This window comes from Helicoverpa zea, chromosome 19, assembly GCF_022581195.2.
Source record: "Helicoverpa zea isolate HzStark_Cry1AcR chromosome 19, ilHelZeax1.1, whole genome shotgun sequence".
NCBI classification, from domain to species: domain Eukaryota; kingdom Metazoa; phylum Arthropoda; class Insecta; order Lepidoptera; family Noctuidae; genus Helicoverpa; species Helicoverpa zea.
In genome coordinates, this window is record NC_061470.1 from 6876480 (window position 1) to 7088809 (window position 212330).

General features: G+C 36.4%; 10 protein-coding genes across 16 annotated transcripts; 5 read left to right on the plus strand and 5 right to left on the minus strand.

Annotated features, from left to right (window-relative positions):
- The first annotated feature begins 7863 nt into the window (after nt 1–7863).
- LOC124639631 (small G protein signaling modulator 2-like) lies at nt 7864–42861 on the plus strand. Its single transcript, XM_047177071.1, has 20 exons — nt 7864–8410; nt 14237–14414; nt 25881–26100; nt 27255–27372; nt 27527–27633; nt 29096–29220; nt 30907–31043; nt 31986–32083; nt 32416–32554; nt 32887–33068; nt 33553–33697; nt 33932–34091; nt 34460–34655; nt 34989–35496; nt 35930–36087; nt 36406–36530; nt 36996–37175; nt 37648–37774; nt 38169–38319; nt 38650–42861. Exons 1-20 carry the CDS (start codon nt 7864–7866, stop codon nt 38736–38738), a joined length of 3690 nt encoding a protein of 1229 aa, XP_047033027.1. The 3' UTR covers nt 38739–42861.
- A 4120-nt stretch (nt 42862–46981) lies between these two features.
- On the minus strand, nt 46982–54832 carry LOC124639588 (peptidoglycan-recognition protein LB-like). Of its 4 annotated transcripts, none has more exons than XM_047177024.1 (5): nt 54640–54832; nt 49936–50041; nt 49370–49634; nt 48322–48440; nt 46982–47991 (listed from the first exon to the last, which is right to left on the minus strand). In XM_047177024.1, exons 2-5 carry the CDS (start codon nt 50009–50011, stop codon nt 47723–47725), a joined length of 729 nt encoding a protein of 242 aa, XP_047032980.1. In that variant the 5' UTR covers nt 50012–50041; nt 54640–54832; the 3' UTR covers nt 46982–47722. The 4 variants fall into 4 exon arrangements, with proteins under 4 accessions (XP_047032980.1, XP_047032979.1, XP_047032983.1 ...); XM_047177023.1 differs by having other exon boundaries at nt 49936–50046; XM_047177027.1 differs by having other exon boundaries at nt 49370–49604; nt 54640–54831.
- A 2678-nt stretch (nt 54833–57510) lies between these two features.
- Nucleotides 57511–60468, plus strand: LOC124639426 (protein ALP1-like). 2 transcript variants are annotated; one of them, XM_047176783.1, is made up of 2 exons: nt 57511–57903; nt 59574–60468. In XM_047176783.1, exons 1-2 carry the CDS (start codon nt 57611–57613, stop codon nt 60451–60453), a joined length of 1173 nt encoding a protein of 390 aa, XP_047032739.1. In that variant the 5' UTR covers nt 57511–57610; the 3' UTR covers nt 60454–60468. The 2 variants fall into 2 exon arrangements, 1 of the variants encoding a protein (XP_047032739.1); XR_006985466.1 differs by lacking the exon at nt 57511–57903 and adding an exon at nt 58470–59136.
- A 4459-nt stretch (nt 60469–64927) lies between these two features.
- LOC124639424 (peptidoglycan-recognition protein LB-like) lies at nt 64928–71194 on the minus strand. Its single transcript, XM_047176781.1, has 4 exons — nt 71033–71194; nt 70356–70566; nt 66022–66140; nt 64928–65656 (listed from the first exon to the last, which is right to left on the minus strand). The coding sequence occupies exons 1-4, from the start codon at nt 71106–71108 to the stop codon at nt 65424–65426; spliced, it is 639 nt and encodes a 212-aa protein (XP_047032737.1). The 5' UTR covers nt 71109–71194; the 3' UTR covers nt 64928–65423.
- Nucleotides 71195–75415: 4221 nt separating this feature from the next.
- Nucleotides 75416–84471, minus strand: LOC124639425 (peptidoglycan-recognition protein LB-like). The gene is made up of 5 exons (XM_047176782.1): nt 84316–84471; nt 81445–81534; nt 79668–79875; nt 75817–75935; nt 75416–75700 (listed from the first exon to the last, which is right to left on the minus strand). The coding sequence occupies exons 2-5, from the start codon at nt 81527–81529 to the stop codon at nt 75516–75518; spliced, it is 597 nt and encodes a 198-aa protein (XP_047032738.1). The 5' UTR covers nt 81530–81534; nt 84316–84471; the 3' UTR covers nt 75416–75515.
- LOC124639423 lies at nt 77299–78672 on the plus strand. Its single transcript, XM_047176780.1, has one exon. It carries the CDS (start codon nt 77400–77402, stop codon nt 78552–78554), a length of 1155 nt encoding a protein of 384 aa, XP_047032736.1. The 5' UTR covers nt 77299–77399; the 3' UTR covers nt 78555–78672.
- A 3579-nt stretch (nt 84472–88050) lies between the features above and the next one.
- Nucleotides 88051–109061, plus strand: LOC124639573 (DNA ligase 1-like). 3 transcript variants are annotated; one of them, XM_047177006.1, is made up of 12 exons: nt 88051–88177; nt 94400–94598; nt 100531–101138; nt 101222–101387; nt 103067–103277; nt 103500–103788; nt 104249–104358; nt 104838–105150; nt 105982–106092; nt 106361–106512; nt 106784–106991; nt 107258–107925. In XM_047177006.1, the coding sequence occupies exons 2-12, from the start codon at nt 94406–94408 to the stop codon at nt 107453–107455; spliced, it is 2559 nt and encodes an 852-aa protein (XP_047032962.1). In that variant the 5' UTR covers nt 88051–88177; nt 94400–94405; the 3' UTR covers nt 107456–107925. The 3 variants fall into 3 exon arrangements, 2 of the variants coding, with proteins under 2 accessions (XP_047032962.1, XP_047032961.1); XM_047177005.1 differs by having other exon boundaries at nt 88071–88235; XR_006985472.1 differs by lacking the exons at nt 88051–88177; nt 94400–94598 and adding exons at nt 99059–99239; nt 108748–109061 and having other exon boundaries at nt 107258–108017.
- A 5485-nt stretch (nt 109062–114546) lies between these two features.
- On the plus strand, nt 114547–130830 carry LOC124639554 (condensin complex subunit 3). The gene is made up of 28 exons (XM_047176980.1): nt 114547–114838; nt 115244–115414; nt 115785–115910; nt 116280–116428; nt 116863–117022; nt 117488–117669; nt 119041–119235; nt 119623–119783; nt 120158–120345; nt 120686–120784; nt 120965–121036; nt 121198–121326; nt 121634–121747; nt 122184–122361; nt 124314–124396; nt 124722–124839; nt 125005–125090; nt 125472–125591; nt 125835–126002; nt 126800–126896; nt 127007–127078; nt 127662–127772; nt 128314–128448; nt 128845–129006; nt 129446–129682; nt 130019–130149; nt 130448–130545; nt 130728–130830. The coding sequence occupies exons 1-28, from the start codon at nt 114683–114685 to the stop codon at nt 130783–130785; spliced, it is 3756 nt and encodes a 1251-aa protein (XP_047032936.1). The 5' UTR covers nt 114547–114682; the 3' UTR covers nt 130786–130830.
- Nucleotides 130821–146631, minus strand: LOC124639555 (glucose dehydrogenase [FAD, quinone]-like). Its single transcript, XM_047176981.1, has 14 exons — nt 146517–146631; nt 144322–144358; nt 139369–139608; nt 134914–135085; nt 134464–134663; nt 134188–134312; nt 133720–133900; nt 133277–133537; nt 132846–132997; nt 132436–132601; nt 131895–132105; nt 131668–131712; nt 131359–131548; nt 130821–131062 (listed from the first exon to the last, which is right to left on the minus strand). Exons 2-14 carry the CDS (start codon nt 144337–144339, stop codon nt 130861–130863), a joined length of 2163 nt encoding a protein of 720 aa, XP_047032937.1. The 5' UTR covers nt 144340–144358; nt 146517–146631; the 3' UTR covers nt 130821–130860.
- A 16333-nt stretch (nt 146632–162964) lies between these two features.
- Nucleotides 162965–172418, minus strand: LOC124639856 (pupal cuticle protein-like). Its single transcript, XM_047177363.1, has 4 exons — nt 172276–172418; nt 164202–164445; nt 163683–163918; nt 162965–163299 (listed from the first exon to the last, which is right to left on the minus strand). The coding sequence occupies exons 1-4, from the start codon at nt 172285–172287 to the stop codon at nt 163144–163146; spliced, it is 648 nt and encodes a 215-aa protein (XP_047033319.1). The 5' UTR covers nt 172288–172418; the 3' UTR covers nt 162965–163143.
- Nucleotides 172419–212330: the final 39912 nt, after the last annotated feature.

Here is a 212330-nt window from a genome sequence, read left to right on the forward strand (position 1 = left end):
ATTTCTGTAACAAAGTCAGTGCAGATCTTATTTTAGAGCTTTTAGTTTAGTATTTTCTGTATGAAAATTTTTCGAAATATTACTATTTTGTTGCTGTATTTTGCTCTTCTCTATTTAATGCTGCAATGCACTTAGCGCACCTGGTTAATGTCTAACTACGAAAGGTCACATTCTCTGAAAATAGCATGAATTTTTCATCATTTCTAAATGAAACAAACAATCTTATAATTTGAGGCAGAAAATATATGATGTGGGCTTCTGGGACCTCATTTTAAGTAGTAGGTACTTTAGTCTAGTCACGTTTTTAATACATTTATGAACTTATATTAAACGTGTGTATTACATTTATCCATTATAAATAAAAGATCTTTTTGCGAAATGAAACGATTTATTTTGTAACTGGGGAATATAAATCACTTTAGCACGCCAATATTTTTGTTTTGGATAGCTTGAAAGGCTGCTAATGTTGGCACGTTTTAGAGATTGTAACATACTAGGAGTTTGACGCGATACCGCTCATCGTATAAATAAAATACTTGATGCGATGAATCCAAGCATGCCAAATATTTTCATCTGATGGGCACATTCAGACACACGTATGTATATACTTATTTCCTTTCACATTTTAGTTTTTAGTGAGACACCTACATAAAATTAAAGTTGTTGCTTGCTTAGGTATATAAAATGGGTAACCAAGGACTAATTTTCATTTCGTTTTGCATTTTAAGTCCGAGTGTACTCCACAGCTAGGTAAAAGTAGAATTTGAGCGGGGGACGAATTCGTTTTCATATGAAAATGAAGCTTTTTAATTAAACATTCAATGGAAGTGGAAATTCATGAAGTACTCGTGTTTTGATGATTATTTTGTTTTATTCGAATAGGTCTGTGTATGTTAATTTTGAATAGATTGAATATTTCTCTTTAATTATTTATGAGGTTTAAATTACTTATAAATACATAATAGACACATTTAAATGGTAACTAAATTTTTCTGACGTTTCTTTAAAGGTAATTTCGTATTATACTAATGAATGAGGCTCTGGAGATAATTCTGACCAATTGATGTAAAACATGTTTTGAAGTTTTCTGACGTACCTATATTATATGTCACGTACAAGACATAAATCTACCTTTTGGCAGTATTATTACGTCAGAAAATGAAATAGGTACTGCTTTTATACATTAGCGAGTATATTAGAGTAAGGTACCTACATAAATCATCAACAAACGATATATTACACAAATGAAATTTCTTCGCGTTACGGAGATAACTAATGTTTTATGAGCTTACATTATGGTGATTAATATTAGACATGGAAAATACATTTGTGGAGATTGTTGTCCTTATGACGGCATAATACTTACCAGGCAAATAGATGAAGATGTTATAGATCATTTAACATCTTAATTTTTGAAACGAGTCTTGTTTAATGGAAACTCCTTTGTTAAAATTGCTATTGGCCATAGATTTGAAGAGACCGAATAGAACCGCGTAAATAAACTCCTTCCAACGAATAAAAAAGTATAAAATCGCAGAACTTCCATCGACTACGTAGTTCAATTTTCTTTTTCCTCAAAAGAAAAAAGTAAGAACAGGATTAGTTTAGAAAAAATATATCGAACCATTTTCCTTCAGCGTTATTTATTCGGTAGGTACAGTGCGGCTTCAAAAGGCCGGCTCCGGTTTTGTGGATCGCTTCTAAAGCCGGTCCGGTCCGGACGGTCCGGTAATGCGAAACTTCGATTTTAACTTACGTTAACACTGTTCGATATTTACCATACATTTATACGTTTATTCTGGCTTGTGGTGGCTTTTGATGTTCTGTAAGTGACGTGGGGTCAGTTATCGAGTAAATTGGGTAAAAGAGCTTATTATGTGAAGGCTACTTAGATTGTTTACGAGTATAATCCATATCAAATTCTCGTTGAAATGTTACTACACATAGGAATCCGATAGTGTATAAAGTTATTTCAAAGTTTCGAAAACGAATTGTTCTAGAAAAATAAATATAAGAGCTTGGGTTTAAATCAATAAGAACGTTCTTGTATAAACAGCATTTTGCAAAAGCTTTGACCGAGCCGTGACGCCTCGGGCTCTCAATTCGAACGCTTAAACAAACAGGGCGGCCTATCTCAGAATGCTTTTAGAACCTTTTTAAAACTCAAGATAACTTTAGCCCGAATATTTTATATACAATGTCGCAGAAAATAATATTGCAGACGAGGACGAAATATATTTTCGTAACATAATTTTGGAGGGACATCCATCCATTACTTTTTGTAATATGTTGATGTATGCTTAGGACGTTTGCAGTTTAATATGAATTTCATAGATTTATAGTATTTCTGAGCTGTGTATAAATATTTGAGATACTTTTTCTACCTATAGATTTATAAAATAATACGATTTTTAGATCCAACTTTATTTCAAAAACTTGGATTATTTTTGTGATACATTACGTAGGTACCTATTTGAATGATACAAACAGGAACCCAATAAGAAGTAAGTAAAACTTGACTTACATTATTCAATTAATTTATTTTAAAAGTTAATTATTCTTTTAAAAGTGAGTGATTAATGTTACCTTAATATTCCAAGGCAGCACTGTAGAACTTAGGCATCTGGTGTGGTATTTATCGATTAAACTGTTATGTAAAACTGAGAACATTGCCTAAAGCCGCTATGTTGGATTACTAATATTAATATTCAAATTGTGTATATTTGTTCGATACGCGTAGTTATCCAAAGTTCGATAAGCATGTTTGTACTATCTCCAGCATGACGTAGGTTAAACAAATGTTTCGAAATACCTACTCCAAATCGATTTAGGTCTGTATCGAATACACCCGCTTTCATTGTGATTGTACCACTACACAGCACTTTTTTTTGTGACCATTCGTTTACCAAAGGTTCCTTTCAGTCCGTTGATAAATTATTGGCAAAACTTTTTTGTAGGCCGTTTCTTCGCTTTATTGAGAATAACTATTAATTAAGCTATCTTTCCGAAGGCCGTTTATATCCCAATGGCCAAGTTTTTATGGACTAAGCCTTTAGAGTGCTTCTTTCAAGTTCAAAATCTCTTAGGCTGTTTTGAGTCTTAAGTAAATAAAAGGTTTTGCACTGATTTATTACATTTTGCGGGAGTTTAATTGAATATGTTTTGGAGAAAAAAGGAAATGAGGGAAACCTTTTTCTTTTGTGGTTGGCTTTCAGGCAGTAAAATTATGCATATTTTAGGTACAGAGAGAATAAATACATGATATCTTGATAGCGTTGGTGTTAATTAGTAGTTAATTTATTAAAATGTTTGTTCAAGTAAATATAATGTAAATATGTAGTAACACATTGTTTCCTCTATCTGGGTAAGTCCCAAATTAAGTCTCAAAAATCCTAGATAGCTTTGCCAGGGAAGTTTAATCCTGCATATCTTATCCAAGAAATACGTAAAAGGATAGGATACTAACATAAATTCAGGGGGAAACTGACGGAGCGTAATAAGTATATTAAAAGATTAAATTATCTGCGTCGAACGGCGCGAAAATTGCTATTGAACCTCGTACTAGTTTCCCAGTGTACTGTGATTTCATTTGAAGAGATGAGACCGGATTAATTACTTGATACGCGAATATTAATCGAGTATTTCGAGGTATTTTGACACGCTTCGTTTTATATCGTTTTCGAGAAGCTAATTTTCATATTCAATCTGTTTATGCTAAATTGTTTGTAAGCAGGATTTAAGAGGAAAATATAAGATATTTTAGTATAATTTTACGTTGGTTCTAACAACACAAGTCTGTCGTAATCCTTAAAAATATTTTAGCGATTTAGTCTGATTACACCAGATTTGTTATTATACTACAGCTGATATAAGAACATCAATAATACCTAATATTAAAAGCTCTCGTCTCATGAGTAGTGTGGTAACAAAAACACGGGTGGTTTTTCTTCAAATCTCTGCCATATTTTCTTGAATATAAGCGTGATACTAAGTCGGATAATAAATCAAATTGTATGTTACAAGTGGCATGAGTGGTAGTTAGCATTCTCTTAGTACAGTTCGAGCTAAACGAGTTTGCATACATCTTAAAGATCTACATATTTACGAGACTGGAGGACATTTTCAATTTGTGATGCGATTGAATTATGTTTGCGTCGTGTGCAGATGTTAAGAACGGGAGCTAATCTTTGCGAATAGCAGTTACAAGATGAGTTTATAAAAATAGATGCCTATCTTAAATCTATAAATACAATTTTAAATCAAAATACACCAAGAAAACCATTTTACTTATTAATCTCATCAAAGAACTTTAAAACTTAGAAGCGCCTTCAATATCCGAAGTTTCACCAAAGTTTATTAATCCGTCTGACCTTTCCGCAGACCAACAAGTATGTTGACTCTGTAATCCCACAAAGAGGGATTCCTTGCTCCTGTCACGTGGCGATGTATTTCTAACGTTCACATCCAGACAAGTTCACTTTATCTCCAGGGATTTACCTGGCCACGCTAGCCTCTCATAAAGAGGATTTGCCTTTGTCGTATGTTATTCTGCCAAGGGACCACGATTGCAGTTTACAACTCACTACAACGTATTTTAAACCCTAAAGTAATTCTCCTAAGGCTTATTTCAAATCATACTCAGTCTAGAGGGTATGTGTAACATTTTTGTTCGAAACAAAGATAAATTTTCATAATATGTTTTATGAAGTTTAATGGTCAGTTGAAATGAGTTGGGTTGATGCTGATAAAAAAGGGTTCAGAACATATTTATGCCTGAGGGCGCTTTTTCCATTGTAATGTGTTTTAGTAAGCTCAGTAAATATTGGGATACATATTTTACTTTCGGCTTTCGGCTTGGGTTTTGTGGTTTTATAATAAATGCTTCTCCAAAAATATTACAATTCTGTACACCCAGTTTGGAATTTTCTCTGAGAAAACGTGTTAGAAAAGTTCTTATTCTGAGTTGTCATTTTAAGTAATGTAGCACCTAGCGATTATTAGAAGTTTGACATTAATGAGTTAATTTAAAAATAAACCTAACGTAGCTTTTGATGGTTTTTTCTATTTAAAACATCCGAAATTATAACTTGAAAAAAACGGACACTAATTTAATATTCATCCTCCATGCATAATATAATTGGCAATCTACTTCAGAATTGGACACTGCATGCAGTTAATTAAGTCGTAGCTGTCACACCTAGCCGGGAAATAAATATTTATATACCCAGTAACATGACAATAAATTTAATTTCAACAAGTGGCCCAGGACGTGCTTTGCTTCGTATAAAGAAAGAAACATTCGACCGATTTCCTGCAAACTTTACATAGGTAAAGCATCTATTAAATAGTCCGAACAAAGCCTTTGGTTTGGATAGGTGACCCCGTTCTTGAGTTATTAAATCATAACGAAAAGTGACATTAATTTATATATTATACCCATGTAAATAAAAGTTAGATAGGAGGGAAAACAAAAGAATACATCGTGTTCTTCATTAAACTTTTTAATAGCATTGACATTTATGCATTGGTACTTAATTTTACAGGCCTTTGTAACGAATCATTTGTAATGAATGGAGTGTTGACTCAAACAATTGAGTGGAATGGATACTTGGCGGAGGGTACTTGAATTGGAGTGTTACGGTTTTGTAGTATTTTGGGCATTGATTTAAGTTATAGGTACGTAATATTATACTTTTTAAATTATTGTGAAGAGCTGTCATTCTTTTCTAAAGAATAAATTTGTTTTATTCAAGCTATGTAAGAAATGTTTTAAGTATAAGATATATAGCATAATTCCATCTTTAAAGTCATTATGGCACAATCTCATTATCAACAAGTACCTACCTACGTACAACAAAATCTAAACAGCACCGTCACCAGATAAAAAACTTTCATCCTACTCCATTACGTGAGACAAGTTCATACAATAGTCCATAGAGAGAACTTCCCCTCCTATTTCTCATTTGTCCGCCTTTTTACCAACTACAAAAGAACTGCCGACCGTAGAGGGGATTTGGTTGGTACTACAGAGTAAGGAAAGATGAGTGGAGATGCCATAACGCATGTAGGTCATTCCTAGGCTTGTAGATCAAATTCATACTGCGGGCTGACCAAAACGATCAATTTCAATTAACTAACATGTGAGGCATTCGGGTTCTTTGAGACACCTTCAACGATTTTTGGTATTACCAAAAATTATCAGGTCCAAAGGAGACGTATAAGGACGAAGACAGTAACGTTAATAGACACCCACATTTTGGCGCGCTACTTTCTTAGGAGATTTTGCGTTATGGCACCTCCGCTAGTCATTTTGTTCTCCATGGTTGGTACTCATATTGTCACAAAGCGGTGAGCCCTCTAGAAAATGGCGTACCTACGATAAATTACACGGAATTCTGTTCTGATTCTTTGAAGGGCAAGGTCAATGGTAAGGGCTGATACTGAAGTTTTATTGATGTTTTATTATTTGTATGTTGCGATGGTTTTTCTTGATGGTGGAAGATAGACGTTTGTTTGATGACTGATGATCAATATGGCTTAGGCAAACAAGGTATACTAGTGGACTAATAATGATTAAAATGGGTATAGGTGTATATTTTTAGTCACGGTTCAAATGTGAAAATACTTATAACCATCAGTAGTAGTGCAGTCATTGAAGCGAAAAATACGGTCTAACCTCCGAATTTTTTTACTGTGAACCGATTTGCATGAAATTTTGGTATTAGGTTCATCTTACCCTTAACTTCAAAAGTGAATATGATTTGAACTCCGCCACCCCCCCTGGGGGCGGTTGACACCCCTTCTTTGGGGTGAATATTTTTTTTGCAAAATAATCTCGGATATCGATAGAAGACCTAATTTTAAGCTAAAGTTGTCTTTAAAGTTTTAAAAAAAATCCAATACTTTTCAAGTTATTGGCAATTGAAAATTCCCAATTTTTCACGTTTTTCATCGGTTTTTTGCAAATATCTCCAAAAATATAGGTTTTATCGAAAATTTATAAAGAACAAAATTGTAGCAGGTAAAACAACGAACAATTTGTTTTTTTATAAAAGGTCCTAAGTGCAATATTGGAAGTACCTCGTTCGCCGTTGAATCGAACAGACGTGTATTTAATCCTTGCGAAATTCAAAAAACTAGTGCTTCTCTATTAAAATACCTAAAGTGATACGTATAAGTAACAATTTGGTGTGAACTGTTCTTGTGATCTACGACTTTTAATAAATTGTGTCGTAGCCTAGCGAATATTACTATCTCGCTCGCACAGTGACTCTGCGTTCAGCGAGGCGACGCGCTTCACCTCCGCGGGAAGAGAGCGGTGGCTATTTTAGTCTCGCTCGCACACTGACTCTGTGTTCGCTGTTATGATATCGGGCGAGAATTAGCGATTTTTCGGATCGAAATTGGTGCGTGCATTCGCCGTCCGTGTCGACTAGTGACTGGCGCCTGCGACCGAGCGAAAGCGGATTGCGCGCTGCAGACTGCGCGCGCGCGGGTGGCTCGTCCGTTTGGGTCAAAACATTGTGTAAACAAAAGCGCAGTACCCTATAAAACATAAAGATGAGTGTAATACGATCACCACCTGGATCTGCCACAACGTCAGAACATCTAACTCAATCCTCTAGCACTACAAAAAATATTACCTGGACTGGCTCGCAACCTGATTTATCGAAATTAAACAAAGAACAACCCGAGTTGCAGGTCACCTACCGTAATAAACGCAAATATGAGCACGAATGTTCGTGCTCGGAAGAAATAAAGCAAATGAGTGACGATTTATCGCGCGTCTCTTCTTTATTAGAAAAATACATAGCTTCAAATACTGAAATGATAACCCAAATAAATGCGAGTATCAACAGCCAGATGGCTGATATAAGGGCTTCAAATGAAGAAACGAGAAATTTGATTACCACAAATGTTGCTAATATTAGTCAACAAATACAGGATATTAAATCCTCCGTATCAAACATTGCTTCAGAACATGGAAACCTAGAAGGACGCCTGAGCCAGTTAGAAATACAAATGTCAAACAGCGAAAACAATATAAACAAGCTGGATAAAAATTTCAATGACTTAAAAAAAGGTTCACTATCCACCCTAACCCCAACAAAACAGTTGTATGAAAACGAACAAATAATCCGTGAAGTCCAAGAACGAAAAAGAAGGGAAAACAATATTATAATTGTTGGTATATCAGAGCAGACGGCCGTAAGCACCCAAGAGCGAATTCTCAAAGAAAAATCTGATGTTTTCGATATAATATCGAAAATAAGTAACACTATACCAAAGCCGACTAAAATCCATCGAATTGGCAAGTACAACCCTGGTAAAACACGCAGAATTAAAGTCTGCTTCGATGATCCGGAGCCAGCATTGTTATTACTCCGTAATAAGGAAAAATTACCGGAAAGTATCAAAATCTTCTCCGACCAAACACCAGCCCAACAAAAATATTTCTTGGCGGTAAAGGATGAACTGGCACAACGAACAAAATCAGGAGAAAACGACTTAACAATAAAATACATTGATGGAGTACCAACTGTTATAAAAACTACATCAAAAAACTAATAATAAGCAATGCCCAAACTGATACTATATCCTATCAAGTAGTTGGCGATTACCAGCAGCTAATTACCAAAAAACCGCGCCTGTCATTTCTTTATTTAAATGCACGAAGCATAAGGAAGAAAGGTAAACTTGATGAACTAAAATGTATTTTAAAATCCATACCAACAACAGTACACATAATTTTACTGACAGAAACTTGGATACAAAATGAAAATCAAGCTTTACAACTAAATATACCAAACTACGCACATTACTACAATTACAGAACGGATAGTAGAGGGGGAGGGGTTTCGGCTTACATACATAATGACTTAACACACAACCTGATTGAAGCAATATATCACGATGGAAATAATTATCTCTGGGTGCATATTGAGAAATTCGCTCTGGATGTTGGCGTCGTTTATCATCCTGGAGACAGAAACTTTGAAAGCTTTCTAGACACCTATGACACACAGTTACAACAACGCAGGAGAGCAATGGTATTCGGCGATTTCAACATAGATCTTCTAACCAAAGATAAAATTCAAAAAAAGTATAAACAAAGAATATATGAATCTGGCCACAAAATACTCAACAAGATAGATAAAATTCACTGTACAAGAGACTCAACAACAAAGAAATCTATCCTAGACCACGTCAGTACTAATTTAAAAAGAGAACATTATACCTTTGCTATTATCAACTCATCGATGTCGGATCATAAGCAGATTTATTTACAGCTAAACAACTGGAAACCACCACCAAAATTACGAATCAACTATGAAGTAATAAATTATGAAAAACTATACACAATGACACAATCACACGCACTAGAAGATGGGTCAGATAACTACACAGAATTAGAGTCAAAAATAAAGCAGTATGTAAAAGATAGCAAAGTACAGAAAACAAAAATGTTGAACCTACCCCAAGAAGATTGGGTCAACAGTGACATAATAAGAGGAATAAGCCAAAGAAATTTTTTATGGATAGAACACAAGAGGGATCTGGAAAATGAGAGACTAGAAAGAAAGTTTAAAGAATTCAGAAATAAAATAGCTAAGCTAATTGAAAATACTAAAAATTCCTACTACTATACTCTGTTTACAAGCTGTATTACTAAACCCAAAAAAATGTGGTCGCTTATAAATACTTTAGCCAATAATAAAAAGTCACAAAGTGTTTTTCCTTCAAAGCTTCTAGCTAATGATACTTTTATAACCGATAAAATAGAAATTTGTGACGCCTTTAATAAATATTTCTCAACAATAGGATCGATACTTGCGGAAAGCATACCTAGTAAATATCATGTAAGTACAGCTCATTCTGCTTTTAAGACAAACAAAAAATCTAATAATGAACTTACAACTTTAACTCCGTGCAATGCAAATGAAATTATACGCATTATTAAAAATCTTGATCAGAACACAAGTAGTGGCATAGATAAGATTAGCACGAAAGCTTTAAAAAATATTCAGTTTCTGATATCCGATAGTATGGCTAGATGTTTTAACAAACTGATGATCGAAGGCGAGTTTCCCGATTCTCTGAAAGTCGCAAAGGTAACACCGATTCATAAGTCGGGATCTAAAAGTGACCCGGGAAATTATCGTCCAATCTCTGTGCTTCCAATTATATCAAAAATTATGGAAAAACTATTACATAATCGTTTACTTCAATACTTGGATTCTTTTGATTTCATAACAGATCGACAATATGGATTTCGAGCCAAAAATAATACAACTGCAGCCACTATTGACTTAACAACTAAAATAAAAGAAAACATTGATAATAAAAGATATGTTCTGGGACTTTATATTGATTTAAAAAAAGCCTTTGATACCGTAAGTCACAAATTACTACTACATAAGCTGGAAAACGACTGCGGTATCAAGGGTAATGCACTTAAAATGCTACAGTCTTACCTAACAAATAGATACCAAAAAGTTGGGATAGATAACCTTGAAAGTAGTGCTTTAGCGATCACATACGGAGTTCCGCAAGGGTCCATACTTGGACCTCTGTTGTTCTTGATCTATATAAATAGCATATCAGACTTGAATCTACATGGCCATCTTACACTATACGCGGACGATACGTGCTTATTTTATTTCGGTGCCAATATTCACGATATTATAAGACAGGCTCAAGAAGATCTAAACGTCCTATTTGAATGGTTTCAATATAATTTGCTCACAATAAACATTTCTAAAACCTGTTACGTAATTTTCAAAGCAAAAAATAAAGTTGTCCCCGTACATGATGCACTAACCATTAATGACATCCAAATAGAACAAAAATCTTGTGAAAAATATCTTGGGCTTAGAATGCACAGTCAATTAACATGGCACAGTCAGATTGATCATGTTAAAAATAAACTATCTTCTCTTATAGGCTCACTCTATAATATTACCCATTGTATACCCAAAAATATACGTTATACAATTTATAATTCTCTTGTAAAATCACATCTCTTATATCTTATCGAAATCTGGGGAAGTGCCGGCAAAACGAAATTACAGGAATTGCAAAGAATACAAAATAGGATCATAAAGGTACTCTTTCGTTATCCATACTTAACACCGACTCGAACCATTTTTAAAGAAACCAAATTGATGAATATTAAACAGCTTTATATATATAACACTTGCGTTCTGATTAGGAAAATAATAGATAAAGCCATTCATACCGAGATATCGTTTGTCAAAAAATCACAAATATCTAAACGCAGCCTCCGTCGACCTAGCCTACTTGTCTTACCAAGAATACGAACTAATTATGCTAAAAAGAGCGTCACATATGAAGGAGCACAGCTATTTAATAATTTACCGTCTCGTATAAAAAATATAAATTCATTCCGCAGTTTTAAATCCCAGCTGTCCAAACACATACTGGAGAACTACTATGAGTAGATGTCCAGTGTGTGATTGGAAGGACTGGGAGGCGAAATAGTATCTGAAACTACACGTGTAATTATGTATTAATATTTTATCTTTGTTGTTGTCTGGTGATGGGTACTTATAATATAACTATAGTAATGCTAAGTGTTGAATTGTATTCTCATGTAAGTGACAGTGTCTTTTTGAGAATAAATGATTTAAACCTTAATATTAAGCTAGATATTAAAGATCAAAGCCGTTTTTTATTTTGTCTGAAATTTAATCGACGTAGTTTATGCCATCTATTATTTTAGTAAGTTGATCAATTTACCAGTTTTATTATTTTCCGGTGACATATATACACATCACAATAGTTGTGACTCTTTATTATACTGCCTACTTTCACATTGCCCCAAATATTGACACTCCGAAGTTTTCAGTTACTAAGTAGAAAAAAATATGACAAGTTTTTGGACCGTAACTCCTTCAATTTTCATGCTATCACAATTTATAAAAAACCACTGTAAAAGTAATTAAGAGAGCTACAACATCCATCATTGCAATATATAGTAAAGAACTTTTTTTTAAAACGGTGAAGGGTTAAAGTGCTTAAGAGAGGCTGTGATTGCGCTGCCACGCGCTCTTTAAACAATCATATCTCCGTCAATTTTTATTCGACAGAAAAAACAAACAAACCAAATTGTTTGTCTGAAAAATACCTAATTTTTTTATCGTACACTTTTATACGTATCTGTCGTAATTTTTGAGATATTATGAAAAACAAGTGGGTTTTTCTTTAATTTGAAATTTTGTTCTTTTCGTTAATCGTGACTTTTTTTTTTAAATATCTGTCCTGAAGCAGCCAAACTGATACTATCTATCAAACTCTTCATAATAAAGTTAATCCTAGGCGGAATACGATTAATTTTAATTTTGGTGGAAATGGCACTTATGAAACCCATTGATTTAAAAGAAAAAATATAAGATGCTCCCCTTATTTGCAATACAGCTCACTTATTTTACGTGCAAAAGACTTTTAATAGTACTCATCTTAAAGCTTATTTCAAGCACTACAAAACCCATTTGTATTCGAATGCATAAAATGCATCTACTCGCCGCTACATGGCATTGACCACAACGATTAAATTTCAAACAAAATAAAAAACGGCTTTGATCTTTAATATCTAGCTTAATATTGCACTTAGGACCTTTTATAAAAAAACAAATTGTTCGTTGTTTTACCTGCTACAATTTTGTTCTTTATAAATTTTCGATAAAACCTATATTTTTGGAGATATTTGCAAAAAACCGATGAAAAACGTGAAAAAATTGCGAATTTTCAATTGCCAATAACTTGAAAAGTATTGGATTTTTTTTTAAACTTTAAAGACAACTTTAGCTTAAAATTAGGTCTTCTATCGATATCCGAGGTTATTTTGCAAAAAAAATATTCACCCCAAAGAAGGGGTGTCAACCACCCCCAGGGGGGGTGGCGGAGTTCAAATCATATTCACTTTTGAAGTTAAGGGTAAGATGAACCTAATTCCAAAATTTCATGCAAATCGGTTCACAGTAAAAAAAATCGTAGCAATAATGCTTCAATGACTGCACTATAGAACTCATATCCAACTCCGGTATAACACTGAACATTTCCACGTAAAATCCTAATAGCACTTTTCCCGATCCAATAATCGATAACGTCTTTCTAAGGACGCCGTCCGTAGCAATACCGGTATGATCCCTTTATCTTAAGCCCCGCGTCATAAGGATTCAACCAAGTACAGGAATCCATTCGGAAACTTCAACATTTCGCTCAATTTAATAAAATGGCCACTCAGTCGGTGAATGATTAGTGCTTTCCCTTCTTAAAATTGATTGTTCCTACAAGATAAACGGTTTTGCGTAATGTTTCGCGAACGCCTCGTTAAAATGTATCGATCGAGTTTTCGGCAAAAAACTGACGCAACACAGAAGAAAAAGTTTTAATTGCTAACTTGTCAATAGCAACGAAATTAGTTGACTTTCAAATTAAACATATAAAAGTTTTCCAATTGTATTATTTTTGTAACAATAAGCCGAGCTGAAGAAAGGTATTCGTTCACGCGATCATTAAAATTACATAAAAAGTTTAGAAAGAAATGCTTTTATCTGATCTTGGTCGGCAAGTCGGCACCGAATCGTGAACAATTCCTGAAGTTTGTGAAAGAAAATGCGAATAAATAAGCGAGCCTTTCTCTCGCGTTCAGACGGAATTACAGTTTGATAAATAGCATTTGTTGTTGAATTGATTTACATATTTTGAGGTTATTGTTGGGCCCCTGAGTGTGTTCAGCATCGTAATGGTAATCTTACTTAAGGTTTGTTAGATTGCAAGCCTGACTTTTGGATTATAGGATTATGGATCTGTTCTGTTCTGTTACAGCCTTTTTATCGTCCCACTGCTGGGCACAGGCCTCCTCTCACACGGAGAAGGATTATGGATAAATATATAAATTATAAATTTGGTTTTCACCATATTTTAATTAATTTGTCTATATATTGAAGGTACGAAAATCTGTCCAGCCTATAGCGACCTATTTACCCAATTAGATATCAGTCTATCTTGATGTATGGTACCTACTTCTTTTTTTATTTTGATGGGAATTCATCGAATGATTCCTCGTGAGAGAATATCAGTCTCTTATTATACTAAAACCCATCATGTTCCTTCTTGAGCCCTTTTTGTATCAGGACCGCGGCAACTCTTTCGAAAAATCTCGCAGCCCCGCGATATATAGTACTCGGTTAAAATCCTTGTACTAACATAGAATCTTGTCTACAGCATTGCCCTGAAGCGGCACTGGTGTCAGCGAGAGTGCTGGCCGCAGAAGGTGCTCCGGCCACGCGCTCAGCATCAGGAGTGGAGCGCCGTCCCTCGGCACCCAGGCCTCCGCTTTGCAAGAGGGGATCTGGATCACTGCTGTCTGGGTCTCCACCTACGTCCAGGTATTTCTTTCTTTTCTACAAAAGAACATGAGAAAAAAAAAATGGAAATTCCGCGATAAAAGTACCTTAAATGTCACACGCATAAGACGCTAATTTAAGTAGTTTTTAGTTTTTTTAATGTAATATGTTTTTTATGTGGCAGTACTCTTTAAATATATAAGCGAAGTTTTTTGGCAACATCACAAAATGTCACCACTGTAATAAGAGACATGTTATACATGACACTGTCATTAGAATCTCCAGTTTCTAGAAACACTAACTAGTAGGAGCTTGTAAACTGTACCTACGTGCATACGTCACAAGATTCGTAGCCTCGTAGCGTACACTAACGAGACTACGCCGTAGCATTTCTTAGGCAAAACCACAGGTACACTAACAACTAGACAACTAGAGTGTACATTTCTGTGTGTGTGTTTACTCACACTGGCATCTCTATTGGAATATCTATATTACCTGGACCAGGCGTGAAGTTCTAACACGGTTAGTTTTCTAGTCTAGATTGAAAAGTTTGTTTTACTAACATTTTAAACACGGTGTTGCTAACTACAGTTCTCTCAACACTTCGTCTAGATTGCTTCACGCTGGGCGACTGTAAAAGGAAAATGGCGTGCTAGTGAGTTTAATTATGAACTTTCCAGACTAAGTCAAACATGTGGTGTAACGAGTTAGCGTAGTAAATACTTTTTAATGCGACCTTTTCCGTAGCATGTTGTGATGAAGCGGATTGAGTGTTTTTGCAAACATAGTATTTCTTCTAAAATACGAGGAGTGACAACCATAATGTAATGAAAAAATTGTGATTTGAAAATAATTACACATCTGAACTTCTTTCTTCTAACAAAAAAGTTTAAACATTATATCAGATTAATCTGAAGTAAAATATGAAGGAAAGTACCTATGTGTATATTCTGTATGTTATAACACGTCATCATTAATTGCAGTCAAGATGAATATGGTTTGTAACTGTTGTCATTTTCGTTCTTTGCACATACCGCAAACATCTAATACGAAAACTTAACGCTTTAAGCTCTTATACGTGATTCGCTTTAAATTAAGTTGCGTTGAACAGTTCAAACTTTGCGCATTCCGTGGTACGTTATAATCGCATTCGTGCACAATGAGATGGAGTTTTATAGAGAACGCTTAGTTTGGCACTCGTTAGGTAATTACTTTAAAACAGCTGAGTTCGCTTTCTGAATGGTTTAAGAGTAATTGTGTTACACGTGTTTCATTGTTGATTCTACATTTCATATTTATTTATGTGCAAAATTGGTGTAAAGGTTATGCAATGTTTCAAACTTGTTGACGTAACCACTTGGCCAATTAGAACTCAACGGCAAAAAACAGTCGATAGTAAAAGTGGTTGCAGTAAATCCAGACAAAAATTGGTTCGTATCCTACTTAAGTATAAAAATTGTACAAACATTATAACATTAACGTATTATAATGCATTTTTAAGTGCTGTTTATTCCCCGCTCTCATAATCCAATCCGTCGGAAATCCCTCACGCCCGAAAAAAATATAATACTTAAACAAAAAACAATCACTGCAGCTTTCAGATAACAAAAAAGGTTGATTGATGGCTTTTATAAAACAAACAACAATTCTATGTTTAATATTATAATATGTTTACATCGATCGGGAGGAATTAGGGAGAATTAAATCGTCGGAGAGCCTAGCCGCTCGGAAAAATCTGTTACAATTATATTTCCTGGCTTCGTGTAGGGCTGCTAGGATCGTAATTTTATTGGGAACGAGGGTTCTCATGTGTGACAGTGAAGGTAAGCGAATAAAGATATAAATGTATTTGTTTAGTTGACCTAGGTATCTTTTCAGATAATTCATGTTTATAAAAAAGAGGTGTTTGTTTCTCTAAAGATTACTATGATTTACGAAGCGCTATTTGTAGTTACTTATTTCTCATTTATCAATAATTTTCCTGTATGAACATGTCGCACTGAGCTATGTTTATAGGCACTGGTCTATATTAATAACTGTTTTGGTATCAACCCTGAGATACCGTGTTATCCGCCCGCCGCGCCGCGCCGCAACGCAACGCTTAATAAATGGCATTAATTTGAATGAACGATTGTCCCCCATTTATTCATTCGATGGCAATATTTTGCAACTAGGACTCCGGTCCGCAAAAGTAATGAATTAGATCTACTTTTGTTATTAATCAAATATTATGAAGAACGCTTTCATGGAGAATTTGGGATTTCGATAAGTTACCGTCGTTAGATTGCGCAGAGAAGAAAATTTTTCGGTCCTTTCTATTTGGAATTACAATTGGTTCTTGAAGTCCGGATCTCTTCTATTTAGTGACCTTAATTTCTTTTGTTGTTTTGTTGATTTCTAGGTACATCCCATTATTATTAATTAAATATTTAGTTCTTGAATGAATATAAAGGTATATGATTATTAATGTAATCGAAATGTATATGTAATAGTGGGATATTACTTACAGTACACGGTGATACAAATTAATTCGATGTAATCATAACTGTAGCTTTGGGATTAAACGATCAATCTGGCTTACTAATCAATTAGTTGCTTGATTAAACTAGCATGATTAACTCGCGAATGTTGTTTGTGATGTAAAAATCAAAAACACTAACTACTGTACTTAAATAAAAAAAAATATAACAGTAAATAAGTAACCTCAATGCGTTGACTGAAAATTTCATATCATTTTGTTCCGAGCTTTTGTTAAAGTTGTACTTGACTGAAGTTCAGTTCATAAATAATAGGATAGATACAGCATTTTGTGTAGATTTTTAGAACAAGTCTTAAACAAAACTTAGAAAATTTTCTAAAACAAATATCAACAACAAAACATTCACCGCACGAAGTACCAAGACCGTACAAACGTCTAAGAGTTTGCAAGACCAACATGTGCGTTCATTCTTTATTTATTTCCCGACTAATGTGCTGCCTCCACGGTACGCTTGTTCCTTCATAGCGTTACTTCACTACGTCCGGGACTAAAGTGAGACCATTAACTGTACTGTGGGTATCTGGCGAGCTTATTTATTTAATGTTACATTTGTTGATTAGGAGAAATTGTAGCCGTAACCGTGGTAATGTTTGTGTAGGAATGAACGTCTGGTAGAAATGTTTTTATAGGACATTCAGTGTACGTACTTAATGAGAGGTAAATGTTGTCTTAGTTCAATTAGTTGGATGACTTATGACGGTCTGGTACTTCTTCATTTGTTTCTGACGTGGACATCAAATTGTATCTTATTTCACTACGGGTTTTGTCTTCTACCCGTCTACACGTACGCATACGTAAGTCTACACATTCATAAATGCCCGGAAACCGTTAGTTTTGTACCTATTTCTTCCTACCTACATTCATAAGTCCTTTAAGTCGGAAGTAACCACAAAATCACCTTCGATCAAGCTTGCAAAGTCCACGAAAATGTGATAACAAACCTCTGTGAACGTGCCGCCAAATATAACTGGCATGAGGCCGGTGGTCGTCGGGCTTAACCGCAGTTAATCAGTTTACCGCCACTACTGATCTGTCAATTTGTGGAACTCACTTGCACCGGTTATGGCTGACGCAGGGCGAGGAGTTTGACATTTAAGGATTTGAAATTTGAATTTGGATGTTATTCGTTCTAGAATTAATTTATACTGCAAATGTTTTTTAAAGACAACTCAATAATAGTTTGATTGTTCCAAGAATAACCTGTGTTTTTTTGTTGTAATGATGAGTTTAGAATGTAGTGAATAAAATTATAAGGAAATTACAAATATTACCTTATTTTGGGGCGTCATTTGGATAGCATAAAGTAATACCTATTATTGTAAACAGAAATATCGAATACAAAGATAACATGTTGTTATTATTGCTTTACCTCCAGGGCCTAGAGGTAAAGCAGGGTGCTGGAAAATTTCCACCGCTTCAAACTCCATCAAAGACAAACATACTTTCTTTAAAAGCAACTTAATACCTCAACTTACACGTGGACGTGCATTGAAAGTAGACTTTCAAAGGGGACAGATAGGATCACAATACATCTAAGCACAAAAGATGACTCATGTCTAAACAAAAGAACTCCTATACCTACATATACACTATGTTTGCTTGTCTGTCTGACCGTGAATAGAACCTAGCTTCTACCAATTTATGCATGAAACCCCCGCGGACTGAACGTGACAATTTTAAAGTCGATGAAACCGGTTGAAACTGGAAAAACATGGCCGATTTTTGTGGTTTTTTGTAAACGTTTGTTAGATTTGTAGCTGCTGAAATGTTATGTTAGACCGTAAGCCAGTTTACTAAAAAATACAGTACCTGCACCTACATTATAGAACTCTTTCGCGACTATAACATCGATTAACTTTATTTACAAATGCCTCCTCATTGCAGTAGTACCTATCTAGAGGTATAAAAGACAGGAAGGCAGTTGAAGGGGCGATGGCGAAAAGTCGAGAGAATACTTAATTATCTAATGTGAATACACAGATTTTCCAAGCCTCCGAATATCGAATTAAGAAGGTAAGTGACCTTTGCTAGCATTTCTTTACTAATTAGCTAATTAGTGAGAGCCATTCGTACTAATTACAGAACTTAAGTATTTACTTGCCGTTGGATAAATCGCTACCAATAGACGTTTCACTAATTCTCTCATTGTGAAAATACACGGTAGAATTACTAACATTAGGTAAATGTAGTGTTCGCATAAATTCAATCCTCTTTTACCAAGAACTTTTTGTTTTAAAAAAAAAGTGATCTTCGGTTTCATTTTTTCCTTCAGAGTTACCGATCCCTCAAAGAAGTTTATATAAATTTTCTTCTTTGCGCTCGCAAAAAAACTGCATATTATTTCACGACAGTGATTTATAACTTCTAAAGAAAAAGTTGTAAGTTGTTCATCCCTAGGTAATCCGCTACTTCCAACGTAATTTACTTTGAAGGACTTAGCCGAGAGGAAAAACTTCGCTCCTCATGTAAGCCGTTCACGAGATATTAGATTTAAAAGTAATTCGCGGAACCCTTCCTGCAAGATATTCCCTGATATATAGGCATGTGTGAATACTACGTATATATCATCATCATCATCATCAGCCTATCGCAGTCCACTGCTGGACATAGGCCTCTCCAAGTGCACGCCACTGAGATCTATTTTCGGCTTCTCGCATCCAGCTCCTGCCAGCCGTCTTGCGCAAGTCATCACTCCACCGTGCCTGAGGACGTCCTACACTACGTTTGCCGAGGCGTGGTCTCCACTCTAGAACTCGTAGCTAACTACGTATATATAAACGTATAGGATTACTTTGAAACACGTGTCAGGTACTTAATCTTGAATAAGCTTGCGAAAGCCACACTTGACTTCTGTTATACATAGTGACGCCGGAATTGCCTTCTTAGATACTATTAGGTTATACGCATATAATTTTAATTTTTTGCACAATTTTTGAGAAAGTTGTATTAAAGTTGTTTTCATTTCATTTAAGGTGCTAACAAGGTAACAACTTTTGTTTCTTTATAGAAGAAAATTGTAGTTTAATTGGCTGCCATCAATTCTAAGAACTTATTGGTTTTAGATTGTTCTACGAGTTATAGTATTATCAACATTCTGAGAATCACGTTGAAACTTTCGTAAGAGCTTCAATATTTGAAGTGGAAACTTTAAAATGATTCAATTGCTTGATATGAAAACGTTTATCGATAAATTAGTTTTTGCTCGCGGCTTTGTTTCCATCGCGTTGTAGGGATACCGAATCATTTGTCCACTTGATGGCTGTCAATTTTCAAGGAAAAACAGCATTTTATTAAGTGACTAACTGGACTGTCTGCACTAAAAACGGTCATACCATAGTTGTTATGACATAGCTTTCAATCACTGACAGGTTTGTTGTTAATATCAAGAGTTTCTAAAGAGCTTCAAAATGTATATTATATTACAGCTTTCATTTAAAGTTTTATTTTGCTATACTTAACAACCCTAGAATATAAAAATAAAAACAATTCCCGAAGAAGAAATAACATTACTTTAAAAAAAAAACTCTCCGAGGTGCCTTAATTGGTAAGAACCGTAGTGTCCTAAAATAAATTAGTAAAATGGCCCATAACGGTGAATACAGATTTTTAAATTTCCTCTTATCTTTTCTGATAACGCAAATGTCCGGCCTTGAGGAAAATATAAAATACTGCTAAATTGCTTTAAAAACCAAAGAAATGTTGTATGACAATTATGATAAAGGTGCCAACCTGGAACAAAAAAAGGTTTCATATATTGTTTATGATATTATATACTTAATCATCGAAATTGAATATCTCGACATGCATAAAAAACTGTGTTGGTATTACCCGAAATCTTACACGTCCAAAACACGTTCTTACCAAAAAACGTTCTTCGTAATAAGATTATGGATTTTACGTCGCAAATTCGTTCTCTCTCGATTATTCCGCATAATACATTATGATTAAACGTCCCGATTAATTCCTATTGTGAGCGGAATCAGTTGGGACTCGACAGATTTTTGCTATTATGAATTTATTATGGCTTCGGATTTCATTCTGAAGCCGTATTCAATGTCCTTGGAGGCTACAATATTAATTATTCGATATAATGTTCGCATTACGCGGTTATCATCGAGCGTCTTTTGTCATTGTCGTATATTTTATTTCATTTACCATTTGGGAAGTGGTGAACATCCTTTATTCGGAGTCTTTTATATCTTTTGTCCTGGTTCAAGTATGGCTTGAGTTGGCTTATAGACTCTTGCATCTAATAATCCCTTCAAGACTTTTCAACTAGTTATCCTTTACGATTCATGGAACAGGGCAGTCGGCAATCAGGTTTACTGCCAAAATATCCGTAAAGATAGTTACAAAATACATAATATTAGTATTTTCCATATATTTATTCATCAAGCAAATTGGTCACAAAGTGAAATTTCAGGATAGGTCAGGCGACTAAATCGATTGATTACGAGTATCGCGTTATAATTGGCAACCCTTACACGAGGTAACTGAATTAAAGGAAGCCGACCTTTACTTTAGTGAACCCAATTATTACTACAAGGTAACTAACACACCTATTTGCGAACGAGATGAACTAAATACCTATTAACAGGACTGCCTACACACTCAATATCCGTTCTGAGATTGTGTCAGATAGTTAATTTTATTTTAGTGTCATAGTGAACTATGAGATTATGTCTACTGAATACTGAAATATTCAGACGTTGCCAAACTGGTGAGCGCAGGTAATGAGGTCTACTGGGATTCTATTAGCCCATAATGTGTTTCTTTCCATTCTTGATACTTTCATAACAGGTCACAGAATGATTTGATCCTATGGGAAGTTTCCTTTAAAGACATTTGAAAGCGTCTGTTAAAAGGGTTATAAGTCACATTGTTTAAACTCGTTAATAGAGACGAATCAATGAGCTCTCAAAACGAAGCCACTTATGATGCAAGATCATTCAAGTGAGAGAGCGTTCAATTGAATTTATCGTATTTCATGTTTCCCTTTAAGACTGTTTAACTTCCAAACACTCAGCTGCCACTTTATCATGCGGAATATTCGGATACGTGCCTGGAATTTGTTTCTAGGCACAATTTTGTTGACCCTTCTTAATGTTGGGTGGTAGGGTTGCCAAAATTCACGATATTTTCGCTAAAGCTTGGGTTTCCTAGGAAAGCGGTGCCGTCATATAGCGACCGTCATATTACGGACGCAAATAGACGGTCGTCTTTACGGTGATGACATGTGGAAATTTCCACGGCCGTTTTAACACACCGTCATAAACTTTTTGTTAGTTGTATCATACTTACTAACCTGTTTTATTTAATATTTCTCAAATTTCACGACACCAATTCTGTTTTAGTTGACTTTTTCTATAATCTTTACTTTTTATATTATATATTGCTTCGTGGTTACGAACGAAATCTATTAAAATTTCGTCGTCCTCGCTGCTCCAAGAGTTGTAACAAATTTTTGACGTTGTTCCGAAAAAAAAAAACACAAATACGTATTAAAAAAGTTTCACCGCTTTCAATAAAACGTTCACCAAACTATCTGACACCGTCAAGACGGCCGTCATGCAAATGGCGGCACCGCTTTTTGAAGTTACGGCGTCAGTTACCGCTCTCTAGGAAACCGCCCCATTTTGTTTACATAGACAACGTTCTGGTGACGTCATTCACCGCTGTATTACGGCCGCTATATGACGGCACCGCTTTCCTAGGAAACCAAAGCTTAATAGAGAACAAATATTGAAATGATCGGTAGTTTTGAAAGCTTTGAAGATCATAGTTTTGTTCTAGTTCGATTTATTTTATCAAACATTCACATTTCCAGTACCAACCGGAGATTTAGCGTAAGCACATTTGCCCAACTATTGCTGCCAAGGCTCTCTTGCGTGCTAAACATTGATGGCCTTACTACAAAAACTTAAACGTCTGTTTTACACTTGTCTAAAAAAAATGTGGCTGCAAAATGAACCATATGTCAACGTCATAATTTGACATTTTTTTAGACAAGTCTTAAACTGACGTTTAAAAGTTTTTGTGGTAAGACGGTGATTGTTCACCCTACATGAATAGATTTTGTATGTTGTATTGTAGGTACTTACGCTTATTTTTAACGAATGCTCGTGCCTCCTACAAAATAGATTGTAAGTACACACATAAATCTCTCGTACGAACTAGGTAAATGCAAATGGCAGACTCTTGTATCCATGTTAGCTGGATGAAATACCAATCTAGGCCCCAGCAATATATTTGTTGGAACGGTAAAAATATATTCGACGTACCGCTTAACGTTCTGAGTTATGAAAGCGGGTTTTTCCAAATGGAAAAGCTTATTTACGATATCGAAAGGTTTTGCCGTAGTTTGTTTTGTTTATCTATACATTTACGTATTTGTTTTATGGATACAATATGAATTGTTAATATTAGGGGTTAAAGTATGAAATTGCCGTTTTATTCTAGTAGGTTTTTGAATTGTCATAGAGTCTTCATGGTTTGAGGTTTTCGAATGAAACTTTTTTCACATGGTTTCTGTGATGTTCTTCTTTCAAAAAATGTGAAACATTTGATTATCGATGTTCAATTGTTTTTGTTATTCAACTTAAACAAGAAAGCTGGATACTAAGAAAATTTGAGTAATTTTTGAATATGAGTTCCGACGCGGAAGTAAACGGCAGAAACAGGCCGCAATATCAATGCTGCATTTGAAGAGGTGTCTGCTAATGAACGCACCGTGCGATTTTGGATTAAACGCTTTCGTGGTGGAAACTTCGACTTGAAGAACGAGCCACGAAGAAGACCGCCTGACAGGTGATTAACGAGGAATTAAGAGAGACGGTGAAAGCCGATCCTAGTCAAACTACCCAGATACCCAGCCGAACACTGAATAATGTTGAAAAAATAAGCAGTAAAACAGCCACGACTCATGAATCGACCTTCACCATATTGCTCCATGACAACGCGAGACCTTATACAGCAAGAGAAACCGTTTTAACTCTTCAGGAACTGCAGTTGGAAACTATTCGTCTTCCTCCATATTCGCCAGACCTTGCTCTAACGGACGACCATTTTTTTTTGTGATTTGGACAATTATCTGCGTGACAAGAAGTTTTCTTCCCTGGAGGCAGAACAAAATTCTTTCACACAGCTTGTGCAGTCTAGATCCTCAGAGTTCTATCGTAAAGGCATAAATGAGCTTCCTATTAGATGGCAGCAAGGTATAGATAATAATGGCAACTATTTTGATTAAATAAGTTTGTTAAAAATTAAAAAAAAAATACAATTTCGATTTTCTATTATTTCACGTGCTGGATGTGTGGGGACGTGAATTTTAAAAGTACGTAGTGGAGAAAAATTAAGCTTATCAATTTGACTCAAAATTATAATGTGGTACTCAAGATAAACTTTGGCAGTAAAGAGACCTTAATAGATTTTTTTTTATATAACCTAAACATTAATTTATTTTACACATTAAGATAAAGTAGGACCAGACAGTAAAGCTGCTAAATTAGTCCAGTTATTTTTGTTTTGCATATTAAAAGTTGTCCGTCGGATAACACAAAAATAAAATTAGATCCTTTTGGTCCAAATAAGCACCTGTGTAACCTTCTGTAGGGCAAAATTTATTTGAAAAGTTATAAAAACGTTGTGCCTACCTTCATAATGTCCGTACTTTACGAGATTGTTTCTGGTTTATGACGTCATTTTGTGTATAGATGTATATCATTACTTCGTTGTAACTTTCATTCCTATCTCCTGGTGATAAAGTAGCTTTTTCAATGTCATAAAAGTTAGGTTTTCCTAGACCGCTCGAGGATCTTTATAGGCGGTTTATGTGGCATCGTAACTGAAGATAATAATGGACATTTTTATTGGATTTTTGAGCACTATCGTTTGATTAGAAATTGTGTTTGTAGGAATTGAAGTATATGGCAATCCGTCTACGTCTAAGGAGATAATCTTCATAAATGAACGTAGAGAAAAAATGGCCTATCTACTATTTTTTATGTCCCTTATTGAATATTCTAAAATCTCCCAACCTGCCTCCCTACCTACAGGGCTTTCAATTCGGTACTTATTCTCTTTCCAAAAGCAATTTATATGCGGCAGAGGTGCTCGCTCAATGAATGCGGGTACTCTGAAAATGTTTAAAAAAAGAATCGTGACTACCCCAAGTTGAGAATAGCTGATAAATGTGGGATCGGTTTGCCCTCTATTCGACGTTTGTGGGCGTTGATACATTGCTAGTATATTGCTTCAGTTTGCTGGATGAATACAGTTGCCATCAATTCTCTCCTGCACGGTCAAGATCAAGGGCGAATAGCATGGTATAAAAAATATGTCAATTAATTAAAATACATTTTGTCGGTAGCCGGTAAAACCAAATATTATTTATTTCAATGTGAATGGTTTGGACTTATTTTTAATATTTTTTTACAATACCTTTATCATCAAAGGTAACGTTATCCTATATCAAAACAATAGAACCGAAATAGTTTAGAACGATCTTTTTTAAGGCCGGGCTTGGGACGGGTACTAAAAGTATCCACTATTCTCTCATATTTCTTTGTTTTTTTGTCCTCTGCGAGCTTTTACACTTAGGAAAATGTGACTAGATTTATGTAGGCTACCCTTGTTCGTCTACCTGATACTTATTTATAATATTTATTTAGAAGGGTTTTGTGTTTTTAAATCCAATTAATTTATCGTTTTTTTAAAGGATTGGAGTTTTGTATTTTATTCATCGGATATTTGCAGTAATATTCAGAATATAGATTTGCGGGTGGTAGATGGATTGAATCCTTTTAAAATCGATATACAAAGAAGTTCTCTCGAACTTTGCAGTTCGCAGAAACATCATATATGTAGGTATATTAAAAGGTATAGGTCATATTAAGGTAAGGGACATGTATATTGAAAGAGCCCTGAAATAAATAAGAAATCTAACTAACTTATCCTTCCTTTGTTCACAGATACCTCTGGATCCGCATAGCTCTATTCGAGCGTCAACTAGCCAAGATCATTGAGCACCTCGTGAACAACGCAAACCGCTACTACGAGCGTGACGCGCTGGTGGCAGACCCTGACTACGGGAGCATCCTCAGCTCCTTGCTGGTCGGCCCCTGTGCCCTAGAGTATTCGAAGGCCAAGCCACCAGCTTGCTTCTGGACCGATCCTCCTGCTGACGAACTTGTAAGTCAACGATGTGGTGTTCGAAATCTGAATTTAGTTTTTTTATTGACTTTGTTGGCGTTTGATGTCTTATGGCCAGTTTCAAAGCACTTTTTTAGGGCTTCTCTATTATCTGTTATAAAGGAGATGGCCAAATTTTCATAGTAAAAAAACCCAGAATCGACAGCAACGAAATGGGTACCAATGTGTTCATTATGATAGACCTTTGATGGTGCCAAAAAGTCCAGCGTGAAATCTATGGGGTATAGAAGCTATATCATATTTTCACAAAAATAGGTTATGTTGATTTTAAAGATTAGGTATTTACTTAAAGGACCATAAAAAAACAAGGTATATACTAACATTATACATGCGAATAGTAATATCACCATAGTTAAAGAGTTTGCCTGGTAATTAAAAGGTCTTGAGTTTGACCCCCTCCCATTGCACTATTGACGTGAACCACACCGGATACAATTAAGTACCGACCTTACCTACTTCAAGAGGTTTCCCTGCTACGTGTAAACTTCTGAACTGAAAAACAAAAGTTAAAAAAATACTTTATATTTCTTTTTAGCTTTTTAGTCATTATTCGCGTTAGTGCGAATAAAAGTAAAAAAAAGTTCTCGTCAATGCGAATAATATAAGCCCAAACACGAGTTAGTTAATATTTACCATTGCCGAGTTCCCTTGACCTTCTCTGTTCTCCATCATCAGGTCAGCTCTAAACCTTCACTCGTGTAGAGTGCTAACAGACATACACCTGAGTGTAAAGTTTTTACCCTATGCACAACTTCTAATGAACAGCAAACGGAAAAGTTAAGCTTTTTTATGTACTAAAATCTTCATCGAAAAAACCTTGTAAAAAGAGAACCCCGTGGATTTTAGATGATATAAAATACTTTTTGTAATCTACACATTATACTGAATCCAACCATACATACGAAGTTTCTGTCGACTCTGGGTTTTTTTTTGGCCATCTCCTTTTCTCTTAAAAAAGGTAAACGATCATCATAAGATAGTAAATAGATTTACCACCGATAAAGATATTCAAGAACTGGCCACTACTCACGAAGATTATATGTAGCTTATTAAATGTTTGATCCACGTTTGATCCGAAGAATTCATCAGATAAATATTAACCCTTATCTTTATCCCTTTACTTGGGATAACAGGTACAAAGACACAGAATGTCTGCGGGTACCACAACACCGCCGTCCGTTCGGAGGCCGATCCTCAACTTCAAGAGAAGTTTGAACGCTTCATCCGATGATGGAGGCACTGCTAATACAGGTAAAGTTATTATACTGGAAAAAAGTTACTGTGAAGTTTGTTTTTTATTATGTTGCATTAATGTTCAGCGAAGTTTTCACGGAAAAGCACGTCGCTACACTTTTAATCTACTTTGCTTTTAAGAAAAACGTACAAAGTGAAACTTTTGCTGTAGGTACAGGCAAAGCGGTGGGGTCGAGTGCCAAAGACTACGTTGAAAGCTTACACCAGAACTCCACAGCCACGCTTTTGTACGGAAAAAATAACGTCAGAGTCCAGCCGGTGAGAATCAAACCTTTTTCTGATTTATTTGCTCTTGTTCATGATGTATATCGAGTTTTATTAAATTTAGGTAACGCTCCGATCCTTTCTGGTCCTTCGGGAAAGGACCAATCATGGGACCAAGCGCTTGGATTGAATTTCGGTGGTTTATTTAATTTGTGTAAATATTGGGTTCCGTTGTTCCTTCGTAAGCAATCGTAGAACGTAACAAAATTAAGCTCCATGGTAATCTATAAAGTTAGTAGGTACTTTGGTATATTTCCAAGGACATTTGGAAATTTAAAATGTCTAGTCTAATCCCATTATTTGTCATCTCCCTCCCTGCGATTCTATAAAATTCGATCAACAACTCGCATTTCACTTCGATTCGAAGCGACGCCGACGCACGCTTCTCAACATGGTCTAGCGCTTAATAACATCTATAGAATTTTAGTAAAACCAGAATTAAATTGTTGACAATGCCGCGAGCAGCTTACGAAATTCGTCGGCCGCGCGCGACTGTCACGGGCCTCGGCAACGGTGCCATACATTTTCATAGGTTGACTATTGTCGCGTCCACGGAATTCTACCTTAATGGTAGAATTCCGTGGATAGCGGCTACGACAGCCGCGCGCGGCTTACGACAGTCGTCGGCCGCGCGCGACAATAGTCAACCTATGAAAATGTATGGCGCCGCTGCCGAGGTCCGCGACAGTCGCGCGCGGCCGACGAATTTCGTAAGCCGCGCGCGGCCGTATGCATCTCAACATGGTCTAGCGCTTAGTAACATCTATATAATTTTAGTAAAACCAGAATTGAATCGTTTTTTATTTAGTCGGCAAAACTTCCTTTTGTTTTCATTACAATACAAATGCTTTTGAATCAGTATTGGGTAGTATCCTTCATCATTTCTACTTTTTAAAAATAGGGTCGATTGGTAATCTATTTTCATAATACAGCCACAGCAATACGTCATCCTCTTCTTCTTCAAGGATATCAATTAGCACTTCGACTAGAGGGAACGGACGAATAAAATCTACTAATTTCAACACAATGCCGCGCGCGGCTTACGAATTTCGTCGGCCGCGCGCGACTGTCGCGAGCCTCGGCAGCGGCGCCATACATTTTCATAGGTTGACTATTGTCGCGCGCGGCCGACGACTGTCGTAAGCCGCGCGCGGCTGCGTAAGCCGCGACCCACGGAATTCTACCTTTAGAACGAATGCGAAGTGAGAGTGATGTCGAAGTGAGTTGTGAGATTTTATAGAATCGACGTACCTAATTCGGTATAATTTTATACCAGAGAGCTACCTCTGATAAATGTCCCAAACTTTAAATTAATTTAGTCAGACCTAATTGAAATTGAAATATTGATAAAATTTACTGTATTTAAGTAGAATTTGAAATTATTACTTTAGTAGACAGCTGGGAATAATTTATGCTTAAGAATTTTGGATGTAGTTTTGTGTAATTGTTATTGTAGAAGGATGTGGAAGAGCCGATGCCAGGGTATCTGAGCCTTCACCAGACCGCTGCTGGGCTGATTATTAAATGGACCCCCAACCAACTGATGAATGGCTACGCAGAAAGCGAAGGAATTGACAAAAGGTAAAAAGCTTTGCAAACATTCAAGCGTAAGTATCGCCAGTAATTAGCATGATTATCTTGTTGTTGATTGCTTTGTATCGTGTTTTATTTGAAAAGGTCACCTTATTGCATCATCTAATTTAAATTCATGTAGAGCAGCAATAATATGAATGGAAAACAAAGTCATTTGAATAAGCACGTACATTTTCTGAAAGCATGTTACTAATCATCATTACCGAAGTGGCGTAACCTTTCAAAATAAGCTTTCTCAGGAAAATTTCGGAGTTATGCGTACGTGCAAAGTTTACGGTACCTGTTTTTATCGCTGTTTCATTCTGAAGTGTAACTTTGCCAACTTTATTTATATAAGCATTGTTACATACAAGCGTTTGTTTTAAAGTAGCAAAGAATTTCCTGTTGCCGTTATTAACGCCTACAGTTTTTGCTCTGATTTTTTTACGCTCAGCAACACGGCTTGTTTCATTATTAAACTTGGGAACTTTGTTTGAGGTTTGTTTTTAGAAAAATGTTTCAGACTTGTTACGTGAAGTGTCTGTCTGTCAAACCTTTTCCTGCAATTTATTTTCCTATTTGTCAAAATAACTGCCTAGCGCTCTAGAATCTAGGTTCTTGAGTTTTTGACTGCTTTTGTAGTATCTTTGAAGTGAGGTAAGCACGAATATTTTTTTACGGTAGTAGTTAGATTTGGAAATCTGTTTCAAAAATTTTTGTTGAACTGTTTAACGAAATTTGGTTTTTGAAAATCTTACAACGTGAATAAATTTCGTGCTTATTTCTCCAGCTACACATCGTTTTGTTTTAACTATTATGTAGCTGTAGATAATGTTGTCTTAGCAGTGCTTATGTGTAGTGTTCGCTGTCACCTAGTGCATGCCTCCGCGTGCCAACACACGTGTGTTCTGTGCAGTGTCGCGCCGTGCACTGTATTCAGGCGCCGCTGTGCCGGCCCGCTGTGCATCGATTGGTGGGTATTTTGTTAATTTTTGTGTTTTTTTTTTGTTGGCTTGTTCTATTTGTAAGTTGTTAATTTTACTTTCGCCTTGTGTGCCTTAGAATGTGTGTAGAAAAGCACGTTTAGTACCTAATTAGATGGTACCTTTCAGACAAATGTTAAATGGCAAGGAGCGATTAAAATGCTTTGTTAGTACCATAGTTGCCAGATGATTAACAAAAGAAAGTCAATATAACAATACTGTGTGATGCCCTCGAATATTTAAACGCTGGACTTAAACGAATAATAATGAGTGACAATTTACCTTCATAAACTTCATCATCAGGCTTAATTTAATGTCAAAAAGTATTAATCTCACTTTTATTGCTTAAAAGCAATCCTTTTAACAGTAATTAATCGAGAGATGAGGCACGACCTTCATTTTAGTAGCCAATCAGTTCAGCGATGTCGTAAAATGTTTTATTGATTACTAGTCCGTTCTCTTGACGGACAAGGTCACGAAAATTTCTGCTTCGTTAAGAAAAAGTACAATGGCAAAATTTTGAGGACCCAATCAAAATTGTTACATGACCCAAAAATTGTCCTCATTACTCGGAGACAGAAAATTGCTCTTTCAGATTCTACGAAGTTATTGAAGGTTATATTTAATGAACCAATTTTCAAATTACGAAAATTATACTTGAGCTAAGCTTATATTGTATTGTGATATAAATATACAATTTTTGTAATTTTAGTGTGTACTGGGCGATGTCCCTTCAAGTGTGTGTGTGGGAGGTGGTGTATGTGCACGTACATCGGTCACAGGCCAGTGATGCACTGATACTGGTCGGCCAAGATGGCGTACAGAGACCGCCCATACATTTTCCTAAAGGTAAGTGTAAGTTAATCAAATCAAATCAAATCTCTTTATTTTTAGCCTGCATAGGCCCATAGATATATACCTTAAAGACAAAACATACATATATTATACAAACATTGTTAGTATATAAAAAACTTAAATCTATGTTAGTAACACTTCACTACGCACTTTGTCACTCCATGCGGTTCTGTGGCACTTGTCCTCAAGCAAGTTAAGCAAGCAGTTCTTGCGGTATGAGACTTAAACATACATTTAGTGTTTTCTGTTTTGTTTATAACTTAATAAAACAACTAATTTGTAGGTATAGATATTATTGGCAAGAATTGTTCTGAATTCGTGAAATTGTCATTCGTGCCAAAAATGCCACACATTACTTTCTTGTATATGTTTTACCTAAGCCTAAATTTATACATAGGTAAGTAATACAAATGAAAATTCTCAGGTAACTTATCAAAGGAACATGCCGAAATAGAAACTTATGTCCTATCAATGCGGTACATTACTTCAAACTTATCCAATATTCAAAGTTCCTCCATATTCGAGTACCTACTTAGATACCTTTATCTTTCTTCTGATCTATATTTTATATTTGCTTTGTCTTTTATTCAAATTCACCTGAAAAGGCTTTGATATAAAATTCACTTAGTATGCACGCCCCAAGTTTAAGCACATTATAATAAAACTTTGAGAATTAAGTTAGGAATTATTCGCTCTTTTGTTCTAAGAAATAATAAATGGCCAATGTCGAGGAGTTGAGAGTTCTTCATAACTTGAAAGTCGAAGTAATTTTAGTTGATTTAATGTAGGCTCGTTTTTCGAATCAGTTCTTTCAATCGATTTAGGTGCACAATACATTTTCGTGACCTGCGGTTTATGATAGAATATTTATTTAGATTTAATGTAACTCAAAGAAATAATTAAACGACAGTTATTATATACTTTGTTTTCTCTTAGGAGGACATTTACTGTCATTTCTGAGCAACTTGGAAACTGGACTTTTACCACATGGTCAACTAGATCCACCGCTCTGGTCACAACGAGGCACTGGCAAGGTATGAAATGAATAAATCCTCAATAACTTTTGAACAATGCTTTAGTTGGTTTTTAAAACATAAAGCTTTTATACCATTGTTTTTCACAACACTGATATATCCTATTTTCTACCAATTTAGATTATACGTCGAAAACTTGGTTGATGAACCTGGAAAGTTTTTTGACCAAAGCATTTTGGTAGCAACTTTGATAAGCTCAGCGTGATAAAATGCTAAGCTTAGAACAAAAATTATAAGAGCCAGATTTCTTTTTACTCTTTAGCCATTCATTCTTCTACATAAGATCAAATATTGAAGAGATAAACTTCAGAAGCTTGGTTGTTTGTGTGCAGGTGTTCGGTCGTGGTAGGGCGAGGCGGCGGCCACTGCCGAGCCTGTGCGAGAGCGGGGAGACAGAGGAGCCCGAGTGGGAGGAGGCTGCCGGAGACTACGTGTTCCGGATTGTCAATAATGCTATCGCTGATAGAGAAGGTATGAAGAAGGTTGTTTGAAGTCGGTAGTAGATTCACTGCTTTGGAAAACCAAGTAGTGTCAGGCACTGGGGGTAAGGTAGTAGGTGCTAGGTTGGGGTTAACTGCCCAAATAATGTGAAATTTTCTGTTCTGTTACTTCATAGTATTTTTATATACTGACTGCTTAGAAATATAGTGCAGAAGTGATACAATAATTTTATAGGTATAGTTAAATTGAAAAAACTTATATTTATGAGTCCAGTAGCAATATTGAGCGCAGAGTAAATTAAATAGATTCAGTCAAAGATGTGTAAAACGGGTGAAAATTATCTACTTTCCATATACTTCCAGCAATGCGTCACTCCCTACTAGAGCGAGCAGTACAATCACCGCCGCGCACTCCACGTCGTCCGCTAGCCTCCACATCAACGACATCATCAGATTCCTCCACCATGTCCGTCGACTGTCCTCCGTCAGCTGGCTTCAATGGCCACCCGCCTCTGACACCGATCCCGCACCAACCAGTGGAACAGGTAATGCAACTGTACTGTAACGATTATATCTGGAACCTATAAATATTTAACAGTCTGTAACACCGTTTTTAACACGCTTATATTAGTTTCACTTGTAAATATGTATGTAAGAAAATCTTGGAACCCTAACCCCTTTTTTTAAGGATGAAATTTTTCATACGCTCCGAGTTCTGATGACAATACATGACTTGCGTGTTTTTAGTTAAAAAAAACCATCACTTTTTGTCATACTCACATATATCCATGCTGAAAATGGCCAATTACGATGAAATCATTTTTGGCGCTCAACATGGGACTGAAACTTTGCCAGCGTTGGTGTCAATAAATGACAAAAGTTCTATGTTAACATAGTTAAAACTTTATTTTGATGGTAAATATGTACATTAATCTTCGTTATCTACCCTAAAAGTTTAAGTGTTATCATAAAATAATATTTTTGGCGCCCAAACTGGGACTTAATAACATTTAACTTTCTATATTCCAGGCTGCTTCAATCGAGCTAGTATGCAGTACGATGCGTCGTCAGATAATATCTCGAGCGTTCTACGGCTGGCTTGCATACTGTCGTCACTTGTCTACAGTGAGGACACATCTCAGCGGATTGGTTCATCCTAATATTATTCCCAGAGGTGAGCAAAGATGATGAAGTTAGTACAAACGAGGATCTATTTCAAACTCAAACTATTTTTTTTTATTCCAAATAGGCCTATGAAAGCTCTTTCGAAATGTCAAAGTTAGGTGCACGGTTCCAAAGAGTTGGTCTCATGAAGAAGAACCGGCAAGAAACTCCACTACTACTCAACATAAGAAAAAAAAACTAAATATGTTAACAAAACCTGTTAATTATGTTTTGAACGTTGTAGAAAATGCAGAAGGAGGTCTGACAGAAGAACGATGGCTAGCAATGACAGATGAAAATGGCGCGATTCACGATAAAGATGAAGTGTACCGACTTGTGTACTACGGAGGAGTACAACATGACATTAGGCGACATGTGTGGCCTTACCTACTGGGATACTATGAGTAAGTCATACACATTGATAGAAGAGAAAAGAGACTATTGAGTAACTTCTCATAAATGTGTCGGAGATCCACTTATACACTGAAATTAAACTTAAAAACATAAATTAATTAGAAAATAAGTTAAAATTGATGAAGAAATGGGCGGCCGCAATTATTATCCAATCTTAAGTGTTTTTTCTTCATGAAAAAGATTTAATGAAGCTCACATAACATAAACAGAAATATTGTTAATAAATACCTAAAAGTAATTTGAATCACTTTTTTTTAAAGGAGATACAATAGAATTTCGCCGTCTTTTATAAAATCTAAGACATACGACGAATTAAATACCAAGTACAGAATATATATCTTGCTATATTTCTTCCCAGATTCGGTTCAACAGCCGCCGAGCGTTTAGAACAGGACGCGGCGTGCCGGCGTCAGTATGAGACCACCATGTCCGAGTGGCTCTGTGTAGAAGCCATCGTGAGGCAGCGTGACAGGGAGGCCACGGCTGCTTCTATCGCGAGGCTCACTGAGGCCTCGGGCAAGCTGAAGCCGACGGATAATAATGATACTAGTGAGGTTGGTGTAATTTAAACTTTTGGTCACATAATAAGTAACTACATAAGTAAATATAAAGACTTTCCAGTAAAATCTTTCTACTCTCTCTACTTTCTATGCTAACCCGGGCTAAAAAGCAATATAATATAAGTATGATAGATATCCCAAACATAGTCTATGTTTTTAGTCTTATCAAAAGAGCAAATATAGTGTTTTTGTTTTTCGCCGTTCAAATTAACTGTAATTAATTTCCAATCAAGATTGCATTTGGAGATTCTTTCATAATTAGCGAAACATACCAATAATTCAGATAAATATTTTGTTGTATGTGATGGGAATTAATATGTTCTACAGGTATTCGAAGACGATTGCAGCGTAATCTCGGACAACCCGCCAATCGTTTCACCAGAGCCAAGCGAGAACGAACAGAAGCGGCCGGACAAGCCGATCCTCTCGCGAGCTCCCAGCATAGACGAGGTCGACAACATCGAAATGGACTCCGAAAGAGAAAAGGAAACCAAACAGAATGGAGAGACTGAGAACAGTGATACTAGAGACGTAGATGTAGACAGTCTGAAAGACTTAGATGACGACGTGCATTTGAAGAGCGTGGTTGAAAACCCTGATATGCGGAGGGAAAGTATAGCAGAAATCAAAAGGCTTGCTGAGGAAATTGTTCAGAAAGGAGAAGGTCGTGGTCTCCTTTGCAGTGTGGATAGTGCTCATGTGAATGGAAGTGACTTCAGGTCGTCGCTTGAAGAGAATCAGCCGAGTCCTCATCAGCAGCATACGAGTGTTATTATAACTAATCCTTCTGTTGATCTGGTGGCTGGAGGGTCACCCGTTTCTGGAGGGACAACTGGTAAATACAATTTGTTTACAAAAAAATCTCACATTCAAAAAAAGAGTAAAAAAGTAATAAAACAAAGATTTGGAATAATTATTTTTTCATTTAGGTGCGATAAAGTTAGAACTAGTTTTCGGTCTTTAAATACGTTTTTCATAACCTTTATTACCCTTAGAGCGAGAGCCCGGATTAAAATTGCTTCCAAGTATGTGATCCTATGGCAAAACCCAATGGATGGATCGTTGTGAGTTCGGTCCTCACACATTGCACTATTGACGCGAACCTAAACCCGAAGCCGAAGCCTTGCCTAACTTACTTGGGGGATTCAATAAGACAAATCACACTGCTAGAAAAAGACTCAAGGCCAGTTTCTCCGGGACATATCGCATATTATTTTATGATTGTACCCTTTTAACAGTAGGTAATATTGACCTATTTATATCTTTAGCGACAGTGAGTCCAGCCCGCAGTCCTCTAGGCGTGGTGCGCGAGGAGTCGCAGTCGGCGGGCGCCAGCTTCGACACGCTGGAGCCGGCTGACAGGAACGCAGGGGATACGCGGTCTAACTGCGTGTCACCTGCTAGCTCTAATGGTGGAGTTTATTCTGTAAGTATTGTGTGCTTGAAGGTTAGACGTCTTTTATGTTATGAACTTAACGTTTTTGTCAAGTTAAACAGTTCAGTACGAACCACTACAGTAGTTCGATTGAAATAAGCTTATGTATGCACACTTTTCTGGCCGTCAACCATCAACTCATTAGTTGTTCCCGTGATCTATGTGATGATATAATAAGCTTGCATTTGTTTAAAATTGACAGATAAGTTTACTTGATCTAAGTACATATTTATTCTAAGGAAGAAAAAAATAACGGAGGAGAAAGTGCGCGGTGTTATAAAAAGTGAAAAACACTCATTTATTTTTCAGAATGAATTAGTGGAATCGTTTGCACTAAATCTACATCGCATTGAAAAGGACGTTCAGAGATGTGACAGAAACTATCCCTTCTTCACGGACGAAAATCTGGATAAATTGAGAAATATTATGTGCACGTGAGTATTTTGAGTATTTACATTTTCAAATTATATCATTGACTGCACATTTTGCTCAAGCGAGAGTGGGAAAATCTAATAAAACTTTTAGTGTTTTTGAATGTAACGAAATCAGGTCTATCGATGACATTATATTTTTTGCGGACGTAAAATAATCTTTAGTGTCCCCGCGCGTTAGGTGACCAGGCAGGACAGCCACCTCGCAGCGGTTAAATAATTTTTCAATGACATAAAGAAATGCACGCATTATTATACGTGAGCAGAACGTGACCGCAGGTCGCGCGGTCAATGAAGAACATCGCAATCGCAACATAGGTACCCTCGGTATGTTGCGATTGCGATGTTCTTTATTGTATTGTATATGGTACTTTCCATAGCATTTCACTCAGCTGGCTGCATCAAAAACTAAACCAAATATTTGGTTTCCGATTTAAGAAATTCTGAAATAAGTATTCTATCATTCAGCTATGTATGGGAGCACCTGGAGACGGGCTACATGCAGGGCATGTGCGACCTGGCGGCGCCGCTGCTGGTGACGATGCGCGAGGAGGCGGGCGCGCACGCGCTGTTCGCGGCGCTCATGGCGCGCGCCACCGACAACTTCCCCTCCGGACAGGCCATGGACGCGCACTTCGCTGATATGAGGTATTGTTGTGGTGATGATGATCCTAGCCGATTATCGGTTACGGCGACTGTCCTCATGTAAGGAGATAAGCGAACTGCGCAGGACATATTATAGTGCAAGCATTTGAGCAGACATATTTCCTTCACTCTCATAGCCCCATGGGACGGCAATCCGACTTGACCGGAAAGAGATCAGGCGCACGACCTACATTTACGTGCTCTCCGAGGCACGGGTGTATCAATCACTAACTTCCAGGCTCCGGGCTTCTTCGTGAAAGTTTCTACAACCCACAAAGCGATTTCGGCCCGACCCGGGAATCGAACCCGAGACCTCGTACTCAATAAATGTTATTAAAGCTAACCATAAAACTTTTCAACTTTATTTTTACGATTGTTCTCAAGGCAAACTCTTACTTGTATCCATTGATTACTCTTCTTAAGACCACCTCGATCTCATTACTTACTTACATCAACATTATATTCCATCCTACAGGTCGCTGATCCAGATCCTGGACTGCGAGCTTTACGAGCTGATGCACGCGCACGGCGACTACACGCACTTCTACTTCTGCTACCGCTGGTTCCTGCTCGACTTCAAGAGGGAACTGCTTTATCAAGATGTGAGTGGTTTAGACTTATTTATTTTCGTCAATATGAGCTGACAGTTGAATTCAAAATTACGTTGAAAATTAGACGCTAACCAAATCGCCTTTCCCACTTTCTGCACCAAATGGGGAAAAAAGATTTTGAACAAAACTCTCCAGAATGGACCCTTATCGAAAACCTCTCAATATTTACCTTCTGACATAAGTTTAGTGTAACTTTAAAATCACCTAAATGTTTTTGAATGACATATACTTTTTTACATTTAATTTTTTTTAGCTAGGCAGCTAAAAATGGTTCCGTTACGCACTGTTAAAGTTTTTATTGAGTACACTAACGAATTTTGTATTTTAGGACTCACCTCAGATCCAAATCCAGTTCAACCTCCTATAAAATACTTCTGTTTTCCAGGTATTCGCTGCCTGGGAACTGATCTGGGCAGCTCGTCACGTGGCGTCCGAGCACATGGTGCTGTTCATAGCGCTGGCGCTACTAGAGACATACCGTGATGTCATACTGGCGAATACCATGGATTTTACTGATATCATCAAGTTTTTCAATGGTAAGTCTGGATTCCGGCATTATGAAAGAATGTGGATATAAAATGATTTCTAGGTTGTCTTTGCTGTGGACTATAAATATATTAATACCTATGCTCCTAGCACATTGTTCACAGAAGAGATTTTCCTTTTAGTTAACTTTTGGTACGCTTACACACTGGCGGATTTTCCGCTAGGTTTTTTCTCGCACTATAATTACTTGACAAGTACCGTTTAGATCGATGACATCAGGAACTGAGCATTTACGTGCTGCCAAATTCGTTAGTGTAGAGTTTTCTCCATAAACTATTTCTTCTGTTTTATTTTGTATTCAAATTATTTTCCGCTTACAGAAATGGCAGAACGACATGATGCATCTGCAGTGTTATCGCTGGCGAGAGACCTCGTCTTACAAGTTCAGACTCTAATAGAGAACAAATAAGTATCACTTTTCATTATATCTGTAGAATAAAATCATGATGACTGTCCACTGGTAGAATGCACAGGACTACAATATAGCAACATAGAACAAATAAAAAATGTGTGTTTTACTTATTGAATAAAAAAATAGAGCTTTTGGTGGAAAATCAAGAGGATTCCGATATTTCAAATTTAGAGGCATTTAAGTTCAAAATATAAGATTCTCATGATGGATAATATGTAATATCTAAACACATTTAATAAAGTACTTACATATTATTTTTTTAAGTCTTGTGTATTCTACAAGTGATCCGTCAATACCACTTGGAAGCGTCTATCAGAAATGTAGACATAAGTAGTGTAATAGAAAAAAATATTTTTAAATTTATAAAGTAGACAAAATATTAAAAATATTGGCTTTATGTATATTAGATTAAAGAATATAGACATTGTCTAAATAGACCTGAAAGAATTTAAATAAAATTGAAATTATAATTATTTACGTGAATCAAAATTTTATTATATTATATTAGATCTGTTTCGTATTATAAATCATAAAAAAATGATGAATATCAAAAATGTAATCATGTAATCGTCAAGGCTTTAAATGAAGAAAAAACACTAACCTTACAAAATATTGTCGATGTTCGTAAACGCTTACCTGAATAGGTTTCCTGTTTGCCTAGAAAGATACAATGACATCGAGACGTGTAAAACAAAATTATGTAAGTATAGAAAACATAATATTTACGCACAAATCTCGTGCATTAGGAAAATTCTTCCTACCAGTAAAAAATCTTGACAAAATCAAAATCTATATGACATGTTTTATAACACAACGTGAACAACACAAAATTTACACTCCGTCTGCTAGGAAAGAAAAATTTCCTTTCTTATGCTTGAAGCACTAAATCTTTTTTATTTCCTGTTATATCACACTTTGAATAAATGGCGTTTTTAAGGGCTTATTACCCTCCAAACTTCAACTACTAAGTACTTAATCACTCTTGATAAGATCATTATAACAAGGTGACAATTACCTATCCAAATTATACGGATATCTTACTTATTTCTTAAAAAATCACTTGAAAGGATGAATGATTTATGACCATTTTCACATAATATAATATAACAGAGTTTTATATTTACATTATTAAAAAATCTATGTAAACTGTGAAATGTTACCTGTATTGGTATTTATTTTAATGTTATTTCAATCCTCCTTCCTAACTATATTTACTAAACACTTCCCCTTGTGCCTTTTTCATATCAATATATAAAGATTTCAAAGATATTATTAACCCCTCTATATATTTTTATCTAAACTTACTTGATAATATATACCTACTAATAAACCGTAATTCAATTTATCTTGCATCCTGTGATCCTGCTACAATTATTTAGTATTTTCTTTCCACAAACCTACATTTTTGAGTACCCATTTTATATTAAAAAAAACCCTTTACGTAGATTACCTAAATCTGACAATTATAGCCTATCTAACCGCTCTTTGGACTGTGGACTTTGGTTCGCGGATTTAATTACAAAAAGGGACTTACCATAGTGATCCTCGAATGGATAATAATCATTAAATCGATAGAGGTAGTCGATTGTCAACATCTTGATAGGCTAGGCCGGATATGACAAGTCAGTAGGTTCCTGCCGCTGAAGAATACATACCTACATGGTAGGTATCTCAGATCAAAGAAATAAGGTACATTATAAAGTAGTACCTAGTAGAGCAATTGCTTTGAAACTTTCTCTGTGCGATGAGATCGCAACTTAATTATTACAGATATTACAGATTATTACATATTATAAAGAAAATGTAACTATGTCAAAGTAATTGTTTATCAAAAAATACCTAATCCAGTTCATAAAACCAATCACTGGTTGCTTGATGAATGAACCTACACATTTTCTAGAAAATCTATTAAAATGATAATATTCGAAGCAAAAGATTTTACGTCATATTTTATTGAATCAAAGTATGAAAGATTAAAGTATACCTACATAAGATTATAAGTACATCGGTACCTATATCCGCTGCGTAGATCAGATATCACAATTCTAAAGATTGTGCAGCAATTTAAAGATATGAAATTGGGACCGGAATTGATTATGAAAAATCGAGACAAAAGCTATTAAGATAAAGTTATAAGGAGCCTAATTTAAAACCCATTAAAGCTGTCAGTCGATCGAGTGACGTCACAATTGGGGAAGTCCCGTATCTCGAGATACGGAGATGAGTACCCAAATATTTTGGGTTCATAATCTGAGATGCGTGACAGATATTGGTTTTAAAGCTTGTTTAGATAGAAAACAGGCTTGACAAATTAGATTATGTATTGACATCATTTTAAGTTGTTTACTATCTAATGACAGGATTATTCGATTCGGAGAATCATAATTACGTCAAAATAAGATAAAGTCAAAACTTTCAAAGATCTGCAAACGGATCAAATGTCAAAAAATAAAGTTAAGACAACCAAAAACATAAGTAATGGTAAAATACCTGAATTCGACTTTTGAACTATCTTTTAAAGAATGTCTACGCTTTTTAAAACAACAAAATAAATACGCGGAATCTAACAACATTAGAGACCTGGGTAGGTGAACTCCAAAAAATTTAGAACAAAACACACCAATGTAGACAAAAAAATAACATTCTAGATGGTCACAGACTATATTATAGATAACGATTTATTTATGAATAGTTAAGCTACGTTTATTGTGTCGCCGCTTATTGTATTTCGTCCGTTTCTTGAAAATCAAGCTCACAGCATTCTCTTTATTAATCTTATTCAAATATTATTTTAAGTATATGGTAATATTAGCGCTTCCAAAGTTTTTTTATCGTTATATAAGTACACAAACAAACAATGGAACACTCGACTTAAATATAGTCACAAGTGCGTTCTCTATTCCCGTCGAGTGCTCCATTAAATTATTTGTTAAGAATCCTAAGAATATTTTTTAAATTATAAACCCTAAATGTAAGCGAGAACAAAGCGTATTTATTTAAAAGTTCTATTGAGTAGGTCCTATATTCTGATATTGTCTTTATAAATAAATTTCTATGTATACTGTAATTTTATCGTTAAGGCTTCTTAGATGTTTTGTGCTGTTATTAATGTCGATGTCTATCAAATCAAATTATTGTGATTATCATACGCTTAACCTAAACGTTCACACCAGAGACAATACATACATTTACAAACTTCTTTATGAAAAAAAGTAAATCAAACCTAATTTTTCACCTTCGTATTTCGAATACGCATTTTGCCAGTTTTTTTTCTTTACAGCGATTAGCTATAAATAGCTTTTTTATTATAAACACTTTGGTGTGAACGTACACAAATCCTAGGTACTATATAACAGGCCTAAGTCCAAACTAAGCCAAGCTTTACATTCAGATCTGTGTTAAGAACACGTTTAGTGTCAAATGTAGAAGAATATTAAATTATGTCTACACCTTTATTGAACAGGGAACGAATAGGAACATTTTAAAACCTCTAATATCAAAATACATATTTGATAATAATTCAGTTAGTACTGTTAACACTTCTGTAGAAAAAAACAACTGTTTGATTTTATATTTTAAATGATCTGAAAAATGTTCCTATCGTTCTAAAATTAAGTCTAAAAACAAATGAATGTTTGTATGAATCTATGTAATGACCATTTTTAATACTTTGTAACTAAGGAGTTTTATTTACCAAATGTTATAGGTATGTGTACAGTCGTGTAGCATTTAGTAAGATGCGGTTTTATCTTAATGTAACCATTTTCATCACCATTGTACAATTGCAAAGAAAACTCGATGGTTTTAAGTGAATATTTTCAATCTTTAATAATTTATTTAGGTGTCTATTATACATAAAATACCATAACAGATTTTTAAACTAACATTCCTATTCAATTAATAGAAAATCAAATAATAAAAGTAACTTCTAGTTTTTGTTGTCATTGTAAAAACCCACGATCTATTTAAATATGTCCTAAATCATTGTATTTTATCAATAAATAAATAAATAAATAAAATAAAATTAATAATGTTTAAAACGTAGTTAAGTACGTTTTATTTATAGTGAACAATTATTTTTGTGAAAGTCATCTATGTCATTAAACTGTGTTTACATTTGGCTGTGTTTTTCTTGATCGTCTTACGGTTAAGTCCCTGCGACACGCAAATGATCGTAAATTGAAGTAAATTACGTGTTCAAACAAAATTATTGTACCGTGTACAAATTATACTTCCAATTAAAAATACCTTATACATGTAGGCAAAGTGAAGAGATTGACGGCATACCTACCTGTTAATATACCTAATCATTTCGACGAACTGAACTGATTAAAATAATATCTACATCTCTAATCATCATCTATAAATTAAAGTAGTACCTACAATAAAAAAAATGTAGAATTTGTAACCAGATTTCATAATCTGTTATAACGTTTTAGGTATAGTCTTAACCTATAGAGTTTCGTTTGTTCGAAAGAGTTACCGCGGCCCCGGTACATGAAAGGCCTAAGAGGGAACACGACGGTTTTTAGTCAGTTAGTCTAACACTCCCTCATCGCTGCTAACCCACAGCGGGAAGGGTCGTTAAAAAAAAGCCCCATACAAGTACCTAATGTCAAATTCTTATCTCTGGTACCTAAGCAACACTACAGAAAGATAGAAGATTGTACAAAATAATCCTATTAACACACCACCAGCTGCGCATGACTCATTTATCAGTCAATATCGACCAGAAACTTGTCATAATCAAATATACATAACATAATGTAAACACACGGATCGGTTCAGATGTCAGATTAGGGAATTCACATTAGATAAATATGTATTGAGTAACGGTACTTAGTCAGACTGTTGGTGACGCTGATCATGCATCATTGTAAGATCATCGACGATAGGAATCTTACTGATAATATTGTCGCACCATTTATTGCACTGTACTTACTGATAAACCAATAAAGTTTTGTATAAGCTGGTCACAGTCTGATATTGATTTAATGATGTCCCATCTAAAAGAAACAACATCTCATCCGATTCTCCTAATTTTACTTAAGCGACATATGATTCACATTCGACTGAGATTCAATCACGACTCAATTACGATTGAAGCGTATGTGGCATTCCGCTATTTTTCTTTGAAATAAACGTTTTTATCCTTTTCTGTCATTTAATAATGAATCATTTTGTCTGCAAATGATTTACAATTGCAATATGATTGTAGAGCAAACTATCGTATAATAGACCAAAATCACCAAAATGGCAGACCAATCGCAAACCAATCGAATGTCGTTGGAATACGATTGGTCTTATATGTATTAGTAGCTGAATGCGCGATATGGTTAAAACTGCAATTGCGATTCAATTTTGACATTATTAACTTAGGAGAATCGGGCCCCTGATCACCGACACAATTTGTGCAATGTTTCATAGAGAAATATATAAATAGAAAACCTTTTCATAAATGAAATATGTAGATGAAGTAGATGGACCAACATTGTCGGACTGGGTAGGCCCCGTAAGAGATGGCGGGACGTCCTGGACGCCTACAACCCTGATTGGTGGCAAAACTCGTGAGATGTGTGGAAACAAAATGGGGAGGCCTTTGCCCAGCAGTGGGACAATAAACAGTAAAAAAGAAAAACGATTTACACTTGAACTTATTAGATCACACTGACACGTAGGGAATAGGTAAAAATCGCACAAGCACACTCACGTGCCTAAACGTGATAATTTTAGTTTATCTAGCTAGTAGGTCATTTAATCCGATAATCATTTAAGTAAATAAGCACTTATTTACATTTACTAATCGGTTTTATCGTAGTGATATAATTTTAATAGATCAGACCGTAGCTGAACCTAGACAGAAATGAAAATTTTGCTTTCAGTAGGACTGTAGGTCGGGGCTGCGGGATTGTTCGAAAGAGTTACCGCGGCCCTGGTACATAAAAGGCCGACGACGGAACACGACGGTTTTTAGTCAGTAAGAGTGTGACACTCCCTCACCGCTGCTAACCCAACGCGGGAAAAAAATGTAGGACTGTAGGTATAGATTTTAGTAGACTGGCATTGAGTCTAGCACGATATGTCACTTATTTCAGGTACATAAGCTTAAATTGGTAGAATCTACAATCATAAAGTATATGTATGTTCTATTACAAATCTATATATTTACTAGGTTGGCACGTGCATTTTTTATTGTTCTTCCCCTCATGCAGGAAAATAAAAACAATGTTATCAAATAGCTCGGCAATTGGATCTATGTATTCTTGTATTCGTAGCTATTAATTGGACGACACGCACGTAATATGTGCCATTTATTACCTAGATTTGTTGTTTATTTAATAGTATATGTACACAGTTACACACACAGAACACACACAAGAAAAAATGGGACAAATAGTATAAAGGCAGTCTAACCAAGTGGGTCAGATAGGCAGTCGCTCCTTGTAAAACACGGGTACTCAGCCTCATTCGGTTAGATTGGAAGTCGACCCCAACATAGTTGGGAAAAGGCTCGTGAGATGTTGAGTATAAAGGCACAACTCATTTCATAAGAAATCAAGATATAATCAATATATGATACCTTACAGACTTCAGTAACAATCATTTTCAGTTTCTGGAAGCAATGATTCAATGGCAGCGGCTTAAAATAACTGGGGGGGTATTACAAAAACTGCACTATTTTAAAGTGGGTGGCTTGCTGTACTTACGTAAGTACTTGCCAGTTCCAAAAAATATTTTTAGCAGATTTTTAGGACCTAAACCTATATGGTTGAAACGTTATTTATTATAAATCTTATAATTATCTAATCTAAACAAAACTTCCATGAGATATTTACAGAAATGTAATTCGCGCCTTTCAGTTTTTCACCTTCACTTATGTATCTTTTCTATGTTACCGGTTAAACCCGATTTCAGGACAATCTGTTTTGGCCTAGGCTATACTAGTTTACCCTAAGGTAGATATTTAGGATAAACTACTTTAGCTTGGGGCAAACTAATATGTAGTTCCTGAAATCGGGTTTGGCCATCTACATAGCTTTCATAAGTTTTTGGAAAATTCTATGATGAAACGAGACTTGTGAACTTTCATTCAAGTAAGAACTACATAGATATTATATCAAGGCAGGTCAGTAAAAAATTGTTGTCGTTCATTTATCGAGTTATCTGGGCACAACCGTCGGAATGTTAGCCTATTCTATGTTTGATATAGATTAAAATATGAGGACGTTGACTTTTAATCTATTTACCAGCTTATTTAAATAAGATATCGTGAATGAATTTTATTTATTTGGACTGTCAGTTCCTCCTTTCTTTGGTTTAACTAGTTCATGTTGTGGTAGGTACAACAAGATCAATCTTAAAAAGATAGCTATGGCGTATAGCAACAGCGAAGATAGCATAGGGAGCGGCGAAAATGTCGGCATTTCTAATCGTCACGTTGAAAGGCTATCTTGATCAAGTCTTAATTTCAGGGTGAATAAACGATTAAATGAAACCGGAAACAACTAGTAATATAATTATTAATTTGTTAGCCTTACTAAAGATTATCCACTAAAAACTAACTACGCTAAGTTACGCAATTTTTGTAATAATTGGTAAGATAACTATTAACTAAAAAGTTTAGGTACATAAAAAGGAAGAAAATATAGCACTTAAATAAATGTTGATGAATGAGTGTGACTTAGTATTCGGTACTAGAGTAAACAAAGTTTTGCTTATTGATACTAATTTAATAGTAAGTAGCTATAAATTAATAGTAGGGAGAGACCCAACAGTATTGTTTGTACTTGTAAACTTGAATGACGTACATTGCATGTATTGTTTATAATTTATAGGTTAATGCCCTTCACCTATTAGATAAAGGGACTATACACTACTAAGAACGTCATAGCGGATAAACTAGAAGTACCCAGACGTCTTTTTTTTAAGGAAAATTATCAAATGACCTCTCCAACTGGGCGCAGCGTGAGAAAGTGTCAGGTTCTTGCTGACTAAACCTACCATGTGCCTTCTTGAGCCTTTTATGTACCAGGACCTGGATAACCTATCGAATAATCCCACAGCCCCTGCAGGATACGGCCTAACCCTTGCTAAAAAATAGCTCTCATAAATATTTTTATCAGGTTTCTGAATGAAATGTGTAAAATCCCAGTTCTGAGGAACTTTCGCATATGAATGGAAATTACGTCAAGATAAGAGCCAAGTGGTCCCAAGAATAGATAACGAAAATAAAACATTTGTTTACCTAATTAATAAAGATTTATTTACAATCGTTTTGTTTTTTATTTACATTATACCTACTTTTAACATGCCTATGTAACTGAGTTACAGGAACTGATATAGGACGAATAAGCAATTATATATGATATTGAACTAAATAATTATGAATGCACACTTATACAATAATAAACATACTATTAATTAATACGCAGACTTACGTATCTACATACATAGGTATCGTATGTATAAAATATTTTATAGGAAGAGGTGATCTTCTTACTTAAACATATATTTACAACTTTAAAGAAAAGCAGAATAAAGTTTAAGAAAATTATAGTGCAGTACGCGCTACCTAAATAAGTATACGACAGAGGTGACATGAATTCCTCAGTACAGTTCTCTTCACACAATGAGGTAGAATAGGTTAGAACAAAAAAGACACGCATTGTAAATCTGTAAATCATCTGTAAAATAACTTACATCATAACAATACAATACCCTGAACAATACAGTGTGGTGCAGCATTTAAAACTATTATCCCACCATATTACTGTGGCATTTATCATTATGGCGTGGGTAAACGTGTACATTATTATACAGAGAGAGTATTAAATACTATTCCTAGACTGGGTATAGAAATATCGCTAACATTTATTGAATCTAAAATTTTTGAAAAACTAAATTATGTTTTTTCTTAATAAGAAATGGAAAGGTACTTAGGTATCCTAACAATATAATTGACCTAAAACTACAATCTTACATTAAACCGGCAAAGTACCGTTATTTCTAATAGCCTCTTTCACAAAGTCTGGTATCTCTTCAACGCTAAGTAGATCCAAATGCGAGTTAGGGAAGGGAGAGTAGTGGTCCCACGTTTTGATCTCGTTGAAGAGTGCGTCTCCAGGACACTCGGTGGCACGAACTTGGCGGTGACCAACGAGCTTGTAGTCAGGCTTGATGAAGCCAAGTTCTACCCCGGCAGCTATTAAGGCCATGGCTGTCTTCCTTTGCTCAGCTGGAGGGACTTCAACTGAAACAGAATGGGTTTTCCTTGAACATGTGTTTCAATGGTGGGTATAAACTGTTCAACTTCAGGCAAGAGATGGTATTTACTCGAAATATGGAGTGATGTGTTCATAAACTCTTTTGCTCAGTTTTAAAGACTTTTGTATGCTTCTGACTAGAATATGTTCCTACTTTTACTAGCAACAAAAGGGTACGCCAAGCATGCGTAAGAGTGTATTCGAAATTTGAATTTCAAAATAATGCAACAACGGGCAGGACTTCAAAATTAAAATGTTGCTCTCACTCCTGCGACAAATTTGTGAACACAAGTTCTCAACGATGTTAATAGACTTACATCTCCAATCTCCGATGAGACAGATGCCAATGCTGACGGTGTTGAAGTGCAGCGCGTGGGCTCCCAGCGTCTCCCACCCTCGGCCCTCGTATGCTGCACCATCACTCCCTACCGCGAAACTGGAGAGAAAATCAAATATGATGATATAGAATAGATCAACCGAACATTTTACATAACTGTCTCCCTATACATCCCCATGTGTAATTCCCCCGTAATATATAACATAAGGGAGTATTCCCTTATGTACTACTCCTATGTACTCCCTTATACTATAACTTCCCTAATATAATAATAACTTCTATTCTATTCCTAATGCACTTATATATTATACTTATATTCCTTATTTATATGTATACTATCCCTACGTATTTTCTTTTGTACTTCCTCTATGAACTGGCTTATGTGGTACCATAATTTGTTTTCCGTGTTTACTCCATTATCCAAAAAAGTCGTGGTGGCCTAGTGGACAAAGAACCAACCTCTCGAGTATGAGGGCGCGGGTTCGATTCCAGGTCAGGCAAGTACCAATGCAACTTTTCTAAGTTTGTATGTACTTTCTACGTATATCTTAGACACCAATGACTGTGTTTCGGATGGCACGTTAAACTGTAGTTCCCGGCTGTCATTAAACATCCTTGGCAGTCGTTACGGGTAGTCAGAAGCCAGAAAGTCTGACACCAGTCTAACCAAGGGGTATCGGGTTGCCCGGGTAACTGGGTTGAGGAGGTCAGATAGGCAGTCGCTTCTTGTAAAGCATTGGTACTCAGCTGAATCCGGTTAGACTGGAAGCCGACCCCAACATAGTTTAGGAAATGGCTCGGAGGAGGAGGACTCCATTATCCACTCTCATTATATAAGTACTATCCCTATGTACGCCCAAATATACTGTCCTTGTAAACTCCCTTACGTACCTACTCTTGTTATATGCTACCTTTGTTAGGAATTCCCTTTAGGGAGCCCCTCATGCACTCTAAAAAATAATGGGAACAAATTTTACTAACTAACAAACTCTCATCTATAAATACTGCAACTATAGAAAATCCCTCACCTGTATCCTATATCCCACCATCCCCGATCGTCGATATGGAAGTTCTGCATACTCCTCATAGCTGCACAGCACTGTTCCTTATCATAGCAGGCTGCTGGTATGTACGAGTGGTGGATCACCACGAAAGGTACCGGTGTCTGTAGGGGCGTCTTCTTCACTGGGGGCCTAGCTTGCCATTGCTCGCGGGTCACGAAGGGAAAATTGTATGAGTGGACTTCGTTTTCTAGCGATTGATCTGGAAGTTGAAGATGGAAGTTGTATTTGACTATGAAATTAAAGGATTTTGGTAATGACAAAAAGATGTAGGTACGCAGCTGTAAACAGATTTCAGCACTGATTGTACAATCGCCGGGGAAACAATTGTGATTTATGAAAGATTTAAAGTGAATTACTTATCACACAAAATCAATATAAAAATTCAGAACATATCCAAAAAGATATTACAACACAATAATGGTCACTAACATATGTTCAGGTCCACGATGGTATTGTGAAAGTTGCACTCTGTGTTTTTTGCCATAATACAATATTTTATAAAGAAAAAATAAACAAAAATGTCCTCTCACCTTTACTAAAAGCACTCGGCATGGCTAACACACTAGCGCACGCGCAAATCAGCAGAAACACACGGAGCATCATCATTCACTGGTCACTGCAGCCATGAGGCACGGTCTATACTGAAACGAAATAAACTCTCAGCTCTAAAGATTACACTATCATATGTTATTATGTTTATATGCCTATGTAGGTACGTTTTTTGTTTATATTTTGCGCAAATCGATATAATGTTTGTGTTCGTATCTATCGCTGGGATTATTCGATATGATAATATGAAAAAGGATCGAAAGTTTGTGAATGAAATTAAGTACCTGCCTGTAATGTTACCTCATTTCTGATGATGAAATAAACTTAATTGAAGAAGCAATATTAAATATTAATAGACAAATTTTGTCTCATTGTTTCCTAGTTCTTAAGAGTTTGTCATCTACACACATCATCATAAGTAGGTAATCTGTAGGTACTTCTATAGAAAGTTCTATGCTCTTTCGATTAAGAATTACATAACAATCAGCTAAGATATTTGAACTAATTTTATTTTACTGTTAAATAAATCTAAAGTTTAATAAGTGTCGCAGATATTATCTAGAATTTTGGAATTTCAATTCGACCGGCCTAGTTGTTTTGAAAAAAAAAAAACAATTCCGCTAATCGTATCATTATTCTAAATTGTTCACAGAACAATAATACATAATATTTCCTCACATATGAAACACGTGGACCTTGTAATTAAAATTAATGAGTACCGCGCATGCGTTGTGACTTCTTGTCACATACTACGTCAGTGTGACGTTGGAACAATTATCTATAGACACGTAATTATCTCTCGTCAAGTTTAACCCGTATCTTCCCAAGTCCTCAAAACTCATCTGATTGAAGCGAAACTTTCAGAATCATTTGTTAGTAGCCTAATTATCGATAATATGCAACAAAAAAAAAATTTCGATTTCCGGTATTTCAGTTACAGTACCGATCCAAAAATGGAACAGTAGGAGAATATGCCACTGTATTTTATTGTTGGTATTGTGTGCTTTTTAGGAAGATTGCTGTAAATAATGAAAGATATTTATGAATAATCTTATTTATTTTTAGTATATAATTTTAGTATTTTTAGTATTTTATATAACATTTAGTATAACATTTAGTATTACAATTTTATTTCGTATGAAACGCAGGAGAACACTTTTGGTGTAGGGCGACGTTGCATTTGCCACATTTCATTGTCGTGTTTTTATGACATAAACCACAACGGTTTTGTTTATCACTTTTGATAATATGGTGTGCCTTTCCATCTAACCTAATATCAACTGGAACTCGTTTTATGATTGCTAGAGATGATCTTGGAATAGGCTTCTTTACTGAAGAAGAATTTTCAGGAAAAGTCTGAAGATATGTTGTTACAACATGTCTTGTAAATGACAAATAGTCATGCTGATTGTTTTGTGAAGCTGGCGATAATTTATATAACTGAAAAGCATTATTCATACATACATTTATAGGAAACATAAGTAGCTGCCAGTACCACCTCTTCAGGCGTATAGAAATACGATAGCATCCCACATTTTGATCCAAACGGTCGACACCGCCCATATATTTGTTATAGTTGACGATGCAGCGAGGTTGGTCGACGTCTTTCTTCTGCTTGTCACAGTAACGTTTTACCTTAGCTAAAGGCTCCACACCACATTCGGTTGAGGCAACGGTAACAATATTGTTGTCATTGTAACGTACGAGGGTGATGTTCGTCAGAGTATCTGTACACTGGTCAAAAGACCCTCTGCTCATTTTCTTCATATCTTTCGCTTCTTTCAAGGGTGCCTTTTCTACCCTATTTGCCCTAACCGTTCCCGTCGCATCGTGTCCTAATGTTTTTATTTCATCCAACAAGGGTAAAGATGTAAAATAGTTGTCCATATAAAAGCTGTAAGTACCGGGCGGCAATTTGGATATGAGGTCTAAAACAACAGAAGCACCTACACCAAGTTCTGGGTGGGTATTTCCTGTGCTTGCCCCTTGATAAAGCTCTCCATATATCAAATATCCAAGACGAGTACATATAGACCAATTCTTATAACCGAACCGAATGGGTTTACCATGAATATGTTGCTTCGTCCCATGTTTCCCGAAATATGGAATCATGGATTCATCAATGCTTAGATTCCTGTCACCGGGATAATATTTTACCCATCTCTTATTGAGTAGATTCCAGAGAGGACGAACCTTCGCGAACTTGTCCTGTGGAGCTAAGTTATTATTATCGGCGACGTGAAAGAATCGTAATAGTTCTTCAAATCTGTTCCTAGGCATAGCAGCTGCCACACCTTGAAAATTACAATCAACACTTTGCTCCCAGTACATACGATATCTAGCAACACTGTTGTAACCAGACAGCAAGAGAATCCCTATAAATCGTTTTATTTCCTCAGTTGTAACTTTGAAATTGTGGTAACCTTTTTGAATAGCATTTTTTTCGGTTTCAGAGCGAATCAATTCAAAAACGTCTTCGTCAAAAAAAAGTTCAAAAAAGTGAACAGGAGTATCTAGGTGTTCTAAGAAATGTGGTGGCTCTGATGTTTTCTCTGTCTTCACTGGAATATCTACTTTCCTCCACTTTCGGGTAGCTGGACATTTTTTTTTCTTTGCCGGTGGTTGTACTGATAAGTCGCCGTGTGTATTATTATCTATAGAAACTTCATTTGATACGCTTTCTATAATATCTAAATTAGACTGTGAAGATACAGTAGCCCTAAACTCAGCCTGTGCTAAGAGCTGCTGCCTGGACAGGTGATTTATGTTCGAAGACTCCTCATCTCCACTGTCTTCATCACTTTTGTCGTAATTATCTGGGGGTGTTATGTAAATATCTGCTGACAATACGTCATCGTTGTCTTCAAGATGCGATATTATGTCATTTACCGACAATCTAAAACAAAATAAACGCAAAATTCAAAAATAACAATTATGTCACTACATAAAATGTTCCATATCCATATTATCCTACTGATCCATTATTGGATCGGTACGTATAAAAGTAAAAAATAAATGTAAATAAGCTAAATGTGCATTTCACTGTCTTGCAATATGATAACTCAACTCCTAGCCGATATAAATACGATACAATAATTATAAATTATCTAAAAAAAAAACAAGAAATACTTACATTCGGCGATGAGACATTTTTTCACAATTTCCAAAAAATTCAGTGCGTAACAAAACACAAATTTCGCGGCCCACCGAGGATCTGACAAGTGAATATGGCGGCAAGAACTGTCAGTGCTGCCACCATAGACAAAAAAAATGGCTGCGTTCACGAAATTTTAGTAAAAAAAATATTAAACTAACCGATCCAATAATGGATCACTGGGATGATACGGGTGTGATTACAGTAGAGGTCAATATCACCGGTGATTTATTTTAATTGTTAGCTATAAGTTATTTCCAATATTTTTACATAATAATAATTAGCAGCCTTACTAATGATCGTTTGGTTAGGCTACTCTCTCTCTGAAAGGCAAAAGACCTTTGCCCACATCTAACTACCCCGTTGGTCTAATTCGATACCTGGGTTCGGACGTAATTGCTTTGTGAATTGTCCAATACGTTGACGATACAGTCTGGAATTTCTAAGTTCATTCTTACATCCTCTTTGAGAAGACTTTCCATACACCAATAGACCCAAAAATAAATATGTAGGAAATGTTTTCAGTTGCTGTTTTTAGGTGAAACATTTTATGCCTGCAAGGTGCCTCTAATGAAATTAGTTAAAAAGACGAATGCCTAGTTTTAAATCAAGTACCTACTTTAATAAATGAGTTTGAATTTTCAAAAACATAATATATAACGGGTGAAAGGACATTATAGGTACTCTACAGGATACCAAAAGGTACTATGTTCAATTGAACCTTCGTGTAAGGAATCAATGGCGGTTATTTATATAGGTACCTATGTGGTGACGAGGATATGCTTAGTCCATAGGAATTTGTTTATGTAACATTTAAAACTATAGGTACTGACAGTTGTCAACGTACATGATTCAATGTAATTTCAATTACAGAATTGCGATGAATTGATTTATTCATGTTGTATGAGATTTTTATGTTTATTTCAGTTTCCAAGAAAAGCGTTATGAATAGATTTCCTCATCCACGAAACACGGAAAAGGTAAATTATATTATGTATAGCAAGAGTCAATCGCAGCCTCAAATAGAGCACTGCATGTATGAGGATAACCCTTTAGTCGGAATGGATCGATTTGCATGAAATTGGTATAACCTACCTGCCTGTGCATAGTGTGCGTATGTGTCTATTGTGTGATAATCAACTGACTTCTACCCATCGAATATTTATGGGCATGGTACAGAGTCAGCCCGCCAGGGCTGCGGGATTGTTCGAAAGAGTAATAAAAGGCCTACGGTGCAACATGATGTATTTTCAGTCAGTAAAAGCCTGACACTCCCTCTTCGCTGCTAACCCACAGCGGGATCATTTGATGATTTTTGCCATCAATAAAAAAAGTACAGAGTCCGACCTATAGTCAGAAATCATTTTGTTTTCCCAGTATTTAAAAAAAAAACCATGAGTAGATTTAAAAGAATCATATTCCTAAAAACTACAATTTGTTTCATATCACTCCTAACCTCCCAATCTTGATGTAAACTTGTCAATAATCATCACCGAATGTCAATTAAAAATAATAAACAACATTGACTCACCTGTTCATCTAATTAATACGTAACACAAACACCAGATTCAGGCAAGATATACCTACAACTTAATCGTTGACCACAAATTATCCTACAAACGTAGTTTTTCCTATAACAACACTAGTTTCCCATAATAAGGTTCACGTTTTAGTACGTCTGTATCACAATGTTGGTTCGTATAAATGTATAATTCACCCTACAACGTGTTTTATATAGACTTCCTCGGCAAGGTGATTCCCCTCGCTTGAGAAATAGCGGTCAAGAGCACCGCGGGTTCCGCGCTTTTTGGAACTAACTATTCTAGTTTAGGAATTTGAATAGTAGAAATGGTAGCGTTTTTATGTGAATTATGCGAAGAATTGTGATTTGTGATATGGTTTTATGAGCTGTTGTTAAAAAATGTGTGAAATATGTGAATGACAGTACCTAACATTAGTATTTCTGTATGCTAAAGTGGTAATTTGTATGTTTTTACGTATGTTGTGGTGTTATTAATGTAACTTATTATACACAAATGATTACATTATGTTTTTAAAAGTTATAAGGTAAGGATATTGATCGATTTTTGGATTCATCATTATGACATAGGTATTTGCACGCGCAAAATCGGGTCAGTAGATCTAGAGTTTACAGCGTCACAAACATTCACACTTTGCCTAACTCTTTATAAGTCTTGAATACCTATTTAAATTACATGTTGACTGAGACTGAGAAAAACCTTAGAAAACATGCATTTCTATTCAACAAATATCATCAGGAGGTTTCTCTCTATGGAGCCCTGACTGCCGATATCTTGGACCATGTGCCCAATACCGGCAGGACACGATGTTTATATTAAAAAAATGACATTATATGATTTAATCATATGATTTAATAAATCAGTAGGTACGCAAATAAACAGCGAATATACTAATTACATTAAGTCCTACTTAATGACGGATTTCTAAATCAAAACAAATTAACGATAACATCAGTAGGTAGACACTTGCAGCAAAAACTGATCCTAAAACGTAAATAAATATAAGTTAACGTTGATACTGTACCTGCAAATTAAAATTTAATAACTTTGCCTGTATACAAAGATTGGTAGGTAGACGTACACTAAGCAGAGATTTTTGGAGTATATATATCAAATTAGACTTAAGATGGCATTACCTAGAACTAGATTAGAAGTCGTATCTTGCGTTTGAGGTTAGGTTTCAAAGAGAAGCCAGCACAATTGGAAACCATGAACGGTCTAGAAGTCAGCACAGCAGTCGTAGTTACAATTCCATGGGAGAGGCCGACCGATAGGTTCTTAAACCTGCTAACTCTACTTATAACAAAAGAAGATCGCGGAAAACTTATATCTACGAATTTATTTCTCATCATCAACAGCCCTTTTATCGTCCTACTGCTGGGCATAGGCCTCCTCCCACATCCCACACATCGGAAGATTAGGGTTTGATTAATTGTTAATCACCACGCTGACTCAATGGAGGTTGATGATTAGGTACAGATGATTAGGTTCAGGTATCCTTGGAATGTTTTTATTTAACCAGTCATTGGTGATCAAGATATACCTCTACTTAGGGTCCGTTCAGACAGACCGGCTCGGAGAGGAGAGCAAATTCTTAACACGCTGAATATCGAGTAATTTGTATTTGTGGTAAGGTTTATTTTTGCATGTGCACTGCTTTTGACATTAAGAATGCTCGAAGGTACTTGATGTGAAATAATAAGAGCCAACCGGCTCCGATCGCGCACTTTTTCTTGGTCACGCAGCCGATCGGAGCCGACTTCAGTCTGTGTGAAAAGAAAAAAGCGCGCCGATGCTCTCTGAGCCGGTCTGTCTGAACGAACCCTTAGATAGACCTGGAATCGAACCCACACTCTTAAGACATTGGAGATGTAGGTACCCACTAGGCTCCAAAAAAAGTACATAGGTAGAAGAAAAACATTTTGTTTTGTGAATGTTATGTGACCTTGTATTGTTAACTCAAATGCAGACTTATCAAAACATAATCAAAAAACAGGGAAAAACAAATGAATGTTGACATTCCGGATTTCGGGGGTATTTCTTGGAAAATGTTTTTTTACTGTGATTTATACCATACGTCATTAATTATGATTCGCTAAATGATTGTTGTAGTAGGTAATGACCGACTTGATAAGACTTTTATAAGTGGCCGGGAAAGTAAAAACCTTTCGAGGGAGTCACTCAACACATATTTCCCACGTGTGTCATGTCAAAAATATGTTGGTTACTCATAAGTTAAGTCAAAACTATTATTTTGTAAGTGTTTTGTATAGGTAATGTTAGTGTGGTTTGATAAGTATTTTATACATTCAGTTTCATGTAAAGCTTGCATAGGTAGGTATGATGGTGATTTCCTTTCTCCAAGTTTCCTTTGCTGAGAAGAATAATACTTACTACTACTTCACAGCTAGGCCGGTAGACTCCAAAACGATTTTATTACAATGTCAAATGGACTACGGATCCCCAAAATGGGTTAGAGCTATAATATCTATACACTATATAGTCATCTAATTTTATTCTCGTCCTTTACAAAAAATGTCTGAAAGGTTCGATGTCCTGAATCATCCATCAAATAGTTTTCTTCAACACTTGGACTTGAGTTGCCCTTGATACGTTACTACAGGACATTACACAACATTCAAGTGGTATTATTTAATGAATGACTCACGTCCGTCTATTAATTAATTATTATTATCAAATTGTGATAAGAAAGGGTAATGTAATTAATATATGCGAATGTTTGTAGATCTAAAAGATTAGGGTATTCCCTGAACGCCTTGAACGTTGAGCTTGACCGGTTAAGGTCTCTGCACACAGCGGGCGCGGCGGGACGGGACGGGACGGGACGGGACGGCGACGCGGCGCTGGCGCGGCGGCATCGGTCACACTGCGGGCGCGATCACGTCCCGTCCCGCCGCGCTCACGCCGACCGTATCGCGACGCTATTCATTTATCAAAAAGATGTTGAGCGATTCAGACGTGGAAACGCTCTTGCTTTTATTTGCGCTAGCTAAGAAAAAACAACGGAAACGGAAATGGGTGCATGAAATAAATCAAAACCGTCGTAATTATGGGGAGTATCACAGACTATGCCGCGAAATTTTATCCCACGAAGATAAGTTTTACGCCTACTTCAAAATGACGCAAGAGTGTTTTGAAGAATTGCATAGTATTTTATGTGATAAGATTAGTAAACTAGACACAAATTGGAGGAGATCAATCAGTTCAAGAGAAAGGCTGGCCATTTGTTTGAGGTAGGTAACCCTTTTTATTTATATTATCAACACTTGTTAACATTTTTGAGCATAAAACCAATTTAAATATATCCAGGGTAATAAAAATTATCAACATTTTTTATAATCACAATTATAGCTTAATGAAAGTAACCTAACTAAATTTTTCAATTTTCATTATTGATTCATATTTTGAAAATTATAATTTATAGAATTATTTTTTTAACCAGAAAACTAAATATTGCAAATCTATATACCTACTTCAGATCACAAACAGCTTATATAAAGTATATAACTAAATCACTTACTACTTAACACCAGTCTTCATTATTTATTTCTTTATGACTTTTAACATAAAATATGAATTTTAATTAACAACAGTCTCCAAATCACAGTCTTTTCAATTTCTAAGTTTAATTAACTTTTATATAATTTAATAATACTTTTATATAATTTAATTGTATAGTATAATATAAATACATCATTATTTATTATATTATATATTTATAATGAACAGTATAAATAATCAATAACAAAAAGCTATTTTTTTTAAATAATGATGTATTTATATTATACTATACCTACTAAATTACTCACAGCTTTTAATCACAGAGAGCATATAGTGGCAATGTACCTAAGCTAATTTTTGATATAATATCCATACTTTGATAAATTCTAATAATGAATTTGACTTATTAAATTCCAAATGATGACTAACTTTTCAATATCTCCTTATCAAATCAACATCACTCACTCATAAAAATTCGAATATAAAATTTTCTTCTCCCACATTGGCATTATTGTCTCCAGATAAATTAATTGGTTGAGGAGCTGGCGATTCCTGGTTTGTGTTGTTAACAGAACTTGTATTAGAGTAAGCTGGTGATGCTATTGATATACTCGTGTGGAGTGGATCATATGATGTAGAATCGAGCAGTCGGAGTTCGATATTTGAAAACAATTTGGCCATTTCCAGTTTAACAATGGCTTGTTCTCTGGGCGGAAATTTCTTGAATGTATCGGCATAGCTAAGGAATAAATTGTCAGTTACGTCGAGTTCCTTCTTATTTTTATTAGAATTTAGAAATTGTATCACTCTCCCTACATCATCATCACTTCCTGGATGTCCTCTTGATCGTTTAGCTTTTCCAGATGAAATGCTTGATGGTGGCGGGGGTGCCTGTGATGATGACGCGGTGGCTTGCGATGTTGATGAGGTAGCTTGCTGGCTGGGCTGGGAAATCTGCGATGGAGGTGAGGGGACCGGTGATTGGAAAGTTATACTATCGTATCCAGCATTATGACCAGGTGGTTGACTTTGAGGCGAAGATGGTGATGTTGGTGCTATTTCAGCAGGAACGTTTGAATGGGATTCTCGAGGCGCATTGAAATGGTCCAAGAATGCCAGTTGTGATGCCCATGTGTAATATACGTTTCTACGACTAGAACCAGTTGTTCCTTTGAGCTGTTTTTTATATTTAGTATAGCCGTCTCTGATCGTCTTCCATTTGTGTTTTACTGCTTCACCTGCGGTAATGATAAAATTTACAAGAATATAATAAAATCAAACTTTAAAATAAATAATTCAAAATAAAGAATTGTACTATTTTATTTAATGAATATATTTGTATTGCATTGTATTATTACATAACAAATTATTCCTCATAAATAACCTTATTTCTTTGTTTAAGGTACTTAACAACCGGTGATTCTTATCAAACAATTGCATTTTCTTTTCGGGTTGGACATAGTACAGTCAGCAATATTGTGAAGAATGTCTGCGTAGAAATATGGATTTTATTGCAACCAACGTATATGCCAGCACCTTCAGAGGAAACATGGAGGCAATCAGAATTTGGATACAGAGAATTATGGAATTTTCCCAACTGCGTGGGCAGTATAGATGGGAAGCACATTGCTATTAAATGTCCTCCAAATAGTGGAACACATTACTACTGCTACAAAAATTACTTCTCTATCGTTTTGTTAGCAATCGTAGATCCATTTTATAAATTTATCATTGTGGATATTGGTAGCTATGGTCGACTGAGTGATAGCGGAATATTCGAAAACTCAAATTTCTATCAAGCGTACTTAAACGGAAAATTACTACTACCGCCAAAACCTCTTCCAGGAGGTGAAGATCCCACACCACATGTTTTGATAGGAGATGAGGGGTTTGCTTTGAAAGAATATCTTATGCGACCTTTTCCTAGAGCAGCCGTTGTACATGACAACAGAAAAAAAACTTTTAACTATAGACTTTGTCGAGCTAGACGAGTCGTTGAGAACAGTTTTGGAATTTTGGCACAGAAGTTCAGAATTTTCAATAGACCCATAGAAACCAATGTTGAAACCGCAATACATATCGTAAAAGCCGCCTGTTGCTTACATAATTTCATCAGAGTGAAAGGAGAAACATTTTTTATTGATCTAAAGGAAATACAGAGTGATCCAAGGGCATTCACTCCAGTAAGACCCACAAATCAAAGATCTCCAAACGCAGCTTTCGATGTGAGGGAAAAGTTTGTCACCTATTTTAATAATAATAGAATAAATGTAATAGAATAAATATAAAAACTGTCACTTACCGCTTTGATTCATCTCTCTTCCTATAGATTCCCAAAGTTCATTTTTAAGAACAGTGTTTTTATACTGCCTATGGCCCAAATCATACAAACATACGTGAGCACGAACACATTCGACTAATTTTTCGACATTCATTTTTGTAAAATGATACCGTACCGTGTGCTCACGCCCCCCCCGGCAGTGTGACTACTACTGAATAGGACTGTGTATTAAATTTAATAAAAATGCTTCGTGAAAATGATATAAGTGTTATAGGGTAAAACCGGGATAGTTGCCCCACTTTTTGAAAAGGCTCTCTAATTTTCAAACTGTACGTGATCCATGAAGAATTTCCATAAATATTAAAAGTTTGATCTTTTTACCAAAAATACGACTTGTTTTTGTTGATTTAACAATAACAGATTCTGCAATTGAGTTTTTGCAAACCCATTTTTTTGAGGATAAATGCCTACCTATATGGATAGATGCCTCACTTTGAAAATGCTGGGGAGGATAGATGCCTGTGATGTTGGATAGGCGCCCTTTAGATTGAAATAAGTAAAGTAGATAGTTTTGTTATGTCTTTTATTTGTACTATTTAGGTAATTGTTATAATGGTATCCTTAATCATTTGTTTATGAAACAAAATAAAACAAAATTTTAATATGCACAAGCAGATAAGCAAGGTTACATTACATTAAATAATAATTTTAAGCATATGCTATCATAATACGTATAGGTTATGGGGATAGATGCCCCTAAGGGCGGGCACCTATACCGCGAAAAATTGGGGTGACTATCCTTTTTGCTATGGATAGATGCCCTTTTATTTTTTGACTTAACTAAATACAAAAGGCCCATTATTGATAAGTAGATATAAAGTTAATCAACCAATATATACATATAAAAAAATAGAAGATAATTAATTACTATGTAAAAAAGATCATCATCATCATCTCAGCCATAGGACGTCCACTGCTGAACATAGGCCTCCCCCTTAGATCTCCACAGATACCTGTTGGAGGCGACCTGCATCCAGCGTCTTCCGGCAACCTTTATAACCACCTTTTTACACCTTGTTGGTGGACAGACGACCTTATACGACCGAAAAAAGATACGTATCAGTAAATACTTGGTTTACGTTTGAAACTTTGAAGCACTCGTCGTGTCGGAGATAATCGCACGCACGAGCGAAACACGTCAATCCCGCGGGATGGTCTGTGGGGCACTCAGAGCAGGAGGCAACGCGTTCTATTTTTAGACTATTATCACTGTGTTGCGATTTTGCAATGTAATTTTTCAGAAAATGGGGCATCTATCCTGCTGCGGCATCTATCCCGGTTTTACCCTATTCCGCAAGCTTATTTGACAGACAGAGAAAAATTAATAAAAAAAAACAAAACACTGACACAACAAGGTTCCCACTTGAAAGGTTTTAATGTTTGTGCCGGAAAAAAGGTTTAACGTTCTGAGTATCGCGAACAACTACATACGTAAACCAAAACGCGTCCAGAGGGCGCTGCGCTCGCGTCCCGCCGCGCCAGTCCCCGCCGCTTCTGACACACTGTGGGCGCGATCACGTCGCATTCCCGCTGTGTGCAGAGACCTTAAGGTCTCTGCACACAGCGGGCGCGGCGCGACGGGACGCGGCGTGGCGGGGCGGCGACGCGGCGCTGGCGCGACGGGATCGGTCACACTGCGGGCGCGATCACGTCCCGCCCCGCCTGTATTCGTGTGCGTTGTATACGTGACTTGTATTCCCGCTCGGCGCGACGGCGGCGTGGCGCGACAGTTACCGTCGCGCCGAGCGGGACGGCTCTGTGTGACGTCGTCCGTAATATCTAGTACATTACAACTGCTCAGCGTCGCGTCGCCGTCCCGTCCCGTCGCGCCCCGCCCGCTGTGTGCAGCGACCATTACTAGATTTTAGTTTTTTTCTGTATCTATTGATGTGTATCTGGTCAGAGATTGGTGTTCCAGAAGAAAGATTTAATCAATAAAGACAGGATGTTTTTTAGAACGGTACGTATTTGTGAGTACCTATTTTGACCGTAAGTATATGTAGTTTGGCATTCGGCCAGTATAAAACAGTTATTTCTCAAAAAGTTGAGGCGATTGTTTTTCTACTTGTCTCTATTTCAGGTTTTATCATTTTTTACAATAAGATAGAACCTATATTCAATACTGCTTTGTTTGTTTGTTTCAATTCAGTCCGATTTAAAAAGTTATTTCAGTGTCAGATAGCCCATTTATCGAGGAAAGCTATAGGCATTTTTTATGCGGGTTCATGTAGAGAAGCTATAGTAAATAGGTAATGTGCTGGGTAGTTCTTTTTAACTCCTAAATAGTGGGATTTGGTTGTTTGTAAAGGTACCTATATGTTACAAAATGCAATGGATTCGTGTATGGTGGCCTGTGGACAGGTTCATGTATTTCACATAGGTTCATATAGTTCATTATTCTATTGGTTGATCCACAAACTCTCTAAGCAAACCTGTATTATAAAACAAATACTAAATACTGTATATTAAAAAATACACAAAGCTTTCACTCCATGAAAAAAATATTCAATTGCATACAATTAGCTTGATATTTGACATCATTTTACTGAAAAGATTAGCCTAACAATAACTTGTACTGAATTTATATAAATAGAACTGAAATACTCACATCAGTCATTGCAATAAATTGCAGGAAACGTTTTAGACTATTACATATTATGGTTAATGATGATAATGTTCGTGTGATGCGTTTCTGTGTCATTTTAATACGTCAGTGCAGTGTGCAAGTGCGGACAGCCCCGAGGACACGGTGGACCACACAGTCCAGGAGTGCCCTGCGTGGCAGGGGCACCGCCGGGTCCTCGTCGAGGCTTTGGGCGGTGGCGACCTCTCGCGTCCGGCCCTGGTTCAGGCCATGGAATGGGATGCCGTCGCCTCCTTTTGCGAAGCGGTCATGCTCGAGAAGGAGGAGGCGGAACGCCAGAGAGTACGCACCTCTCATCCCGGCCGCCGCGCTGGACAAGGTAGACACCATGGGCGCCGGGCGTCGCGTGATGACTCCCGGCCACTCGTCCCTCTGTCTGCTTAGACGACAGAACCGTATCGACGGCGCGCGTTGTTTCACGCGCTCCTCAAAGAGATGTCAGCAACCCCAGCGGGGCCCAGCAGGGCCAAGGCCTGCCGGGGCTGCGGGTTGTTCGAAAGAGATACCGCGGCCCTGGTACATAAACAGCCTATGACGGAACCAACGGTTTTTAGTCAGTAAGAGTCTGACACTCCCTCACTGCTGCTAACCCACAGCGGGAGGGGTCATTTGATGATTTTTGACTTCGGAAAAAAAAAGTGCAGTGTGCAAGCCCATAGTTACTACTTATCGAATAATCTACTGACATGGCTTAAGTTTTCCATAGGATAGAACGTCGGAACAGTAATAGACTTATGGACGAAAAAATGTATTAATGTAGGTACCTTTTTTTTATTGGAAAGCATCAAATGACCCGCTGTGGGTGCAGCGTGAGGTAGTGTCACTCTTACTGTCTAATACCGATCATGTTCTTTCTTTAGCCCTTTATACACCAGGGCCGCGGTAACTCTTTCGAACAATCCCGGAGCCCCGGGCCTTGGCCCTGATGGGCCCCGATAGGTAATGTAGGTACCTATGCTTAAGAACTACTGCTCACCTGCGGGTTGTGCGAAAAAGATACCGCGGCCCTGGTACATAAAAGGCCTATGACGGAACACGACGGTTTTTAGTCAGTAAGAGTCTGACACTCCCTCACCGCTGCTAACCCACAGCGGGAGGGGCTATTTGATGATTTATGACGTCGTTTAAAAAAAAAAAGAGCTACTGCTCACTACAGACTTACTTATATTTCGGGCGATAGTTTGCGCACATAAATTGGTATGGAAATGAATGGTAGTGCGCTCATTTACAACAATCAGGATTACACTAAAAGATTGTCAATAAACCATCGGACCAACTATTGGCCGGCAGTTAAGTTTGCAGGGTGCAAGAGATCTTGGACATAGATTAGGTAAGATTAGGTAATTATTACGTAGATTGGGTAATCTGCTAAAAGAAAACTGTTTCAGTATAAACATATCCTCCATTATTGTTCTATTGATATGATACAAAGTAAAAAACAACGTAAAATAAGCTTTAAAATTAATCAACTTGCTTGACAGTTTTAAAGTCAACTTTCCTATCGAACCAGCCAGTTTTCAGGATTCAGTTCATATTGCACACTGATTCAGTATTTATTATTCTTTTACATAAGTTAAAGAAGAATCCTGCATTTAGTTCTGTTTCTATGGTAAAGCTAATTGTGTGAGAAATACTTTTTACTACGACGTATTTATATAGTCAAGTATTTTGCGGTTGACCACATTATTCCAGTAGGTGCACCAATCAATCATTTATCTGAACTATTATTTAATAATCGCTTTGAGAAACAGGATACCAATAAAACCACATATTTAAAATATGAAACAGGCATTTAATTGTTTATTTATAAATAATGGCAAGCATGTGATAATAAATAAAAATGCAAAAACAAAACAACAAGGATTTCAGTCGATAAGCCTCAGTCATAGAAGTATATGGCTAAGTTTACAATGGCAACAAAATATTATCCACTTTTGCTATTTTCGATCAAAAATAGTGCAAAAGTCAGAAAAATATAATGCTATATTAGATAAGTTATTAATAATTTTGACCTGCATCCAATCAAAATGTCGATTTTCCGAAAAAGCATGATAAATATATTTTTTTTTAATATTCCCTATTTTGAAATTTAATTTCGATGAAAGCCCCTATAGTACAATAAATATAATAGTTATTCCTTTTACATAATTAGTAATAACATTATTTGTCGCTACATTCAAACGTAGGCGGAGTCAAAGTCCCTGATACGATTGTCATATTTTTTTCAAATGATTGCTAAGTTTAATAGGTACAGAGATAAGAGAGCTTTATGCCGAAGTAGTCGCTGCAGGCGTGGTCGTCAAAACACTGAAGTCAGGACGTCCAGGGGTATAATGTGGCCAGGTAGAGAATTCTGCGACGAGGGCGTCACCAGGACACTCAGTCGCGCTGACCTGGTTGTGAGCTATCAGTTTGTAGTCGGGGCTGATCTTGCCTCGTATTACTCCTTCTTCGATTAAAGCTTTGGTCGTTTCTAGCTGCTCAACTGGAGGTAGTTCCACTGGAAATATAGAAAACATTAGTACTGGTTCATAAGGAAGATTATCACGACTTGTTTACCATTTATTAAATGTCACTACTAATGTAATGTAATGTTGTATACTAATATTGTGTTACCTTTACACACAAGTTAGTGAATAAATGGAATAAAATAAAACTAAATGAACATTTGTTATAAGGCAAGAAATGTCATAAATTATGTAGAGGCAAAAAAAGGGTACGAGGAATCGGCGAATGTCCATACGTAATTTTGCAGTTATAGGGAATGAGAGAAACAGAAGCGGGTAACATTTTATACGGACCAAATAACTTGGGCACAGGAGGAAGAAGATATTGTTAATCATAAAGCATTGTAATAGTAAATACCTCTCCAGTCTCCAATAAGACAGATGCCGATGCTGTGGCTGTTGGCGACGGTCGCGTGGATGCCCACCGTGTCCCAGCCGCGGCCCTCGTATGCTGCTCCATCACCACCCACGCAGAAACTAGGGAAGAACAGGTTGAAATTAAATAAAATATGAATTAACGTTACTGTCTACTGTAAGAGATTACTGAGATAAGCCTCCTAAAAGCCTCCCCGTTCTTAAGTGATTGTAAAGGCCAAAATGAAATAAAATGTTTTGATTTTGATTTTGAGAAGGTGTGACTACTTATGGTTGTGACTACTTGTGACTTAGGATTGGAAGTCAGTGCCGGTAGTCAATTGTCTCAAGTTTCTATCCCCTATATAGGTAGAGGCCACCAAAAAACTAGATGGCGGGACGTAGTGGCGAATGACATGGAGGATTGCTAGGTGTACGAGAGAGATGATGAAAAATTAGGAAAACTGACTCCACCACGATGTGGCATACAAAGTACTTAGGAAAGACAGAGTGCCGTTTTTCTTTTGCTTAACTACTTCTACTTTCTTTTACTTAAAATAAATATATTTAAGTAGGTATAGCTTAGGTATCTTGACTATCTGGTGACTGAGTTGAGGCTCTACAATATCTGATGATTCTCCAAAATCATATATTACTCATAGCGCTATTATCCACTAATGGGCTTATAGGCTTAAACGACTGTCACAATGAGCGTGCAAAATGTTTGTAGATATTTACATGATTTATAATAATTGTTAAATTCTGCCAACTCACGAGCGAAAAAACGTGATCAAATACTACAAAAGATATTAGCTAAAAAACCTGCATTCATATAATATAATCTGCCTCTTTTGGTGCCAAAAATAGAAATACAGTCACTGGCTAAAACCTAAACCGGTTTAGTCGAAACCAGATTTAGAAATAATGGTATTTCTTTAATAAACATTTGATTTTCTCGCTTCAGCGGAGTCGGTAGTTCCCCTCGATATTTTTTATTACTTCGCAAGTACTCACATAACAAAAGTAGTTGAGAAAAAATTAAAAACCATTTTACTGAATGCGGTAACGGATGTAAATAATCCAAAAGAGGTGATTACTTTAGTCAACAATTATGTTAACCACTAATTGAGTATATTTTATCTTAGTACATGAATACGGACATATTTTGCATACATTAATCAGTTATTTAAATATCTACAGGACTCTGTGGGCGTGGTTTTCCCTCTGTGACGTCATAATACGAGCGTTTTGTGAGCACCAATCAGCATTGCTGATTTTATTACCAATGAGCTTATTGGGTCTAGAAATATTAAGTGTAGGCTATAGGTATAGGTACTTACTTTTGCCTACTTCTTTTTCGGGCAATAGGTACCTATTCGTATATTATTCGCATACTTATTCATTCTGTTATTCGATTGTTCGTTGCACTAGATTTCGCTCGCGACTCCGTCCGCATCCCCAAGGAAGTACCTACCGCCTAACTGACTACCTACTCGTAGTGGCAACGTCTATACGTAGTTTTAAGAAAAAATATGAGAAAACATTATCATCGGAGTCACATCAGGCAAGACTTCAAGACAAACACAAAGACGTAGTTATAAGTTTAACATAAAGGTAAATTATCTAACGTCAGTATTCGAGGTAAGTCTTTTCATTTTGACACTGATCCACTTATTGCATTTCCTTGACCAAATTATCTAAAAAACTATCTAATTAGCCACAATAAAACTGTCAAATTCGATAAATAATAAAAAACCCCAATGCAATACTACTGTTTACTTAATCTCCGATCAATCTGCGCGGGAGTTTTGTTCGAAGGTGACTCATGCCGTGTTTATTGCTGTAACGGTGGTTCCCTGGCGTTAACCCCGTATTGAGAGATAACTCTTGTATATACAACCGATGCTAAAAACATTTAAATCAATAAGAACTGATTGTAAGGTCATTGGTGATGTGATCTCTACGAGAACGTAAGATATTTTGTATTCTGCTATGTTCGTTTTAACTATCTTGTGAAATATACCGTTTTCCCGCGGTTCCACCGCATTAAATTGCCTATGTTACTCGCAGATAATGTAGTTTTGCACAGGGTTCCTTGTAAGTAGAGCGCATCCTTTCATAAGGTGATAGTATAGGTCAATACGGACACACAAGAATCCGCAAAAACGAGACTTTTATCTAATAATAAAATTTTTTACGTGTACCTAGACGACTTGTTAAGAAAAGATCTTGAAATTCGATTATCTTGAAACGGATTAACTTTTGCCCAGTGTATCCCATGGTCAAATTTGTCCGTATTGACCTATACTATCACCTCATGAAAGGATGCGGTTTACTTAAAAGTAACCCTGTATAATGGACAAAGGAGTTTTAAATCGGTCCAGTAGTTTTTGAGTTAATGATTAACTCATCCATTACAAGCAAACAAACAGACAATTCATTTTTTTTTCATCTATATAATATCAGTAGGTATAGATAAACATTAAATCCCACAATTTTTTTTATATTATAAGTACCTAGTATGTACTCATAAAAACAGATATCAGCCGGGAAGCACGTTATCTATCTATTTGTCTGAATGAGGGAGGACAACTACAATAATTTAGCCTCGTTAACAGGGAAAAGTCATAATTTTTCCTTTATTTTTAGCTTGAAATCATTGACAACACGGAAATGTTAAAAACATTTTCCGCCAAGGTAGATAAGTTTTTAAGGTTTCGTAATCAACTAGAATCCCTTATATTTTCTCCATATTTGTCCGTCCGTCCGCCTAGAGAGCAGAATTGTGCTACCAATATATCCATTCTGGAGAGCTGGAATTTGTTACCACTATATGCATTCAGGCTGACAAACCAGTTATAGGCGACAAACAGGGAACAGGACTAATTAACTACCTCCTGTCCATCACCCGGACTAAAAAGACTGTCCTACGTTTTGTCCAGTAGGTAAATTACCTACCTCTAGGTAATCTTTCTCAATCGGATCAGCCAATAAAGTTAGAAAGCGAAAAAGAGACAGAGAGACTTTGTAATATTAGTATGGATTGTCCGGATTGACACATTCTTACTAAGAAGATAACCAGTGGCTAAAAGGATGGTAAGTAGGTACTAAATACTCTATCACTAAAACACCTGTCTTTAGAAACCAGAACTATGCAGTTGATGAATCGACTATTAATAAGACATGGCAATATGCCCATTCTAGTACACATAAACATATACAAGGTGTTGATTTGCATTTGTGCCATACTTCAGGAGGAAGACATAAAATACGTAAATAATCGATTGGAATTACAGTAGACGGGAAATAGCTAACATCCACTGCTTTTTTGTCATTGTAATGTCGTAGTATTTCAGAAGTAATCCAATTTTATGAATGAAATTAATGAATAATCGTTGCGTATGCTTTGTGTTTGCGTTTGTGTGAGGGAGCAGCACGGTTTTGAGGCCAGTAACATACGCGCCGAGTTTGAAAACGGGTAGGTGACATTGACGAATTTCCGAAAAAAAATTAAAATAAAAAAAAATTGCACCAATTTTTTTGTTGATTTGGGTTGAGAATTAGTATAATTACATTACATTAGTATAATTACGTCCTTGACTATGGCACGCATGCAAATCAACAGCTTGTATAATTTATCATATTGTTTACATACGGTTCACTGTGGATGCTATACACAGGTTTACCTATTTTATAAGCATCGCTACATCACCTATTCCAAAAAAAATAAAGCTGAGTTACAAATTATTTTCTTTCGTTTTCAACTAAAACTTTCCTCAATTTGATCGACAGGTGACAGAGTTAAAATGCACGATGATTTATGAGAATTACCAAAATGTTTGAGGAAAAGCAGTTTTTGTGTGATCCATCATTATTAATTTCTTTGTTCACTGTGTTATAAGGGCAATCTGAGGCAAAATCATTTTGACCGCACGGTAAGTCTTGTGGTTTTATACATCAGCTGCTGCCACGATAATTAAGTCATCAGGATAAGTGGTCTTTTTCACATAACATTATGTTAAACAGTTCACCACCCCCAACTGTTTGTTGTCAGATAGGGCAGTCGCTCCTTGTAAAGCACTGGTACTCAGCTACATCTGTTAGAATAGAAGCCGACCCCAACGTAGTTGGGAAAAGTGCTCGGAGGATGATGAGTTCAGCACCCCCCAAAATCGTCTTTTCACGGCTCCATTAAGGAAGAAAGAAAGGGATTTATTCGTTTAAGATGGATAAAAATACATACATCTTTGAAGAATTGATAACCTCTTCCTTTTTGGAAGGCCCGTTACAAACAATAAATGTATAATTATAAAGAAATAAAGTTTCAAAATCACTTACTGGTAACCAATATCGCCCCACCCCAAGCTGTTATGGTATCTCTGCATGGAGCGCATCTTGGCTGAGCAATCCTCCACGGAGTCGCAAGCCGAGGGTATGTAAGTGTGATGGATGACCACGTAGGGTGCCGGGTGGTGCAGGGGCCTCACGTCTGTGGGTACCTCAGCTCCCCATTCCTCTTTGCTGTAGAATGGGAAACTGCGTTCAATGCCTGGAACAATGGAAAACAATTTTAAGGTTTTTTGAATTTGTCAACTTACTTACAAGGCTTCCTTCTGGAGCCCTTTGGGTACGAGGCAAACCTTTCGTACAATTCCGGGATAATACTAGTTTTGGATGTTATGGTATCACTTATCAAATTGTTAATTTATTATTTGAAAACCACTCCAAAAGCCTTACAATAATCGCTCAAAGCGAGTCTTAAGCTCTTTAAAATTGAAAATTAGGTTGCATTTTTTTACATAGTGTCGTTAATATAGGTACTGTATTCACATATTCCTTCCCATAGTTTAATTAAAACGTTTAAAAGGAAAAAACATATTTAAAAATAATGGGGATGCTAAATCTTATTATATTTCATACACCTTTTATACAACAATTATTTTTGTTTTTTTATTTAAAAATTTATTTCTTTAATTGAATTAACCAAACTTGAAAGCAAAAACAAAATAACTCACTTTTCAAAGCAAGCGGTGACGCGTGCGCAGACAACAAAGTCGCAAAAACAGCAGACACTAGCAATTTAAACGCCATGTTGTGCAAATTAATTCGATTTTAAATCAATATTACTATGTTTAGGATTTGTTTGTGTTATTAGCTCGGCTCGTGGACCAATGAGGACTGAATGTTGCATCCATTCTTTATAAGATATAAACGTTCCCGCGGTACTTTCCCCCCAAGTTACAGAGATAAGAGTTGGCTTATTAAAGAACTCATGTTAGTGGTCAAACGTACTTGACGCTTTTAGGAATTAGGGGCTCCAAATGTATATTTGTCAACAGCATGAGTAGGTTAAGAAAACATTCGAAGAATGTTTGAATCAGGTAAAATTATTGGTTTTATGAGGAAAATAGTGAATGACACTTACATATATTAGTGGTCGTATGAGAAATCAATTTTAGGGGACTTTACTTTAATTCGCCTTGACTTACTAGTAGTTAATCCATTATTTCCTTACGTGACATAAAATAATCTTTGTTCGCATGTTTCACCTGTAAAGTACCTGAATCACCAATTTTCCGTAATAGTTCTATGTATGGTGAGATGCAAAATGTGAATCACAGAAATGTCCATATATCACTCGTTTGACTAATTTAGCTACATTTATTAGTAAATCGATATAAAATACAGTTATTAGGAACTGCTTTACGATGTTCCTAGTAATTAAAACTACCAGACCATCTCGCTTTTGTAATAGTTTTCCTGTATTTTACCGCACGGTATTTGTAGTAATAGGTGCTAATTAAACACGTGTACCTATTAAAATTTCATCATCATCATCATCATCTCAGCCATAGGACGTCCACTGCTGAACATAGGCCTCCCCCTTTGATCTCCACAGATACCTGTTGGAAGCGACCTGCATCCAGCGTCTTCCGGCGACCTTTATAAGGTCGTCTGTCCACCTCGTTGGTGGACGTCCTACGCTGCGCTTGCTAGTCCGTGGTCTCCACTCCAGCACTTTTCGGCCCCATCTGCCATCTGCTCTGCGAGCAATATGGCCTGCCCATTGCCACTTCAACTTGCTAATCCGCCGGGCTATATCGGTCACTTTGGTTCGTCTACGGATCTCCTCGTTTCGGATTCGATCACGTAGAGAAACACCGAGCATAGCCCTCTCCATAGCTCGTTGAGCGACTTTGAGCTTTGAGATGAGGCCGATAGTGAGAGACCTCGTTTCGGTGCCGTAAGTCATCAATTAAAATTTACCTTTATTTAAATATATATTGTTTAGTGAATTACTGTAGCTCCGAGCAGTACCAACAAGGCAGTTACTCAACAGATAGAATAGATACCTACGTATCGTTAGTTCTTACGTTGGTCTAGTTGTCACATGGGACATTAGTAAAAATGGGCATGCCGCAGGGCTCAATTTTAGGTCCCTTTTTATTCTTAGCTTATACAACATGTAACTTAATTAACGCACATCCTGAAATTAGTTTGTTCAGAATCGTTTACTGAATCGATTTATATCATTTTTAATATAGGTAATTTTTTATCCCAAAAATAATTAAAACTACGGAAATTATTGTCATATTAACCCTGTACAGTCAAAACAAATTCAAATAGACCGTAACTCAAAGTAATAAGACTTCATGTATTGTCGGCTTTTTCCGTAGTTTCGTTATGTTGTGTCGAGTCGAGCGGCGCGCGGCGCGATATTTGCGTGCGTAGTAGTATGACCAAAAAGTTCTCCAAGAATTGGTATAACTTATTTAGTAAATAACAATGCATATACATGTTAAATTAAAAATTCAGTGTATGTATTATGATTATAACATAATATTCTAATTAGGGTGTTTGAGGGTGTGCGTTAATTACGTTACATGTTGTATAAATGATCTGGCGTATATGATGTCTGAGATCTCTTATATTATTTTATTTGCTGATGACACTTACCTTGTCTTCAAAATTAACAGAAAGGAATCTAGTCCCATAAACGTATACGATAGCTTGGTTACTCTGAGCAAGTGGTTTGTCGCGAATAAATTGCTTCTTAATTCTTCCACAACGAAATGTATTAAATTCTCTTTACATAAGGTTAATACATTTCGTTTTGTAACACCAGTAGGGCTCAATATTGTTCTGGACGATATAAGTTAGACGTTATTAGTCAAACCGTTTTCCTGGGCATAACCATTGACTCTAAATTGCAATGGGGTACCCACATCTCAGCACTGTCAAAAAGGCTGAGTTAGGCAGCTTATGCAGTCAGAAAAATAAGACTGATTAGGTACTGACGTTGCTACTGCTAGGCTCGTGTATTTTGCTTACTTCCATAGTATTATGTCCTATGGTATTTTACTGTGGGGGGCAGCGGCTGACGTAAATTCAATCTTCGTACTCCAGAAAAGGGCAGTTCGTGCAATTTATGGCCTCGGCCCTCGCGAGTCACTAGGAGAATTATTTTTAGAAATTGAAATACTTACACTTCCTTCTCTTTATATTCTAGAAAATATAATGTACGTACGCAAAAACTTAAATCAATTTATTGTTAAAAGTGATATACATTCCATTTATACAAGAAACAAACACAAACTAGTAAATGAATCGATTTTAGGGAACTGTGTCCGATTTTACAACATACTGCCTAAGTGTGTAACCGATCTCACTGATAAAATTTAAGAACACTGTAAAATCCTCCCTAATTAAATAAGCTTATTATAAAATTCAAGATTTCGTTGACGATAAATATATATGGCGATAACTCATCTCTCCATATGTGGCAATTGGATTGTATTGATTTACTGTTTACCTTTCAGTTGCATTGTATAATTTTATCAGCTTACTATTGTTATGTGTAATAGAATGTTTGTGAAAATATTACTTTTTAAAAGAGTGTCCATGGAGTTTCTTGCCGGCTCTTCTCCATGAGACCACCTTTTTGGAACCGTGCAAATAATGTGACGTTTCATAAGAGCAAAGGCCTATTTGAAATTAAAAAAATATATATTTTGATTTTGGACTGCTGTGCATGAGGTTTCAGGTTCGATTCTTTTGTGAGGCAGAAATGGACTTGTGGTTTTTAAAACTGGGTGGGAAACTATCACAAAGTAACCCAGAGTCTTCAAGATAGTGATTGATACACATCGGAGAACACGTTTATGTCGGTCCTGCGCCGATCGTGTCGGAGTAACGGAATAGTGAGTGCACTTGTAAGTATCTGCTCAAATGCTTGCGTACTATAAGATATCCTGCGCAGCTGGCTGATCTTCTTACATGAGAACAGCCGCCGTGGGGGATATTCAGCTAGAACGCCAATATTTGGTGAGTCCCCATTTGTAAATTATAAAAATGAATATTAAGAAATTATTACGTAATGTTCGGAAATAATGAAAAAAACTCAATGCAAATGTACATGGTACGTGCTGCAAAAGTTACGTCACCAAGCTGTTATCGAAAAAAAGGGACACATCGATAAACAAAATATCGATAATTTGTTGGAAAAAAATTACAAATGCTTTGAGGTTGTATTTTATTTATTTAATCAATTTGAATCTGATACAGGGTCGAGCGGATCTTCAAAATCTGAGTCTGAACTGCAGCTATCCGTGACGTTTATTATTAACGGTTGGTCAATAATATTGTCGAATTGTACATCTCGGTTTTAATATTTTAATAAAAATCAATGTATAGTAAAATAAAATATAATAAGGCCGTTGAATGCAATGAAGGCAATGAAATGCACCTGGCTGAATGACATGACCTTTGCAAAAAGTATTTTATCGCAGTTTCGCATCACTATTACAACTGTCAGTTGAAACGTCATAAGGATCATCATTCGCCGCGATAGGTATAATTAAGTATGTGCTGATTTCCTCAACTTCGATATCGATATTAATAGTCGGTATTTGTGGTTAACATTGCACTTGATACATACAGTGCCACTACTTACAGGCCCCGATTGGCGGTGAAATCCCAAATAATTGATAAGTATGTATTTAGTGATTTAGCCCATTCATGCAATCATGGAACATCGTCAACTTTCTTTGCTAGTGTTTGCCTAGAGGTCGGAAAGCGCACCCGTTTTAAGCTACGAAATCACTGTCAGAGATATATCTAAGCCTAAGCTACTGCATCAATAACCCCACTTAGTAAAATTATAATTGAACGTCGGTATGAATGGATGTATGTCCCTCTTTCACGAAAAAACTACTGAGTCTCGCTTAAGTACACACAAAAATGATAAGTAGACTTCTTTTTAATGGATTGCGGGAAGTCCGTGGGCGGAAGCTAGTAACACATAAGAACTGACCAGGGCAAGTGCATTTCTTATGCACGGCCGAACATTTTGACATTGTAATAATCAAGGAAAAAGGGGATTTACGATAAAAACACAGTTTAACAGATAACAGTCGTTTTACTTATTCAAATAAAATCACAGTATTTGTACGTGTAGGTTCGAAAACATAACTCTTTTGTTGCAGTCCAGAATTATAATTACAAAGCCGGTGTGAAATGGTCCCAGGTGGAGATTTCGTTGAAGAGTGCCTGGCCTGGGCATTCTGTGGCAGAGACCTGACGATGGCCAATGAGCTTGTAGTCAGGACTGATGTAGCCTAGCTGCACTCCAGCTTCTATCAGTTCTCTGAGAGACTGAATTTGAGCCGCTGGGGGCAGATTTTCTGAAACAAAACAAAGGGACAATTTAGAATTTCGAAGTTCTGAAGATAGGTTAAAATATTGAACTGTAGGTACTTGTATTATATTCCAAAATTAAAAACAAATGAATGCTACCAACCGACAAAGTCACCAATCATGCAGATGCCGATACTCTTGACGTTGTAAGAGACTGCGTGTGCACCGACCACGTCCCATCCACGGCCCTCGTATACTGAGCCCTCACCTCCTACGGCAAAACTGGAAAAGAAAACATGTTGTTAGTTAACATATCAACAACTAGGAATATAATGAGTAATAGGCAATGTAGATGAGCTTGGATATGAAGACCCTGTTACAGCCTTTTTATCGTCCCACTCCTGGGCCCAGGCCACCTCTCACACGGGGAAGGATGAAGACCCTACTCGATATTTTTACTGTTATTATTCGCGAGTAGAATTTGAATGAGGAATGTTTTTTTTCGCAATGAGGAAATACCCGAAATGTTTATGGGCTGTGATGTGAAACAGAATCGATCCTTAAAAGCCTTTCACTAATTAATCACAACTTTTAAAATACCTATACTTGTCGAAGCGTAGGCAGGTTTCTATACAATGTACTGTAAAAAACGTCTACTACAATAGGTTCTTTGAACAAAAAGAGGGATTTCCAATGCGGGCCATATACGGGCAAAACCAAGTCACTGTACCCCGAACTATTACAAGTTTATTTCACTACCGGGATGTTCCGATACTAATCTCAAGTGCATTCAAGAGCCTCTTACCGAATAGACTCACGCGCTTGACGCATGCGGTGAAAAACATGCCACTCATCACTATCGTATATATCAGTAAAGTGTATCGGTCTACTCATTGTTACTACTACTACTTATACAAGCTGTTGATTTGCATCCGTGCCATATTCAAGGAGGTAATTATGCTAATGATTCTCGACCCAAATCAATAAAAAAATTGGTACGTAATTTTTTTTCTTTAATTTTTTTTCGGAATTCCGTAAATGTCATCTAGCCTTATTTAAACTTGGCGCGTATGTTACTGGCATTAAAACCGTGCTGCACCCTCACACAAACGCAAACACAAAGCATACGCAACGATCACTCATAAATTTCATTCATAAAATTGGATTACTTTGGAAATACCACGACATTACAATGACAAAAAAAGTAGTGCATATTAGTTATTTCCCATCTACTGTAATTCCAATCGATTATTTACGTATTGTATGTCCTCCTCCTGAACTATGGCACAAATGCAAATCAACACCTTGTATAAACGCAGTTGGTTAAAACAATAGAAGTAAATAAGTTGTTTGCAATACTGTCATTTAAAGTAATACATGGATAAAACTGAAAAAATATGTTTTCCTGATGTGTCGACGCATTTATATTTAAAGAAGATGAATAAAGAAGACAAGGAAATATTTTTGTGATACCTAAGTTCTTATATGATGGGCATATAAAACCTAAATGGATGGTTACAAAATTATATGAAACCATAATGCACGTGTTTTACAATAATAGTGTTTTTTGTGAATTCTTTCAGGAACCTTTTCTAATGATACGATTTCTGTTACCTATTTTCAATACTCAATACTACAATACAGTGTATCGCGTTCATTCGTTGACATCGGACGCGTTTGCACTGTTCGCAGAAATTATTTTAATTTCGTGCCGAGCGCGGCGTCAGCCGCCGCTAAGTCGATACCATGCGTTCGGAAGAACTCGTGGCGAACGAGGTCCTGGCGTTCCTGCAGTACCAGCTGGACGTCATGGATGAGGTCAGTGTGACCCAGATTTGCACCTCGAACTTCACCGAGGAGGAGATACGCAGCGCAAAGAAGCTGTTGTACGAGTCACTGCAAATGGCAGACCGAATGCCGACCCGCAGGCGAGATGAAAAGGGAGAGAGGAGTCTCCAAGACACTATAAGGCTGTTAAAGGAGACCGACCCGGACGACGTGCCAACGTTCGTGGCAAAGGAGTTGCGGAAGCTGCCCTCGGTCACTTTCGATCACGTCGACGTCACCAGGCTGTTAAAGGACATCACGAGTATGAGGTCTAGCCTGGTCGAGCTGCAATTGAAGCTGGAGGCATCACAATCCACCATCTGTGATCTACGTAGCGAGGTAGCTGAATTGCGAAACTCTGTATGTAGGTCACACGCGCATGCCAACAGCGACAACACATGCCACGGACAGGTCAACGCATCGCCGCAGCGCGCCGAGTCAGCAAAATTGCACTCGTCGCCTGCCGTCGCCACTACTAGTGATGCGTCACCGTGCCCCGCACTCCCCGCGTCCCCTGCCCTCGGGACACCGACAAATGTAAGCACGTCTAGGCTTGGACGTGTTTACTCGGATGCCGTAAAGCGAGATCCCGTCCAACGGCCACCCAAAGCTACTGTGGCGATACAAAAACAGCCCGAAGGAACCCGAGGTACGGTACAATCTGTACCATGTAAAGGGAAAGCTGATGCAGATGGTTTCGTCAAGGTGGAGAGAAGGAAGAAGAAGCCATCTAGCCGAAATCAATGCGGAACTGCGTTGACTGGTCCGAACATGCTGCTGCGCCCCGCAATACCGACGACGCAGCTGTATGTTTCGCGTTTACATCACTCCACGAAGGTCGAGGAGATCGTGGAGTATATACGAGTCAAGATGAACTGGACCTTAAGAGTCGAGAAGTTGGAGCCGAGACACAATACAAATTTCAAATCGTTTGTGGTACGTGTGCCGACTCAGCATCTCGACATGTTCCAAGAACAGTTTTGGCCGAAAGGTGTCGTTTTCCGGCGATTCCGCGGGAGGCTACGCGACACCACGCAGTGCAACACGACACCGCCTATTCGTGTCAACAAATAGACTTGACGATTGTTTTTATTTTTGTATATATTAGTTTATAATTATTTTAATGTTAATTGTTATTTGTGTATTATATTTTCTATGGGCCCTAGTTGCCTGAATTAAAGGAATAAATAAATAAATAAATACTCAATTTGTGCAATCTACCTACTTACCGAAGCCAACACCTCACCTATGCGTATGTGTCTGTATGAGTACCTACATACAATTCGTTGTAGAAAAGTTGTATAGACTTTCAGAGCTTGTTGGAAAATTCCTCAATGTCAGAAGAAAGATTTGATGGAGACTTTTCTTAGGTATTATTTCGATACACACATTAATATACTACAAAACATTAGGCATATGCATAACAAAGCCAAATCAAATAGGTATCCATAGTTCCTAGTTCCTACGTTAGTAATTTTGGCAACACCTGTGACTGAACACGATATTATTAGCACACAGGTAGGCGACTGCACTGATTTGTTGTGTAGAATGTGCAACATATGTGGTCTAAAACAATCTGTTTTGTTCCTATTAGGAATATTTTTGCAACATGCTCGCTAGAGCGCAGAACGAAGGAAATCTCCGCTCTCTAGAAAGAACGATGAAGGAATGCTCTGCGTCTGTTTACACATGAAAATATTTTAATACGTAAAGAATGCTATACATATAAAGTGATCTTGTTTTAACTCTGGTTCTCTGTGTATTTAGTCTAAGCGTTATTTAATGAAGATGTGCACTGTATTATGTGGACTGATATATGTATGTAAGTCATTATTTCTGTCGCTTAAGGAAAAGGCTTTCTCATCTTTCTTTTAAACTTACTAATGACAGGTGAACCGGACTCGGGGTAAAGTCCCCGAATAATTGGGTACAGTGCGTGACACTTTTATGGACGCAATTAATCATACATAACTTGCGAAGAATATCATGAATTGTACGGTTACAAAATATTGCACAAATAATTAAACTTAAACTTATTAACAAACCTATTTCTGTTTGTTTGTAAGCATTATAAAACAAATGTGGCAACAACGAATTGAGATTCTTGCTGGTAAGTTCCGCTCTTGAGCTTATGATGATGTAAATATGAGTATAATTTATGAATGTTACAATTTTCTATGAACTCACTTGTATCCAATATCCTGCCATCCATTAACAAGCTGGTGGGCGTCCTGCATGGCTCTCATGTCACGTTTGCACTCGTCTTCCGTGTGGCAAAGAGGTGGGATGTAGCTGTGATGTACCACCACGTATGGTACCGGCAAGTTTAGAGGAGTCACGCCGTTCGGCGGCCGAGCACCCCATGTATCACGGGAGACGTAGTTGAATGGGTATGCTGTGAACAATAGTGTGTAAGTACTGTGATGTAATAAAATATATATCAACAGCCTAGAAGTCTAGGAGCTATTAATAGCGTAGCATAGCTTCAGTGAAAGCTTAAGCATAATGGAAAGAGTTAGCTTGGCATTTTAAATGTTAGTAGATATGGCTTAGTACACCTACCTACTTTGAATTGATTGTAGCACATGGATTGATGTTAACACAAAGTTTACATGCACAATAGTTCTTTTTTTAGTTTTGTTGATAATAAGTAATTACATAAAATGTTAGTTGAATATACAGGGTTACTTGTACGTAGACCGCATCCTTTCATGAGGTGATAGTATAGGTCAATACGGACAAATTTGACCATGGCATACACTGGGCAAAAGTTAACCCGTTTCAAGATAATCGAATTTCAAGATCAGTCGTCTAGGTACACGTATAAATTTTTATTATTAGTCAAAAGTCTCGTTTTTGTGGATTTTTGTGTGTTTATGGATAGAAGATGAATCACTTCATACTAACAAACCATAAAACTGTACAAATCACAGAGGAAATTATAGCGAACAGCAATTACTTTTTTAGTAGCTATTTTCTCAAAAATATTACTCTTCATTTTTTGTGCAGAATACTTAAAAAACATCTACATTTATCTAGCTATCCAAAACGCACAAAACACACACAAATCCGCAAAAACGAGACTTTTAACTAATTATAAAAATTTATACGTGTACCTAGACGACTTGTTAAGAAAAGATCTTGAAATTCGATTATCTTGAAACGGGTTAACTTTTGCCCAGTGTATCCCATGGTCAAATTTGTCCGTATTGACCTATACTATCACCTCATGAAACGATGCGGTCTACTTACCAGTAACCCTGTATAAATAAGGGTCAGTGGCTTAGTACACGGAACGAGATTATTCGGTCAACACAGATGATACGCTTGCCGCGGTCAATCATATGACTGGTCATATTAACGAAACGAAATCTCATTTGGAGATCTTTGACAATCGACATTCAACATTTCATTATTGAAAGTTTTATGTAGGTATCAAATTATTAGGTAGGTTTTAAAAGAAACACTTCAGTCTTCATAAAGCTTGGCATGAAAAATTAAAATTGTCGCCATTTCTATTATTTAGATTTTGCAAGTCAAACACGTTTATCTTTTGTTTAATCGTAAGTGAAATGATTTGATTGGCTGCTGTCATTTCCGTTGTCCAATCACAGCACGCTAGATAAGATTAATCTTAATATCTAGATATTGTTTTAACGCCACCAAAGATTAGATTCTATCACTTAGTTATGTGAGTTGCTTCGTGTTGAGTTTTTAACAATAATGACGTCTTGTCTTGAGCGGGCTATTTTCTCTAGATATTAAATAAGAAATTCGCTGGTAATAGAGGTTTTCTTACAGTAAAATTAAAACACGCAAGAATTATCCAGAAATATAGTTTTAAATCCATGACCGTTGTTTGAACTTTTTGGTTATCAAAGTCATTGAACTCGCCCCATAAATAGGTTACATATGAAGGTTTAAATGTAGAATAAAAAAAAGGTTTGTTCCAAATAAAACTTACAGTAATAACTCTTGCCAGTTGGAGAAGGATGAGCCGCTATACTAGCCAGCACACAGGCAAAGACAATGTACAGGAAACTAGCCATGGTTTCTGAAAAAAAATGAAAACCGTTTTTGAGTCAAATAAAAACATTTACAAATTAGAATCCTTGAACTTAACTTACAGGCAAAAAATAATATTTAACCTTTAATTTTAAAATTAATTTAAGTTCCTATTTAAATGTACTAATGCATAAAAAATAAAGATGCGGTCTGAACCCAAAAAGTTGCGGTCAGTCAATGAGCCGCTTTAGACACAAATAATTTATCCTTACAAATTAAAAACAAATCGACTTGACAGTTCTGTAATCGGGTTTTAAATTTTAAAATAAGAACAAGTGAAGATTGTAAACTTGTAAACACATTCGCGCCAAAATGTGTAATGATGGCGGGAATCGTAAGAGTTCAGTGAACCGCTACTAATAAAGTTCAAGCTTATATAGGCAGAAGTCACCACTTATTCCCCGAAATGAAATCGCGAATGACTAATAACTTAATTATGTAAAGACATTTTAAACACGGTATAAAACCTTATTAATTAGATGCGATATCGTAACTTTATGCGTAAGAACTGTTTATTATATATTTTTTTGTTTTAATGACATACTTATGGATTTTTATTTAATATTTTGGCAAAACTTGATCTGGTTTCATCTGTTTTAAAAAAAGTTTTTAACATCGAATAAGGCTGTCTGCGAAAACTAGTTTCACACGTGAAGCGTACATTCGCACGTGCTAAATTATTATTAGGTATCAAGTAGTAATATCACATTGTATGTAACGTTGGCTCATTGAATTTGAAGGGCCATCAAAACGCGAATTCATAGGTAAGTGTTTCATTTTCCGGGACTGTGAATCCGTGGATTCTTGGTTATCTGTTTATAATATCATACGATGTTGTACCAAAGATTACTTAACAGTTATTAGTTGTATGTAGGGCCTATAATTTTATTTGAAGCCACTTTTGGCAGCAGTTTCACGGATGGCAATACAGTTGATGGGGATCAAGGTTCTGCCATTCTTGAGTTATAAGTAGTATAACTAATACGACTTTCTGTTATATTATATCGATAATTAAATATACGATATTAAAAAACCAAACTTTTTTCGGCTATTTTATTTTGGTTCCACAATAAATTGACAAGTCCTTGATACGCAATAATTATTTTCACACGAGGTGTTATGATTCAATTGTTTTGCATTTATTATCAGGCACACTTATGCCCACGTGTCATTGTCAAAGTATTTTGAAGTTTTGAACGCAATCAAGGATAGATAAACTACGCTGTGGACATAAAATAAGTAGAAAGGGCGTAACTGCTATTTAATTTGGTTAAAGTTATGCCTTTCTTAGAACTTGTAATAACTAGGAAGACAACATTAGAAGTATTTTAGTGTTTAATATAATATGTATTTGTATTGTATTGTTTAAGTGTTTCTCTTTCTTATCTTGTAGTAGAAAATGTGTAAAATTGAAAAGGGTAAGTAGCGGAAAGTCTCATTTGGATAGCATGACTCAAGAGCATGACTACTTATTGGAAGACTCGACGTTCCCCCAGGTTGGGGGATTCGGGTATTTTTCCCGTGATGAAGCTATTATTACCTTTTGTCATTTTTGGATTGTTTACCTTATTTTTACGTTAAAATATTATTCAGTTTATTTATATAAGTATGGCAGCCAAATACGTTATTAAGTGCTTATTCAACATTTACAAAGCATAGCAAGCATGACATTCTTTCAGGATTTTGTATCTAGTTAATGTATCAACTGTTAAATCACTACATATTACAAAAAATATTATGAGTCACCGTATCTTCATAAGCAATAAGCGTAAAATCCGCTTTGATTAAATCTCAATAACTTTTGTAAATCATATTTCTATGATATAAGTATTTTTTTTTAATAAAACTGGAATCTATGTTATTATTAGAATGTTACTAGTTATCTATACATCTCCTAAAATGTATTTACTAGAATAACGGACGAAAGAAAATGTTTTTACACGCCAATTAAATTAATTATTACGTTTTTTGTCTAAGTATTCTTAAAAGCCATTCATTATTAATATCAATTAAATACCTATCTCGTATACCGGTAGGTGTGTCTTAACAACTTATTTTTTTTTTACGATAGAAATTTATCGCGGTATTTGCGTCATAATACTTAAAAATACATCTATTCTATGGTGAATTTAAATCATTATAATTACAATATTATTTTTAACAAATACAAAAAAGGTCAGTTTTTTGGTGTATCTTTATTTTTATAGTATTTTATGCCATTGGGCCGTATGGCCTAAACTACAACCTAATCTAATTTAGTTTATTCCACTTTTTTGCACCATATTAAATTCTTATGTTATCGAAGACGTAAACGAAAAAAGACTCACTAAATTCAAAACACACACACACTCTCACCACACACACACACACTCACCACACACACACACACACACACTCACCGACACACCCAAAATTTACCTATTTGTAATATCTTTCATTTTTCTTTATTTTCCGCATGCTTCTTTATTTTCTGCATGCAAGTTATTGTTACTGGGATAGTATACCTAATTATAAACTGTACCACGTCATTTGCCATATAAGACCTCCATATGTATATTGTATAATCGGGATCGGTCCTGTTTCTCCTAAGCTCAGGTTACTCAGTAGCCTATTTAGGAGTACAGCGCTTCACCCGCTTACTGGATTTTGTTTTTACTCTTATGTGCCAATTGTATTCACTCTATGTATAATCCGGTCCTTGTAAACAATAAATAAATTATTATTTATTATTTTATTTAAAATTAACCTACCACAAACAGAACCAACTTACCTTACAAAAAAACACTACCACAACGAAATCCAAAAAAAAAGAAGCAAGTAATTTAGTAGAAAACAAACACAATACGACTGTGTGTTCGTCAATGAACTTCTAGTATTTATATAAACACTTGTCGGTACATGTACAATATGTTAATGTACTGTTGATAATTACCTCTTTCAGATAATTCGGTGATACACACTGATAGCGACTGTGATTTATCAAACAAGATATTATTACGTTACTGATTGCATGCATGAAGTGTAATCTCTGTAATTGATATTAGGGATTTTCTCAGAGTACTTTTTTGTGCTCTAGAAGTAACGTTGACGTGATATCCCGTAGATATTGAAATCTTTGGCCACATGTAAATCATAGGAGGTCATATATTGTCAGTAACCAAGGAATGCCTATCTTGCCCGTTCTTCTCCACTGAAAGCTACTTTTGGAATAGGCAACTATAATCAAACTTATTTATATTTTTGACGTTCATAAGGCTAATTGAAATAAAATGATTTGGCTTCGACTTTGACTTTAACAAATGTTACTTCCCTTTACATAAAATCTCTGTACCACAGCTTAGGTATGACTTATCTAGGTGTAGGTACGCTTTACAAGTCTGCATGGAAAACCTGTAGGTATCACGATGTACCTACTTATAAGGAAATATTTTTCAAAGATTCGGATCATTCACTTTATCAGTTTTAATGTACTTAGTTATACGTTACCTATTCGAAGTATGTAAGTAGTAGATATAAAATAAAATCTGTAATTTCTTTGCGAGTTTACAATCATATGACAGGCCTTATACTTTTTGGAGACGTACAAAGAACATTGTATGTAATTTTCACAAAAAGCTTTTACAGAGCTTATTTCACTGTCTTGCCAAATACCTTTTATTTGTATTTCTGATTTATTGATTTACTATGTTTTATTAAAAGTTTAAAAGAGGATCTTAAACAAGGATCCTATCAAAGATGCAAAGATTTCGTAATATGCTGAAAGGAGTCTGGAAGTTACATGAGCTGTTTCATTTCGAACTTGCAATATAACATCACCCGTAATTCTAACCCTGTTGACGTATTCTTAGAATAAAATTATTAATTAGTGTGACAGCAATAACAATTGACAATAGGCTGGTAGGGGACTTACTGAAGTGTCACGACCTACACTAATTGGTTCGTGAATAAGGGACTTAAGCGAAAAATAGGTACAACACTAATTTATCGCGAATTTTATAGGTGAATTACATGAATATTGCCTACGACCTCTTTATGATTGTACAGTAAAGTTTTTATACAAATATACAACGGAATGTTAGGTAATTATTTATATAAATCAATGTTTTTAAGCTTTCCTGCAAGCTTTTGTAACAGCAATTCATATTGTTACATGCACATAACGATACTACCAGTGTATTATGGAACCGCGATGATGCCAACATATTAGGTACCTACTTAATGGATAATATACCTAATTATGTATTGTTGATTGAAATGATAATAATATATTTATCTATTTAAATTTGTCCTTAAGAAGTTCTAGGTCAGGTGTGATCAATATATTCTGGCTATTGGTCCGACTTGGTCCGACTAGACTAAGCACCTAAAATACTTGCGCTTTATTTGAAAGGTGGATAATTTTCATCAAAATTCCTCTGATGCATCTAAGAACTGTTCAAGATTCGTAATAACTTCTTTCAGTATTTAATTTACCTCATTTCCGTCACATTTTATTCGACCAACATCCGACGTCCTTTTAGTCTGGTGACAGGACATCCGCCATCTTGTTTTAAATTTAAATTAAAGAACTCTAATGATCGACGTCATGGAGATTATTTTATCTTGACAAAAGTACCTATTAGCTCGATTATTATTATTTGTATGTAGATGCAAATCTCACTTGGGAAGTCCCTTTAAATTAATCACAAGTTTACATAATAATATTGATGTATTGTGAAGTTTTCTATCATGTAATCATTTTATCAGGAGTGTAATCTTGAATTAAAATGTTGACGTAATGCTGCGTCGACAGCGGAAAGCTTTTCAATAACTTTGACGTCATATCTTTTTTAAAAGTTTAGAGAGGTGTCACCCAGAGTAGACCGAGTAAGTAAGTAAATATCTTATTCTTTATTGCACACTAAACAGTAAATACATACGGGATACAGACAGTTATGTACAACGGCGAGCTTAACCCAGATTGGGTTCTCTTACAGCCAACCTTAAAGCGATAGAGATATTCGATAGAGGTAGGGTAAATATCCTATGTACCTTTAACCTTACTGATGGTAAGCTAGGACCTAGTGAAGCAAGCATGAATTCAATAGTTCTGAATAAAAAACAGTTACATTCGTGAAGTAACATTTTTTCTGGACCCTAAAGTAAACTTGACTTGAATATAATGTTGCTTAAATTCTGTAAGCTCCTATTACCTTCTTACGGCTTTCGTACCCTTGAAATTGAAACACAGCAAAGACATGCAAGCTTGGCGTTATTGGACGGAATAATCCAGCTGCCTTTTTGCAAGAACCTTGTCATGTTATAGTCAGCTCGGCGCCTCCTTCCCGGTCCACTGATGTCCTTGGAACATATAATAATTTCACACTTGACTGCTCAGCAGATTCGGGAGCGGTGCTTACGTAATCAAGGCGCGCCGTCCGGAAACCAGGCGCCGGCCATTGTCAGGAATACTCTCTTACAAGATAATTTATGCTCATATTCAAATTTAGAACGATAATTTATTAACAATTTGGGTGTTTTTTTTTTAATTCATTTATTGGCTGTAAGTAGGTTTGTTGCGTTGATTTAGCAGGAACCTTAATGGTGGCCTTGTCAATAAAGTTGAGCTTTGTTGACCAGCAGTCAGTTTAGGGGTTGGTTCAATTTTGTTTAGAATAGGTGCAGTGACTATGAACCTTACTGCGATTATGTCAAGGAAAAAGGCTTATAATAATACCGACTGAAAGTTCGAAAGACTTCCGTGTTGTGAGTACTTTAGACTTGGAACTAATTTCTAAAAACCATAGCTATTAAATTGATTAAGTGTTTATCTACTTGATAATCATGAAAAATTATGACATGATTTCAGGTGTAACGCCATGTTATCAGATGGTATCACAAATCTGATTAAATTAAGTTTTTATAATGCCTAATAGTTCAAGTAGGTACTACTTTAGGCTATCTATATAATGCAAAAGAAAAGAAGATCATAAAAAAACAAATAGGTAACACCAAAAACCATTTATTAAACGTGTAGTGCAAAACCTCATTCAGAAATGTATATATGCATGATGCTTGCGAAGAATGAATTACTTTTCCCTACCTAAAGGTTTTTATTAATTTGTACCTACCTTATACTTACCTAGAAAGATAGAGCTTTACTACATGCTACCATTAATATAAAAATCGCTGGAAGCGGACAAAATGACTCAATATTGTAGTATCCCTAATGACCTGATAGTTATCGTACTGCCAAAAACAATCTGCCAAAATGTTAGAAAAAAAGCATCATTAGGCCATTTTCCATGTCCATTTTACTATTCGAAATAAGAACAACTCTTTGGTTGGCCAAAAAAAAGAAGCAATTCTTTATTCAAGTAATGGCCAATTGATTTTCCCGCAAATCAATGGATTGTATAAAAATCGGCGTGCACTTCGCATCCAAGACGTACTCGTGTGTACGTTAAAACTCATGGTACACGTCGCTCCGACGCACCTATTTATAAGTTCCAGAGGAATTGTTCACAGATGAAATTCCGATGCTAGTCGCGGGCTACACGCGCTCCCGGTTTCGCGTCCCCGAAATATCCGAGGCACACTGTATTTATTAAAAAAATAATGATCAGTTGAGTGTTCGGTGTTCGAATTTTGAAGTGCGTATATCTGTGATTAGACTAACATTACACACATACACGGAGTTTTATTCATAATGTAAGACAAAGTCATGCTTTTGGTGAAATTATTATAATCTATTCTATTTGGAGAGCAGATAGAGAGGGATTTGCGTAGATAACTAGAATAGAAGTGATAAAGCTGGGTGTTGTTACGATTCGAGTGAATTTTTTTAATGATATTCTCGCTTTATGTTATCTTTTCAAAATCTTTGTAGCCTGATCATGATCTTTTCAGTACATCTTTCCCTATCACGCAGCTTTCTTATAACTCAGATTTTCACATAACTCTACATATGCCTCTATATGATTCTATAAACATTGATTATATCATTGAAGGAATATTACTAATGACGTAAATTCATATTCAAACACATACTTAGTTACTGAATTAACATGTAGGTACTTGTGATTATCTTCATCTTAGTTTTATTTGATGTTCACATGACGGAATTAAGTAATGAAACACATTTCAGTTTATTAATGAGGTACTCAGGAAAAATCAGGAAGCCAATTTTGACGGAAAAGGTTACAAATTCGGGAATTCTGTTGGCAGAAGAATGGTACAAACATAGATATATGTAGTTTAATTGCCTTCCGAAAGCACAGGAACTATACATATGTAGAACTATATATACATATATAGTTATTTTTGTTGTCTATTACTTATTGTTTTATCACTCTTTCGCGAGAAAAGTATGTGGAAAGTCTTCACAATTAAATAGTAGGTACAAACATTTTCATTTGAAATTGGTCTTACCGAGTATGTAATATGATTATAAACTAAGAAAGCCTTTTCGTTAATGATTTACATAAGATTTTCCTTTTGAGTTAATCATTCATTTATTAAACTCAAGCGTACAATAAACAGATAAACAAACTTTCTCATTAATTTACCTACTCAATAAGGAGGAAAAAAACGATTAAAACGGCGAGTTTCAATAAATTTTCCTCATAACGTATAAAAACGTTCTCATACTTTTAAAAATCTACTTGTCTGACAACCCGTCTCACCAAGAGGTATTGGGTTGTCCGGGCAAAAGGTGGAGGAGGTCAGATAGGCAGTAGCTTCTTGTAAAACATTGGTACTGAGCTGCATCCGATTAGACTGGAGGCCGACCCCAACATAGTTGGGAAAAGGCTAGGCACAAGAATTAAGTACTTACCTACTTAAAAGAAAGTTTGTATTAAAATAATTCATAAAGTGCGTTCATAAATACGAATCTAAACAAGTCACCTAGTTTTGTGAATGTGACTGTAATTTATCACCGCTAAAAGGTTAACATTCTATGCCAAGACACCCACTAAATGTGTATAAATTTCAAATATCTCGCTGAAATAAAAATGGATTTTGTAGGGAATATTTTGATATTGTGTTAATGTTTACAAATGAATGATTGGTAGATTATTTTTATTAACATTGAAAATTAATTAGGCTGATAATCTTTTAGGTTTTTGGAATTCTGTGAACAACCAAAACCTATGTCATAAAGTTAAACGATTTTTCTGTAGGTGTGTACCTACGATAAGTACTTAATCAAAAGTTTTCGATATCATGTACCACCTGTAGCACACGTGTGCTATATTCTAATGATTTTTTAAAATAAAATATTCAGACATAGATATTAGCATTTTCGTCACAGACAGACTGGCTGCCAAGCTGTCCACAAATGCAACAAAAATAATAAGTAAAAATTAAAAAGACTTTTTAGTATTTCCTCGTCAGTTGCTAAACTTAATAACCTAGACAACATTTTGACTTAGTGACACATTTGAAAATTAAATGGAGCACGAGACAGATTTTTTGTAAAGTTGCCTGAATTTACTTACTTTTCATTTTCAGTAAGTACCTACAGCGTTTTCATAAAATTTCCTCTCCTATAAGTACCTAGTTACTATTATATCTTTATAAATATAAAAATTGATAAAATAAATATGAAATATATTATATCTTTCATGAACTAGTTTCACTATAACAGCCTTTTGGCATTGACCGGTTTTTCATGCGACGACCGAGAGATGTCGACCCGCTTTTCCCCTTAGAAAATTCTTTATTTTGAAAAGGTTGTTAGATTGCAGCTGTTGTAACGTTTTATATGTAGGATACACCTACTGTCTAGCTAGCATAGTCGTTACAAACAATTGAAGGCGAGTGTTGAAAGCCGACAAACAACTTATCTTGTTTTGTCAACACCTTTTGAAAATTTCAGATGACGCGACTACACATTACCTACATGTTTTATTTTTCTTTTATTTCATTTATTCTGTTTTTTTGTGCTTAATTCACAATTTTATCTTAGGAAATACGGAAACCCAAGATAATGTTGGTAGGTAAACCAAATACAAGATATCACTCAACTACAGTTTAACTAATATTTTAAACAACTCCGAAATAGCGTTCGATGACTCAACAATCACGGCATTCACATAAACCAGCGAATAAAATAATAACAGTACAGTTATAATGTACATTTAATAATAACGAGTGTTTCGGTAAGGGCCTGTTTAGACTCATCACTTTTGCCTCAAAGATCACACACACACACACACACATAGATGATTTCATTTACTTACCAACGTAATACTTTTAGTGGCTCCTAAAGGAAGGATATATTACATAGTACCAACATAATCACATTCCTATAACATCAGGCTCCTTTAATCATTAGGGGTCGTCACCGCTCTATGTTTCTTATGTCTTTAAATTTGTATTTTCCAATAAATAAATAAATCAATAACTTATGTCAGCAACGAGCCTTCTGATTTTTGTGTTTTTCCAAAAAAAAACTGTTTAACTGTAGAATTCAGGCAAACACACTAAGATAAATATCGCAAATATTTGTCCAAATTAAATACTGATAACTATTAAGTAATATATGACTGGAGTGACACTGGCAAAAAAGATAATTCAGTTAAAAATAAGGTGAACAGTTACACGTGTAAGATGTAATCGGTTAAGTCACATTACAAAACATTATATAAAGAGATTACATAGTGTGATCGATGGAATAATTTTACACGCGCCATTTTGATCAATGTCATCCTCAAAGGTTGCCCATTGACATTGACAAGAGACACGCGCCAGCCATATCTCTGAACCAATATGAACCACACCCATTTTTTTTTCATATATTCCCTATTTTATCTTTCTGTTGTGATATTCATTGATATCGTACACTTCCTTGATTTATTTAGACATCGTTAATCTGAAGTAGGTAATTAATCTCAATTTTTAAATAGCACAAAAAATATTGACGGACGAATAAAAATTTAACTAGTCCATGCCAAAATAAAACAGTTCAGGCTTCTAGTGTTAACGAAAACGTTTTACAAAAAAATTAAATCAACTTCAATAATGTACTTACCTACCTTCTAAGTCTGACAAATGTATGCAGAAACCGCATGAAAATTGGTTCACAGATCAAATTGAGAACCTCCTTTTTTTGAAGTCGGCCAAAAACCACAACAACAACTCGACAACTCGCACATTAATTGTGTTATTAATATAATAATATTTTTTTATTATTCTAGCAGTCGATATAATTTTGATGATGAGTCTAAACATACCTTAAGTCTAGTAGAGCTTATGACGGTGCGTTAAAAATATCTAGTCTTGTTGAATGAATGGACGCGATGTTTGGCTCGCATCTACAGCTGCTAGCCGACGTTATAAGCTCACATCATTACAATACAATAAATAAAACTAAATTTTGTACAAAATTACATTTAGTACCTAAGCCTTTTTTTAACGACGTCAAAAGTCATCAAATGACCCCACCCGCTGTGGGTTAGCAGCGGTGATGGAGGGTCAGACTCTTATTGACTAAAAACCGTCGTGTTCCGCCGTAGGCCTTTTATGTGCCAGGACCGCAGTAACTCTTTCGAACAATCCCGCAGCCTTAGTACCTTAGTACCTAGGTCTTTTTGAACATTACAAAATGTAGTATCCAGTGAGACTGGTAGCCGACCCCAACGTGGTTGTGAAAAGGCTTGGGAGACGATGATGACAAAATGTCGTGTGCATCATTATACGACGTAAATACGTGATACATTACACTTGACAGATTAAAATAACGATACCTAAAAAAGATACGAAGCGATAAGCTTTACCTTTCTCTTCATTTCTTTGTTGTCCTAGGCTTGGACTTAACCAAAACATTTTTCAAATATATACGCAGGTACGTTTCTCTCTTGCGACTTTTCTGGCAGTCTATCAAATTAATCAAAATTATGAGGTACCTACCTAGAAGTTTATTTATGTACTCCTTCACTAATATTAGATCCTTACTTGCGTTCATGTTATGCATATTTAGACCTTATAGTCATCCTACTTGGCAAGGAATTTGGTAATCGTTCATACAAAATGACTTAATAATAAGTCCAGTCATAAGCTATGAATAAGCCAGACTTATACGATGACAGCTTCATATTTACTTACACATAAGTAGATACAAATAAGTAGGTGTAGCAAGTACCTACGAGAAATATCTATAATTACCTATCTGCTAAATTTAGTCAGATAAGAAAAAGCTAGAAATGTGTAGCTGAACCCCTTTACACACTGGTAGCTAAGAGCTACCTCAAGCTACTGCCTATTCCTTCAATCTAAACAGACTTCACCTTATCGCATGTCAAATAATTACTTTTTAAAATATTTCATTACAAGACTTACTCATCGAATATTCCTATAATAAATAGGCTTCATGTACCTACCTATGTATGTGTAAGCATAATATATTATCAGAGAAACAGATAAATAGGTCATTAAGTAATTATATAAAAGTAAAAATAAGTTTCGTCACATTTACGTCATAAAGCTTGATAGGAAAGGGGCATTCTTTTTATCGGGCTGATAATCTGAAAGTATTGTTTTTGCTATCACCGAATGATGCAAATGTCGTTTTGTTTATTCAAAAGGTCAATGCAGGCTTCCACGCCTTTTTCGGCCTTAAAAGAAGTTATATTAATATTTTTCGGGCAGAAAGTGTTATGTAAAGGTCTTTGGCCGTTTGTCAGTTAAGTTTCAGGTGGGACTTCACGAAAACTAGATTACATAATTAGCGTAGGTACGTCTATACAGTAATTAGCTAGTGAGTTGTTTATTATTTTATCTTACCTTTATGGGAAACTTACGAAAACTACAACGAGTCTATTATATCATAGCATGCTTTTTAATTAAATTGAAAACTGTAATACCTACAATAATTTCTGCGGGGTAATTTTAACATTACTCGTAGGTACGTATATCATATATTCGGAAAGTTTAACATACTTATGTATTTATGATGTGCCTGACTCTTTAAAAGATTACTACTACTATTTACGCTAAAAACATACATTATGAACAATCAAAACATTATAAAAATTACCTCGATAAAACGCAATATCTACGTCACAGAAATAGTTTCCAGAACAAAGATTAAAAATGAGCATTGTCCCTTATCTCTAATTTCCACGATGTCATTAATTGCATATCTGGGCCTAAAATCTGCCCATTTTAATCCGTAATTAAAGCTATTTTATCTTCCAACATTTTTAGACCACTCCCAACAAATAAATTGATAATTATATACCTACAGAACAACCCAATTAAGAAGCTAACAGACCTATTATTAGTCATTTACATATGACATCATTTTGTGTAAATCATGCTGTGTCAGGAAACATAGTACAAATGTACTAAAGTTCGGCCATTCAGAGAATGCGTTCCTGACACGTCGCGATTGAACTGACGACGTAACTTTGCAATGGCGTTGCAGTTACGATAAAAATATTTTTGCTGGTTGTTTACCGTTTTAACAATTGAGGAGCATTAAAACAACATTATTATATCAATAATCAATGAATGTAGTTACGTCGTCAGTTCAATCGCGACGTGTCAGGAACGCATTCTCTGAATGGCCGAACTATAGGTCAAAGAACATGAGTCGCTTGATGAGATTCCAGTTTCCGAAAAAAAAAACATGAAAGAGGTACCTTTCAGGCAATTTCTTAGCTGTCAATCAGAGGAATAACATCTGACAGTTTGTTGCACCAAAGTGCAAATAAATACCTGTATAGATTAAGATATACCTACTCTTTTAGTACTAGCCAATACATAAGTACACATTCCAGCAAGATAGAAAAACACAAACTCAAATACACAAAAAACGATTTATATTAGAAGACTTTTCAAAGTTACTAAAGAGATTTTAATATTTCTAGAACAAAATGCCGATCGGTAACGTGAGCAAGGACACCGGGGCTCGCCGGGAGTCCTTCAGGCCTCCGTGGGTGAAGGAGAAAGACGTGGAGGCGCCGCCATCTTGGATGCAGAAAAAGCTGAAGCCAGTTGAGAGCACCACGAAGTCAGCGTCTGTGGATCCTGAGCCAGCGGCGCCGGCTCCTGCTAAAACGCTGAAGCGTGAGTTGGTTTAATTTATACTTGTTTGTTTTTTATGCTATTAGTGCTAGCAGCTCGTCTCAGCAGCGACCGATAAAGGTGCATACCTGATTAATTACTCTATCTAATTGTGAAAACCGCATCAAAATGTAGCAGTAGTCTGTCAGCTATCGAAGGCAAATTGTATTTTTTGAGCTGTTTAAATACAAATATAGGTTTTACATTAGAGAGTACAGATGCACTTTACTTCAATATCATGTTTCAACGGCCCCGTCGATAGTCGCAGTAGCTACATAAGAAAACTTTCACACAAATATCAAGTCATAAGGCTGCCTATGCGATATTGCGATGTGGATAACGAACTGCAAACAAACGGATTTACTGCAAGATACAAGCGTAACAAAAATAATAAAATGAACGGAAATGAGCTGTAGATATTAATATCAGATATTATTATTAGATATTATTTATATTCGCAACAAACAAGTAGGTACTTCATTTGAAATTGGCATTTACTGCGATACGCTCGTTTTGTACTTATTAGAGTAGTGTATGTGGGCATGCATGAGAGCATGTACGAGAGTTTAACGCCACATAAACAGAACATGAGGAATGTAGATAATAGTTATTAATACAAGTTGTTGATTTGCATTTGTGCCATACGTCAGGAGGAGGACATAAAATACGTAAATAATCGATTGGAATTACAAAAGACGGGAAATAGCTAATATACACTGCTTTTTTTGTCATTGTAATGTCGTAGTATTTCAGAAGTAATCCAATTTTATGAATGAAATTTATGAATAATCGTTGCGTATGCTTTGTGTTTGCGTTTGTGTGAGAGCGCAGCACGGTTTTAAGGCCAGTAACACACGCACCAAGTTTAAATACGGCTAGATGACAATGACAGAATTCCGAAAAAAAAATTAAAAAACAAAATTACGTACCAATTTTTTTGTTGATTTGGGTCGAGAATCGTTAGCATAATTACGTCCTTGAATATGGCACGGATGCAAATCAACAGCTTGTATATCGATTCCAAACGTGTCATAACTGAATTTGTATTTCTGACATAAAGCTTAATATAATGTGTAAGGATAAAATGAAGGGTATTCGAAAACGACGAGGCCGCGACGTCACATCATCAGATGTTATGACCTTTCCTTAGCGACTCTTGAAGTAAATCCATTGTTGTTCTATTTATTTATCAAAATTCTTATAAATTACAAATTACACAGTAATAAATAATTAAATCGCTTACATCAATCACCTATACCTGATAATAATTGCAAACTGGGTACCACAAGTAGAAAACAGAGAACCATAAAATAATTAAGTAGAGCTTAAAATGTGGAAACTGCTGAAACAAAAACAACAGACTCGGGCCGTTAACAAAAAGCTATTGCCTTTAATTTAACCTTCAAACATTATAGATATTATAGTTAATCGGGCACTCCATGGCCGGCTGACGTTTTTGAACGAAAAATATCAACAACATTGTACGAAGTATACATAGTCTCTACCCACGCCATGATGAAATTATTATCAGTAATAGCTTTCATCCCGTGACCGTCATAGTTTGGAAGCTTCGAATAGATTTTGATAGATTTGTCGGAAGTATAAGATTTTATGTCAATGTCGAAATATTTGTCTAAGGAAGAACTTTAATAACTGAAGGTTTTTTAATCACATAGAGTAGGGATGTATGATAGAGCTTCGTATTCTGTATTCAAAGACGAATTTCCTACAAGATAAGTTTCATATACTTACATTGTTTTTGAGAGTTCAGTTGCCAAAGGTTTGATAAAGAAGACCGAAACTCGTAGGCGGTTGATTATTATAGGCACGGACTATTAAAAAAAAGTTATAATAGGTCAAGAAAATCCAAATATCGTCGGTTAATTATGACCAGTAATTTCAGTTTGCATAATTATTATCTCTTCCTACTAAAAATACGCAAAGCTACCCAAAAATAAATCTAATTTGTATAAGATGTTTTTTCTACATTTTCATGAAAAGCTCTTCCTATAGGAAGTTTGGCTGACGTCGCGGCTGCGCGTAGGCAAGGTTCCAAACAGATAGAATAAGCGTGGACACGCAACATTGAGTACTAGCAGCGTTACAAATTGCTCCTAAGAGCTCCTCCAGATGTAGTGGTTGTCGCACGGCTTGAATACCTTTGGAAACAGCGCGACTACGCGCCGTCTGAATAGCGCTTTGAGATATCATACTGCAGTGTGAATCTATTATAAACCTTACTTTCCTCTTTTTCAAAATGACGTCACTAAAATCTTCACGTCCTTAAGGTTCAATTCCCACTGAAAGAGCAGCGGCCGGCAGCGGCCGTAAGAGCACGGACAATGTAAGAGCGCGGCGTGGCGCGGCGCCGCGCGGCCCGCCGCGCTCGCGCTCAATCACTTGCATTTACGGCCGCTGCCGGCCGCTGCCGGCCGCTGCTCTTTCAGTGGGGATTGACTCTAATAGTCCAATAGCATTGCGTTAATTGAGCTTGGTTCTAACCTTCAGATTCTTGAAGTCTCGGTATTTCCAGCAGTAGGTACTAGTTCTTCAAAAATAGTCGCTACCAAAATTTTTCAGTAGGTACCTGTATCCATATATTTTCAGGGTGCCTTTTGGTGTTACAAAAAAATATAAAGCCATGCTAATGACAGCTCAAATCCCCAACGCAAAAAAGTATTTACTTAAATCATTGAAAGCTAATCGCACGTAACTCGTCCGTTCATCTGGACGTACTCTCAGCTCTGCACTTGTTTATTATAATAGAGATGTATTACAGCCGTGACAGTCTAGAAGTTGCAGACGTTACGCTTCGGGATGACATTGTGCTAATGCAAATATATATCACCTCATGCGTAACCGTACTAATAAACAAATTGATCTGTCTGTGTGTAAAGACAGGAGCTTTTATTTCGATTTCGCTTATATTTCTAATTTCAATATTTAGGTACATTTTTAAATAACCATACTGATTTTGGCATAATTAACCGGCAGTTATCGTCTTGTAAATTATCTCCGTACATAGTCCTGTCCTCTCTAACAGAATCCTAACATAGTACCTACATAAGCCTCGTTACATATGTCATGTAGGTAAGTATTTAAAATACTAACTAAGAGTTGCACCATTTAACTATGTATAACGAGAACCCAACCATTTTCAGGTATCAAAACGCCGATTTGAAAAAAGGGGCTACAGTTTCACAACTGGTTATAGTTTGGATATCGTTATAGGAAAATGGTGTAAATCACCCTTATATATATCTTTCTTTGTTTTACTCTGACCTTTTCTAAACATTCCTACATATGAGTCAAAGATGGTGTCTCCTGAAAACCTTCATTTGACTTATATTTTTTCAAGAAACAGTTCATTCATCTGTTGATATCATACGTTTGTTTTGTTCCCGAGATTTACGTCTGAAAATATTCTGGAACTTTACATCTGTCTCTCGATTCTAAGAGTAGCACACTGCAAACTTTTAGTCGGCCGATTGTTTCTTAGGTTCATAAATCAGTATGAAGATGAAAAATCGTATTTTATTTTTGTATTAGGATTACTACCAGAGGATACACAGTTCACTTACCTACACTATCACAAAATACTGATTGCTTGGATTCCCTAATTGTGCGGAAGCCAATATCAGACCACCGTAAAACTTTGTTTAAATATATTTTTTTGCCAACAATCGGGCCACAGTCGGTCAACTAAACAGTCCGCAGTGTGTGGTTACTCTAAAAAAACAAAAAAAATATAAAAATTATCTACTAAACATAGATTGTATTTTGTGTATTTTCTTATAAATCACAATATTTTCATGTCATGAATGCAAAACATGGAGTCTCTTCAGTTTTTTCGTCAGAATCTGTATTTGGCGCCTTACGTGACGTCACATCCGTCATGTGGGCGTTAGTAGCGTCTGCAAACAAAACATGAATAAGAAGATTTATTTTTTTACTTTGTTTTGTTTTATGCAGCGGTTCGCAGCTGATTCTTTGTTTATTTTACTTCTTACAAGGTGTTTAATACGGTTAAATAGGAACACGGTGGTGTTACCGAAATGCATTGAACAGCTGTTTACGGTTTCCAAATTTCTTATTATTTGACGACGGACAAGACTTCAGAAATTATCTAATAGTATGATTCGATGAATCCTTTGATGAATATAGCTACTTTAATTTCAGAATAATTTTATGAACATTAAAATTTAATGTTTCATACAGGAAACATTGATCACCATCGTCAAATCTCCAAGCTTACAACATTAAAACAAAATCTGCCCCATTTCTTACAGCGTTCATGCTGACGCTACAGCAAAAAAGCAATATTTCACAGTGCATAATATTTGTGACTGTTTATTTGTGGGTATGTTACATATGTGTAAGTATATGACGTCAACCACCTGCCCGAAACTTTGGCAGGAGACACGAGCTCTGAATAATTGACTCTCCCAAACCGTTCACAAGTTTGTTAGCCTGGAGTTCGGAATGACGTGATCGTTCGATGGGAACCACGCGCTTCACAACAGTACAATTCCGAATTTCGCCCGAATATTACTAGTGCATGCCTTGTGGAAACTGTGCATTTAAAGTGATCTATATCTATCCGCAATTTTTCTCCAGTGAATTGTAACCAGTGCTGTTTAAACGGTAAATCAATATGCAATTAATATCCTTGTCCAACGCAACATTTTCACGTGTTTACATGACCGTGCAATAAACTTCGTGCCATTGAAAAAAAAAAAAAAAAAACTTTCAGTATTAGACAGAGCTATAAAATCGGGTATTACGTTTTAATGATCCGAATATTTCCTGCTGAGATTCGAGTTTAAGCAACGTGACTAGACAACGTCATAATACAAACAACACATTTTCTTTGAAAACCGGACTTTTGTGTGATTTGGAAATTGGAACTGAGAGGAACTTAAACAATTGTGTATGCATGTCATGATGATTAGACTTGAAAGCTTTTTAAATAAAGAACTGTAGTGGTAATATTTTTTTAAACTCGTTCTATTTAAAAACAAAACGCTTAATCACAAAGGTTTAAATAAAAATGGAATTGAAAAAGCTTGTGAGATCGTTTCTGACGTGACGTGTTCAACGTCCACGATGTTTAGAAGATATTTCGAGAGCACGACGCCGCCATCCGCGATATTTTTAGAGAGGACAGACTTTTTACAAAATAAATGGAGATGTTCGTGGTAGCCGCTGATTTATCAGAAAACGTAACCACGTAATTTTAAACTGTAGAAGACAACTAATTTGTTGAAGTAACACTATATACGCAGCAACATTATTTACAAGCGCTTCCAGTAGTTTTTAATATATGAAAGTCAGAATTGTTGATGACTAGGCACTTTAGAATTCGGGTTACTCTCGTAAAGCTTGGAAGCTTTATATTTGTAACAACATTATGTACCTAACTGCTTACATTTCGCGAGATTGTTAACGTCGCCCTAAACGATTACCAACATCGTAGTTACCTAGTTGGCGCCAACTTTGACAGTTACAATAAACAATGAAGAAGTTATATCGTAGTTCAAGGAGTATTTAGTGAAATGTTTCGCGTTTACAATAAATATTCCGTATTCGCTTGGCCATCTAATAGGGAATTTGACATGTAATCGCGCTAAAATAGCGAAGGCCGGCCATCTTGGCAAACGCCATGTTTATTTACGTACGAATGCCATCAAACTGCACCGCGTCGGGGCCGTAACACGTGCTACAATCAATTTCACTGTTCTTACTCCATGTTTTAGTTTTTCAGGATTTAATTACTTTATTTTGAAATAAAAATATCAGACGCTCATTTATTGTGGTCGACTAAACTAACACACAAAGCTGCTAGGTTCGAAAAGTCTTTCAAAGAAATAGATAGGAGAAAGATAGTTATCCCAAAAAAGATGTTTATATCACTCTCGTATTAATTTAATTTCAGCTGCATTGAAAAAACAGGCAACAATAAAAGACAAAGCGGAGAACGGAGTATCAGCGCCTGTAGAAGAAAAGCTAGTCAAGCCTTCCGCCGCCAAGCAGGCCGATCAAGCTACAAAGCCAGCTGACGAGAAACCACGATTCACTAGGACTGCACTCAAAAGTGCTTTAAAATCAGAAGATAAACCTTCCAATGACAAAGCAGATAAGCCGACATTGAGAAGTGTGAGAACAATAGATGACAAAGCCAAAGAGAAATCAGTAACTATAGTTGACAAGAGACCAGAAAAAAATGGTCCTACTAAAACAAATAGCACGGTAAATGACAAATCTGATAAATCATCAGTTGTGAACAAAGACACTAAGCCCGTGACGAAAGTTGTTAATGACAAACCTGCGCCTAAGGTTGTCGAAAAACCGGCTCCAAAAGCCCCTGAAAAGGTAGTGTTAAAGCCCGTGCCTGCTAAAGAGGTGGAATCTAAACCTTCGCCTACAAAACAGGAGACCAAGCCAGCTGCTAAAGCTGAACCGAAAGGTACTGAAAAAGCTGTAGAGAAGTCAGAAAGCTCAGAAATGGCAACAAAACCACCTCTAGATAAGGGTCCTTCTAAGGTACTATATTGTCACTTTTATGCTATTGACATTTAGAAGTTAACTCATACAAAACTAACTTATTACCCTGTGCTTGTTTTCAGCTCCCACCGCGCAAACCTTCTCTTCAAAAGCAGCCCTCAAAGGATGACATGCCAGTGAAGAAATGGCGTGATCCTCTGCATGAGCGGGTAAAGGAGAACATTGACAAGACCCTGAATAATGAAGTACCTAAAGGTCACACGCTGACTAAGAATGAGAGCTTGAGAAGTAAGTAACTACATACATATATTACTAGAAATAAATACTTTATTAGTCGTGGATAATGCAACAGACGTAAATATCCTATTCATAATATTGATAGCAGCCAATCTTATCATAGATGTAAATAATAGAACTGTTTACTTATCAATAGAAAATAACGTCTAAATTAGGACAGTAAACAACCTTATCGGTCAAGCAAACCCAAATCCAATATTGAAAAAATCATTCTAGATCGATTCGTACTAAATCTTGTCTCAGTGACGAAATTCATAATAATTATTATAAATTACGCAATAATGAATAGAGACTTCCTCCTTACGTCAAAAATAGAAGATAAGTGACTAGTCCATGAGTCAATTAAATCAAGAATAGGATAGACAAAGAGTTTTCTATTTTGTTGGTTGTGACATCAACATTGACACAGTGGCACTTTCTAGCGTATAATTAGGAGTTGGATCGCACTCGATAGATCGCGGTGACATCAATATGTATCGACGTTGGCACTGCGTATTGTCTGCTGCTAATGAGATTATTGTTTACAGATATCGGTTGCTTTATCTTCAGATATTTTTTCTTGATTTATATTACTTCTTTCACGAATTGAGATTAGAAAAACATTGAATACCGGTTCGTGGCTATAAAATTGTTAGCCTTCGTTATCGCAAAATGCAGCTATGCTAACATACCAAAATTCCTTGTGATTTTCCTTGTGATAAAAATATTTGGTACTGGTGGACCGAATAATCTATCCCTGTTTGCTATTGAACCAAATTAAGGAATTTGAAATTATGCTGGTTATGTATTTTTTTAATCAAATAACAGATTTACTTAGTTTAATCTTGAATACAGTTATGAATTATCCGTCATCATTTATCAAATAAATGTAGCGTTCGACGATTCTATTCCTCTCCTTATTAAAACATACATTAATATGTCCCTTTCAAGTGTTGCTTCTAGCCACGTCGTTACCTTTTGATCTCCTGTGTGCCAGACTATTTTGTGGTCTAAATGCGATCCAAAATAGTACTGTTCAGTTCCGCATGCGTCGCGTGCGCAGATCAGGTGTAAATGCACCCATACCTCAGTTAAGATGCGAGCTTACGACAGAACAAGTCTTTTGCGAACTATCCTGAGTAATATTGAAGTGTGTTGAAGACTGTTGTGGGATTTGTGTGCAGTGATTGGCAATAAAGCCGTTTTTTTCGTTGAGTGTTTTGTGAGTTTTTTGTGCTGAAAATGGGTGAAGCGGAGGATGATCAGGGACCTTTGTTTAAAGGTAAAGTAGTAGTGTCACTTGACGTAAAATATTCGGACAGAACAGGCGTAGGTATTAGCCACACTTTCATTATATTGGAGTAGGATTGATGAGGTTTTATGTAGGAGCAAAAAGGGTAGGAATTAGGAAATTAAGATAGCTAGGTATTGCTAGTTTGTGATTACAATATTTTTCGAACCTTTAGAGGATTCTTCAATATTTATTTACTAAGTGTTCATTAAAGCCAGCAAAATAAAAACTTAGTCCAAAAAGTGCAAGAAAAAACTTTTTAATCTATTCCATTTAGGTTTATGACCGATACTCCGATACTCCCTAACGATTGACATGTTGTTTTGAAATATTTCAACTTAGAGCTCAACATCTGAAATCTAATCAGATATTGATAGAAACTCCTAAATCCTTAAACTAGGTTTGCTGAAGCCCACACCACCGCCGATGCCTCCTCCCATGCCACCAAAAATGCCTCCTCCCCCGGAGTTCAAGAAGGCGCCGGTGGACCCCGCGAAACTGAAGAGGTTGGAGCAGCTCCGCAGTAGACCCAGGAGAAGACCAGACTGGACTGACATGATGAAGGAAGTGGAACAAGGAAAGAAGCTCAAACATGTTGTTTGTAACGACAGGTGGGTACCTACATTTTAATACATACTTTCAGAAGATTAATCATATGTGTATATGTGTATATTTATATCATCTAAACATCATGATGATTTTCACTTTCTTAAGCGATCTAATCTCTTAAAATATGTGAGTAAACATTGACATCAAACATGATATCAAAATTCAAGTAATTAAAAATCGGACTCATAAAACAGACAAACTAAAAGATAATACCTATATTTCAGATCAAGCCCAATTATAACCACATCGACAGTAGTGAAGAACAAGGGACAATTCATATTCGAGTCCGAAAAACCGAACTCCCACAACGCGTTGCTGAAAGAGATCTCTAAGGGTGTGAAGTTGAAGAAAACAAAAACTAATGATAGGAGTAAACCGAACCTGGAAGGTTTGAGGAAGTTCAGGAGGCAGATGACGATAGAGGAGCAAGTGCAGAAGAGTATGTCACAGGCGAACTTAGCGTCGTCACCGTCAGGAGTCGGCCTGGCCGCGGCCGAGGCCAGTAATTCACATGTGAGTATTGCACTTCACACTTTTTTCGCACTCTGGTGGATATGACGATCTGAGATCTCAGGCAGAATTTGGTGAATAATCTTGGTGGTATTGTATGTCAAATTGACTTCTTTAATGAATGGCCTTTCTCTCTGATGACAGCTTCTCTAGTGTTCTTTTGGGTTTCCAGGTTTTTTCTAAATTATATTTCGACAACTCAAATAGTCACTGAATAATATTTGTACGATAATGATCTTTCTACGCATTCAGATTTGCAGCCAGTTGAATAAAATCATAATTTAATTAAGTAGATAAGATTATTTCTTAGTATTACGCGTTTTTTGATTGCGGAAATATTAAATACGAAACAATTATACATAATTGTCCTTATGTTATCCATTTTCCTCACAATGTACAGCAACTACTTAGTAAACTAAATAAACATGAACATTACTTAACAGAATCTGGTAAAATGTTTCAGATACCTGGTATGATCCCCGCTGAAGATGAAGAAATCGATGAGATGGACGATATTGACAAGGTCAGAGACGACTTGCAGTCCACAAAACAGTTACTGGCTATCGAGCTAAGGTAAGCTATAATAAAATCAAACAATATTTTTGTAAGATAGATTTACAAACTCTTTTGACAAGCGTAGATTGTCAAATCTTGCTTGCTTGCTTGTCGAAAGAGCGAGAGAGAGAGAGAGAGGGTAAATAGATGTATAATTTAACAGCAGATTACAACTGCCGAAATATTCCACTCCACATAGCGATAACCAAAGGGTGACAAATCGCCACTTTATTTAATAGTTTCCATACAAATTAAACTACGTGTCTGGGAAAAATGGAAGATTAAAGAAACCGCATTGCGGCTAATACCATATTAATTACCGATAAAGTCACCTTCGTCTGCCCAAGATTAGATTTACATGGTCATGATCAGATTTAGTAACGATAGGTATCAATTAAATCGTTGGCTTTATTTGAGAAAAAGAAGGTATCGTATTAATTTAAAAGGTGAATATGTGTATAATACTGTGAGAATTAATTAATGATTACTTTATACAGAAACAAAGAAGCCCAAGAGAGAGAAAACAAACGACTTCTAACAAGGATAGCGAACTTAGAAGCAGAGTTAGCTAGAGAAAGAGCTTTCATCAAACAAGAACAGCACAAGACTGTGATATCTGTCACTGATGCTTACGACGAGAGATTAGTGAACAACCTAAAGATGGAAGTAGAAAAGACTAAGGAAAATGCTGACAATTTGGAGAAACAGTACTTACAGGCTGCTGAAGATAGGGACACAGCTCTCACAGAACTGGAAGAAGTGAAGAGAAGAAATGCTGAATTAGAGAAGAAATTGGAACAAGCTATGTCGGTAAGTCCAAATACAATACATATGATAATATAGAAGCTGTTAATAAATCTAACGAAACCAGTTTCAATTAAGCAGATAACATTGATGATAAAATGATGATTGCATGATTTTATAAATTGAATGCTTCACAAAATAACTGCTTCACTAACAATTTCCAGAATGAAGATCAATCTGAGGAGCCTATGTCTTATTACCAAAAGAGACAGCTCGATTTTGAGAAGGAGTGCAGGTTGTTGAACATTGAAGTTAACTCTCCCGAGGCTGATGCTTTGAGAAAACGGCAGATTGACGCTAATAACAATGTTGCTAAGACTAATGATGCTTATACTAACGTTGAGGCTGATGAGGTATGGCTTTATCATCCATCTTTGAATGATCATGATATTTTAGCGCCCTTAAATTTTATAATATTTTGCTTTTATGTAACCAGCTTACAGAAAAACGATTTACATTATCTGAACGGTAGGTAAAATTAAAAATTGTAAGGTTAACGATGTTTTTATAAATTAGTATTGATAAATGTTATTACTTCAAAATTTTCCTGTAGGTACTACGTCAATAATAAAATTTGTGATTCATTTAAATTAATTTCGAGTTTCAAGATGTCTTATCTTATATTCCTATATTTAACATAAAACAGATTATTGACGCGTACTGATTCTGACTTATCTGTCTCCTTTTCATATTTAAGTAAACATAATGATGCCATCAAACTCTTATATTTCACCTAATCTCTCATCAGTTCGTTCTTCGATGTGTCGAATGATATCATAGCTAAGAATTTCATCTCCCACACGGTATATATCTAACATTGTATGAACTATATTACAGGGCATCATGCCAACGAGCATGGGTTCGCGGCGCTCGAGCCACGCCATCAAACAGCTGTCCGTTACCAAGGACGACAGCTTCGAGGAAGAAGAGGAATCCGATGATGAAGAGGTTGGTATCAAGTTCAAATAATAGTGAGCACTCATTTGTATCACAAAAACAGCCTTATATATTAACACTACAGGCCTGAGAGGTATTCTCAAATGAACTCAGGAGCTTCAATAGAAACAGTAGAACATACCTATACTGAAATTGAAAAAGTAGAAAGTTGATAATGCAATAAAAATATAGTAACAATAAACAACTAAGAGAAAAACGATAGTAATTTAGTAATATAATCTCTGTACCCAAGATTAATGTTTCAACCATCACATTACAGGAGGAAAGCGAAGAAAAGAAACAGAAGCGACTGGAGAAGGAAGTACGCAACATGAGGAACAAGATCCGATACCTAAAAGAGAAACAGGATCACATGAAGCGAGAGCGCATGGGCTTCAAGATGTCGCTCAAGAACCAACAGGCTGCGCTTAAGTGAGTACTTTAGACTTTGAACAGGAACTTTGTATACTTTTCTATCTGTGTAATTGATCAATCCATCAGTTAATTATCATAAAGTTATCAAAAACTCATTACAAAAAAGTAACGAGGATGATAAATTAATTTTTAAGCCACCCACGAAGAATTTTCCAATTGATATATAATATTTTTCCTTAAACTTGGATAAGATGCCTAATGATAAACCATTGCGTCAATGTGTTCATTTGATTGTTTTGTAACCATTTTATAAACTTTCCGTCGACAGAGAGGAGAAACGAAAATACAAGGAGTTGAAACGCGAAGTCGACAAGATGGCAGCCATGATGAAGGAATGTGGTTCAGAAGATGAGGACGATGAGGAGGAGGAGGAAGAATCAGAAGAGGAGAAGAAGTCAGAGTCAGAAGAAGAAGAATCTGAGACTGAAACCGAACAAGACACTGAAAGTGAGACGGAGAGTGAAAGTGAACCAGAGGTAAGATAAAACCAAGAAACTTTACATAGAAACTTGATTAATATCAACGGCCTATTGAGCTAAAAAATCAGAATAAACACGAGATAAAACAGACATTACGTATGCCGACTAAAATAAGTTTTCCTTTAATATTAGGTAATCGAGCTAGAATGAAATCAAAATCTTACATACTTACTGAGAAGTTTCTTAATTACAAAAGATATATTCATGGATTTTCCATTTTTGGGATGTATCATAAACTCACCAATTTTTTTTTATCTTATCAGGATGCTCCTCTACCCAACAAGAAAGAAAACCTCACGAAACGCATGAAGCGACACGAGACCAGGGTGCACGCGCTCAAGAAGGGCAATGCCCTCCTCATGGCCAATGTAGACCGCTTGAAGGACGATGTTCTCAAACAGAGAGAGGAATCTGTCACTCTGCAGAAGGAGTTAGACTCTCTCATCGATGATCTGGAGTGATCGAACGCTTTTGGCACTACTCTTAAGTAATACTATGAAGCTAACAATTTTATGAGGAATAATCTCTTTGATTTATTGCAGTCTACACAGCCTTTGCAAGGCTTATCAAGTTTTTTTAATCGTCTCGATAAAGCAACAGAGAACTTCTCGTGACGTTAATAATACGCAACTATTTTGCACAAACCGTTAATTTTGATTGCTATTTGAAAACTGAATCTCAACATCGAATCTTGAGTTTTTATTTATGATTTATTTTATTGATGAAATAATCTCAAGATAAGAAGACTTATTGATGTCGCTTGTCGGAGTTGAACTGTGAATTTAATTGAGTTGTTATTTTGATCTTACGATAAATATATCAAACATAGATCATACCTGCCTATATACATATATAAAAAAAAAAAGAAAAAAACATTTCTACATTCAAGGATATTCCATTGTTGATCATCTTCCCTCAATTAAAAAAATTACAGCACCAATCAAACTTAGATAGTTCAATGATTAAAACTTTCATTTTATTTATGTAGATAGTCGAGGAATAATATTTGTATTGACGATGATTCCTGAGTGCTTAGTGCGAGTTTTCGTGAATTTTTTTACGGACTCACATGAGAGCGCGTATACTAAGATTTGTATGGAACAAAAACAGCTCCACCTAGTGTCAAAAATTGGAACCTGTTTTTGTTCCATACAAACAGTGTTGCCAACAGTTGTAGAAGCTTACCACCAGAGTCAACTTTTAAAACCACCAGAAAACCACTAACAAAAATTTATCCCACACTTAAAATCACCAAATTCACCACTAAAAAAATATTGTTTATATTTTATTGTAACCTAAAACAATTTAATCATCCAAAGATGTAACTCGGCAACGATAGAAAATTAAAACAGACAAAGCATTACATCTGTTTAGCAATTCATCCGACCCGATCCGAATCCTTCACAAATTATAATCGGCGTAGTAGTTTCACAAATTGTTTAGTTACGCATTTGACCAATGAATGAGTACTTAATATAATTATATAGTAGTCGTTCACCTTTTTGTTTTGTAGATGCTTTTTTGACATTCCGTGAGACTTCAAATCTCCATAGTAACTCCTTAAAGTTGTACCACAAAACTTACATTTCGCTACTTGACCCGCAGTACTTTCAACATTTCGCCACTAAATAGGGGACTTAAACCACCAGTATTAGTGGAAAATCCACTAAGTTGGCAACACTGCATACAAATCTTAGTATACGCGCTCTCATGTGAGTCCGTAAAAAAATTCACGAAAACTCGCACTAAGCACTCTGATCATTAAAATACTATAATAAGGCTTTTTAATATAATTATTTGAAAAATAATGACTTCAACATTTTACAAAAATATTTTTCATAATTTATCAAAAATGTTAACTTTCGCTTTTAATTGTTTCCTACTTAATATTCCTAATTGTATAATTTATTATTTTAATTTACCACCATAATTATTTTAATGGTAATACCTACCAACCCACTTACTTTTTACTCATTTTTGCTATCATGTGATTTGTACATAATATTTTTAAGTTAATAATTATTTATAAAGTATACCTACTATTGTATTACCAAACGACACATTAAATTCTTGACCGTTATTTGAAGCTTACTAGTTTGAGATAGGCACCTACGTGTTTTCCGCTTTTATCTCTGTCCTTTTCTACCCCATATCTTGCATCTCTCTCGCACACCGACCAGTTTCACTCCCCACCAGGCAGGAGGCGACGAGTGTTCTCGGCGGCCACAGTTCGTCATTGGCGTCTTGTTTTCCGCCCGAGAAGGTTGGTCTAACCAACCGCTGTAGTATTTCGTTGAAAAATAAACTCAGTGCTCTCGCAGAACACAGGTGAGTTTATAATATTTTATACAATTTGTTAACGGTTTTACCGTTCGATATTCGATTTTGCGAAATCAAGTGTTAATATTTTGTACATCTACCCCTTTTTTTGTCACGAGTTTCTTCCGTGTACTTTTTTTTTTTTTTTTTCTTTTCAGTAATTTGTTTTCAGAATGAGTGACTTATAAAGCAAATACGGATGCGGTAAATAATAAAGCTACCACAGCCCGTGCACGTGACTATGGAAAAGAAAGCAAGCCCGAAGTTCCTAAGGCACCTGTGGCCCTAGTTCAATCCTGCTAGGCGTTCAACTTTTTGACAAAAAATAATGGTGTGAGGTGCGGTCCAACCAGCATCTCCTTAGTTCGGACTGGTCACTACCGCACTTGAAGAGGGCTGGTGGTGTCAAGAAAGCTTTTCGGCCTTGAAAGACTTGGTACGCTCCCCTCGGACTGCCAGTAAGTCTGTTAGCCACCCCCCATGGGGGTCGGCTCATTATCACGGCGTGTGATGGTTTTCGGCCTTGAAAGACTTGGTACGCTCCCCTCGGACTGCCAGTAAGTCTGTTAGCCACCCCCCGTAGGGGTCGGCTCATTATCACGGCGTGTGATGGTTTTCGGCCTTGAAAGACTTGGTACGCTCCGCCTAGGACTGCCAGTAAGTATACTAGCCACCCCCCGCAGGGGTCGGTTCATTATCACGGACCCGCGCAGGGTACCAATCTTGCATTTTGCGAGTCGCAGCATCATTACAAAGCAGGGACCAGTAAGTATACTAGCCACCCCCCGCAGGGGTCGGTTCATTATCACGGACCCGCGCAGGGTACCAATCTTGCATGTTGCGAGTAGCAGCATCATTACAAAGCAGGGACCAGTAAGTATACTAGCCATCCCCCGCAGGGGTCGGCTCATTATCACGGACCCTCGCAGGGTACCAATCATGCATGTTGCGGGTCGTACCATCATTGCAATCTACCCTCGCAGGGTGGCTTTTTGGATCGACTTTCGAAGAGTCGCCATTATAACCTTCCCTCGAAGGGAAATGGTAATCACACTCACGCTGAATGGCGTGTGACGCAAAACTCTAAAAGCTCCCTTGGGATATCACGAGTAAATTACAATAGGAACCATGTCCAACAGAGGAAACAGAAAGCGTCCAGGACCGCAGGCGGACTTTGATGCGTCCAACAAGGCACGTAAGTTATGACTTTCCAGGCGGGTTGCCTAACATTATATCAGGACCAATGGAAAGAAATGGGAGCTCCACCTTTCTTGTTAAAAATAATAACTGGGTATCGCATACCATCGGCCAAAAGCCACCTTTGATAGATAATGCCAGATTTGACCAGAGAGTCCAAAGAGATGGATGTCGTCATATCCCAAATGATAAAACAAAAAGTTCTATTGATAGCTGCAAATTCTGCCAGCTTTCTTTCCAATATGTTTCTTGTGCCCAAAAGGCGACGGAAAGAACCGTCCAATACTCAATCTCAAGGTTCTCAACAAGTTCATAATTACGGAACCCTTCAGTTTAATAAATGTTTTTCGGGTGCTAGAGTTTCTTCAGAAAGACGAATGGCTGTGCAAGTGGATCTCGCCCAGGCTTACTTCTACCTTCCGGTAGCCGAAGGTCACAGATATGTTCTTCGACTAGTATACAGAAGAAGACTGCTTCAGATTACGTGCCTACCATTTGGCATAAGCACGGCACCCAAGACCTTCGCCACAGTGACCAATTTGGGTGGCTCAAACTTTGAAAACTCAAGGGTTACTTATAATTGTGTATCTCGATTTTCTGGTGGCTCACCAAGATATATTTGCCTACTTTGGGATCATTTGCACCATGTTTTGGGATGGCAAGTGAATAAATCGCAAGCATTATCAACAAGATAATGACAAAACGCACTACGTGACAAACAGCACGACAAACTTAGAAGACCTGCATAGCTTGATAGGACTTTTAAACTTCGCAAGTTTTCGTTGTTCCATACGGCAGACTGCATTACCGGGCTCTCCTCACTTTCCTCAATGCAGTGTTGAACAGCAATCTATACCTACCCTATTCATGGAACCGTGAGCCAAACGGTGAACAAACCATAAAAAGGGTTCTTATAAGTCACGATTGAAGTAATGATCATATTTTATAAAAATAACTACGAAAGTAATATACTGACAACATTAGAAATGATATTTTAGAACGATGTCTGTGGAACTTATGCAATCTTTTCAAACTTAATTGAAATCAAATATGTATAATAAATGCCGTAAATTATTTTCTTAATTTTAATGAAATATGTAGTAAATCGTTTACATGTAAAATTAACCTAGAAGTCTTGACTGTCATACATAGAACCCTACTTAATTGAAGACCACAGATACTAAGAACATTTTACATAAAAATGTGACGTTTTTGTCATCGGTCGGGTTATACCCACCATTTTGAAAAAGTGTCATTCTTTGGTTACATTGTGGGCTCACGGCTCGGTGAATGGAGTATAGCAATGTTGAACCTACCAGCAGATACCTTAGCAGATCTAAAGTGGTGGCTGGTCAGCTGCCACCAAACCTTGGATATTCATTCGCCACTTCCCTGTCACCTTATAACCACGGACGCCTCCGATGTAGGATGGGGGCACAACTGAACGGAACTCCCGTAATGGGTTCATGGAACGAGAGAGAAAAAGGCTTTCACTGCGATCTGAAAGAGATGCTTGCAGTATTAACTGGAAAATCACGGCAAGTTGCTAAAGAGATCAACAGCCATTTTTCAATGCAGAAATGGGACTGTGGTGTCATATCTAAGAAATCAAGGTGGCACCCGATCAAGGAGCCTACCGAACTTGACGTACAGAGTATTCAGTTATCTTGAGCTGTATCAAATCTATCACGTCGTGAATCATATACCAGCCCTATTCAACAGTCAGGCAGACCATCTCTCCCGACACAAACCTCCACCGGAGTGGCATCTTGTATCAGCAGTGGACCTATTTGCCTCGAAGCGAGCCCAGGGACACATAGTTGTGTACTACGTGCCCCTAGATCTGAAGGACCCGAAAGCGGGGTTCCACGATGCATTTTTCTCAAGTTTTGACTTACCCGCTAGCATGGGTATTACCGCCACCTTACCTATACCGTAGGTCCTCAGTCATCTCAATTCAGGAACGGGAGTTAATCTCATAGTAGTTCCTTCGGTGGCACCAGGTATTTTGGCGAGCAGATTTGAAGTCCCGATCATTAGCAGTACCCTACACACTGATGAACCTCGAGCAGAAACCGATAGACACAGCAACGGGGATACCCCCTGCCAAGGTCAAGGAAATGGGGGGGGGGGAGGGACAAGGAGTCTCTCCGACTGAAGTCTTCTTCAATCCACACGCAACACTTATCAATCAGCTTGGAGTCGATGGTTAAATTGGGGCGAAAAGTATGAAATTGGATCCTATGAATCCTTGAATCCCTATTTGGACCTATACTTACCCAATTTTTAGCGGACTTACACATAGTAAATAAACTAGCATACAATACTATTTTATTACACAAGTCAGTTATAGCTACACTATGCAATGCAGAAACCACTCTAGAGCTAGGTTCACACGTTCTAGTCGGACACATTTTAAAATCAATAGCGCTGAGCAAACCTGTTCCCCGGGAAGCCGTCCATCTGGAATATTGACCAATTGGTAACCTACTTAAGTGCAGTAAACGTAGACGAGAATAATCCATTTGCAACTTCCAGGCACACTGCTGCTCTTTCTTTTGCTAGCTTGTTTCGGAAAGGCGAGTCCATGATCTTTCCTTGCTTGCAATAGACCCAGAACATTTCAAAAACAACAAAGATAATTTAATCTGTCTTTGGCTCTAAGACCGACAGTTCTAGTCATAGGCAGTCGGGTTGTTGTTTGATGGATAATCAGGAAAATATAAATCTAAGTCCAGTGTATTGGGTCAGAAAGACTAAAGCCTTGTTAGAAGATAGACGGACATCGGCTAATTCCTTAAATTTATTTATATCCGTTAGAGGCCAACCAAAGGCAGGCACCCGAACGATGATGCGGGTGGATTAAGACATTGTTAAAAGAGGCAGGAATAACTACAACCCCAGGAAGCTTCCACTCGGCGGTAGCGTCAAAATCTGTGTTGACAATATACCTTTGGACGATATATTAGCAAAGGGTAATTGGCGATCAGGCAATACATTTGCCCATTTTTACAGAAGGGAAAGATACCCACTAAATAGAAGTAGCAAGTTATCTCGATTATTTAATTAATCCAGCTGATTAATGTCTATATTTTTGTTACTATTGTTATTAAGAAGTATCGCAATGTTTTTGTTAATTACTATTAGAAAATGAAATCAATTTTTGCTTTTGTTCTTGCATCTCTCTTTTAATTTTTATTACTCATCCTTCGAGCCCCTTTCCCAACTATGTTGGGGTCGGCTTCCAGTCTAACAGGATGTAGCTGAGTACCAGTACCAGTTAACTTTGATTACATTAGTATTCCAGGACGCAATACACATACTTACATGTGATTACTCGTGTACCTAAGTACCTATTTACATACACAATTTCATTGTGCTTTTGCTCACATTGGCGTCCACTTCCACCAGGCGATAACAAACACGTCTCAAACTAGTAAGCTTCAAATAACGGTCAAGAATTTAATAGCAGCGTTTTACCTGAAATAAAACGCATATTAAATACTTACCTTATTTGAAGCTTACATTTTAATTTCTGCCTGGTGTTTTCGACTCAATGACGAACTGTGGCCGCCGAGAACACTCGTCGCCTCCTGCCTGGTGGGGAGTGAAACTGGTCGGTGTGCGAGAGAGATGCAAGATATGGGGTAGAAAAGGACAGAGATAAAAGCGGAAAACACGTAGGTGCCTATCTCAAACTAGTAAGCTTCAAATAAGGTAAGTATTTAATATGCGTTTTATTTCAGGTAAAACGCTGCTATTAAACTTTTACACAATATTTTTTTTTGTTTTTATTTTGTTAGCAATGAAGCAATTAGGCTAATATTCAAGTAAAAGTCAGCAGTCTTCACCTATTTTCTTCTGGTTACGAAAGAAGTTATTTAAAAAAAACCGTAAATAACGAATAAGTAACTAGTTTAAGTCGTTGCTACTCTAATATTCATATTTTTTTTTGTTGGCAACATCGTACTCCCTGGCGTCATGCGTCTTGAAATGTAATGTCATTGTCAAAAGTCAAATATTTAAAAACAAAACGGTTGTGGGCGCAAATTTATACGAACTTATTTGATTATCTCATAAAGTTATGAAACTGAGTGAAAAATAGCGATAATAGTTTTTAATTAAATAATAACTCACGTTAAATAAGTCCATTAAGTTACAATATCAGTAAAATGCCTCCAACGGACGTCGAAGTGCCGCAGCCAGTGGCGGCGGTAAAACCGAATCCGCGAAACAATCCTAATATGTTCAAAATATTCCAAAACGTTCAATACAACGTGGTTCAACACAAGAAATATGTCAAGGAAATGATTAAATTGTATAAAAAGGTAATTGTATGCTATTTTAGCCACGACAGTAGATACAACTTGTAAAGACTTATCTGTGTGTGACACTATTGTTTATACTACAGGACTTCATTTTAAGCTATAAAAACATGTATATCCCATGATCCTTTCCTGGTGAGACATTTAAAAGATCAAACATACAGTGTTTAGAAATTCTTATTTGACTACAGACCCTTTTCACTCACTTGAAACCATATAATAAACTTTGCCTAATAACATATACACATTGGCTACACAGATATATATGTTTTTTACTCTACTAAACAATTTTAGTCAGTAATTTTATTTTGTCCATGACTTGGCTTGGCATTCCTTGGGGGAGACCTATGTTCATCAGTGGACAGCAATTGGCTGAAATAATAATGTTGATACTATTTTAACTTGTAGCTAGACGAGGACAGTTTCCGAGAGAGCTTCAAGAATGCTATTATGTACTTGTTCACATTTGGAGACACAAGTGCCAATGTGGACCGAGTGGTACAGTTTGTGGCTACATTCTGCACATCCCTGGATGATGAGGAGGAGTTCTTGCTGTTTATATTTGATGTTATCTTTGACGTAAGTATCTGTAGAAATTCAAAATAACAATTAATAATGAGGTCAAAAGTTTCAGTTGTACAGTGAGGCTGGTGATTACATTGTTTATCTTATAGCAATCTGCAATCATGTACTATGTGTAACTACTCAACAGCACTTACATATATGTAGGCTTACATATTTACCATTGGTGTTTGCTTAGAATCCTGCATTGAAACTTTAAAAACAAAATAAAGCAAAAATGAACTTATAACCATAAAGAGCTACCTAACTATAACTTAATACTTTTCCCATAATTTCTTTTTTTTTACTTTTTTATTGCCAATGTACAAATGTCCCTATACATATGTGTATGTATCAAAAGATACTTTATCAATCTTTTTATTTCCAGTGCCAATGTGTGTCTGGTCAGTCAGTGAGGTACCGTGCCAGTCAGCTGCTGGCAGCTGTTCTGTCTGCTCTCGGTGATGATGCCTCACTTGACGATGATCTTTGTGACAAGTTGCTGGCTTCACAGGTATCATACATAAAATATACCTAATCTTAGATGGACTTAACGTTGCAAGATCATAGCATGGAATTTTAATAAGATCTGTTGCTCATGGTTTCAACTTCATCTTGATGCACATGTATAAAAACTAGATTGCAATCAGCCCCATATACAATTAGTTAAAATCACTTCCAATCATTAAACTGGTTTTTGGTGGGGAATCATCAAATACTGTGGGTGCAGGATGAAGGAGTATCAGAATTTTACTGAATAACGTGTGCCTTGTGGAGCCCTTTTTAAACCAGGTAAACCATTTTCAACATTCCCAGAAAGGGCAACAATTTCCACAAGAACTAAGTGTTATTAATAGTAACTCATACTTAATTCTGTCACCAGATGCAAAGACTACAAGACACGCGTGGAGCGGTACGTTGTCGCGCAGCGCTAGCACTGCAAAGACTGCAGAACCCCATGGAGCAAGATGACGAAGTCACCAGAGCTTACCGGTTCCACATGAGCTGTGATCCTAGCTCTTCTGTTAGAAGGTAACTTAAAAACGACTATACGTTTATATCAAACCCTAGCTGTATCCCGCTGCTTCACCCTCGTCCTGTGGAAACACTGAATAAAATATAGTCTAGTCTAGAGGATAGCGTAGCTTTTCATCAGTGAAAAAAATCTCAAATTGGTTCAGTAATTTTTGAACATAGGGCTCAGACAAAACAAACAAATAAAAAAATATTCTCTTTATAATGTTAATTACAAAGATTTCACAGCTGTAGGTTTTGCTTTGCTTCAGTTCCTTCTCAAGTCTTCAATAAGTTTGGCATGTTACAAATCAGCATTTGAGCTCCTCTTTTAACATAGCCCTCATGAAACAATCATCTGTCCTTTTCTTACATCATTTACCAGTGTCTCTTTTCTGCAAATAATTAACCATTAAGTTCTTGATCACCAATATTTTTTTCTTAATTCCTAGGGCCATAGTAATGTCAATAGCGAAGTGCAGTCGCAACGTGCCCTTCGTGTTGGAGCGTCTGTGTGACGTGGACGAGGCAGTGCGCCGCGCCGCCTTCTTATACATCGCCGCTATCAATGTGACGCAGCTCAGGGTTAGGCAGAGAGTGTTAACATTAAAGGTGAGAATATACATATTTCGACATAATGTGTAGTGCATGGGTGTTAATTCGGATAGTTTGGTACAGGGGACAGATGATAAGGTAATATGTTGATAAATTACAGTACATAGATGGTACATGGAATTTCATCGCAATCTGGTCTGGCCAATTTTTTTATTATGAGAGTCATCTCCTGAGCCTTTTTCTGGATGCAACTGAGTATGTACCAGTTTTTTTTTGAGTTATTATTACGAGAGTGATTTTTCCTTTTAATTAAGGACTACTGTCTCATTATAGAACTTCATTTTAACCACCTTGACTATGGAAGCGTAAAAAAAATTGTTTTGAGAGTTAAGTTGAAATTGAAACATTTCAACAATAGTAAATTTTTGTATATAGTTTCCATGCTCTAAAATGTTCCAAATTACATACACTCAGTGCCTTTTGAGATACTTTTAAATCACAAGTCACTCTATTTTCTGACAGGTGGGTCTAACGGAACGTTCAGTGCGCGTCCGTCGCGTGGTGGAAGAGATCCTCATACCGGGTTGGCTGAGCACCTTCCAAGGCAACATTGTGGACCTGCTCAAAGCTATAAGGCTGGACAACGCGCATGATGCTAAGGACTCCCAGTATGTTGCTGGGAAACTGCTCGAGTCGCTGTTTAAGTGAGTATATTAAAATCCATATAAGGTAATTTTCATATTACCTATTGTTAAAATCGTCACCAAACATTTTCATCCCGGTTTTACCATCTTCCACCGGAAATTACTCCCGCATCCGTATAAAAAGCCAGTTATTCTGATGTATAAGCTATTTTACTGCCAAGGTTCATCAAAATTCGTGCAGTCACTTTGAGTAAAGAAGCAACAAATTATGTATAGTTATCGGCACGAATCTTGAGCTCTGACCTACATCTGCGCAGAAGACGAGTGACGGCTATGACGCGATGCACTGCGGGCCAATCACCGCTTTAGCCCGCCCCCGCGCCTCACTTCATACCACAAAAGGGACCCAATAAATTACTTCTGCGCAGGTGAAGGTCAGAGCTCAAGATTCGTGCCGATAACTATACCTACTCACAAACATCTCTGTGTGATTATACAGGGTGGCCCATCCATAGGCGTCCAAAAGAAAAATTTAGAAGCTCTATGCTATGGGGTATCCGAATCACCCCCATGTATGTTCAGCGATTTTTTGTAGTTTAGGAGCTTGAATTGTTTTTAATTTTTTTCCGTAATTTTCATTTCAACATTGTTTTTTTCTATTTTATCTTTTTTTTCCTAACGTTTACAGATGTTTTTTTGTGTAATTAATCATCATGATAGAAGCTAACACCTGAAAAAAAGCAGTTTGGCTAAATTTTATTTAAGTTCTAGGATGTTTAGCCATTGGCTAAACATTCTAGAACTTAAATAAAATTTTATCTGAAGTTCAAAATTAGAAACCTGCTTAGAAACCCCTTATAAATTTTTTTAAGCCCTTACCATTTTTGGCTACTGAACTCCAACAGTAATTTTGAACTTCAGATAAAATTTTATGTAAGTTCTAGAATGTTTAGCCAAACTGCCTTTTTCAGGTGTTAGCTATTATCATGATGATTAATTACAAAAAAAAAAATCATCTGTAAACGTTAGGAAAAAAGGTAAAATATAAAAAAACAATGTTGAAATGAAAATTACGGAAAAAAATTAAAAACAATTCTAGTTCCTAAACTACAAAAAATCGCAGAACATACATGGGGGTGATTCGGATACCCCATAGCATAGAGCTTCTAAATTTTTCTATTGGACGCCTATGGATGGGCCACCCTGTATATTATAATTCTGCTTCGAAAGTTGAGCAAAAGTTTCTAAGATTATGTAGAAGTCTGTGCTTAGTGAATGTTTTTAGTTTTTCCACGTATGTCTTTAATTTCATTATAGCCTCAATTTTTCTCACCCTCTTAATATATGCTACTTCACATACATTGCCCAATGCTTCAACAGAATAAACATTTCCTCGAAAATCAAATAACATAATCAACATATTTTCCCCAGGCGTCTCCCAATATCCGAACTTCTAGAATGGCTACCCACAGACAAGACGCTCCGCCTGATCCCCGCCGAGAAGCTGAACAAGGAGACCGCGTGGTACTGGCGCCACCTAGCGGAGCATCTGCAGAAGATTGACGATGATGAGACGTTGGAAACTATACTGCCGGATCTGGTGATACTTATTGGATATATTAGAGCGTGAGTATAGTTTAAAATTATTTATTTACCGAATTCCCAGAAAGGAGGTTCTGAATGACGATGTTTGTTTATTTTGTGTTTGTGCATATCTTCGTTATTTACCAATCAAAAGAGTAACTAAAATAATTAAGGAATTTGTGTCCTGTTTTAAGTGTGGCTGACTTGAGAAAAGTCTGTGTTGCTGTATTCTTTAATCTCTTATAAACCTAGTTTATTTCTGTAAAAAACGTTCAATGGTTGTTGTATATAATAGCTTATCACATCGAAAGGGACAAGTCTGAAAGCAAAAAGTTCAATGTTAACCCTTTTGTAACCTTTTGCGATTGTACCTATGTTCACTTTTTAGCTCATATATTTATTCGTAAACCTTGTTTTTTCTTAAAATAGAATCGTAGAATCCCCCTGCCCGTCGGAAACCGAGGATCCAGTTGGCTTCAGTACGCGTCAGTACGTTCTACACGAGCTGGGAACTATGTTACGAGTGTATGACGTCACGGACCCCGCCGGGAGAAGCGCGCTGCAGTCGCTTATCACTGATGTGCTTACTGGTAAATAATTACTTTGATTTTTATATATTTTTGAGCTTATTTATATACAGTTTGCATAAGATACAGCATTTCTTTTAACAAGATTAGAGGTTTATATTCTATGTCCAGTGAGCTTCAGTACAATAGTAAATGTTTAATTTTATATTTTGAACGATATGTAACTTATTCTTTTTTGTAAGTTCATAGTTACATTAACAAAAATGGTTGCACCTGAATTGCATAAAACAAAATGGTGCCTTAAGGATATTGCCAACGTTCGATCTCTAGTAAGCAAATCAACAGATAACATATTGTAACTGACTAGCAAAGACTAATACGATTTTTGTTAAGTCACCAATCCTGAATTTTTAATACCCTTGTCCCGTACTTCCCAGGTGACTATGGAGTACTAAACGCCGACGTGATCCGCGCATTCGTGTGGGCTCTAGAACTAGTGGTTCCGGAGCTGACAGGCCGGATGGAGGTCATAAGTAGCGTCATATCGTCACTCCGCGACCCGCCCGAGCCCGAGCAGCCGTCCCCGCCGCCGCCGCCCGTCGACTGCACTGAAGCTAAGTTACAGGTATACTAGTATTTTGACGTCACATAGTTTGTATGGGCTCTAGGAGTAATAGAACATAGCTAAAAGGTCTTATGGAGGCTAGAAGTGGTATATATAAGACCTAACGTCGAGATAGACTGCATCGACGCTATGTTACAGATATTCATCGCTGTAGGGTCAATTCTCTTAAAAAAGTAACAAAACTAGTACCTACATGTGAAATGTACAGTATTTTATAGAGAGGCTCCGCCCTGAAACACATGCTTGTAGACTAATACACGGGAATAAATAATATCAATATTGTATCTTTTTATGTAGTAAACAAAGTTGAAATCGTATATAATCGCTATTTGTTTGACAGAGAGCTCGACTCCGAGTATCACTGAACGTGGCTATTGAAGCTCAAGAGGAAGCCGTCAGAGATCAAAACTACTCACTAGCGGCTGAATGCAAAGCTAAGGTAATGAAACACTGGAAATATCAAAAATGCTACTTTTTTGTAGAGCATGACCAAAATACTATGGATGGATTGTGTGAAAGAAAACCGTTACAGTGTTACTTAACAGATGAAGTCTAATAATGAATTTTAAATATACATACATAATATGTTGGCAAATATACATATATTTTTAATTTTTAGGTGGCTGACATTCAAAAGAAGCTAGATGAGCTATCCATTCAGCCAGCGGCACCACCCCCAGTACCTGTACCGGTGAGTTTTTTTTTCACCACCATTCACAATGATTATTTATTATTATGATTCAGGTAGAATTTTGGGAACGGCCGTAAGTCGTCACACCATCCATCCGGGTTCCTACCATTCCCAAAAATCAACGAACAAAAATAAATATCATAAAGTAAACATGTTTACAGACGATTAAAGAGAAGCTGTCAGACACGGCGACGCTGAACAAGTGTCTGACGATACTGAACAGCGCTCTGGACACGCCGCAGCTCAACACTGTCACTCCCATCATGCAGATGATATTCAACGAGCTAGAGGTACGTATTAACGTAGCCAAACTTAATGGCGGCTCGCAACTAACTTCCGATCAAAGATATATGCAGTTTGGCAGCCCGCTGATACCTAATTGTTTCAACGTAGCGAGTTTGGCAAGTAGCGATTTAGTTTGGCACGAATTATAAAAAGCCTGATGAGTAACAAATGTATAAAACAGCTTCGAAATAAGCATGAGCATTTTTTTACAATTTCCCAATTAAAATTATTGAAGGTTCAGCAATCCTTACGCTATTCTGAGTCAGTATTTTAGAAGTTTTGGGGTGTCCAATTGACATGTTTTGATTTTAGGTGGACATATTCCAAAATCCGGAGATAATCGAGACAGCCCTAGAAACGGTTGCTCTGTATGGAATGTTAGACAAGGAGTTTGCCAAAGAAAACAAAGCCTTCTTCTTCGCTAATGTGAGTATACTAGTGGTAGTAGTAAATCTGTTATACATAGGTACACAAAACGAAAGGTATTTATTCACTTGTACGCTGTGTTTATTTGGGTACTCATCACTCTCCGCATTTGTTTTGCACAAAATTGCCTAGCTAGGAAGTAAATTTTCCCTTTTGAATCTATTTCTTAGACTCAAAATGTTTTTTTTTTTAATTCCTTTTGGTAAACCACACATTACAATACTAATTATTATGTATTACTAGCTGATCCCGCGAACTTCGTATCGTTCAAACCTTCCCTGGACCTCTACGAACATTTTAAAACCAAAATCAGCTCAATCAGCCTAGCCGTTCTCGAGTTTTAATCAGACTAACGAACAACAATTCATTTTTATTTATATAGATCATAACTATGTACAATCAATTATATTCATACAGCTACATATTACTTTCCTAGCTTATCGACACATCAAACGAACGCACAGTATCGACCGTGCTTCGCTGTATAGTGGACTTGCTCTGCGTCCACGGCGCGAGACTGTTCGAAGACGAGACCAACCAGGAAGATACTACTGTCAACACGGTGAATACTACTAAGAAACGTAGCACTTATCATAGTGTTATGGATGATGATGGTAAGTACGGTAAAGGTTTAAAAGCTTATTAATACGGCAAAAAATATCATACTCAAATATGGGCTTTAAGTAACACACTTTAGATATATTTATATAAAGGACAATGCCAGGGTGTGGGCTCAAAGTTTGCCCAGCAGTGGGAGTAGTTTCAGCTGGTTCCATAGTGCACTCTGAACACGAAAACCAAATATTTTTGAAATCGGTCCCAGAGGTCCCGAGAAAAACCAGTTCTAATGTTAGCCAGCCATTGTTAGCAAGCCATTTTAAGCAGCCACAAACCTAACAACCTCTTTTCTTGAAATAACATTCAGATAGATAGTGGTTTCACTGTTAAAAGGATAAAAAAAAAAAAAACAGAAATAGACGTTTAAAGGTAATTGTTGTTTCTCTTCCTTTTCAGTCTCTATCTACCACAATCAGTCCTAAGTTCGAGTAGCGTCATGCAATTAATATCCTTAATGGCAATGGAAAAATCTTATCAAGACGAATAAAATAACCTCAAACACGAGGTAGTAAATAGATACCGTTGAGGAGTTCCCTCGTCTCACTGTCGTCTCCATCGTCAGGTCAGGTCTTAACCTCCACAGTTTTGTGGTGTCGGAGACATATACCCGAATTACAAGTTTTTATTCGATATGTGCTTACAATTTCCGAGAGTTCCATAATGTTTTAAGGTTTCTATCACCAGACCCTGGACCCTGGAACTATTTGGAAAGTAAATCCTTTTAAACAATAAAATGATTGTTTAAATCGGTTGGTAAACGATGGAGTTATGCACGTACTTACGTAAAAAGAATACAAACGAACTGAGAAACTCCTCCATTTTTTGTAGTCGGTTAAAAAAAAATCTCGTTCAATACCTCGTATTTGTCGATTAATATTATAATGCATTTCAATTAAGGTAATAAAAGTTGAATAGTTAAGAGTTCGTAAGCATATTTTTCGTACTATTGAATAAGAGTCAAACCAGTTTTTCTCAGCACTCCTGGGATAGATTTCGAAATATTTCGGTCTGGGACATATTATAAGCCTATGGAACATAATACACTATGCAGTTACTGTGGGCAACTCTTGAGCCAAACTTCCATACAAAGAATAGCATTGTCCTTTATTTTAGATATATTTATTTGCAATCGCAACATGACAAGTCTGATGGCGGTACATTATAACACCATTTTTTTTCCTAATTAACGATCATTAGACATCGGATTATATGCACTATCAAAATGCCAAAATATGCATGCAAATATGCACTAAAAAAGAGCGAAATATGCACAAAATATGCACAATTAAAAAACCACTATTAGAATTAACTTTTATTTTCAGAACATATATTTAAATATACATAGAGGTACTATTAGTTGTAATTCTTGTGACAATATACAATTACATATTTTTCAAGGTTTTCTGCCGCAAATTTGTGACGTTTGTCACTTAAAATTAATTTATAGGCTGAAAATGACCTTTCGACGTCAACTGACGTTACCGGACAGAACTTGAAATTTGGCGCCATTTCTGCCGAGATATACTCTTTGGCGAAAGCGCACTGAGGAGAGCGTACTAATTATTATTATACTCTTTGGCGTAGTACAACACGTCTATCACGTATAAATACTGAAATATGCACTATCAATGAAAAAGTACCAAAATATGCAATAACGCTAAAATAATAGCATAATATGCATTTGCATATGCAAACATGCAAATGCATATAATCCGATGTCTAACGATCATTATTGGTCAAAACTCTATGCTGACACAAAAGCTTTGAAATCATTTTTCTAAGACATTATCAATAGTCGCTTGGTTAAGTCCACTACCGCAAAAAGGGATATCTTTTTAAAGTAAGTCTGAGTTCGAGCTACGTTTCTCTCTCTAAACCGCGAAAATTATTTCTGAGTGTCTCATCCCTAACAGCGTATTTAAGTAAGGGTGTGAAATTATTGTTGCAGGCAGCATTTCAGAATCAGTTATATCGATGTCGCCAGCACATAGCACAGTTATTGAGCTGCTTCTCAAGATTATGGATAGCACTGTAAGTACACTAGCATTTATTTCGGCAAAAACTCATAAAAAAACTGATCAAAGTCATAAAAGCGAGATTCCACCGGAATGCGGTAATAATGAAGCACACCAATGTTCCGGTTTGGTGAATTTTTGATGGTATCTCGCCATAACGACCGATTTTTGTTTTTCCATGTCAATAGAATACTTAAAACTACAGCAATTGTTTGGTAAAATATATCAATATCGGGCGATAAATAAAAAGTTCTGAGTAAAATGAGTCGCTTTTTTACCCGACTGCCGAAAAGGTTTATGTCGTAAGTTTTTTCGTAATTGATCACATTTCTTGTCTCTAGTGTGCAGCATACAGACTGATCATAGTAGAAGGTTTGTGCCGTCTACTACAATTAGGACACCTGGAGTCTCCCGCTATTCTGAGCAGGCTACTGCTTCTATGGTTCAATCCAGCCACAGGTATGTCATATTCAAATTTATTCACAAATATTAAGGTACAATTTGCTTTTGCAAATGGAAATATTTTCACCAAAATACATAGAGACTGTTATTGTGGAAAATTATACTTTATTGTAAGATTATTATGGTTGAAAATGCTGTAAAAGTGTGTTATGTTTATGATAGTTGACGAAGATATGCTGAGGCAATGTATTGGTGTGTTCTTCGAAACGTTTCCTACGACCGTGGATGGTGCGCAAGAACAGATTCAGGTTAGTAATCTTAAAAAAAAAAAACAACTTTATATTTCGATATTGTAGAAAGAGATATAATGTTGTTTACAAAATAATGCTTCTAATATTTAATTCTTGCTAATATTTTAATTCGAAAATAACTCTATCTGTTTAGTTTTGACGCCAAATGAAGTTTGAAACACAGAAAGTCTAGATCCCAAGAATAGACATGCATAAGGCTACTTTTTACCCGCCTGCGGGATGCAGTTCCCTCCGTACGCTTTTAGAATCGCGAGATACAGATATACTAGATATACTTGACTGGTGTTAGATAGAGAAATGAAAAAAAAATGGAGATAATATCTACCAATTACTGACAGTTGTAGCTATGTAATGCAAGATATTGTTTTTTGTTAATAGAAAGCAACTTTACCTACTCTCCGCACTCTCGCCAACGCGCCGTCCAGTTCACCGCTGGCTGAGATCGATCAGGAAGCTGTCGTCAGGTTCATCGTGTCTCTCACCAGGGTTAACCATGAGGTGAGCTATGTGTCAAAAATACAGATAAGTATAAGATCTCTTAAATATTAAAAAGTATTAAAGAAATATATTTTTTTTTGAAAAATTATTTCTGTTAAATAACTTATTTATCGAGGAAGGTAGGCTTATATATAGGCTTTTCGTCCGGGTTCGTACAGAGGTTCTCGAGGGATGCCAGTGCACAAACAGGGTAGCAAATACATGATTATTTTTGCAAATTGATTTAACTTTTTCTTTATCCAGGTGGCGGACAGCCAAGGCGGCATGGCGACCGTGCTGTGCCAGTACATAGTGCGGCGGCCCAGTGCTCCCGAGGTCGGGCTCGCGTGCCGCGTGCTGGCGCTGCTGTCGCCGCCAAGAGATGCCCGCCTCGCCGCTGAGCTGGCACATATGCTGCGAGATCTATGCCTCGTGAGTAAAACATAAATAAATAAAAGTACACGGTAAATCAGCACTTTTTGAAGGTCAAATTTACAAAAGACACCCTCCAAAAAGCCCGCCCTTTTCGCCGTGAACTTGGCTGACGATGTGATATACGGACAATACGCATGCGTAAGGTATCAAATAGCTAACTAAGGAGTAGGTATTTGATGTGAATTAAATGGAGAAGTAGTTGGGCAAAGGTGGCAGATGATATGAATAGACAAGCAGTCTTATTATAGTACATAGTGCGGCGTCTCAGTGCTCGAGAAGTTGGATTAACTTGTTGCGTGCTGGCGCTGCTGTCGCCGCGCAGGGACGCCCGCCTCGCCGCTGAGCTGGCTCACGTGCTGCTAGATCTGTGCCTTGTGAGTTTCGCCAGATAACTGTGCTGCTGTGTAGTTGGTTGTCGATAACTGAAGTCAATATTGATGAGTGAATTGCTGCGCGGCATGAATTGGCTGACCTCAGAAGCAAAGTTATTGAACGTGATCTGACATGGGTTTAACCACTAAGTTGTGTGACTGCACACAACGATAGATTTCGGAATGAAGAAGTGAATGTATGCTACTATTCCATCAAACTCTACTTCTCTGTCTTTTTGAGGACAATCCTCAAAAATGATGAAAATGACATCCTTTTATTCCTCATCAAGGATATAGATAGGCCTCGCAGTAAGCATTTCTACTCCTCTCGATCTTCAGCAACAAATTCGATGCTCTTCCAATTGAGACAGCTTCCATGTAGTATTAATACAACACTCGTAAAACAATGCTTCTATTTCACAGAAACTGCCCGACAAACAATCTTGTCGTAATCTCACACGCTACCTGGGTGCCTTAGAAGCAGCTGAGCGAACCAGTCTCAACAAGATGTCTCAAACAGGTAACGTACTTTTCAAGACTAATGGTTTCTGTACAGAAATATAGTTATATTAGATTCTTCTTTATGTACAAAATTATTCTGGTATAATGAAATGTGTGCAATTTGTTCAGGTATAACGGAAGGCGTAACTATGCAAGAAGACTCGCTAGCCGTTCCGATGGGAAGAGTTACTACGTCTCTACGTAAGTGGATTATGTAAATATTGTTACCGATTATTATTAAGCAAGGGTACCAAAACATACCTACTACCACTGACCTCTATATTTACCACTGGACCGGCTGTTCCGTACGTTTGACAGCAATTTTTTTGTGCCCATTTGAAGCGCCAATATCGTCTAAGCGAGTGTCCACAGAACTAATTTTGACGTATAATTTCAAATGGCTGTGAGAGAAGTGTTTGTTCATTGGTTCACTGTAAAATAATTTTAGTACCACGGACACTCGCTAGGTCTAACAGCGCCAAAATGGCGATTATCAAACGGGCACAAAAGCACGTTGACAACAGCCTGTCCAGTGGTAAATATAGAGGTCAGTGCCTACTACTAATATGAAAAATGTGAACTTTTGTAGGTTTGGATATTTAGAGGTTTTGTTGTTAACGGCTGACCGAAATTAGCTGAATTTTGGATATTGGGGTTCAAATTAAAACTTAAGACATAATCCGGGTGCAGGAAGTTATTTTGCGATGCGGGTGACAACAGCTAGTTGCCAACAAAAATGAAAATTCAAACAACATTATTTCATAATAGTATATAACCCTTCCAGCTCAACCCATAGCCCGAAGCACACACGTGGTCGTCAATGAGACCGTCGAGGAAGAGGTGGAAATTGACGAGACTTCGCCCCCCGATGCCGGAATATCTAGGATATCTGAAGGTTAGTAGGAACTCACATGGCATGGTTCCTTACCACATAAATATGTTTTTTTTTTTTCATGTGGTGTGTTTGTGTATCTTACGTGTGTCATGTTAGGAAGAACAGTTTTTTTTTAAGTTGTGGATAGTTTAATATTATTTTGTTTAAAAAATAAATGCATTGAAATTTTATTTCGCAGAGTTTTAATGTAGTTAGTTTATTAGAGTTGCATAAATGGACTATTGTTAATAATAAATAATCGGAATAATACTTCTTATAACGAAGATAACTGTGGACATATAGAATGTATTTCAAAGAAACGTTATGTCGATACCTAACTAAACTTGTAAAATTACAACCAAATTCATCAGAAAATAGGTGAGCTATGTACATGTATGGACATTTTCGTTGTATGCTTCGGCGACCACTACTTTGCCTTACTGATCCTACGCATACAAAGACAATGTACGTGTACATTTACACATACAAGTTCGACTCACTCGCTATCATGAGATAAAACATCTATAATAAAATCTAACGTTATAAATGAAATAATTTGCAGCTCCACCGCAAGCAGAAAGTAGTCGTGCCGTGAGAGAATCCTCCGAGACTGACACGGCGACTGCCGAACCTGCCAACGTTCACTCAGACTCCAGCAGTGATGTGTCGCCGGTCAAAAAAGCTAAGATTACTAAAGGTATTTTATATAAAACATGGTCTTGTTTTACTTATATGCGAAATTATACCAAAGTTTATAACGACTAATAATGTGTTCGTGTTTGTTACTCTTTCACGCTAAAACTTCTGGATGGATTTTGGATGAATAACATATAAGATACTTTTTATATATGAGTGGGTAGTAGTCCGTCCCCTAGGTAATAGTAATAATTAAAAAGATCTTTAATTTCAATGTATTGGACACCTAAAAAATGTCTTCCTCCCAGATAGGATTGGTGTATTAGAGACACCAACTTTAAGCTTTTCTTTTCTTTACGCTCTTATAAATGAAGAAATTATTTTCAGTTTCCAATAACACAATCCTTTTGATAATGCCATTTTACTATAATAACAATAGATTCATTTTTCTTACTAGGCAAAAAGAAAAAGTTATCAATAACGCGACAAGCCAGCGGGTCAGACTCTAGCAAGCCCACCAAGGAGAAGGCGACGAGGGGCAAGAAGGAAACCAAGGAGGAACACGAGAAAGGCGTTAAGAGGAGCCGATCACAACGCTCTCTAGTTGATGTTGAGAGAGGTAAGATATCATAACAGTCCATTTATAGATTTATATTCTGAAATACGATTTTACGCTAAATGCTTCGAAAGTAGTCGAGAATTCAAATATGAATTTTTGATATTAGAAGTGAGATCTTGTAATTCGCTATTATGAAATACCTCGAAAGTATTTTTTTATATCTTTTGTAATTCTAAAATTCTTTTAATTCAAGTCAACCTGAAAACGTTTTAATGCAAAATAAAATTTCGAGAAACTTGAATCTTAAAAACTTCGACATCTATACAAACTTTTCTTATCACACATTTTTCACCGTCTTATGGACAATAACTTCACTTTAGTCCGCCACACGTAGGTGTAAAATGTTTTTAATTAAACAAAATGTAGCGCAAAATCGTTAAACAAAGATCAAAGATTTTATCCCTCAAACATTAATCAATATACCTATTAATTTTTTCAGCAAAAGCCAAAGCCGAAGAGAAAGCCAGCAAAGCCAAAAGCAAAGCGTCACCAAAGAAGGTCCCCTCTCCTCAAGAGTCCTCCTCACCAGCTTCAGATCTCGACGTCTCTAACATCACAGTGCGTAGGTCTACTACGAGAAGGGGACTACAGTCCGGGTCTGGTAGTGACTCTAATGGCTCTGGAAAGGAGAAGGTAAAGAGTAAAGTGCAAGATAAGAAGAAGAAGGAAAAACCAGGTAATTTAATTTATGTAGCGATAGTTTGGTTTAGGTAACTTTTAAATAAATAATGCCGTAGTGAAAGGGAACTTAAATGCTTGAAATACCACGGCGATATTCCCCCAAAAATTGGTGGCGCATATTATGTTCGCCAAGCCGACTCGACTCGCGCCGACACCAAAGCAAGTTTTTAGCTTCGGTGTCGCGCACAAATATTGCAATTTCGCATACATTTTAGAAATGTTGTCGCACTCGTGCTTAAAAACACTGTTTTTAAAGCAAAAGCTACATGTTTGAGCTACACGTGCGTACGTTACAATGCCACACATAATTATTGTGAAATTATTTCCTCAGTGGTAGCCCAATCTACTCGTACGACGCGTTCGTCAGCCGGCTCGCGGCGCAGCAGCGCTGGTTCCTCGCGATCAGCATTCAACGATTCAGACGACACCATGCTACACACTATAGTTTATGAACAGGAGTTTGTAAGTACATATATCACATTCTTTACTTCGAAACAAATAGAAGTCATATCATAAGACGATATAAATCAAATTCCATTTTACAGACACCAGCACACCAAACTACCTCAATCTGTTAAAATTTTGCCAATCACACATACAATAACATTGAATCTTATACTTTAGAGATAAAGTTGAAAGAATGAAATGTATTAAATATTTCTTTCTGTACATCAGCCCAGTACCTCCTTATTGTATAATGGGATCTGAATAAATATCTTGTCAGTCTGTATTCTGTGCACTAAAAATAAACTTTTTTTAGGTACAATCAGTGTTGAATGACTCGAGCGAGCTGGCAGAAAGCAGACGAGATTCCAAAGCAAACGTTACTATTCCTGAGACACCTGACGCTAGTGAAGAGTAAGTAATCTTGTAATATTTTTTTTTGTCTACATTCTCTCTAATATTTGGCTATCTATTCACAAAGCTTACAGAAATGTTAACTACGGTACAAGATATGTATAGATAGAACAAAATAATACGATAGTCGCTCATGTGACCTCTGCCTGACATGTCTGACATTGCAATTTCTATCGTTGCAGATCGGAACCCGAACCAGAAATACCGAAAAAAAACAAAGGAAAGGGCAAGAAGAAATAGTAAATAACTTGATTTTTTAGGAAATAAAATAACTATTTTTATTAACCTATTCTTTTATTTATTAAACCTACTGTCCTATCTAGATTGGTGTTTGTCATTTTGTTGCCAGTTTTTATGCCAGTCTTGGTTTTTGTTGTTCTGCCATTCAGGTTGCCAGTTCTTGTCCCAGGGCTTCCACCGGTGTTCCCATCTGTAGTTCTTGTTGGTTTGGTTCTCTGGAATATTTGTGGCGGGCCCGTGGTAACCGGAGTGACCTCCGTAGCCGCCGTGGTGCCAACTAAAGGGCAGAAAAGATCTTGTTATAATAAGCACAAATACTAAAGTATGATATTTCTGCTCTTTATTCTACAGATTTCCCAAAAAAGGTTGTTAGAAATAAAAGATTGTTAGTCGCATGTTTTTAACCGACTTCACAAAAAGGATGAGATTATCAATTCGTCGAAACCTTTATTTTTACTGTAGTACCGTAATAGATAGCCTACACATATTCTCCGTCCATCTATTTTTTCGTCAAATATTAATTAACTGTGGCAATGTTTTATTTATTTAATACTTAAACTCTGCAATAATTACTTGTGATTACTGCCTTCATTGCTGGCATAATTCCCGCTGACGTCCTCAGAATTTTGCGAGTCTGGACTTCCGAACCTGTTTCCAAGCTGCCCACCAGGTACTTGTGTACCTTTTTTGAAAAGCTGATGCCGTGTTATTATGAACTCAGCCCCGCGTTCCGCTATCATTATGATAGGGGCCATTGTGTTACCTGCAGATAAAATGGAAAAGTGTTACCAGTAATCTTATTTATTAATTCTTATTATTTGAAAACTGTGGCAGAAACTGTTGTTACTATGCTAATAGGGAAAAATATTTTGATCAACTTACCACTAGGAAGGCTTGGCATTATTGATCCATCCGCGACACGAAGTCCTGAGAAGAAAAAAATATATTATACTCAGTTAGATTGAACACAATAGACGGATCTCTTCGAGAAGTCGGTTAGAAAATTAAAACAAAGGAACTGAGTATCGAAAATAATCTTTTGTAAATCTATGTATTGTAAATTATTGCTAGTTCGAGGAACAAAGTGCCCGTCATGTGTTAAGTTTCACCTTGTATGCCATGTACTTTAAGCTGCATATCGACGACTGCCATAGGATCAGACTCGGGCCCCATCTTGCACGTGCCCACTTGATGGTTCTCGGGAGCCGTCTCATGCTGCGCCAGGCATTTGAAGAACTCATCCGTGGGGTTGGGGCCACCACCCTCACACTGTTCACCGTAGCCCTCAGTGGGCATCATGCCGTATTTCTCACGGAGAATCTAGAATCGCAGTTAATTATTAGACTGGAACGCCAGGTATAACCAGGTCAGTGTGTAATTAGATTTTTTTTTTTTTTATTAGGTGACCTTTTAGATGACGAGTCTCTGTCGGTCTGACTACAATGCATTTAGATCCAAACTATACTTGAAAACTTTTCATTTTATACATGCGGTCTCTAAAGCACTAAGGTACCTTATTGAAGTTTTATTTAATAACAAATTTTGTGTATAATAATTTTAGTTTAAGGTATGTATCTATGGGCCATTGATTCCCGATAATAAAGTTTAAGATAATAAATAAATTGAATTCATTAATGAAAGACTACTTACAGTGGTATTAGCGAGTTTGTAAGCGGTTCTAGCGGCGTCAGCCAAGACATTGAGCTCGTGGTCATCATAGAAGTAGTTAGGCTGCATCAATGGTGGCTGCGTCGGGTCCACTGAGCGGATCGTCACGAAACCTCGACTGCGCGGATGGAGAGATATCGCAGATATCCTGAAGAAAGGAAACAAAAGATGTGAATATAAATAGAATAATTTAATTTAATATGTAAATAGAATAATTTAATTATAATTTTCTATTCAAGTTTTCTTGTATTCCAATTTTCCTTTTGTAGAATAAAAGTCAAATAACCGACGTTCCAAAAAAATCTGTCTGCTGCGTTGAGGAAGAATTATTTTAAAGAGATGGTTTTTTATCTTTTGCAAATCAATCTTAGTGAATATATGTTGGTACTCACGATATGTGTCTTCTTTCGCCGTCCTTTTCTACAGTCAGAGGTTCGACGATGGTTCCATCACCACATGACGCGTAGTAACCGCCGAAGAAGTACTGAATGTCGGGGTGACGGCCACCAGCCGGCGCCAGGCGAGAGTTTACCCTGCCAGTCAACTGTTGAACAGAAATTATTCATTACATAACTGACCTATTTCTTAACTATTTGGTTGCAGACTAGAGAGAAAGCCCTGCCTACAGGATCGTTCGATTTTTAGGGGTAAAAGAATCTTCTTTAAGAAATTTAAATTATGCCAAAGTATAGCTAGCTTGTAAAGTGCACGGCGTACAAGAGTATATATGTTAGTTTTAAGGTATATATCTATGGGCCATTATTGCCTTGCATTGAATGTAAAAGCTTAAATAAAAAAAAATACGTTAAAATCTAAATCTTACCTGAGACATGCCAGTACTAGACAAAGGACCGGTCCTGCTCAGCAGGTACTGAGTGGCCACATCCCAGTTCAAGTCAGGAACCATAGGCTCCTTAGTCAGCGTGAAGTCCAGGTTAACTCCGACATGATTCTGAAGGTTCTGTCCAACTCCGGGCAGGTCTTTGATGGTGGGGATGTTGAACTTGTCCAAAGTGTCTTTGGGACCGATGCCGGAAAGTAGTAGGATTTGTGGCGTGTTTAGAGTGCCTGCGGTTAAGATTGCCTGAAATAAAACAATAACATAAAAAAATCTACTTCATAGTTCTCACCGAAGTTTTTGTCGTCACGAAAATGAAGCGAATGGCTGCGCCTGGGCACAAACTATTTTAAGAAAACACATGACTACTCTATCAGACTAATATTTATTTAACTTTGTTTTTTCAAAAATGTGAAATTACGACTTACCTCTTTAGTAACTCCCACAGTCCTCGTAACTCCATCCTTGATGTATTCAACGGCAGTGACCCTCTTGGACACTGGGTCTACGATTACGCGAGAACCCAGCGCGTTGAGCAGTACGTGAAGGTTGGCTCGCTTGGAAGCAGGGCGCAGGTACGCGCGGGCTGTTGTGTAGCGGGTGCCACCACTGCAGAACAAGGTAAGTAAAGGTTATTGGACTAATATATAACGGTTTGAAGATTGCTATTTAAGCCAATAGTGATATGGAAGTCCTTTCAACGAAATGCGCATATGTTTATGACAGATCCACCAACGTCCCTTAAGCAAACCTTCGCTCACCTGGATAAAAAGTAGCCTATAACCTTTCTCAAAAAATGGGACCTTCTTCAAAAGATTTGGGCGTTCAAGTAAATAAACAAACTCTTCAGCTTTATAATAGGAATTAGTAACTTACTATGAAAAGATGATACTTACTCGTTAAGAGTCTGAGCAATAGTAAAGCCAGTGGTGGTGTCTCCATTGAGGTCACTGGTCGGTGGGTATCCCAGCTCTATCGCGCCAGAAACCACGTCGTGAGCAAACTGCGGTGCGTGACGGAACTGGACAAAGAGACATTGTAATTACACGGTGGAAAAGAATATAGTATATCTCTAAAACATGATTTATTCGAAAAACTCATACCCCCTCATCAACAAAAATATTTCCTCAGATTATAAGGACTATACTAGACTTGCCGAAACGAATTCTCACCTTCTGCACAGGCAGTGGCCCTCCTCGACTATGATACTCAGCGGACACGCCGTTCCCGATCTCCTTATTGTCCTCACTCCTCAGGAAGTAAGGCAGCACCTCGTACCAAGACCAACCAGTCGCGCCATTCACCGCCCAGCTGTCGTAGTCAGCCGGGACACCTCGCATGTACATCATACCGTTGGTTGCTGAACACCCACCTAAAGAAAAACAAAAGAATAAGAGAAGGCTCGCTTTGAACAGCTTTTTACCGAAAAACCGTTGTCTTTCGGGAGACATTCTGCGGTTTTCCAATTAATAAAGTAAGAAGACGTTCATATTATAACGATTTAGCTATCATTTCCTTCTACTTCCTTATTTAATATTAGAATTACAGCATCTCCCAGGATTCAGCCACACTCAGCAACCAGTTTTAGACTTTTGGAATCTAAGATTTGGTTAATAACTTACCTAACATCTTAGCTCTAGGCCAATAACATATTCCGCCTTTAGCCAGACACGCTTTCTCTTGCTTCTCAGTATTGTACTGCCAATCCGTTTCCTTAAGGCCCCAGTATGCCGTCACCCAGGCTGGTACTCCTGACTGCGTTGGTTCGTCGCCTCCTGCTTCTATTAATAACACCTGGGAAGCATCATAATAGTGTCAATCAATTTGAAATCTTGGGGAAATTCACGATTTATTTTTCTAGAATCCTTCAGAGCTATCGCAAAGATGATTTGCCTTGCGGGCCGCGGAACCACTGTAACTCATAAGTTTTATGACTCGGTAGGTACATACCTACTTCTAAACTTTAAGACCGGAATAGGTAGGCACTTCTAAAGCGCTAATAGCAATTATGACAGCTTCTATTAATTGGCATTTTTATGGAAGTACTTTTCTATATAATTAACTAATTTTTCCTCGGTTTGGTAATCAAAGGCTCCGACAGTGGTCATTTCATGGGATGGGAAGTAACCAAAAACTTTAATGGATCTTCGTTAAAATTATGTAATAACCCGCTTCCATGATAATGAACTTGTACATAATTGTTTTTAATAACAGCAAAAAATATAGTGACCATACATAATGCTGGCAAAAGTACCATAGAAGCAGTTATTTATATGAAAGGTTGATAGCGTTTCGTTTAATTCTCTCGTTAATCGTGACGTAATGAACCATTACTTTGGAATAACTTAGGACATTTCAATAAAAACGCGTCATTTCACCTTAGAAAAGTTCTACAATTTACTGTATCGTTTTTATTTGTAATTGTTCCCACCCACTATGTTTTTTTAACCAAAGCAGTAGACTATTGCTAACATAACATGTTAACTTTGTTTTTACAACATTTTTTTACACTCTAATTGGATTTTACCAAGTTTTTAAAAGATTTCGACCGCGAACACGTTTTTATTTTGTGATTGTGAACCAGTGGGTATAAACACCCAGCGAGTATTTAAATCGAATGCTTGATGATTGTCATTGTAATTAAATAACGTTACTTCGAATTTATTATCTTACTTGGAAAAATAATAATCTACTTTTATTGGAATACCAACAGCATAACAAACGGTAAATCTATAAAAAACGAAAAGTAGAATGGAGATAGCAAAATTTTCAAATAAAAAAACCAGAATCGACAGCAATGAAATGTTTATCAATGGGTTATTATGGTAGACCTTTGATGGTGCGAAGAAAATCGGCCTGAAATCCATGGGGCTATAAGTATGTATCATATTATTACAAAATGGTTTATGTTGAATTTATGTTGATTTTAAAGATTATTTACATCAAGGAACGTAAAAAAACAAGGTACACTATATAACATTATACAAGCCATCTTATGTACTCCTTTTATGTATGTACTCTCTTATATACTCCTCTTATGTTCTCTCTTATATACTCCTCTTATGTACTCTCTTAAGTATTCCTCTTATGTTCTCTTTTAAGTATTCCTCTTATGTTCTCTCTTATGTACTCCTCTTATGTAATCTCTTAAGTATTCCTCTTATGTTCTCTCTTATATACTCCTCTTATGTACTCCTCTTAAGTATTCCTCTTATATATTCCTCTTATGTACTCTCTTATATACTCCTCTTATGTACTCTCGTATATACTCCTCTTATGTACTCTCTTATATACTCCTCTTATGTACTCTCTTAAGTATTCCTCTTATGTACTCTCTTAAGTATTCCTCTTATGTTCTCTCTTATATACTCCTCTTATGTTCTCCTCTTATATACCCCTTTTATATACTCCTCTTATGTACTCCTCTTATGTATTCCTCTTATGTTCTCTCTTATATACTCCTCTTATGTACTCCTCTTATGTACTCTCTTATATACTCTCTTAAGTATTCCTCTTATATACTACTCTTATGTACTCTCTTATATACTCCTCTTATGTACTCCTCTTATGTATTCCTCTTATGTTCTCTCTTATATACTCCTCTTATGTACTCCTCTTATGTACTCTCTTATATACTCCTCTTATGTAATCTCTTAAGTATTCCTCTTATATACTCTCTTATATACTCCTCTTATGTACTCCTCTTATGTAATCTCTTAAGTATTCCTCTTATGTTCTCTCTTATATAGTCCTCTTATGTACTCCTCTTATGTACTCCTCTTATATACTCCTCTTATGTACTCTCTTATATACTCCTCTTTATGTACTCTCTTAAGTATTCCTCTTATATACTCCTCTTATGTACTCTCAGTGTTTTGGTCATCTCCCTTTCTTGTATGCTATGCCTACTACAATTTGAAAAAATGTCAGCAAAAGATATGGACGACAAATCGCAGAATAGATAAAAGATAAAGTGTGAAGTATATGGGATCGTAATCCGAGGAACATATCCACTTAATCAAGGTATTTAAACAGCAATCAGCGGCCTCCTTGGCCGGTATTTACAACAATGCATGGTGGCGAGTCATGGAGACGTGAAATTGATGTACTCGACTGTCTATTGTTCTGGACTTAACGTTCTATAGTGTGTCCTAGTAGCCCGGTCAAAATAGACATAAAAGTAGTAGTCAAATAACAAAACTTCCCACAAAGCTGATTTTTGGTGGAGAGCTAGATTTTATCATTATAAATAAAATACTAAAAGTCCCCATCGATCCCATGTGTGCGTCAAAAGTTATTCGAGATCAAATGTCAAAATTTTAGGTTTTTTGTTTTTTTTTTCCGAAAACGGTAAGTTTGATCAAAAAAAGACATCAGACCAAAGTTGTAGATCTTTAATTTTTCTACAAAAATGGCATTAACAGTTTTCTCCTAAATCTTACCATTCCTGAGATATCGTGATTCAAAGAGTCACACTACACATGATATCCACATATAAGCCACGTATATACGACGGCTGCCTTTAAGTTGTGTCGTTTGAAATAAGTATAGACAATCTAATAGGTTAATACCATTTATTGTTTTTCAGAGAATTCTCCGCGATATTTAATGCACTTTTGCATGCATTAAACCCAGTTCTTGAAATATTTATTCCATTCTGAAGTGGGGTTAGTCAAATTGGCCGATTTGTATGAGTCAACAGCTTTTCAGGTGTGCTGAAACGTTTACCATGAAGACTTTACCTAATTTTGGGGAATGTAAAACAATCGTAATGCCCACGGATCCATGTCACGGTATGTTACATGTTGGTCTGCGACAATTAACTGTCGCATAGCCTCGATATTATCTTGGGTCATATCGGGTTTTAAATTACCTTCACGTGGCTTGTCGCTAAGGCTAGATTGCCCACTTTTAAAACCTAAATATCAGCGTACTGCAGTCCTAAGGCATGGTTCTGCATTACTAAACACAGAACAAATTTTTTTAAACCTCTGAAGTCGCGACAATCCACTTTTAAAGTTGAAGAAAATTATCGCACGCTAATTTTTCTTCGACATTTCCATTTTTATCCAGAAGACTGGGGTTGGAAATTGATACATAATATCTGGACCCTATTAAAACTTTACTCCCACCTGCTCCAGAAAAACTCCTGACATTATTTTTTGCAATTGCAAAAATGATTGTAGTATCAAATCATCCTCCGAGCCCTTTTCCCAACTATGTTGGGGTCGGCTTCCAGTTTAACCGGATGTAGCTCAGTACCAGTCCTTTACAAGGAGCGACTGCCCTATCTGACCCCTTAACCCAGTTACCCGGGCAACCCAATACCCCTTGGTTAGACTGGTGTCAGACTTACTGGCTTCTGACTACCCATAATGGCTGCCAAGGATGTTCAATGACAGCCAGAACCTACAGTTTACCATTCCTGAGATATCGCGCTTGAAGCGCGATATCTCAGGAATGGTAACATTTAGGAGAAAACTGTTAATGCCATTTTTGTAGAAAATTTTATAATCTACAATTTTGGTCTGATGTATTTTTTTGATAAAACTTACCGTTTTCGAAAAAAACACAAAAAACCAAAAATTTTGACATTTGACCTCGAATAACTTTTGACGCACACATGGGATCGATGGGGACTTTTAGTATTTTATTTAGAATGATCAAATCTAGCTCTCCACCAAAAATCAGCTCTCCGGGAATTTTTGTTATTTCAAATGTCTATTTTGACCGGGCTATAGTGTTGATGCCGATAGCTGAAAGAAGCTTATTTATCTACGCAAGATGTAAGAAAAAACCAAAGCCCCGGTATCCTCAATATGCATTTAGGCATTGCTAATTTTAATGCTAATGAATCTGATCTCCAGTTAGCAATTTTCCACCTCGCACTTCCACTGTATTGCTTGTCAAATTCGTACAAGCATAGCTACTTGACCTAATTATCTAACTACAGAACGCTTCAATACCAGAAATAGGGCCATGTAAGAGAAATGGAAAATCACACGGGTATTTTACTATAGTTCAGATTTTCAATCCAGAACCGCCTTCATTTTCTACATAATACAAATAATGCATACCTTCCATTGAGGATTTTCAGATAGTCTCCCAGCCATCACAGCCCCCGCAGACCCTCCGCCAACCACCACGAAATCATATATGTCATCTGGCTGGTCCTTATTGGTGACCCTATTGCAAGGGTCGGCCAGGTCACAGCGGCCGTTGATGTAAGCTTCCAGGATCGTCATGAAGAGTAGGAACTGGTTCGGGCATGCCGATACCATGGATGGCCCCACTTCGCGTATGGGGCACGCGCAGGCCTGTAAGGGAAAAGGTGATTAGTTAATAAGGCTGTTGCTTAAAGTTGTCATGCGGATGGCCGTATAGGACCAGCATCCCAATCGTTTTCGTCACTAAACGCTATTGAGAAAGCGTGGTGATTAACGCTCAATCCTTGTGGAGGCCAGTGTCCAGCAGAGGGACGATGATGAAGATGAGCTAGTGTCGAAGACATAGGTACCGGATTTATTAATATAATTGAATATCGATCCTCACGAGGTGATTCTCATAAATTTTTGCACATTTTCTTCTCAGTTACGACGACAAAACCTTGACCTGTGATGAAAATACGGAAACCATAGACAGGAGGAAACAAAACACACGCAACGGAAGAATTTAATCTCGCAATGACAACAAAGGCTTATGTTAAAACTAATTGTTAATAATGACAGCCGATGATTGAATAAACAACGATATCAAGAAGTCGACAAAAACGCAATAATTATACGCGATTGCTAGGGGTAAAAACATCGGTATTTATTGTACCTACTCATAGTTACTGCATAGGCGCAGTAACTATGAGTAGGTACAATAAACCACCTAATCTCGGTCCTAACTCATGACAATGAAATGAAATGAAATCGTTTATTTTGCAAGTTGGACATTAAATCACTTTTACACGTCATTTTTAAGAACGCTGAGGTCGGCATTTTCTAATGATAAAACATCATCTTAGATTTGAGTTTTAACTGAAAATTACGAAACTAAAATCATTCTTACGCTTAAGAATAAACTTTAGATATTTGAATATTCACCCAGAGACTAACATTTAAAAATCTTATAGAATCCAAAATACCAGCTTCTGATATTTGTAAAGTTATTATCGTTCTAACTTTTAATCATCAATCATCTAGAGTACAGTCTAACATTTTTCCTCGCTAGAAAATGGCTTTTTTTGTTTAATGTATAGCCATGGAATACCCATTCACTATGGCACATAAGGACGCGAAGTTGTCCAAATATAAGTTGTTAAAATAGAAACTTTTATAACAGTTACTATTGCAGTAGTAACTATTAAGGTAATCTGTGGTTATCTGGACTATGTAGTCTGAAATCACCAACCCGCATTGAGCAAGCGTGGTGATTAATGCTCAATCTACTCCGTGTGAGAGGAGGCCTGTGCCCAACAGTGGGACGATAAAAAGGCTGTAACTGTAACTGTGGTTAAACAGTTACAACGCGAAGAAAATTAAAATTGGCAAACTGAAATCATTTTTCGTTCATCAAATTTATTGTTTGTTTTAAAGACAACAGTTAATATGTTTTGAACAATTAAATATTAAATTGTATTGTGTTGTTTTGAAAATAATTCGTGATGTACCTACTATTGTTTAACTTTTTATAATAATAATCTTAGTATTCCATGAAATGTGAATCATTTTCCGTTACTAATTGGTATTTCTTGTGAAAAATCGTGATGATGAGCAGATATCACCAGTTCCCATCATGATGATTTTATAATTGATTTAGTAATATGTATGCATGTAGCTTTTTTTATTAGTAAAACCATGAGTTGGCATTCTAGGATCTACTCGTAATTTTCCAAGTAGATCGGATAAAGCGATAAGATCTATGGAGTCGAGATTATTCGTCGAGATTATTCATGTTTTATTTACACAAATAAAACATGAAAAATAACTTATATGAGAATTGTAACAATTCTCATTTATGTTATTACTAGCTTCTGCCCGCGACTTCGTACGCGGATCCTGTCCCTTATGCCAGCGACTACGGGGTCAGCAAAATCAAAGATCTGAATAGTCTGATATTGAATTTTAAGGGCCCGTTGACTTGAAAACAACGGAATACGCATAACCATTAGAAACGTTCCATATATTTAATTTTTGTACTTTAACGGCAAAAGCACAGCAGACTAAACAAAACGCTGAGAACTGAACCGCAATAGACGTGACCATAGGGATAAAAGTAGTGATTCTAATTAGTCCGCGTAAAAAAACATTAAATAGATGACAAAGTCGTGGTGGTTTAGTGGGTAGAGAACCAATCTCTCAAGTATGAGCGTGCGTCTTTGATTCCAGGTCTGGCAAGTGCCTGCCAATGCAACTTTTCTAAGTTCGTATGTACTTTCTACGTATATTTTGGATACCAATGACCGTTATTTGGAGGGGATGTTAAACTGTAGGTTCCGGCTGTCATTGAACATTCTTGGCAGTCGTTATGGGTAGTCAGAAGCCAGTAAGTCTTACCAAGGGGTGTTGGGTTGAGCGGGTAACCGGTTTGTGGACGTCAGATAGGTAGTCGCTCCTTGTAAATACTGGTACTCAGTTGCATCGTGACTGGAAGTCGACCCTAACATAATTGGGACAAAGGCTCTTGAGATAATAACGACAATAATAATGAGATATAGGCACTGCAGGACATCTGAGGCTGATGACGGGGAGTAGCGACCCCGCGGGGCTATATATACTGAGTTCTCCAGGGAGAGTATACTGTCCCCCATCTCCGGCCGGTCGGAGTGAACTATGACGGGGGTAGGTCTCACGCCTCTGGCTTGGCTTGGCCGTCCAGAGTGGAGTCGCTAGAGCAGGATTAGTAGCCCTGCTCGGAGGGTAGGTGCCTCATGGTAAGCACAGGGAGCGCGTAATCTGCGTTTAAAGTCCGCCGAGGTGTCCTCACCCTTCAGCCGCTCATGTCCCTGTTGCCCTCTTGTTACTATTCAGTGACTGGTTCCCGGGGGCCCAGTAAGTGAGGTGGCGAGTCTCCACCTGCCATTTTTACATGTACCTAATACATTGTCATCCACTAATATCCCATCACAATAGCCCAAGTAGTTTTCCTCCATAGTTAGCAATAGTTTAGCACAGTACCGGGGATTGTCTTTTTTTTTAACGACGTCCACCGGGGATTGTCCTTGGGTTCATTTTTATAGTGTTTAAAGGGATAATCGTCGGTTTTGTCATTTGTGTCACCATTTCATTAAAGTTGTCTCAAAAGGGCTTCAGCGTGTTGGCTTCGGCCCCACGTTTGCCTCCCAAAAATTCGGAACTTTGTAGTCCCGAGGTCTGGAAGAGACATACAAAATAATAATGAGATATAATAATGTTGTTGTATCTTCGTTATTATTTGTTTGTGAGAGAGAGAAAAAAAATACGTGTCCATTATTTTAGGGTTATCTTAAAGACGGACTAATTACTTTTTTTGATTCACCATACCTATTTCATAATATTAATTTCTATACATTTCAAGTGTAGTATTGCTCTTGAAGTTCCACATCAGGTGTTCCAGATCTTCGATGTTTATATGTACGTCAATAGAGAGTGCTTATCAGATTGAACCACTTTTGCTAAAACGTCATATCTTCATATGCTATAGTCTAGCTGGGCTCCTGGAGTTCCACATCAGGTGTTTTAGAGAGTGCTTATCAGATTGAACAACTTTTGCTAAAACGTCATACCTCTATATGCTATAGTCTAGCTGGGCCCCTGGAGTTCCACATCAGGTGTTTTAGATCTTCAATTTATATAAGTCAATAGAAAGTGCTTATCAAATTGAACAACTTTTGCTAAAACGTCATACCTCTATATGGTACAGAGAAGCTGGGCTCTTGGGGTTCCACATCAGGTGTTCCAGATCTTAAAATTTATTATCTCAACTGAAAATGCTCATCACAAGAAACAATTTTTGCCATGGCACCATTTTTGTATCTCTTATAGTTTTGTTGGTCTGTTGGTGGTCTGCATCAGGTCTTCAAGTTTCGAAGATAAATTATAGCCTATGTGTTGACCAGGCTTAATACTGATACAACAAAGAAAAAATCATTGAAATCCGTCCAGTAGTTCCGAAGATTAGCGTGTACAAACAAACAGACATACAGACATACAGACATACAGACAGAATTTTTTTTTTGGATTTGTGCTCCATCACTGTTTCTAAACCCCACTCAATTATTATTTTTTTAATATATTAAATGTACAGACACAGTTTTTTTACAGATTTATTATATGTATAGATAACAAGTTGGTCCAAAATACATTTCATTTGTTTGATATGCGAGGTGTCGTGGAATTTGAAACCAATTTCAGCTCCAAAGGATACATGCCTTTTTATTTATTGATTGATATAAACGAAAACACGTAAAACTTGTATTTTATTAATTATTTTTGTGAAAACGCATGAAAATAATTAATGACGTGCAAAATTATCACTTCATACGATACAAAGCGTGTCACTGTACCAATACTCACTATACGCTGTAGTTTATATGAATGATGCACAAGAGCCGATGTCAAGGTCGATTTAGGAAAAAGTGGCAATGGTATTATCTGTTTTTATTGCAATACAGATAATTAATATCCTTATATAGGCTTTGTTTATATTCAACTTGATCTTGAAGCGGCACTATTTTTAATCCACTTAAAGAAAGAGGTTCTAAATTTGGCCTACGTTTGGCTGAACATTTAGGCATGGTGCGTTTTTTCAGTGTAGTATTTGTCTGACTTAGAAGAAGGTTTAGGTATATTATTGAAGATGGCTTTTTTGCAAAAGGCTTTTCAATGGGAATCTTGACTTTGCTCCTTTGATAATGATTTTATTGTCCTCAGAGTATATTTTATCATTTAGGTAACACTGCTTTAGAAGTGTGCAAAAAATATAATTAATTAGGTAAATGTTCCAAAATATGTGAAAAACTTGTGCATTATAAACAAATTAAGTAAAAACTCGTCTCCACTCACCTCTGGGTCTCTCAGCATTTTGTTGTGAGGGCGTGCACTGAAACAAAAACAATTCATGTAGGTATCTAAATAAGGTAACGGACTTATTTGTGAAAATAAATATTTTAAGCTATTCAGGTACTTAAAAAGTACGTTTGTAAGGTACAAAATCCTAAAGTTAATAAAAAAGAAGATAAAACTGATGTTATCTATAACCGATTTTTTTCACTGTTGGGAACTCTATTTCAGACTGTCCTCGAGTAACGTAGGCTATGTTTTGTGCGGTTACAAGAAGAAGTTCCACCAGGAAGCGTGTGAAACTGATCCTAAAACATACTAAGTCTTACTTGAACACTAAATATATCCCATTTCGGTTACCACTCTTCGGAATGTTTTAATGTGAATGTGTAAAGAATTACAATTTAAGGAATTCGCGCAAACAAAATTCACTGAATGACTTCATCAGACGCTGCAAAAATATTTTATTATTTACGAATTTGTTACATAAATTGTCACAGCGTTAATCAGATGTACTTAAACATATATTTTATATCGATTCTCAGGTTTTAGAAGGAAGTCTTCCGGGTAAAGAAAAAACGTTGTTTTAATACTAAATATGGAAAACTATTAGCAATTCTAGTTGTTATTTAAATAAATTATCTTCTGTTAGCGTCATTCTGTCTGCACGTGAACTTTGACTAAAATACAGGCACAACAAATCCATGATTCTTTCTTCTATGAGCTCTCTCTGTCAAGTAGTTCTAAAACTGTCAAGTAGTTGTAGTTTTTGAGAAAGCTAAGTCTAAGAATCTTTATTGTAATGGTGAAAATTGTTTACAACCGCAAAAAAGCTGTAATGTTTCTTGAAAAACATCCAATAAAATCGGTTCTTCAAACTTGTTAAAGGCGGTTTAAATTAATTGGAAAGTGAAAAAATATTTAGCCTCTTTATTTGCCTTTTTCCTAATTTTTCCTAATTTAAATTATAATTCTGCTTAATTTTCAATTATTGTAATACTTTTGCTGATGGCATTTATCATGTTACATCCATTTTTAACCCAATAACATAAATAAATAAAAAGGTTACATTAGTGCAAAGTTCATTGCTCTGTGCAGAATTTAGGGTTTACGCATAAACTTAAAACCAAGGTAAAGTTAACAGTTTTTAACATTCCTCACATAGGGACGTTTCAAGTTCAATGTCTTTAAAAACGACATAACACCGCGGAAACTGGTCCATGATTATTGCTTAGAAACAAGCGGTTATAATAATTTACAACCGTTATAATAATAATACTTGTAGAAAAATATATAATTATGTTGTATTTCATATCTGGTTGGAATATTCGAAAACGGTACTTTAATATTTATTTAAATTTAAACGGACGAAATTGAAAAAGAATCGAATGGGAACAATTCGTAGATTAGATAAGTCATAAATTATTTTTTTGTCTAGCTAACATTTAACTTATGTAAAAAAATAGAGAGGGTGATTCCAAAGACACAAATTCTCGGATCAGGATAAGTACCTAATCCATTTACCTGATCCGCATAGTTATTCAGTATTACCGGTGACTTGTAAGTAAATTCTATTATTTTTAATAATTATATGTAGATACGAGAGGATAAATTATCACGGTTCAAAGAAAAGTGCAGAAAGACAAACTCACTTGCGCATAATTTATGTAAATTAAGGATCATAAAAAAAAAAAACAAATAACTTTAATAGTTAAGTTAAGTATGCACATGTTTTACCGAATAGACAATACTGCTTAACTTTCGCTCACTTTTACTAAGTATTCCATACGTGAGTGACACTTTCCAACTTTTCTTTTAAAAATACTCAATTCAAGTCAATGGTCTACGATATATTCCATAATTTTAAGTTATTACGTGACCTGTAAATCCCTAAAGATTCCTATAAAATATACAATTGTTTCTGGCGGTTATTATCCACACGTCCCGAGGGAGCCATTTCCCGCAACCGGGCAAAAGTATAATTTAAATCGGTTCAGTAATTTAGCCATGAAACCGCGGTAGACGGACAGCCTGATTTTCTTTCTCATTTAAAATATTAGCAAGGATAATAATTGCCCTTAATTTAATTGATGGGTTTACCCAAATTTAAAAAAAATGCACATAAAAATATCTATTAAAATCGAACTACTTAATCTGAAAAAATATATATTTAATTAATTATTAAATAAATTATTCACCTTTTATTCCTATCACTATATCACAGAGCACTATCACAAAATTCACAAATAAATACAATGATGCGTGAGGATGCGCGCACGTGAGATGATACGCGCTCGACAACGGACTGCGCAGGCGCCGGTTTTGTTTATATGGAAAACAGACGGTTGGCCTGAGGGCTGGTACACACCGATGATGATGTACATACAAAAAGAATGTGGTACTGTGATTGAAGATTACTTTTTCTGGAGATGATGGAGATTGCAAAAAAGAGGTTGCTTTTAATGCGTTGGTACTACTTACATTGGGAGTAAGAGATAGAGTGATAATTAGTCCGACCCCAACATAAGCCGACCCCAACATAGTTGGGAAAAAAGGCTCGGAGGATGATGATGTACTAAGCTAAGTCGTGATCGGATTTCTTAACTTTTTTGCTTTCTGATTTATAGTGTGGTTGTACATTTCAATTATCTACTTTAAATAAGCTTAAACAATAGGTACTGGAAACGTTACATATCAAATTGAGTTTTTGGACCTTCAGACAGTTTTGAAAATCGATTGGATCTTTTAAGGCCGATTTTCAAGAAGTAGTTATTTGTTACCATACGAGTAACACATTTAACGAACATAGTAAGATGATTTTTAGTAGGGATCGCAAATGTGAACACAACTTTATAACAATGCCTTGGACTGCACGAGCCCCCATAAGTCAAGCCTTGTCATAACCCACTTGTGATAACACAAGATTTCCCGCATTACTCATGCCAGAAAATACTATAGGCAGATTGCATTTTAGATAGAAGAAGTAAATAGTGCGTGTAGTGTGTGAATGACCACAAGAATAAATTAAAATGCAGTAGGTATAGGAAATAAGGGATTATGAGGATAGTATGCCTCTTTATATTATTGTCAACCGTTTTCGAGACAAAACGAATTGATAAAATAAATAATGTCATCATAAATTAATTAATTGTTAAAATAGTTAACTTTTGATCAAATACAAGTCAGGCCATGACGAGCAAATTTTTTTTAAGTAAGTTCAAATAAATATAAAATGTGTTAGAATTTAATTAAGTAGGCCATTTTGCGTATTCTTTCAAATGTAGCATGACAATATTTTTTTACAATGAATCACTTTACACGTAAGTTTAAGTAGAACTTACTTATCGTCTTTAGTATATTTGTCACGTCATCCTCTTACAAAATGCTGGGTTTTTCCAGTTTCCAAGTTTTTTTACTTAGGTATGTGTATCTAACTTTTTAAGCGTTCTCGTAAACGGTAGGTCAGGTTTTCTGAAAAATGGATTTAGTGTTTATCTCTCAAATGAAACTCAGTTTGTCAAACTTCAAAACAAAGAAAATTGTGTATTTAAATTCTTTAAAGTTCGCTTTTTGATATCTGCGTACCTAAGGCATTCCTTTTAAAAATACCTGATTCTGTCTGTCTATTCGGTGATGTTGAATATGACGACCAATCCAACAATAAACAATCGTGGTGACCTTTTAGTTACATAACGCAGGCATTTTGAATTAAAAAATAAACAGACCGCGTAATTGGCGCGCACTAGAACGACCTACAATGGGACTTGTCAACGTAGGTACCTATTTCAAAACGATAACTTGACAAAACTAATAACTTGTACCTTTGGAAATACCAGAAACCCCTATCTTCAAGTCTTTAGCTTGTCAGTTGATACGATAGAGGTGACAAATAGGTAGGTAATAGGTATAGATACCTTTCCGTCCCGCGAAAAGCCTACATTTTGGAATGATGATGCTGATAAAGTGTTGGCAGTAAGTAGGTTTTTGTAGAGACATATCGTTATCCTGGTGTATTCTTTATATAGAGGCTGAATTTCGTAATACTTAGTTTATACTGTCTGAATTCGAGCACATATGATGACAGAGCAAGGCTATGTTTTATAGGTAGACTAGCTGTTTTCCCGCGGTTTCACCCGCGTCCCGTGGGAGCTACTGCCCGCACCGGGATAAAATATAGCCTATGTTACTCGCACATAATATAGCTTTCTAATGGTGAAAGAATATTTAAAATCGGTCCTGTAGTTTTTGAGTTTATCCATTACAACCAAACAAACAAACAAAGTTTTAGAAAGAATAGAATAGAATATTTTTATTTGTAAAACATAGGTATTGACAAAATTTCCTCTATATAATATTAGTATAGAAGTATAGATAACTACATGAGAGTTTTAGTATAATCGTAGGAATAACACTGCCTAACACAAGTATATTTTTTAACTTTAAAGTTATGTTTAGGCCTATGCTCGATTTACTAAATTAACATAACATTAAGATTTGAAATGGTTTGATGATTTGAAACAAAGTAATTTACTAACACACTGATTTGATATTTGCACCAAGGCTGCGGTGTACTAAGCACCATCATCATTGTAGTTTTTGTAAAAAATAAATGGCTACATTAGCGGTTATTTACATAATCAAATAAATACTAAAACATTAACTTTGCGGTGGTAATATTTACCTCTAAAATCATTTCTGTGTCCTTATCAGAGGGCCAGTTAATTTGAGTGTCCGCTGACTCATCAAAAAAACTTAGGATTGACGGATCATATGTTTAATGGTTTCAGGTAGCCTTTCCCTTTTAATTAACAGGAAAGTATCAAAAGGAACAGCCAACATAACGCCGAATCAATAAAGTATATCCAGAACTTTTCGAATCCTAAAGCTGAGCTCTATCTCGAGGAAATAGTTGTACTTAAAGGCAAGATTTTTGAAAAACAACTTAACATGTAATCATCTTCAATCAAGAAATGATTCCTGTCTATCCGGTTTAAATACAACAGTTATTCATAATTCTCATTTTATGAGAGTTTTATGGCATAGGTATAATAGTCATAGATGATACAATACATAATCGCGGGTTATTTTATAGTTTTTACGACTCATCTGAGCTGAGGAAGTATTTAATTAATATCGCATATGTATGAATCGTAATAGTAGTTACCTATCTGCAAATTCCCACTCGCTAGGCAAAATCCTAATAGAGACGGATGGGCATTTGTTCAACCGCGACAAAAAACGACAAGAATTCGCTCATAATAAAAACAAATGACTGCTAAATAAATAGAAACCGGTCCTCTTCTCACAGACGACCTTATGCAGAGGAACCAGTACAAAATATAGTATTTAGAATTCATAACAATAGTCGTTTAGGCTAAACTAGATATGCTCCCCCTAGGTCGGCTAGAGAAACACGTTTTGCCGGTTGACTTTAGTTATTTTGTAGATTTTTGTAATCTTTACGAGTTGAAGAGGCCAGACGTTTTTTGTTGGAGTTAAATAAATTACAAGTGTAGACGTAGATTAAGATTAAGGGTCTCAGCACACATATGGGATCGGAACCGTATCGCCTCGAGCCGTTCAGAATGGTTTGTATTAAACTCCCTACTGCAACGCATACTAATCGGAATAATAACGTAATCGCCTCGCCTCGGAACAGGCTCCGAACTTGAATTCCCGCGCTTACGGCTCATCGTCCCCGCGCTTACGTTTCTCCGTCCCCGCGCTTACGTCTCTCCGTACCCGAGCTCACATCTCTTCGTCCACCCTTTCCCCTTTCCCCTCCCGCGACTTGCCTGCTAAAGACGCCGTCATTCGCAAGGAGTATTTCATTCGTGTTGCGCGTATGTTTTATTTAAAATTTTAAGTTCGATTCAAACACAAAATAACGATGCAAAGGGAGAAACTTATTGAAGAAGTGCCTCGTGCGGCGAGGCGTAAGCGCGGTGTCGCCTAGCCGTAGCCGAGTTGACGTACAGGCGCTGCTGATACGCTTTCGTTACGTGCATACGGTAGGTTGACGCCTGGTTGACAGCGAGGCGAAAGGCGTTACGGTTACGATCCCTTTCCGATCCCATATGTGTGCTGAGACCTTAAGTGGTAATGCTACATAGCTCGTTATATCAAAATGTGATGAGAAAGGGGAACCGTCATGAAGCTTCATACTTTGTGTTAATAAGTTGTTTTTTTGCAACACTAAATACCAATGTTTACTTTATATTCAAGTTAACCTTGTTATGAAATTGACCATTAGTCTCAAAAAACAGTAAACAGCAGAAAGATATAGCTTGTCACCAAATCGATCCTAGTAACTGTTAGATCTTTCCTGACTTTACGGTTACCCCAAAGTGCAGAGCAGGCAAATGATGGTTCAACATAAAATATGCGTCTATCTATACCGTTACATGATACTGTATCACCTGACATACAGAATAACCTCCCAAACAATTGTTTTGACGCGGAAGCCAGTAAGCCAGACATCCCACAAAACTAAATAGGTTGACAATACCTTACCATAACCAATGAGCGTTTCGACCATAGCGTATCACCGTGCTTGTTAACTAGAATAGGTGCCTAGGATAATGCTATGTCATTCTGAACTTATCAATTGATTTCTGTCTATGTATGTTTATTGTCAATTTCATGGGTTAGGTTCATTGATTTGACTTTATGTTAGTTCTATGAAATGATATTATATGCAAAGGGCAGTTACATGTGACGAGATAATACCTCGGACGAGGCGTGAACGGGACTGGGACGCGAGTGCAATATACGACGTCTAAACGAAAAGTAATGCTTTATATTTCTTTGTAGTACTAACATATGACTTTGACATATTTCCGATACTTACCTCCCTATTTAAAACTTTAAACTTACCTAGGAAAAGAAATTGGCAACTTATCGCAAATGATTAACCGAGGGCAATATTATTCAATAGTTTACGCAACGCAGCCTTCAACCGCGCCGCTACGTTATAACTGTGAAGTTCAAGTTCAAAGAAACCAAGAAAGCCTATAAAAAGTTCCCATTGTTGGTTTTTAACATGGAGAACAAAATGACTAGCGGAGATGTCAAAACGCAATATCTCCTAAGAAAATAGCGCGCCAAAATGCAAGTGTTCGGGGGACGAGGAACGTTACTCCGTCCTCATACGCCTTCTTTAGAATTAAAATTAAAATCACCAATCAATAAATACAAATGTTTCACAGATTTGATTTGATTTGACAAGGAACCCGAACGCTTTGTTAATTCCAGTAACTGATCACACCTACTGTACACAAGAAGGTACCTGATCTACCTTCCTTGTGGCATCTCCGCTATCTTTCCTCTCTCCGTACTTTTCAAACATCGATTTCCAATGTATGTATGTATGTACAAAAACTGTATATTCAGTAAACGAATTGAAGGCGTGCTGCGAATCCATTTGCATGTGAATGCTTTCCGAAATTATTTTGCCCAGTCAGATACCTACCTACCATTGGTTTTCGTTCCGTTGACTTTTGGAAAATCTCTCCCAAAATCTAAACAAAAGAGTTACCATTGTTATTTATACATGAATGTTTAACGGCCAGTTTCTTCATCAAAAGTTAAAGTTAAAGTAATGTCTAAAGTAAAAGTAACGGTCAAATTCGTTTTTTCAAGGCTAAAGTGATAGCAAAACTAATAGAAAAATTGAATTTGACCGTTACTTTTACTTTAGACATTACTTTGACTTTTACTTTGGCTTTTTAACTTTTGATGAAGAAACTGGCTGTAAGTGTATTTTTTTAAAGCAAGTTGTAAGCTACCGTTTTCAACATTCTCAAAGCGCCCGTGCTTTCGAGTAAACATCGTAACAGAAAATTCAATGTCTCCAATGTTACGGTAACCTCTGGTCAGAGCGAAAGAATTCCTGACGAGTAACGGTACATCTCAGTAAGATGATGAAGATCTCGTAGTAAGATGTGCATAAAGTAAGTAAACCATTTTACTTCGCAACTTTGGAGAAAGATAGTAGAATACCTCTTATTGAAATCGAATTTTGAATCAATCGTTATTACTAGTTGTTTTACATTAATTAATGATGCCCTGATTACAAAGAAAATGTACGTAAGCAATAATTTTATGTTAGGTATGTCATTAAGAACTTGGTTTGTTTTTAAATGACTTAAGTAGGTTCTACTAACATTTAGAATTTAAAGGGAGTGGTTTTCATGTCGTTTATAATTTAAGATCTAACAAGAATATACTAAAATCAAATAAAATAACCGAGGAACAATGTACCTTTTATATGCAATGCAACTATCAAATTAAATAAAAACAAACAATCTATTGAAGCTGAAGCAGCTATCATCAAATAATTTGCTTTTAACTATATGCACACATCATCTGATTATGCCACCATTCTGAGATATATAGATAATAATAATTGCCCTAATTATGTATAAACAGAGGAAATAATAGTACTAAGTATAATTTATAATACACACAACACATATCAAAACGTATCTAATTCAATTCCACTAGGACAAAGAGTCATTAACTTGAGTTATAATACGTAACGAACGAGCCACACGTTGTTATTCTAATCCTAAGGAAATTACACAAAAACTATGATAAAATATTAATATGAAACGAGGGTCACCAAGCTTTAAGATAGTAAATCTACGAATTTAATAATACATCATGAACACGTAAGGAAGTATTGTACATATGTACCTACCTAACTAAGTATTGTTACTTATTCAAAGAAACTATGTATGAAACGTACTGAAAACCACCAAATAACATAAAAAATACATAATTCACTGTACATTTTATTTGTGTGACATCTCTGTGTCATAGAGTTAGTCTAAGAAAAATAAAGTAGTGTGGTGAACCTACAATTTGATTAGTGTTTCACTAATTCGAAAATCGTAAGTATAATTTTATTTATTTATTTATTTAACAATTTATGTACACAGTGAAAATATAAAAGAAGTATACATAGCATAAAATAGTACAAAGGTACTGCTTATTTCTAAATCGAAATCTCTTCCAGCAGACCCGTAGTAGAAGAGTTAGAATAAAGAGAAGTAGATAGACTGTGTAAAAGACATAGTAAAGATACATAAATTATACACATATATATATAAAGCAAGAGATAATACATACATACAAAGATACATATTTTATAAAATGACTATGAAGAAGAGGAGGACGAATAGTAGCTTTTGAGTTTCTGTTTGAAAGTTGCAACAGTTTGACAGCTCCTTAATGAGGGTTTTCTAAAATGGCGTCCACCAGGTGGCGCACTGAGTCGTCAGGTCCAGGTAACTGTCAAAGTGCTTATCTTTACTATGAATAGTGAACGATTTTAGTGGTTTTTTTATTTTATAATTAAAGCACTGCATTATTGTTTTACTATTGAGGTTGAGTAAATAAAAAAAACTAAATCATATTGTGTTAACAAATTTTTCAACTACCAGTGACTTTTGCACCCTCTCTCTTAGCTCAATTTTTAGTTCGGAAACCTTATTCTGACCGTAGTCCATAATAAAATCAATAACACTTCCAATATAACAGAATTTCAATAAACAATAAGTTCGGCACCTACAATTCCATACTATTTGACAGCTGTTTGGACCAGACGCATACGTGGCGCCACCCGGTGGCAGAAAAAATTTCAAAAACCCTCATTCAGGCGGCAGCGAATTCCACAACCGTACTGCGTTAACTGTGAAGGAGAAGGAATAAAAGTCAGTGGAATGGGAGGGGATTTTAAGGAGAGATTTGAGATGCGTTCTACAGAGCGCATCAGGCGAGCGAACAAATGAAAAGCGTTCTCGCAGATAGGAAGGAGTTTTGGGATTAAAAAGGATATTAAAAAGAAGACACAAAATGCGAGTGTTCCTGCGAAGACGAATAGGGAGCCACTTGAGTTCTTTGCGAAAATGAGAAACATGATCATATTTTTTGAGATTGAAAACAAAACGAATACATAAATTTTGCAACCGCTCAAGCTTATTTAAGAGCTCCTCTGTGGCATCCAAATAACAGGCATCGGCGTAGTCTATGATGGGTTGAATGAGAGTTTGAGCAAGAGAGATTTTGGTTTTCAAGGGCAAAAAGTACTGGAGGCATTTCAGAGTGTGAAAGGTGAAGTGCACCTTGCGACTGACTTCATTGACCTGCGCAGACCATGATAAATGGGAGTCCATGATGACACCCAAATTTTTTGCCGTTTCTGCATAGCTCAGTTGAACCCCACCTAAACAAAGAGGAGGCAATGACGCAACATCAAGCCTGCCACGCAAGTTTCTGCCGCCAATGATCATGGCCTGAGACTTCTTGGGATTGATCTTTAGCCCAAAGGACTGCGCCCAGACCTCGATCATATTCAGGTCATGATTCATAGCGGCAACGGCAGATTCCGCATCGCTTAACGAGAAATGTCTGTAGAGTTGCAAGTCGTCCGCATAGAGATGGAAGTTGGAAGAAATTACCTTAGTGACAGAGTCAATGAAAACAGAGAACAGGAGAGGAGAGAGAACGCCACCTTGAGGTACACCCGCAGAAAGGTTGCACCAATTGGAGGATAAGTTATTAAGCCGGACACACTGCGTTCGGCCTCTAAGATAGGAGTCAAACCAATTTAACGTGGAAGAAGAAATATTAATAGATTTAAGGATACCAAGAAGAATGTCGAAATCGACAGAATTAAATGCACTGCTGAAGTCAAGGAGAACCAGTAACGTCAGGGATTTATTTTCCATCGCAAGACGGATGTCGTCAGTAACCTTCAACAGTGCAGTTACAGTGCTGTGGCCGGGACGAAAACCAGATTGTAAAGGGTGGAAAAGGTTATTGCGGTAAGGAAAGAAGAAAGCTGAGAATGCACCAGGTGCTCCAGAACTTTGGACAGGTAAGGCAGGATGGAAATGGGTCTATAATCAGACAATGAAGCTGGATTATTTATTTTTTAAAATTTTGGGTAAAGGAATAACGATGGCTTCTTTCCAGGAATTAGGAAAAGAATAAGATTTTATTAAACGTGCTAAAGATACCTAACCAAAACTGGTAATAAATTGAAAAAAAAACTTCCTAGACTAGCAGACAGATACCTTGTAAAATACAAGAATACTTTAAGAACCAAAATATTGATTTTTAGTAGATAACCTTCTAGCTTTTAACATATTTCCCAAACTGAAATGTCAAAATATTTAAAAATGACCTTGGATATTTATATTGACCACGGTATTCCTAGACTTGCCTAACAGGTCTTCTGAACAGATTATACACTAAACTTGAGGTTATCTAGATAAAATTTATACCCAGTTTAATACTGCCCTATTATTAAGACGGGGTCCTATAAATCATCAAATAACGCTAGAATAAACAATAGCAATAAAAATTAACACCTTATAAAAAGTTCTTATCATGCTCATCTTCCGCCAAGAAACTATGACATAATAATTATATCCAAACATAACGGTGAGTCATCAACACACTCAGTGAGTACGTGAGTTTGAACAAACCCACGCCGTGGCTGGGAAAACCCAAAGTTTTCTCTTTCGTTGGAATAACCGGCACGATCTCGTGTCGCGGTAGGATCATCAATCAAGGAAGAAAAACTGAAGTATCATTGTACGTAAACTGATGAGTAGCTTTGAGGTATATACTTAATGCTAGATCTTATCTACCTGTCATTGAAATTGAACAGCAAATCAGCTTATAAGGATACTTTAATTTGTTTTTTGTTTTGCACCGATTTTGTTTTTGTAATTTGACGACTGAGAGATCACGCATCGCATCACGCATCAGATTTTTTGAAATCGCTTGCGTAATGGATGTGACTATATATAATGACCTATTTTCTTGTTAAATCCTTTTTATCTGTTATTATCTCGGTGTGGTGAATCGCCATTTCCGCCCGCGCTTCTTTGGCAACTGTGATTTGTACAACTATATAAACATGTAATAATGCAACTGACAGTACGAATCCATCCCTATTTCTTTATTAGCAGATCTTGGTACTACTACTCTGTATGTAGTATGAGTAGTATGACGAGTGACAGGGAAAAATGGAAGAGGTTGAGATATTCCGCCGACCCCAAATAAAACGGGGCACAGGGCAGGAGGAAGAAGAAGGTACTACTACTCTATCGCAAGAATTTCCACGTCTTGATTTTACGTTACCCGTTCTTAATTAAAACCTTATAAAACTAAGGCCGACATTCCTCTTAATTGTATTAAATGTAGGTTTATAGCCCTACAAGAGATATTTTTAGTGTGTACACCGTTGCACATTGCAATCGGGTGCACTTTCGGAGTTTGGCGTCTAAAGTGAAATCAACCTGTTTTCATTGTAAAACAGGTCTCTGGGTAACTTTCTTTGGTCCTTCTTGTCGATTTATTTTTGTAGCAGTTGAAGTGTATTTTTAGTACCTCCGTGATGAGATATATATGTATATCTTTTCAATATGATGGTAAAAATTACTACATTGAATTAGTGACAGAAAGACCAGTTACTTTTCATTTGTTGCATTAGCAAGCACATAATATGTTAATAATCGTTCCTCTTTTTCTATTTTCTCTGTGTCAGTGTGTGATCTCATCATACTTACCTATAACTTTTTGAGTTTGTCATCTAAGTGATCAAACAGTTTGAAAAAAAGACACTATTTAACCCATTAGGTACCCTTGATATTCTATATTCTATAGGTAGATACCTAATCACTAATTCGTGCAAAAAATCTAATTGCGCATCAAGAGCTGACATTTCAATCGATCCTTTTTAATGCCCCTAAGTGCATTCTCGGCCACAGCATATATGTCATTGTAAGCTGAGATTAGATACGATCCTACTTAAGAATTAGCCACGCTTAACGCTGGTTTACCCGGAAAATTGGGTCACGACTCGTAGGTAGATGCACTAATGGCATGAACAAAAGTTTGGGACAAAAAGTTAAGGTGCCATTGTCAAGCTAAAAGATGAATCTGCCTAGGTATATAGAATTATAATATTCTTAGAAATCAGATTAGAAGGGGTAAACATTAACAAAACATAATTCATAAACATAAGCAATTTTTATTGCTTACAAATATTGCTTAAAATATCCCGATATCGTAACTTCGTCTCTTCTTTTTGCCAGCCTAGTCGGTACAGGTTGGGCGCAAGGAGGCTTAACATCTACTAATACGTACGTACGTAATTAATCATTGCGATATGTTAAAACTTATGTTACCTGAGGTAGTTACTTGTTACTTATTAGTTATCGTATAGGCCGTAGATAAGTCAAACTAGGTTAGGTATTTCAATTAACCTTAATAAATTACGTCGGTTGATATACTTAACTATCAACCTAGTTTTGTAAATAGTGTTTTGACACAATAGTTTTATTAATAAAGGCTGATTGAGTTGCATAACTATTAATTAATATTATAGCTACCTACATTAAATTACAATTTTATCACAATATTTCACCACGTCTATCTCTACTATACTATAGGTAATATCTCTACTAAACTTCTGTACACAATAATCTCAAAAACTACTGAACGTATTTTCAACTTTGTACCTTAAAATATAGTGAAATTATTAGGAACTTTAAGACTTGAGATATAAAAATTCTTTGCAAAGTTTTCTTCTTTACTGTTGTTCATCTGTCTAAGATACATATTCTAACAAATACGTAATAAGTCGAACAATTGTGTATGCATCTCAGATGTAGTCTACACCGTCGACCCAGTTACCATGTGGGCGACCAGTGGGAACGGCGGACTTGTAACCGACACCTCGTGCCCACGACACCCAGTAGCAATGACGGAGAAAACATATCAGAGGTGCCACAAGGAAGGTAGGTCAGGCGCCTTCTTCTAGGTCAAGAAACATACCGTAGGTGTGATCAGTTGCGAGAACTAACGAGGCGTTCGGGTTGAAATGAAATGAAATCGTTTATTTTGCAAATTGGACATTACATCACTTTTACACGTCATTTTAAGAACGCTGAGGTCGGCATTTTCTAACTGACTGATCCCTGAGAAGAAACGCCGAAACAAACTGATCACTGACGCTGACACTGACGGGTCATAGTCTCTTTTAAAGTCCAAACATGTTATAAATCAAGTAATATTATGTGTGAGTGTCACCATGTACGCGGTCTGGAATGGCCTTTTGAGGAAAGAGCCACATCAGGCTGGAGCTGACCAGTCCCAACAGACGGCACGCATACATCAGTCGTCGTGTAGCTCAAACCATATCTTAGGGAGCTCAACGACCTGTCACACGACGATACCAGATCTGCAGAACATTTGCGTAGGCCATTCAAAAATACTCAAACCCGCCAGACAGTATTTATGTTATAAGAATATATAATGTTGCTCGCATACACGATACTCACATTCACAATAATAATAATTAAAAAAAATACAATTATAATATATAAATGTCAATAAACAATGTCATTAATAAAATGTTATCTGATGATAATAAATATTTAAATGTCAAAAGTAACAATACACAGGCATTTGAAAAGATATCACTCACTAAGCGAGCAGCTCATTCCCAAGCTTTTTTATCATTTATATAATCAGATATTTTGTAATATCCTTTTTCCAAAAGTTTGGATTTTATATGATTTTTAAATTTCTTGATAGGCAAATCACGAACCGGTTCCTTGTCAAATCAAAACCAATCTACCAAATCTCTCAAAAATTGGTCTTGATTGAACGGTGGTTTTATTTTGAAGGTTCAAGGGTTCCATAATGGGCGTGTAAGGGCAGAGGTAGTAACGTTCCTCGTCCCCCGAACACACAGACATTGTGTTATGACATCTCCGCTAGTCATTTTGTTCTCCATGCTACCTACTCAGTAGGCACTTGTTTCTAACATGACTGGTATTTAGGCTAGACAGGACAGGTGTGACCTCTAAGCATGCTAATTGTTATAAATATGATGCGGGTTGTTATTAGTTCAAACACAAAATCATACAAGCAATCTCAGGTTTTCAATGCCATTTTCTTTTTATCTGGAATGTAACAGTTATCAAGTAGGTTGATGCCAATAGATACATAGATACCCATCTATGTATAAAAGAGTTGCCTACAAGCATTTTCAAAGGTAGGTATTAGTAGGCCGGTGTGTGCCTATTTTTCCAAGGAAAACCATGACTGGAAATAAAATGATAAAAAATGGTCTATGTCAGTGACTTTCCTATTAACGTACCTGTTATTACCTGCAATATTTCACGTACTCAAGTAGTTACTTATTTTACAAATGAGGAAATGTCTTTATCGGTCTATCTACTTACCTCTGTCTGCCCTCTGGTAAATCTTTGTACAGTATTTACCTAAATCAAAAAATCAGCAAAATCTACTTGTTTAAACTTCAATTTAGTTTCACCAATTATAAAAATAAAGTGCCTGTAAATGTAGTTTATAGCAGTAGGTAATAAACAATTTAATAGAACATACTAGAATTAATGATAATTCGCATTGAGAAGGCCTGCGGATTTTCCAAGAGCAACCTTTCTACTAACAGCGAAATTATCTAATAACAAGGCGCTTATAATATATATCTTTATTTTCGAAGTTACTTTCAGCAAATATAATTTAAACTATAATCATAGGTAGTATAATAATATTTTTCTCATAGTAATTTATACTTTTTTTCCGTATCCGGGTCTATAGCTCAATCTGGTATCCCTCTTAATCCTCTCGCCAATTACAAGAAAAGGATTTCTGCAAAGGTAAAAATCTAAATCTCAATTAACATTTTGTAGTTGAAAGCATCTCTGCGACTCCCCGAGTAAAAGTGCCAGGTAAAAATCGCTTAGCAAAGTCGCATAATAGCAAAATATCAAAACGTTTACAGCCTTACTTATAAACGTGAATTAAATAAAAAGTAACACTTAAGGGCTGTTTAAGAAAAATTCTTACTTATAATCGTTGCTTAAGCATGTCTTAAGTAATGAACCCAAATATTTAAAGTAGTAATTAGTTAAAATGGTGCGTAGAAGATGGTTAGATGATTTTTATAAGTAAGACTGTTAATAGGTAAATATTAACTACTAGTTCAGGCTCCTCTATTCTGTTGTTTAATTATCTAGCAGTTGGTCTTTAGTCATGGTTGCACTATTAATCATACATTTTAGCAAAACCTACGGAGACAGCTTTATCTAGGATACATTTCTAGTAATTTCAGTTCATTACTCGTCATTAAAGAAAATAATTACATATACAGCAGATAAGTGTGTTGCAAGTCTACTATTACACTAATTTTTAAGATAATATGTCAACTTTTTATCTTTGTTTTTAACTAATACGAATAGAACAAAATTTTTGTCGAGTATCGCTAGTACCTAGTGATCGTGCTCAATTGAATATGTAGTTTAGTTACTCTCCATAGTCCATAGATCTTTCCCCTTTAAATTTAAAATCAATAGTAAATATTCCTACAACTCTGTCTACCCTTTCTTTGAAAACGGCGGCAAAGCAAAATTCTAATAAATAGCGCATTATAGACAACACCCAGAGGCTCAGTAGGGGGTCAGACTGGCCCTACAAATCTAGTTTATTATGTTGGTACTTACACAGCTGCCAACCACACCCCGTCAGAAAGCATTCAGTATTACATAACACTGGATACCAAAGCAACTGGATCAGATAAATGGCTCTGAGGGAAAACATATTGCATAGGAAATATCCACGGAGAACGAAAGATGTACGGAGATGCCGTAATGCAGGCAAGTCGTTCGCCTTCCAGGTCAAATACATACAGTTGCCAGGAACAAAACGATCAGTTACGAGTGATCTAACGAGGCGTCTCGGTTACACCGATTTTTGGTATTACAAAAAATGGGCGAGTCAAAAGAAGGCGTGTAAGGGCGGAGACAGTAACAGACAGTTCCTCGTATTTCGAACCCTCGCATTTTGGCGAGCTACTTTCTTAGGCTATTTTCCGCTATGACATCTCTACTAGACAATTTGTTCTCCTTGGAAATATCTTAGAGATGATCTGACTACGGATGGGACGTGTTCAAGTGTTCGCAGTTGATCGCGTTACGCAAAACAATTGAGTAACGGATTGGTAGACTGATAAGTTCGAATCACGCATGGGTAAGTGTAACTGGCCTGATGATGGCGTAAATGTATATGGAAAAGTCTAATTTATACGTATAAGTGATAGAAAGTTTTAATAGGAAATCGTTGGTTCAGAACTTTAGAACTGGTTGAACATATTTTTTTGTGTTTGCTGGTTATCCAGGGAGTAAAGAGACGACGGAGATGAATCCTTTTTTTGGATATCACAAGATAGTATATACCTTAGTTATTTGTTTAAGAATTCAAAGATCGAGACTTGTCCTGAAGTTTATGAGTAAGCTTATTGAAGTCAACGCATTTTCTATTTACATATCTCGCAGACTAGATCATATTATTTACTTACATTACATATATTAAAAAGTTTGTCATCCAAATTGTATCTAACGTATAACTATAATGATGGTATTACTATAACGATTTGGTGTTTAAGAATGACTATAAGTCTTGGATCTTATGAAAGGCTTAACAAAATAACCAAAATGAAGAAGACTTTTGCTTTAGAACTTTTGAATAGCTCTCAATTATCTCCGCGATTGAGCTGAAGATTAAGTAAAATGTATTGAAAAGATTTACGAAACCAGACAAATAAGTAGTTAATGTTACAAATCGTGATTGTATAAAAAACTCTTATTTCATACATTGAGCATTGATTGTGTCGCTGAAAAAATATGAAATCTTATAACAGTATTTCATACTTTTGATCAAAATGCAATAAAAGATTGCATACAAGAAATTTAATTTCTTTTACTCTATTTACACGATGTCTGTATCTCTTTTATTTCTATTTCCCTTTCGCAGGTATGCTGAAACTGATTTCTTTAGAAATGAGCACTCCTTTGTAAATTCTTTCTTTCCCGTTGCATTTCTATGTAAATACAAAAAAATTATAAAAATAAACACAGATCCTTATAATCTAGTCCAATATACCTATATAAACTAATTTATGTTTGCAAAAACGTAATTTAATCTTGGTAAATCTAAAGTATCTTGATTTCTTGACAAGCTGACACTAACATAGTCATTATATCATACTTTGGTAGGAACTGGCTGCCAAGTAATGTCTCTTAATTGTAAATCTAGTAATTTATTAGTGCAGGTTAAAGCCCACTGGATTGATCCAATAAATGAGATCCGTTTTACTTCTCATTAGGTATGCATAACATTGTTCTGTTTACGGCAACCGAACTAAAGTGTTTGTAAGCATGTTCTACAAAATGTTCTAAATTCTACGACATGCTTGTACAAGTGTAGCAAAAATGTTTGTCAAATTCTTTGAACCAGTAGACCTTTTGGGAAAATGATTCCTTTCGGGCTTAGATTCTGGTAATGATGACAATAATATTGCACTTTTCGAGTCTAGATATGTATGTATGCACAGAGAAGATTCATTTAAAGTTCGTCTATTAAGATGTACACTTAAGAGTCTCTGACCAGAGAAGCCAGATCATCATCTGATGCATAAGGTAGTGAGTGACTTCGCTAGCTTACTACGATATTTCAAACCAGTAACTTGTTTCAGGTTTTGCACTTTTGTCAAAGGTGTAAGTTTTATAAATGGGAAGAAAAAGAAGTACAAACAACAAAGTTAAAAATTATTACATTTTTTTTATTAATACATTTTCAAGTTCGTTCTACAAGAGTTTGCATTATTATACACAGTTCACATTCAACTTTATACAGTTTAACATTTTTTTGGCTTTTTCTGGTCGTTTTGTATAAAAAATAGTGTGTCAGGCAGTAGTGAGCTTAGGTCCGAGGTAGGGTTCAGTGCCAGCCACCGTGGTGGCCCCAGGGCTCTTCGGGTGCCGCGGCCGCCGCTTGCGCAGCGTGCGCGTACTGGGAGAGGTGCACGGCGCGCGCGTGCTGCACCTCGGGCGTGTCCACTACGTACTGGCCGTCGTGGGTGAGCTGAATGTGAGCCTGTGGAGAAAATGAGCCTTTAGATATGTGGAGATGGGCTGCGGGATTGTTCAAAAGCTGCTCGGGTATATTAAGGTCTTAAGAAGGAACAAGATGGGTTTTAATCTGTAACAGTCTGACACTCTGCTGTATCCACAGCGGGGGGGGGGGGGGGGGGTCATTTGATGATTTCCCATAAAAAAAGATATATAGAGATACAGCTAAGTAGAATTATTTTTAGCCTCTAGGTATGTCCTTCGGCCATTGGGTAATGTAAGCCCAGAGCCCGTATTATCAAACCCATATGGACTTTTTGAGAACCTTTAATTCTAATGGAACTGTCTTTTCTTTCATCCTCTCCTCATTAACAATGTAGAATAAAAACAGCTTGTATGATATATTACCTGAGGACCAGTCCATTTGCCGTAACCGGCAGCATAGCCAGCACCGTGACCAAGTCCGCCGTACGCGAGGGGAGCGAGTGCGGCGCCGTGTCCGAGACCTGCGTACGCGCCGTGAGCGGCGTTGGCGTGAGCGGCGCTGTGGGCGGCGATGTGAGCTGCCTTAAGGTGCGCTACCTCGGGGGTGTCGACCACGCGACCGTCGTGAGCCAGGGGGGCGGGGCCGTATTTCAGAAGACCTGTGGAAGTAGTTGGGTTATTTGAATGTGGAACTGAATTGAAGTTTGCAAGGAGTCTGCTTTTCATGTGAGAGTGGATGTGTTGTGTATGGCCAGCATTGAAGACCTATTTCGGTCGGGACGAGACAGAAATTTTGCTGGATTAATGTTGGGATTCCATCATTGCACAGAAAAAGAAAGAGGAACAAGAAGTTGCTCTTCAATGTTTATGATGCTTTGATGATGTTGTAAATGTTTTGGAGATGTATTTCTTCAACTTTAAATAATTTCCAAGTACACTTACCAGCGGCTGGAGCGCCGTAATGCGCGCCGGCACCATAAGCAGGTCCGGCGATGTATCCTCCGGCGGGGGCCCACGCGCCATGCGCGGTGGAGGCCTGCGCGTGCGCCGCGGCATGGGCCGCTTTAGCGTGGGCCACCTCCGGCGTGTCCAGCAAGAACTTGCCGTCGGGGCTCAGTTGGATGTGCGCTGGGGGGCCCGCGTAGAACGAAGCCTGGGCCAGGCAGAGGGTGGCTGCGAGGATAATCTGTGGAAGAAAAAAAAGATTGAATAAAGAGGTAAAATCTTAAGTAGGTACTTATCTATGAAAGGGAACCAAGGGGTATCGGTTTGCCCGGGTAACTGGGTTGAGGAGGTCAGATAGGCAGTCGCTCCTTGTAAAACACTAGTACTCAGCTAAATTGGGTTAGACTGGAAGCCGACCCCAACATAGTTGGGAAAAGGCTCGAGAGATGATGACTTATCTAAAGAAGGGAATTAAAATTCCCTATAATAATTAATAGGTGTCAATCATCATAAACCAAAACGATTTTACTTAAGTAGTTGTATGTATCTGTTGATAATAGGCAAGGTGTGGCTTATTACAGTATAATAATTATACCAGTCCAGAATAATTAAGCAGCACATAAAATCTTAAATAATTTAGTTCTCAACTCACGATAATTGGGTTATTAAACTAAGAATGTTATAATGTTAGACATACTCATTTACGCGGTAAAATATGGTCGTGGATATTTAGAAATAAGAAAATCGTGACATGAAGTGTAAAGTTAGAATTATTCATGAAAAACTTTGGAATCTTTATCAAAATCAAAAGTAATTTATTCAAAGTAGGCAGAAAATCAGCACTTTTCGAACGTCAAAACAAAAGACAGCCCCCAAAATGCCCGCCCTTCACCACTTCCTATGTGTTTTTGCTGGGATGAAGAAGTTGTGGAACAAACTCCCCAGCAACACCATTCTGTCTGTATGGTTTGAAGAACCGTATTATTGAACGGTCACGAGAATTACTACTGCGTACAAAAAACAATAACCTAGCTAGGTAATATGTATTTAATTGATCAGTTTTCGCCTGACATTGTCGGTAAATATTAATCGGAGCGTAACCACGAGTTTCGCGGTTTCACGGCTCGTTCCGAAACTATTAGACATTTACGCAGCCACCTGCGCCCGATTCACTCACACGTGAATGTAATTACACAGGTTACGACAACTACTCACTTTTGCTTAATAGCGTGATTATTAAGCGAGAAAAAGACCGGTAGTAGACCTTGGTTTACGTAGCCCGAAGTTCAGGTAGCCACAAATTTGGAGTCTTAAGGAAATAAGGAATAGGTCAAGATTTTACGTTTTTGGTATAAATCAGGTCACTAAATATTCTTCCTCATAAACTTAGAGTGTATCACAGAGTTTGGCAGCATTTTTAGGTTGCATATTTCTCACGAATGCCACTGCAAGATGGGTTTTCCGCTCCTACTACTACGAAAACAAAGTAAGTTGATACATACTATTTTTTCAACTCCAAATAAATACTCATCATCAATCAAAACTTCTATAATTTACACCTAATAAAGATAGCTAGATACACTGGAAGTATATGTCAAAACCCGTCTGCTACAGTTCCGGGCGCAAATTGCATACAGGCTGACCCATTACCGATCACGCTTGACTGGCCATAGAGCAAAAACTGCAAGCAGTTTGGACATGTCGTTATTATGTCTATTACACGGACGAGCGACGGCTATCGAAATATTGCCACAGGAGTTTACACTAGTTTCTAATGTAGACATGTATTTGTTAAATGGCTGTCAAAGTTGGGGCCAAAGTCAGCCATGATAGGCCTTTTCGTTTCCTCTTTTACCGTGAAAATCTATGGTAAAATCACCATATGTAGGCACGGCGGTTAGTTTTGTGTGCCTCTATAAAAATATGCGTTTCTGTATATAGAAGATTTTTTTCGAAAGAGTCAGGCGTAAGCGGTTCAAAGGAACGTGTCAAGATTTCACAATTTTTGGTCTAAACTCTAAACATTGAGTAACAATATCTATAACACTAAACACAATAATCTAGCGACGTTAACTTCAAGATGAAATCTCTACAAAATACAGATACAAGACTAATGACTTAACACGATTTCATAAAACTTAATCCCATCAAATTAATTCATGTACCTATTGTTTTATAATATTTCCCACGAACTTCATATTCTGTATCAGTCGCAAATGTCAAGACATATCATATTGTTGCTTCGTGAACTCATTTCAAGATGGCCGAATTAAACTCGTGTGAATTTGTAAAATTATTCTCTTAAGTAATAAATGAGTAATCTTTTTGCAATGCCCGTACTACGCAGAAATACCTAGTAAACTATTGTTCTTAGTTGTAACTGACATTGCTTTACTTATTAAGGGTAATAAATATAATTCATATTTCTAGAGAAAAAACGGATAACACAGACCTCTAGTTTTGATAGCTACACAGTTTTGATGATTATCATTAGACGGGCCTATATGTACATAAATACTCATTCCAAACTTACTGAAGTAGATATCACTAAATTAACAATTGAAAATCAAGACAATAAACTATCGTGCAAGAATAAATAACAACAAAAGTCACACTAATCGCAATAGAGCCGCTGTTTAACTCGGTCAAAGAATTTTAATTGATTCCCAATTAGTTGCGAACATTATTGTCACAACAAAAGCAACACAAGCTCGGTTTAATTTTCTAATTCGTGCGCATTTCTGGCGCGTAGTCGTAAACCAGCCTACAGAAACCGGGGTGATTTTGCAAAACGATTGCTCGGAGCTAGTTACGCGAAATGTTGAAGGCGTGGCACGCACCGGCTATGGCCGCCATTGCAGATGACAGATAAACAACAACAGCTTTAAATAATACGACAAGAGATAAATAATGCTTTTACAAAACAGATAGCTATCGAACTACATAGATTACATGACAAAGGGTCAAAGCGAAGCGAGCTGGATTTGTGTTTTGAAAATCAAACATAGATTGTATTTTTTTTTTTTGCTCATAGGCCCATACCGCCTTTAGTAGCATAAATTCTACAATTTGATTGAATATTTATTTTGATAAGACATCGGTTGCTGAAGTTAAGCCATATCCATAAAGAAATGTAGATTTTTTTTCCTTGTCATCCTTAACATTCTGTATAACTTAGTAGTGATCTATTTTATCTCACAATGCTAGGAATTTTAATGAAATCTCCGGTTCTAACACAATTAGTTCCACGACTATGATCATTTGTCGAACATGACATATTAAAGACATAATAGGTAAAGGAATTATTACATCGTGCCAATATCTATTAATTGCATTATCTGAAGCCAATACACAACTTCCTAGCACCTAATATAGACATTACAATATAAAATTAAACGATTCTGATATTATCTGCTGCAAAGACTGAAATACCATTTTTGGAATACAATGAAATAGATTCAAATTAAAACCGACTGCACAATAATTTTCTGAAATATAATCGAACATATTTTAATTTCAAAATACTGGCCATTTATATTCTATAGGCTCAATGAAAACATACTTCAGAACTAGTAAATATTAAAATTTTGAAATCCGAACGCGTCTCACAAATAAAATATACCTACACTTAGATGTTGCAAAGTTTTTAATTTTCAAACCGCAGCCCGAAACGCGATCGAATGTGGTTTACTCGGTTCTTACGTGCCAGTATCGCGTTTCTATTCATAATAATATAACCACGCAGTTTGTAATACCATATATTGACACCGAATATCAAACCGCAGCCCGCTGGTGTTACAGAGAAAATATTTTATCAATCAATTGAAATAGAAAGTAATCAAAAACAATAGACCGTTTTTTTATATAGATGGCGCCTAGGGCAATGGTTTTATGTAGATATGTTATGTAAAATACTGTTAAATATTACAATTATACATGACCAAATGAAGTAAAGTAATAAGGTTTCTAAAACACGTTCATAATATGAATTATGTAATTTAACTTGAAGTACGGCCTGACTCACTTTCCTACTTTAATTAGAAACAAATATATTTATGAACTTAATAAAGATAATAATCTCCACATACTTGAGGAAATTACAAATTCTAATAGTTCAATTTCACGATTAAGCGTAATTTCGTAAATGGTGCTAAACGCATAAAATTGCAATTTATATTTAACTGTCGACCTTGGTGCTAATTTACATGTCATAAAAAAATATTATTACCATAGACGCAATGAGGGACGTGTTCTTTTTTTTAGGCTCAAGACTAGAAAATTGTAATGCCTGATTTTGTATTGAGAACTCCTTGGTAGCTTTACAGAAGGAATTTATTGTTCTGGATAATGCTTGCAATATTCAAACTCAGATAAATAATGTATGTGGCCATTATTGAGCACTTGTTCGCGACCCAATACTTGGACAAGTGATCGGCATCGGTACAAATGGCGCGACTGCTTGATAAACAATTGTCTTGCGCAACTCCAGGCCACAGCCCTCGCTGAAAGGTCTAGATTAACAACTATTATTATTTAGATATGCGACCATTCCTACCTATCTAGGTATGTAGGAACTTATTTCAATTCAATAGTGTGATGGAATGTTCATTCTCATTGTTTGAATAAAAAAAATTCATGGAGTTTTGAATTCAAAATCAGAAGCCGATGTTTTTTTTCAAGTTATCCAGTTTAAATTGCTTAGCTTTACGGTTCTTCGCAAAAAGTAAAGGCTAGTAATCTTAACTGGTTTACGGCGAACAGCCTCTCAGATAGTGTTATTAAAGAAAATTTAAGGACATCAGACAAAGCGAGCGCGCCGTAATTTGTGGGCGTGGGTCTCATATCGACTCGCCTTTGCATTCTGTTGCAAAAGCCGCCATTTTGCAATAGATCGGAATTATCATTCGGCGAACTGGTGCACAACCGGCTATTGCGAGTGATGGCGCAAGAGGAAGCCGTGGGTGGAGGAAGTCTTATGGTGGTCGAAGGTCACACAATAACCAGACATTGAAAATAGAAATTTGTCGCGCTCGAATAGCTAACGATATCGCACAACTTTTTGTTGCGGTTACGCGTTTGACACGAACCTTTTTGCTCCGGACTCTATGGTGTTATGCAATGTCATAAACAATTTGTTTTTTTTTTTTTTTGTACGAGAAAGTGCATTTTTATTACAACAATTTACCTAGTGTCATAAATAAATAGCAGAGAAACGAGATAGACCGACTATCGGTAGTTACACTGCGAGCCATAAAACGGTTACGCTTCCCGCCCACTCATTAGCAAACGAATTACGAGTGAAGACGCGCGCCCGCCCAGCGCGCATGCGCCGTTCACTGTTTTGGGCGCGAAAATGCTCCTGTCATAGAGCAATTTAGATTACTTTTTATTTTTTTGTGACTATATTGGGAATTTGTTAATGGTAATTATGAAATTAAGGTCAATAAAAATCCCATACAATCATTGTAAAGGTTAATAAGATTAACAACGGTTACTATATTACACATACAAATTATCTATAGCTATATGCGTAAACCGATTGTAACATACGCGTAACTAATCTACGGAACAAAATTACATTCAAATTCAAACGTAGGCGATTTACAAAACGGATACATCTATTAATCATCTCTTACATTGTTTTATGTAGTCCTTGACACAATTAGAACTAAATATTTAAACCTTTGGTACTGGTACTATGAATAATAAGAAGTAATAAAAGTCAATATATTGACCGTCATAAAGTGACATTCTAAAACAACATTAAACTTTGATCCTGGATCATTTTGGTTGGTCCTGGGGCCCGATTCTCCTAATTTAACTTAAGCGTCATACGATTCACGTTCGACTCGATTCGACTGATATCCAATCCCGACTCGATTACGATTGAAGCGTATGTGGCATTCCGCTATTTTTTCTTCGAAATAAACGTTTTTATCCTTTTCTTTCATTCAATAATTAATCATTTTGTCTGCAAATGATTTACGATTGCAAAATGATTGTACAGCAAACTACCGTATAGACCAAAATCACCAAAATAGCAGACCAATCGCACACCAATCAAATGTCAATCGAATACGATTGGTCTTTTATTAGTAGCAGAATGCCCGACATGGTTAAAACTGCTATTACGATCATATTGCGATTCGATTTCTATTCGATTTTGACATTATTAACTTAAGAGAATCGGGCCCCTGATGTTATAAGGACCAATCGTTATAAACATCATTTTATCAAAATTTATCACTAGCCGTTTTCCCGCGTCCCGTGGGAATCACTGGTCGTACCGAGATAAAATATAGCCTATGTTACTTGAGAAGAGTGTAGGTAGCTTTCCGACAGTGAAAGAATTTTTAAATCTGTTCTGTAGTTTCGGTGCCTTTTGGGTAAAAATAAACAAACAATCAAATATTTCCTCTTTTTATATTAGTACCTAAAGATATAGAAAATTCATTACCTTCAAAAAGAAAATTACATATGCAACGCTTTAGTTTTAGAGGTCAGAATCGTGATGTTAGTTAGTCTAGATATGTTATTAAAAAACCAAGGATATAAATACAAACTGTGGGCTGGGTCAATCCCATTGTTTAGTTACTATGTACTTTTATGGCCTTACTACAAAAACATAAACGCCTGTTTTACACTTGTCTAAAAAAATGTGGTTGCAAAATTAACCATATGTCAACGTCATAATTTGTCATTTTTTTAGACAAGGCATAAACTGACGTTTAAAAGTTTTTGTGGTAAGACGGTCAATTTTTGCATACTAATCAAAGGTTAAGTTTAACAAGGTGTTAACTTATAGAGGTTAAACATTTTAACCTGTAAGATTATTTTGTACGGGTGGTCGTTTTTTGAAAGATGAATCATTGTTTCCTCGGTTTTTTGTAATGCATTCCAATCTTTGCGACATTTTTTGCTTCTTAAAGAACGTTGAATGTTAAACTGCTTTGAATTCAATTGTTTCACTGTATAATCAATTTTATCTCGTTCTTTTTACTTTCTTTACACTGCACTACTTTAGCTTAGTTACATTTTTCGTGTCAAGACATCTTTAAGTACCTTACCTTTTTCAATTTTAACCGATTTCTCAAAAAGGAAGAGGTTCTCAATTTGGAAGTTTGTACTTATTCGATTAGAGAAGGGTCGTTAGGTATCTTATTTTTATGGTTTTGGTTGTTATAAACAATAGTAGTTCCGATGTAGTCCTTCTATACGCGGAAATGCTCACACAATGAACAATGCGACGCGAGATAACTTTCCGTTAATTTCAAACTTTACTTAATTGATTACTGTTTGCAAGGAAATGTCGGTATCTTAGTATTGTTCACTAAGAAACTATATAAATGTATACAGTACACAAATTACTAGCCGTTTTTCTATTCCACCCGCGACTTTCAGGAACTACTGCCCGTACCGGGATAAAATGATAGCCTATGTTACTCGGGAAGAGTGTAGCTTTCCAACAGTGAAAGAATTGTATAAATCGGTTCAGTAGTTTTTGAGTTTATCCATAACAAACAAACATTTTTTTTTCCTCTTTATAATACCTATTAGGTATATTGTAGTTTAGATAAATGTGATAGATTGCGAAACGACGGAAAGTACTGCAGGGTTATTTAAATGTTCGCGGGGGTGAAAGTGGGTGAGAAGTGGTTTCCTTGACTGTATTTATTGGGTTTGTCTCAGATTTATAATAGCGGTTTGATTTGTGGACGAGGAAGAATAGGAAAATGGAATGAAATTAGAACATTTATAAGTGAGAGTGTTCGGTTAGTTTGAACTATTTTGTTTATTAGGAGAGATTTTTATAAGTTCGATTTTTTATTTTGTGCTAGAATTGAAATTCTGATATGAAAAATTAGGATGTTTGTCATGGGAAAGGGATTTTTGATAAAATTTTCTGTTTTTAAAAAAACTTTATGACTTTTTTATATTTAATAGTTTTTAGTTACCCGTTTTACTAAACCACCCTGTTCAATTAATATTTAAAATTTGATCAAAATATATTTTCAAAATCGAATAAAAGAAAAACCAAAATTAAAAATAAAATAAAAAACAAAACACTCACCATAGACTGCATGATTATTGTGTGTAAATCTAAGGTTTAGAGATCTCAAACGAACTAACTTAAGCGCTACTGTAAGACAGCACTCGCCTAGAAAATTTCGACTAAGCGACGACGTGCGATTGCAACCACCTTCCGAGTCGGAATGCCGATTGGATACAGCCAGCCCCTTTATATATCGAGCACCCCGCTTTGACGGCTCGTAATTGGAAACAATTAACTGGCGAGCAAGTGCAATGCTGTAATTTTTAATTGTAAGATGCGCATACATTTTTCCGGCGGAACGCGTTCAAAAGTTTGAAAAAAGAATCGCGGATCACAGGATTAGCTGGTTGGTACCATCCTCTTTTTTGGCACAAATACTGGCTACAAACATTGGCGTGACACAAATCTAGTATTTCGATACATTTGTTCTGTCAATATAGTATATAATGGAGATAAAGGACGGCTTAAGCACCCGTTGAGTAAGATAATGGGAGTCCCCTATTATATTGCCATTTGTTACTCGTGTTTATATTGTTGTTGCTACACACAACTAGATACGTTTTGTGGTTAGGAAATGTAGTTAAAACCAATATTGTACATTATGTGTTGCCCTATTTCTCTTACAGAAAAACTTTTGTAATATCTCGTACAATTTTGTGCGTTGCTATAAAAAGGTCGATGTGAAATTTTGCAATTGTTATCAAAGTATCGTAAGTTCTATTTAAGGAAATTATCAGTGGAATTTATCGGCATTGGGCTATTTTACTGTAGGTAAGGCAAGGTAAACTCGGTAACAATGTAGACGGTAATCGACACATACCTTAAATTAACGGCTAACATTTCGCTCTGGACTTTATCTATTAGTAATATGCTACGAACTCGAAGTACCTTGATGTTGGACCGGAAAACTTCACAAATACCTACGTCTTGTATTTTGATTGAAGAACTTTATGAACTGGAACTTTATAAGTAACTTTATATTTGTTCACAAAGACATGAGAATTCTCTTTGATTTCTCGTTCCCACTACAATCGGAGATCCGTATGCCTTGAACTTGAGAAGGCAGTCACTTCCAATTAGTGAGGCATGTCATATCACGTAGATATCTAGTTCAGAGCACATAACTAGACTTTATAGGAATGTTTCTAAAAAATCATAGCTTTGCAAGTCATGCGCATTCGACGCGTTGATGTCTTTATTATGAAGAAGCTCACTTGTTATGTTTTTGCTGGTTTACAGTATTTTCGTAACTGTAAGCCCTTGATATTTATAAGGGCAATAAACGAGGAAGTAGGGTGTTTTGTATTATGATTTAAATTCTTGTGAAAAGGGGGAAAAATCATAACTCGTGTCGTCCTTGAATAAAAATCAATACGGCCGTTGTACGGCCGTTGGTATTGTGTCACAATTCGGCCGTTGCAGGTTTAGAACTGCAGGTTTGCCCTTCCTTTGTCATCCATCTATCGATTCCAAATCCAAAGGGCTGAAATGTAAAGTATGAATGTAAATTAAGTGCATTGTGAAGTTAGATGTGTTTAAAGTTGCTAAATTCATAATTATGAGCTAACAATTTTGACCTAGTACAGGTTGCCTATTGAGTTTTTAATCGACTTTAGCACCGAAGCCTGGATCTGATGACTGGGAGATGAAATTTGTCATAGAGATAGAGAATGAGAGAGACGGATACGGAAATAAGATGCATTTTTGTATCGACGTGCCATGGTTCCTTCTGGATGCGTCCGAAGTTGCAGGTGGATGCAACATATGTGTATAGCTCTTAAAATGTACACTGACACAAATGTTCACTTTACAATGAAGGTATTTTAGTGAAAACTGACGAGAACTTGCTTCGCACTACCCAGATATCGCTAAAACCGAAAAAAAAATCCTTTTGAGAAATAAATGCATTAAGAAAGTATTCAACATTATTTAATGTAATTATTTAGTGTAATGATGTTTAAGAACCGTAAAAGAGTAGTTTTGACATTTTATACATATCATAAGTACATCTTTGAAACAACTAGCTAAATCAGCTCTTCCAATAATATCCCATATTCAGTATTTTTTCTAAAATTAAGCGAAAATCATATATCATGAAATCAAAGCACTGGTTCTAGTTACAGTTTAAATAAACTGACTTTGTTTTACATCTAGATAATATTAATGAAGCTTGCCATATTATCCATAGTTAATTACTTTCGCATAACTCAAATACATCGTGTGTTAAACATTCTTGTATGTACTTTCTAATAATTATTAGATAACAAACTCTTTTTAATTAACCTCACGTTATTGTCTTTGGTTTATTCTATAACAGGCTGGTTACAATGTGTACTGTCCACTTTTTTTGTTCGATATTTAAAATTTGAGCGCTCCCTATTGGTCCTCCCAAATGGCTCGCTAGAAAGAGTATGCTTTATTTCTTTCTTACCCAACTGCATAGAAGGAGTATGTTATTCACATGTATCTTAAGTGTATGTATGTACGTAAGCATTTGATATTTTTCATTACATCATATTTTCATATCAGTAGGTAATGTATTGCTTTTATTAGAATAGCAATAATTTTTCTTTTGTATTCATACTATTAGGAGATCAAGATATTCGACAAGCCTGAACATAAAAAATTGTAAATCCAAACTACAGCCATTAAACAACTACAGTATTTTGGATATCTATGTTCGTTAACGTATTTTAAGAATCTATCAACAGCCTTATTCCAAAAATCAATAAATTCCTATTACTGGTTTATATCCTCCTCTTAACCCAGTTTTAACTTCGGGGTTTGGTCTCAAGGTTAAGCTGAGAATTTACGTAATGCGTAATGCTTACACTTGTCTCCGACAATTCAAAACTAGGTCATTCTAGAATTTCTGCTTAGAAACTCCTAGATTTTCAAGAGTCGAATGTATCTGAAAAACTGACTTGAAGCTTATCATAGATTATGAAATTTTTCATTTTGGAAATCAATAAGGTAAACCATTATTCAGCACTGGATGTTCTACGAATGCCGTAATGATGGTGATGACGAAAAATGTAATAAACCAAAATATTGATGCGTTGCCTACTGATAAAGTCAATCATTGATGGAACACCAACGCTTTTCACCGAAAACTCCTACGTAAAAAAATCCCATTTCCAAATGAAAATATTTTTACTTCAACATACAACAAGCATGGCGCAAGTACAAATATTTTTTTAATTTTAATTTTATTCAGAAAGGAAAACCAACAAAGGATACACATTACGTGTATTATTATACAAAGTTCTTTGAAGATTTGTGCTCCTTCAGTTAAAGGAGAACACATCATGCATACATCATCATTTTAAACATAGATTAGTTTATACACAATTCCTAATTATAATTCCCGATGACTATATCACTTAACCACGCCCTTTACCCTTCATCGGCGAGCGACGGCGACCGATACGTATCAGGAGTGGGTGGCCCCAAATATTTAGTGTAATTGTGCTCCGGCGCAGGTATTCCGCTCTATTGTAGCAGGGAACGAACGTTAGGCTCTCGTCAGCGATGCGATTAATAATTCATTGGTGCTGCGATTGAAAGATAATAGAGATTGTGTTTTTTTTAGTGTTACTTAATTGTTGTTTGATTAAGTTGGTGTATCTTTCAGTTAGATTAAAATATTGAGCTCTTGTTCGGTTCTTTTAAATGGAGTCCTATTCAGTGGTAAAAAAGCCATGCACCTCACAGGACATTTTTGCATTTCCCCTTTTAAGTTACTATGACTATGGTTGAAATAACATTTCATGCAGGAATTAGTTCACAATATTTTAAATTATGCTGTGAACATTAAACATTGATGTATGTACAATGAAGTCTTAAATACACCCAACATAGCAGTTGAACACCTCGATTTTCACAAATTCCAAGTCCTTCCTGAAAATGAATTTATTTCCATACCTCAACATTCATAATCAATGCTCTATTTAAATTCAAAGTCTAAAACAATTCTATACCTAGGTACGATAAGTATACCAAAAGCCAAGCGCCTCAGCTCAATCTATTTCGGTATCGCTGACTCCCAAGCATTCAACCGTCTTCCGTCTACTAACTGACAGATGCCGCTCCCCGGCGCCGGCGCACCCCGGCCTTGATCCACCTACCATAGACACCGACACTAGGCCATAGAGCTAAGGTCACAAGGACCAACTGACAATTGACAGCAGTTTTTTACTCTTTAATTTATGACCATTGAGTGTTAATTACGGAAATATATTAAACGTTTAAGATTGAGCACATACCTGCGCACGAGTAAATTGATTTATTATCTGTTGTAGAAATAAAATGTCAAATGAAAAATTATTTTGAAATACATAAGTGTTTTATGTGTTTAGCGGAGTGAGATCCGGTGCAGTCTAAGTTTATATACTTACCTGAGTAAAGAATTGCAAACTCCAAAACTATAATAATTTTAGAGTACAGAATGCCTAGGCTGTGAACATTTTTGGCAGTAGTCCCATACGGTAATCAAACCCTAGACTCAGCAGCCCAATCAATACTCTGCCTGTAAAATTGTTTGCAATTTAATTAGCTTTTGCAAACATATAGAAACGGCTTATTTATAAATTTCATTCATTTAAATGACTAGGGCCCGTAGGAAATAACAATTTTTATTTGAAAGTATTCTAAAATCAAGGAAGATTTATCTCATCTACCTACAGCTTACATACAGCGCTAGAACTGCTTACTGGGCCAAAATTGGCGTCGTCTCGTCATCTGAGATTGCAGTGGCGTCTGCATTTTCCGATGACGTTGTAATGTCTCAATTGAGTACTGGAGCCAATTACTAATGTCAAAATGTTCTTGAACACTGACAATGTAAACGCTATTTACAATTGGACGTAGTTATGCAGAAACGTTCCAACCCACTGTACGCGTAAATGCTTATATCTCAAATTAAACTTGAATTTGAGATATAAGCATTTACGCGTTTCAGTTGTATTCTTTTTTATTCTAACTAGTAAAGGTACTAGAGGTTTTATTGTTGAATTATATTGAGTTTAGATAACCATATGCTAAATTTTAGGCTGTTCAATCACAATAACTCGATTTCGGGTGACTTGTGGGTTGGAACGTTTCTGCATAACTACGTCCAATTGTTCTAACGCTTTATCATATTATGGTAGGTAAGTACCCATATCTTTTCGATTGTACCTATGTCTTTGATAGGTAATAGGTGCAGATTTCGGGATAATTACAAACCACCCATATGTCAATTTTTTATCAAAATAACCAAGCAACATTTTGCGTGAATTTGAAGAAAGGGACTACAAAAGAAACGGACGGACTGTATGAAAATCAATATGGCTAAAAAGAATGTTTTCTGTCAGATAACGTCAGATAGAAAAGTATGGTAGGAGAAAACATGCTGTGCCGATCCCTAATTAAGTCGGGATAGGGGCGGGTGAATTTTTACCCATGAAAATGTTTTCTTGACCTAAACATCTACACGTGATGTCTGAGCTAAATTAATAAGGCATTCAAATTTTTCTCACGGTGCAAGCTGCATTGACATTACCGACAGATAACTAAATGTAGATTCTTAACAAAAATCCAGCCCACTTCTTCAATATTCTTGTAATTAGATCCTAACGAGGAAGTACACGGAAGAACAACTTGTCAGCAATCGCAATTATAAGGAAAACTCGTTTATTTGTCGGTCCTTGTAATTCAAATGTCAAACATAATAAATTAACATTTAATTCACATTATTACTTGTTGCAGATAACTGATATTTTTATTGCAAATGTAATTATTTAAGTTTTATTGCTGAGCGAGCCTAAGGCGACAGTTTTTAAATGTTGATCAACGATGCTGCTGTGTACAACAACGTCATTACTGCGAATTTAAATTACGAAAATATTTTTATACTAATTATATACTAACTGATAAGCTTGGATGTTGATTAAATCCTAAATTTAAAATTGTTTCTGTTTGTATCTCATTAATTCATGAAGGAATAGATTAACATTGCTAGGTGATTTGGGTGATATGTAATAAGCTATTTTTTTTTCTCTTGCCGGAGGAAATTCTCATGGAATATCCATTGTGCCGGTGTGAGGGTGTTTTGGACTCTTGCCGGATAAGAACCTATCTGGTGTAAAAGATATCGTTGAACCATTCTTCCGTACCACCACCTTTATCAAGAAATTAATTTGCACCTAACAGCATATTTTTTTCTTTTAATCATGCATCCATTTAAAATGATAGAACCCAAAAAATCAAAGCCTTGCATCGAGAAAACTCCTGATTTAATGTCTTAGAAAATTATAAACAAATATCAGAACAAAAAAAAACCTTATAAAAACAGACAGCTGTATATTTACAAACCGCTGAGAAACCTAACAATACATTAGCATTCTTCAAACAATCACAAAAAAATCAATTTCAAACAATTAATCAGCAAACAGGACCGCAGGCTATTGACCACGACTGCTCTAAATCGAACACGCCCTTGATTTTTCTATTGCATCTACATACGAACATTCTAGATCTCCACGCAGCTAAAATGGCTGCAAATGTCAAACGTTTTCTCACAAATCGTGACTACCATGCACCTGATTGTCTGCTAACGATAATCTAAATAATCTAGCTGCCGTATTTACGAAAAAACAAGCGTTTATACAAATAATTAGATTGCCAAATTTCTTGTTATGTGCGTTGCCGAAATTAACGCTCAGTTTAGTTGCTCAAGTATATGGGCAATAAGTTTTGTAATGTCTAAATTAATAAAACCTACAACTGTTATAGTACGCTTTATCAGTGTTAAGCGTGCTAGACAACGAGGCGAGCGAAATAATGGTCGAATCGCTCATTGCCAGAGGCGAGTTACAGGATAGATATTGGCAAAGGATAACAAACGCCTACGTTGTTAATTTGTTCGATATTTTCAGTTATTGGAGCACTTCTACGGTAGATCTATAACATATAGTGTAAGTAGAGTTTATAGTGCATACAGAATTGCCAAGTTTAGAACCTAGAACAAAATAGTAGGTGAACCGTGTCCGAAGTCACAGCCGACTTGGTTTGACTGGTAAATGCATGTCTGGTAGCTCCTTCATACTATTTACAACTGCGAGTTTCAGTCAGTGACACATGCATTTTCAGACGTAATATATTTCTGTTACCGCTTCATTCATCCACGCTGTTGAATACAGCAGTTTTTAATTTTTATATGTTACATAACTGCGTAAGAGCTACAATATAACATTTTTAATAGACAGTTGCATAGCCTTATGATAGTTATCTTTTACGTTTTATAAAAACAAAAATATCTAAACAAATTGCATGTTATTTTGAAGTTTTTAAATAATAATTTGTTCGTTTAACTTTATTTTCTTTTTAAACGCTTGCAATTGAATTCATTTTGTCAGTCGATTATAAATTGATACCGCCACCTCGTAACTTAGACAGGCGGTGTCGATGGAGACAAATTGACACTTTAGTTGATCAATTACTTGAACATTTTAAGATAATGAAAAACTTGTGAATGAACTATTGTTCAATGAAAACTGGTAGTATCCTAAACTAGTCTCGTTTCATTTGATCATCGCAAATGCAGTCTAATTTTACATAATTATATTATTATTGGAATTCCCAGCTGTAGCTTACCAAAAGTTATAGCCACTTAAACACTGTATTACTCAGTGTTTATTACTTGTAAGGTATTTGTAATATTTGGTAGTGACTATAAATATCCATATGGGATCACCGTATGTACTGCGCCCTCTACGTTTCTTTAGTTATGTAAAAAGATCTTTAATATTTTTGACTGAATCTATGCTCCATTTTACCAGTTTATGTTGGATCGATTCCCATGGCCCTAGCTACGCTATAAAATATGTATTTCAGATGTAGAGTTTCAACTTTTATTTCTTTGTCTGAATTTTTTAAACGTTACGCAGTCATAAAATACCAATACTTACTATACCTATAAAATAAAAGAAAGAGTCTGTTATTTAATAAGAAGCCGCAATAAAATACAGTAACGACTCACTACAATGCAGTTTTAAGTAAAAGATATGAACAAAAACAATGAAAAACCACTTTATCAATTTAAAGAAAGAATAATATCGATAAAATTCAATACGATTGGGGATCAGGTCATTTATTTAAATGCTGGGTCATATAGTAGGGGAGGCAAGAGTGCTAAACCGGGAGTGACTCGAGCGTCAATGAGACCTATTAGATTGCGAAGCTTAGATGATAAGAAGAAAAAAATGTCCTGACATACACACACTTTCATCGGTGGGTGGAGCAGCTATAAACTTTCAAAAATGTAAAAAAAAACAGTTGCGTGGACATACTCCAGCGCGTCAGATATTAATAGCATGCACGTCGTACGTCATTTTGAAAACATACGTATATTAATCTGACTGTTTCCATGGTGGGGGTGGTCGTAGGTAAGGGTTAAAAATGGGAAAAAAAATAATTTCATCGAGCGCGACAGATTTTCAAAAGGGGTGTTAAGTGAACCAAAACGAAGTCTCTTATGCAATAATCTGACGATTTAGACGTGACCTAAACTCGTGGCCATTATTTGAAATTGCAAAAAAAAATCGCCATTTTGAAATACTCGAGCGCGTCAGATTAAGATATATATGGTTCATTTATGTACCCTTAACGTAATCATCTTATAATCTGACGATTATCTGGAGAGACTCGCTTAATCTGACAATGGAAAGTTTTTAAAACTAATAATAATCAATACTGTAACCTAATTTTCTTTGAAAAATTAACACCAATGTCGTTGTTTTTTAATTTTGTTATAATCATTATCTAAGTCGTGGTGGCCTAGTGGGTAAAGAACCAACCTCTCAAGTATGTGGATTCGATTCCAGGTCAGGCAAGTACCAATGCAACTTGTCTAAGTTTGTATTTACTGTCAAGTTTATCTTGGACACCAATGTCTGCACAGCAAGTACTTAGTACTTACAAGACATACACGTTGTAGCACTTTGGTATTCCTTTAAAACTTGAGATATCAATAGATTATTTAGTTTTAACTTTTACACACTTTTTGATCTATATCCCAGAACGGACAAACATTTCAACAAAGCTGTCATAATAAAGGTTATTCTAGATAAAAAGGCCTATCCAATGATATGTATGAAATTGCTATTGGCGGAGTGTACCAATCTGCTCATACATTATATACATTTCTATAATAATTACATTGAATTATAATGACATTGATAAATATACATGTGACATAAACAATACAATTGAATCTATAATAACATGGCTTGACGGAATTATCTACGCGTAAATCTTACAAAAACTAATTTTATTCAATTTAATACATATAGATAAAAAAATAAGGCTCATCATCATCTGCCTAGCCTTTTTCCCAACTATGTTGGGGTCGGCTTCCAGTCTAACCGGATGACTAGGCCACCACGACTGTATAAAAAGAAGACTATAAAGAGTAATTATAGAGGACATAAATTACAAGAAGTATACGAAATGGCATTTCTCGGTATCACGATAGACAAACAATGCAACTGGAAGGCACACGTATTTAACGAAAGTATCCAATAAAATGAATCGTCTTCGTTAAAAACAGTATATATGCATATTATGTATGACTTCCTGAGATTAGCGAGATCAAACAAAAAAACTCTTTAGCTTCATAATATTAGTGTAGATTATTTAAGACCCAAAATGTACCAACACTTATTGCAAATTAATTGAATTGAAAAAAGAGAGAGAGGAATAGAAACCTGGGAGGAGAATACCGGCATCACGTAGCTGCACGCTTTAAACTTTATCGATTAATTTTCCTTACTTCGGCTTACGGGAATCGTCAGATTATATATTTTTCGTGAACGTTGAATTATTCCCTTCAAAATAAAAAAAAAATTAGCCGCGCTCGAGAAAGTCAAGATGACGTTTTTTTTTTACAAGTTTGCTTCCTTCCTACTTCTTATCGTCAATCGCAAATTGTCAGATTAGTGGAATATACACGTTTTAGCATATAACTAACTTACCCTATCTTAATCTGACGCGCTGGAGAATGTCAGATGATATATTTTTTTTTACTAATCTGATCCTTTATTCTAGACACGCGGCTACATATACAGGGCTTATACTTGGTGGAGGTGTTAAATGGGGTAATAGGTACCTCCCTATATACTAATCTGCCGCGCTTGAGTAAATCCCAAAATCCCTTCTAGGCCTCCCCTACTAATAAGAGTATGTGCACACTACAAACTTTTAGTCGGCTGATAGTTCGTTTGGGGCTCATAAATCAGTATGAAGATAAATGGAAGTACGAACGTTTCAACGATCAGGTATCTGTTCAGTATCAGACCGCCAAAACTTTGACATCTTAAAATCTTAAAAATAATAACTATTTCAAGGACCGGGCCAAATACGGCCGACTGTTTAGTCTGCATTGCGCGTAAGCATACACCTTCGTAGTCATCAAGGGCCCGATCAAACTGTTGGCCGACTGAAAAGTGTATAGTGTGTGCACATCTAAATGTTGGATTGGTTGGATATTGTGAGTAAGTCGGCAATTGTCCGGTGGGTTCGCCTTTAAGAGAATGCTCGCCATGTGCCATGACTGTTGACATTCAGCCACCTGCCCATCGTGGCTGAAGCGGAGGTGTCAAGGGTCGCGATCGGTATCGAGTGACCGGCGAACTGGGGCTTGTTGTACCGGGAAATAATGTATTCAGATTAATGGAATATCCTTTGTTGTGTTTTGTGTTCACTTGTTTAGTATTCCGAGACAGGTTAGACAGAGATTTGGGTACACATTTTCCCTGTTATGTAGAAATGAGCCTGTTACTGTAAGGTAGTAAGTGAATAAAGTGAAACAAATTCTCTATTTATATTTTTCTATAGGGGTTTACAAGAACAATTTGAGCTTTAGATGCAGCTCTCTTCCATTCTTCGGTGCATTAACGAAAAGACAGCAATGAATGTCTGTAAAGATCGTCAATGGCAAACTTCCTTTGTCTTGTCTAATTTACAATTCCTCCTATTGTTTTCATTGACACGTGTTCCAATCAATATCATTGGCATTTTAATAGAAACCGACATTCAACAAATGTATGAACCTTGCTCATGAAAATATTTAAAATGTTCGTCAATTATCGTCGTTATGAATCGTCGTAAAACTTTAATTAATGAGCTACAATTTTCATCAATAATATCGGAGGTCAGGAGTCTCTCTGAAATAATTGTAGTGTCGACCGAAGAGCCCTGACATGACATGGGCATCTCTGAAGCAATATTGTGTTTCAACTGGTCATTTGTATAGGACTTTATGACATACTTTGGACTATCATAACAAGTTTATACGATTGTTTGTCTGTGGGAACATGAGGAGAGATATTTTGCCTGTCATATTTTTTTCTGAACAAAATATTTTTATCGTATACATTATTGCTTAAAACGAAATAAAAGGTCGATTTAAGTTGATACTAAATATAATTTTTTAATATATCAAAGTTTGAGTTGATATTTCTGTCTGTTGTCTTCGGTCTTAGAATGTTTAAAAAAATCTAAATTATCTAAAATTCTACTACTTTAAATTGCCTATTCACCGACAAATAAAACAGTACGGACAAAACCGCGAATATAAACTAGTTGTTATCCAATCGACAATACAATCCATATAAGGATGCAACCTGTCGACATGTAGTTCCCTCTCGATACATCAAAACTAAATTATTATCGATACCCCACTGTCAAATTAATTCTTTAACACTTTACCAACTTACCGGCGAATTTAATTAATGAGCGAAAATTAAGTTGTAATTTTTATCGTGCCCATATCCTTTTCTCAATTATATTTTATTGTCAATTTTGAGATGACTTCTTACCTTTTTAGAAAGACCTGAGGTCATGGGCGTAGCCACACTGGGGCAAGCTGGGGCACTTGCCCCACCCTGGGCCCTGGCTCTGACCTATAAGGTGTCTGGTTAAACAATGTTTTTTTTACTAACTCTAACTAACAACATCAACAACCATACTATCCGTAAGTTATTGCACAAAAAAAATTGTCGACTTTGAAAAGAGCGCGATCAAAACAAAATGCACACTCGAGTTCCCGAACGTGCGCGGTGCGCGCGTCATTTGAAAGCGAGCCGTATTCCCAAAAAGAATAGGTGCTATGTGACGTAGCGAGCCGAGCCGTCCATCTAATCCAAAAAATAATGCATTGAAGGAGATGGAACTGGTAGATGTGATCAAAATTTCGGAATTTTATCCTAGTGTAAAAACCGCGCTCACTATTTTGCTTGCCCAGCCATGTACGACCTGTACAATAGAACGATCGTTTAGCACAGTGGTTCTTAACCGGTGGTCCGCGGACCACTGGTGGTCCCTGGAGGCATTCCAAGTGGTCCGCGAAGCTTAGCTGCGTGGCGTTGCTATACGTTATCTAACTTTATTTTTATCGACTTATCTATGCGAGCGAGGGGGTTTTCGTATGGACGTAATCGGGTGTGTCGTACCTAGTCCCCTCATTCATGAAAATGTATATTTGGGCGACATTTTACGTAGTTTTTGGTTTTGAGTGTTAAAAAATAATTAAAATTTCGCGCTCGCTTCGCTTGCGTATTCAGAAACTTTATTGTTTTTGTATTTGTCAAGAAACAAAAAGTTAAGTACGTTTGGGCTAAATTTTACGTAATATTTGGTTTAAGTCCAATAAAAATTTCGCGCTCGCTTCGCTCGCGTATTCAGAAACTATATGCCCTTATTTTTGCATGTCAACGAACAAAAAGTTAAGTACGTTTGGGCTAAATTTTTCGTAATATTTAGTTTAAATCCAATAAAAATTTCGCACTCGCTTCGCTCGCTTATTCAGAAACTATATGCCCTTACTTTTGGCTTTTGTTCTGTGTGTGATTGTTTATTGTCTGTACCTGAAAATATAAACCTCTCAAATGAAGAGATTAACAAGTTTGAGATTCACGGCTCAAGATACAAAAAATCGAAGGGCCCCCGCCCTCCCCCGAGGGATAGGTTGACTGCTGCCCCACCCTGAGCCCAAAGCTGGCTACGCCCATGCCTGAGGTATGTGCTGCTTATGGACCCTTTATCTACTTACCAATTTATTAATCGAAAAGAATACATAACATTTTAACTGTTTTAAATAGGACATTATATTGCCATACCTATAAATGCACTACAAATAGATTTTCTTAAAATATAATAAAGTAAATCGAAGAAATAAAACGCCTTTTACTTTTTTTTTAATTTTCTGTTTTTCCGAAGCCATTTTTTTTCTCGCAAGTATTTTTTGCATGCCAAAGATGTAATTACCAACTCAGAAAAAGACTAAAATACGGTCCAGTTCCTAAGGAAAGCTCAGTTAACATCTATGATAGTGTAGAATACGGATATTATACCGATAGTGTACGTAATAAGAGGCGTTACGTCACACAATGTCCTATTACTGGAAGGAAGTAGTCATTCATAGCACTAAAAACCGTGGCGTTTACCCGATTGCATAGGTTTTTACGCAACTAACGCATGGGAGATAAAACATCTCAGGTTTGTAGAGCAGAAAATGCAGTGCGGTGAAATAAATGACGAGAGGAAATATAAAGTAAGGAGATAGGTCATCTGATAGTAGAAGAGTACCTCACGGGTTAATGGCAGCAATGTGTAAGAGACCAATATTTTGGCATATCGTGACATAATTTCTTATTCTAGGTAAATCTAAAATTTAAAAGTGTAAAAATCATACGGTCGTCTCTTTAGGTGCACCATAATTTGTCTTAGACCGTGCAAAATCTACTCCGTAGTTGAGATAAAACTCAAAGTTCTTATGGAGTTCAAACTTTAATTTCGTCAGGGGAATCTAAAAGATAATAATCGACACATTTTTAAATAACGTTTAATGGAGTCTCAGATATTCCCACGGCCCTACATCTGAAATACTTACACTGAAACAAACCCTGATTTGATTAACCCTGAAGAATATCAATTTACAGCAAGTTACGAAACTGAAGTCTGATACAGCTGTCTAATAGTTTGTAGTAAAAAAATCTTAATTATAAAGGAACGGTAATTGTATCCATAGGCCACCAGTTGCACACTCGACTTACATGCACTTTAGCAACTGTGGCATTGCGTCCATCATACGTCACACCTCTATTTACCAACCCTTTTACACACCAGCCATTGTATTTTCAACCTTATTTGTTCCCCCTAAGATAGGGGTGAACTGCATGAAAAGTTTGCCCAGCGGTCTAGCCGTACCACTCCATTGTATGCGTGTGAGCAGTCTTTGATTTCTCGCTCCATTTATCAAAGAGCTATTAATCAGTTTTAAGCGTTACAACAGTTTTTTTTATTACGTTTTGCAAATTAAAGATATGTTATTGAATGAAAGTGAAGCTTTCTTCCGATTTCCTTCTTTGATTTATGTTAGTGAAAATTTTGACACTCTATTCAAATTAAGACGTGAATGTGAACAATCAAACTCTATACCTTGACATAATGCGAAAATTCTTGCTTGGCCGTGAACTATAAGAATATGTTTACAAACTATAATGCTTTTGATGATAAAATAATATTCTATTATGTCAATGCAGTATTACCACCACCAATATGATCGGTAATATTGCAGAATAATTTCGTATCATTTCCAGTCATCTCTAAACATAGAAATCGATCATAAAACCACTTATAGTTGTCACTGTCCGCTGCCGGAACCGCCAATCACAGAACAACAAACGCACCTAATTACACACAGAAATATAATAACAGAGCACTTACTGAAATTAAATCGTTGGTGATAATTATGTACGTGCAGCTTATCTGTTTCAATAATCGTCAGTAATTAGCCAATTTTGCTAACTAGACCACAAATATAATCGATCGCAAAAACTGCAAATATTCCAAATTGTCGGTTTGCTACACCCTTAGGTTGCGTCATTGTTTCTAACGACGAAGAAAAAATAAGGTCATCTGAATGTTTAAATCATAGTGCAAGGTCGGAGGGCCTTTTGCAGACATCATAGTCCCTATACCTACATACATTGTTCTGTAAGACCGTTTTGTCTGGCTGATTATAATTAAACTACTGCTAATCCTGTAGGATATGTACATTGCTCAAATCCAATTGCCAAAAATAGTTCCACAACCAGATAAACACGTTTTTGATTGGAATATGGTATCCTTCTCTGATATTTCCTGAAAGTGAAAAGAGTGAATTTTCATTTCTTTAGGAAGTTGCACTATTACTCTGCATTATCCGAGATCTATTTCATTCAAGAATGTACAGCTCCTTGAGTTGCGCCATTACACCTACTTCTCACTTTAATTCAATTTTACCGGATCTCAACGTATCCTTAGACGTGCTATTATGCAAATACGTATACAATTATGAGACACTGAGCTATATGCTAAGTATACACCAGTCAATGCTTAATTGTCGTAGAATGAGTCCGACTTTTACTAAGAAATGAATGTGTACTTACGTAATGTGGAACATTTATCCTTTTTCATGTTATCCTCCATGTTATATTCCTTGAAATATAGGTAATACTGTTGTATGTACCTAATGGGGACAAGCAAGTTGCTATAACGGCTGCAGTTAATTAGCTATACCAACGTAAACTCTTGGTACTACTACGTAAGTAAAACACTTGGTCCAGTGAAAAGTATGTGAAACCGTCCGCCCTCTCAACAATCATGTCTGACTTGGCGTCCAGTATAATTAAATAACAAGTGCTCCTGTTTCTGTGACAAATGAATGTTCCCTATATGTGATTCTGTATGCATAGGTATTCGTAATCTCTTTATAACCTGACCACTGGTCGAAGTTAGAATTTGGATATTATAATGATGAAGGGAATTGAATTGAAATGAGCCAATCCCTAGGCCGCGCGTAAATGCAGGCACTCGGACGCAGATTACAGAAGTAAGAAATAAGGTTATTGAGTAGTACAGTAACCTTCTGAGTCAGTGTAATAGTGTGTAATTATGATATTTACCTAAGAGCTGTAGGTGTGCCATAATAGCATCTGTAACTGTTGTGTGCCGTTCTGTGACTAATATGATCTAATAATCCACTTATACAGAGTGCGCGCATAGTTTCCGCTTACCATGGATTAGAAGAAAGAAAGTACATGATGTACTTAAATTACCGTCTTTCAAAGTGCTGTCAAAGATACCTGAATGTATAGTTTATAACAAATCCTCAAAATACGAGTACCTGCATACTGCAGACTAAACAACAACATTAGCAACTTGCAGCTGTTTCTGCTGCTCATACGCAATGATATTTAAACAAAACAAAAGCATTCAGAGAGTTCACTCGGTGATTCCGATATTCAGTAGTTGTCTCTTATCATATCAATGCAATTATTCTCAGACAATCTCACAATGTCATGTCGGCGCAAACATTTTACGATCAATGGAGTTTGCAGGATCTATACTACGGTCGATTCGTTCTGTGATGGATACTCACCAGGGTGTGCCAAAATTCACCAAGATGGTGGTAAAGCAAAGTATGTATTTAAATCTGCAAATATTTTCTAAATTATGTCAATCACCAAAGTAAAACAGGCGTCACCCGCCAGTACGTTATGTTTTCTATCGTGACATGCAATAAGACCAGCTATTATTTTATTGGCCACAGGCTACATTTGTTACAAATACTTATACAAACACCTCGTTATTTGTGGTTTATTTAAGCAAATATTAACCTCATTATATTGAAAATACTATAAAATATGTGTACAATACAGAGGTAGATAATTAGCCTGTGTAAGGGTGTTATTTGTTGGTAAAACGGACAATTAACTTCCAGTAAGATATTTTACACAAACCTGGTATGCAAATGTTCAAACGCCTTTAACATTGTGTTAAAGACTAAAGATTTTGGTACAAATCCATACTTAGGTAGTGTAAATCAAAACCGATTAGGGATAAATAACTTATGAGGTCAATAATGATATTCTTTCATATGAGGACTTTCCATAAGAGACCTCCACCTGTCTTAAAATTCCACAGATTAATTACACACTGTATATCAAAGTACAAATATTAATGAAGCATTAACGCAGTCTGTGCCGCTCGTGCGAAAATCCGCTGCAGCATAAATAAACACAATCTTGCAGATCAGGTGATTATCAAAACAACATGAATGTATAATATTTGAGTTATTTCATGTATAATCAGTTAAATCAGTGTACTACGCCCAACATCAAATGAGACGTGAGCTCTAGCAGCGAGCTGTTTGTATCAGTTTCGGAACCGCTTTGTGTATCACGAAATAGAGTGTTTTAGATCCTACTATCCCTTACACTACACACTTACCTATATGTAAGATACTAAAATTTCCTTAGAAATATTCTTTACAGTCTATCTACTTCTATACCTACCAATATAATTAAGAGGATTTTTTTATTTGCAAAAATATTTTTTCACTTGGAAAGGTACGCTATTATCTCCAAGTAAGACAAGCTATATTTTATCCATGTGCAGGAAGAACCCACGTCCTGGAGAAGCGCGTTAAAAACAGCTATGTAGTATAAAATATATATGCAAAAATATTTTTTTATATAGTTTTTTTTCTGTACCTTCCCATTTGTTGTTAATAGATATGTAGTTACATTCCATTTTCCTATTAACATTCCGATTACTGCTTCTTAGATGTTGCGTGCTACTCGTGTTTAAAAACTAGTAAAATTGTTACGCCTATTTTGACAGTTCCGTGTGTCAATCTGCCAAAGAAATGACAAACACATTAATAACTATAATGAGTGCAAGGCTAGCTATGACACGGTCAATTAACTTTTTGAAATGACATCCATTAAAATTTTAATTAATCTGAAACTACATTGCCTCAAATAAAAAAACGACATAGTATTTTGTCGCCGACGAAAATGTAACCTGACCGTATATTTTTGTTAGAGCTGAAATAAAAACTGAGTCCAATTCAACTCTACCTACTGAAATGTAAAGCAATCTTTCAGCCTATTTTCAATAAATCCTTTTTCATTTGATTTTTGTAGGTTCAGAAGCAAACATCATCATCATCATCAGCCTATAGCAGTCCACTGCTGGACATAGGCCTCTCCAAGTGCACGCCACTGAGATCGATTTTCGGCTGCTCGCATCCAGCTCCTGCCAGCCGTCTTGCGCAAGTCATCACTCCACCGTGCCTGAGGACGTCCTACACTACGTTTGCCGAGGCGTGGTCTCCACTCTAGAACTCGTTTACCCCAACGGTTATCGGTTCTTCGGCTAATATGGCCAGCCCACTGCCACTTCAGCTTGCTGATTCGGTGGGCTATGTCGATGACTTTGGTTCTCTGACACAAAAGCAAACACTGAAGAACAAACTCTGGAAACAATGGAACTGTAACTGGGAACAATATCACCTGCTTTGCTTACGGACTGTGAGTACTATTATGCCGCAGCATCGATCGTTGATCGGATGAGCCTAGGTAGGTTTCTATCGACGGCAAGTGTTTTCATAGAGCACCAAACTACTTAGTCCTTTTGCTGTGGATGAATCGGGCCAGTATTAAAGTATTATGATTAAAATCACTGAAAAGCAGAAAATCGATCTCAGTGGCATGCACTTGGAGAGGCCTATGTCCAGCAGTGGACTGCGATAGGCTGATGATGATGATGATGATGATGATGATTAAAATATACCTACCCTGACTTGACCCTTTGCACTACACTTAGTCCTGTACCTAATAACTATTTCCAAGAATCTCGTAGCGTCGGAAAGGTTAGTACTCTAAATAACTTTGTAAAACAAAGCTTACATTTAATTATTACATGTAATTAATCAAGTGCATTTACCTAAAAGCATTTGAGTCTAGGCTTACTGTGGGAAGACCTAGTTACTCCGTGCCTGGTCGTTTCCTAGAAGACAATGACAAAGCAACTTGTCAAATGTTGTGTGTGCAACATACCAGTGTCGTGTAGCTGCTAGCCCAGTTCTGAGTTGCCCAATACATTTTATTACGAGCTCAATGAAATACCGACATATTGTAATGTTTAATTAGATGGTAATTGTTGGAGAGTAGGCAAGCCTAGGATATGGAAAGTTTAACTTACTATTGTGAACATATTTTTGAAGTAACCTCTACTCTGACCCTGTCGGCATATCACAAGCAAAATTATCTGTGGAGACGTCTTTCACTCAATCTATCCATCGCTTAAAATATTAAAACGTAAAATCCTTACATGTCAATTAAAAAAAATACTATTTTGCAAATTGTTGAAATATACACTTAAACAATGTACAGTTGACTCTCGTTAATTCGAAACTCGAGGGACTCTTAAAATATTACGAATTATCGAGTTTTTGAAATATGAAATGGTTCGTTTGTGAGAGACAATAAACAAAACTTCGAATTATTAAGTGTTGATCAATTATTATTTGTTAACTGCTATTTTATAACAATGTCAAAAGTTTAAAGACACATTTGTGTGCATACATGTATTCATAATGTGAATTAATTAGTCTTTCGAAACAGCTCCGTCATACTGCTTCAACGCAGATTGCTGCTACTCAGACTGCTCTCTGACTCTGACTTACAATCTTTCCGCCTCTTCCTCTCTGCAACTCTGAATTCTCGAGTGTTGGACGACTAAGAATTCGAATTAACGCGTCCTTTTGTTATATAACAATGCTTTTTTCGTTCGAATTACCAAGTGCAACAAAATGTATTGATTTAGTTCGAAATATAAAGAGATTTTGTAGGGAACTCGTGATAACTTTGAATTAACGAGAGGTTCGAAATATCGCAGGTTTGAATTAACAAGAGTCGACTGATCTTCAGGATTTAATAAGTAGGTAAGCTACCAAGTAGCTGTAGACATATAATAATATCTTATTGAGAAAAAACTACATCTTAAGGAATCACTAAAATCGTCCTAAAGTCTATCAAAGCTAATTGCACAAACAGACGACAATCCAGTTCTATCACAAATAAAGCCTGATCCCCACACATTACTGAATGAAGTCATGGTGCGTGATTTGTAACTCTATTGTGCCGTCTATCCCTCCGTTAATCACAGCCATTATTATTCTAATATACTCCATATATTTATGTAAGTAAAACTTAATTAATTAGTTCTAATGATAAAGGGCATGCTCCGATAACTTGTGGCGAAACGCCGCGGGAAACAGTGACGAAACGGAAGTGTTTATTTGCAATGCGAAATAGGAAATAAGTTTATATTATCAAGATAAAAATATAGAATTTCTGTAATACAATTACTCCTATAAATGGTATGAAGAAATTGCCGTTCCATTGGGACTATGTTCTGCGGAGCTGTCTAATCTTCTTAGAAAGAATTGCTGCAGAAGCCGATAATAAAATCGGTCTGGATTTGTAATTAATGTAAGTAGTACTCTCAAAACGTATTACGCTTGTAATATCCTCACCCTGTGCGCCATGAAAAGCACGTCAGTGGTTCATCCAGCGATCCTTTTGTTTAAAGATTGTTATTATAGTTTTTTATGTTATCGTATAGTTCCTGTATCTCCAGATATAAACATAATCAAGACTACGCGTGCGACAGCCTACGTCTCCCTGACACAGCTCGGCCGTCGATCTATCCATGCTGCGTTCAAACGTGCTAGTCACTCGCCTCTTGAAAGACAGTCGAACGGCATGCCATACAAAAGGTCCTCGCCTATAAGTTTGCATTACGTTTTAAATGTCCTAATTTGCTTGACCGCGCCAAACTATAGAGAATACGAAATAGCCTGAGGTTACCGTTTATTACTACTCAACAAATCTGATTCGTACAATGAACAATGCGATTGTTCAACTAATATTACATTTAGCTAATGTTACTAACATTATTTTGAATGTTATGCTTAAAGTTTAAAAGGAATGATAAAAGGTACTGCTACAAGAATTTCTAGAAGGTTAAGTAATTAAATCTAAATACCTAGTGCCGATTATTATTGAATTGTTGTTGTTGTTTAGCCAATTACGATTTAGCAATAAACAGTTTATGTTACAGTTATAAAACCCTTCGCTATCAATAACTCTCACACGGTCATAAAATAGGACCTTAAATGTCTCTAAAGTTGATAACAATTTGAACTGTTGCTAATAACGCCATTTATGAATTTTAAGTCGAAACAATTTGCAGTCACTCTAGTGTTAGACAATAAATTTCTGAAATAGTTAGCCCAGATACATTATCAGTGAGTTAATAATATAGTGTAACGGATTGCTATCAATCATAATAATCGATCAACAGCCTGCAGCTAATGGGTATAATCAATTTGTTTATCTGTGACTAATATCTTAGCGCCTGTCTTTACCTGATAAGTAGCGGACGGTGAGCTCGCGACGGAACTTCGCTGACAAATAGCTTTAGTCCGGTAGTCGTGGTTGACAGCATTCGTAACTTAATCATGATCATATCAGGTTGATATTTAGTTAAATACATTGATCCTACATTTAAATCATTCTCAGAAGAGGGTCTCTGAAGTAGCCTGAGGACCTAGGTCATCGCATCACGGATTACGTTACGCCACCTGTTTCTTAGTTTCCAGAAGATGTATATTTTACAGTAAAATAGAATACCTAAATATCACCACAGAGTCTTGAGTCTTCTGCCTAATCTTTCACCACCTCTTTGCAGAATATCTAAGAAACCTTGAATATTAGCAGGACCTCAAACCGTAAAACTTACTAGTCCGCCAACATTGTATGACAAGTGACAATCAAGTGGACATGTTATTCGATATATATCAGACATATTGTATTCACTTTATAGGCGTCTGCATGACATTAATTGTTATAAGTAATATGTATGTGTAATGACTGGCGTCTCGTTAGAACCAAACTAATTGTTGTCGTTATGAAATAGCAAGTATGTAGAACAGGGCACACCTCGAGGGCTTACTAAAAAGAATCAGAAATAATTCTATTACTGTCATTAAAGTACCAATTTATCGATCACTTGCCAAATGATTTTGTAACTGCAAAGCATTTCAAATCACAGACACATTAATAGAAATTAATAAAAAACGTTTGTAATAATTGCAGTGACAGCAAAAAACTAGATCATAAAAAGTTACTTACCTACTGTAAAAACTCGGAAGCATTCCAATACCTTGACAACAGTCATTAAGTTTAGAAGTTTCTGGAGCCAGTAGAAAAACCTTCAACTTAATTAAAATCGAAGTTTAAAAGTTTACATAGTTGATCCGCCCAGCAAAAATGTACTCAACCTCATCCCAGATACGAACAAGGTACTGCAAGAACTAGGTCACTCAGACTGGTCCACAGTCGTCTAAACAAGGCTTTATAAAAATACCTTTCGTTAGGTTGTTCGGAAAATATGAACGCTTTCCTATAATTAGATACGATTTCTCTAGACCAGTCTAGATTAATTAATCATGTTGTTTTCGTTAAGTTTTCAAAATACTGAAGCAGCAATTTACAAGTCGGTAACTTGCGTAGATACTCTTTGATATCACATGTGATAACTCTCTTACATTGCTTTTCCCTAAAAAAGGCACCAACTAAAATATATAATTCTTGACAAATCGTACACAAAATAGCTTCCCAATTTACTACATTTTTCTGAGTCTGTCCCAATTTACTACATTTTTCGATAACCGATCTGTCAGCTGTTATGCGATAAAAGATTGAATTTTGGTATTAGCGTCACATAAGTTATCTCCGACCTGTAATCGCAAAACAACGGATTAATCGGTTATTAAAATCCGCAGTTAAAGATTTACATAAAGTATATAAACAGCCTCTACTGCACTTGTTAGCTTATTACAACACAAGAAGCCAGGCCCTAATCAGTTAGGGCACGCCACCATCGTGGCGGTAAGTCCCCTCTTTGAGGAGTGGCTCGGGAGGAGTCACGGCGCCCTCACGTACCGCATGACGCAGGTCCTCACCGGACACGGTTGTTTCGGGAGGTACCTGCACCGCATCGGTCGTGAGGAGGCGCCCGGGTGTCACCATTGTGCGGACAGCCCCGAGGACACGGTGGACCACACAGTCCAGGTGTGCCCCGCATGGGAAGGGCACCGCCGGGTCCTCGTCGAGGCTTTGGGCGGCGGCGACCTCTCGCGTCCGGCCCTGGTTCAGGCCATGGTCCGGGGCGAGAGGGAATGGGATGCCGTCGCCTCCTTCTGCGAAGCGGTCATGCTCGAGAAGGAGGAGGCGGAACGCCAGAGAGTTCGCACCTCTCATCCCGGCCGCCGCGCTGGACCAGGTAGACACCATGGGCGCCGGGTGTCGCGAGATGACTCCCGGCCACCGTAGGCGTGGGTCTGTGGGCGGTGAGTTCGGGTGGCTCATCGTCCCTCTGTCTTTCTAGACGACAGACCCGTGTCGACGGCGCGCGTTGTTCCACGCGCTCCTCAAAGAGATGTCAGCAACCCCAGCGGGGCCCAGCAGGGCCAAGGCCTGCCGGGGCTGCGGGTTGTTCGAAAGAGATACCGCGGCCCTGGTACATAAAAGGCCTATGACGGAACACGACGATTTTAGTCAGTAAGAGTCTGACACTCCCTCACCGCTGCTAACCCACAGCGGGAGGGGTCATTTGATGATTTTACGTCGCTAAAAAAAAAAAAAAAAAAAAAAAGGCCCTAATCAGTTTTCATAAATTAAATAAGTAAGAGAAGGGAATTGCTCCCAGCTGTCTGTATGTGTGAATTGAATGATGTATAGTGTCTGGCAGTCATTAATTAACTACGCGATTGATTCTGACAAATGTATATTGATTTATTTTTAAGAATTGCTGCACAGGATGTTGTTAAAATTGCTTCGTTGCTTTATCAAGTGAGCTGGTTTCAAGTTGCATTAAATCATATGTTGAAAATATTTTTTTAAGATATCCATCACTTTAACTTAACTAACATTTTTTTTCTACACTTCTATTGAAGTCTTGATCTATTATGGCCAGGCCCGCCGCTAGCTGTTTGTTCGCCCGCGTGCAAAACTGATTATGCCGCCCTACGACTACATATTATACTGGGTTTTGTCAAAAAATATATAAAGGGAGGGGGGGTCCGGACGGACCCCCCCGGCCATTCATATCCATTTTACTTGTCCAACAGAAAAATATATATCGTACACCGCTCTGATTGCAGAAAACCCGCCTACTTTTGGATACATGAATATTGCAATACATAACATACATTACACATAACTTTTTATTTACTTGAAATGCTCTAAGACTTAGAGTAACCTAAGAAGTCCTGGGTTACCCCATTAGCAAACTAAGCAATTGCTTAGGGCATCAATGCAGTGCAATCATATCCCAAGTGGCCCCTATGTATACGATATACGTTAGGTACCAACATAACGTACATCAAAGTGCTTAGAACAGATTATGAGTAACTTAAACTAACGAACTTCAATATCTATAACAATGTTTAAATTCAGTAAAATATTATGTTATTTATGGTTTTTGGTGAGTTTCCCGTTGAAAAAGTGAACGTATAAGACACCTTCCGTATGTAAGGAAGCGCGAGCGAAGCGAGCGCGAAAATTTTTTAGTCTAAGGACATAAAACAAATCAAAATCACTGTAAATTAACAAAGCAAAGTCAAAAAGTAAGATATGCACAGAAAGGAAGTGCAAATGTATATGAAGCCGCGAGCGAAGCGAGCGCGATTTTTTCCTTTTAGAGTTTTCATGAAGTAAACATATCATAAAAAGCCAAAGTGAACAAAAAGCTATAAATGATTTAAATTCGGAACTGAATGCCTCAACAATTAAACAAAGATAAATTGTGATATCTGACATGGAGCCGCGAGCGCAGCGAGCGCGAATTTTTTTAGGAGACGACCAAAGCGAGGGTGGCTTTTTCTGAAATTTTATTGCAAATCTACTCATCTATTATTAGTAAAAATAGTTTTATTACATAATTATGGTTTAATTTTGCCGCCCCCTAAATAGTGCCGCCCGGGGCATTTGCCCCAACGCCACGCTAAAGGTTGATCTTAAATCGTTTTTAATAATTTTTAATTTTGAAAATGATCTTTCAATAGAAGTAACTGAAACCGGCAGTGTAAGTAATATTCTTAGCGCTATTGCTGTGTTCGGAAATATTGAAATCAAATCATTGGTAGAAAGATATTGTATTTTTTAAATATTACGTGATAAGTCGCTCGATTTGCCGCCCCCTAGGACGTGCCACCCGCGTGCGGTGCACGCCTTGCACGCCCGCTTACGGCGGGCCTGATTATGGCTAGTGTAAGTGAAATAACATCATTACCAACATTCAGCTAGAAGAGTTAGGTATTATATTCATTACAAATACACATAGCTATTGAGAGGTAAATAACTTGCCTATTGAGAGGGTGACCAAGTCTTCTGCCGAGATTTCGAGCTAAGTGATACTAGCTAGGTACGTCTGTCCGTAATAGCACAGTAGCAGCCTGTAACCAGCATTTACATCCGATTAACAGCCAGTAGGCTGCAATTATGTTAAAAAATACAAATGATTACTTACAATTTCACAATACCTATGTAAATAGCTCTTTGAAAATGCAACTGTCAGGCAGTAAATACTTCAAATGCCAGGCCGACACTATTGATCAGGTATTATCATTATTTATCTGTCTCGCTGGGCAGTGCCGCGAAAAATGTCCAAGCCGCAGATTAGTGCTGATTGCGATTGTTTAGTGATCTTAAATGTAGATTGCTGGCTTATCTGGGACTGTTTGCTTATGTTTACATTTGATAATAGCACCTATTTTTATTGCATGGGCATTTTGAAAAAAAATAAGCGTATTGCGCACAATATTTGCTAAATTTATTTATTTTATTTATTTATTTAAAATACTTTTTGCACATTGTACAACGGCGGACTTAACGCCTTAGGCGTTCTCTGCCAGTCTACCTTAGGGTGGTGGTGAAATAGAAGTGGTAGGTGCAACACAATTTGAGCATCAGTGGAAGATAATAAAAATATATATTTATGCATATATAAATATAATATATATATATATATATACATACATATAACTATATATATGTACAACTGTATCCAGGAGAATGTAGGAGAAGATGGTAAGAAAAATGAACTACTGTAATGATTCCGCCAACTTGCCATGGATGTGATTTCGCAGTTTCATTTTAAAAGTGTGTCGACTATTTACCATCCTGACCTTGATCCTAAATCCTTGTGGAAAATTCATTTCCCGTCTGAGTAATGCTGAGAAGATACAGAAAATCAGACCCAATCACACCCAGCGAAAAATCACTTACACCCTCTCCTAAGCTCTTCAAGGGCGTCTTTCAAGCTATTCATTTTCTACTATTATAGAGTATTTTAATATGCATACTTATAATTCACGATTTGTATTAAATTTCAACTGCTACAATAAAAACTAGAACAATCGTATCAAAAGCGCATTAAATTCCAATACAATTACATACGTAATGGATGTTTAGAATTAACAAGTCGGCAACTATTAACAAGGGAATAAATACGTACTGCATAATACGGCAATATCGTAATTTAAACTTTTAAGAGTCTCATTAAAACGGATTTGGCCGCGGGCGCACAATTAAACTTGATCTAATGTTCTACTACTATCAATTAGCAAAGGTAAATGTCGACTAGATTTTTTATGGAAAATTTAATACTTTTGATCCTTCAATGATCGTTTTTGAGAGAACAGGAGTATGCATGTACTAAGTACACATAACTTTATGTTCATCTTGTTACAAATATTCCCGATACACTTTTCAGCTATAAGCCTAAATTAAAAAGCAATATTTCAACTTATTAATAAAGCGTTTAAAAAATGAAAAGCAATTCGCAACATCATATTCAGTCAATATTCGAAGTTAACTGACCGCCAACAATTATTGTTTTTACACTAATATAGTTCTGCTACGGTTATCAGCTACATCACTTTCCTGATGTTAAAATCTATAATTACAATGTTTAAATACCGTATCACCGTGCTGTAGTAAATAAACGTATGTGTTGACAAACTGATCCATCCTTGTAGACAGACTTTACTAGTAACCTAAGGATCGAATGTGTCCGTAGATCAGCGGTTCATGTAAAAAGCTCATCAAAGTAAAGGTTTTCAGCAGAGCAGCCATGGTCAACGTGAAAAAATTCCCTTTCCCGGGCGATGGCCTGCAGGCAAAGCTGAAAGGAGGCTCTCAAAATGAGTTCTCATTACCTACTTAAAAGAATTTAACACTACGCTCCAGATTATCTATGGAACGTCTGTAATCCGCCTTACGTTGTAGTTCTTAAGTAGGTATACGTTGTAGCCTCCGTTCGACAAATCTCGTATTTCTAATCTGTAAGAGAAACTTCAGGTACAAACTAAATATTCGCAGAAAATATAGTAAAAAAACGTAATATGTTTTTTTATTTGAACAATTTATTTTGACCTCGAGATTGTTATCATTACTAGACGATATATTTCAACAAGCAATTAATGCATGTACTAACTACGTGTAGATTCTCTTGATAAGGGTAGCAATAATAGTTTAAATATTTTTAATAGATAAATAATTTGTATTATTTTGTAATGATTTGCTAGGTTAGGCTAAAAATATAAACTGAAATTTTGAAAACCAATTTTCCAACAGTAAAAAAAAACAAAAGCACTTATTTTTTATTCATCGCGGAAATCGTGAAACATGCTTCTTTACTGGCCGTAGACAAGTTCTCGTGTATGAATCTACTGACTTGTAGTATTCCCCTTGAGGAAAGATTGACAACTAATTTCTTCCACAACTATTTAAACACTTCACTTGTTACAATAAAAGTGAAAATCAGTCAGTTTTTCTTTTAATTTTCGTTACACTTCAATTATGGACTAGGTAATATCGTTTTTTTATCAATTATGAGTTTGATTGCTCGACTACAAGTAAAATAGTAATTGAAAAGTAAGTGAGTAAGTATTGCTAGCCATAAGTTGCTTCATTGGTGGTGATGTCCTCTTAGCCGATAATCGGCCAAAGCGGCTGTTCTCATATAAGGAGATTAGCAAACTGCGCAGGACATACTATAGTGCACAAGCATTTGCGTAGACACAATTAAGTGCACTCAATATTCCTTCACTCTCATAGCCCGATGTGACGGAAATCAGACGAAGGATCGTCATTTAGTTCCGTTACACTTACAATACAGGAATGAATTTTAAGCAGTGTACAAAAAAAAAACTGGTGGTCCAGAATCATTAACAGAACATATCTGCATCATCAGTAAAAAAATTTTTTTCATTCTTTTGTCCGTCCTAAAATCAGCAAAATATTTCTTAACCGCGAGCAGCGCTCGCGTCAGTAAACCAGTTTCGCGTTGCCGCCGTGCCTACTATGACGACTGTGACCGTACAATCGTTTACAAAATAAACATCTTTCGATATCATTAACTTTTCTTATTTGTACTAAAACATGACAAAATAAAAATATACGTATCTATAAAACTTATTTAACTATAATTTGACAAAGTTTGCGCACTGGATAAAATTCATTCCTGTATATGTAGGTACGTAAACATCTGTACCGCTATTTATTATCATCTTACACCCAAGTTCACCTTTAACATAAACGTAAATTGTTCGTAAAACTACTGTTTTCTTTGAAAATTGAACGTGAAAGTTCATATTAACAGTTGTTTTAAGAAATTAAGTTTAATGATTCTTTTTCAGCAGTAGGTACAGGATCTGTGCTAAAAAGTTAATGACTAAGCGGAAAGGTGTAAATAGTAGGTTGGTAATACCTATTGGGGTTTTTATATCTACTAACTACTAACATGAATATATAATTAAACACTACATTAAGATGTAAATGTTAGAATAAATTAAATCTATCTGACCTACTTATAAAAAATGCCTTGAGTAATAATAAGCGGTGTTTATCAATTTTTGAGATGGTTGCACCAATACTAACATACTTGCGCTCAGTAGTGCATGCAAAAAACTCGTCATGACCGTCGAGGTCGTCGGATCGATTCCCGGATGCGCATAATACAGTGCAAATATTGTTATAGCTCGTCAGTAGGGCTGCTACACCAAAAATTTTGAAAACAAAAGTAAATAAAAAAAAACATTTTATACACTTACTACTAATACTTAATTACATTTAATAATTAGATTAGGGAATACCTTTTAACACTTTTAACGGTTTCTTGATGAAACTATACATATAAACACATTTTACCTATTAAAATAACGTTGGAGCTAAATGGATTAAAACCAAAACGACTACAATATTTTATTGCCAAAAAAAACGGTGTTCAGTGTAGTAGAAGACTGTATGAATATTTTTACCCGTTACACATTACAAACTATTTTTTAATGCTAGATCTAATTAAACACAATATAAAACCCTGAGCATCAAAAACGAATAAAAGGACGACCGCCAACCCTATATAAAGGCGTGTTCGTACATACATACGTACAATACACGCATTATGATTGTTATTTTATCAGAGTAACGCGGAACACTCGTTAATAACTTTAACCTGGCGATATTAGCACTTGTAACTACATACTATATAATACGATATGGGCCATGATAATGTACCATTATTTGAATTTCAAGTACTTACCTACCAGAAACGTAATAACTGCCATTATTTCACACGTTATACTGTAAAATACGACTGAAAATATTTGATAGTGATAATAATATTGTTCACACAATCTATATTTACCAACGATTCTAGAATTAAATGTCATTCTGAACAAAAAATATACATATAAACTATGGTTAATTCTAATTTAACTAATAAGGTTGTAACTTAAAAACATAATTAAAAGACAAGCTGATTTTCATGAAAAAATCAAATAGAAAGCCGTTTACTATGAAGAATAAAAATGAAAAAAGAAAGTTAAATGGCATCCTTAACTTATTTTGACATATAACGGCCAGTAGCATAATCAATTAAAAAAGTTTATCCTGAAAAAGTTTTGCTCACTGTTAAATATTCTATTTGAATTAGTTTTACTTATTGAATGAGTACTAAAAACTAATACGTAACATACGTAGATTAATTTTCATAATAAAAACATGAAATAAATGAATAAAAAATTCATGCATCATTGATTACGCTCCTTATGAAGAAACAGATCCGTATACAAGCTGGGCGGAGCAAATATGTGGCAACTGGCAATAATCAAGTTCAATAACTAATTTTAATTGGAATCGGTCTTAATGACTGTAAAACGTATAATTTTTCACACTTTTAATTATACATGTACGAAGTTATTTTTACGACTTGCGAGTTTGATACTGGCAATTATTGGGACTAATGGTGGCACAGGCGTGGTCAAATAAATCCAAGGTGATGAACTACTGCTCGATATGTCGTAAATAAAGATAATTATTTCATGTTTAGATACGTCAGCATTACATTGACTTGCGAGGCTGTTAATTTACGGTTTAACACGTGATGTCTAGTATGTTCGTAAACATAACCGAAGGTGAGTGTTTGATGCAAAATACATGGGTACTTTGTGAACAATGTGTATGTCCCTGTGAGATATACTTGAGAATACTGTATCTATGTTACACACACATAAAAAAATGAAAATATTTTTTACATCTTTTCACAGAAGCACTGAAATCTTCTCATTCATGCTCTCTGTTACCGAATCATTACTAAGGTTCTATTTTATGAGCTACACGCACGCATTCGTGGCTGCAATAAAAAGTAAAAGTAATTTTTAATATCATGCAAGAAGTCGATACTAAAGAGTTTCCTTAGAAATATACCTTCTTAAATGATACGACACCAAATCGACAATCATCTCAAATAATCGAACAAACATCGATAGGCCAATTTGTTGTGCAAAATAAAAACTGAAGGATTTCCTTTCCGTTTTGCAGAAGCTTAAGCGTATCAAGAACCTCTATGCTCGAACACCTACAGAACCTAGGTACCAACAAAAACCATATGAATATGTAGATAGCAAACTCCGCATAATAGGGCCATTATGACGATAAATTAGATTAATATGTATCACAATTACAACTCATTCAGTTACGTGTAATATCTCGAACAAACCGCTTCCGCATACTTCCAGTCAAATTCCATTGACTACGCCTCCGTTAAACCACAAGTAAAGGTTAATCTGAATAGAAATGTTTGTAGAATTGTGACAAAATAATACTTACCCGATTAGTCAATAACTAACTGTTGAATATTCAACGCTGTCGTGAGCCGAAAGATTGGTTTATAGCTGAGGTGTGATATGAGAATTAAATACTCTGTTTCCTTAACACCAACCTTTGTCGTAAAATTTTACCGACCATAGACGTAAAAGCTCTACAGTGTATCCGAGAATCTACGTCATATCACCCTCAAAAAAAAGTTTCACATAGGTAAGTCTTCCGAATGTAGCTATCTTAATAATAGCTAATGGTATTCGACGGTGAATAAATTCTACTTATTTAAGCTCTAAGAAATGCAAATTTCTTAGGTGAACCAGAGAAAGCTTTAAATTATAAATAAGATTTTTTGAGTCTTTATAAATTATTTTCTAAATGTTTTAGTCGTGTCAAAATACTCGAAGTGGTGAAACTTGGTGAACGCCTTTGACTCATCACGCGACATCACAAAAATGTTTGGAAAGTGCTTAATTAGCAACACGGCATAGTACTAACTAAATTATAACACGAACTTATTCTTAGTTAGAGTACCACACACTGTGTACTGCCAACTTTTAGTCGGCCGATAGTTTGTTTGGTCTCATAAACGAGTATGAAGATGAATGATGTACGCACATTACAAAGATCCAATGTTTAGCCGGTATCAGACCGACTGAAAACTTTGATTGAAATAATATTTTCTTTAAGATTTTTTGTCAAGCATCGGGTCAACTATCGGCTGACTTTTTAGTCTATGTGTGGGTACTATTACTCTTCTCATGTGGTCTTAATACGTTTTGGGTTAAAAAAGTCAGGTTCCTGTTTTCTCCGTAGGTATCAACTTTTGTTGATCTTTTATATCGGGTTAAATTTTACGTAAACTAATTTCTTTCAGGGATGTTTTACAATTGGCTTAGGAACGTAAGTATCCTCAGCGTTACTATGACCCATCATATAACAGAAAAGCTTTGCGTATATACGCATATTTTTTCTTAGAAATAATAAAACCACTTCAACAAATTCCTGATGAATTTCTAGCAATTTGTATTTTCGCATATCAGCCCCCAGATCCGGCACGCCCCCAGTCTTCCGATATCTAGATACCAACGAATGAGTTGTTAAGCCGGCATCCGTCGCGTGCGCACCGCTCCACTGCGCTTGCGCGGAATTGCGTTAATTGGATTAAATAATCATTTTTATGTGAAATTAATCAATAGCTTCCTTACAGTGTTGGTTTATGATGCTTTTATTTGTTATTCTAAATAAACCTGTTGAAATGTTTACTTACCCACCTTAATATCTTGTATAAATATTTATCTACTTAGACACCTGAAAAAGTGTTTCTCTTGCGGTCACAATAAGCGGTAATAGGTTTAGCTCAGCTGGCAAAGTTATTTAATATCTGTGCTGTCCTGTAAAGGCTCTACATATAATAGCAAATAACCTGTTTTGGTAAAATATAGTAGGTAAATATAGTCTAAAGGTACAGTCAACTTCAGGTCAGTGGTAACAGTTTTACAGGAAAATCGTACTTATTACTATTGAGTTAAGGTGCATGACAGTTACCACTGATGTGCGGTCTACCGTACAATCAAAATATCCTCAACCACTTTAAAATGAAAAACTGTTTCACCTAATTTTCCAACTTCCAAAACTAAATTTTCTTTTATTTATTAAATGCAATAAATCCAATACAGACTTTAATCCTGGAATAGACAACAAATTTTGGTACTTACCTACCTTATTAATGAATCTGATAAAAATTGTATGGTTGCACCACTTGGTGTAACGTTGCAACATTCTAAATGGACATTAGTATAAATAAGTGTAAGTGTTCAATTCTTGGATCCGAGCCGCGCCCACCTCGCTGCGTGCGTACTACCGTGGGCGAAAGTGTTCTACAATGCACAAATATTCCAAGCGACCAAATTGACAGCTTTTGAATTATGTTGTTGTTTCAATACGTACCCCGCGGTAGCTTAATTGACAGTCTAAATATTAAATATGTGCATATTCACACCTTGTTAGAGAATTGACTAATCCCCAACACAGCCTGCAATCTTCGTAATTAATATTACGTATTGTACGTTAATTAAGCAGAAACGTTCATTAAAATTTCAGCGATTTATCGAGTGTTAAAATACTTACGTGAGGAATAAAAACTGTAAGTGGGTGATCTTTTTATAGACTGGCAAATTGACTAATATCTTTGTTTGAGTTACAAGCCCATTATACACCTATAGGAAACAGTGCAACTACTTTCAGAAGGCTCGTAACGTCAAATGTAAATGCTAATTGTTACTAATATTTTGTTTAAATATGTGCGTGTAATATACCAAATGCATTAAATTAAGTCTTTCGTACTTTGTAGGGGATGCAAAAAAAAACTATGAATTTACCACTATTTAGCAGCAAGTACCTATTTTCATTCGGTATCTAAGAACTATAGTTCGGCCATTCAGAGAATGCGTTCCTGACACGTCGCGATTGAACTGACGACGTAACTACATTCATTGATTATTGATATAATAATGTTGTTTTAATGCTCCTCAATTGTTAAAACGGTAAACAACCAGCAAAAATATTTTTATCGTAACTGCAACGCCATTGCAAAGTTACGTCGTCAGTTCAATCGCGACGTGTCAGGAACGCATTCTCTGAATGGCCGAACTATAACAATTATTTTTTATAAGAAATAAATATTTATTTCAAAAATTAAAATAAAATATAGACATTTTCGACTTTCGTGGTCGATGGTACATTGGTCACTATCAAACACAAAGCGTTGTTGTAAGTTGGTTGGTGGCCGAGCCAGATAAGGGTTATGTAACGCACGCAAGGTAGCTCTACTTTCATTCGCTCGTTGATACAATTTCTCTGTTAGGTATATACAAATATTTCTGTACTAAAAAGTTCATAATTAATAGTGTATCAAATATTTAATAATCTCTTTTTAAGAAGTGCTCTATGCAGAAAAGTCCGTTCGTTGCGGATCCCGTAAGGGATGCATCATCCACATCATCCTCCAAGCCTTTTTCCCAACTATGTTGGGGTTGGCTTCCAGAGATGCATCATCCATGTTCATTAGTAATGAAGTTGTGGGTCATACCCTCGGAAGTATGGTTGGCAAGATTTTTTTTTAGTTTTTTTTTTTTGCTGGGGAGGTTCCACCACTTCGTCTTCCCAACAAAAACACATAGAAAGTGGCGAAGGGCGGGCGTTTTGGTTGCTGTCTTTTGTAAAGACCTTCTAAAAGTGCTGACTTTCAACCTCCTTTGAATAAATGACTTTTTATCTTTAACGCCAAAATTCTTCGCCAAAATACGTCGTGAGGTATGAACCTTTAAAAATATGTCCTTCAGGCCGAAACGTGGGGATGTATCGAGACGTGTTTGCAGTGGACAAGGGAATGACCCCGCTCTCCGTACATGTCGAGAACTGGCGCATACCTGTTGTAATCAAACAGATACAATGCAAATGGACTATGGACGCTTTTGTCGGACAAGTAAGACTGGATACGAACTGTTACTAGGCTAGGTGATCTCATCAATGAAACCGAAAGACTTATGCCCATTTTCACCAACAAATACCTAAATTAAGGCATCCCCTAAGAGCATTTACGGAACACTTAATAAGAATTTCGTTTTCACCAAAGTTTAGGTATCCCTTATCCATAGTTATTTATGTCAAAATTGGGAGAGCCCTTATTCTAAGTGGCACTTAGATTAAGAGATTGTTGGTGAAAATGGGCATTAGCGTACCTAGTTTTAGCCGAAGTATTTCGGACGTGTGAAAGCACAGCAGCCTGAACAGTTTATTTATGTCTTAAATATAAACTTCTATCAGTTCAAGCAAGAAGGTGTTATCACCAACAATATGACATTAGGGAGCTATTATATCGACAAATTCGCCAAATATAATAAATTCCGACAGATCAAGATTGTAAGCTCACTCGCCGGTGCGTGTTACCCCACGATAAATTATTATCGAATAGCCCCCTCGCAGCCACTCAGCCGATCAAGAGTATCCGACAGATATTAGGCCAAGCACGCGGTGTTTAGGCGTGGAACCTGCTACTGCGAATATAGGTACTGAGCTAATAATTAGCACTAGACAGATTTTAATGACCATAGGCATTTTGCGTAGTTAGTATTGAGCTTCAATTACAAGCTACAATTTCTTTTTCACCCCCGGCCCGGTTTACTCCCGACTCCCGCCCCAGTTAGGTACTCGTACCTACACTACGTAATTTCTCATTAAATATTTTATACAACACACACATTTTATTGCAAATTTTATTCAAGTTAATTTATATCCTGATTGTGCTTATTTATTGTAGAAAAATGTTAATAGACACATGTATAAAATAGTTTTAATTCTTATGGAGGTCTTGTTACCTGATAGCTTAATTAAACTCCAGAGCAGCTTACATTTAATAAATAAATAGTGTTCCTATCTACTCTTAAATAGTTATTTCCTTAGTGGTTTTAGATACTGCACTGCTCCACATCAGTCTGTGAATGAAAGTGACCATCTTGTCATGACGAGTTCCTCCATGTTTTTAAATTGGCAGGTCCCGGCTATTATTTGCATATCCTTGGCAGTCATTTGGGTTGCCCAGTTAATTGAGTGTTTCTTATTTTTTATTAACATATTTGGAGAAAAGCTAGGGAGTTAGGACTAGGAATAACATCAAACGAAAAAGAAAGCCTAAGAGAGACAAAAGAAAACTTGTTTTTAAGTTTAATACACAGAGGCTTAAGAACAGCTTTGGCTTTCTATACGCGTCTGTCAAGCGTTTATTTTACAAATCTATTCTTGTAAGTACTCGAATCACATCATACCTACATAGCTACACTAAAAAGTTATATGCTTTCGATATTAACTCAATCCGTTGTTCGATATTCGCAGAACAGAAAGGCCTCGTAACGAAGCTCGATAGGTATTCATTCAATAAGCTATAATTCTGACCAATCGACCTTTAAATGAGATCGACCTACATTTTAACCTTTTGCACCACACCCTAAACCGTTGCAAATTGGTGTGCAACCTATTTATTTACTAATCTATCTAATCCACGTTACACGAACATTTTCTAATATTTAAAAGTATGGCGCAATAGTCCTCTTATACTATTGATATCATGACTGACTAATAAAAAAGCTACATATTCACCTCCGCGTTCTAATTTTCAGTATCTGCGTGGGACTTTTACACACATAGTTTTCAAGAGATAAACTACTGCTTAAATTAATTATTGAGTTGATTAAGTAGGTAGGTAGTTAATCTTTTGTTACTACTGCTTAAAATAATTGATCAATTGTTAATTATACTTCATTGTTCATCATCACCCGTGCCTTTTCCCAACTATCTTGGGGTTGGGGTCGACTTCCCGTCTCACCGGATGCAGATGAGTACCTACTAGCTCTTTACAAGGAGCGCCTGCTTATCTGACCTCTTCAACCCAGTTACCCGGGCAACGTTATCAGACTTACTGGCTTCTGACTATGTTAAGGTTAAAATGGCTCCACTCCTCACCGATCCCCTCGAAATACATATGGAGAGTTGCTACCTTATTGCTACCAGCTACCATTAGTTGCTACCAATTGCTACCTTCGTGGTTTTGAAGATATTCAGCATTTAAAGGTGAAGAAACGGCGCAAAGGTATTGAGTATTTTTTTCATTGCTACCGAATTGCTACCCTCCAGCATTAAATTTTGGAGCCATCGATTTCGCGGATAAAAACATATTATAAAAAAAAATGAGTTTTTGCGCCTTGCGAAAATAAATTAGTGATGCGCTCATCAGAAAGACACCGCTTAAAGGTTCAACGGTAGGTACGGTACCTGCAACTCTATACTTATTATTCTCATGTATCGTTCGTTTATATTGTACTAATCGCAGCTGCCTACATAATACGTAAAAGGATTTATTGGGCTCAAATGCTGGAATATTTTAGCCATATTTATAACAAATTAATTCACGGCAAATGTCTCTGACACTATGCTAATTTATAATTTGTGATAAAATATTGATATCTAGGTAATTTTCAATTACACTTCAAATGCAAAATAATTTAATCCAGACCGTTAACAATCGAGAGCTATATCTACCTCCCTTAAGAAAACTTATTATTTCACCTATTATAGGTACCAGTTTACCTGCCTATAAAACTAGATCACTGACTCATAAGCGAGATAATATATTTATAAAGAAGTTACCATGGAAAACCTCAATATAACTTAGAAAACTCATAACCGTTATTAGGTACATGATAATATCCAAATACCCATTCACTTATCTTTTTTTTCTTTCGAGCAGCTTTTCATTTATCGCGATTGCCACTTCTCTTGTATGTAGCTGTCACGAGTGACAAAAAATGAATTCCTTGTTCCGAAATTAAATTCAATTGAATTGAACTCTATTGTTATATTTGTTACAGCTATTAACAATTGGCTTGTGTTTATTAAACACCACCCAAAAAAGTACCTATTTTACTACCAAAAAAATTCTAAACGGTTACCAAAATGGATAAATGGTCACCAAATAACGTTTCCAAAAATATTATTAGATAAAACCATTTTTTCGTATTATTGACTACTAAAAAAATATATGGACGCCTTTAAAATACACTTTAGACCAAATATTATATATTGTCACTACTTAGATGTTACCAATTATGTAAAACCATGACTCCTAATTTGGTCATTTTTGTCAGACTAATAAAGCTAACGATCGCTAGAATATTTAACAAATACCAATTAATATACTAGGGTTCCCAAACGTACGTCGCTTATTTATTGTTATATGAATTTGTGTGTAACTCAGTGCGTTTAAAATGTAAGCACGCAACATGCAGCAAGCATGGCTTCTGTCAAGGCTCCGGCGCTGCAGGGCTCCGGCGGTCCCATGCAAGCTTATCGTCGCAGATGGTTTTCACGCTCACCACCGCAGCTTCGGCTTGCTGGCTGGCTCCGCCGGCCAGCCTCAGCCGCGGCGGCGAGCCTTAAAACTACCTGCGCCTCAGCTCGCAGGCCGCCTCGCCCCTTTGCGCCTACGCGGTTTTGAATTGCACTCTAGGGGTAGGGCAGACAAGACTACGTGGAGTCTCGGTTTTGCAGCGATTCGTTTTCGTCACTAACTTTGATTTTTGGTAGTAATATTATCTTTTAGTTGGATAGAATTTGGTGACCATTAATCCATTTTGGGAACCAAAAATAATATTTGTGCGAGATTTGCGATTTTTCTGATATTATTTTATTTTTTTTGGATCATAACATTATATATTAGGGGTTAAAGTATGAAATTGCCGTTTTATTCTAGTAGGTTTTTGAATTGCCATAGAGTCTTCATGGTTTGAGGTTTTCGAATGGAACTTTTTTCACGTGGTTTCTGTGATGTTCTTCTTTTAAAAAATGTGAAACATTTGATTATCGATGTTCAATTGTTTTTGTTATTCAACTTAAACAAGAAAGATGGATACTGCGAAAATTTGAGTAATTTTTGAATATGAGTTCCGACGCGGGATTGAACGGCAGAAACAGCCCGCAATATCAATGCTGCATTTGAAGAGGTGTCTGCTAAAGAACGCGCCGTGCGATTTTGGATTAAACGCTTTCGTGGTGGAAACTTCGACTTGAAGAACGAGCCATGAGAAAGACCGCCTGACAGGTGATTAACGAGAAATTAAGAGAGACGGTGAACGCCGATCCTAGTCAAACTACCCAGATACCCAGCCGAACACCGAATAATGTTGAAAAAATTAGCAGTAAAACAGCCACGACTCATGAATCGACCTTCACCGCTATTGCTCCATGACAACGCGAGGCCTCATACAGCAAAATAAACCGTTTTAACTCTTCAGGAACTGCAGTTGGAAACTATTCGTCTTCCTCCATATTCGCCAGACCTTGCTCTAACGGACGACCATTTTTTTTGTGATTTGGACAATTATCTACGTCACAAGAAGTTTCTTCCCAGGAGGCAGAACAAAATTCTTTCACACTGTTTGTGCAGTCTAGATCCTCAGAGTTCTATCGTAAAGGCATAAATGACCTTCTTATTAGATGACCGCAATGTATAGATAATAATGGCAACTATTTTGATTAAATAAGTTTGTTAAAAATTTAAAAAAAATACAATTTAGGTTTTCAGTACAAATCGGCAATTTCATACTTTAACCCCTATTACTTTAGTGCCCTTTTAAAAAAGTCAATTTATTTTTTTTGGAGTTGTTTATTTTATTTGGTGGCTCAGCTTAGAGTCTTAAAAATATTTTTGGTGACCGCCTAAATTATACCCTTAACAATTTGTAACAAATGAATCAAGGTTTGTTTGTTATTCCTCTCTATGAAAAATTTGGGTACATACCAATACCTAAATTGTATTACAAATGAAGTTTAGCGAATTAAATTCCATTTCACGAAAGAAGTACCGCAGACGCAACGCTAGTGTCTACAAAAAATAGTTCCACAATTTTCCGCGGGACTTCTTTCGTGAAATGGACTTCTATTCTATTCTATTTTTATTTATGGCAATCCATGTCGATGCAAACGTCGACGATTCTGCCAATGACAAGTGGAAGGAGAAGCAAGTAGTGCTTGTGATTGACAAAAAGACAAAATTAAGTTGATGTTGTAGTCAAACTTGTGTAACTTATCGTGTTAGTAGGACGGCACTGAAACAAACAGAAATACATTTACATATATAAATAATAACAAAATGTTAGTAACATAAAACAAGTAACATATATACCACATTTATACAAACAGTGGTCTAAATAGATAGGCCAGAGTTTATAATTTAATATTATTACGATGGATGGACATCAATAGCGCCTGGAGCAGTTCTGGACAGGAGTAAGTTAAGAGGGAACGGAAATTAGTAGGGAGAGGAATCTTCAGTTTTTGGAGACGACCATATAAATCAAAAGATGAGTTATTGGGACAATTAAAAAATATATGGTCCAGGGAACCCTCATCCAGTCCACA

Coding starts and splice junctions, on each gene's coding strand:
- LOC124639631 (XM_047177071.1), top strand. CDS start 7,864: ATGGCTGATATAAGGGCTTCAAATGAAGAAACGAGAAATTTGATTACC. Junction 14,415..25,880: donor GGGTCTCCACCTACGTCCAG/GTATTTCTTTCT, acceptor CTTTGTTCACAG/ATACCTCTGGATCCGCATAG. Junction 36,531..36,995: donor TTGAGAAATATTATGTGCAC/GTGAGTATTTTG, acceptor TCTATCATTCAG/CTATGTATGGGAGCACCTGG.
- LOC124639588 (XM_047177024.1), bottom strand. CDS start 50,011: ATGATGATGCTCCGTGTGTTTCTGCTGATTTGCGCGTGCGCTAGTGTG. Junction 49,635..49,935: donor GCCGAGTGCTTTTAGTAAAG/GTGAGAGGACAT, acceptor TTAATTTCATAG/TCAAATACAACTTCCATCTT. Junction 47,992..48,321: donor TCTCATCGGAGATTGGAGAT/GTAAGTCTATTA, acceptor ATTCTGTTTCAG/TTGAAGTCCCTCCAGCTGAG.
- LOC124639426 (XM_047176783.1), top strand. CDS start 57,611: ATGTTGAGCGATTCAGACGTGGAAACGCTCTTGCTTTTATTTGCGCTA. Junction 57,904..59,573: donor AGGCTGGCCATTTGTTTGAG/GTAGGTAACCCT, acceptor TCTTTGTTTAAG/GTACTTAACAACCGGTGATT.
- LOC124639424 (XM_047176781.1), bottom strand. CDS start 71,108: ATGGCGTTTAAATTGCTAGTGTCTGCTGTTTTTGCGACTTTGTTGTCT. Junction 70,567..71,032: donor GTCACCGCTTGCTTTGAAAA/GTGAGTTATTTT, acceptor CCATTGTTCCAG/GCATTGAACGCAGTTTCCCA. Junction 66,141..70,355: donor TGGGGCGATATTGGTTACCA/GTAAGTGATTTT, acceptor GTTCTTCCCTAG/TTTCTGCGTGGGTGGTGATG.
- LOC124639423 (XM_047176780.1), top strand. CDS start 77,400: ATGCGTTCGGAAGAACTCGTGGCGAACGAGGTCCTGGCGTTCCTGCAG.
- LOC124639425 (XM_047176782.1), bottom strand. CDS start 81,529: ATGGCTAGTTTCCTGTACATTGTCTTTGCCTGTGTGCTGGCTAGTATA. Junction 79,876..81,444: donor AACTGGCAAGAGTTATTACT/GTAAGTTTTATT, acceptor TATTGTTCACAG/CATACCCATTCAACTACGTC. Junction 75,701..75,816: donor CATGATTGGTGACTTTGTCG/GTTGGTAGCATT, acceptor GTTTTGTTTCAG/AAAATCTGCCCCCAGCGGCT.
- LOC124639573 (XM_047177006.1), top strand. CDS start 94,406: ATGCCGATCGGTAACGTGAGCAAGGACACCGGGGCTCGCCGGGAGTCC. Junction 103,789..104,248: donor CCGAGGCCAGTAATTCACAT/GTGAGTATTGCA, acceptor AAAATGTTTCAG/ATACCTGGTATGATCCCCGC. Junction 106,992..107,257: donor AGAGTGAAAGTGAACCAGAG/GTAAGATAAAAC, acceptor TTATCTTATCAG/GATGCTCCTCTACCCAACAA.
- LOC124639554 (XM_047176980.1), top strand. CDS start 114,683: ATGCCTCCAACGGACGTCGAAGTGCCGCAGCCAGTGGCGGCGGTAAAA. Junction 120,785..120,964: donor CGGCTGAATGCAAAGCTAAG/GTAATGAAACAC, acceptor TTTAATTTTTAG/GTGGCTGACATTCAAAAGAA. Junction 122,362..124,313: donor TAGTGTTATGGATGATGATG/GTAAGTACGGTA, acceptor TTATTGTTGCAG/GCAGCATTTCAGAATCAGTT.
- LOC124639555 (XM_047176981.1), bottom strand. Junction 132,998..133,276: donor CTAGTACTGGCATGTCTCAG/GTAAGATTTAGA, acceptor TCTGTTCAACAG/TTGACTGGCAGGGTAAACTC. Junction 132,602..132,845: donor GGCGAAAGAAGACACATATC/GTGAGTACCAAC, acceptor TCCTTTCTTCAG/GATATCTGCGATATCTCTCC.
- LOC124639856 (XM_047177363.1), bottom strand. Junction 163,919..164,201: donor TTACGGCGCTCCAGCCGCTG/GTAAGTGTACTT, acceptor CTACTTCCACAG/GTCTTCTGAAATACGGCCCC. Junction 163,300..163,682: donor GCAAATGGACTGGTCCTCAG/GTAATATATCAT, acceptor TTTTCTCCACAG/GCTCACATTCAGCTCACCCA.